Source organism: Grus americana, chromosome Z (assembly GCF_028858705.1).
Source record: "Grus americana isolate bGruAme1 chromosome Z, bGruAme1.mat, whole genome shotgun sequence".
NCBI lineage: Eukaryota > Metazoa > Chordata > Aves > Gruiformes > Gruidae > Grus > Grus americana.
The window spans coordinates 6,094,304-6,382,661 of NC_072891.1; the positions used below are offsets into that span (position 1 = coordinate 6,094,304).

General features: G+C 38.4%; 1 protein-coding gene across 1 annotated transcript; it reads left to right on the forward strand.

Moving 5' to 3' along the window:
• Positions 1-44,374: 44,374 nt before the first annotated feature.
• Positions 44,375-235,003, forward strand: RIT2 (Ras like without CAAX 2). The gene is made up of 5 exons (XM_054810535.1): positions 44,375-44,632; positions 101,009-101,065; positions 120,900-120,973; positions 141,365-141,556; positions 233,545-235,003. Exons 1-5 carry the CDS (start codon positions 44,530-44,532, stop codon positions 233,770-233,772), a joined length of 654 nt encoding a protein of 217 aa, XP_054666510.1. The 5' UTR covers positions 44,375-44,529; the 3' UTR covers positions 233,773-235,003.
• The last annotated feature ends 53,355 nt before the right edge of the window (positions 235,004-288,358 follow it).

The following is a 288,358-nucleotide window of genomic DNA, read 5'->3' on the forward strand; positions in this document are numbered from 1 at the left end:
TTTGAACTCACTGGTAGAGCTGTGCCTAGATGTGATCCAACAGATTTTTCTGGAACATATACTATATTCATATGACACATGTATGAATATATATTCAAATATTATTACACTGAAGAAGCAGTGCTTTACCTTTTTTTTCAGAAAGAAAGCAAATACTTTACAAAGGAACATTTATTACAGTATATGTTATTTAACAGTTTGTTCTTTGTCTCATTAACCTTGTCTTATGTCAGCAGAAAAACTGTGCTATGAAAAACTACATGGGAAGATTTTGTCATGATTCTGTCCTCAGACAAGAACAACTGTCGTGACGCTCAAACTCAGGGACTGCTTTTGAAGTAAGATGATGTTTACTAAATAGCCCTGTTGTGGCTATGAAATTAAATAAAAAGAGAGTGGAAAAGAGAGCTGGCTCCCTCACAAACTCTGTAAAGTCCCTTTCATAAAAGCTATCCAAATATTGCTTTATTTCAGATGAGAACACAATTACTGTTACTGTATCTGCAATGCTATTCAAACTATTTAATGGTTTTCTTTTTTCCTTTTTTTTTATTTAATGTAACTGCTTTTTTTTTTTTTTTTCTATAGCAGTTTTGTTCAAGTGGAGGGTATTTGGATGCCACTCTGGAAAGACATGTCCCAGAGCATTTGGTTACAAAACACATTAGTACATCATTCTGTTCCTTATTTCAGATGATGAGTTGCCTGAAGGAGGATAAATGGCTCATAAAGTTCTCAATGGCCTAAAAGCAGGACCATCTGTTGAAGTCATCAGTGACTTTGTGGCTGAGATCAGCTGGGAAACCTTCAACTCATCAGCTCTTCTTTAATCGGGTAGGCATCTCTGAAGTCAGTGGGAATTACTGTAATAGATTCTCAAAGAGCTGAGACAATGATTAGAGCTTTCCCCATTTTGAGATTATATCCATATTTCAACTCATTTCCATATGCAGATTTTCAGTTGTTCAGGTACCTGGCACTCTCATGCTAAAGCTGCTCCACATTCATTCATATTAATCAGAGAGATTTGTCAGAATGTTAGAAAGTGATAAAGACCCACTGCAACCTTAGTTCTGATACTGCTGATAAATTTGAGTGCTCAGATTCACATATGTGCTTCTAATGAACTATCGCTTGTGAATTTCCTCACCCTTGGGAAGAGAAAGCCTGAAATGCTGGGGCAAAGGAAGGCGCTAAGGTCTTGCTGGAAGAAATGAAGAATGTGGTTTTCTTGGCCCCAGAAAGACCAGGAAATTGCTGTTTTCCTATTCTACTTGAGCCATAGAAATGTTTTCATGTACAACCAGATTAATATTTTTTAAGTTGGATTATAGACCTGAAGTAATATTTAAACCCTTTAGGCACTACATGGAGAAAGTTCTGTGAATTGTAGTGGAGCACAGAATAAAGGATGCTGAATATAGGCTGTTTTATCTATTTACTAAGAAAACAATGGGGATAGGAGTGTACCTTAAATCTACCTTCTCTGAGAGGTGGATTGCTTTGAATTGTAATGCTGTGTGGAACTGTCCTCAAAATGTAGGAGACTGATCCATTACCTTTGAATCTTATTTCAGAAAACTGGGGGGAAAGAGGACAGCTGGTAATTCTTGCAAAAGATCTCAGCTGCTCTTTTCTCTAGCTTCAGAGAGTAAATTTTTCACTTTTAAAGTTATTTAAAAAATAATTAAAAATATAAAATCCCTTTATTTGCTTGACAGGATTTAAACATGGAAATCTTATTTTCTAAACCTCAATGTTGGATAAAAATATAAATGACAACAGTTGTTGAATAATACATTTTGTTTCTTCATGTATTTTCAGTATTTTTTATGACTTGCTAAAGTATATGGCAAATCAGTTAGAGTTTGCACTTCACCTCTACAATACCTGTATCTCTTTTGCCTGGCAGCTATACTACACAAATCCCCATCAAATTATTGTCACTGAATTTTCAAAAGTGTCCTTAAGATGCAAAATTATAACACCCTTATGCACTGATAACATAATTCTATTCACCTAAGTGAAAGATTTTGATATAAACATTGGAGCACAAAGTGCTACTGAAACTTAAAATAAGTGATTTTCATAACATGCAAATTCAAAACATATTAACAGCAAATGTCATATCTGATATGCTAAGGAAGATGAAATCCTGCAAAAATTTCCCTACCCTTTTGCAAAAATAAAAGGCGGGGGATGGGGGACAGGGGACTAGATTGCAAATTTACTTGCATGTCCAGAATAAGACCTAATATTATTTGATACATGTTAATTGTAGTGTTTATTAGATTACAGTTGTCTTCTGAGGCCCAACTTAAATTTTACCAAAATCAGAAAGGAGAAATCCATTAGCTGTGAAGGATTTAAAATTATGTTTAAATTTTATTTTATTTATTTATTTCTCTGCTTATTATGCACAAGTTCTGCCTAGAAAGGGTCAAAAAATGATGAGAAATAGGTATATTTGTCTTCTTTTTTAGCATGTGCATCAACATCTCTAATACATAAATCATAGGAAATGATTAAAAAAATATAATAATCTTGTGCTACTTGGTATTTTTTCCCTGAAGTTCCACTGCTTGAGATAAAAGTTTTCTCATGGATCACAATAGCATTCTTTTTTTTTTTGCATTATTATTTCAAGGAAATTTTTAGCCTCTCAGCTTGTAAAGAAGAACTTGAAATATATTGTAAATGCACTCTCTTGTGATTAACATCCAATGGGGGAAAATATTATATTTAAATATATTTTTAAATGATATAAAGATTTTAAGTAGTCTGGAATTACAGCTTCTACATACATGATTTGTCAATACTGGATAAATATCTTAAAGACCAGAATGGATTGGTTGATATCTTCTGGACTGTGAGGAATATTTGATTTTTGAGTGTCCTGTTGTGCTTTGTATATTAAATTGTATTATCACAGTGAGAAATTTGAGTAATTGTCTTTGAAGGAGTACAGATAACCTCCTTTAGCATCTCCATTAAACTAACTAAATAAATATAACTAACATCTGTTGGTGAGCAAAAGTACGTGATCTACTCAGCAACAGCAATTATATTAGAAATTACTGCGTGCTGCCAACCCATCTTGTGGGCTTTCTTGGTTTGAAATAAACATCCCTCACTGAGTGAGACTAAAAAGTCACAAGACAACTTACAGATGGTTAACAGATCTCACGGCCCAACTGGTAGGAATATCCTGGGAAATAAAATGAGTTATAGAGAACCTGAAAGGTCAGGTTTGGGTTTGGTTCTTTTTGGTTTGGTTTGGTGGTTGTTTTATTTTGTTTTGTTGTTTGTTTGTGTGGGTTTGTTTTTTTTTTTTTTTCTTTTCTGTTGAGAAGCATAGAAATTATTGGTCAGTTTCTTGTTGATTACTGGTTTTGTGATTGTTTGGCGGAAAAAACCCTGGGGTAAAAACCCTGGCAGAATCGGAAGCCCATTCCCTTGCAGTCAGCCATTATCACACAAACCTTATTGGGAGGGTTGACTGACTGCTGTATGCTGTATCTATCAGGGGTGAGTGTATCACATAAAGGGGAGAGTTACTGATGATTTCAGCTTTCTTTCTTCTCTCTCAGCAAGAGCCGGGAATACTGAAGCACTAATTCAGAATATTGCTCTGTATCTTCTTTCCATGTGGAATTATTTTCCTTCCATGCGGAGCAGCTTCTGTTAAAGACCAGTATTTCTTTTAGCCTTTTGAAACAAAGTGCAGGGCACCTGGGGGAAGATTCTGACTGCACAATCATCCAGGCAATCTCCTGTTAAGCACACAACATACTGTACTTTGTGAACAAGAACAACAACGGAGGCGGGGAAAAAAGGATTGCGATAGTCATAGTTCACAGGCATACAGAGGTGCATGCCTAGTCCTTGGAACAGGGAAGCACTCCACAGTGTACTGTTGAAAAGGCCACTACCTTATATAAAAATCACAGCCTATTGCACCTTTGCAGGGTACCATGTCCTGCCTGTCGCTGAGTTTTGAGATGCCATGAAGTAGAGATATCTCTGGAGATAAGTCAGCCTTCTGTAACTAACACAGCAACAGCAAAGCTGATCAGATGTGACTTGTTTATCTGACATGCTTCAATACCGCACCCTCCTCTTGTTGTAGGGTTCTTGTAGTATAACTTTAGTGGAAGAATGGTGAGAATTAGTCAAAAGAATCCTATTTAACACCCTCCTCTCCCTTAAAGTTTATTTGACATCAATATTCCTCTGCCGCCTTCCTATTTATTATTCTCTGTACTATCTGGCAAACCTCCAAATTACCCCTTAACTTTCATTTATACAAAATTCCTTCCTCCCCAAGACATATTTCCTCTTCTGATTGCAGTAAATAAGCTTTCTCCTTCACACCTTCAGCTCTTAAATAATTCCCAGGAATCACTGTATATGATTTGCCAGTCAAGTGGAGAGTCAAAAAGTCAGGCTCTCCTGTTAGTCAGTGTTTTCCGGTGCTGTTCCCTGCTGAAAGACTGTGCAACTCCTAGTCCTGATAACTATGATCCTTGGCTGCTAAATGTTTGGCCAAGATGGGGAAAAGAGGGTACAGTTGGGAACTTCCTAGTGTGGTCCTATTCCCTGTTGAATGATTGTGGAACTACTAGTCTTGATAGCTGTGACCCTTGGCTGCTATATGTTTCACCAGGATATAGGAGCAGGGCTATGGCTGAAAGCTGCCTAGTCTGGCAAGGCAGATAAATTTTTTTCGGTGGAAGACAGACTATAGTGTCAAACTAGCCTGTTAAAATCATCCTCCGTATAGATGACAGTTGTCATTGGAGTGATCTCAGTGGATTGCCTAGAAGACCAGCTAGCATGTCAGGGACCAAAAGAATAGGATGACCTTAGGAAAGAAATCTTTGATCCTGGCTTGTACTTCAAAAAAATCAAGAATTACTTTTGATGGTTTTGCAATTGAAAGATTGTTCTGCAGCTGGGAAAATGTTGCAAATCTGAGGCAATCAATGAGCCTGAGGCAAAGCCTTGCAGGGCCACTCTAGATATGCCAAATACTTTCCAGAAACTGACTTTTTTGTTGTTAGGTCCATGTATCAACACTACGTGAGTTCTTCTGGGGAGGGGGGAAAAAAAAAAGGTATCCTATGGAGATTTTTGAAGTCACATCTCTCTGTGTAGGAAACTTGTTTCACAGGAAGAAAAATGTGGGTGTAAGTATCAGGGCAGTTAGAAGTGTCTGGCTGTGAGCTGGGGCATGAAGCTTTTGAGTAGCTCTCCTAAAGACAGAAGTAAAGAGGAAGAAAAATGTAACCTGCCAGTGGTACAGTTCAGAGGATAGCCTAGAAGCTATACAGATTGTATAACACAGATAATTGTTCAATGATTTATTTGGTGTGACTATGTATCTTTTTTCTTCCTCAAGATGTTCCAGAACTGCTTGTTGGTTTAGGTGAATAAACTGGATTTGTTTTATATGATTTGGGTCTATTCCAAATGATTAATCTCTGTAGCTGGTTGAGATGAGTGATATTCTACGTTGCTACATTTTTGAAGAGCCAGCTCCCCGTAAAAAAGGAAAAAAATCAATATTATTACATGAATTGGAAAAGGCATTGTTTTTTCTTTATTGCAGAAGAGGATGTCAATGTAATTTCGTAAAGTGAGATGATATCTTGAGTTACCAAGCTGGATGCATGATTGTTTATGATAGCTTTTTTCCTCTCTCTTCCTAGCACCCAAGGAACACAGTATGATCAGGCTAAGCGAGGCGGTCTCTAATCAATAAGAATTAATCACCATTTGCAATACAGAAACATGGTTTCTAAAATCTCTGTGTCTCTTAGGTCTGCTTATACCCACACAGTCACCTACGAGCCTTGGGCACAAAAAGGTGTGGATAAGGCTGTTTTAAGTATTCCACTTTAAAATCAAGCTCTTGGGTATGATTCTCATGCATATCACTGTAAAACTGGAGTAAGTCCAGAATAAAGTTGATGCAAAATGGAAACACGCTCTCATCCCTTTTTAGAATTTTATGCTTTTTTACTCAAGCTGCACACCTTTCTTTCTCCCTGATATTTTTCTCCCTTTCCTGCTTTCTTAAATTCAGCATTGTTTTCTCTTGAAGTTTAGACACTTAGAGAAATACTAGCTTTCTGTGTTGTATTCCAGGAGGCTGTGACAGCAAATGTTTCTGCATTTTCTTTCATAATACCCATTTAAAATACATCTGAAAATAATAATAATAAGTCATGTTATCAGATGCTGCACTAGGATGGAGCTTTCTTAGATATATTCTGAAAATAGGGATTTATCTTTCCTGGATAAATTGAATCTTACCTATTATAATGAAGATACAAATTTACAGATGGAAATTGTGTTCATTCTGTGTTAATATCAAAGGGTACGTTTGTTCTTCCATCTTCACATAAATGGTATCAGACCAGGAACCGTTTGTTGGTTTTGATAACATTTATACATGTTATTCTTAGTAAGAAATTATTAATCATTCTGTAGGGTACAGGACAGACTCCTGGCATCTCTTGGGCTGAGGTAAGTTGTCACATTGTACATTGTACTCCCATCAGTCTGAAAACCAAACATTCTTCAGGCAATTAATTATTGTCTAAATGCTTCCCATTCTGGATTTTTGATGAGTCTTAGAACTAAGATTTTTAGACAGGACTTTACCTTTCTATGCTCACTGGATAGTGGAGCTCCATTGCCCTACTTAAAAAAAAGACAAAACACAGACTTTCAGTAGAGGATCAGCCATTTTTCAGTACATATACTATTTTTTTTTTCCTTTCTCTCTCTATCATTGCAAGAATTATCATGACTTAATCACCAGGATAAGTTATAACTTCAACCACACAAGATCAGAGGGTTGAAAATATTATTTTTAGGCCTTTCTGTTCAGTGGAGAAAACAAATGAAGCTACCAAATGTTCCCAGCCTTCATCTGTATTTAAAGTTCCTTAAAGTCTGGAGATGGAAGAAGTGTTCATACTGTGATCATTCAAAAGCTAAAAAGTACAACTGCAACACAAAATAGGCAAGAAAACAAACACCACTTTCTGCCCCTCTCACAAAATTGTCTTCCCTACTGCCATTGATGCAGTGTATATTTTCATCCTACCTTGCTCAGTTATGAGTAATCTGGGAGACATATGGGGAACTGTGTTTCACTTAAGAAGGGAGTGTCAGAGAGGAAAACATCCAGAAAAATAGATATTTTCTGAATCAAAAGGAAGAAGCTGTGCTTCTGAGATCAGAAAGCACCTACAAGTCTTATTTTACAGATGATATATTACTTTGGACATGTCACATTGTGTTGAACATGCTTCTCCGTGTGAGAAGTGATGATGTGACTAATGCCAAAAGATGCGTAATATCATAACATGATATGTCAGAAGAAACATTTCCAAAATATATCCCCCAAAATCTTTAACTCATCCCTTGCCTTGCAAAAATTTAGAGTACAACCTGTCTTTTCAGAATTTTTTATGCTTTGTGTTAGTTATTATGAGTAAATTCTAAGGGAATTTTTGTATGTTGTCACAGGTTAATAAGCTCCTCCTGTCAAGAGCATGTGGCATAGTTCTCTGTGTTGACATCTGGCTTCTAGTGCAGCAGTGCCACTGACAAGATTCATATCTATATCTTCTGCCAATGAGTAACAACTTCTGCCTAGGAAAGACAAGAGTTAGCTGTATAAAGTAAAGAATTCAGAGGGTCAAGAGCAAAGAAATCGAGCTTTTGTTTATCTTACCAACCAGGTTAGAATTTAAAAAATGTTTCTTTGGACACAAGAGAACACAGAACATAAACATAACACGGAACAAACCAAGGATTTAAATTCATTGAGTTTCTGTGCTGATAGGTCACTGGTGCAGTTTAAACGATAGCAAAGGGCATGATAATGAAACAAGTAAAAGGTAATCGTTATGGAAACTTCTGTACCTGAACAGAACCACAGCACAGAGCAAAAACAATGACCGAAGAAGAAAAGCTTGAAGGAGCTTGTGAATTTTGAAGCCATTTCTTTGAGATTGCCAGCAGAAAAGAACCAGTTAAGCAGTGTTAGCTAAGAAGTTAATTGTAGCGCTATATGAATGGCAGTTGTTATCTTATAAGTGACTCCCTTCAGTTTTATAAACTTCTATAAAGCTGAGTATGCTCAAGGGGCTTCATAGACATTTTAAACTGCAAGCTAAAAACATCTGGATTGCATCTTGCATGGTTTTGTGTGAGAGAGTGGTGGGTTGACCCTGGCTGGATACCAGGTGCCCACCAAAGCTTCCCTATCACTGAACTCAATTGGAGAGGGGAGAGAAGATATAATGAGAGACTCCTGGGCTGAGATGAGGACAGGGAGACATCACTCACCAATTACCATCACAGATAAACAGATGCAACTTGGGGAAACTAATTTATTAGTGAGCAAAACAGAGTAGAGCAATGAGAAATAAACCCAAATCTTAAAACACCTCCCCCCACCCCTCCCTTCTTCCCAGACCCAACTTCACTCCCCATTTCTCTCCCTCCTCCCCCGCAGTGGCACAGGGGGATGGGGAATGGGGGTTGGGGTCAGTTCCTCACACGGTGTCTGTGCCGCTCCTTCCTCCTCAGGGGGAGGACTCCTCACACTCTGCCCCTGCTCCAGCCTAGGGTCCCTCCCACGGGTGACAGTCTTCCACCAACTTCTCCAACGTGAGTCTTTCCCACGGGCTGCAGTTCTTCATGAACTGCTCCAGCGTGGGTCCCTCCCACGGGGTCACAAGTCCTGCCAGCAAACCTGCTCTGGCATGGGCTTCTCACAGGTCACAGCCTCCTTCAGGTGTCTCCACCATCTCTGGCGTGGGGTCCTCCACGGGCTGCAGGTGGATATCTGCTTCACCATCCTCTATGGGCTGCAGGGGGACAGCCTGCTTCACCGTGGTCTTCTCCACAGGCTGCAGGGGAATCTCTGCTCCAGCACCTGGAGCACCTCCTCCTCCTTCTTCAGTGACCTTGGTGTCTGCAGAGTTGTTCCTCTCACATATTGTCACTCCTCTCTTTGGCTGCAAAATGCTGCTGTTTTGGGTTTGGCGTTTGTTTGTTGGCTGGTTGGTTGGTTTGTTTTTCCCCTTCTTAATTTTGTTATCACTAAGGCGCTACCACCATTGCTGATGGGCTCGGCCTTGGCCAGAGGCAGGTCTGTCTTGGAAACAGCTGGCATTGGCTCTATTGGACATGGGGGAAGCTTCTAGCAGCTTCTCACAGAAGCCACCCCTGTAGCCCCTCTGCTACCAAAACCTTGCCACGCAAACTCAATACAGAGATAGAAAAGAAATGTCAATAGACAGTGGGGAAAACAGTATAGGAATTATGTGATGACAGTGATAGCTTCAATCTATAGACGCAGAGGAAAGACTGAGGACTGATGAAGATATTGGATACAGGTACACAAACAATTTCAATCAGGATACAATCACGTTTGCCCATATTGACATGTTTTTCCAGAAGTATGAAAGTCCAAGAAAGTCAAGTTCGAGCCTGTATTCAGATATATATCAAGCATTAGGAAGAGTTTTGAGTAGACTAGTAGAAGTGTGCCTCAGGGGCTGAGGTTCCAGTGTAACCTGGAATTCAGCTTGCCTAAATTTAGCTGTCTAAATAGTGATTAACTTTTTCCCGCTAAGATCAGTGAGGAAAGGTGTATATCTCACCTCTCTGATTCATTTAACCTTGAGATAGGACAGGTGAGATGTCAGCACTTTTCCATTTACCTGACAAAATAGGACAAGGGAGGCGCTTAGAGACAGCCAGTATGACTTCACCAAAGGTAAGTCTTGCCTGACCAATCTGGTGGCCATCTATGATGGAGTAACTACATCAGTTCACAAGGGAAAAGCTATGGATGTCATCTACCTGGGCTTCGGTAAGACCTTTGACAAGGTCCCCCACAATACCCTTCTTTCTAACTTAGAGAGACATGGATTTGATGGGTGGACTGTTTGGGGGATGAGGAATTGGTTGGATGGTCACATCCAGAGGGTAGTGGTCGATGGCTCAATGTCCAGATGGAGATCAGTGACAAGTGGTGTCCCTCAGGGGTCTATACTGGGACCATTACCATTTAATATCTTCATCAATGACATAGACAGTGGGATCAAGTGCACCATCAGCAAGTTTGCAGATGACACCAAGCTGAGTAGTGCAGTTGACACACTTGGGGCATGGGATGCCATCCAGAGGGACCTGAACAAGCTCAAGAAGTGGACCCATGTGAACTTCATGAGGTTCAACAAGGCCAAGTGTGAGGTCCTGCACATGGGTGGAGGAAACCCACGATACCAATACAGGCTGGGCGATGAAGGGATTGAGAGCAGCCCTGGGAAGAATGACTTGGGGGTACTGGTGGATTGAAAGCTGGACATGAGCCAGCAGTGTGCGCTTGCAGCCCAGAAAGCCAACCGTGTCCTGGGCTGCATCAAAAGAAGAGTGGCCAGCAGGTGAAGGGAGGAGATTCTCCTCCTATACTCTGCTCTGGTGAGGCCCCACCCAGAGCACTGCATCCATCTTTGAGATCCACAGTTCAGGAAAGATCTGGAGCTGTTGGAGTGAGTCCAGAGGAGGCCAGGAAGCTGATCAGAGGGCTGGAGCAGCTCTCCTATGAGGACAGGCTGAGAGAGTTGGGATTTTTCAGCCTGGAGATGAGAAGGCTCCGGGGAGATTTAATTGCGGCCTTTCGGTAGTTAAGGGAGCTTTTAAGAAAGAAAAGGACAGAGTTTTTATTAGGGCCTGTTGCAATAGGACAAGGGGTAATCATTTTAAACTAAAAGATGTTAGATTTAAACTGGATATAGGGAAGAAATTTTTTACATTGAGGGTGGTAAAACACTGGAAGAGGTTTCCCAGAGAGGTGGCAGACACCCCATTTGTGGAAACATTCAAGGTCAGGATGGATGGGGCTCTGAGCAACTTGATCTAGTTGAAGATGTCCCTGCTCATTGCAGGGACAGAGACCTTTAAAGATCTCTTCCAACCCAAATTATTCTATGATTCTAAGACCATATTTTCTCACAGGTTTATTAACCTAGTGAGGAAGGTTTTAAAGCAGGTTCATTGGAGGATGGAGACCAAAGCACACAGAAAAGTAGGAGAATGAAGGATAAGGCAGAAATATGTACAGTCCAAGCAACAGGAGGCCTTTCAAATTCTCCTTGAGAAGCAGGGTGACACAGGCCTATCTCATGTTGTGTCATCCAGACATGTTGGGATGGAATTAAGGAAGATCAAAGCTGTGTTGGAGTTAACGTGGGAGAAGGGTATGGAGGACAAAAATAAAAGGGATTCTATATGTAAATGACATGGCTGAGGTACTCAGTGACTTCTTTGCCCAAGTCTTTATTAGACCAAGTCTGCTGCTGGGCCTCCCTGGTCTCCCTATATAGTTGCAAATTTGGGGGGAAAGACATACCACCCACAGTAGAAGAAAATCAGTTAAGGGATGACTTAGTTAACCTGGATATATGGAAGGCCTTCAAACTAGATAGAATAGGTTGAAGGAGCTGCGTTGTGAGGCTGTTCGGTGTCATATGAAAAGTTAAGGTAAGGTTGATGATAGAAAAAGGCAAATTTTTCAGCTATCTCCCAAATAGGCAAAGAATGATTCAGGGAACTAGAGGTTAGTCAGTCCCATCTCTGTCCCTAGGAACAAATTTCCAGGTACATGAAGGACAGGAAAGCAACTGAAAACAGGAAGCATGAATTTACCAAGGTTAAATCATGCTGAACCACCTGATTGACGTTTTATTTTGAAGTGACTAGTACTGTGGACAAGAGGAAGGCAGGGAAAGTGGCTTACCTTGACACCAGCAAGGCTTCTGACAGTCTGAGACAGTATCTTTCCAGTTGGAGTGATGAGATCTGAACTACATTGGTGAATTAGGAGGTTGGTGAAAAACTGGCAGGACCGTTGGGCTTAAAGGGCAGGTGTCACTGATTGAAAGTCTAACTGGTTGTCAGGTGTGAGTAGCATTCCTCAAGGCTGCTGGTCAGGGGGAGTTCAACAGGCTGGAGGAGGGGTCTGAGAGCAAGCTTAGGAATTTCAACAGTCCAATGTGAAGTCCTATGCTGGGGGAAGAAATAGCCCCATGCCTTAAGACATGCTAGGGAGTGACTGACTAGACGGTAGCCTCATATCTCCTTATGTGTTGATGCAGGTTTTGACAAGATGTTCTCATTAAGAGAGGTGAGGCGGAGAAAAGAAGTGTCAGTTCATCTTTCTGCAATATATTAAAAAAAAAAAAAAAAGCAAAGCAGCGGGTCAATATTTGAGACCTTTTTTTTTTTTTTTGAGAGAAAATACAGGCTGGTTTCTTTTATGTTCACTGACATTTCTAAGCCTGCAGAGTATTGGATGGCAGGGACTTCTGAAATCCTTGACTCTCAGCTACTACTATTTTAAGCAAAAATACAGTGCATTTCCAAATTATTATTTGTCCTCCACAAGAGTACAGGCGACAAAGTGGTTTCTGAAGAAGTTTTCAGATCTAGAGGTTTCAGCAAATTTGAGATTATTTGCTGCTCTGGTGGTTGATGTCAGGAGTGCTTTAGTACTACAGTCAGATTTTTGTGATTCTTAGCAGGATTGTTACCCATGTGAGCAAAGAATAGTCCATTCACAGGCTTTGGAAATAAAGCCTAGAAAAGGATTGTTTCTAGGGTTTAAGTTACTGGCAAGAATATTTAGCTGTTAGAACTCTAATTGTGCTATCAGTGTGAAGTATATTTTACTTCAGATTATAAATAAAACAGAAAGTCATTCTAACCCATTGTAAGAAAGCATTACAAGGCTCCTTGGAAGTGAAACCCTGGTCTGTTAAATCTGCTGTTGTATTAACAGTTACAGCAAGAATCTTGCCTCTATCACTAAGGCAATAAAGTTATATAAATATTTTAACAGGTATTTCTGTTGTGGTGCTTGGAGAAACTACTCATTGAAATGCTTAAAATGAACACGCGGGAAGTCCATCAAACTGAATGTGATATATCGTGGTTTGAATCACGAGAATACGAAACAATAAAAGTTTGGTATGGCTTTTCTGAGAGGTGGTAATACAACTTTAAAGAATTTTTCACACTGGCTTGCTGTAGAGCTGCTCAGCAAAGAAATGCTTATCACAATTTTATGCATAAGACTATAATGTGAACGGCATTATAAGGCTCTAAGGGTCTGATGGAAACAGTATGGAAAACTCACAGTGTCACATAATTAAATGCACCCTATTACAATTGGACATGGCAGATTATTTTCTTGCAGAATATTTTTGACAAATTTTCCTTTTTAATTAGATAAGTTTTTAATCTTATTTTTATTTAACCATTGATAATTAACAGATTCCCCCCCCCCCCCTCCTTGTGTCATTTTATTATGTTTTAGTATTTGCCAGGAAAAAAAAACCAGCAAACCAACTGACCTCTTTTGGCTTGGTAAACATAAAGCAAAGCAGAAAACATTAATGCTTATAATTCTTTAACCTCTGTAGTTTTGTACCATGTGCTTTCAAATCGTACGCATTGTTCATTATACAACTAATAGAATAGATAACCATTATTATTAGATAGAACAGGTAATCATCACTTGGTTTTCTATTATTCCACCTTTTTCCCTGCTTCTCCCAAATAGTTTTCAAAAAAACTTCTTCTATACTTCTGGCTCTTTTGTCTAAATTAACTGTACTGTAGGAACAGAATTCCACAAATGCTTTTAAGATCTACATTTTTACAATTCAACAACATTAAGTGACTTCAATGAGCATAGTTACACTATCATGTCGATATATAAGCATGATACTGAGACTTAACAATTCACGTAGTCATATAATAAACATCAAATGATTCTGGGGTTGATTAAAGTCAAATAAACATTTTAAAAAGGCCATAATTTTTGTTTTGTGAATGTGACATCTAATAGTGTTACATTTACTGTTGGAGAGAAGAAGCAGAGGTATTAAGATGCTATGCAGGAAGTCTGTGACAAAACCACAGATTCTGAGTGTCAAATCAGTACTTTAAACATTCATAAGTAAGTACCATAAATATTGTTCAAATGTGTTAATATTGAAGGTTCACAGTATTTCTCAACTTTAGTTGGACATTTACAAAACATTCTATTTCTTTTTAATGTAATTTGATTGTGTTTTATACTTAAATTATACAATAGTATTGTTATCATAGTTGTCTTTAAGGGATGATATAAAATGGAAGAGTTAAAATTATGAAAAAGACATGAGTATCAAGCAGGGTGGAACTTTATATGGAGAAGATGATCTTTTTCAGAAAGTCCTATAGCAGACCAAGTCAGAAAAAAAGTAGTAGTGGAAGAGCAATGACACAAGACGATTACTCAATATCCATATTGTCACAGAAACTCTACTTTACCTTTGAAAGCAAAGGGAAAAAGAGTAAAAGTAGGAAATCTTTCAGTATGTTGACTAACAAACTGGGAAACCAGTATAGAAAATTGATTTCTGTAATATTTTAATAATTCCCCTCCACCTTCCTTTTCTTCTTTTTTGGATGAATTCGTAATCTCAAACTTAGGACTGTTCAGTTTTCAAACTACTTTCTTTAAATATTAAAGTCTATTTGGGAGGGAGATATCTTTCCACTTAAATAAATAAATAAATAAAAATAATAATAATAAAAATTTTAAAAACCGACTTGTTTTAAAGCCAATTTTTATTTGAAGAAAAAGAGAGAGAGAGAAAGAGAGAGAGAGAGAGAGAAAGAAAGAAAGAAAGAAAGATCAAAACAAAAACTCTACAAGTTCTGAAGGAAAGTTAATCCTCAGTTTGGACCATGTGTTTTCATATCCAGGCTGCAAGTTGTAATAAATGTAGTTGTTTGCTAAGGTGTTACACTTTTTTTAGGTATGAAAATATACATCTTCCCCAATGATTGTATTGTTTAGGCACAAATCATTTTTAAGGTACTGACAGATCAGTGTTGCACTAACTAGATACATGAAACTTGTTTAATATTTAGGGAACATTCTCAACATTAAGTTTGCAGTAGGGTAGGAACTCTGGGGGAAAAAAAAAGGAAAAAAAAAAAAAAGCTGAGTGTCAGTAGACAACAAAACCTGCTGCAATAAAACATTAGTTTAATTTTATCTTGCACGTTGGCAAGGGCAGTTCATTAGTGTTTACACCATTTTATGTAAAACCTATTTAAAATAGTTGTGTGCGTGCATATGATTTAGAATGACCAGTAAAAGTGGAGGGCTAAGAGGGTAGAAATAAGCGTAAGAATAAAATAAGTCAAATAAAATTTGGCTAAATGAAATTTAATCTTTAGAAAAGTTATATGACAATGAAATAATGTGGAAGTATCTAAGGGCTCCAGGCTTAACTGCCAGTGCAAAATCAATGAATCCTCCGGAGAAATTCAAATTCAGATTCAACTCCAAATTGGTAGTACTGCACAGACCTCAAGACAAAACTGATAAAGAGCACTTTAAAAGCTTCAGCTGTATCCCAGGACTTAAGTGTAAGGTGTAAGCTTTTTTGTGGTTGCTTTTAAAACTTGTGTTCAGGATCTGATTAACATGATACATTGAAGACGTAAGTTGAATTGTTAAATAAACAGAAGATTTTGTTTTAAAAAAGGCTGTATAAGAATTATTTCCAAAATACAATTGTCATTGCTTCTTATCAAAATACAGTAAACCCCTTGCTCTTAACTTAATCTATTTCAAGTAAATGGCAGAACAATCCACCAATATCCTATTTGGTAAAAATTTTTATCACAAAATACAGTAGAATAAAATTAGGAGGTAGTTATTAGAGTTCAGTAAAGATAGACTGAGTTTAGCACCACAGGAAGGAAGAGATTAATCTGTGTTTAAGAGAAAAACCTGACAACTAAAGGGGGTAGCATTTTCAGTGTAAAGAAAGGTAGACATTCCATGATTTGCGATGAACCACTGAACAGCAGATTAATCTATGTCCGTCTATCAGGAAGACTGATGATGCTGTGCTGCTCGTTAATACCAGATCCTTTTTCATCTAGAGAGTTGTCTTTGTGATGTGCATTTTATGGCTCTACAACTTTCCAAGGTTACTGTATTTATGATAGATAATAATTTGCCGATTCTGCTTCTGTTACTTGAAGTAACGGTCATTCTACCCTGAAATTACAAATTGATAGCTATCAGTATCTACTGGGGATACTTCTAATGCATAGAAATAGACTGGAAGCAGGGGGTTCTTCCAAAGATAACCTTAATTTGCTAATTTGGTAGCAGTGGACTCATCCAACTGATAAATATAGATGTGAAAAAATTGCTTATCAGAGAAACAATTTCTAAATTGTTGCAAAAGTTAAACAGAAACATGAAAACAAAAAACACCAAACAAAAAGCAAGCCTTGTTTCTTCTTATTATTGTATTTAACCTGTTGTAACAATATGTTCTGTATTTTTGTCATTGGCCAGCTACATTATATGTTGTAGCTAAAATCTGGTTTTGACAGCTGCGTGATCATGAGCGACTGAGGTCAGTAAAAAAAATGTTCATTAGTATCATCTATTTTCCCAGGGAGAAAGATTATAAGATCATCTGAACAAAATGTCTTGATAGCAATGTTGGTCAAAGTTTATGGTTGTCTTTGTTTCTGGGGGGTCAACTTTACATAATGCATGTAAGATCAAGGGCTTTGAATACTGGAAGGCAGCTGTTTTCACAAATTGTCAAACTCCAGCTTTCAGCTTTATAGCTACCCAGTTAGAATTTTTTTCTCCAGAATTCTTTTATCTTTTGATTTATTTCCAGCATTGCTATGCTAGAACCCATCACACAGTTTTCCAACTGCAGTGTAAAATACTGTAAATTAATTCAGCATCCAAGTTATTTATTTTTATTTTTAGCCAAATTATGATAATTGTATTTTGGGTTCAAGTAGTGCCAGTGGCTTTTGTGCATCTCAGTATAAGTGGATTTTGAGTCTAGGACAAAATTATTTTATGGATAGGGCTCTTATTTACAACATTTTTATCCAGTGATTGTTTACTTTCTCCAATTTTAAGCAGTGTAGTTATTAAAAAAAATAAAGTACTAATTTCATATAAGATATTAAGAAATTATGTTCTGTAAATGTTTCACTTGCCAAAATAATGTCTTTTTTATATAAATCTTAAGAACAGATTGCAAATACTAGTTTTAGGAATTTAATTAACTGTGTTCAATCAACATAATGTATTTTCGAATTGTGAAATATTGCACAAAAATTCTAGATGTTTGCAATGTTATAAAAGTTAATACAGTTAAGCTTTTCATCAGTTATCCCCTAAAGTAAATTAAGACCCTTTTTCCCCAATTTGTACCAGTAGTATCTTTCAGGTTTTTATACCCAGTTCACTTCGAATTTATGCTTTAAGTCCTTTTTTGTTTTGTTTTGGTTTTTTTGCAAATCTCAGTGAAACTTGGAAAAACCCACAAAAATTTGCAATAAACATATAGTTGTTAGAGTTTACATTATTTATAGTCACTTGATAAAAAATTAATCATAGAAGGGTTTGCGTTGGAAGGGACCTTAAAGCCCATCTAGTTCCAACCCCCTGCCATGGGCAGGGACACCCTCCACTAGACCATGTTGCCCAAAGCCCCATCCAACCTGGCCTTGAACACTTCCAGGGATCCAGGGGCAGCCACAGCTTCTCTGGGCAACCTGTGCCAGGGCCTCACCACCCTCACAGTATTATTCCTTATATCTAATCTAAATCTACTTTCTTTTAGTTTAAACCCATTACCCCTTGTCCTGTCACTACAGTCCCTGATAAACAGTCCCTCTCCAGCTTTCCTGTAGGCCCCCAGTGAATGAATGCAAAGAAAATAATAGAAGGCTAAAATCACTGCTAGTGGCACTTATTCTTTAATAATCTTCCTTTTTTATTATTTTTGTATACTTTTTTAAGAATCTGAAAATACTTCATGACTTGTCATTTATCCACCATTATGCTTAGAACATCTTTATGCATAGATGTGATTGTCAACGTTATCAGTTATGCACTTCAGCATTTTGTAAGGATTTTGCTCCCGTCTCCATCAGATACCAAAACCAATCCATACTTCAGTTTTGCCAAATGTGTATTTTAAAGTAAAGCTAAATGATGGCCTCATAACAAAAAGTTTAAAAAATAAATAAACAAAAACAATCCATAATACCAGATGCACTGATTATGGGATGAGGTCATTTAAGATTATCATAAAGGTGTTAACTAAGGCTGAATACGTCACTTTGGGACATATTTTGTTTCTGGTTGCCTAATAATGTTCATGGCTGTGTCATTTATCATGGAAAGAAAAAAAAAAAATAGTTTCAGCCAGTCTGAAGATATTTACAGTTTTAAACAAAATTCGACTATTCTTACTTGAGTACGTTTTTTTTAAGTGGTACCTTTGATGTGATTTGTAGATTTGGCCACCAGACTAAAAAATCAATTATTCATGCAAACCTATTTTTTGGCATTGCTGAGAAGTAGATGTGTTAATCTAAGGAAGCACCAAAATCCTGTGTAGTCATTTCCAAATTTGTTTCTCAGTTACCGATAGCTTTGTATTGAGCATAAATTTGTCTGTGATTGAACACAAGTTGCCCTTGGTGTCACAGTTTCTAGCGTTGTAACGTTTGGGATGGATGGACTGTTTCCTTTGCAGCATTCACTGCTGCTAGACCTACTTGTTTTTGTAAAACTTCTTTGTTAGTCATGTATGGGATTACTCTTCTGTCAGTTTACATCATTATTAGCATCTCTGTGAAGAACATACCTGTGCAAAAAGAAAACTTCCCCAGAATATCAGACTCAAATGTGACAATCATTCTTAATTCAAAAATTCCCAAATTTCATAGTTTTAATGAACTGAACATAGGTGAAGTTGGGGCTTTTTTGTCGTACCATAGATAATATAGAGAAACTGATAAAAAAAAAAGAAATAAAACTATTGTTCATTTCAAACTATAATAATTGTTACACAGTTGAGAGGAATTAGAATGTTTTCTGTCTGCTGTCCAGAACAAACCAAAAACACTTGGGGTCTCATAAGTGCAGTTTACAGATGGCTCTGGACGGAGGTTCAGCAAATACAGGTGCTGTGTCTCTGCAAAGGTTATCTTGCCTAAGCTCATCTTTTCGGAGCAAAGGAGCTTGTAGACATTTTAAAGAAAATCTATAGCAAGCTAAAGTCCATGAGGGAATCATAGCTTTAATTTGAAGCAGCTGGGCAGCCTGAAAATCTATTTGATTTAACAAAGGACAGAAAAATATGCTAATACTAAGGCATAAGGCTTGACATGGGGTGCTGAAACCCTACAGCAGTTTATAAACCAAGCCTGCAAAAAAAATCAATGACTTAGCCCTAAGTGTTCAAATCTGTGTATATGGGTCTTAGTCATATGATTCCTAACAGTCAATAGGATTTCCATATATCCCCAAACCATGCTTTGAAAACGCACTTCTTATCCAGAGCTGTCTGAAGCTGATGGGGGAAAAAAAATCCCTCTTGATTTCATTGTGCAATGAATAGGCCACTTATGAAGAACATATCTTTTCCAGACAACATCCCTAAAAAATCCATTATACGACAGACACACAGATCTTTTACCAGGGAAAGAAAGATTAAAGAGTTTAAAAGCAAAAGTGACAGGTGCTTTTCCTTGACATAGGAGGAAGGGTTTTGTTAATTAAAAGAGTGTTTCCTAGGCCAATGCCAAAGTTGTAATAAGTATTTAAGAGGAACAAGTATGGTACATAAAGCAACTAAATAATTCAGATTAATTACTAGGTTATAAGAAACTTTTCTGTTCTCCATTAGACAACAAGAAAGGGAACTAATGATATCCATTTGTGAGGATACAGAATTCTTTTATGAAAGAAATCTCTGTTCCCTGTTCTGACAATTTTCTGCCAGTCTTTTTTTACAATTCCTGTTATTCTAGGGGAAAGAAAAAACAAAACAAAAACCCAAACAAAACACAAACAAACAAACAAAACAACTGACCAAAAACAAACCCAAACTTTTTCTTTTTTTTTTTTAATTCAAATTTTCTATAAAAAAACCCCAACAACTTACATGGAAATACTCATTTCTTTTTTGATGTTTAATGGGTTTTGATTCTTATTACAGTATGTCAGTTCTTTCACCATTTATGGGAAGATTAACTGGGAAAGTTTACAGGATGGTAGTGGGAAGGATGTCTCTGTAAACATTGTTCAGAGAAGCCCACATGGCAAAAGATTTGCTATGCTTCTGTATTTATCCTATGTATATCCTGATTACATCCAACTCCAGTTCTGTAGCTTCATAATTTGTAAGTCAGTGTTGAAAAAAAAAACCAGCTGCCCCATCACTAAACACCTGAACATGTAGTTTAGCACATTTGACTGATATATTTTTCATTCATTGGTTATTACCCTGCTAAACGACACCAGGTTTGTTTGACAAATTGAATGTAACGTCATCACTATACAGTTTATACTTTTCTCCCCCAGCATTTATAACCCTCACAGACTTATTCCTTCTGACTAAAACAACTACAGGCTCAACTAAAATAGCAAAAAGCAGTTTGAAAGTTAGGTATATTCCCAGTGAATGCCTGTGGTTAATATTGAATGAATTCTCAGATAAGATTAAGAATTAACCACTACAGATGTAATGGGCTCCATCTGGAAAAGTTGCATTCACAGTCACTGGGAAATCAAAAATTACTGAGAATCTTAAAACAAGGCATAGGGACATGTTTCATTTTTTAACTGTAAATATCTACACATGAGTTCATCTCATGATCTCCTTTTATAATCCAAAATTAGGTAAGAGGAATCCTACTTTATGTGCCTGTTTCTAAAGGTGTATTTCAGAGCACTACTATCCATGTGGCAACCAACCATGTCACAACTGAAAACACGAGACACCACCTTAAAACCAGCGTGGGGACTGATTCCTAACCACAGGCAAACAACTGCTTTCTCTCTGCACCCACCCTGTATATTGCAGAATTGCACTTGTATATGGCAGAGGGTGATACTTCTTCGCAAATCTTCTGTGCTACTCTATAGTAGATTAAATTGTTCTAGATTCTGTGTAGAGTCTAGTACAAAAATGTAAGTAGCTGCAGTGTCCTCTGTTACTTCTCGCCCTTGCTTCATCTGCTTCATCTCTTCTGGAAGGAAAGGCCATGAAACTGTCTCACCTCCAAATGAAATTAGGTCTCTAAATCTGTGCAGTTATTGTTTATAATGGAAGCTGTTGTAAAGAAAATAAGCTTGTTTGTCAAGGAGTGAAAGATGTTGCCACTATGGTTTACAAGTGCAAACTCAAGATTCTTCTAGGCTGTTAGTTTGTATTAATTAGGGATACAGATTTACAGGAGAAAATGAAGATCCATTTCCACTAACATTTAGTACCAGTCACCTCTCTTGGGCAATAGCAGTCACTATCTGCTTTATGTACATATTGTTCTCCTTTTTTATGTATCATTTTTCTTCATTTGTACATTTTGAATCTAATTGTCTCTACAATTCACATAGTAAACTCTCAGCTTTCCACCTATACAAGGATCAGTATTTTATTCTTATCTTTCAAGCAGTTGTATTCTTTATGTATTCCACATTTCCTGTAGATGTATTTTTCCAAGGAAATAAGTGTGTATTCGCAGTAACAGTAATAGTGAGTACCTTCTTGTAGAACCTGCAAAGCATTTTGTTTTCCATTTCTGTTGTTTAGATTTTTGGGTGACTAATCTCAAGATATTAAAATACTTTGTGTGGCACTGAGTATTTTGTAGTGACCATTTGCCTATATGCATTCTTCATTACTTTCAATTCTTTAAATGTAATGATATAGTTAAAATGAGATTTGCACTCTGAAGGACAGGGGAGAATATACATACCTGCAACTTTAATAGAGCTGTATAAGCTATGTGCATCTTAATTTAAGACACAATGGAATAAACATGCATGGAACAGGCATAAAAGGGCATGGTAAGAGCGTGCAAGTGGAACTGGGAAGACAGAGATGGGAGTTAGCCCTCCTGTAAGCCTTTCTGCTTGTTCCTGTTTGGATTGTGATGATTGTGTTGTGTGGACATGGAGGCAAGAATCTGATATACGGAAATACTAGTTCACGAGCAGGGTGCATTTGGATCTGAGTAGGAGATGGGAGAAGAGTGCATGATGTTACTGATTCTGTTATTTTCTCAGAGCTGTAGTAAGAATTTACTGCCTAAGTATCTGCTGAACTGCATGTCGTCTTGTTGTCTTGTTGTTGTTTCACACTACTAAAAATGATACATAGGGAGAACTGGAAGTCACAAAGGTGAATGCTGACCCAGACTTCAGTGGCTACTAATAATTTGGGATGTCATGATTTTTGATTTTTATTAGCCTGAACTGAGACCTGAATTTCTGAAAACCTTTCTGTACCCAAACCACAAACTCTTAGATGAGGACTATTTAGCCACTGAATATTCACTTTACATTTCTCATTATGCTTAATGAAAGGAAGGAAGGAATGCATTTTCTTATATGACTACATAGATTCAAGAGTCATTTGATGCCTGTTTCCTTCGTGATGGGGGTGGAATGCTTGCTTTCAGCTTGTTAAGTGCAATCCATTTATTCTGCTTGAATACCAATCACTGAAGGATTTTTGCTACAAGTGAACATCACATTTTGCACATTCTATCATCATGTTATTTAATGCATTTTCTCTACACAAGGAAATGATGCTGAACGTGATGTCCAGCTTATCACATCAGTATCATTCATATCCATGTCACCAGCGATAATAAAAATCTAGACCTCCTGACAACTTTATGCTATCTCAGGTAAATGTGGAATAAGGAGCAAAAGCCTGGTACTTAGAGCATTTAAGAAGTGCAATATCATTATGATTATCTGAAATGGTTATAGTGAGTGTAAATGTGCAATTTGATGCAATGGAGGTGGAAAGGCAGGTGTCTGTAACTAGAGCTGTGTAAACCTAGTAGAATATTGTGTCAGGACTGGTAATATCCTGTGTAAATGAAGTACAATTTCTGGGCGAAGTTTTGGAGGTTTGCTGAAATAAGGATGAATTTATGTTGCCTAGGTTAGGCGACAGCTGGCTGAAGTATTATCCCATTCTGAAAGCAGACACATTCTCTTCCTGATTCTGCCAGTTCACGGTAAGACACTACTACTTCTAATATTGCTAGCAATACATGACTTCTTCAGAAACCATCAGCTGGAATCTAGGGCTCATCCTTAGCTGACCAACTCAGTAAGTATGTTGGAGCTGTGTTCTTACAATACTGTCCTATCAATCTTATTTGTCTGTAGAGTAGCAAAGTTGCAGTAGGGTAAATGGAATCTATCCTAGCAGCTAATACGCAGTGGTTTAATATGTTCCCCTGCAAGATGTGAGTTATGTGATTAAGCTCCCAAATTCTTTAAAGAGGGCTGTGGAGCTGGAATGACACTTCTGGTTCTTTTTCTCTTGCATTTTTGATGGGCTAGAGTGCTGGCACCATAAGATGAAGTGTCCTGTGTCTCTTTTTATCCTGAATTGCTTATGGACTGAAAGTAAAGAGCTACTTCCATGGTATAGGCAATGTGATTTCAAAAAGGTTCAGAACTGTAATGGAAAAAAGGCTCTTTGAACAAAATGAGTTGTAGCTATAATGACATTTTTAAAAGAAATCACTGCTTCTGGTGTGTTATAGGTCTGCTTTAGACATGTTGATTGGATGGAGAAACAAAAATGCAGAGTTTTCAGATTGCCTTGTTGTCCAGACCATGGTGTTTCTGAGCATGATAAGCACCATGGGAAACTTCTGACAGGCCATGGAAGCAATTACTTTTCATTTGCTCTGGGAATAGTTAGTGTTGGGTACTGATTTTCCAGCATATATGCAACTATGGCATTTAGACAGTCTGGATTTTTAGCTATGACGGATCTAAATCAACCCTCTCTCCTACATTCTCCTTGTCTTTTTCAGTTTTTCTGTCTTCCTGTCCTTTGTGTTTGTGGGGTTTGTTTTGTTTTGTTTTATTTTTTCTTCCTTTCTCCTTTGGTCCCTTTCTCTCTCACTCTCTCTCTTTCCTACTTCTGTCTCCATCTATGTCTTTTCCTTAATAAGCCAAAATGCCTATTCTTTCAGATAAAGTTGGAATTGTGGTATTTCTGAAATATTATTTGGAGAGATTGTTGCCATTAACACTGCAGAAAGCTAAGAAACACAGCACTAACTCTCATATCACTTTACCACAGTGTTTCTTCTGCAGCTCCCAAATTCCTTTGCAAATTCTAGTTATTATTGCTTCTACTGTTGGGTTGATTAATAGACATAAACATTGACTTGTATGCCCAACCAGAATGGCAGTGAAACATTATAGGAGTATTGCTATAGGGTACTCTTTTCAGCCCTTAAGGGATGTTATTTAAAATCAGGGGTTATCATATATTATGTTAGGCCATATGCTCTGACTGCTCTGTGGATACTGTTCAGCACTGGTGCACAGCCTCCAGTGTCAGATGTAAAATGAAACTCCAGTTTGAAATCTATATCTGTCATGTTCTCATGTTTTTGGGTCCCTAAGCACTTCAGGTAATTCCAGAGACACCTGTTTGTTAGAAATCCTTAAAAACAGTTTCAGATTTTGAAAGTACTATGTAGGCTTATGATTTATGGACATGTCTGAGTCTTGTCTTTATTAGGAGTTTCTAAGTACTTGAAGTAAATTTGCTGTAAATTTGGAACTAACTGTCTGTAAACACTGAGATGTATTTTCTTAAGGACATGATTGTGAAGTGTTAATACTTTCCTCTTGCAAAACTCAGTGGCTTGTATTGGTTTGGTTGGTCTTACCCCAGAACAAGATTAAAGGAAAATGAAGGTAAAAATGGTTTCCCACTAGCTTAAAAGTCATCCAGATTTCTCAGGGTTTTCCTGACTGGCTTCCTGAAGTAGATATCTTCAGTCTGAGGGTTTTACTAAAATGGTTGCAAACACCCATCTTGACATGGACAGGGATGGGCTGATGATGACCAGGGAGTGTTGAACAAGAACGGAGCCTGCGGAGGCAGGATAACGCCTTGTGAGACCACTCCTCAGTTCCTGAAACACGTAAACAATGACCATCTGTGCCCTGTGCACCATGTGCCTGTGACAGATCACCACTCGCTTGGTCAGCCCTGAAGGGGGGGGACAGTGAGACCCCCCAGGACCCCCATAACCCACCGACTCATTTCTAGAATGTTTCTGAACATTCCTGAGCACATACTGTGCCTGCTCAGTGATGACAGACCCCCGCATATGGGGCGGGCACATCGGGTTATAAAAAGGGGAAACACAACTTTTTTGTGTGCGCCTGCCACCTGAAGACTACAACTACAACCTGAGAACATCCCTGGATCCAAGGGTGGTGATATCTTTTCTCTCTCTCTCTTTCTTTCTCTCTTTCTTTTCCTCTCTATCACTCTCTTTGTCTCTAACTTAATTTTTGGCACATTAGGGTAATATCATCACAAATTTTGCTAAACCATTACCTTTTGTATTTCTGTTAAGTTTTAAGTATTGTTATAACTTTTGCCAAACCTCTATCTTTTGTAGTTCCACTGACTTTTAAGTAAATTTGTGATTTGTTTGTATTTCTAGAGTAATTGTCATTATTCCTGATTACCGCGCAGAGAAGTAAAAAGTTAACCGGGACACCTGGTGCTAAAGCTTTAACTGGATGCAAGTTATAAACAAAACTGTTTTTTATTTTGCTTTTGATAACATTAGACACCTTACTACTCTCTGCTACTCTTCTTTCAGGAATATTATTTCTTAAAACTCCATGTTTTAAGTCAATATTACATAAAGAATTTTTGTAATTTCTGTATTTTTCCTTTTTCTGAAGAATATTAAAAACTTTTTCTGGAGATGGAATTATACCCCTGTCAACACTTCATGAAGCACTGCTGAGGGTGTTGTACCAAAACTGCCATCCCTACACATGGATTCAGTTTTATCTTACCACTTTTTCTGGCTTTGTTGAATATTTCTATCTGCTAGTTCTTTGCAATTTATGAAATTGGATAATCCAAAGGTCGTGGTGAGAGGAAAAAAACACCAACCAATTATTAATTACCTCCAGAAAACTCATTACACTTCTGTGTTCTTCACTGCTCTGTTTCTTAGCTTTTTGAAGTGAAACTAGACAGCAACATTACTGGTGAACATGTAGCCCAAAAGAGTGCATCTGTAGAGTGAATCACCTGGTGCCATGAACCAACCATCTTCACTAAACACATGACTGAGGGCAGTGAACTAATTTTCTTCAAAAGCACTCTCCTAGTCCAAACTAACATGCTAGTCTGGATTCACCTTTAAAGACTTGCATTGTTTGACCCCATTAAGTCTATGTTAAAAAACAAAGCAGAACACTAATTCAGTTCAGATGGGATCAGAATTAATGCAGTACCATTTTTATCATGACCTTCATGGTAAGCAAAGACCAGACTATAGAAACCCTAAACATTTCCTCCTACTCTGTCTGCTGCATTCTAGTATGGTGAATAAGATAGAAACAACTAAATTGGGTGACAAGGACAACAAGAGCAAAAGACAAAATTATTATAAAATACAGAGGAACTGATTGCAAGGGAAGCATAAAAGCACCAGACAAACACTTCACAATGCTAAGAGAAGTAACTCAAAGTAGAAAATTCATGTAAGTGATCTGTGGTAAATTCAGATGAGCATCATGTCCATTTTTTAACTATTTGCCCATGGAAAAAACTATCAACTTCATGGCATTTTGTTATCAAAACTGGACATCATAATGTTTAAGAAAGCATACTATCTGTATTTGGGGTAGGGATTGGCTCTCATCAAAGTCTGTCTCTTGTGCAAGTCTCAGCTGTTATTGGTTCTGTACAATAGATTGCACAGATCTGTGACCTTACTAGCCTACAGAGGATCAGCCTGCCTCTCTGTCTTTTGTCTTCTACCACTTAGGGTGACTTATGAAATGAATACTTTTTTAATAAGGAATTTTGTAAGGCCCTTATCCTAGAAACACCTACACCAACAATTAGCATTATATCTCACCGTTAATAAATGAATCCCACTAATGAAGGTATGCAGAATCACACCAACTGGAGGCCTGGCACTTCACTTCCCCAAACATTTCAAGGAGGTGATTAGTGACAGCCAACACAGCTTCACTAAGGGCAAATTGTGCCTGACAAATTTGGTGTTCTTCTGTGATGGGGTTACAGCGTTGGTGGATAAGGGAAGGGCAACTGACATCATCTACCTGGACTTGTGCAAGGCATTTGACACTGTCCCACATGACATCTTTGTCTCTAAATTGGAGAGACATGGATTTGATGGATGGACCACACGGTGGGTAAGGAATTGGCTGGATGGTGGCACTCAAAGAGTTGTGGTCAACGGCCCAATGTCCAAGTGGAGAATGGTGACGAGTGGCATTCCTCAGGGGTGGGTACTGGGACTGGCACTGTTTAACATCTTTGTTGGCGACACGGACAGTGGGATTGAGTGCACCCTCAGCAAGTTTGCCGATGACACCAAGCTGTGTGGTGTGGTCGACACGCTGGAGGGAAGGGATGCCATCCAGAGGAACCTGGACAGGCTGGAGAGGTGGGCCTGTGTGAACCGCATGAAGTTCAACAAGGCCAAGTGCAAGGTCCTACACGTGGGTTGGTGCAATCCCAAGCACAACTACAGGCTGGGCAAGGAATGGATTGAAAGCAGCCCTGAGGAGAAGGACTTGGGGGTGTTGATTGATGAGAAGCTCAATGTGACCCGGCAGTGTGCGCTTGCAGCCCAGGAAGCCAACCATGTCCTGGGCTGCATCAAAAGAGGTGTGACCAGCAGGTCGAGGGAGGGGATCCTGCCCCTCTACTCTGCTCTGGTGAGACCCCACCTGGAGTACTGCGTCCAGCTCTGGGGGCCCCAGTACAGGAGAGACATGGAGCTGTTGGAGTGAGTCCAGAGGAGGCCACGAAGCTGATCAGAGGGCTGGAGCACCTCTCCTATGAGGACAGGCTGAGAGAGTTGGGGTTGTTCAGCCTGGAGAAGAGAAGGCTCCAGGGAGATCTAATTGTGGCCTTCCAGTACCTGAAGGGGCCTACAGGAAAGCTGGAGAGGGACTGTTTATCAGGGAGTGTAGTGACAGGACAAGGGGTAATGGGTTTAAGCTGAAGGAGGGTCGATTTAGATTAGATGTTAGAAAGAAATTCTTCCCTGTGAGGGTGGTGAGGCCCTGGAACAGGTTGCCCAGAGAGGTTGTGGCTGCCCCTGGATCCCTGGCAGTGTTCAAGGCCAGGTTGGATGGGGCTTTGGGCACCATGGTCTAGTGGAGGGTGTCCCTGCCCATGGCAGGGGGGGTGGAACTAGATGATCTTTGAGATCCCTTGCAAGCCAAATCATTCTATGATAAAAATTTAGCAAGTAAAATAGTTCTTCCTTGCTTTCCTGTAAAGTCCTCTCCAAGCATTTTTTTTTTAATATGAGTTCAGGAAATGCTTTTGCTTTGGGTTAATGAAGCACTGAATCTGAAGCACTTCATCTTTCAGACTGCTGCACAATTTGGGATTCTTAAAGTGTAGTGATAGACTGCACCTTCAAGGATTCAGGATAATGTAAAACTTCAAAGTGAACAAAATCAGTGCCTCATGTGATAGCAAAATGGGAAAGAAGAGTAGGAGCTCAAGTAGAAGGATTCCTGGACTTATAAAATAGTTTTGTACCTTGAAAGGAGGTTTTTTTGGGTTGAGCCTTTGAACCTCTTTACACTTTTCTTCATTCCAATAAGAGTGCCAAAAGGAAAAATAACAGAAATCCAGAGAAATGTGATTCTTATAATAAGGTCTCATTCAAACCTGATCATTATAGGTACAGACTTACTTTAATTTGAATCAAAATCAAAATCAAAATTCTGAGAAATTATCGTTGTCACAGGTATCATGCCTTCTCAGAAAAACTCTTTCTAGCTTCAGTAAACACCCTGAGGACCCACAAACATCTTTTTCCACACTAGAAATATGTACATGAGCACACACACGCAAGAGTACATTGAGACGACATCAGTGCAAAATTCTCCTGTGATTATGAATCATTTTGAGGGAGCAATGTGATGCCAGTGATTGTTCTGGAGGATATTCATTCGCCAGACAGATCACCATTATTATTCGTCAATCTGAAGACAAGTAGGTAGATGGGAGAAACCCAGACAGTTTGAGGAACTGCACAACTCAGATTCCATTTCCAGTTTTCCCAGTTTACAATTATTCTTACTTCACATAAATAATTCCAAAGTTCATGAAAAAGAAAGAAAACCTTGATTTTTATTACTGGAATCTAGGTGACTGACTAATCCTGCCCAAAGACTGGGGGAAGTAATAAGCAACAGGCAAATTAGATATCTTTCTACTACATGCTTCAGTGATTTCTGTGCAAACAAATAACAGATGAAATGAAGGTACTAGATGAAATGAAGATGTAATTTCAGTCACGAACTGGATAAGATTCTGTGGATAGAACATTAGAAAGATTTGTGAAAGAAATTTAATAATGATTATATATGACATCCACATAAAATAATAGAATATTAAAAAAAAAAATATTAATAGCTGAAGATTTGCACATGAATGAAAAAGAACTGCAGGTTATAAGGAACTACTCATATTTCCAGTGGTTTAGGAAAGAAAATGAAAGCTCATCTGAAAAATAAAATGCAGTAAGAAAACATCTGTTTGATATTATTGTCTTAGGTACAACAGGATGCAAGGCAATCGCTATCTTGTAAAGTGCATTGGTGAAAAAATTGTGATTAATTGGACACTCTTTGACAGTATCAGTCTTAATTGCCTGTCTTTAATTTGAGGTTTCCAAAGATTCAGAACTCTAGAAAATCAAATCTCCTTAAGTTCCAGTGGGCTGTCAATTAAATTTGACTGATTACACTCACCGTTATCCTATAAAGATAATCCACAATTAATTGCTATACTGTGCAAATTGCAGCCGGACCAGAATAGTTTACAGGCTTAGGGAAATGTATGGTAATGTGCACCCATGCTCTCCAGACACCTGAATCTCAATTTTAATATTCCCAATGTCCTTCCAATGTCAGACTTAGTGATTTTTATGGGACTCATTATAGTGCATTTCTGCTGCAATTGGAAGATTCTTTAGCACGGTTCATGGCCCATACCTGCCAGATGAATCACTATTACATATACATGAGAAGAAAAAGAAATGCAGGCTGGCAAATTTGGTATTCCCGATTTGCTTTGGGAATGTTTTCTTCAGGATTCTGAAGGCTCAGGGAAAGAACTTTCTCTGGAGGTCTTTCTCAACGCTGTCTGGGTGCAAGCTTGGCCATTAAAATTTCCTTTATTTAGAACAAAATTGTGTAGCACTTGATTGTCTGAATAGGATTTATAGGAAGATTTAAATGAGATAATCCTGTCATTTTTTCATATAAATCAATGCTGACATTGAGCAGAAACAGAGAAAAAATAGCTGGAAAGGTAAATATTCAGCATTCAGCAGGTGTAAGTGACATGCTGCAGTAGCAGTATTAGGCAGAGATCCACTGGAGGTAGCTACAGATTCTAGAGAAATAAAGAAATAGATCAGAAAATTCTCCTTTTCTTTTTTTTTTTTTTGTTTTGTTTTGTTTTTAGAAATCATTGAGAAACATGAAAATGCTGGGAGAGGGAAGATTGTTAAAAAATAAGACTAAAATTATGGTGATTCTGTTTTACAAAATAAGATGACAAAGTTTTTGTTCAGAAAATTTTAGTGATGCTTCTGCATTACGGTGAATGGAGATGAATACAGTATAAAAAATGGAATCAAACTTATTTTGACTCATAAGTGTGTTTATGTAATACAGTGTGTTGGGTTGGCATGGCAAGGTTTTGGTAGCGGGGGGGGCTACAGGGGTGGCTTCTGTGAGAAGCTGCTGAAGCTTCCCCTGTGTCTGACAGAGCCAATGCCAGCCGGCTCTAGGACGGGCCCGCCGCTGGCCAAGGCCAAGCCAATCAGCGCCTCTGGGATAACATATTTAAGAAGAAAAACACTTAGAGGGAGAGCTTTTGCAGCCGGAGAGAGGAGTGAGAAGATGTAAGAAACTCTGCAGACACCAAGGTCAGTGCAGATGGAGGGGGAGGAGGAGCTCCAGGCGCCGGAGCAGAGATCCCCCTGCAGCCCGTGGTGAAGGCCATGGTGAAGCAGGCTGTCCCCCTGCAGCCCATGGAGGAAGGATGAGGGGGTGTAGAGATTCCACCTGCAGCCCGTGGAGGACCCCACGCTGGAGCAGGTGGAGGCACCTGAAGGAGGCTGCGGCCCGTGGGAAGCCCACGCTGGAGCAAGTTCCTGGCAGGACCGGTGGACCCGTGAAGAGGGGAGCCCACGCCAGGGCAGGTTTGCTGGCAGGACTTGTGACCCTGTGGGGGACCCACGCTGGAGCAGTTTGCTCCTGAAGGTCTGCACCCCGTGAGAGGGACTCCATGCTGGAGCAGGGGAACGATGAGAGGAGTCCTCCCCCTGAGGATGAAGAAGCGGCAGAAACACCATGTGATGAACTGACCATAACCCCCACTCCCCGTCCCCCTGTGCCGCTGAGGGGGGGAAGGTTGAAGCCGGGAGTGAAGTTGAGCCCGGGAGGATGGGAGAGGTGGAGGGAGGTGTTTTAAGAGTTGATTTTATTTTCTCATTCCTCTACTCTGTTTTGCCTAGTAATAAATCAGATGAATTCCCTCTCTAAGTTTGGTCTGTTTTGCCCGTGACAACAACTAGCGCGTGATCTCTCCCTGTCCTTATCTCGACCCACAAGCATTTCGTTATGCCTTTTCTCCCCTGTCCAGTGAAGGAGGGGAGTGAGAGAGCGGCTCTGGTGGGCACCTGGCCCCCAGCCAAGGTCAACCCACCACATACAGCTATTGTCAGTGACACTTTCTACATGATCAGGTAAATTTATGTTACTAATAGCAAATGAAAAAGATGTCAAAAATAATTAAGGAATTACTAAGCTATATCACTAGTTATGAAGCAATTACCATAACTGCAAAGGAATAATATCTTTCTTACTTACCTATAAGTGTATTTACAATATCTCAAATCCATCTGTACAGTCAATGAATTCTTATTATGTTATTTTGCTTTCCCTTTCTATTTCTTTTTTGCTAACTCGTAACATTTTTCTGAGTCAGTATTTCACAAAGAAATATCACTTAATTCATAAAGAATTTAACTGTATTTAATGAGGTGCATGATAAATCTAGACACCATGTACTTCAGGCAAATTTGGAACTAGACTGCCTTCTAAAAGAACAGGACATCTATTCCTTTATGCAAAAAAATTAAAACAGCTATAGTCTTTATCTTAAAACAGAAATTGATTTAATAAAGAATGTGAAAATGTTTTCTTCAGGGTAGAGGATAATCTGTTTTCAGGGGATGTGTCATGAAAGAGGTTGCCTTTTCCACTGCTTTGTAAAAGAAAAAAAAGAAAAAAAGGAAAGAGAAGTAAACCTTCCATTTTAAATTTAGATATTTTAACAGCTTCCCCTATTAGAACCAATGAATCTCATAATGTTTCTGGAGCATGAGGGGCTTAAATGCTATAGAGAACATTGATGGTCTATAGGCAACAGTTATATCAAAGCCATAGTGTCATGGTTTAACCCCAGCTGGTAATTGAGTATTCCACAGCTGCTCGCTCACCCTTCCCACCAAGGGGATGGGGAGGAGAATGGGAAAAAACCTCATGAGTTGAGATAAAGACAGTTTAATAGGATTACAAAGGAAGAGAACAACATCAACAATAATAATAATGATGCACAAATGCAATTGCTCACCACTTGTGAAAGGAAAAAAAAAACCAACCCAACCCAATACCCAGTTTGTTTCCAAGCAGTGATCCCATCTCCCAGCTAGTTTCCCCAGTTTTTATATACAGAGCATGATGTTCTATGGCAGGGAACGTCCCTTTGGGCAGCCTGGGTCAGCTGTCCTGGCTGTGCTCTCCCAGCTTCTTGTGCACCTGGCAGGGCACAGTGAGAAATGGGAAAGTCCTTGGCTTAGTGCAGGCACTACAGCTCCCTAGCCACAGCTAACAACATCAGTGTGTTATCCACATTGTTCTCATACTAAATCCAAAACACAGATCTATACTTACTACCAGAAAGAAAATTAAAACTCTATTTCAGCAGAAATCAGGACGCATAGTCTGCTTCTCGTCTGATGGTTAAGATGCTGACATTTTTTGGCAATACTGATCTAAGAGTGGGCCTTCAGATGACAACATGAGTTACTGTACTGTTGTTGAGATGTATATGCTTTACTAAAACCTTAACCAATGTGATTATAAAAACAGTTGTTCTCAGTATGCTTTTGAGGAACTTACAGAAAAGTGGAAGGCATGTTATAACACAGAAAGAGAACGACCTTTCCAGGTATGGTAGCAGAGAGGAGGCAGTTCATTCTAGTACTATTAAAATGTGCAAGTCTTTAAAATCATTTAAGTGTGAATGAAAATACAAACTTGAGGAGCTGAAAGATACTTCCATGGGAAAAAAATGTTTGCATTAATTTGAAATAGACCTTAAATTCTAATTAAAACCACATAGAAGTAAAGGATGCCTTGAAAAATATCCTAAACAGGAATTATGGTTTGGGTTTCAAATTAAATTTTGTAAAATTCTTGTCTCAAAGATTGAAGGATACGCATACAAAATAGAAATGTAACACATACTAGCCAACTCAATATTTGTAAAATGACAATATTATAAGGACTGTCCTAAGATGGTACTTAGCTAATAAAGGATTCCTGAAATCCAGTCAAGGTCCTGGAAGAGCTGTGTTTTTCATCTGATGTGTATCAGAGACTTGGCTGGTTGCCAGCATTCAAGAGTCCTTTATGGTCTATGGTTAATAGGAAGAACATAAATTCCTCTGATCTCTTTGTTGGCCTCTGTCTAACATGGTATTTGTGTACTTTTTCCTATTAAAGATCCATTATTGTCTCGACCTCTTCCCTTTGTTATATTGTCAAGGTCCCTCTACAGCAAACAGCTACAGCAAAACTAAGGAGGATACATTTTTCAGTTTAACCTTCTTCATGAAGAAGGTACATTAGAATTCACGACAGCAAAAATTACTAAAAACTGTCTCATGGGCCCTTACAAAATTCTCTGTTTGTTTCCAGGACACAGGTGTTCTGATCCTCAGGGCTTTTGTGTCAGAACGCTGGACCTGATCTTTTTGAAGGACAAAGTCTCTGGGACTTGAAACCTGACCAGGTGTGGCTCCCATTGAAGTTTGTGTATGCACACATTTGATTCAAATTCATAAAACATCAGAAGGAAAATGTCTTAGCAGAGATTTGTGGACATAATAGGGTGAAATTTGGGAGGTGGATGTATTAGCATTTGAATTTCACTCGTCATCAAAATTACTACATAAGATACATTTATTTTAAATGGAGACATATAGTTCTTCATCTCAAAACTCTGAATTCAGTTGCTTAAAGGAATTTAGGTATGGGACTAGCCATGAGACACTCCCCCACCACTGAGTAAAGATGAATCAGGGAAAGCACTATCAGCAAGATTTTTTTTCTTTCATAAAGTGACTGTATTTCTAGATAGTTATAGCTGAAAGTATTAACAGCTTCTGTGAAGGTCCATACTGTTTAGAGTCAGACTAGGTAATTCTGGAAAAGAAATGTAAAACAACTTTGGTAAACACAAATAGTGGGACTTAATTTGAATGTAAAATTAGCTTGTGTCAGCAGCATACCTACATGAAGACTTGTTGATTATGTGATTTCAGTAATCAGTTTAACTACTTAAGCTTCACGGGATTGGGCCCATTTAAGAGCTTTCTAAGTTGAAGTTAGACAAACATAAGGCGATTCAGCTTTCCTTAAACCCTCTAAGTCCCATCTACAGGCTTTTTTAACTGTGGCCTTTTGAGGTGATCCCCAATACAGAATTTGAAAAATATGTTTTCCTTGTCAAGAGAAATCTGCCCTCCTAAGAGAAGAAAATATTTGATTATGAAGTCTTTGTTGAAAGCACTTCATGGAAATATGAAAGATTTTATCGAGCTAGACACTCTTTACTGTTCTATCTCTTTTTTAAAAATAATGTAGTCACAAATAATAGATTTAGGCTTTTCTTTGTCATTTCCCAGAGCTTTGGTAATGATGACATGTCACTGAGGCAGGGTTAATTTGGGCTTTTTTTTTTTTTTTCGCTTCCCTTCAGGCTGTATTTTTACTAACTTTATAGGACTAGCATCAAATACTTAATTGAAATATTGTATTTAGTGAGCAGACAGAAAAATTTATGTTTGTGGGTATCTGAAAAGTTTACTTTCAGTGATCTCAGTATGCTGCTGAGAGCTACAAGAAAGTCATCACTTGGTAAATTTAACCCCTCAATCAGTTCAGTATTTTAATTTTCAGAGACATCTCATGCCTTTATCCTTCCTTCTCCAGGTTGCAAAGGGTTTTCTTTTCTTTATAGAGGAATGGATATCACACCTGATATGAAAATTGACATTAAATCTTGGAAATAGAAGATTAATATGTCACCTATTATTCAATATTGTTGTCCTGGTTTCAGCTGAGACGGTTAATTTTCTCCACAGCAGCTAGTACAGGGCTGTGTTTTGGATTTGTGCTGAAAACAGCGCTGATAACCCAGAGATGTTCTCGTTCCTGCTGAGCAGTGCTTACACAGAGCCAAGGCCTTTTCTGCTCCTCACCCCACCCCACCAGCGAGGAGGCTGGGGGTGCACAAGGAGTTGGGAGGGGACACAGCCGGGACAGCTGACCCCAACTGATCAAAGGCATATTCCATACCATATGACATCATGCTCAGTTTATACGGAGCATGGGGAAGAGTGGGGGGAGTGGAGGAGCAGCAGCATTGGTGGTGATGCTGTTTGTCTTCCCAAGTCACCGTCACATGTGATGGAGCCCTGCTGTCCTGGAGATGGCTGAACACCTTCCTGCCCATGGGAAGTGGGGAATGAATTCCTTGTCTTGCTTTTCTTGTGCGCACGGCTTTTGCTTTCCCTATTAAACTGTCTTTATCTCAACCCATGAGTTTTCTCACTTTAACTTTTCCAATTCTCTCCCCCATCCCAATGGGGCACAGTGAGCGAGTGGCTGTGTGGTGCTCAGCTGCTGGCTGGGGTAAAACCACAACAATTGCCTTGGACAATTCCTTAACAAATTTGATTGCAGTAAGGGATATTAAGTATTTCCAATGCAAAGAACTAAAGTTCTGATTTTGCACCAGTTTTCTGAATTTTCTTTTTGTTTGTTGTTTTTTGGTTGTTTCTTTGTGGGGGGTTTTTTATTAATAAACTGAGCGTTTTAAAATTAAACAGTTAATGATGCAATGAAGCCCACAGTGATGGATTTTTTCACTTATGGTTATTTAACAACATTATAAAATTATTGCATTGCTTTGCTTTTCATGCCATACAGAGGTTAGATTAGCTCTTTTCCTAACACGTAAGCCTATTGATCTTACAATATTTTGTAAGAATAGCATCTTTAAACTGATTAAAAGACTATCTAGTGACAGACTGCAGTGTCTGGTGTCTTTGGTAGAAGCAGATCTTGAAGTGCAGTGGAAGTCACACGTGGAATATTTGTAATCTTTTACAACACAACTGTGTACGAACTTTCCAAAGAAATAAATTTTCGTATTTATCTAGCCCATAATCCACTTGGTAGAGCTTAAATTCAAGAGTTTATCTCAGATTTGTAAAGAGTGGTGATGTTTCGTGCAGGATTGCTAGTGTTTTCAGTACTATTTTTACATATGAAACCGGTACCTTTAAACAGATTGGAAGCTATCAAAATAGGTAGGTTCCTCAGAATACAAGCACAGGTATGAACAGAATGACAACAGAAACTTTTAGTCAGTAAGAGATTGCACTGCTACTTCTGAAAAAAACAGTATAAATTCATTTTTGTGTCATATGTTCATTTTTGTGTGAATTGCATGAAGTTCAACAAGGCCAAGTGTGAGGTCCTGCACATGGGTCAGGGAAGTCCCAAGCACAGCTACAGGCTGGACAGAGAATGGATTGGGAGCAGCCCCGAGGAGAAGGACTTGGGGGTATTGATTGATGAGAAGCTCAACATGACCCGGCAGTGTGCGCTTGCAGCCCAGAAAGCCAACCATGTCCTGGGCTGCATCAAAAGAGGTGTGACCAGCAGGTCGAGGGAGGGGATCCTGCCCCTCTACTCCGCTCTGGTGAGACACCACCTGGAGTACTGCGTCCAGCTCTGGGGGCCCCAGTACAGGAGAGACATGGAGCTGTTGGAGCGAGTCCAGAGGAGCCCACGAAGCTGATCAGAGGGCTGGAGCACCTCTCCTGTGAGAACAGGCTGAGAGAGTTGGGGTTGTTCAGCCTGGAGAAGAGAAGGCTCTGGGGAGATCTAATTGCGGCCTTCCAGTCCCTGAAGGGGCCTAAAGGAAAGCTGGAGAGGGACTGTTTATCAGGGAGTGTAGTGACAGGACAAGGGGGAATGGGTTTAAGCTGAAGGAGGGTCGATTTAGATGAGAGGTTAGGAAGAAATTCTTTACTGTGAGGGTGGTGAGGCCCTGGAACAGGTTGCCCAGAGAGGTTGTGGATGCCCCATCCCTGGCAGTGTTCAAGGCCAGGTTGGATGGGGCTTTGGGCAATGTGGTCTAGTGGAGGGTGTCCCTGCCCATGGCAGGGGGGTTGGAACTAGATGATCTTTGAGGTCCCTTCCAATCCAAACCATTCTATGATTCTATGATTTCTTGTAATCCATTATTCAGCCCATCTAACCTAAGTCTAAGCCTCTGTTACTCTCAATTCACTAATTGTTCCTCTATTCAGTATAGTAAACGTTATGTTCAGTAGGAGATTTAGCTAACCAGAAGTCTTGATTTTCTTGAAGAAACTTTTCACTTATGTTTTTAAAGGAACTGACTGTTTTTCTTATTGTTGATACAGTTGTTTAGCTTAATTATACACTTTAGAAGATTATTGTTAATTGCAACAGATTTAAGAACTGCAAAAGTACTCACTTCTGTTCAACCAACAGAATACCAATAAACAATGTGATTTCTAGAATAAAACTATCTCAACATGGAAAATAATCCATGATACTAGGAATTTCTAGGTCGGAACAAACCAGATTTGTGCTGTTTCATATTTCCCTGATGAAGGTGAAGCTAGTATCTTATGGACAGTGAAGTGGAAAGCATCTGAATTACTGATAGCAGATCAATTCAAGGGTCTGTCTACTGCTTTTCTTTTTTTTTTTTTTTTTTTTTTTTACCCACTGATATACAATTTGACATGGTTCAGTGTTAAAATTCACATGCTTGAAGTGAAGTTCAGGAAACTGTTTTCAAGTGCAAGGACTTTTGGGATGCAGGCACTATCATCATCTATAGACACCTTCAAGGTAACAGTCAAAATGAGAGAATCTTTCTTTCTGTAGTAATCAAAATTGAAAGAATCTTCTTTTTCCAGAAATCAATATGACAAGGATGACTTGAAAAAGAAGAATAGCAAAAATCTAAAAGTCAGAAACTGGCATTATGATTTGTCACTGAGAACATTTAAATACAGATTAGAAAATAATAATAAAAAAAATTACATCTTTTATTGTTGATTGCCTGTGTTTATTGCAATTATTCTAAGCTTGAAATGCACTGGTAGTAGGTATAAATCCATATTATATGAATTTTTGAAACAATAATGGGGCTAGATTTGAGAAACATACTTCAAAACAGGCAAGGGAGAGTGTTTGGGAACACAAGAAGCGTAGAAGGTTAATAAATGACCTGTGAAGGACGATTGATAGAGTTACTTTTCTGGTGAAAAGGAGGAGGCATGAAAGAACAAGAAGAGACAGGAAGGCTGTGGAGAACAACAGTCTCTGTATTTATCATGTTCATTTGATTCACTAGCTCACTATTGTTTGTATGTGTTTGGTATGTTCGCTATGCCTTTTCATAATAGCTATAGCAGGTAAGATAAGAAGTGATAGTCTTAGTATGTAATAAAGGACATTTGTGTTTCAAAGACATTTCTAATAGGATAGTGAGGCAATATATTTCAATGTTTGAAAAACTGGATAATTTCTCTCTCTAGCAGACTTTAAAGTAAGATTAAGCAAATATTGCTTAAATTACTTAAATGGACATGTGGAGTCGGACAGGGATGAAAAAGATGACCTCTTCAGAGCTCTAACCCTATTTTTATAGTATTTCATTTTTTATTTGTGCTTGTAATTTTCCTTTCTGAAGCATGGAAAGGTGAATGAATTTAGAATAAACATATATTCATGCTCACAGAGAACATGTTTATGTGGAGTTAAAACTTTGAGATCTTTAAGATTTGCACATTCTGAATATCAGTGTTGCATTTGAAAGTATAAAAGTCTTATCTAGAAATGTAATTAAAATTCAACAGAAATCCATAACTGACCTGCAATCATTAGTACTTCTTGACAGTAAGATCATAAATTATTTTTGAAACCTTATTGGAAGCCCAGAGATAATAGCTTTTCCTTTTGACATACTCTAGGACGTGACCTTCAATTTTTCTGTTCTATAAGAAGTTGGAGTAGTCACTTGTAAGAATTTTAAAGTTAATACTATCTGAGTGTTCTCAAGAATGTGATAAACTGCCCCTTTATCTCAACCTTTGTACAGCAGGTACATTACTAGTTGCATTGTTTGACCTGGGATAAGCAAAGGGAAGATGTTGCTCACGGCAAACCTCCCTTCTTTGACAGGACCAAACCAACAATGCTTCTTTACTCTATGGACTCTGCAGTTGTTTCACATTTTCTGTTAATAGTCTCACATCTTTTCTTCTTTCATTTGCTTTTGCCATTCAACATATTAATTAGGCTTGGATTAAAATGTATTGCAGCAGAGGCAGGGGACAGTATGTTGTCTAACACTAGGGACAGAAATAAGAAATTCTGAACAAAAGGCATATGTTTTAACAGCTTGACCTGAAGACCCAACTTCAAGATGGGAGGTAGTCAAGTGTCCCATCAAGTATACTATGTGACACACTGAGTCTTTCTACAGATGAGTAATTTGGAGAACAGAAAAAGGATGGGGTGCCCGTGGCAGGTAGGTGATTGAACCACTTGGTATTTGTAGTAGGAATCTGAATTCCAAAAAATGCAAAGTTGCTTCTGTAGTGTGTCGGCCATCCCCTAGCAGTATGATTCAGAGGTGCTCAGCATGTTTAAGAATAAATAAGTTAAATCTGTTAATGTAAAAGTTTAAAAATGTTTAAGTCCCCTAACAGTTACTTTTTTATACTAGCTTTACTCAGAAATTATCAAGTTAAGCTAGTGTACCAAATGTATTTTTTTCTTGGGAGAAGATCGGATCAATTCTCCAGTGCTGTGCAATGATTTCTGCATTAGCATTCTTTCTTGTCATAGCAGCACTTCAGCAATTCAGCAGGTGGGCTTTTGTGCCTTTTTTATGAAGGATGATTTTACATTTCCTCTCTCTGCTGTGCCTAATATGTAAACATGAGTTACAAAAGAGTGGTCAGTGTTTCCATAATGGCATAGCCCCATGCATATTCACTTACTATTAAAAGATTCACGTGCCTTTAAACCCATCACTTTACTGGAGCACAAATCAGTCAAGATTTGCATTTTGCTTGCTATTCAAGTTTTTAAACTCATGAGCTCCCTGCTTAATGACAAGAATATTTATCCAGGTTAATTGATAAAATCTCCTCAACATAAAGTGCTCTAGGAAACAATTTCAGAAAATTTACATGTTGTATTAACATCTCATTATTTTATTCAACACCCCCAGAGCAAGCAGGGATGTAGGATGAATGGAATGTGTTTTCTAATGACATTTTCTCTAGAAAAAGCTCATATACTTCTTTTCTAACATACCTATCTATGTTGTCTTTTGCTTAAGACCTAAGCATCCTTAAAGATGTAAGCATGCAGCTATCTCAATATTAACCGTCGAAATATGAATTCAAACAAAGTAGTTGCTAGATTTTGAAAACTGAATGCTTTCTGTTGATTGCTGCATTTTAGAGTCAGTTTGAATAGCAAATTAAAAAACAAAACAAAACAAAAACAGAAACAGAAAAAAAAAGCAGATTTGCTGTATAGTCACGAGCAATATGTAAACAGCAATAGAATGTGAATTTGTTAAATAAATGACCCATTATAGGCTAGTACCCCAAGCTTTTTTCCCACCTTTGCTGTTGCTCTTGTTTGCCTGAGGACAATTTTCTATGAATTTACATCATGGTAAATGTGTCCTTAAAGCAGGGAAACAAAGAGATAAAATAGAGGGTTGGAATTTGTTGTAGAATAAGTCACTCATTGTAAAAACTTTAGTATCTCAGGTTCAATGGTTGTATTTTGTACTGTTTCTTCCTGTTGTCCATAAAGCGTTTACACTGGTGATTTTTTTCCTATATTGTTGTTTCAAGCTGACTCATTTCAAATCATCTCAGTAGTAATTCTGTTGACAGCAGACTGAAAGCAAAAACTTGTACTTTTCTGCTCAAGTGGGAGAAGGAAGACTAATTGATGTTATCCTAAATGGGATGGAAGCTAGATGCTTGTCCTCCACTACTGAATTTAATGAAATTTGTCAATAGGAATTTATGAAGAAAAACAATTAGAACAAGTCCTGCCTCATAACTTTTTCAGGCTCTGAACAAGTCTCTGTGAAAGTTATGTTTGTCCAAGTGTTTATATAAAGTGATAATACTTACTAACCTGTTGAAGTTTAATAAACATGAATCTGTCTTTAAAGCAACTATTTTTAATGGTTAATCCTCAATCAACAAATGAAAATATTTAATTCCACTCTTTCAGACATAAAAATGCTATCTTCATTTTTCTAGATTTTCTTAAATGACGAGGAAGTAGCTTTCCATTTAGTGCTGTCTTATTTTGCTTCCTGGTCCAACATAACTCCCTTTTGTAGGGAGCCTCTTCCATTTCTTACATTCCTTCCACATTTTCCAGCTCTAAATAAAAAAAAAAAAAAAAAATTACTTGCCACTTTTCCGTGGCAAAGGCTGGGAAAAATCTGACTAATTCTTATCTATTACATATACATAATTTCACTAATAATTTTTGGAATATTTTACTTAGCTTGTCTTTTGAGTCATGCCCAGAGCCACTCACTTTTCTGATGTTTTAATGACAACCAAATGTTACTGCCAGCTATGGGGCTAAAAGCTCCAGAGGAGGAGATTGCTGTGTTGATAGGAGATCATTAGGAAAACCCAGATGTTCTAAGAAGTGGTTTTGGTATCATTATTAGTTTTATCTAATACGTCAATACTGAGCACTTGAGAATTATTTTAATGAAAATGGAATTCTAGTCACAACAGGGATTTACTGACCTACCTGTCTCTTTCTGCAGAAGTTCAATATTTAGACATCACATTATTACATTCAGAATTTCCTGTTTAAGTCCTATTTTATGCTCTGATGACCAAATCCTTCTGAATTCTGAGGTTTGCATTCAGGCATCAATACAGCTACTCAGCCCTGACAGTACAAAGCTGCTTGCAGCATGGTTATTGCAGAAATCTTGTAGGACAACAGTAGCAGATCCTGATTCTGGAGGAGTTCTCAGAACACAGTGGTTCTCTCTCTGCTCTCGTTTTCCATGTAGCTGAAAACAGACCATCATACTTTGATTCTTCAGTGTTTTCCCAGGATCTCTTTGTGTGAGTCTTGAGTACTTCTTAAGCTAGAGGTAGTGACTGTAATAGTCCACAATGGATTTTGTATTACTCTGTATTTAAATTCTTTTTCATTAAAAGTTCATTTCTACTAGCCAAAACATCAAGGGGCAAGAAGTTCCTTAAGGCAGGCATGAGTCTTGTAATTACTTTGATTTTGAACCTGGTTATTATCTATTTAATTTGATGTTTCCTAACTTTTGGATTAGGAGGTAAAGTGAGTATTCATGTTGTCTTCACCTTCTCCATTCTAATTATAATTCTGCTATCATACCTATGTATCTCTTCTCTTTAATCATTAATTTTGTTAGTCCATTAAACTATCTTTCATACATGTGCTCTTCTGTAGCTTTTCCTCTCCTTTCTAATTTTCTTTAAATCATGTCCTTAATCAGACTATGATTTTTTGTCTGCTCTTTCTCTTTCAACTTTTAATTCTGCGTGTTCCTGTGTAATGCCATACATTTATTTTTTGTGAAATAATTGGAGGAGTGGACAGATGAAGGTGCCTGGCTTCCAAGATACTTTACTAGTTGCCTCTCCTGTTTCCATTTTCCCGTCTCCTTAATAGTTTCACCGGTCATGAAAGTTCAGCACTTTTCAAACGAGAGCAAATATTTGCTTTCCACCCCTTTTGCAGTGGATGCATTTTGGTCCTCAAAAACATTGCATAAAAGTTAAAGGTGGGCAGGTATCTGATTACTTATCACACTCTTTCAATATACTAGATCTGTTAAGGACATCATCAAAAATCAATGAAAAGCTGCAGTCTTTTGCTGTAAGATTTCACTGAAGAATTCTAATGGGAGATTTTCACACTGGATGTCATTCATGAACTTTTTGTTTTATTCTTTTATTATTTATTTGGGCTGGCCAGGTTGGTTAGATAAATCACTTGATATTAGTATGAAGTACTTGTAACAATTTGGTTTTCTTCTCTCCTTACGTGGATATTTTCTGGATGAATATATCTTCCCCCTTCCCTTCTGTCTCAATTTCCTGAAATTCTGTCTGGGAAAAAGGAAAAACAACATATAAAACTTTTTTTCAAAATACCTAGTTTATTTCTGCAAATAATTGATTCAAACTGAACTGAGAGAATTGATCCAGGGGCAAATCTAACCATAGAAAACTTCTCTACTTTGCAGTAAGCTTCATAAAGAAAAAAAGACTCTTAAATGTTGTTGCTTATTTCACTTCTCATAGTATTAAATATAAATCTAGGAAACTTGATGAACATAGTATAAATATTTAACTCCAAGGTGACAAGGAGGTTGTCTGGTCTGTTTTATTATTGTTTAAGATTCAAGCAAGTGCTACATGGAATAATGAGCATCATAATTAAGAAATGTGATCCATTTTCTTTTTCTGGAGGCTCTGCTCAATTTGATTCCAACGACACAGCAACACTCAGAGGTACCAGGGCTCTTGAGCCTCACAAAACTGCTTCTGTCCAGGAAGAGAAACACAGAGAATGATACAGAGCTGGGAGGGGGCAGAGAGAGATTTTTATTGGAAGCTGTTAAAGTGGTTGCTATGAGACCTTCTCCAGCTAACACAGGCACAGCAGCGAGTGCGAGGCTGATAAATCGTACCTCTTGTGTTACACCTTTCCTTTCTGCCTTTTTTTTTTTTTTTAACACAGCTTTTATAGTTGTTTAAGATCAGAGAAAGCACCTGCCAGTTGCTTTTTCTTCTCTTTTGCTCCCTTCTTCTGCCTCGTGCAAGATGGAGCTAGAAAATGAAATTATCAGCTCTTCCAGCAATTCTTCAGCAGGCTCCAGAGAGTACAAGGTGGTGATGCTAGGAGCAGGGGGAGTTGGCAAAAGCGGTAAGTTTGAGCAACAGCATTTTTGGGGAGAAGGGGTGAATTGGGAATGTAAAGTTTACAGAACAAGAACATTGTTTAATAAGGGTTTTGATTCCTCTCTCTCTCGCACATGGCTTGAATAAAAGACTATAATTTGTGACTGGGGCAATGAGTCAGCTTAATTCGTTACAGGCTGAAATGTTATAAGCCTTTTTAACTGGGTATTTTTACAAGACTCACGTTGGCTCCATTGTATATGAGGAGAGAACGGTCAGTTTGCTGCTGTTAGCTTAAGAGCAAGCGGTCATGTCACTCTAACTCTTGGCGAGGGGTGATGGTTTGCTGGATAGTGTGGGTGTAACTTGTTGGCCGGCCAGTCCAGGTGCTCAGGCAGAGATGAAACTAATTGAAAAATCAGCTGTACAGTGCAAAGTGTGGAAGATGCCTACGGTTGCTCTGTTTTCATCCCCACATCATCTTTTTACTTTTTTTTGCTGAATGTCCTTATGGCTCAGCTGGTGTTAGTCTCCTCTCCTGTCCGGACAGTTACAGAATGCATGTCTGAGTCTCGCTCCAGACGATAAGGTAGATTTGCAGCATATTTTAATATCACTGTCCACTGCTGGCAAGATACGCTAGTGTCTGACAATAGTATCTCTTCAGAGGAGTCATTATTTTCTCTGGGCAATGTTTTCTTTTCCCCAGATATTATCACCTTTGATTTATTCTCACTGACACTAGCATTCTCTGTTCTTAAAAAGACTTTGCTGAACGTACAGTGTTTGTCTCAGAAGCTAGTATATTGAGCTGGCCACACAACAAGCATTTGATTACATCTTCTGTAAATTCAAAAGAAAAAGAGAAGAAGAAAAAAACCCAACAATAATAATTAGAAAAAAAAAGATAATGTAATATATCCTGGCTAGATTCCAAAGAAATTTTTGGATAAATAAGCTGTGACACTAAACTGTAGTAATTGTGTTGATCAACCAAGTTTTATTTTCTATTCAAACCACAAGACAAGGTATAGATGAAAAAAAAAAAAAAATTGGGAGTGGATATAATTTCCTTTCTGCATCCATAATCTCTTTTCTTGTTATGTTTGGCTTCAACTTCAGTGGCACATCTTTCAGTGAAAGCTATTTCCCATCAGTATTGCTTAACCAAGCAAAGAATTCTTGCACAGATGTTATGCTATGATCACTATATAAAGTGGGAAAGAAGAAAATATTTGTTATCTCAGAGTAACTTTCTGCAATTTCAAATTATCTTTTCCATGGTAAAGCAGGTATTCAGGATGTGTCAGCTGGAACTTTCAGTAAAATGTCCCTTCTTTTTTTTCTTCTTTTTTTTTTTTTTCTGAGTGCATCCAAAAGATGGCAGCAATTTTTCCCAAAAATATTATTAATTTTGAAGACTCATTAACCAAAAGATATTACAAACTATATATATTCATGGTATAACTGAATTGTAACAGCTAAATTTTATATACACATTGAGGAATTTTTAGAGTTCCCATTTACTATTAGATAAGAGATTTAAAGCACAAATAAAGTTTACTAGCTGTTGATTTTAGGAGAATAAAACCTTCAAATCTCTGGATTACACAAGATACATCTCCAAAGCTGAGGACCATGTAATTATTCAAGAATAATTGAGTGTCTGTGTAGTCTAGAGAAATGAAAATAGGATGAAGTGGATAGTTATGACATTCAATGGGATTAATGAAAATTTTCTGTTGTTTAAACAAAAGTGAAACTTTTTGGGAAAAAAATAGCAACTGAGAATTAAGAGTCTCTAGACTAATTGCACTTCATTATTTACTGGCTATGAACTTCCAGTGTGGAACAGGCATGAAATATTTCAGTAGAATCCTGAGAGATAGTCCAATTCTGATAGAGATAAGGAAAAATTGATGTCATTCCATAAATCCTTAATTCATTCTGACTGTTGTATAGGTAGGATTAATTTACACTAGATTAAAAGCACAAAAAGGCCTGAATGACCACTTTCATTCTCCAAGATGAGCTCTGCTTTCCCCTAATGACCTAGATTCACTCTGTCCAGGAAATCATGAATTTAAACATAAAAAAGTGTCAGAGTAGAATAAGGATGAAATTTAAAAAAAAAAAAAATTCAATTTCCAATTTAGAGTTTGACAGGTAAGTAATATATGGGATGATATATTGGTAATATCCTGGCTTCTTTCCCCTTCTTCTCCCTTGTCCTTCACTTTTTAAGTCATGATAAAAGCAGTAACAGCTGGGGTTAAGTTGCTGAGTGGGAAACCTCTTTAGGATTAAAGCTTTTCCATTCCTCATTTTGTTCAATATTAAATAATTCAGGTATGGAAAAAAATTTTCCTTAAGAACCAAGCTGCAGAAATATTAAATTTCTTTTTGCCCTGGATATAATTCACTTCTAGAGATCCCCTGGACATTTTGGCCTTCTGTTTCCCACGCCTTTTTGCTTTCCTACTGTGCCACTGCATTCTGTATGTATGGAGGTCTTTGCATTGAAAATGGCATGCTCATTGCAAGGGGCTGATAGTGGTGATTGTCTGTGTGGACACGGGGGAATGAGGAAGAGGACACCAACAATGGATGTTCTTTTGACGTTGATGTTTATAGAATATTTGCTTCGGCTTGTCAAGCTTGTCTCTTCAGTTCTGTGCTCCAAGATGGCAGACAGTCCAGGGGAACAGCCAACCTCCTGTCATCGGGACTATTCAGCGTAGTAGAAATTTCACAAGGATTGGTAATAGAAGATACAGTCAACACGTCCAGGTCTGATATTCACCACGTTCAGAGTAATGATGTGTAAACTGCAAATGGTTTAAGAATTGTTACTTAAGGGTCTTCACACTGCAAAAACAGTGCCAGAAAATAAATAAATAAATAAACAAATAAGCAAACAAATAAATAAATAATCTCTGCCACTATTTTATAGGAGGAAAAAACACCACCCCAAAACCCAGAGTTCAGAACAAACAGGCCATAGTTGTGTTTAATTAAAATGTATAAAGTTATATGTAAATTTTCCTAGTAATTGACTTCTGTACTGTAATTATAGATTATAGGTTCCCTAGAACGTGTTATCCCTTCTAAGGCTTCTGAAAATAGATCTATTTTTGTTTTCAGAGCCATATGCTAATTTATTACTTTGTGTAGGTAGTGTCTGACATCAAGAACAGCTATACACCCTGCTGCAACTTCAAACTAAAATTAGGCTAGAATGATGAATTAAACTGAAATGAAATAAAATAAAATAAAAGTAAATCTTCTACTGACCTTCATTTGATTATAGTCCATACCAAAATTGCACCTTTCTAATGCTGGTTAAATTTCAATTAAAAAAATTTTGACACTTGGTCTTCTCTGGTTCAATGACAAGTCTGGTCAGCTCCATACCGTTCAAACTTACCTCCAGTTACCTGATGTAGGATTTAAACCCTAAGAATCCTAGTGGTTTTGAAACAAGTTTTGCCTACAAATACCCTCAGAGATCTACATCTGGACAGTGAACCTACTACTCTCATGGTCCCTAGTCTAATGCAGCTCAGATCTCTGTGTTTAAGTCTGTTTTTCAGTGTCACAAAATATATACACAAATAAGCCTCTAAATCCTAAGACCATACATTGCTGGCTTATATTTAGCAAACTAATTACACTAATAACAATAATTAACTGCAGCACATTCTGCAAAACATTAGTAATAATTAACTTAGGAGTTGCACAGTGACTACCAAAAAGAAAAAAAAAAACAATTTGTTGTACTTGTGCAACTGAATAAAATAGAAAACCCCTGTCTAATGAAAAATTGTTATTACATAGGCATCCTTCAAATATCGCTCAGATTGTGCCATAATCTAACTTTACAAGCATCTTCTTGCCTGAATGAAATATTATTCTAGGGTTTTTTTTTTTATTATTATTATTTTTTTTATTTTGGGGGTTTGGGTGGTTGGTTGGGTTTTTTGTTGTTGGTTTTGTTTTGTTTTGTTTTTCCCTAATGCTAGTTAAAATTGATTTATTTAAGGGGGAAGACAATCCACTGTTATTCCTGGTAAATGGAATTACATGTCTATCTATAGAATGGGTGTATCATAGATGCAAAGTTTAGTTTTAATATACAAGTTTGGAAAACATTTAGATTATATTTCCAAGTTTCAATCTAAAAGAAAAAAAAAAAAAAGAGAGAGAGAGAAGAGAAGGAATTAAGAAAAGATTCTCTTAGCGTTGTTAGAGGAAGAGTATGAAGAAATGTATTTCTCAGTCTGATCTGGTTAGGGGAGGTATGTTTACTCTATTGATTTCCTTCATTTTTATTGCCACTGAGCATAAAGGCCATATTTCTACAGATACAGGTGACTCATCAAATTAATTTCAGAATTGTGTGTACAAAAAAAAGTTCCAAAATGCGTGAAAACATCAATGGTTTGTGATGTGGGAACTTCTGTACTAGGAATTAGATTAAATCCCCAATTTTCTTTTATTTATGTGATAAACTGTCTTTTTGTTTGGACTAGTTTTACTTTTTATTCTGTCTAGATAAAGCAAATTTTGTGCTTATTGATTTCAAGCATGTCTCTATAACAAAAGTCCCCAGTAAATAGAGACAGCACCATGGAGTGTGTACTGGAGAACTGCCCCACTCCTGCTGTTTGTTAATCCCTTGGAGATAAGTTATCATATGATCCAGGCTACACTGGAAAAGGATGAAGAACAAGGGTAGGGATTCTGCTGGCATCAAAACAACAGAGATTGAAAAGTACCATTTGGGTCTGCTGATGCTGTTCTTACACCATCACAAGGATCAATATTGTAGAACACACTTCATACATTGATCTAACACTTTCGCAGTAGGGTTTTTTTGAGGGGGTTGGTTTTGTTGTTTTCAGGGTTTTTTTTCTTTTTCTTTTTTCTTTTTCTTTTTTCTTTTTCTTTTTCTTTTCTTTTTCTTTTTCTTTTTCTTTTTCTTTTTCTTTTTCTTTTTCTTTTTCTTTTTCTTTTTCTTTTTCTTTTTCTTTTTCTTTTTCTTTTTCTTTTTCTTTTTCTTTTTCTTTTTCTTTTTCTTTTTCTTTTTCTTTTTCTTTTTCTTTCCCCTCAACATGGTCTCAGGTACAACTGTGCTTCCCTTAAATGCCTGGTAACTAGATCAAGCGAAAGAGTCTGGCCTTCTATTGTCTTCTGAGCGAAACCTGAAAGTCAGAATGAAGGTGGAGGATTAAGTTACTGCTCAGTATGAGTCAAGTTGAAAAGAGTAGCTTTTCAAGTGTCTGGGCATACTGTGAATTACAGCTAAGGCAAACTAAATTGCTTTCCCATCCCCCACCCCCCACCCCCCACAAGCCAATGTAAGTGTATTTTTTGGTGTTTAATTTGGTGCTGCTTCTCCTGTGACTGCACAAATACCCATCTTTTTTAACTACAGTAGAAATTGAGATACGCATCTCCATTCATCTGAAAAGAAATGATTGTTCACTCATCATCCTCTGTCTGAAAAAATGGTAATTTGGATTTTTAAGGCGAAATATAAGATCATGGGAATTTCAGGGAAATAATTAATTATACTAATTCAAATGAAGAAAAAGAATTTAAAAAATAGGAAGGAAAAAAAGATATCCATTTGTTGATCAGAGAAAAACTCCCTTGCTTTGTAATAGTTCTGAAAACATAGGGGTATGAAAATGACATATAAATTCCCTTGGTCACTTCATAGTACTGAATGCAACCTGTGATCAGCTGTGACCCGATGTGGTTGTGTCAGTGCAAGGACAAGAAAGGAAGAGAGGGGACAGTATAATACCAACAGCAGTACAGCCCAAAAGACACAGTAATACTTCTTGACAATTATGTATCCATGGAGAAAAAATTCTAACACTGTAAGCCACCAGCTAAGTTTGTCATGTCTGGGATGCTGTAAACTGAATTACAGTCATAGTTCTAATGAAGAATTACAAATGTTATATGCAGATTGATCGTGGTGTAGGTTGTATTTTCTCCATGAAAAAAACATTGTAGAGAAGGCCCACCATGCCAGGCAACCACTTCCCTGGGTATGGGCAACTTCCAGTTTTTCCCATAAACCAGAATAAGCACTGGAGACTTTATAAATGCAGAGTTCTAATATATATGTGATTCTTACATTTCGATTACCTTCGCATGTTACTGAATTAATTTCAAGCTCGATTTTGTGTAATTCCAACTTCTAGCCATTTTATCTTATTACTTCTTTGCTAATAACTTTGAAAAAACTCCTTATTCTCTTACTTTCCTATCTGTTAATAACTATAGACAATGATCAGTTCACACCTTGGTATTCTTTCTCTTCAATGCATGAGCATCTGAAACCTCACTTGTGGAAGCTTATTTTCCTGCTTAGAGCATTTTGTATCCTTAATTCGAGTACCCTAGTATTTCCATATAATTTTCTGAATATGAATTCCAAAAATTCACATGCTATTCTATTAATGGTCTTACTAGAAGCAAGACTACTTACTGGTTTCCTCTTGACAGTCCTTTTTTGTTCCTCTGAGAATCATGTATTCTTTTGTTCAGGTATCATTCACAGAGATCACATACAGAGAAATATCCACAGTAAGTCTTAAGTTACTTGTTCTTTCCCTCAACACAGTCACCTGCGCTATCACATCCTAGTGATGACCCAAATTCTGCATTTCCATATGTGTTATCCTATTTTGGAAGTATTTTACTGGATTGTGACCGTAGAAGCTGATGATTCAAATATTTCTGGACCCATTTCGATATTCTTCATATATCTTCAGCATGTTTGTTTTCCACTTGAAAGGATTAAACACATTGCTTATTTATTAGTTTTCTTGACTATGAGCAGACCTTGTGGCCAGAATTATTTGCCTTGGGTAAATGAGTTAAAGATGTTTTCATTATTTTGCCAGTTCACATAATTCAATGGCTGGAGGGGTGGAGGATTCAATTATGGCTCCTGCACCTCATAGGATGGTTTCTGCATGTGAGATACTAATTGGCTATTGAGAAATCTGTCTGCAATTCTGGTTTCTTCAATACCAGAAGTCATCTGATAAATAGGAGAAAGTTCAGAGAAGACCAACAGAGATGATGAAGGGGCTGATGCAATATGATTTATGATGACAAATGGCTATGACTATATTCAAATAGCTCTGTTAACCAGTAGTCTATGATTCTTTATTGTGCAACTTGCATATGTATACAGTGATTTAATGTAAATGGGACTGGAGGCAGCTGTAATGTGAATGGGTTGATCTATCCAGCTTCTGCCACCATAACATCCCATCCAGATGATGAATACCCACTTGGGTAAGGCTAGGAAGTGGGCTGGCCACTGTCTTTGGCACAGGGGACAGACAATTTACAATATTTGAAGGTAATAAATACCAAGAAAAGAAGACATGTTTTCCAAAATTTGAGGAAGAAAGGGAACCAAATTTCTTAATGGAGACCAATCAGTTAAGTGGCAAAATTAGAATTAAAATATGTACAATTAAACATGTATGAGATTTTTCAGGCCTGACTTTCTTTGATCAATAAAAGCAGTATATATCCTTAACCATTTGCTTAAAAGCAAGATAGAACAGATTGTGGAATTGTTTAAGATAGAAGAATACATTCTAGAGATTGAGTATTAATGAGAAAATATAACTGAACAGAAAAAGCATTTACAGTCTTCAAATGCTCTTATATAGGAGAAGGAATACTGTCATCCTCAAAAATATGAAATGTGTTAAAAGTCTTCAGGACTTGTGGCTGATGTGGCATTACTAATGTGTAAAACCAGAATCTTTCTTTATGTTCTTTATGACTGCTTAAGAGAGATCCTAAGGCTGGTCTCAAGACTGGACTTGTTTGTCATGTACAGAAAAAGTAATTTACGTTGCTTCACACAGAGCTAAAGTGCATCCTTTACAGTATAAGGGCTCCTGTATAACTGGAAACACACCGAGGTGGTACCCTAACAGTAATGGCCACCTAATATATACGTTGGGTAGTGGTGCAGATGGAAGGTAAGTAGATCTGTTAGCTCACCACTTGCAAAAAACCTGTTTTGTTCTGCTGACAGAAATGGAATTTAAAGATTCAGGACCTTCATCTAAACCTCTTCTACATGAACAATGATGTGAAGTGATTAGAACTCCTGGAAGGTTATATTAATTAATCTGCTTTTCATGGTGTGATTTCTTGAAAGAGGGCTTCACTTACACAGTGAAGATTTCAGTGAGAAATCACTGCTCAGCTTTTCCCATTCAAACTGCTTGCTATTAAGAGATAGGAAACCTTCTGGGCTGTTCAACAACAGGAACTGAACTATCAAGGACCCTCCTGGTTTCAACCAGACACAAATCTGCCATTTGAAATGCCCAGATTGAAGTCTCAAATAAGGGAACAAGCACTGTTTCATGACAATGACTGGGCACTGTCGATATCTTTGCTGTAAACAATCTGTTGAGGCAGCCACAGGAACTGTTTCCCTTCCAAGCCATCCCTGCTGCTGAGCTGAGCCATCTGCAGCATTTTTGGCACGTGCTATCTGCTAGAATTTGGATGAGATTAAATCCATTAGGGACACTCTTGAAAGCACAATTAGGAAAGATTATTTTTTTTTCTTCCTTCTGTTGCTGCTTTCATCTCTTTTCCTTCTATACTTTCCATTTTATTTCCTTCCATTCCTCTGGTAATCCTCTTCCACTTTTAATTTGCTCATTGACTTTAATTAGTCTCTCTTTATGTCTGCAAGCCTTTCTAATTTTTTTCCCTAAAAGCTAGAAGACTCATCATGCTCCCACAGCTCCACTGACAGGTATCGAATGTTACCAAAGCATTGTGTAGGGTCCCAGTTTCAGAGATCTTGGTGTCTTGGGAAGACACTTTGCTGCAAATTGTAGTGATTTGCTAATGGCATTACCCACCCACTAGCCAGATCCCATTGAAGACACTGTCTAAAACCTCTTCGTTTCAAGTTGTGTGGAGATTGTGCAAAAGAAGAGTGTGTGTGCACGTGTGTGCGCGTGTGCATGCATGCGTGTGTGTGTGAACAACTATCTCAGGAGTTGCCAAGTTGGGCTATTGTGATTCTGGCCTCTGAAGGAGATATGTTTTGAGCTCAGTTACCTGTTGTAAAGCAGTTTTTTGTCTTTTCATTCTGACAAAAACCAGGAACTAAACTACTTATTTCTTGTACATTTTCACATAGACAAAATAAAGGAACCCTAGCTGAAATTCATATTCTCTCTCAGATTCTGTGATTCCTTTAGTAAGTTTAACAGCCTACTGCCTACACAACAGCTTGTGTTATACTGAACTGTTGCTGAACAGGATCTACAATGTCTTTACAGAAACATCTCTTTAGGAGTTTGCAAAATATGTACCATTGTTTCAGAGTTTTACGCAGAATGTTCAAAACCAAACCCAAGTATTGTCAAATTCTTGATTGTTTCAAATCAGTAGAACTCTAGCTTCTTAAATCATGCGGAATGCCAGGCAGTCTGTAAAGCTTCTCCTTCTCTAAAGTTTTGTCTGGATCTTTCATAAATAAAAATTATGTTCCTTTCTGAATTTGAATAAAAAGTGATTCTTAGATTTTTTTCTACACAGTGAATATTCTTGGGTTGCCTGGTGACAGGGTCATCTGTTCACTCATCACATATAGTATACCAGAGGTCCGCTTTGTACAGTAACTGCCACTGCATACAGCCAAAGAATGTGTTCCTGGGCCTCATGAGGTCTCCTTATGTTTGTAGATATGCTCTAGAGAGACTTTATTTCTCTACTGGGAATAGAGAAGAAGAAAGAGCAATCATCACAGTAATCAAGTAGCCCCCATGAGCTCCAGAAATCTGGTTTCCTATGCCTTCCTTTCACTTACAACAGTGTCAGTGGATTTTTCAGTGTCTAATAGTAGCTGTAAATTTGCATCATAGTCTCTCTTTCAGTGAGTACTCTGTTTACTGATCTGTTTTCATAAAAGTGGAATCAAAAGACTCATTTTTTAAATCTTTCCTCCATGAAAATTGACCAAAATACTTAAAAGTTATAAAATGTCTGACATAATAAGTAGTAAAGCACATAAACTTCCATTTTTTTTTTCCAGATAACATGTTCAAAATGAGAATTTGCTGTGATATTTGAGGGTGCAGAAGTGGTTAGGAAAAAGTAAAAGAGAAGATACAAAAGAAACAGACCAAGCAGTGGGACAGGGAAATGTAACAGAGGTGAACAGCTAAAAATAGAGAACAAGAAATTAGAAAAAAACAGAGGCATAGGAAAAAGATTGAGAAAACAGAAAACTGGACAAAAATAAGTAATAGCAATGGTAAGGAAATAAAGAGATAGAAGGAAAGAGCAGTAGCTCATAATTCAGAGAGATGCTTTCTTTTCATTGTGCTTATCCTAGTAGGTGCTACTGGCCCATGGTTATACCCCAACACCTTCTACAGGTACTGGTGGCCAAAAAGTATACAGAGGTCATGTTAGTGCATCTTTCTCCTGCCTCTGTGACTTCTTATCCGATGTTTCTCACCCACTGGCCTTCTAGAATAGGAAGCTGGAGAGGCAACAGCACACATCTTCTTGGCACAGCCCTTTTTTCCCAACTCTTCAGGTGCTGTAGAAGCTTGCTTCAGCCATGTACAAGGCTGTGTAAATCTAACATTCATATAAATTTATGGGGTGCTAGGCAAAGTGGTATTTCTCCTGTGTGGTGTTCTTACAATCATCCAGAACTGAAAGGAGTTTGTGGTCCCCAGCCTTAGCAATACCTAGCACCTAGTGAAATCAGTGGGAGGCCCAAAATTTGACAGTCTCTTCTCTGTTCTTTGATGAATTAGATCCATCCACGCACCAAAATCTCAAATAAAAAAAAATGAATCACAGTGGTACTAGAGATATATTTCACTCAGTAACAGAAAATAAAATTAAGTTCTGTTTTCCCCCCATCTGGGAAAAATGTCAAGATGCAAAGCAAAAATAAATATATTTCTATATGCTTTCACTTATTCTTTGTGACGCAGCTCTTACATTCGCTCTCATTTCCTAGCTTTTACAGCTCATCACACTTGCGTCTAAACAAACAGCTACCTCCTTAGAATCAAATGTGGACAAATGGCAGTAGGAGGAAAAATCAAAACAAAATGCCAGTGATTATAAACAGATTTAAATACACATATCATTGAAACATAGTAATCTAAGATTTGTTTAAGTGTAAAGTAACACACATTTTCACTCTTTAAGGAAAATAGTTGATAGTGCCAACATGTTATTCAAAGAATTATAAAATTATTTGGTGGTGAGATAACCACTTCTACTGATTGACAGTGACAGTATGTTTAAAGAATCGAAATATTTGGTGATTGAAAGCCTTTGTTCCTCAGTGTCATTTATGTAAGAGGAACTATGGATCAAACTATTTTGTGAAGCTGCATCATGTGTTTCTAAAACATCATGTACCTGCTGGATGAGTGTTAGTATATTAAGTTTCAAGTATTAGTTAAAACACTTTTGTATGTTGGGATACTTTAGGGTGGTGTAAGTCAAAGTCATTAATAAACTTGTGAATTAAGTGTATTTCTCCTGGTCCTAAGCAGAAAAACTGTTCAGAGAAATTTTTAACTGTTCCCTTCCTGACTCTGGGTATTTCAAATGAAGTTGATAAAAATTGTAGGCAGTGAATACTTTACTGGGTCAGAACTCATGGGAATCTCTTTGGCACCACTGATGTTAATTTAGTCACAACATAAAGCAGGATGTGAATTGGGAACAGATTAGATAGGCTGTAGTAGACATGATTGCTCAGGAAATGACCTAGGTAGACAGAATACCAGCTTGCACTGTGATGGAAGTTCCTGAGGGAATGAAAGGTTTCCCTGGCTCACAGTTCAAGTTCAATGCAATAGACAAATACCATGAATAATTCTTTTCAGGTTTAGTGCATAATGGGTTGCTAAAAAACCATTAAGTGATTGGTGATAGAATTACTTGCTTCTGAGTTCTCATTCCTTCCTTTTCCTTATTTTTTTCTTGCAGGCTCTCCCTTCAGACATATAGTAGAATTTATGAGTGATGTGGGAAATGTAAAATACTACCTGTTTATGTTAGTACAGTGTGTGGAACCCATGATATCTTTCAAAATTATTTTTATCTTTCTCATAAACTTACTTTAAGTGTATTTCCTGCTAATAAAATATTTTACCAGGAGTATGGCAGTGTTGAAGGGCTTAGATTGATAATCTAATGTGAAACATTTTTTCTGTTCCCATTTTTAATTTTTTATATTTCTAATTTATTTCTATATTTATATTAATTTCAGGATGTTTAAGATATGATGAGTTTCCCTCAATGGCACAGTGTTGAAAACTTACCCATCTTCAGAACCATCTCTAGCTAAACTGATAACCAAATACATTTTTGTTTACTTTATCACTGGAAAACCAAGATGGGATGGGCCTTATTTCTTCCGTCAGTGTCATATCTGTTCAGATCAGTGATTACTGTCAGCACTGTGGCGTTGAAAAGAAGACCTGAAGAGAGAGTGGAAATGCAATTTGTGTTCTGTGCTGCCTCACGTATCACAAAGAAAACTGGCAGCTTAATGTAGACTCTTTGCTTGACCTTAGCAATAGAGCAGAAAGAATACGGCTCTTTTTTCTTATACTGAAAGTTCCATCCAAATGAATGCATCTTAATAGGGAAGCCACTCACACCGGAGTAGGTGGGGGAGGGAGGGAAATAGGGAAAAATTATGCAGTTAAAGAAAGAATTCTGTGTTTGTTCCTGACTGTCTCTTTGAAATTACAATAGAATGCTTTGACCCCTGTTTTCTGCCCTACCCACTCACATATCTGTATTAAAATGGTTTAAGCAGTACGTCGTTAAATGGGATGGAGCATAGAGAGGGGAAGATGTAGGAATTACTCCAGTAATGTCTGTAGTTTTGAAGAGAAGTATCAAGTAGTCTTGTGTCCAGCAAATATAGTAACAGGATTTATAACAGAATTTGAAGGACAAAGACCCTCAAGCGTGTTTCAGGTTTGATCCTTTGTGGAAGAGAATAACTAACAGGGTAAATATTCCTGGGCTACGAAAGTTTCTAAAGTTTAAGACATAAGCCTTTGGGTAAGCAATTATGATGGATTGACCCTAGCCAACAGCCAAACACCCACCCAGCCACTTGCTCGAGATAACAGTTTAACATGCAAAAGTTGCATGCAAAAGCAAATAAAAATAAATAATTCATTCACTACTTCACACTAGCAGGCAGATTTTTAGCCACTTCCTGAAAAGCAAGGCCTTAGCACACGTAATGGTTACTCAGGAATACAAGTGCCATAACCATGAATGTCCGCACTTCCTCCTGCTTTCCTTGAGCTTTTATTTCTGAGCATGATGTCATACAATATGCAATATCTCTTTGGTCAGTTTGCATCTGCTGTCTCAGCTGTGTCTCCTCACAGTTTCTCGCCTACCCCTTGCCAACCTGCTGTGGGCAGAGCGGCAAAAAGTAAAAGCCTTGATGCAAGCACTGTTCAGCAATACCTAAAACATTGGTGCGTTATCAACACTGGTTTAGTCACAGATCCAAAACGTAGCACCATGCGGGCTGCTGTGAAGAAAATTAGCTCCATCTCAGACAGACCCAGTATAGTAATTTATAGTCTGAAAAGGAGTGAAGGAGATTTATTTTTTCTTCGTAGTTTGCGTCTGTGACATTATGTTTATATCATTTTAACCATATGTTGGTACTGTCGTGCTCTTGTGTTTTGCTGACTTGATATTGGGGCCACAAAGCCAGTGGGAGCCATAATTTTCCTTCTCTTTTCTCCTTGTTTATAATTTGGCTTCTGAAAAACTACCTGTTGTTCCTTTGTTTCCTCACTTTTTTTTAGAAACATTGTATTTGGAATCTATATACAGATGGTCATCTTGTTGACATGGAGGTATTTCTGCTGCACACCTTACACATTTTATTTGCAGGCCATCTCTGCATACACTGCAGTTCAGAAGCATTTACAGTCCAGCTGTCTCACACGTGCCTGGGGAACACCAGCATTGAATCCAGCTAGGTCTTACGGTGAGGTGTTAAGGTACTTACAGAGTCCTTGTAGCTTTTTCACACACTGGAAGTTTACGGCATGCTACTTTTTTTGCTGTTGAAATGAGGAATGCCATATTTATAGCATCATTAAGTCATCATTGATAAAAGGTGGGTCAGTATCTCTAACATTTGGTGCCATTGCTAAAGTACCTACAGTTCCAAGGAGACTTAAATCACTTTAAACTGTCTTTCCAGGAAGGAATCTGTTGAATCCCACACCGCAGGTCATCACCAGCCATTATTGCAGTCATCTTCCACGCCAGGTCTTCAATTCTCAGTCTCAGCTTTCTCCATACAGCACGGTATTTGGAAGTCAGTCTGGGAAGCCAAACTGCCTTTAAAAGTCTAAGACTATTCAATTCATCTGTTCTATTACAGCTCAGTAGCTCTGAACCAGTACCAACCACGTGCAGAAATCAGAGACAGTGCAGAGCAGCTGAGACAGAGGAATGGGTCAGCAGCAGTCCCCCAGGCAATTTTGGTGCCATGCAGGGTAGAGACTGGAGCGGGACAGCAGTCCTGCCTTCACACTGAAGCTCTCATCATCTCTGTGATACTGGCTGCAGTTCCCCATGCCCATGGTATTTTTAAAGTGTGGTAGTTTCTTGGTCTCATCAGGATACTTTGCAAATCTTTAGATCCGCTCTGTGAGAGGGAATGGCTAGTTCTGAACGGTGAGTCCCAAAGATTGTTAGCATGTTCCTACCAATCCCTGCAGTCAGTATTGAAGTGTGCAGTATACAAGACTGACTGAAGTGCCAGTTACTAAAGGCAGATGAGGTTTTGTCCCTCTTTCTTTCGGTTAAGTTAATTTGATAGACATAAATGCAATAAAAAAATATAAATATAAAAAAATAAAATTATTTCCTTCACTATTTCATCTGATCTAATGTAGTGCTTATGACTGTAGCTTGAGGCTGTGTATTTCTGTCACCCCTGTCACCATCTTGGTTCATACCTATTTTAAAAAACTGCATATCTATTTGTTAGATTTTGGGCATTGAAAAGACACAAGAAGTTTGAGTGATCTAATAGTCCTCAGACAGCCATAAATCTGCAGCTGAATTTTAATTTTCATTTTTTAAATACATAAATCTGTATGATCAATGATCTCATCATTTACTGACAAATAAAAACAAATTTAAGCTGCATGATGCATAACAATCAAATCACTGATCTTGTTATCGTGGTAGCTGCTGCATATGATGGTGGAAGCAGAAAGATACTGTGAGCATACCTAAGTAAATGTAAACATCGTTCTGGTCTGAGATTCCTAATCCTCTGACACTGGAACATGGGGCCACATTGCTACTCATTATCTAATTGCAAAAGCTTGCATTGGAACACAGAGTCTTAGTCTTTTATCTGATTTCCATATTTTATACTGTGTGTGCACCCTGTCTCTCTGCTTCTGTTTCTCATCTGTAAAATGAGACCAGACATATTTGCCTTCCTTTGTATGTGATAAGCTTTCTGACCTTTAAATGCAGAATACTGTTTTAAAGCTATTAAATCGTAGAATCATAGAATCATAGAATGGTTTGGGTTGGAAGGGACCTCAAAGCCCATCTAGTTCCCAACCCCCTGCCATGAGCAGGGACACCCTCCACTAGACCAGGTTGCCCAAAGCCCCATCCAACCTGGCCTTCAACACTTCCAGGGAGCCAGGGGCAGCCACAGCTTCTCTGGGAAACCTGTTCCAGTGCCTCACCACCCTCAGAGTGGAGAATTTCTTCCTAACACCTAATCTAAACTGACCCTCCTTCAGCTTAAACCCATTCCCCCTTGTCCTGTCACTACACTCCCTGATAAACAGTCCCTCTCCAGCTTTCCTGTAGGCCCCTTCAGGTACTGGAAGGCCACAATTAGGTCTCCCTGGAGCCTTCTCTTCTCCAGGCTGAACAACCCCAACTCTCTCAGCCTGTCCTCACAGGAGAGGTGCTCCAGCCCTCTGATCAGCTTCATGGCCTCCTCTGGACTCTCTCCAACAGCTCCATGTCCTTCTTGTACTGGGGCCCCCAGAGCTGGACGCAGTACTCCAGGTGGGGTCTCACAAGAGCAGAGTAGAGGGGCAGGATCACCTCCCTCAACCTGCTGTCACACCTCTTTTGATGCAGCCCAGGACACGGTTGGCTTTCTGGGCTGCCAGCGCACATTGCCGGGTCACATTGAGCTTCTCATCAATCAATACCCCCAAGTCCTTCTCCTCAGGGATATGAAACACTGATGATACATAAACGATACATCTTAGTAGATACTTAAGCCATAAGGGGTCATTGTGAGCAGTACAGTTCTGTGACCTGCACCAGGTGACAAGTTCTTTGAACTTTATCCAGCAATTTATTCAGAGCCCATGTCATCTCAATGAACAAATTAGGATGTGATAAACACTAAGATAAATTCTGTAAAGATGTTACAACTAGACATAATGACTCAAGGAAAAAGAGCCTCTAATAGATTTTGGTAAACTAAGCAGTCAGGGCAATCAGTGTATATCTCCTCAAACAAAAAAACTGTGAATGACTACTTGCTACAACTACTGAATTATTGAGCAGATGAGGAGGCACAGCCAACCTCTTCTTGGCCTTGTTTTGGGTGGGGCCCAGTATTATTCCTCTTCTTTGAACATTCTTTCCAAATTGAAATGCCAAAAGACAAATAACAGTTTATTTTAAAACTTGATAGACCTAAATATGAATGACCTAATTAGGTGTTCAAGATTTCTGCAGCTCTGGGATTTCCCAGAAAGAAGCATGCAGGAAAATCTGTGGGGAGAAATTTAGGTAACAGTGCCAAAATGCATTTTGCCTAATTCCAGCTTCTGAAAATATCTTAGTCTGGATATGTAGGCTTTCTCTATGTTTGATGGAGTAGAGGTGCACAATCCCTGAGATATTTAATGCCTTCCATTGCTTGAGAGAAGACTGGATGACTAGACAGCTAGAATGACTAGTTGTCAAAGGATAGGTGTGAATAGCCAGAATTCAAATTTTGGTAGGGGTGGCTGTAATTCATGTGGAGATTTCTTGAGCATAATAGATTTTTGTATTCAGTACCAGTTTCTATTATTGCAGAATTTATCAATGTTTCCTCTTTTTTTATATGGTATATATGATAACTTCACTTAAATTTGTTTAGAAGATATTTTTATTCTGTTAAAACCATGTATAATTTTAGTGATAATAATGCTCCCCTTTAAATTGAAAATTTATAGTCTGATGGTCAGTGTTGAGCATATCTTCCTTAGACCTTAACCCACTGGGCATGTGAGACTTTTTCAGTCCCCAGTCTAAAAAACTTGTTTCTTTTAGCGCATGCAGACTGATGAATTTAGTTTTGGAGTTCCCTGTTCTAATACCAGTGCTTGCCAATACAGTAGCCTTCAACATGCCCAGAGGTGAAACTTCTAGGTATGTTTCACTTTTATTAAAGCAAGTTAGATGCATAACTTTTTTAATTTTAGTGAGGCAAACAGCAAGCAATTGCTGTCCTCCTGCAATCATCTTTTCATCCATTTTCCCACTGAAAATTTAGCTTTGACACATGACAAAACTGTGAACCAGTAATTATTTAGAGTATTAATTTTGTCTGCACTAGGTACCTTAGATTTTTGTAGAATATTTTACAAAATGCATGTTATTGCAAATACCTTTAAGGATCTCATAAGAGAGAAGTATCATCACAGACTACATGAATGTAAGAAATATTTTTGATCACATGGTAGCTAAGTTTTACAGAAATGTAGGATTGAAGGTAGCTGACAGGATGCAAGGCTTAGCTTTGCTTGCATTCAGGCAGAGAATTGTTACTGGATAGATACTTGATATTCATAGTTTCACTGAAGCAAGTTAAGTCAACAATTTCAAAATGGTATCACCATATTTAGAGAGTTTGGTGAAAGATGAGTCAGTGTTTCACACAGCAGACATATCTTCTGACATTGACATCACTTTGTCTGCCGTGCTTCTCACTTCCGCTGGCACTTGTTCTTGATTGATCTCTTGTTCTGTGCCACTTGATTCATCACGGTCAGTGATCCAAGGGCATGAAAAATTCATCTCAAGCCCACAAATACTTTGTAGTTTATGATATTTCCTTCCCTTTGGATTCAAGCCAATTAATTCCTCCAGAGAGCAGAAAACATATGAAGTATAGCAATTCTGGCATTTCTGTGGAGAGAGCAAGTACAATTGTGTGTCTCTATTCTCTCATGTAAAAATAAAGATAATGTATTACACAGCTGAATTATCTAAATAATGGCAAAAAGTATTTCATCTAAGGGAGTGGGTTGTGCAAAGGAACGTATTTCTGCCCTGACGGTAAATAGCACTTAATACTATGTACTAAATTTCCAGAAAGATGTATAGACCTATATCAACAACAATTTTCTTTTTAAGAAAAGTTCCCATTTTAAACTACTTATCTTACTTAGATAAATAAATTCCAGCCTGTCTTGGTGTCACTGTACTGTATTTATTATGATACCTATTCATCTACATTCAAATCTGATCTTCCACAAGTAGAATGGATCTGTAATGTGTATTTCTCTCTAAACTTGCAGTTGAGATGATTTTTTTTTCACCAGAGTTTTCAACTAAAAGAACTGGGTTAGTGTTATCACTGTAGGTACTTCAGAGAATCTGAAATGAAAACTATATAATCAGCCATTATTAGGTCCAAGAAGTTAATACAGAGCTCCCAAGTCACAGGACAGAGTCTTATCCTCAAGGCTGCCTTTCTTTTCCTAGAATGGGAGTCCAATTTGCACATCATCAGAACTAGAAATTGTGATATTTGATAAATGTCTGATGCCTTTTATGTTATGTCCTGTAAGACAAAGTGGCATCTGAAACAATCAAAGAGACAAGTGAAGTGAGAACTTTGCATAAGAGACAGATGATACTTAATTTAAAGTATCTAGTGGTTGACTGCAGTAATTGAGTTGAACAAATTACTTTCCTGAAAACAAGTGGTAGAGTCATCTGGTGCAATATGAGTAAATAGCTAGCGCACATGTGTCAGAGCTGAATATGTGTCACTACCTGAGGTAAGGGAGCCCAAATCTTGCATCTCCTTGTTCCTAGACTCTCATTACTTCACCTCATTGTCCATGCTTCTCTCTGTCTTACTATATTCAGGTTAAACAGATAAATCTTGTCAGTTCTTTCCTATTGTGCAAAGAAGAGGCATTTTCTCTTTACATTTCAAAACCTGTGTCATATTATGGTGCTTGTGTCACTGCAATATAGGACATCTCTTGTCATGCTCTTTTGCTGTGTACTTTTTGCCTCATACTACATCTCTAATGCTTTCTAAGAATTGACATTGTCTACTTATTTTCTTCATGTATATGTTTGTGCAGAACTGCTCATAGTTTTTATTCACAAACACCAAAGTTTCTCCAAGTCTTATGAGAGTCATTTATTGGAAAATAACTGATCTTTACAGATCAAATACAGAGAAAATACATGGGCTTCCAGAAGGCTTCAGAGAAGAGAAATGCAAACCACCTAGCCTTTGCAAGGGTCTAGACTCAAAGCAGATGAAGCTTGCTCCAAATTACATTCAACAGCACATTGATACAGCCACAAAATATGTTGAGAACATCAGGGTCAGGAAGGTCCCTTTATGAGGTAGAGATTACTACTGTCAAGCCTCTTGAAATGTATAAAACTAAACTAAAGCCCAATCTCTGATAAATATTTCACATTTCAAAACTGATGCACAGTTGCTCCAAAAACAGCTCTTTACAAAAATCAATTCAGTAATTGCAAAACGCATAAAAATACACTGTGCACCTGTCGTATCATTATCCACTTGAGAATATCAGACTTTCAAAGGAAGGCAAAAAGAAACAAACTCTGAGAGTAATTCTTTTAAAGCAATAATCTAAAGAGTCAATAATATGACACTCCATCTTAAAAAATAAATTGAGAAGGTGACTGTGGTCTTCTAAATATTTTGTGAGTGGCCAAATCAGTCTAACTGAATATCTAAGAAGATATTTGGCTGATTTTCCTTTGTTACATAAACTTGTGCTTAACATGTTTGTCTTCTAAAGCCAGCTTAAGATAGTGACAAGTTTTATGTCAGCTTCCCTGGACTGTGAACAAAGATCATAGAATCATAGAATCATAGAATGGTTAGAGTTGGAAGGAATCTTAAAGATCCTCTAGCTCCAATCACCCTGACATGGGCGTTGCATAAAGGGTGTGAGTCTGATGTGTGGTTTTCAATTTCTTCTCTTCCCACTGAGGGTAACTTCCTCAATGTCCTTTATACCCCAGCCTTAGCTGTCCCCTCCCTGGGGTGGCATCTAACATGATTTGGGTGGAGGGTCGAGTACTATAGTTGTATATATTTAGCATATACTTCTTTTTGCTCATTGTCATAACTAGAGGTGTCAATTTTAATATTCATTTCACAGATAATTAAGCAAGGGTCTCACTCTGGGCACCATGGCCTTCAAGATTCTGTGTAGAAACCGTCTATCTGTTTATTCCGCATTCTCTGGCCAAAACAGGGCCATATTGCCACTAAAACTCCCTCTTATGGCTGCTTCTCATGCCAAACTTGTGGATCTCTATCCACAATATTGCATAACTGATAAGCAAACACCAGCGTTTTTGACCTCTTATGTGCAATTCTCACAATGGGCAGGGACACCTTTTACTAGACCAGGTTGCCCAAAACCCCATCCAACCTGAGCTTGAACACTTCCGAGGACAGTGCATCCACAACGTCTCTGGACAACCTGTTCCTGTGCCTCACCACCCTCACAGTAAAGAATTTCTTCCTGCTATCTAATCTAAATCCACCCTCTTCCAGTTTAAACCCATTACCCCTTGTGCTGTCACTACACTCCCTGATAAACAGTCCCTCTCCATCTTTCACAGGAAAAAAAAAGGTGTCCCCTTTAGGTACTGGAAGGCTGCTATAAGGTCCCCCCAGAGCCTTCTCTTCTCCACGCTGAACAAGCCCAACTCTCTCAGCCAGTGTCCATAGGAGAGGTGCTCCAGCCCTCTGATCATCATTGTGGCCTCCTCTGGACTTACTTCAACAGCTCCATGTCCTCCTTATGTTGGGGACCCCAGAGCTGGACGCAGTACTCCATGTGGGGTCTCATGAGAGTGGAGTAGAGGGGTAGAATCACCTCTCTCGACCTGCAGGTTGATGTAGTGATGTAATGATGTAAAGATTTAGTGCATACCTTCTCTGTATTTAACTGTCCCAGAAGTTTTACTAGTCTCTTTGTATGTATAATTACTCTGAATCTTTCCTCAGTTCTCAATTCCCATGCAATGACAAACATACAGCAGAAATACTACAGGATTTTGTTACTGTCCCTTGTACACTCACACCAGATAGGAAACAAGTTTCAGGTTTATATGAAATTCAGTGATCTTGAAAAGACTATTTTCCCTTTTTCTTTTTTTATGAATTGTACAAAAATGGTGAAGAATCTCAGCTTAGCAAAAGCACTTGGGAGCAAAAGAAGTAAAATGGATGCACATGCATCCAAATGAAGAATCTCAAGAGACATTTTCTGCTGGCAGAAAAAGTACCTACTGTTGACTCTTCCACTTAAAAGATCTGATTCAAGTAATTTGAAATCAGCTGAAAGATTCCTTTGATTTCAAGGGACTTTATAACTAAGATTTTTAAGATCATCAAGTCCAACTGTTAAACTAGCACTGCCAAGTCCACCACTAACCATGTCCCTAAGCACCACAGCTATGCGTCTTTTAAGTACCTCCAGGAATGGTGACTCAAACACTTCCCTGCACAGCCTGTTCCAATGATTGATAACCCTTTCACAGAATGACAGAATCACAGAATGGTAGGGATTGGAAGGGACCTCTACAGATCACCTACTCCAACCCCCCTGCTAAAGCAGGATCACCTAGAACAGGTTGCACAAGATGATGTCCAGGCAGGTTTTGAATCTCTCCAGAGAAGGAGACTCCACAACCTTTATGGGCAGCCTGTCCCTGTGCTTGGTCACCCTCAGAATGAAGAAGTTTCTCCTCATATTGAGATGGAACTTCCTGTGTTCCAGTTTGTGCCCATTGACCCTTGTCCTGTCACTGGGCACCATTGAGAAGAGTCTGGCACCTTCCTATAGACACCACCTTTTAGATATTTATTAGCATTGATTAGATCCCCTCTCAGTCTTCTCTTCTCCAGGCTAAACAGCCCCAGCTCTCTCCGCCTTTCCTCATAAGAAAGAGGCTTCAGTCCCCTCATCATCCTCATAGCCCTCCACTGGACTCTCCCCAGTAGTTCCCTGTCTTTCCTGAACTGGGGAGCCCAGAACTGGACACAGCACTCCAGATATGGCCTCACCAGGGCAGAGTAGAGGGGGAGGAGAACCTCCCTCGACCTGCTGGCCACGATCTTCTTAATGCACCCCAGGAGACCATTGGCCTTCTTGACCACAGGGGCACTTTGCTGCCTCATGGAGAGCTTGTTGTCCACCAGGACTCCCAGGTCCTTCTCCGCAGAGCTGCTTCCCAACAGGTCAACCTTTAACCTGTCCTGATGCTTGGGGTTATTTATTCCTAGGTGCAGGACTCTACACTTGCTCTTATTGAATTTCATTAGGTTCTTCTTTGCCCAGTTCTATAGTGTGTCCAGGTCTCCCCGAATGGCAGCACAGCCTCCTGGTGGGTCGGCCACTCCTTCCAGTTTACTATTGTTAACAAATTTGCTGAGGGTACACTCTTTCCCCTTGTCTAGGTCATTGATGAGTAAGACTGGACCAAGTACTGACTCTTGGGGCACACCACCAGATACAGGCCTCCAACCAGACTCTGCATCACTTATCAAAACCCTCTGGGCCCTGCCATTCTGCCAGTTTTCTACCTGCCTCACTGTCCACTCATTCAACCCACACTTCCTAAGCTTGCAGTGAAGAAATTTTTCCCAACTTCCAATCTAAACCTCCGCTGGCACAACTTGATGCCACTTCCTCTTGTCCTATGGCTTGTTACTTGGGAGAAGAGATCAACACTTACCTGGCTATACCCTCCTTTCAGGTAGTTGTAGAGAGCGATAAGGTCTCCCCTCAGCCACCTTTTCTCCAGGCTAAACAACCCCAGTTCCCTCAGCTGCTCCCCATAAAACTTGTGCTCTAGACCGTTGACTAGCTTTGCTGCCCTTCTCTGGACACTCTCCAGCACCTCAATGTCTTTCTGCAGTGATAGGCCCAAAACTGAACCCAGCACTCGAGGTGTGGCCTCAGCAGTGCTGAGCACAGGGAGACGATCACTGCCCTGGTCCTGCTGGCCACACCATTCCTGATACCAGCCAGGATGCTGTTGGCCTTCTCGGCTACCTGGGCATGCTGCCGGCTTATGTTCAGTCAGCTGTTGACCAACACCTCCGGGGCCTTTTCCACCAGGTAGCTTTCCAGCCACTCTGCCCCAAGCCTGTAACGTTGCCTGAGGTTGTTGTGACCCAAGTGCAGGACCTGGCACTTGGCCTTGTTGAACCTCACACAGTTGGCCTTGGGCCATCGATCCAGCCTATCCGCATCCCTCTGCAGAGTCTTCCTACCCTCTAGCAGATCAACACTCCTGCCTAACTTGGTGTCACCTGCAAACTTACTGAGTATGCACTCGATCTCCTCATTCAGATCATTGATAAAGATATTATAGAGAAGTGGCACCAGTATTAAGCCCTGGGGAACACCTCTTGTGACCAGCCACCAACTGGATTTAACTCCATTCACCACCACTTTTTGGGCCCGGCCAGTGTTTTACCCAGCAAATTTTTTTACATCCAGCTAGTGTTCTACCCAGAGTACACCTGTCCTGGCCATGACCAACCAGTTTCTCCAGGAGAACCTGTGGGACACAGTGTCAAAGGCTTTACTGAAGTCCAGGCAGAAAACACCCACAGCCTTTCCCTCATCCAATAAGCAGGTCACCTTGTCATAGAAGATCAGCTCAGTCAAGCAGACCCTGCCTTTCATAAACCCATGCTGACTGGGCCTGATTGCCTGGTTGTCCTGTACATGCCAAATGATGGCACTCAGGGTGATCTGCTCCATAACCTTCCCCGGCACTGAAGTCTGGCTGACAGGCCTGAAGTTCCTTGGATCCTCCTTCTGGCCCTTCTTGTAGATTGGAGTCACATTTGCTAACCTCCAGTGAACTGGGACCTCCCCAGTTAGCCAGGACTGCTGATAAATAATGGAAAGTGCCTTGGTGAGCACTTCCATCAGCTGCCTCAAGTAGTCTTGAGTGGATCCATCCAGCCCCATAGACTTGTGTGTGTCTAAGTGGTGTAGCAGGTCTCTAACCATTTCCCCTTTTTTTATGGGGGAATCTGCTCCCGGTCCCTGTCTTACAGCCCAGGGGGCTGGGTACCCAGAGAACAACTGGTGTTACTGCTAAAGACTGAGGCAAAGAAGGCATTAAGTACCTCACCCTTTTCCTCAGCCTTTGTCACTACTTTTGCCTCTACATCCAATAAAGGATGGAGATTTTCCTTAGTCCTCCTTTTGTTGCTAATGTATTTATAGAAACACTATTTATTGCCTTTTATGGCAGTAGCTTGATTAAGTTCTAGTTGGACTTTAGACCTTCTAATCTTCTCCCTGCATAATGACATTTTTGTAGTCCTCCTGAGTTGCCTGTCCCTTCTTCCAAAGGCTCTCTTTTCTCTTTCCTCCTGAGTTCCAGCCAAAGCTCTCTGTTCAAACAGGCCAGTCTTCTTCCCCACCAGCCTGTCTTTCAGCACATGGGGAGGGTCTGCTCCTGTGCCTTTAAGTTTTCCTTCTTGAACAATGTCCAGCCTTCCTGGACTCCTTTGCTCTTCAGAACTACCTCCCAAAGGACTGTGGCAACCAGACTCCTAAACACGCCAAAGTCTGCCCTCCAGAAGTCCAAGGTGGCAGTTTTGCTAACCCCCCTCCTTACTTCTTTAAAACTCAAAACCTGTATCATTTTGTGATTGCTGTGCCCAAGACAACCTCCAACCACAAGATCACCCACAAGTCCTCTCTTCATGAACAACAGCTCCATCGGGATACCACCTGTAGTTGGCTCACTCACCAGCTTTGTCAGAAAGTTATCTTCCACACATTCCAGTAACCTTCTGGAGTTTTCCTCTCTGCTGTATTGTACTTCCAGCAGACAACAGGTAAGTTGAAGTCTCTCACAAGAACAAGGGCTAGCGATCATGAGACTTCTCCCAGCTGCTTACAAAATATTTCTTCTGCCTCTTCATCCTGGTTGGGTGGTCTATAACAACATCCCACCATGATATCTACCTTGTTGGCCTTTCCCTTGATTCTTACTCATAAACATTCAACCCTGTTGTCACCATTGTTAAGCTCTAAAAAATCAAACCACACTTTAACACACAGGGCCACACCACCACCTTTCCTTCCTTGCCTGTATCTTCTGAAGAGGATTGTGGTGGGTTTTTTTGGTTTTGTTTGTTCATTTGTTTGTTGTTTGTTGGGTTTTTTTTTTTAAATGGAAATAAAATCAAGCAAGATAAACTTTTGTTTTGCTAGCTGGTTATCTCTGTTTTTTCAGAGTATTGTATGGAGTATTTGCCAGCTGATTTTGACATGAATGCTTTGTCTTTATGTTGCAAGGTAAGGGACACATAAGCTAATAATTTATATATTTAATAAGTAATAATTAAAAAAAAATGGAGTCATGTTTCATGTAAATAAAATGGTCAGTGATAGATATTACTGTGTTCTGAGAACCAGCTCATCCTTGTTAAAAATAAATCAGCTCTGTGTAAGCCAGGAGCAATCGTTACTTTTCAAGTCTGATTTCAAGTCTCTGTTGGAAAGCAATCCTCTTTAACACTCCATAGAGAGTTAGCAGAAGACAAGGCTTTGATTAACAAGCAAACCTACAGCTAAACTGAAACTACATTAATTGACAGTGACCAACCCTGGAAACCAAGGAAAAACAATAATTTCCTTTCTTATGACTTACTCATGCTTTTCTTCCTAGTCAGATATGTCAGGGTTGCATTCTCTTCCTTCGATTCAAATTTATCAGAGATGAAAATGACACCTGTAAACATCAAGGATTTGCTAATTTCTTTTCCACAAAGCATTTGTCTTTCTGACAAACATTTTAGTAGTATGGCAGAAGGTGTAGACCATCTCTTGATCAGATCCAGATTTTTTATTATGGAAATGAAAACATTTTTTCTTAGGTTTTTTTTTTTTTTAGGAGGCAAGAAAGTGATATTGCACATTCCACTTGTTATTCTGTCTTCTCATTGATAATTTAGCTTGCTGACAGGAATCTATTAGCTTCTGGCATGGATAACTGGCACAGAGCTCGTTAACCTTGTGACTAGTATCTGGGACCTTTTGGCCCAGAGCATAACCATGGACAGTTGTAAGCTCCTAGTATTTGAAAGCAGCTTTACAAACTGTGTTGTTCAGTGCTGAAGACTTCAGTGATGTGCCTTCGATATACAGATCTATTGAAACAGTGCCTATGCAGCTTCTATTGTCCTCAGACACCTAAGTTATTCACATGTATTTTTAATTACACTTTTCTTCTGAAATGCTCTAACTTTGTGTATTGGGGCAAAGACATACAGCAGTTACTATCTTTAACTGGCAATATTAAAGTGTTGTTTTTACTTTTCAAAAGTCATTATTTCTCTAAATCTATTTTCAAGTAAACTCTGTGTAATGACAAATTAATTATAATAGGAATTATCACAATATTTGTTAAATGGACACATCTGTAAGACTCAATAACAATGCTAGGGGACTAGACTGCATGATTTGTAATCAATTATCTATTAAATGATTATATAAATCTGCTATTTTGAGCAGGATCTAGAACTGGACTTCCTTGAGACACATCTTCCAAACAGAATGATTATATGTTTTTATAATTCTAAATATACCCTGGCTGGGGAAAGCAGAGCCATATATCTAATGTACCATGTTCAAAGACTGATAATGAAACTTCAGGAAAAAAATTCTCCACTGTGAGGGTGGTGAGGCCCTGGAACAGGTTGTCCAGAGAAGCTGTGGAGGCCCCATCCCTGGAAGTGTTCAAGGCCAGGTTGGATGGGGCTTTGGGCAACGTGGTCTAGTGGAGGGTGTCCCTGCCCATGGCAGGGGGTTGGAACTAGATGATCTTTGAGGTTGCTTCCAACCCAAACCATTCTATGATTCTATGATTCTATAGTGAGGAATTTCTTTCTAACATCTAATCTAAACCGACCCTCCTTCAGCTTAAACCCATTACCCCTTGTCCTGTCACTACACTCCCTGATAAACAGTCCCTCTCCAGCTTTCCTGTAGGCCCCTTCAGGTACTGGAAGGCTGCAATTAGGTCTCCCTGGAGCCTTCTCTTCTCCAGGCTGAAGAACCCCAGCTCTCTCATACGAGAGCCTGTCTTCATAGGAGAGGTGTTCCAGCCCTCTGATCATCTTTGTCTTCTCATAGATAATCATCTATGTCTTCTCTTTGACATACCTCTTAGAGTGAACATTTTTCAGATATATTAAAAAAAAAAAAAAAAAAAAAAAAGCTACTCAGTTTCCTTGAGGGAGAGAAAGTAAAATGAATGTATGAAAACTTGTCTATGGATTTTACAGCTCTCAAGAGCAATATGCTGCATATCTTCATAGCAGACTTTTAGGAAGGAACTGGGAAATCTCTTACAATGATCTTTAAATGATCTTTTAAAACTCATAATAAACCATTAAATATACATTTTTTAAAAAAATGAAATGTAGCTTATCTAAATTGTCTTAGCTGACTCATTTTTGGAAAAAAAACCTACATGGTTAAAATTTCCTGATATTGCAGATGAGTCAAAATATATCCAATTTTAGTCATTTAGCCTTTCACTCTTAAAATCAGTGATTTCTTTATTTTCCAGAAACTGTCCTTTCTTCGGAATCTTATGATGTTTTTAGATATCTTACGATGTGTATCCTAATATGGAGGTATCTATCTCTTAACATTTTGAAGTCTTGGCCGTCTATGACTTTGCAATTATCCTCAGCTTGTGTAACTCAGCTGCCCTGAAGATTTTATGTCTTTGATGTTGCATAGCTTGTCTTGTAAGGAAAATGGTCATGTAGTTTTTAATAAGATCAAAACCTAGAAGGATCAAACAGGAACAATTTTGTAAAACTGTTGTTGTTCCATAAGCTCATGAATCTTTCACACCATTTTCTTCTTTCTGAGATATTCTGAAGGAGCATCACTAACCCAGACTAATAATGTGCTAAGACAGAGACAAACTATAATTACACAGTGAGACATACCTGAGCAGAAAATGTAAAATAGATCAAATTACAGACAGTAAAGTTCCACTCCGAGCACAGAAGGAATATGTTTGTTTTGTTCACTCAGAAAGGGGAAACTCATCCATTCTTGGGGGAGAGGGAGGGAAGAAACCCCAGCTATTTGCAGCACACAGACAAGCTCAGCTATTCCTAAGCACAGTGCAGATGTTGCCTGCCCAAGCTAACAGCCAACAACTTTCTCTCTTGTAACCTTTCCAGAACAGATAACTGATCATTAAGAACAGTATCTATTGTAAATGCTGGTGTGCATTTGTACTGCATTAACTCTTATTTCTTAATTCACTTCTTGCACTTCATTGTTTATATATACCGTGAGAAATCCAGAGTGACATATTTTCAGCTTGGGCACTTGTCCAAGATACATGCCATCTATCTTTGCATATGTTGATCTGCTAATACACAGGGAAAATCTTTTCTTATTTTGTCTTTTCATTACTTTGTCTTTTGTCTTTTCCTCAAAGTACACCACACTATGTTCAGTATAATTCAGATAGCCCCAGATTCAATCACATCAATAGCATACACAATAAAACTGACAGTCAGACAAATGCTCACCCATCAGACACAACATGGTCAATGATTCTACATATGCCAATCAATCGGATCAATCTGATCACCTGTAAAACGGTCCTATATATCTTTTTTTCCATTGACTGATGTGCTACATCATGACAGAGTAATGATGGAGGGAAAAATGAATCAGCATTGGCATATGTCATCTTGTATTGCTATTTTAAATATTGGGGATATTCATCAAAAGACTTGCCATGTTGTCATATATTTTGTCATTTATTTATCGCTGACATTCTTAAAGACAAAGCTGAGACTGGAATATAATTTCCACAATGAGGTTTATGGCCCACAAGATGTTGCATGAAGCCTGATAAATAAAACCGAAACATACCCAGTTCCTGATGTATCCTGTTCCATGTTATCCCATTCTTGCGTTGTAGGCTTCTTGAAGAAAGCAGGATTTTTGTTCTTTGTTTTTGAAACTCTAGTCTAAAGGAGCCATCTTTCAGATTAGAAGTCATTTTATTTCCTTCCTGGAAATACAATATTATTAATAAAGGAAGATTATGTGACGAACACACACGTATTCACATATACACACGAAAGTAACAGAGAAAAATACTTATCTCACTATAGTGTTCATGGAGCCCACTGGAAAGCTATCACCGGCATCTGTATGAGCACAATCTTACATATGTCTATTCTGCATGTGACCTGATTCATCTACCTCATAACTTTAAAAGATCCCCATAGGTTTCTTCAATTGTCAGTAAATGCCAGTCCAGCCATTCCATTGAAATGCTAAGCTGCTGGATGGTGTTGAATGGCTAAATCATCAGATTTGCAGAGAGCTGTGTACTCAGGAAGGTATTTCCTAATAATATTAGCCTAATCCTCCAAGTGTACTGTCTGACCAAGTGGCCAAAAACCAAAAACATGTCTAGTTTGTTGTTTGGGTGTCGTGGGGTTTTTTGCTTGTTTGTTTTTGTTTGTTTTGTTTTTGTTTGTTTGTTTTTTTTTAACCCATGAGTTTGTACATCAAGGTCTCTAATATTTCTGAAGATCTTTTAGTATGAAAATTGCTATAAATGTGTGAAAAACATCTATAAACACCCATAAAATAATTATGTTAGAAATAAAAACAAAATAGCATGCAGAAATATAATTTTATTAATTCACTGATTTCTTTATTTTGAAATGTGTCTCATCTTGGAAGTGAGCATAAATAAACTGAAGTAGGAAAAGCAATCACTCTGCTGATCATGTACCTATCTTCTATAAATGCTTTAAGAGGCACAGTGCTATCTGATCTTATGATGCCAAGTATTTTTTCTGAAATTATAGCTTGTTATTTAATTCATATGTTATGCTAAGTAAACCAAAATAATTTAGTAGTGGGAGCTTAGAAGATATTTGTTATCTACAAAATAAGTGCACATTATCTGCAGCAACAGAAAAAATAATAATGTTTACAAGAAAGACCTTTCTGAATACTTGATTCACCCTGAAAAGGCTGGTTTCTAATTTTCAGTATACACATCTTCAGATTTTGTCCAGTCCAGTATATAATGCTTGAAAATAATGACCTTAAAATTAAGTCTGTTATGATCAAAACTGTCTTACAAACTTTCTTATGAGATGAATTCTCCATGTTTCAGAACAGGCTCTCTAAACCACTTAAACACACAATCATGTCTAAGTATATGTCTAAATCCTACTGAAAATAATTTCTTAAATACATTTTTTAATACTTGCATAATTATATTCTTTACCAGTTTTGCTTAATAATCTCTGTAGCAAGGAGTCTTTGCAGGATTAGGCCTTGCCAAGATCTAGAATTGGTCCATAATTCAGTCAATTTTAAATTTGTACCACAGGTTTAAGCTAATGCTGTTTAGAGCTGATGTCTGGAGGACAAATCATTTAATTGTTTCAGTGCGAATGTGGCAGAAAATCACCTAAAATGTATATTTTTTAAAAGTTTTGGTTTTATGTTGGCAGCTTTTAACTCATTTACTCCATCAATGCTCTTTTCAGTTTTAAATCTTTTTGTCCTTTCCAGCTTAAACAACTCCATCAGTACTGACTATAGTTGGATCTCTATTTTGCAGCAAATAATGTAATAGAAATGAAAGGAATCATTTGCTGCTACATTAAATTCCTGTTAACTCTATAGCCTCCATCACAGGCTCTTCTTCTTTAGATAGTTCTTCTACATCTATATCAGTGGTTGCATATATATAGATCTTGTTTCTCCTCTTCCAGTTTCCTCTGACAAGAAAAAGCCTCTCTAAAGCTAATTATTATCTACATTATGTTTATAAGAAATTGCCGCCAGGATAAGCCTTCTGTAATCAGACTATAGTGGAAATCAGCCACTATAGCACCTGCAGATTTGTATGAACCTTTAGTCCCGGGGAATTTATCTGTTGTTTCCTCCCCTTAATATCACTGTTTTTACCATAGCTGTTGCTGATTATTTTACTTTGGAGTAATTCTTAGGAAGGATTAGGGCTGTGTTGTGTATGAAATTCTAACTGCAAAATAAATAGATAAATAAATAAATAAATCAAATAAGGATATCTTAAATTATATACAAGGTATAACAAGCAGATGAAGGAGGAAAAACGTCAACAAGAAGACTCTAAGGCTAAGTATAATAAGTAGTGGTGATACTCCAGCAGTCATTTAGCTGTTGCTCTCAGGTAATTTCTTAGGCTGATGCTATGAAAATATTTAAAATGTTAAGAATTGAAAGGAACGGGATATGTCACTCTTTGCACAGGATTTTCCCCATGTGGAATTCATTTAACTTTAAACATGTGAAATGTAGCTGTTTACAACTAGTCAAATCTAATAGCCTTTACACCAATCGAGAGAGTAGGAATTCCAGGAATTCCATCAGACCTATTTTATCACCTGTTCAGTAAAACTGAGTGGTATCATATATAAGAAATGTTTGTTGCACTTGACTATATGTGGAGACCATGTGGCAAACCTTGGGTGCTGTCTAGGATTAGTCAAATAAATCCCCTTTCCCTTCTCTCACAGCTGGGAGAAGCCTAGAAAGCAGTGGTCATAAATGCAGCATCTCTGTATGCAGCAAGGTTTTTTTATTCTTGGATACATTGCCTCAATAAGCACACATGACTGAAGTGTGCTCAAGACTCAGTCTGAGGAGTTGGTACTGAATTCAAAGAAAAGTGACTCAAAAAAAGTCACACTTGGGAAACTGAAACATGGAAGGTAAGGGAAATGTGCTAAATCTTTTCTGGCTTTGCTACAGAAAAATGTCCAACAGATAGTGAAAACATGATGGGTGATACATTTTTCAAAATTAATTAGAGGGACAAATACAGCTCCGGTGTAGTAAATTCCCACACAAGCACTCTTTAGTACTAAGTTTCCTTTACATTTTTCCTTAAGAGAAGAAAACTCGTCAATGCCTATAACCTACTTCTCCTTTAAAAGGAAAAGCAGAACTTTTAGTTTGTGCTATGTTGTTGCAGATCGGCAGCATACTACTGTTGAAGTATGACTTCAACCTTGCTTTTACACAGGAATCTAACTATGGCATCTTCTGTTTTGTGACATATACAGAGTATCATTGGTTATTTTTTCCATATATGTCACTGCAGCAGTATTTCACAGGCATTCACACTCATTCTGGATTCATTAAAAGCATAAAATAAGTATATTTAGTAACAAACATTTGTAGCTATCATCTCTGGCATTAATGTTGATTTGCCAAGTGAGCAGTGTGAGAAAATGAACAAGAACTAAACTGGATATTATATTCTGAAAAGTATTTAACAAAATTTTACAGCTAGTATATCCTCTTCCAGGTAATGTTTTGATAAGCTGCTGTATATGGCAAATCAGAATGTTTTCTTTGTCTCTTCTAAGTTTGAGAAAATCTCTTCTGCCCATCAGTCCTGTATTATAGACTCACCGGAGATCGCCAGAATGTTTCCTAAAAAAAATTAATAAATTGTTGATGAATAAACCAGGAAAATGATCAGAGGGGTGAAACAGCTCTCCTGTGAAGACAGGCTGCGAAAGTTGGGGTTGTTCAGCCTGGAGATGAGAAGGCTCCAGGGAGACCTTATTGTGGCCTTCCACTATTTAAAGGGGGCTTATAAGACAGATGACAAACTTTTTAGTAGAGCCTGTTGCAATAGCACAAAGGGTAATGGAAGGAGGGTAGATTTAAATTAGATATTAGGAAAAAAAATCTTCACTGTGAGGGTGGTGAGGCACTGGCACAGGTTGCCCAGAGAAGCTGTGGATGCCCCATCCCTGGAAGTGTTGAAGGCCAGGCTGGATGGGGCTTTAAGCAACCTCATCTAGTTGAAGATGTTCCTGCTCACAGCAGGGGGATTGGACTAGAAGTCCCTTCCAACCCAAACCATTCTACGATGCTATGAATCTGTGCAACTGAATGGTACACAAACTATGAAATGACCACACATCATTGTTTATAGCAGTTACTACTTTGACACAGGACTCCAAGAGAATAGACCATGTCGACTTAGAAGGCCTGTACTAGTAAATAGTAAGAAGCTACTCCAGCATGTTCTGTAATTTCAGACAGCAAAGACGTACCTTATTCTTTAGTTGCCGAGGTATATAGCTATGTTGATATGACTGAAATGACCATTAAAACAAGACAGAAATTGAGACAACCCACCTGCACTGTGGCTGGGTCTGAAACATAAGTGGTACACCACTGTTTCAAGGCTAGTAAAGTGCTAAAAATACATCTAATTTAAACATAAAATGTAGTTGTCTTGAGGGTTCTTTTGTTTCCAGAAGGACTCATGATGTATGACTTCAAAGTATCTCTTTAATGAACAAATAACAGCCTGTGGACTATTCAGAGGATATTTTGTGTCAGTAGATGATATTTTAACTCCAGAATTGCTTTCTCATCTTTTGCATGAAATTTTGGGTATAATCCATATATTCTACTCACAATTACACAATTGTCTGAGAAGTGTCTAAATATTCCAAGTACAAGAAGCTTGATGTTAATCTAGTTCACTGAATTTTCATTATCCTGCAAGTTATATATTCTACTTTACAGTGTCCCGGTTTCAGCAGGAGTAGAGTTAATTTTCTTCCTAACAGCTGGTATAGTGCTGTGTTTGGGACTTAGGATGAGAATAATGTTGGTAACACATTGATGTTTCAGTTGTTGCCAAGCAGTCAAAGACTTTTCAGCTTCTCACGCTGCCCTGCTAAGAAGAAGGTGAGGGGCACCCAAGAAGCTGGGAAGGGACACAGCCTGGGCAGCTGACCCAAACTGGCCAAAGGGATATTCCATACCATATGATGTCACGTTCCATATATAACTGGGGGTGGGCTGGGAGGTGGGGCAGCTCAGGGTCTTGCTGAGAATTGACTTTGGGTGGTGAGAAATTGTGCTGATCATCACTTGTTTTGTTTATAATTATTACAATTAATATTATCATTATTATTATTATTATTGTTATTTTTTTACTTTTCTGTCCTATTAAACTGTCTTTATCTCAACCCATGGGTTTTACTTTTTTTTTTTTTTCCATTTTTGACTCTCTCTCCCATCCTGCTGCAGAGGGGATATTGAGTGAATGGCTGTGTGGTTGTTTTAGCTGCCAGTCAGGTTAAATCATGACAGCAATAATCCACATATTTCCTATATAAATATTGCCTGAAGTTAAAATCTAGATTTTATACTTATCAGTTGATCAGATAAAGTAACATGTTTCAATTTCATTTAACATAAAATACAGATTCATAATTTTTTATTTTTCCTAATATTTTTTCCTAAAATCATGTCTATCTTTATCAGAAAATGTATTAAGTAGATAAAACTGATTGCATGTGAAATGCATGCTACCATTTTAAGAAAAAAGATTGTCTTATGCAAACTACAATGGACTTACTGTGGCTGCTTTTAGTGTACAATTTGTGTATATGTTCTACAGAATCCTACAGGCAGATGTTTTTCTTTACCTATGGTGTGTCGTAAAGCATATTTTAATATCTGCAACCATCTGTATTTCCTTTAGGCACACAATATGGATTTTTGTAGTAGTACTGGAGGTGAAGAAAGACAAATTTTGCTTTTTTTTAGTCATACACTAATGGACTCTCACTCTGTCCCCTTGAGATAACCTAAATAGCACAGGTTACACTAGCGTTTCAACAGGCTAGTGGTTCAGATGGGGCCTTATGGGACTGTAGAAATAAACTGTGGCTTTGGAATATAAATGTATACATGTGTGTTTGTGTGTATGTGTGTACAAGTGTGTCCATGAATTTGTACACAATGCAAACATATGAACATATGAGGGCTGGAGCACCTCTCCTATGAGGACAGGCTGAGAGAGTTGGGGTTGTTCAGCCTGGAGAAGAGAAGGCTCCGGGGAGACCTAATTGTGGCTTCCCAGTACCTGAAGGGCCTACAGGAAAGCTGGAGAGGGACTGTTTATCAGGGAGTGTAGTGACAGGACAAGGGGGAATGGGTTTAAGCTGAAGGAGGGTCGATTTAGATTAGATGTTAGGAAGAAATTCTTTACTGTGAGGGTGGTGAGGCACTGGCACAGGTTTCCCAGAGAAGCTGTGGATGCCCCATCCCTGGAAGTGTTCAAGGCCAGGCTGGATGGGGCTTTGGGCAACGTGGTCTAGTGGAGGGTGTCCCTGCCCATGGCAGGGTGGTTGGAACTAGGTGATCTTTGAGGTCCTTTCCAACCCAAACCATTCTATGATTCTATCATTCTATGAAAGGCTGAAAATCTAAAGGATTAAAAGATAACACAAGACCATGTTAAATATGTTAAATTGACCATGTAGTTCACATGCCAAGGTTGACACACCATAGAGTATTGTCAACTCCAGAGAAAAAGAAATATGTACGTACATGTACCTGTATGTGTAAGTAGAAATATATATATATATATAGTGTATTTGTGTATATATGTATGTATTTGTGTGTCCAATTACCTTTTGGACCATATGCCCTTTTCAGAGCTACTTTTGCAAAGTGACCAGAGCATAGAATTAAACTGTCATTTATGATAAGCACTGTTTTTCAGTCTGTGACTAACATTTCTATATGCAATGCACAACTGGGCAGGTAGAAAAAGTATGATTTATTGTTGGGTGATGCCACTAGCTACTTATTCAGTATTCATCATTTTAGCTTTTTGCAGCATCCAGTGCAAATTCGACCATATGATTAATGCTAAAGAAGTACCTCAGATAAAAAATGGAATGCTTAGTTTTGTCTACATTTCTCAAATATATAAAAAGGGTTGACCTAAGATAAACAATAATTCTTCTCTATGAGTTAATAATATATAATGTTCCATTCCCGTAGTTATTTTAACAGTACTTAAAATAAGTGACATTCCTTCATTTGATACCAGGCGAAATTCAGACTCTTGTCACCATGAAGTTCCATGGCAACTTCTAGGAAGTGTGGAATTATGGTAAGAGGTAAGAATCCAGAGCTGTCTCCTGCTAAGAGTCTTCCTCATGTGTCTAGACCTTTATTTCATGCTGTTTGACCATTACATTAGTAAAAATGGAATTAAAATAACTCTTCTGAAGAATTGTAAGATGGTGTTTATTCCTAGGAAAGGGGTTGAAATTCAGGTCCTTGTAGGTGTCCAGGACAGTTCATCTGTGACTTTTTTGAGGCATGAAAGTACACATAAGTAATACAAGGGAATGTTGTTGAAGTGAAAGGGAATTGTGTTGAGATAATTTAATAAAATAAGTTATGAAATTTTGAATTAATTTGATCGATATAAGAAGCTGTAATTTAAAAAACAGGTAGGGTGGCAGCAGAGATACACACATCTAGATAAATACCCAGCTGTAGATTCAAATACAATTGCTTCAGTGTCCCAATGACCTAAGAGTATTTAGTAAAGATTTCAGTCAGATCCTCCCCAGATTAACTGAGGAGTTTTATCATTAGCACCAAGGAGTGTAGACTCAGACTCTTTCTTTGGCAGAAATAACTCCAAAATTCCCGACAGCTCTTGTCTACCCTGCTGTTTATTAAGGACACATGCCTTTGCTTACTGCTCCTGAATGATTTTGTATCTGACTAATAGCAGCTTGAGCGTTTTAGGAAAAAAAATTACAGTGTATGATAACAAGAAAGTGTGTAGGGCTATTAAGAAGGAAAATCCTGGAGGTAAAGGTGACAGCTTTATGACACTAGCCTTTACCTTATTTGCAGTAACTCATTTTGTACATAGTGTTTCGTATTGGTGAAGCCAAGGGCTAGAGCTGTTTGTTATCTACATCAACCCATAAGGGGGATGGTAGTATCCAAGAGGGCAGAAAATAGGTCTATTGATTAGAACAGTAAATTAGGGGAAGACGGAAAGACAGAGAAGAATAACTGGGTTCCATAGACATGCATAAACATTTCATGTTGTTGCTAGTTGTTACTTGGCTTCCCTATAAACTCTGCTCCAGAAGTCTTTAAACTAATAAAAGAGCTTTCCTTCTCATCCCACTCACTGGGTTATTTATCTCCCTTTGGTTAGTCAGAGCTTCTGTTTATGTGACCTCTGTTATGGTAACAAAAGAAAAGCTGTTTTGTTCAGAGTGCTGAAATTGCCAAGAAGGCAAAACTATCCTCCATGCAGCTGTGCAAGTGCTTGTTTTTGACATAGGTGAAAAGGAACCCTATATGCTGGGAGATACACTTGTCTTTTCTTAATACCATACTTGATTTAGCTCTTCAGCTAATACCCTGAAGGACCACTGGCCTTCATGAACCAATTCAGAGACCGTCATATAGCAGTCTTCCTGAAATGTAACTTCATGTCTTAATTGGGGATTTTATGAAATTCTATTTTGTTTCATAACATATTTTATCCAGTTTGTTCCAACTACAATGATATACGTAAAAAACCTGACAGTTTTATTTGTCCCACCATATTAACCATTTATCAAGATGATATGCAAGGCTGGTAGTATATTTCAATATTCAGTTTCTTATAAAGTTTATTTTCTCTAAATAGAAATACATTGAATATAATATTTTAAAATACAGAAGTATATTAAATTGATGTTACTCTTTAGTTTCTAAATATACAGTTTTTACAACAGTTTCTCTAAATATCTTGCTCTACCAAGAATAGTTTCTGATTTGGTTTGGTTTGGTTTGATTCGATTTTCAACAGTGTACAAACTCACTGAGGATTGCTGAATTTTGAAAATTAGCAGATTATATCCAATTTTGACAGTTCACATGAGCATAATTTTATCTTTAAACATACAAATAGCCCCACTGCCTTTAAAGTAAAACAAATGCTCCAGTTTTGACTTCAAAAGCTTATATGATTGGAGATAGCAATGAACATGCACTATAAAATATATACATTTTGGTATACATATGCAGCTGATAACTAGAATTTTTCTTTGTTCACTTCTACTTTGTCATAATTTTCCATTGGTTTTGCTTTCTTTATTTTTACTGTCTGTTTTCCAGCCATCTTGTCAACATTAAAAATATTAAGATTTTAAATTAATTTATTGTTCAAATGTTGTATCAGAATAAGGAGAAATCTGTTACCAAATGCTTCTGAAAAGTGAAGACTATCACATAGAAAATAAGATAAATTCACTTGCACACCTGCTGGCCTTAATGCACTCAGGATTTCACCTATCCCAATTTATATAAACACAAATGCAGACCAGCTGTATGAAATAATAATAAAAAATACAATTTTTTTTTTTTTTTGTAAAATTTAGTTTTCATATAGGTCTTTCTATAATACAACACAAAACTGAGGTTGCAAAGAAGAACAGTACACTGTGCCCATTCTACACTTGAAAAAACCACAACCTACAGAGTGGAAGTGATAAACGTGGAGTCACTCATAAGATCAGTAGCCTCCTCAGCTCTTACCTGATGAAGCATCTAGTGGATTAGACCACTGATAAGAAACTGGAAGGTGAAGTTGTTTTGTAGGTATCTTTTACTCCCTGCCCCCCCACTCCCCCCCCCAGCAAATATTGGCCTCTATTTATATCAACATTTTATTGCCTTATGAGTAAAAAAACCTACCTGAGAACCAAGGCCTCCTGAATGTCATTAACAGCTGATTTGATCATTAAGTGAAATCAGTCTATTTGCAGTTGCCAGCAAATAATTTTAACATCACATACATACTCCATATTTGCTTGGATTTCACCTGTGCACAGATTTGAAGATCCTATATAATTGTCAATCCTTTTTGTTTTAGATGAATATATCTATCATAGCCTAATTTAGAACTACCCTCATAAGGAATAGACTGTTGGGCCAATGAAACTTCCAGATGCAATTCTATAGCTCAGATGTGAAATCTGAGTGCAACACCTTGGTCCAGATGTGATCGCTAGTTGAGACAGAGCCTAATACTTTGAATACTAGCAGTAGAAAAGTACGTACCGGGAAAGATCACTTTATACCTGCTGAGTGTCTTACAGTCTCCTGCCTACCTACTGCTGGATGTAAGGTGCTGCGCTAGTCAGACCTTTGGACTGAACACACAATGAAGCATTTATGCATGTATTTGAGATGTAGGTGGATGGCAATGTTCAAAAAGGGTTTTAAAATCTATAATAGAACATATCATTATAATTAGACTTTGCCCTTTCTTTCTAAACTTCATTCAAATTTTGGATCCTTTCAATAACACAGCTTCCTAGAGATAGCTGTGTTCTAGTGCTGAGTGTTTATAAAATTTTCTCTTTGCAAGAAAAGGCATTTCTCTGTGAAAAATAATAAGATCACTAGTTGATTCTTTTTTAACTAAAACTGCAAAAATTATGTTATGTTTGTAGGTATTCTATTTTTTTTTAATTTAGAAAATCATCAAACTTTTGAGGTGTGAAAACATATTTACACCAAAGCAAAATTATAGGTAGTGAATGTATTCACTTATGCAACGTAAAGACAAATAACTGCAAAGTCATTCACTGGTATCAGAAATTCCAACCCAAATAACATAAAAAAAAAAAAAGTTTGCCATTTATTTTTGTGGAATCACAATTTCACCCATTATAATTTATTTTGAAAGGTATTTAATTACTCCTACTCAGAACATTGGGGAAAGAGCATTGTGGTAGTAAAAATTTAATGAAACACATACTAATATAAATGGAATAGCTCCTATTGATTTCTGTGGATCTTGGGTTCATGTCCTTCCAAAGCTTTATGGAAGGATCTCTCAAAGGAAAATGTCCCAAGCCCTATCAGACATGCCACCTAAAACTGAAATAAAACCTGTACTGAAGGAAATGCTACAAATGAAAAAAAAAATATTTTCCTGAGGAAATAGACAGGGATTTATCACTCTGCACTTAGGTGAGTGCTGCAGCAAACTTATATCGTCTGCATCTGGAACAGACAGAAATGCATAAAGCACTTTGTACAGTGAGTTGGACCGGGACGATACTGGTATTAAAATGGTGTTTGGGGTTACAGAATGTCCTCATACTTGGATGTTATAGAACAGGTCTAACATCCAAATCTTGTTTGCTTACTTGATTTTGATTGCCTCCTTTTATTTTCCAATTATAAATACTTGCCATTGAGCCAAAGACTTTGCTGACTAAAACACTGATGACAAATGAGTCATTCTGTCACATCTATATCACTGCAAGTACCTTCAAAAAAGACCTGTTTCTCCTCTTTTCTTGTAACTGAGCTGACTCATTTCTGAATCAGCATAGCACAGTGTCATCAAACAGTTGGGATATGGAGTACTTGAATACCATCTTCTTCACTGAGCCCTTAAAAGTCCTCCAAAATACTTCTTAGCACGCATGAGGAAACAGTTCCAGCTGTAATAACCCAAAGCTGTGGATTGCTTTGTGTTTTAGGTAGTCATAAGCTCATCAGGATCTTGAAAAAGTTCCTCTGTTGTTTCCCAGTCATCTCCAAAATCCTTATCTTCAGAGAACTAAGTTATGTCACCATTGCTGAACCATGACAAAATTGCAGTGTTATAATTACTGCAGGGATTGGGAAAACATTAAACCCAGACCTATGATGGAGCAGATCCTCCATAGTACAGGTCCTAATTGTGGGGCAAAATTGTTTTTGTTAAGGAAATCTGATTACAGAACAACTTTCTAGAGTAATTAGGAAAATCCAGAAATGGCTAAATATATCCATGTTTTCTATGGCCTGAATAAGATCTTTTTGGTTTTAAGGATTTTTTTCACAGTGCAAACAACTATTTTTACTCATCAGTCCCATCCCAATATATTATTTTCCCAATTAAGCTCCAGAAATCCTTAGATGAATTTTGCATCTAATATGAGGGAAGTTTTTGAGATTCCTATAAGTCCACTCTGTGGTGTTTTCTGGCTTGCTTTTGGGGGCGGGGAGGAGTTTTAGGGGTTTGTTTTGTTTTATTTGTTGCTGATTTTGCATGGAAAAGTCTAGGGTCACCAAATACGGCTTCTGTCACCCATCAAGCTAGGGTGATACATAGCACCATAAACCCCTGAGACAGCTAGGTTCACACTAGAATAAATGACAAGAGCATCAAGGACAGAAAGTTCATTATGAAATACATGAAAGTAAGCTTACCCCAGAAGGACGAAAGACTGAGACTCAGCCTATTCCAGGAGCCTGAGTATTCTGAAGCTCATTCCTGGGTCATGAGCCATCCCCTCCTAGCTGTAGGAAAAAAACATTGTGAAGTCTTTCCGTGTTGCTAGTATTGCTAGCTTTAACATTTCTTATTCAAGTTGAGGGTACAAACCTGAATAGGCTAATGTAGATTTTCTCTGTGAAAATACAATCAGCCCTCTAGAACTTTTGTGTCTGTTTTGTAGCTTTCTGACCTTTTCAGCATCAGGCTAATGCTATAATAAATCACCTCTTTCAGTGCCTGAAGTGCTACCTTTCACCCCCAAACATGTCTTGCAACTGTGCCCGCTGTCAATATATCATCATAATGTAGCGCGTACATGTGTCAAGCAATACGAATGCGCTTGTGGCAGATGTGAACTTCCAATCGGGTTTGCACTGTGAGAAGGTGAAGAGGATGAGAAGCTATGTAGCTGTTTTAATTTTTCATCCTTATACTTGGTAGTCTTTTCATCTTCACTGTACTAGTAACTCATATTTGTTGTGTAAAGTGTTTGTTCTTATGCTTCCTGCTTTCTTTCATCCAGCTAACTTCATGTTGAAGGGATTGGTTAAATCTGTTCTTAAAAATTTCACGGTTTTGCTAACTTGATTTTAGAGGAACAGTTAAGGAATGCATTCGTAGCCAGATATTATGCAGCAATCTTGTAAATCTCAGAGGTCTCTGTCCATATTGTTGATACCATGGGTTTTCTGGCAGGTGTGGAAGCTGAGGCAAAAAAAGATGTTGATGATAGTCAAAGGATAAAGAGCCAACAGCAGAGTCAAAAACTAGAAACACCTCTCCCCAGATTCACATGGTCACCTAAGCCTTAAGTAATTTTACAGTGGTTATTAAGTCTTTGTAAAGTAAAAATAACAGAGACCCTAGACCCAGTACTGTCCTCTGAGATAGCTCATTATTTCCCATTGTTTTGTCTCCAAAGTCCATTTTGTTTTCTACATTTTGGAGCTCTCTTCTTCACAATCAGCTCTGGTCTTTTTCCAGCTCTGGTCATATTCCAGTCTTATTCAACATATTCGTCAATGACCCGGACAAGGGGAAAGAGTGTACCCTCAGCAAATTTGCTGATGATACTAGGCTGGGAGGAGTGGCCCGCAAACCAGGAGGCTGCGCTGCCATTCAGGGAGACCTGGACAGACTGGAAAATTGGGCAGAGAGGAACCATATGAAATTCAAAAAGGGCAAGTGTAGGGTCCTGCACCTAGGGAAGAACAACCCCAAATACCAATACAGGTTAGGGGTTGACCTGTTGGGAAGCAGCTCTGGTGGAGAAGGACCTGGGAGTCCTGGTGGACAACAAGCTCTCCATGAGGCAGCAAAGTGCCCCTGTGGTCAAGAAGGCCACTGGTTTCCTGGGGTGCATTAAGAAGATCGTGGCCAGCAGGTCGAGGGAGGTTCTCCTCCCCCTCTACTCTGCCCTGGTGAGGCCATATCTGGAGTGCTGTGTCCAGTTCTGGGCTCCCCAGTTCAGGAAAGACAGGGAACTACTGGGGAGAGTCCAGTGGAGGGCTATGAGGATGATGAGGGGACTGAAGCCTCTTTCTTATGAGGAAAGGCAGAGAGAGCTGGGGCTGTCTGTGGAAAAGAAGACTGAGAGGGGATCTGATCAATGCTAATAAGTATCTAAAGGGTGGGTGTCTATAGGAAGGTGCCAGACTCTTCTCAATGGTGCCCAGTGACAGGACAAGGGTCAATGGGCACAAACTGGAACACAGGAAGTTCCATCTGAACATGAGAAAAAACTTCTTCACTCTGAGGGTGACCGAGCACTGGGACAGGCTGCCCAGAGAGGTTGTGGAGTCTCCTTCTCTGGAGAGATTCAAACCCAACCTGGACATGATCCTGTGCAACCTGCTGTAGGTGATCCTGCTTTAGCAGGGGGGTTGGACTAGGTGATCTCCAGAGGTCCCTTCCAACCCCTACCGATCTGTGAATCTGTGAATCTGTGAACTTGAGCATCTGAACACCTCTAGGTATTTAGTTACTATATTCCTTTCCATGTTCTTAAAATGTTAAAGTCAATGTTTAGAACTGTAGGATGTCTTGTTGGGAAATAGTTTTCAAGCTTAGCATAAGTGTTGGCATAACTAGCTTAGCATAAATGGCTAAATTCGCTGAATGGCTAAATCAGCTGTTAGCAGGAAGAGTCCAGTGTCTCACAGAGGAATTAGAGAGGCAGCACTCATGGCTGGGAGCCACCTAAAGTCAGCACACAAAACCTGCAGCCCTTTAGAGTATGCCAGTGCAAATCGATAGCTTCTCTCCTGTGTGCATTTATGATATTGCAGCTGAAGTGCGTATTTTAATACTGTAGGAGTCTTGACTAACAGTGATAAATCTAGGAGTTGATTTACATTGGAAAAGGATTGCCCTAGAACTTGAGTCTTATTTTAACAATTTCTTTTCAATATTCTTACCTTTGGGTTTTAATTTTCCCTGCATAACCATGTTCTACATGGTGCTGGTAGCAAAACAGAACTACTTCTTCCCCATCCAGAAGATCTTGTTATCCTCAATTCCAGGCTTTCTCAAATGTTTGATTTGCTTTTTGGTTAACAGTTCATAATTATCAGGCTTTTTGATTTGCGTGTGCACATGTGTCTGTGCAGAGGGGAATAAACAACTGAAGAGCCTCACCAGCTGAAGAACCTCACCTTTCCTTAATCTTATGGAAACTTTTCTACTACAGTGGAAAAGACATTAAGAACTCATGTTGGTATAACTGATAGTGTGTCATATTTGACTTCATTGTGAAGTGTTGCCTAATTAGCTGAGAAAGAAACATCTCTGAGATCTGACAAGGAAAATATGTTCAGTTCAAAGTCATGTTGATAGTGAAGAACACTTTTCAACTTATAATGCAAATTATATGTTTTTTACCTCCACTGAGATAAGTAACTCCACTAAGATAAATACAAGTTTAAATATTTCAGTAGGAAATAAATTGTTGAGACAGCATTCTGGGAATAATCAAAGGTGTTTGATGAATTTGAATTTTGATTGGGATTTTAGCAATGTGCTGGTGTTAGGTTTCTGATCTATCAGATCTATCTTCAGAAATGCTTCCACCTTTCTTAGCATATTTCCTTTAAATATGATCTGAACACCATTGTTATCACTGGAAAAAATGTGAGGATGTTAAAGAATAGATCAGACAATTTCTGAGCAAAATAATTTTTTTTGTTGTTGTTTATCTTTTACATTGAAAGAGAAAGCTAACATATTAAACTACCCTGTGTGGTGGGTTGACCCTGGCTGGGGGCCAGGTGCCCCCCAGAGCCGCTCTGTCACTCCCCTCCTTCACTGGACAGGGGAGAAAAGGCATAACGAAACGCTTGTGGGTCGAGATAAGGACAGGGAGAGATCACTCACTAATTGTCGTCACGAGCAAAACAGACTGAGCTTAGAGAGAAAATTAATCTGATTTATTACCAAGCAAAACAGAGTAGAGCAATGAGAAATAAACCCAAATCTTAAAACATCTCCCCCCACCCCTCCCATCTTCCCAGACCCAACTTCACTCCCCATTTCTCTCCCTCCTCCCCCCAGTGGCACAGGGGGACAGGGAATGGGGGTTACGGTCAGTTCATCACATGGTGTCTCTGCCGCTCCTTCCTCCTCAGAGGGAGGACTCCTCTCATCATTCCCCTGCTCCAACCTGAGTCTCTCCCACAGGCTACAGTCCTTCATGAACTGCTCCAGCATTGTCTCTTCCACAGGGTGCAGACCTTCAGGAGCAAACTGCTCCAGTGTGGATCCCCCACGGGGTCACAAGTCCTGCCAGCAAACCTGCTCTGGCGTGGGCTCCTCTCTCCACGGGGCCACAGGTCCTGCCAGGAGCCTGCTCCAGCGTGGGCTTCCCACGGGCCGCAGCCTCCTTCAGGTGCCTCCACCTGCTCCGGCGTGGGGTCCTCCATGGGCTGCAGGTGGAATCTCTACACCCCCTCATCCTTCCTCCATGGGCTGCAGGGGGACAGCCTGCTTCACCATGGCCTTCACCACGGGCTGCAGAGGGATCTCTGCTCCGGCGCCTGGAGCTCCTCCTCCCCCTCCATCTGCACTGACCTTGGTGTCTGCAGAGTTTCTTACATCTTCTCACTCCTCTCTCTGGCTGCAAAAGCTCTCTCTCTAAGTTTTTTTCTTCTTCTTAAATATGTTATGACAGAGGTGCTGATTGGCTTGGCCCTGGCCAGCGGCGGGTCCATCTTGGAGCCGGCTGGCATTGGCTCTATCAGACACAGGGGGAGCTTCTAGCAGCTTCTCACAGAAGCCACCCCTGTAAACTGTCCCCGCCCCCCACTACGAAAACCTTGCCATGCAAACCCAACACACCTAGTAAATAGAAAATTTGGAAAACAAGATGAAAATTATTAAAAATTATCTATAAATCATATAATTTATAGTAGAAATGTAACTATAGGTAATATGCTATAAAATATTTAACAATAAAGTTAATAAATCTTTTCTGTACTTTGAATAATTTTAATATCATCAATCCAAAACAGTAAATTTACCATTATTTGGTTTCATTTCCTCTCCTGAATTTCATCAAAGTCAATTTTCTCTCCATGAATTTTTTCATTTAAATGCAATTTCATTCAGTAGCAGAAAACGAGTTCTTCATTCTAATCATCAATACCTTTAAATAACAGATCTGGGGTTTTTTTAGAGAAACACAGGTCATTGTTCAGATCAGCAAGGACAGGTAAAGACCTAAACCCTGTTAAGTTAAAGGGAATTGGGTGCCAACAATATCTGTGAGTCTGGATGTTATCCTCTGTAAAGTCTTGTAAGACTTTAATTGATATATTAAAAAATCCTAGCATTGGTAAGAAGGAAAAAAAAAGCAAAAAAAAAAAAAAAAAAGCTGGTCTGTGTTTTAACCCCGAATAAGACTTCTGTGAGGGGTTAAATTGAAGAATTGTATCTTCCTGTTTGATGTGTCATCAATTTTCCAGACCATAGGTTTGAAGTACTGAAAAGTTGGTACCACATTACAGAAGAGCAACTCTTCTCCCACTCGCAAGAAAATATAGCTGCTGTCACTGTCAATTCATCACTGCTTGACATATAAGGTATAATTTCACATGGAAGGTATCACAGGAGCTAACCACTAGTTTATGTTAGGAAACCTGCAAACAATGTCAATTTACTGCTACCTGGAACAGCAGTAAAGCAAGTCAGAGCATCTCAAGTTATCATTACATGAAAACATGTCAGCAGTTTAAAAAAAAAAAAAAAGGAGAGAAATAAATGTGGTTACTGAGAAATTTCTTTCCATGGAATGAAAGGACTTTATCCTTCCTTGAAACTCTTTTTCACAGTGAGGTAGTCATGCTTGAGACCGGTAGCTGCAAGCCAGGGCCCACTTGTACAAAGAACTGCCCTGTATTTTTCTCTTCTTTGCTGTACTTCCTTTGTAAAATTAGGAGATTTACCAATTGACTTTAATTGAAACTTGTCTATTTGTAATGGTGGAAGATCATGTCTATTGTTCTCTGAAATAATATGCAAAAAATGAGTCTTTCTAGCATTATTCAATGTATTCTGTTTTAAAAGTCCCATTATACTGGAGTCTGGTTTAAAACCTTTTTATGTCATTATGTTTTGGATTGCTCACTAATGGAAGGCTTAAGTTACCATTGGATTTTCTAGCTGAAGCACAGTAGAAGACACATTATGTTTTCTCACAAATTTTAACTTGATGGAAGAAACACAGTGGGAAAATGGCTAATAGCAGCATTTGACAGAAGTAATTTCTGTTTATTAATGCACCTTGTCAAGTCATATAAGCTAAGCAGGGTAGGAAATGTTCAGTATTTTTGTAGGAGACCTTTCTGGTAGGAGTCAGGGATATACTGTGGAGGAAATGGTGCATAAGTGGTAGTGATTTACCTTGTCATTACCATTAATTTGTATCATGTTATGATGATGTCTCTTATACAGGGAATAAATACAAGCCACATCTGCTTCACTGTTTCCTTAAACATTGAACAGTATTTTTAATGTGAATTTTACAATGCAGTGCATTCTGCCTTCCTACATTGCACCAGGAACCGAGTCTGGATATAGATATTAATGTTAGTCAGAACATTTTAGTACAACCATTTTTCACTAGAATGTGCTGAATCAGAAGACATGGAACTTTACTGCAGTGAGAGCACTTTTGCTGAATGTTTCCTGAAAGTTTATCAAGTCCAAGATGAATTTTTGTGCAATTTCTCTTTTTGTGCTTCAGTCCCTGCTGGAAAGCTGTAACGAGCACCCAGTATGTGTCTTTGTTCCACTGATCACACTTTGAAGAGAAATAGTAAGAACTTATGTCTTTACATCTGTGAGAAAGAGTAGCTTGAGACATACTCTGAGATTAGTAATTTCTGTTTATTCATTCAAGGTGGGTCCCAAAACAAAACAATTTTTTTTTTTTCTATCATTTCTTTCTGAGGACTGATTCTGCTCATCTGCTTCCTAATTCTTTGCTTTTACACTGGGGCCACATATTGTCACAATGTATAAATTTCTGAATTGAGTCCTTCTTTTCCTTCTGATGCAAGAGGAGAAATTATAAACCCATGAATATTCTCCAAAGAAAGCTGTTTTCTGCCTTGCTCTGTCACCAACAACTCTAACATATTTTGACTATAGTCTGTTCTTACTCTACAATGATACAGGGTACAAAACTATATGAACAAGCCTTTTTCTTGTTCTGCAGTTTGAACAACAAAAGTCGCTCTCCTATTTCAATCACTACAAATATATGGTTTTTTATTTTATTTTGTTTACCTCTTGAGATTTATTTTAAGATGTTTCCCTAGTAGTTTTGTTCATTACACTTTTTTATCAAGGAAATGAGGGATCTAGTTGGGATCCTCTGGAGAGACAGAAAGAACATGACTTTCCTGGCAAGAAAGCGTGGATTCCCAGAGAGGAAATGGGATGCAAGACAGTGAGAGTCGGAACTGACAGGAGCAAGTAGAAGATGGATAGGCCTTGGATGCGATGGAAATAATTTTTCAGAGGACCACAGAAGCCTGTGCAGTGTTTTCTGCAACTCAGTCTTTAACCAAGACCAAGTCAACACAAATTAACAGAAGGATCTGTCTGTAACAATTCAACGGACGAGGAGGAATTCCCTGTTTCTGTTTTGACTATCCTCGTAACTTGAATTTTCTCTCTTTAAAATTTCCGTGTTCTGGGGTTTTGTGTGTTTCATTTTTGTTCTGATAAGACAGATTTAATTTAAAAGACTTAGGACTTTTAAAACTCTGCCCTTCTGCTGCTTACCACTCTTTGCTGTGGACTTCAGCTTTGGTAGGTGAACAAAACACCTACTACTTTAGCAAAGAAATGTAAAAAGCAATGCTGTATCAGCAGCCTAGCATACAGAACACGTTGTACAGCAAGCTTCTGTATTTTTCTAATACACCAGAATGAATTTAACACAGAGAAATAAAATTTATCTTGCCTTCATTTCACAGCCAACATTCATAAATAATACATCGTAATACCTAAAAGATTAATAATTGCAGCTCACAGGCCTTGTAGCATTCCTTCCTGAAATGGTGTGGCAACACTCTTATCCTATTTCTTAGCAGGTATAACAATGTAAAAATGGCTGTATGAAGTCAGAACAAAGGTGCCTTTAGGCTGTTATCCTATCAGTGAATCTAGTCCGTAGTGGTTGTTTTGGGAAGCATATATGAACAAAATAAAATATAACTTCTGCTTGAAAATCTTCACATCCTCCAGCAGTATGAAGATGAGTGTCTTATTGTGGAGTGAGATCTTTGAGTTTATTAGAACCAGTTTAAAAAAAAAAAAAAATCCAGATTTTTAATCCAGCAATACACTTTGCCATTTACCATGTTATGGGACAATGATACAGTTAACTATACTCAATGTGCAAAAATATTTTATTGCTAGATAGTATTGCCTAGTATGTCTACTTACCTTTCCTCTACTCTTAAAATTTCATAAAACTCTCTAATACCCTGCATTAAACATCACTCTTCTCATTCATCTTTTTCACCAAAATAGATACTTCTCAGATAGACATCATACACCTTCTGATAGACATAACCTTCAGCCACTATGGATGTTCAATGCTCAGATCTAACACAACACATAACTACGGGAAATGGCTAATCCCATTGATTTCAGTGTGAGGCAGGTCACTCACATACTCTTCCAGATAAGGGTTTTGGTCTCCATCTCATCAAGATATGTCATCATGGAAGGCTGCTGGTTTGGATGATCTTCTCTCCACTGACAACACACAACCTCTCTTACCTTTGACGTTGTAGCTGTTGTTTAGTGATTTTGGTTCATGCTGATGCGAAGCACTTGAATGTAACAACATTATTTCATCATTCTGGGTCCTTTTGTTTTGGTTCAGGTGACTACTGCTGTCAGTTATTTATTCTAAAATGTAATGCGATCTAAATGCAGCATGTGTAGATAAAATAAATACGAATAAAACAGAGGAAATATACTGTATACTCAAATCACATAGTCCTTTGTGACCTGGAAAGCTGTCGACTGATAGAGAGGTCTGCTATCTCATAAGATTTCTTAGTAAGGGGTACGAAAAAAGATAACAGTGCACTACCTCAGAAGTGCAACACGTTTTGTACAAAACAGCAAAGACTGCAGATGGGCTGTCTTTGACTGCATGAATTGTATATGACGCTCTGTCGGATTCTTGTGGGGTTTATTCCCTACACAAGTATATCATAAACATAGGGTCATTGGTTATTACAAGGCAGTGTCTTCCATATGGAAACTTCTCCCTGGAAAATAAGAGGGTTTTTGTAAAACATTTGAGATCAAAAGCACATAGTATTTTAGGAAAGCAAACATTCATTTTCATCACTGATAGCTGAAAACTTGATTATAGATGCTATCTATATTAAAATATCATACATTAAATTAACATTTTCCCCACCTGAAATTGAGAATGCAGGGGAATATTCTCCCAAAGAACCTTCTGTGTCACTGATTCAAGGCAATCCTTTCATTTAGGAAGCACCTTAAAATGAAAGACATTTCTTGCCTCTTACATCTATGTTTGAATTCTGTTTCAGAAAATCCCTCATGTGGTGCCTAGAAATATTTTCTAATTCATAGCCTAAATCTGTTCATAGCTAGTGTCTCCCATTTGTTTTACAGCAAAATTTCTCTTTAGCTTTAATAGCTTTTATTTTTCTTGGTTGTCTCTTACACTGATTTATTAAACTTGCAGAAACTGAATGTACATGAAATCTTCCTGAGACTGTATTGAGAGATTTTTCTAACTTTTTTCTTCCCGCCCACCCCCCCAATATAGTCTAGCATTATTGGTGTCTCCAGCCATTCAAACCTGCTGTGGGTGTTAACGCAACTCAGAGAGCAGATTTTGGAAAAACTACAAAACTACTGTGTTCACCTCTAGTTCTTCATCATGTATATGTTTGCACATTGTTAATAAAAAGTCTATTTGATAAGATTCAATGGGCAGAAGAATGAGTGCAAATAACTTTTTACTTGACAAGTCAATCTAAAAATTCAGGAATGAGCTCCAAAAGAGTTAGTTATAAGGATGTTCATCATTTTTCCAAGCCCATGAAACAGAAGTCAGCATTCTGATTTTCAGGCATGAACATTTGAAAAGATCATATGTTTGGGGTCTTGTGGGTTTGAAACCATCAGACAGACCAGAACTGTTCAAACTATCCAGTATTTCAGAGATAAAATAGTAATAATAAAATGCTTGTCTCATTTCTGAAATAGTCTAACTTTGATACTGTAACATTTTTACATATTTAGTTATATACAACACCTTATCAAAAGAAGAAAGTCAGGTATGTTCAACATGCCCTGTCCATGTTTTTAGAAAGCTATTTCATTTTACAGATTGATAGAGGCAAGGATGACTCTTAAACTTTTAACATACTTATAACTTTTTCTTTTCTGTGACACTCTTTTCCTATGGTACATACTTTGTTAATATGAGCTGTTGTTCTGGGTTTAGACTCTATAGCTTCCTTCTCCATGCTAATAATAAGTGATTTCTTCTTTTCTCATGAACTTCATGAACCAATCTATAAGTCCACTAACTTTACCATATTATATTATGTTTAAGCCCATCTTCTATGCTGGTATCTTTGAAACCTCAATATTTTAAAAAACAAAAGTTAAAGATCCACTGGAATAGTAGATGTAAACTAAAGTGAATCAACCGTATGGAATCATAGATCTCTGAGTTGCAACTACTGTGATCATTTTGTTAGACTTTTTAAAGTGTAGGATTTTGTGATAAAGATTCTTTTGGAAACAGATTAATACATTATCATACACAGCATCCAGAAGAGTATGAATATGTGGAAGTTCTTGGGTGAATAAAGATGGTTAGGAAGCTCAGGATGAGATGTTCACATCAGGGATACTATTACCATAAAGAATATTGTGTAAGCTCGTAATGCACTCTCCGGCCTTGAAAGATAGGTATAGGACTGCTTTCAAAGTTGTAGGTACAAGTAAAATTTAGAACAAATAAGAAGGATGGTGAGATTCTATTCTATCTGTTTTCACTACTGCACGGGTATTGAAGCATGTTTTCTGTTGGCATGTTCGCCCACGCAGGCACACATATTTTAAAAAGTTGATACATTCCTTACATGAAATTTAATATTTCTGCACTGATCAAAAGGATACTTTAGAATAAATTATATAATCTCAGCTTTTTTCTAAGCATGGCATTTCCTACTGGGAGGTAAATAAAATATTATTAGGAAGAGAGTGGGAATTACATTGAAAGTAGTGGACAGGACTAAGTTTATTATTCATAGAAAATATATACATACCTGCATAGGTATCATGTATACCTTTCCAGATAGTTAATGAACATGGGATAAGCATAACTGGAAACAACTGAAAAATAAATGCAGGATCTGAACTGCTTTTTTATTCTTGAAAACATAAGAGAACTTTAAAGTTACAAACTCATGTATATCAGGCTTACATTTATTCAACTGAGGCAATCTACATTTGCTTAGCCACAGATGGATATAAAGAAGATACTATTCATCTAAAACAATGATCCTTTTACTTATCATAGTTGCCATGTGATGTACATGTCCCATTTAAATGGAATGATCTTCACAGTGTTATAAAATATTCATTAAAAATTTTCAGGCAACTTGCAATTCAAATGTTTCACAATATCTGCTATGGATTAAAATGTGTGTGGATTTCTTCTTTTTCCTTTTTTTTTTTTTACCATTTTTTAACTGACTCTGCTTTTACATGTATATGTATTTATTCAAATATCAGTCTTATCCATTTATTCAGTTTTAATATCCTGCTTTAAAGCCACATTTTGATATAGGGCTTTGTGTGTGGCATAAATTAGACTTTAAGTTCCCTAATTTATTGATCTGTAAAAATTTGGAACAATATTATTTGGATTTCCAAAGGAAAATAGTCATAATAATATCTGATGTTAGCTTGGATTTGTTAGGTGTAAGTGTTAATTTATATGGAAAAAAAAAAGATAATAGATGAGGAAAAAAGGAGTGACCAAGAAGAATATTTACATAAAGCAGTATGGAATACTCATATCATTTTTTTATTAGTTTTCAAAATTAATTCACTCTGGAAACTGACTTTGGAGCTGATGTTGGTATCAGTGAAGAAGACACTGTATTCAAGCTGTCCTGCTGGGGACCCCAGACAGATTTGATTGTAAGCAGGTCTTGTTCAACAAGGCCAAGTGCAAGGTCCTGCACATGGGTGGGGGCAATCTGAAACAAAGCTACAGGCTGGGCAGAGAATGGATTGAGAGCAGCCCTGAGGAGAAGGACTTGGGGGTATTGATTGATGAGAAGCTCAACATGACCCGGCAGTGTGCGCTTGCAGCCCAGAAAGCCAACCATGTCCTGGGCTGCATCAAAAGAGGTGTGACCAGCAGGTCGAGGGAGGGGATCCTGCCCCTCTACTCCACTCTCGTGAGACCCCACCTGGAGTACTGCGTCCAGCTCTGGGGGACCCAGTACAGGAGAGACATGGAGCTGTTGGAGAGAGTCCAGAGGAGGCCACAAAGCTGATCAGAGGGCTGGAGCACCTCTCCTGTGAGAACAGGCTGAGAGAGTTGGGGTTGGTCAGCCTGGAGAAGAGAAGGCTCTGGGGAGATCTAATTGTGGCTTTCCAGTACCTGAAGGGGCCTACAGGAAAGCTGGAGAGGGACTGTTTATCAGGGAGTGTAGTGACAGGACAAGGGGGAATGGGTTTAAGCTGAAGGAGGGTCGATTTAGATTAGATGTTAGAAAGAAATTCTTTACTGTGAGGGTGGTGAAGCACTGGCACAGGTTTCCCAGAGAAGCTGTGGAGGCCCCATCCCTGGAAGTGTTGAAGGCCAGGTTGGATGGGGCTTTGGGCAACGTGGTCTAGTGGAGGGTGACCCTGCCCATGGCAGGGGGGTTGGAACTAGATGGGCTTTGAAGTCGCTTCCAACCTAAACTATCATATGATTCTATCATTCTATGATTCTAATTCCCAAATTAAAATCCCACACAACAGCTGAGTTGTGTGGTTTCATGTCAGTAGTGATTGACCCTTCTTTTGCTCTGGGAAGCATTCCATCAACTTCTGACCATCATTCAGAACTTCTGACTATCATTCAGAACTAATTTCTGCATATGCACCATCCAAGACTCTGGAATATCTGGCAAATCTGGACATGGCTGTTGTTGTACTTCAGACCTGATGTTTTGCAACTTCCTTGTCCTCCATCCTCATGGAGTAAGCGGTTTGCTGTTTGAAGTCAAAACCTAGTTGTTTCTTTCCCTTAGGGGAAGTGGACTGTTATACCTGCTCTGACAATACTTGCTGCACTAATATTCAGTTATGTTTAACAAAAATGTTAATTCTTATTTTAAAAACCACTCAGAGTAAGAGGAATTGCAATTCCCAACTCTTATACCCCAGTTTCCTTATTTTACATTGTAATTCAGTGATAAAAAAGATTAGACAGTGTACCTTAATTCCTTCTGTCTGAGAAAACAAAACCATGTAGCAGAGGGTGCTAATCACCGTGCAAGAGGTGACAAGAACTGAAGAAGCCAAAGAGGTGAATTGCCTGGTGATTAGGAGGAGCCTTTGACAAAAGGCTGTCATGGAAGCAGTTGTGGGACAAAATGTAAAATGTAAAAGGAAACTTCTATTCACCATTTCCCCACCCCGCTGATTATAAGATGTTTTCACTTCACTATGTAGAGTGCTTCTGTGAAAACCTTTTTCAAATTCTGTACCTCTCCAGATTCTTCTTATCCATAGCCAAATCAGTTTATGTAGAGCTCTGGACTGAGACTAGGATCAGATGTATATACCCGTCAGTATTGTTACACTTGACATTGCAAGACATGGCCTTCTCCTCAGATCTCCATCTAAAGCACTGTGTGCAGCCTAGGTTCTTAGGAAAGTTTTGATGATGCATATTCACAGATAGTGGTCTGGGAGGTAAAAATTGTACACATCCCAGTGGCTAACATATTGCATGTTACAGCTGAAAGTCAGTATGATGCTTCTAAATTATTTCAGTCCTCTTAGATCCCGTAGATTTAATGAGGATATAAACGATGTATTGTTTTGCCGCTGTCTCAGGAGAGAGGAAGAATGTTTACCATAAGTTCTGGGTGTCCTCTGAGAGTTTCCATTTCAATTGTAACAACAGATTTTGTGACGCAGGCATAGCCCCAAAAGGAAACAGAATGAGATCAGATATAGAGTAGTTTGCGCTTTTTTAAAAACAGACAAACAAAAAAAAACCCAAACAAAAACAACAACAAAAAAACTTGGCAAGAAAAAGCAGCAGGTAGTGAAATAAATTAATTTGTGGTACAGTTCCTCAGAAAGCTCAAAATGTGTAGGCATAAACCATATGAACAACATCTCTGCTAGGTGCCTCTGCTTCTCAGAGCAAACTAGGCACATCACATAGGGCACCAATTTATTCTTTATAAACCACTAACAGTTATCAGATGGAGGTGCCTAAAAATCTGTCGTGATTAAAAAACCAGGTGTCCTGGAAATGAAAGTGTCCAAATATACACAGTACTTAAAAGTAAAGCATCTGACAACAGATAATATAGAAGACATGAGTGTCACCGCATGTAGATTTATTCCCCAAGAATATGTATAGACTGAATGAGCTTTTTTTATACAGTTACCCTCTCTGAGTTACTATGAATTTATAATGTTGCTTCTTAACATTTATATTTGTCTACACTAAAGATGCAATAATTTATTAACATGCTAATAAATGTTTAATACTCCTTGTCTGTATCATTTTGTAAAACTATCTCCTTAACCCTCTGATTCTTGAAAATATAAGGAAGGCAAATATTAAACTAAAGCAATGCTACTTAAAAAATGGGTGTATTTTACACAGAATTTTTAAAATGTTGCACTTCTTGTTCATGACCTCTGCTGTTGAAGGTAACCAAGATTTTCAAGACATAAAGTAGAATCTCATGTTTGATTTGACGTGTTGTGACTGATAGTTATCATTCAAGTGCAGTACTTAAAAAAAAAAAAAAAAAAAAATTGCCAAATAGCAGCTATAGTGGAATTCTAATGCAGCCTTAAAAAAAAACCCACAGAACAAACCCACCCCCCCCCCCCAAAAAAAAAGAAAACTTGGCTAAAAAATCAAGCAATATTAAAAATAAATCTTTCAGGTGTAATTTAAAGACAGTAGTTGTAATTTAAAGACAGTAGTATCATTCTTTTTTCTTCCCTCTGTCTTTCTCTGTTCCAGCAATGACAATGCAGTTCATAAGCCATCGGTTCCCTGACTATCATGATCCAACTATAGGTAAGTAAAGTTTTTATTCTCTCTTTATCCCTTTCAATCTCTGCCTATTCAAGATTGTCATAGAGTGAGGAGCTGCTCCTAAATAGCACTTAGAAATAAGATTTGTAAATTTTAGATTAAATCTTAATTTTGTAATGACAATTAAATTGTGTCATGGTCATAGCATAGTTACTTCTTACTGAAATGCTCTGTACAACAGATTTGTGGCTTTATGGTCTGTAACTATTAATGGCTGTGCAAATATAATCACAGAAACAAAAAATCTTACAAGATATAAAACAATCTTTCAACATACTCAAATAATTTAAAAAATTCCAGTTTGGAGTGTGTTTTTAAAAGTTTTGTTATTTTAGTACTATTTTCCACTTCTAAACTCATAGTTGACCTTCTCTAGAAAAATCAAGTACATAATGAATTTAATATACTGGAGTCGTGGTCTGGGATCACATACTTTGTTAATACTTGCATTATAAACTTAACTAATCATAAATATTCACATATAGCTGCAATACACTGAAAGTCATCTTCTTTAGATGCTGATCATTGCATGATTATATGGCTGGAGTACAATGGGACAGTGAGCTGGAAGAGAGATTTGCGATTAATTCTAGTTGACTGAACTGAATTTTTATTTTGAAAGCAATTAATTCAAAAAGGCTGTGGCAAAAATTGTGTCTCATTAAAATATTTCAAATGTTTTTTTCACCCTTCTAAATTGGGTACAAATTTGGAAGATATTTACAGGGTATAAACCCAAGTAATTTAATGCCTTGAACAGCTCCGGATTCCTGTTGTTTTATTTGGCATATCACCTATTCACATCCTGCTGAACACTCAGTGGACATCAAGTTGAGCATGAATCAGCAATGTGCCCTTGCAGCAAAGAAGGCTCATGGTATCCCTACCTACACTAGGAGGAGTGTTGAAAGGAGATTGAGGGAGGTGATCCTTCTCCTCTGCTCAACACTGTTGAGGCCCCACCTGCAGCACTGCGTCTGGTTCTGGGCTCCCCAGTACAGGAGAGCATCCTTGGAGATACTCAAAACTGTACAGACATTGTCCTGGGCAGCCTGTTCTAGGTGGACCTGCTAGAGCAAGGGTTTGGACCAGGTGACCTCCAGAGGTCCGTGACAACCTCAAATATGCTATGACTCTATGATGTCAAGAATGGTTGCCAAAAGACTAGTTTTTTTCTTGCTGTTGAGCACCTTTTGAGCACTACTATAATTATTAATATGAATGAATGTAGTAAAAAAATGTATGTCACGTTCAGGTAGAAATCAGAACTGAATGTTTATTCATTTAAGGGTGGCTTTATTAGTTAATTTTACTTATACTAAAAAGCCATTGCCTTTATAGAGACAATCCATGTATAATATTTAATTATACCTTGGAGAAGACGGCAGAATCTAGGCCTGATAAGTGGGAGCCATTAAAAACATTAACACTTTGGGGAAAAAAAAAAGGGGGTGGGGAGGGGGCTTCCAACCACCTCAGCCAAAACAACACGAAACAATATTTTTGTTATCTTTGAAATTTTCAAATATTTCAAACCTAGATTTAACCTCTATAAAATTACTTCATTGCTAAGTAGAGCAGCTAAGAGTAGTATTTATTTTAATCTGTTATTTCTATAGTATTCCACATTTCTTGGATATGAACTCCTGGTAAATTGTGGTATTTTAATGATGAAAAAATAATATATACATAAACTCTCAATGCCACTAGTAACTTTATAAGCATTAAAAATATTACAAAATAAAAATGAGATGTGTCAACTCTAAAGGCAAAGCTACTATGGAATTGTTACAAATTCATTTGTTGCACTCAGGAAAATATAATCATTAGATCTAATTGGAAAAGAGGAGCATTAGTAGTTACTGACACCATTAAGTTATGTACATACACCCATCTTTATTATTAACTATCCACCTGCCATCTGTATTTATCCATATATTGTATCTTGTCATCATCTTAAATTATTGGTCTCTAGACACTACCACAGTATGAATAATAGATAATTATAAAGAGAAGGAAAGCTTATGATGCATTATAAGTACATACTGCAGGAATACCTAAAGGACTTAATAAGGATGAAGGTCTCCTTGAGTAAGAGACAGCTTCTACTCGGTAACAGCAACACTCTACATAGGAGAAAAGAGAAGGAGACAGAGAACAGAGAAATGAGATATTGAATTCAAACTCACACAGCTGGCTAGAGGCAGAACTGAAATTGCAACCCTGAGTTTTATCTGTTCAGCACTTCAGTCTCTCAGTTCATGCTGAGGACATCCTGAGAATGAATGTCTGAGAGAATCCTGTCTATTTACAAGCTAAAACAGCAAAGTATAATGTTGGGCTAAGTATGTATGCTTCCTCTTGGGGAAATTTGTGGTATGACCACTCAGAATTGGACATAAACCCCCCCAAAAAATAGAAGGAATCATTTGTTATCTGACTTGTAACAACAAAGAAATACATTTAAATATCTCAATACACTGAAAAAAATTATACTGCTGAGATTGTTTTTACTACTTTTGAGCCCCTTGTCTCAAATCACAGAATACATTTGATGGGTTTTTTTGCATACCTACTGGTAGTTAAATTTTAATTATTTTACATCAGTCTAAAAAAATATTAGGTGATCCAGAATGAGCATATTCAGGGCCAAGACTATGCTGATGCCAGGAGCTGCCAGAGGAGACATTATTCCTCAAAGGCCGCAAGGAGCTAGCCACAAACAGATGCTTTGTGTCATGGGGAAGTTACCATGTTGGAGCAGAGCAGTGATCTGTCTAGTCGGAGTTTTGTTTCTCACAGAAACTCAGCAGCAGATGATGAGGAAAGAAAAAAACAAGCTGCGTATGAAACGTACCTTCACTCTGGCAGAGTGGCAAAGCAGAAAATTGAACATAGCTTTTCAGTTGTCTCTGATATTACTGATCTCTCTGAAAATCAATATATTGCCTTTCTTTTGTGTCATACATTTTAGTCTGCTTTCATTCCTCAGTAATATGTATCCTAGTTATGGAACTCATGAGCTGTTCTGAACTTCTCTGGGCATAGTGACTAGTGATTAGTGTACTTCTTTAAAAATAACATATTCTGCCTACCTATGGGTTTGTTTGGTTTTTTTTTGTTTGTTTGGGGGGTTTTTTTGTTTGTTTTTTTGTTTTTGTTGCGGGGGGGAGGCATTTAAAGGAACAATTTCCATAGGTGTCACTGAGAGGGTGATATTCTCTGGAAGTAACAATAAAAGTTCTATGATGTGTTTGAATGATAAGCCACGGATTTTCAGTATTAACCAACCTGCTGAGTCTCCTATTCTCCGGCTGAGCTTTAAGATAAAGTCTATTGTTTCTTTTGTTTTACATGGACTTAAGAATCTAATAAATAATTACATATTTTTCCTACTTATCTTGTGCTAGCAACTCCACTCACTATGTTTTCTATGGCGTGAAATTATGGCAGCAGTGACCACGACACTTCACTGTGCGAAGTTAGCCGTGATTTAAGTAGGTAGTGCTGTCAGAATGGATGCCGTACTTTCTTGCATTTGATAGGGCTTTTTCTAAAAGCTGTCCTAATAGAAACGGGGGTTGGGGGAGTGTAAAATGGAGGTGATTTTGTAAATAACATAATTGTCTGTTTAATTTAAAAGTCTATCAGTTTCAGTTTCATGGGAAAGACTTCACTGACACTCCTATTTTTACAATAACTTTGTCCATTTTAACTTTTCTCTGTCCACTTTAAGCATTGACATGAGAGCGGAATAATAATGTCAGCTGTTTTTCATTTCTGTAGATTCTTTTGAAATATATTTGCACCTAGGTAAAGAAGGCAAGGGAGAATAAACCATTCCCAAAGCACATGAGCATAGGACTGATATAATCTGGTTGATATTCTAGTGGAAAAGCAGAACCAAATCACATTCTGTCCCTACAAAGGACCCATGAAACCATCTTGTGTGATCAGTTAGGAACACATAAAAAACCTGAAACAAGGAATCTACAAAGTTTTTGCTTTGACTTAAAAATAAATAGCTGCCAAGAGGTTTTCATATTGTATTTCATAAAAGCCTAACTCTTTTCAGTTCTAAGAAATGTTCTGAAGTTTGATTCTTTTGGTATAAAGAACACATTTCTTGTCCTGACCTATTCCTTTCTTGACAGAAGCATACTCATGGGCAATTGACTTTTGAAGATTTTTAGAAGAATTTTTTTTCTCCTTATTTTATTTTATACTTCATCTGTAAACCGAAAAGACAGTGAGCTTTAAGGGGAGTCTAAAGATGAGAAAACACTTCTCTTTTGTCTAGTCCAACATGAGGCTATGGTGAAAATTGCTTACTATTACTAATCAGCGAACACAGAGGAATCCTTTCACTTTAATATGCTGCCGAACATTCTTCCCCTTCTCACTCCTGCTTCCCTCCAAAAACAGAGTTAGGAATTTATCCTAAACATTGTGCAGTAATAATCATGTAGCTTTAAAAATTCAGAGGCGTTATTTTTCCATTTTTTGAGGCAGTCCTTAGGAACATGTTTTTTTCCCTATCATTCCTTTTCATTGTCATTTGATGTTATGTTACTAATGCATTGGTTTTCTTTTTTCTACAGTAACTCATATCTCTAGCAATATAGTAGAAATATGCAATTCTAATATAATGGTGCTTTATACTTACAACTTTATTCTGTTATATGTTGACATTTTCAAAATATTACAGGGGATCTTGATCACAGAAAGCTGCCATTACTGTGAGATGATGCAGATTTTTTTGTTAAAAGGATATTTCAATTGCTACATTATGTGATACATGTGCTTATAGATTTGTATGTCATAATAGATATATTTAAAATGTGCTAATTTTGATCCTAAAAGACTATGCAAATAGATGTAGCATTATTCACATGTTTTTCTTTCTGTGTTTATAATTTATAGGAGTAGCTACACTTTTGAAGAATTTACTGGATGTTGTGATGGTTAGTCCAACACTTTTTTAAGTCCAAGACTTTTTCAAAGACTAGTATGAGTTTATTTGAGGGAGGAGGCTGCTTTTGTGTTGTTTGGGGTTTTTTTGTTTATTTGTTTATTGATTTGTTTGTTTTGTTTTGTTTTAAAGTGGTACTTTTTTTTCCCCAATAGGAATTTACTCAGAGAAGTCCTCTGTACATCGTGGATCAGACATACGATGTCAAAATAAATGATTTCAATAAATGGTCCCTTCTAATGTATGAAACTGCCTTTTATTTTAGCTGATTGTCTTAGTTTAGAAAAGCTGATAAAATCTTGAGAAACTCAGACTGCAGACATTATATAAAGATATAACTAAATGTGCATACACGTAAATACACAAATAGATGTGTCAGTATTTGTTCAAAATACAGAGCAAACATTGATTAAAAGGTTAAATGCTACTTAAACTGCTAATTTTAATGGTGTCACTTTGAGTTTAATGCCACTTCAAGATAAAGCGGGAATAATGACTGTATTTTAAGCTTGCTATAAACATTGCAGTTCAGAATTTTGAGACAGAAACATATCATTTTTGTAAGTAAATGGGGAGGGGAAGGAGGAAATTCTTTTAGTATTAGACCGTATGTGGGCAAAATTTCAGGGGTTAGCACTTCATGTAAATGAAATTATTTCAGTGTGCATTTAATATTTAATTGCAGTCAACAATGGGAACAATTTCCAAGTGGCAGTGGATGTGATCATTTTCTGGAACAAAAGGATAAGAGCAATTTACACTCCGTACAGTCTTTGGCAATATCACAGAGAGTTAATGGCAGCAGAGTGGCAGGAAAGGAAGCATGACATAGTGTAGCAAACTGGACAGCCTCCAAGATGCTCATTAGCCATGTGACTAATCTTAAAATGAATACATAATGCAAACGAGATGCGAAAGCAGCTTCCTGTTTTGGTGAGATATCACTGCATGAGTTTGTGTCAAATGAGCAGTTGATGGCATTAAGGCTGTGTCAATGTCACACTTTAATTGAAATGGGTGTGGGATGGGAGGCACTTTCACATTAAGCACATGAATTTCCATGAGGTTTCGTAATGAAGAAATGCATTCACCAATGCATCAAATAAAACACATTTAAACTCATCTTTAATAAAGTGGTGGAAATGTGTGGGTGAATTTGAGAAAAAAGATAAAATGTGACTGAAAAAGATTTTAAGGTTATATAATATCTACCAAAAATATCTGTGTGGTAAAGAATATTATATTGGTTTTCAAGGTACAAAAATGAAATTAGTAATGACAGCGTGAAAGAAGACAAAGATGGGACACATCTACTAGATCAGGAGAGGGACATCTTGCTACAAAAGTACTATTCAAATTCATTTTTAGAGTATAAAAGGTTCCTAGATAATTTCTACTATTACCTAAGACATGTTATCTCCATCCCTAATTTCTTTCTAGTTCTCATTTTTCCATACAAGGTAATATATTTGGATTGAACTGAACAAGCCACATCTGGTTTTGAGCTCCAAAATCATCATTTTTCAAAAAATTAATATGATTGATAGCTAAATAGTCACCACTGCCTTTCATTCATCATTCTCTATACATTTATTAGCCTTATCTGAGACTGGATAAACAACTCATATAAAATGATCTGGAACCAGTACAATTTGTCTCAAAAGACTGTCTCCAAGGGTATTCAGACTTACTGTGTAGACATAGCTAAATTGCCTATGTTTGTGTTCCATATTCATCATCATTTAAAATGAGAAATAGATAATATAGAAGAATACTGGTGTATGCATTTGAACCATAATCTTAAACCTGTGTTTTATTATTAGTTTTCCTTTTTCTATCTGTTGGTATTATCTGCATCATGCATCACATTAAGAGGTTAGTACTTTTGGTATTAAGCATTTTGACTTACGTACACAAAGAAGAGCAAACAGAGATAATGCCTGCTATGTTAGGACTAAGCCTCACGTTCAGACACCTAAATTAAAATGTCTACACAGGTACTGTGTATCTAGGTTCTGTTTTTGTGGGATTCAGGGAGATTTAGTAGTAGAGATTTAGGTCTTTGCTCATTCCCCTTATCACAGACTTCAAGAGCCATTTGAGATGTCCTACAGTATCTCGCTTGGGTTCAAGTTCCTGATCCAGAAGGCTATGGATCTCCCACAGGTCTTGTGTCATCATCACCTCTGAGGATGTGATACAAGACCTGTGGAGCACCGGAGCCCTCCTAGTCCGGTAAAGGAAAATCAGACTCTCAGATTCCTGAGAGCACATCAAATCGCAAGAGTCATGTGTGGACATCTGAATAGAATCTATACTTCCATTAAGTGCAAGGGGGTTTAGATACCTACCTGGTATTATTTGTACAGTTGGTAGTTTCCCTCTAAAGAGCAGATTATTGATAGTTGGATCTTCTCTCAACATTTCAGTCTGAGATATATCCTCTAACTTAGATGCATTCTCAGCTCAAGACGAGCTTTGATTCTTTACCCCTTCCGCTGCTGAGAATTTCAGTATTTTCCTCATTAATGAAACAGTCTGGCCCCATTTGAAATATGCTGTGTTATTCAGATACATGATGTCTAGCTCTGCTGTTAAATTTTCTTTCTTGGGACTTTGATTTGATAAGCCAGTTATTCAGTCCTAAATGGTTTGCAGACTTCACGTAAGAAATAACCAAAGCAACCAATTACACTTCCCTGTCCATACTCAAGATGATTCACATCTAAAATCCTGGGCACAAACTTAGTGTCTGCTACTGCTTTGTCACTTTCATATTTTCTTACAAATGCAACTCATGCAATTATTTGAGGGCTATTCACACCAGGTGACAGCTCATTATCAGCATTGTCAGAGACTTGGGAAATAATGCTTAATCCAGTTTTCCTTTGCTAATATCTCTGTTATAAACAATAGCAGACAGGCAAATGCAGTCCATGTCTTTCTAGGGAGTAGGTGGCCTAGAGAGCTGTTCCTACAGTTGTCATTTAGCACCTTCCCAAAGGTTGGAGGTTAATCAGAACACCTTGATGAGCGTTTAGGCTTGCAGTTTAGTCTTGGAAATGCAGCTGTCTGTCTGTGTCCACCATTCATGCTCTTAGAGAACGTAACACAGCAGCTATGCTAGCAGATTCACTTCAGCCACAGTGGTACCAGACAGTCTCTGCAGCACACGGTGAGGTCTCAGGGAAGGAAATAGTGTATAGAGGAGGCACAGTGTACAGCTATATGTAATTTCTTTACCTTAAATCATGAACAAGGAATGATGCATGAGCTATCGCCTGCTAGGAACAGACTTTGCAGGCTCTGCAACAGATTGTAATTTTGTGAGATGAGATGAGACAAATCTAGCAACTCATTTGTGGAAAAGGAGGAAGTGCCACTCTTCATCTCTGCCCTTCTCCCAGCTTTATTTGCTTGCTGGCATTCATTGGACAATTTTGCAGGCTGATTCAAGAGTAGTGCAGAAGAAAACTAAGTCACACAGAATAGCTGTGTACCAGATTAATGAGTTTAACCACTTTAGCAAGAGCAATCCAGCAAGCTCAAAACCTATGGTGAAATGAAAGTATAAGAAGAGAAGAAAGAGGAGAAAAGAGTTCCTTTTATTTCTGGCACAGGCAAGATGTGAAAACTGAGTCAAACATCTTGTGCAGAGTCACCCTCAGACATCAGCCCATGAACCAAAATTCCTTCCTAAGCTGATCTCTATTCTCAAAGACAATAGAGGTAATTACCTATGCCAAAAATGTAGATGGATTAAAAAACCATTTAGGTAAAATATTGGAGGAAAAAAAATCCGCCAAGGGCTGTTAAAAACAAAGATTCTGCCTTCAGATCAGAAGAGCTCTTGAGGTGCAAATAACAGGAAGATGAGAAGCTAGGCAAAAATCATTGTGGGATTCCCTGGGCTATTGGTTACTCTCCAGAAGAGGAAAATGGATTAGATGGACTGTTGATCTTCCATGGCTCAACTTTTTATATTCTCATTTGGAGCATTTACCTAATATGAATGACCCTAATTGATATTCTGGCCAGTGATCTGACTTCCCTTTCTCCTTTGTTTCAGAAAGCAAGCAAACAGACGAACAATTCTATTTCTCAAACATCTGCCTACCATGGTTGGAACAGGAGAGAAATGTGTTTCTCTTGTGTGTTGCCATGAGAGACCTATGCTGCATGTTTACATACAAAAAAGTGCCAAAATCATCAATAACCCTTAAGTGTTCATGGTTCATACTTATGATTTTCTATCTTCCATTATCTCTCTTTGTGTTAGAACTAAGATATATTCCTGCCTTGGCCGTCTTCTCTTCTCCACTGAATAAAGTGTCAATGAAAGATCAAAGCATGGTATATAACCTTTCTATTCCTCCCAGAAACCTCTGAGTTTAATTGTATATCTGCTAAACATAGAAGAAAAATAACCAAAAATGGTATAGAAGTGTGAACTTGCGGTTGCTATTCTTAAGCACTGATCAGCCAGATTAAAATTCAGGAAAGCAAAAAAAAGCATTTTCTCATAACTGTCACAATATCAAAACATTTCTGAGGTATATTTTTTTACTAACAGTAATATTAGTAATAATTATAATAAACAATTTTTTTAGAATTCTTTCATAATGCTATCTACCATATCAGAATGTAGAAAGAGTCAGCCAAGAATGGAAACAATTATTAAAATATTTTTGTCTATTCTACATAAATTAGGCTTTTTTTTTTTTTTCTTATCAGCTTCATACAGGCAGAAGGTCTCTATCTCAGCAACTGATGTATTTGATTTGACTCAATCCAACAATCCTCACCTCCCCAGGCTGTGATACACCAAGTCTCTTACTGATCCATCTGATAAACTGAAGTGGCAAAAAGGAGTTGAAGAGTGCTGCTCCTTATCACAGAAGAGCTTATTCTCAGAGCTGAGCTCTTCAGGGCTCCCTTCAGGCCTGTAGTGATACTCCAAACACTGACCTATCACAGAAAATTGGGACAACAGCTGCTTCTTAGGTTCTTAGCTACTGTAGGGTTTTTGGTAGCATCTCATATACACACTTGCATTGGATCTAGCCACTCTAACTGAGGCATTCAGCTCCTAGTCTATAGATCCTGACTGGGTTTAAGTGTGAGCCAAGTATCCATCTGGCTGGTGACATTAAGGCAGGAAAGTTTATATGTTTATCCAGAACTATAAACCACAGTGAAGTCACATGCAGGTTGCGGTTTCTAATTCATAACATAAATGCACTGAAGTTCTAGAGCATGGTTCATCTCACCCTAACATCTGCATCTTGAGTTAGTCAGATGAATAATGATCCCAAATGTGAAATACTATAAAGAAAGCCAAGGTTCTTAGGGCTGAAGTAGGGTGGAATGTCATGTTGTGTAGCAACAAAGGAGATTCAAAAGAACTGGGAATTAGGTGACTAAAGTTGGCGTGAACACCTAAGTCATTCTGTTCTGTTACAGGTATCACAACCCACATACAGTGATGTTAAATTATGATTAGGATCATGAACTCAGAAGGAGCGGAAGTCAGACTTGCAATCAGTAAATAGGGTTATCACTGGAAAACTTGCTTACCTATACCCTATATATTGTGATTTATAAAAATATTCCTTAAATGATTTTCTAAATTGGAAGAGATACTCATGCTATGGTTTCCTGGAGGTGGATGAATTATCACACCCAATTCAAAATTCTTCATCACAGGACAAATGTCTCCATTAACCTTTCTTTCATGGAAGCCGGCAGCCATCTACACCTAATCCAAGGCACCATCCATGCTAATAGCCACGCAGATGTAGTCAACTTGTTAATTACTCCCCCTGAAATGACAAGAAGTGAATTCATAGCTGTCAGATCCTCCCACTCAGTAGCACAATCACGGACTTGAAAGAGTAGTGAAATTGCTACCTGCTATTCTTGTTCCCCAAGATAAGGGTACTTGGACTCCTGTTAATTATCATGTTTTGATTAAACAGGAGTACTTTGTTCACTTTGTTCATGTATGTCTTTGAAGTAAATGACATTTTTCTGGAAGCAGAGAAAGTAATGATATGCCTTTATTAAATATTAGTAGCATTATCTATATTGCAAGTGGTTTCTAACAGAAAAGCAAGTGCTACAGCAAAGGTTTGCCTGAGTTATCATTAGTCTTGATTTGCAAAAATGGTAACATTTGTATGAAATCATATTTTCTCTTTAAGAGCTGGTTCTGAAAAAAATATTTGTCATTCAAATAGTCTTATTCACATGGGTGGGAAACTTCATAAGCAAAATTTATCTTGTTTGAAGGACTGGAGTACTCTGAGGAAGAGCTGAGCGAGTTTTCTGGGCAGCAAGTCATATCCTTTATAATTGTAAATTTAGTCACATCTGTGCATGCTTGCAGGTTAAAATCATAAATGGTGGCTTTGTTGATAACAGCATTTGCATCATGAATGAGAGTCACTGCACTGGGCAGTATTCAGATAGACTTTGTCAGTCTTTTATCCAAATGTCTGCTGTATCCTAGCCACTCTGCAGGAGCTCATCATTAATAAGACATCACTATTGTACATCAAGGGGAATTCTACATTTCAAAATATGTTATAATGTAAGAATGTAACCAGCTTCCCCATCCATATGCCTATGGGAAAGAAGGGAGAGGGGTACACTGTTTTCTAGACTTCATCTTGGTGATATGAATTGTAGTTAGAACTTGATCAGAACTCTTAATGATTCTGTTTTTCATGGGCTCTTGTGAATATGCATTTTGCTATTAATAATTATATTTTAAGGGGGGAAATGCATATCTGCAACCAGAAAATAAAATGTTGCAAATAAATAGTAAAAAATTAATATATGGTGTAGTAATAGAAATGTAATCTACGTTTCTATAGCAGAAGACATTTCCATTGGATCTTTTTGTGTTTAATTTTCAGTCTGCTCCTGGCCCTGAATTTTTTCAGGACTAGGGAAGGAGGTTTACACACTGCAGGTATTTCACATAGGGATTAATTTATGATACTCTCTTCTTGCACATTCAGATACTCTCAGTCTTACATGTCTCTCTGTGTTTGTACATGTAGGTACATACATACCAATGCATAAACGTGTAAAACCACATAAATATGTGTATATGTCTCATCTCCCTATAATGAAGCACCTCTTGGGAGTGGATAAATATCAATACTTGGTGTAGGAGCATCTGTTGACTTCTTATATCAGAATATTGAGTCAGAACTGAAGTGAAAGTACTATGATGCATCCAAGTCGACAGTGTGAAAGCGTTCACTGTATGGAGGGGAAGTAGTAGTGGAGAAGGTGCTTCTTGTAGTCAGAATTGTTATAAATAATGGATGGCTTTGACTGATTTCTGAGGAGCATTTGCTACCACGAATGCAGACTGAAGTTGTTATGTTTACATATACTGTTCTAATTTATTTGTACCATATACAAACCTTGAGCCCTGATGACAGACATCTGACCGTGAGCAAGGTGCTGTGTGACCAGACAATATAGCAATGAGTTTGCTTTGCTGGCCACATTTTTGACCGTCTCCGCCTGAAAGTGAATATCTTACCTTAAATTTTCTGTTGTACATCGTGCTTTGTCTCCTCCTTGATGAGTATATGTAGATGAAAACCTCTCCCATGCTACGCCTTGTGCAACAAAATCACTCTTAATTTTGGTTCTTCTTGAAAGCCACCCAGGCCACTGTCTCCTTTTCCAGCTGTTTTTTTAGTAAACATCATGATAATGAGGACCCAAAGGGAGAAGACAAACCAGATTTAACTGACGCAAAGTTCAATTCACTCACATTTCTGTTCACACAAAACCTTTTAGAGCACAGATAATGCTTCTTTTTGTGCTTACCACAGACTAAGTGAGATTAAATTGCTTTTCCCCCCCCTGCTTTTCAGTAGAGAATGTAAGCGTACCACAGGAATGAAACTGCAAGCTGACACTGAAGAAGAGATACTTGTACATATCTATAGGTACAACTGGGGGAAAAAAAAAAAAAAAGAAAAGAAAAGAAAAGAAAAAAAAAGATAGAAAGTGTATAACCCATTTCCCATTTGGAAGGCACTGAGTACATTTCAGGTCACCAAGAAAGCTGCTGTGTAAGTACTCGATGCTGAAGATCAATCAGGCTCCTTCAGCAGCTGTGCGCTTGCCCTGCAGAGCATGGACCAGAAACTTAGGCAGCCCAAAAAGAGGGAGAAACTTAATTTGAGAGCATCTGTTTTAAGACAGGTACATAATGACGTTAAAAGAGGAGCACCGTAGCAAGGTGAGAACCAAACAGAATGCCTATTAGGCTGAGGAAGCTTCTAGTTTTATTATTGTAACTGGATGCAGACAGAGTATGGTCAATGGCAGTCAGAGCCCGAGTTAGGAAAGGAGTGAGATGAGAGTATGACAGTGAAGATAGCTCAGTTAAAAACTGCTACTAATAAATAGTCAGACTGCGTGGGACTTACTGGGACTAAACACAAATCTTTATTATGCTGCAATGATTCTGGATGTTCAACAGGTAATTTAAGCCCTGTCCCTCTCCAGATATTTAGGCACTAATTTTCATTGATGGTAGCAGGATTAAGTGCAGAGGTTTATTTGAGGATATGGGCACAGTCTAGTTATGGTTCCTCTTTCCACTGAAGATATTAGAACTGTTTATTTCAGGAGGACAAAATCAACTAAAAGTTATGAGGTGTTCTGCTCTTGTTTTCAGGCTTACAGAATATATCTTCTTGTATTTCTCTTTGCATCTTTACTCTTTGAAATGATGAATTGTCTTATGAACACTCAAAGATTTGTTTTTATGTGCCACTGGAAATGCAGGAACCTCTAAACCAGAACATGGCAGTTAGTTAAGAACATGTCATTATGCTGAACAAAGGCTAAATAAAGGAAACGAAGAATTGCATCTTCAATTGAAATTAATAAGGAGAGTTGGAATGTACAACAGTAATATGCATTTGAATTTAGCAAGGCCATTTGAAAACTACATTACAGAATCTTTTCTGAAGACATATGTAGCCAAGACCTTGTTTTAATATCTTATCTGAAAATATGTTTATGGTAATTTGAATACTAAAATGAAAACTGAAAGATAGAAAGTGCTGTGTTTCTCATCATGCAACTGAATGTATAATGAATAAATGTATGAATTCCTTTTACAATAAGCACTTAACATGACTAATGCTTTGTTTTTTCTCGGATTATTTTAATTTTCTCAAGGCCTACTCTACAGTCTTTTTATAAGAATAAAGCTAGCAGAGAGTTACTACCTGCAGTAAATGCTGCATTACTTACCTGCGTCTCTTTCATAGAAACAGCAGAGGTGTTCGAAGTGTGTGGTTACTGAAGAAAGAGCTACTCTCTGTGGGTTTGGAAAGGCAGCTGTCTTTTTTTTTTTCCTCTGTTCTGCAACCCATCATCAAGATTCTTCTGCCTGGAATGATGCTGTCTGTTACCATCGCTTATATAGGCGGGAGACGGCAGCTGGTGCTGTTAAAATAAAGTGAGCAAAACCTGAAAGATCTGACAAAGACCTGACAAAGCTAAACAAGTGACAGCGTAATGGCAAATGCAGTTCAATGCTAAGAAATAAAAAGCAGTAGCACTGGAAAGAATAATCTGAAGTATTCTTAATTGCTGGTATAACATAGAATTATGTAACACTAGGCAGAATTGGAAATGGGATATTTAAGTATCCTAGCTGCTAGTCTAGTGCTAATTTTCCTACTTGCCTTATTTTAAAGGATACTGTTATCTACGTGAGTATTTACAGAATACAAGGCAATCAAATCTGTCAGTTCTACTGTGCTAAGCCACTCGTTGCTTATCACGTGTGCATAGCTCATAGGAAGGCAACCGCTGTGACTCGGTGTCCTTGTCTGTAAAATGCTGATAGCAATGCCCACCCAAATTATAAAACACTCATACTCCAGGAAAATAATTATATGCTAAGGGAAATTCTAAGACCAATGTATTTTGATAGGCAATTCCTATGACATATATATTTTTATCTCAACTAGAAGGAGTTCACATGTAGTAGTTGGTACAGTGGTGTAAGTCCCTGTTCATCCACCCTCTTTTTGTTTAAAAATTCCTTGTTGTAAATAGAAACAGCACTCATGCAGCCAAAGACTCATGATCATCCCACATTCAGGAGCATCTCTGGATTAAATCAATCTAAGCACAAAAACCCTGTTTCTCCTGCTGTCTTTTTGATGCACAGGGAGAACACGACGAGGAAGAATTCCAGGTGTGGGTGACTGAGCTTGGACTTCCTTCTGGTTTGGCACCTCCTTAGCCAAATAAAATGTCTTTTAGCTTATCTATAGATGTGAGAATCTGACTGGCTTTAACTGCAGTTGGTAGTGTATAAGACAGAGAAGAAGAGAGACTATTTATTTAGAAGGAATATAAGAAGAATTAGCAAATGGAGGGAAGAAGCAGCTGACCTATATTTCAGCGACTGGAACATGTTTGTAATGCAGATGAAAAGCCCATTCCAACTCCCCTTTAAATCATACACCATCCAAATCTATTTGTCATGAAGCAGTTACCTGCTCATAGCTGAAAAAAGAGCTTTGATATATTTTTTATGAATCTAGCTTCTCCAGTGCTGAGGTAACTGATCACAACACAACCTTGCATTAATTATTGTACTTCTGTCTCCCAAATGATGTCCTATAAAAAAGGAAAGCTGAAAAAAGAGTATGTATTCATTTTACAATAAAAAGCAGGTACCAAAAGGCTTAAGGAAGAATTTTTTTCTTTTCTTTCATAGCACTGCAAAGGACAATCAAACAACTAAGAAAAAAATATTTAAAAATACCCTTCAAAAAACCATTTCTTCTTCATTTAAATGACATATTAAGTAAAAGAGGAATGAAATAATAATAAAGAAGAAGGTGCCATTCAGAAAATAGTTGTTCTACTTGTTTTTTTCCCACTCTGCAAAATAGTAGACTGTCTGTAATAATTCAAACCAAGTAGTATAATTTTTAAGCTGAAATTTGTATCAATTTTTCATTTTTAGTTTTAATGTTTGTAGAAAATAAAATTCTTAAAGAAGCCCATATTCTATATGAAAAATAAAATCTTTATCAGCTATTTTAACTATATATTCATATATTCACATATTATACAGATTGTAATCATGCAAGAATTTTTATATATTTTTTCTCTTTTGCACCTACAAAATGCTAATTCTTGCAGTCTGTGTTTGAATCATCATTATATCTCACATCAAAATCCATAAACTCCATTCACAATTGTTTCTTATAATACCCTAACTTTCTGCTGTATTTTACCTAGACAAAAAACTGGAACCTTACAGTTAGCCTCACAGAAAGAGACTAAAACTAAACTTAGTATAAGAAATATAGCTATTGTCTAATGTCTCATTATTATTCTTGTCTTTTTTTGGTACCTTATCTTAATGCTTTACCGAAATGGCAGCTAGAGTTTGGCCTTTTAATAAATATCAGTCCTTAGAGCTGTAGCATGTAATATCCAGATACACGTAACTTAGGAGCTCCTAATTAACTTTAAAGGGAACATGATATCAGTATTATAAATTAATTAGGTGAAAGAAACTGTAACGCACTGAAATATTGTAAATAGTGTAAATATACCCGACAGCATCTGTAATATTTTGAATAATTTTTAAAGAGAGGAGATTAGACAGTGAGTTTGCTAGTGCTCCTGATGAAGACTTTTCTGCTTTGTTTTATATACATTCAGATGTTATTTCAGTTGAATATCTTCTCTTCTTTTCTTCTCTTTCCACAAGTAAACAGAATGTTGCCCCCAAGGGTTTCTGTTTCCTTAATGTGACCATAATGTTGCCTGAACTAAAAAGACTAGACATGTAGTATTCCATTCTGAAATCCTTTAGGAAGCATGTGAAAACTCCAGGGTTTCTGCTTAGCATTATAGCTACTGATAAAACAAAAATATGTTGACTGAGTCCAACATACAGACATATCCAACTCTTGATCTCTAGGAGATTGTTTCTTTCCAGGTTAATGCCTCTGACCTGTAGTCCATCTGAACAAAATAAAGATGTTTGTCTATGTAATCCTTCACTTGGCTCCATTTCCATTAATTTCTGAGATGAAATCCCAGTTTAAAAGTATTAATTGTAGACCAGAACTAAATGGTACAGATTTTCCACTCTTAGCTTGTCTTCTTGGTCCGTATAACATGAGATGGGAAACATAGTTTTCAATTTATGAATCTTTTTTCCTCCTCCTACACCAGAAAATTCATGGTCCTAGTAGCCCAGGAGATCAGTAAATACACAAAGTAAATGTAAAGATAATGCCTCTCAAAAGACTGGTTGTGCTTGATCATAAAGAATCTGATAGGTCATAAATTGTTGCTATGTCCCATCTATTTTCCATTCAAATACAGATTGAGAATACCCTGGCTTATCACACCTCAATTGAGGATATTTTTAAGCTTTTCTAAATTATCTGTACTATCTTTATTTTCGCACATAGTTCCATATTACAAAGGAAAGTCATGTCTCCTTCCCATTTAATCTCTACATTTCTTGGGGCAAAGGCAAACCCACAAGTAAAAAGCATCCTCCAAATACAATTGCCTAGAAAACCATTTAGATTCCTGTGCTTGGTGAATTCTCAACAGAATATGTTTCACTACCACCAACAGAAGACGTTAGCATATATTAATAATGAAAACAGGACAGTGATTCTGGCACATCTTTATGAAGTGTATTATGGTCAGTAGATTGAGAAAACAAAATAAATAAAATAATACAATGGGTTTGTATATTCAGTGTTATCTTTGCAGAGTAAAAAGGTTATAAACATAGCTTTGGTCCAGCTTTTAATAGTTGAAACATTATTGAATGCAGTGGCATGATATCAGGGTACACTTGGAGTAGATCAGCAGGGTATTAAGCATAGATATCTTAAATTTACTTCCTGAAAGCTATGACTTATATTCAGCGGCCAGTGGGTCTTTTAGTTATAACTAACTATGAACTCCTAATTCATTTTCTTAGCAAATAAGACAAGATTTATCTAGGTTCCAGCTTCGTTTTTATCCAAATTGAATTTCAGTATTCAAATGTCTCTCTGCATCAACTGTTTTAAAACTACTGCATTAAAACTCACATTGGTCTAAGTGAAGATAGAAATAGGATAAGCATATTGGCTTTAGAGTATCCAGCTGTGGAGCCAAGAGTGCAAGCTAAATTTATGTAAGTCATATGTTAATTATGTATGCATGACTGTAATGACAATGGATACCCACTTGAATGGAAATATATTAATAATACTTTATAGTATTAATAGAATTCATATGAAGAAGATACCATATTGGATTTTACTTTTTCTCATATTTGGTTTTCAATTTTAGTTAAGAAAAAAGATAAAAAATAATAGAAAAAAATCTACTATACATATTATTGTCATGCCATAATAGACTACTTAAATTGTAAGTAGCCTAATTCACACTATATGGTCCCTCTTTGGCATGGAGTTTCTTATTCAGCAATCCCTAGAAAGAGAGCTATTGACTGAAACATATGCTGGTTGGAGTGCTCTAACTTTCTCAGTAAGGCAGTGTATCATAGAATTAATTAAGCCTCTGGTTCATTCTAACATCAATGGGCTCAGGTATTTGTTTAAAGCAACGCATATGCCTAAGTACTTTGCTGAACTGACGTCTAAAAGTAGGAGAGTCATCGAAATTACTCTACGTGATTATGCCGTTAAAGATAGTTTGCCACTGACTGCACATGAGTGGACTGAGTTAAAGCCATCCAGAATCCTTCATATCTGAGTGCTTTAGTTCTTCTTTTGTGTAGGTAGAAAGCAGGTTTTTACATGCTTTTATAAAGTGTTATATAATGCAAAATATATAATAGTGCCCAATTTGGAATGTCCTGAGAATTCCAGCTACCTGCAATATAATCCCATACTATAATCCCAATATTATCTCAATAGTTATTGAAAGCTGAGTCCTGAGGGTCTCTGGCAGCCAGGGTTTGCAGGATTGAGTCTTTGGACAGGGCCAGCCATATGCTTATGATGATTAATGACACTTCTCAGATGCATTAAATGCACTTGTCTTGTCTTCACGCCTCAATGCACAGCCAAAGCATAACATCAGTCACCAAAATGACTTAGACTGGTATGCATTATTGTTTAATTAAACAACATGGATAATTTCCAAGACTATTTCAAGTATAAGCATGGCCTGGTATCTGAGCTCTGTTTAACCTTGGAAAGAAAGTACAAATGTTGAGAGGGGAATTAAACTGAAATATGAGGAAAGCAACTTATGCAAATAGTAGTTCACCTTTTTTTTGTTTTTCTCCTTCCAAATTTAGGTTGACAAAATCATGAGCTAAGAGAACTAATTAATTAGTCTGACATATCTGAGCCAGAAGCCCCCTTCAGCCACAGAGAGACTTTCCCAGTAGTTTAGACAATCTTTAGCTTGAAACTATTTCCTGGAAAAGCTCAGTGAAAGAGTGACTGTGGTAAGTAAAAACCACTCTGCTGCATAGCACCAGCACAACTCTGAAACTTTGCGACTTAAACACCATCTGTAGTCTGTGCTATCCCTTTAAAGAGAGGCAAATGCCCTTTAATATTTTACAGTAGTGTAATAGAAAAGACTAGATGACTCCCTGTTACTAATACTTTGCAGTGATGGTAGGATTGAAAAAAAAGCGTCTTTGAACTTGAAAGAAAGCAAAGTTAGGTCAGACTGGAGAGCTTTTGAAAAGCCTAATCCAAACTCACAAAGCTATTTCATTTTCCATTCTCTGAGCCACTCCTATGCTTAGTCATACTGCACTGTGTTTTTCAGAGGATGCCTATAAAACTCAAGTCCGAATTGATGATGAACCAGCCTATTTGGACATTCTAGACACTGCTGGACAGGTGAGTAGTTTCCCAATGTAAACCATTCAATCAGAGATGAAACTAGAGATTTTAACCTCAGATATATGGGTCACAGAGCTACAAACAAGGTTCCCTATTCAAACATAAAGGGAGCAGTGACAGAATAGCATTGAGGAATTAACAAAGGAGAAGATTAAAAGAGTGCTTCACTGGTATACTACAACTTCAAAATCTGAACAGAAAAGACAAACAAATTTAGTAAAGTAGAAGATAAAAAGCTGTTTGCTTCTTTTTCTCTTGTATGCAGAAACATCTATTACAGTCATGGAATGAATAAATGCTGTTTGTCTTTTTTGTTTATCATTCCTTATTTTCTATATATTACAGGAATCTTCCATTCTACCTGTAGATCAAGGGTTTTCTTACCATTCTTTTCCTCCTCACATGACATTTAAACATCAAATGCTCACCGATAAGGAAAATATTTTAATGCCAAAAGTAACACACAGTGTATTTATAATGTGTATATGCACATGTGAGCGTCAGTCAGGGAATTAACTTTTATATACGGTAAGGCAAAAAAAGGGCTTAAATTAAAGAATTTCTTCTACCTGACTCAGTTCATCCCCTTTGCATCTCAAAATGTTTTTATTGTTTAATCAAAATGTTGCAGGTGGTTGATTTTTTCCTGAGGTATGTGTCAGGTTCTATTTGAAGGCTTTTATAGCTTCATGATTTTCCATAGTGTGTGTGCACCTTGTACAGGAATGAGTCAGTCAACGAGGATGGTAGATCCTTAAAACAAACAAATAAAAGAAGATTTAGGAAGTATAAACCTGGAAACCTTGATCTCAGCTTCCCAAATGTCTGAATGCACGTTAACTGGGCACTGCAGGAATGGGAATGCAGTCTGCTGCCAAGGATTAGAATAGCATCAAGTCATATAAGTTGAATGTAGTTCAGGGGGACTGTGGCATGAGTTTTACATGTGAATGAAATATAGGCCAATTTCAAAGTGAACACAACCCAGTTTCAGGAATCAAAAGATGCCCTGAATTATTCTTCTTCCTTGACCCAAAATTATACAGTCTCAGCAGTTAACCAGTGACTTGCTGCTGAGTCTCCTGTGAAAGTGTTTGATTCTCCAGAAAATTTAAGCTAAATTTCAAGGCATGTCTCCAAAGCTGTGAATTTAATTGACCTAGAATTTGTTATTATAACAAGCCCAAGAAGTTCCTTATGCATAATAGTCCTAGCATGGCTTCAGCAATGATTTGGCTGGGGGAAAGAAGGAACATCATAGTTGCTACTCAATATTTCTGAAAATATCTGTACTTCTGTTTGGGAAGAGGAAGCAGCATCTTCCTTGCTCACTAAGGAAGTCTGAGCCTAGCAACTTCAGCCTTATGTTGTCATTAGTACGCAGTCGCTAGGGGAATTATATCTCCAGCTGTTTAGTCTTGTAAGGTATTAGTATTAGGGACCACTTGCCTTATCCTTTATTGTCGTTGCTCATTGTCTACATCTACTTCATTCTCTCCTAAATTCACTTTAGTCCTATTTTGTAAAGTTAAAATGCTAAAAAGTAAAATACTTTCTTACCCAGAGCTGAAGAGAAATGATAAATCACAGTTTATGTGTCCAGCTTTTTGCTGACGGAAAGAGGAGCAAAATGGATTTCTTCATCTTCATAGGTGTGTTCCTAATTTGCTGTGGAGACTCTGAGAGAGTGCAGGAGTTAAACTCTGCAAACCATAGAAGAAGGTAGAGCAGCTACAGAGCTCCTTGCAGTGTGCTCCACTTAGAGACGGGGGCAGAGAAGATGACCTATCTGATCCTAAATTTGCATCAGTAATGCAAATATTATGTATACAAAGGAAATAAAACAACATCAAATCAAAGCAAAGAATGGATGATGAATGAACCAAGAATGGATAGTATGCTTTTATTTTGAGCTGGGGAGTAATATATTATAAAACCCAAGAGGATTAATTTCTTCTACTTTGATTTTTTCCATTTGTTTTTGTTACTAGAAACATAAAAGTCTGTGGTTTTGATAAAAAAAAAAAAAAAGATAGAATCAGATATTGAGAGTTTCCTTCTCTTCCTAAGGCCCCTCAAAATCAAAGCTTTTTTTTTTTTTTTGGTAATTAGAGCAAATTTTTTTAATGGTATTTAATTTTCTGTCAATGTCTTTTAAAATGAAAAAAAAAACCCCAAAAACAACCCAAAACAACCAAAAACCACAACTGCAGTGTAATCTTCAGTGACTTTGAAATTATTTTTTTTTAGATTTAGGAAAAAGGAAAAAATATCCCTATGCACTGGCCTTTTAAGTAGCTGAAAATATTGTGTTTTCCCATTTAAACAAAGCTCATCTTTTGCTAGTCATGTTCACTTTTTAGGAAAAATTCCCTGCAAAACTGTACAATTTTTACATGAATTTTAATCACATAAAAAGGCTAGAGCAAAACCTCATTTTTAATTGTGGAGAGGGATTTATCGCCAATATTATGAGCTTTAGCAGAACTGACACATGTAAGGTAAGAAAAGAAATCAGAATAATGCAAACAGTGAAAGCTGGTGAAAGCAATAGTGAAGAAAGGTTGAAGAGTTTTAAGTTTTGTTTCAAGGAGGGACCAAAATATTCATAAATATTAGAGGTCCATGGCATGTAATGACCGTGTAATGAAATGCGGTGCAGAGATTTTGGAGCAAGCAAAGACCTGTGGCAGTAGCACTACACTCTGCAAATACATCAGCCCCACAGATTGTAGAGCCTGGGCATAGATATTATACCTCAAGATCCAAGTGGAACTGATAGAAGAAAATCTCTGCTTTAAATTTCCCTGTTCTTCAGATGCAGACTGTCATCACTGAAACATGTCTCACTGTTTCTGTGCTAGGAAGCTCTTCCCACTTTCCTACACCCCTATTTTTCAGAAACTGTCCATTCTAAGTATCCTGGATTTAGCTGCTTGTCTTTGCAGATGTCTTTGAATTTGTTGCCTCTCTATCTGCACTGCACATCTCCAGAATAAATCAAGACCTAATTCAACTCCCATTGAAGTCAACAGCTAAAATAGCCTCTTTCCTCACAGAGGGATTAATGTTACTCTCACTGAAGTTCAAACTGAAATCCTACTGTGTCTTTGGTGACTCAAGGTGAAAATCCAAAGCGCTCAGTTATGCTGATGATGGTGTGCTCTGATGGTACCTAGCTGGGTTTCATGTTAAAGCAGAGATGGTGTTACAGCTTCTAAATCATGTGGTGGAAATCTCATTTCTCTCTGAGTGTCCTCACAGTCATAAATACTTCATCATCAACTTTGAATAATTACTTTAATCACTTCAGAAGTTCAAGGAGCTAAAATTATAATTCTTCCCTATTTGGGAAACAGAGGAAGTCAATAGAGAGACTGCCTGAAGTTAATGTATTTTGTTGTTGTTCTAGAGAACATTTTTCACCAAATATGCTTCTCTTTTCCTTGTCGTACATATGCATTAATTGAGCATTTCAACACTGACCAAATATTGTGATTTACTAAAAATTAATATAGTTCATTATTGTCAAGTCCAGAGTTAAAAATGAACATCTGATTTCATACCTGAAACTGGATAAAAATCTTTTATACTTTAACTGACAAACAGCATTTGGAGCACCAAAAACATAGGTGGTGCTTCAGAAATACATTTCTGGTTCTCAGCTTTATGAAGTTAAAAAACATTCAAAGTCAAAACCAGAAACATAAATAAATTATTAGTATTGGTCATCTAGTTATTGATCTCCCTCTTCTCATGCGTATGCATAGACGCTATTGAATACAACAGATTGCTCCTCTCAGAAAGGAGACTGATGTTCCATGAACTCTGGATGTATTTTTTCTACATCATCAATTGTCCTCCAGCGCTCTTTCAATATTGTTTCTTCACTGAAGACAGAACAAGAGGCACATTCTTAATGTACGTAGGGCCAGTGAAAGTAGTTACACTTCACTGAACTCACCACCCCTGCTTTTCACCACTCGCTACACCTGCCAGCAGGGTAGCCTGTCTTTGTTCACCGCAATCAACTTCAGACAGAATAGGGTTACGTTTACCCCAGAGAGTTTCAAGAGCAGGTATTGCTGATGTTGTTGCTGAATTGTCATAAACAGCACTTACTTGAGCAGTTCCTACCATAAGGCTTGAAAACGTGGCATGCAGCGAGAAGGAAAGGAACAAAAAATTGATGTTGGTTTTCTTTTTCAATGGCACAACTAAATCTGGAATACACGTATCCTTAACCTCTCATTTGCTGCTAGAAGAAGCTGTCGATGCCTTTGGCTCTTCTTTAACTAGCAGTTCACTTAAACCAAAAGTTTTCTTTTTGCATCTATATTTCAATTAAAACAAACCAAAAAAGCAAATAAAAGTAGAGAGTAAATGTGAGAGTAAGCTTCAGGAGGAATTATATTTAGTGAGCTTTTAACCCTGTAGGCTAGCTACAAGTTGTCATGTGGAGTAAATAATAAAATCTCGATGGAAATCTGCAAATGTAGACTATTATCCCAAAAGATAGCTTGAGCTTCCTTGTTCAACCATGTTCATGGGACATTTTTTGAGTAACTCCCACTTGAAATTCACCCATGCGCCCCTCTCTATCTCTTAAAGTTGGGAGAGGTGTTCGGGGGGAAGTAGTGCTGGGATTTCCCTTCTCTTATCCAATGTGTCATAAACTGCATCTGCTTTAACTTATATTTGATTTAAACTGGTGAAAACTCTTTGACTTCCAGGAAAGTTGTAGCTGCAAATGAAAGGACATTCAGACCTCAAGTCCTTTATTCTGTGTTCAACTCCCTTCACAATTATTATCAGAGACTGACAACCCCCAACTGCTCCAACCATGAACAAAAAGCCTCCACACAGAGTTACAGAAGCCTTCTGTTCACTCATTTGCGCTTTCTCACTGTCTCTTATAACTTAAAAATATGTTGCTACTTCTGGAGCCCGGTTTGAATTCCTCCTTGTGGAGCACACACAGCAGTTATCACTGCTGCTGTATTTATAAACTCTTGACTGACACAGGAGCTTTTGTTCTTGCCACAGCTTTCCTCCTGATGACACATTACCCAACCTCCCTGTTTAGACCTCATGCCGAACATTAAAAGAGCATCAGACAGAATTCCCTTCACCAAAAAACAATCTGAGGTGACCTTATGTGGAATAGGCAAGCTTGTTTTCAGACACAAAGCAGGCAAATATGCAGAAAAATGGATTTCTGTAGCTGTCAATGAGACAGTGCATTTCAAGATTATTGCACCAATTTTTGCTTGTTAGAACGTGAGCTTTTTATGATAAACTTAGTGCACCAGTATATTTCCCAGGTGTGAGTCAGAGACTTGAAAAATTGTCCTTAAAATGTGATGGCATGCCATTTCAGGGAGCTTTTCCTTTGTCTGGAGATGTGTGCACATGAATTCATTTCCAGGCAGACACTTTTCAACCTGACAACAACGGTGCACTCTGTAGTGAAATCCATCTCTCAAATTGCTAGCAAATCACGGGACATGTTTATCCTGCCAACCTCCAGGACTATGATTTTTGTCCCCTGCTTCAAGATTTGAAGAGGAACCATATTAGTCCCAAGAGCCCTTCAGATAAACACTTTCTCAGACTAAAAACTATAGTCCGATGACTCACTCAAGCTGTTAACTGAGATCCTTCTGCTTATTATCTAAACATGCTGCTCTACTCCTGAATCAATGGAAGTCAAATTTCAAACTACACTACTGCAGCTTATCTCAAGGAAATATAAAATGCCTTTTTGGCAGTAATTATATTTTAATGGGCTTTTACAGCGTGTTCTTTTAAAGGGAAAATAATTTTAGTGCACTTTCTGTTAGGTACTCTAGTGAGTAAATGAAATCCTTTTTATTTTTAAAGCACAGTGGTACTGAACTAAGTAGCAGCCATTAACACAGTGTATTAGGTAAAGAACATTAATTTTATTTTCTTTATGTGTTGTTATTTCACAGGATGATGACATACTTAGAAAGTCAAACTGTAGCACTGAAAATTTGGTGGATTCTCAAGACAAGCTGTTCTGTACTTTCTAAGGAGAAGTAAAATCGCTCCCATGACCAAGTAATTTTATTTGGGAATGGACAGATTTTGAAGAAACATTTATTTGGCACAGATATTGAGTGAAAAAACAGTTCCAGTAAATCATAGATGACACTGCAGACCCGACTCAATTTTGCTTCAAATTATGGGCAAAATATTCTTTGGCTTCAGTGGGAAAAGATCTAGGCATTTACTGTCACATAAGAAAAAAAAAAAAAAGGTATACTAGTTTAGCAAGAACAGGTAACCAGCAACTAAGATTCCCAACTTCCTTTCCCATCTCTGTCAATGAATGAATCAGGGTGCAATAAAGGATGAATCAGTTTGTATTTCTAGGTCTGCATTAATCTTTCTGACAAACAGGTGCACTAAGATGTTGCAGGGAGCAGGCATTTAGGGTGAACATCAGGGTTTATTGCGTCTAGCGATACGGATTTCCTGCCCCTCGCTACCATTCCATTTCAGTAAAGTCAATGTGAGTGGTTCCATATTGAAGGTGGAGGAATACTTTCCAGTCTTATCTGTTCTTTTTTTAATAAATTCTTTTTTTTTCTCTTGAAATGCTTTCTCTCTTGCTATTCTTTGTCTTTCTTTAACTAAGAAATTCCAAAAAATAAATAAATATACAGTGATACTACTGAATGATTTATGAATTTTTTGAATAAAATAAGAAAATTTAAAAGAAGAAAATCCTTTATTACTAATTCTGATAAAAGTAGCAAAATTCTTTTTTCTTCTTTCCAGATCTTTTCTTGTAGGTGTTGTGTTTTGTTTTTTTTTTTCCTGTTTGTGTGTGTGTGTGTGTGTTCTGGTGTACATCATGTGGAAAACACCTATATAAATACATCACATACGACGAAACTTCATCCAGGTCCTCCACAAGACTGTGATTGTGTTAATTTGCCTTTTCTTCTAACATTACACACTGTACTGTATACTTCTTCTTCCCACTGTTGAATGGCATTTTGACCTTTGAGGTTACTTCCAGAAGACATTTGGCATGCTCTAAGTGTGTCCTGATTTCTTTATATATCTGCGGCTGCCCTAGATAATGTCACCAGCAATTCCATTTTACAGAGGTTTGCCTAACAAAAGCTACTTGTTACCAAGCAGCTCAACACAGACCAGTGATTCCAATGGGCTGAAAACTGTTTTCAACCTATATGAATTTTTACAAATTCACATCAAAAAGGTATTTCCAGGACTAAAAACTTGGCTTTCATGCTGAGAAAACAAATGTGTAACAGTACTGCCTGGTGCCATTTGATCTTACAATAGCTAATGACCAAGAGAAGGGTCTTTTGCAGAGCACGGTGTTAAAGCTTCTCAGGAAAAGTGGGTTGTCCCAAAGAACCATAATTTTCAAAACTTATTTGTCTTTTATGCTACTCCGTAGCTGCTGGATACCCTATCATACATTGAACGTTGGTGTCTCTAGACAAAAACAAAAGACGACAGCAAAAAGTTACATAGTCTTATCTGAATCATCCAAATCTGAATTGCAAAACTGCATGAGAGATCTGGCGGGCTTTCTAAAGATGTTGTTTTCTTTTCACACTAGCAGAAGGGGGCTGAAAAAGCCTAAAATCAAAAGACATCTTTCACAGCTGAAGTTCCAATAGTTTTGCCCCAGAACCTGGAAGTGGCATCTGCCCCCCACCAATTAAAAAAAAAAAAAAAGTAAACCTCAGTAAATTTTGAACTCCATTGCTTGTAACCTTTCATCTATCAAAATATTTAAAAGAAGAAGTGAAGAGCAAAGTAGAAATTCAAGACAATAATTAGTGGAAATATACAACATTTTCTATTTTCTTTTTAAACTGGATATATTTCAGTATTTTTCTCTTTAAACTGGATATATTTCAGTATTTTTCTTGCTTCCATAGAAGCAAACTTGCATAGCTGCATAGATTTTGTTGCCTGCTTTTATTTTGTGCTTAATGGCTGAGGAGAATAAATTGTTGCCACAGGAGTTCCATGTCATTATCAGAGCAGCCGGATGATGTGAAACAAACCATGCCAGGAAGCAAAAATTTTGCAAATACAACCCCCAAAAGGTTAGCAGTAGCTGCATTGGCTGTACCTTCTCTTACTCACAGTGTACCTTCTCTTACTCACAGTGGGGCACCTGACTAACACCTTGAAGCAAGCTGAAGAATCATAGAATCATAGAACCATAGAAGGGTTTGGGTTGGAAGGGACCTCAAAGCCCATCTAGTTCCAACCCCCTGCCATGGGCAGGGACACCCTCCACTAGACCACGTTGCCCAAAGCCCCATCCAACCTGGCCTTGAACACTTCCAGGGATGGGGCATCCACAGCTTCTCTGGGCAACCTGTGCCAGTACCTCACCACCCTCACAGTAAAGGATTTCTTTCTAACGTCTAATCTAAATTGACCCTCCTTCAGCTTAAACCCATTACCCCTTGTCCTGTCACTACACTCCCTGACAAACAGTCCCTCTCCAGCTTTCCTGTAGGCCCACTTCAGAAGAAGTAGTCAGACTCCACTAACTTTCAGAATCACAGATGAGTTGTGTCCTTGTGTTGGACAGTTTTGGCAAATCTCAGAAGCTACTCAGCATCTTTCAGAATCTATTGATCTAACTTAGACACCTCAAGACTACAGTTTTGGAGCTCTCTCTTTGTCCTCACAGCTTTTTTCTAAAGAAATGAAAACTACACCCCCACTTTATAGGCAGACACAGAGGCTATGGATCTCAAAATGAGATGGTGTCATTTACCACACCAGAAGTGAATTAGCTTCATTTAAACTATTTCTGATTTACTTTAAAACCTAGATATTGTAGTGATATATCTGGGTGAAATCCTCAGTGTATGTTGAATTTATGAAGTGATGATCAGCTCCATAAAAAGTTAGATATTTGAATTGTTAGAGACGAACTGGTCCCACTGAACATGACTTAGTGCAGGATAGCTACATTTCACATGAAGGTACCTTAGAGGGATTTTGTGAACTGCTCACAGTTGAGGTGACATATATTCCTGGTCTTTCAGCTAAGGCTCTGTTCCCACAAGTCCCCAAAAGGTCACTGAGAGTGGTGTTGCAGGACTGTGTAGATGCCAATCCAGTGACTATCTTTGTGCACATAATGCTACCTAGTTCTTTTGTGTTGCAGAGTCATACCAGATTTCAATATTGTAAGCAATACAAAATCAGTGCAGCTATAACATAGGTACTTTGCATTCACATTCTTGATGATTTATGTAGTCCCCAGGGAGCACGTCCCTCAGAGAAACACTGAGCTAAATTTCAGGGGCAGAAATGAGCTCACAATTGATTAAATGCTACAAAAGTCTAAAAAAGCCAACCTGCAGGTTGTTTAATTCTTCCCCCACCCTGTTTTCAGATTCTTAGCTCAAATTATATCTCCAGTGATGAGTAGGGCACAGGGGAGACAAATACATACGTTATGGAATTTTTAAGGTAAGCACACTTGTTCTGGAAGTCATCATGAGAGAATATATATGCAAGCCAGAATATCATTTGCAGTCATTTATCAGAGCAACGCGGTGTCTGACTCCATAGCCTCCTGCTTCACTTCTGCAAGGCTGCACAAGCCTCACTGGGGAAGATGGCAAGTATGAAATCCCCATGTAAGCTGACAAGAGCTTGTTTGAATCCCTGGCGAGCCCTTGCTTGCAGCTGCAGTCATTACCTCTTCACTAGTGAGTTGTTGTCTTTTTTTCTTCCCCTCTGCTGTTTACTAAAATGTAATTATCAAGCTATTAATTCTTTCCCTTTACCATTTATGATGCATTTGTGATAAAAGGTGAAAATTGGTTTTATTCTTTCTTGCATACCAATGAGGAGGGGGAAAAGTATTATATGGTGCATGATAAACCAAATGCAGTTAGGGGTTTAAGAGGTAGTTAACAATGAAGATTGCTTCAGTGTCTGCATTTAGGAGAAAATTACTAAGGTGTTTATCCCTAAGAGAGAAACCATTAGCATTAATATGAAAGAAAAAGACAGCTCTCTGAGTTAGGGAGTGTAGCACCGAGGCATTTTTACAGGCATTGTGGAGAACTGATACGGTGATTTCATCCATATTTTGGGGTAAATGAAAAGTAGATATGATATCGCAGGTGATGGACTGCATATTTTCATTACTGCAGATGACAAACCATCTTTGGAGGAGCAGGATTAATAAAGTTAACAAAAGCACAGTTGCAGCAAATTGGCAAATATATTATCACCTGAAGGCAGGAGGGCAATTAGAGTGGGAACATTGGGAACATCAGTGCAAAGAAGCTACTTCTGAAGGGAGGGTCTGAGTGCCAGTGCAGGTTATTTAGCAGCTCCTTAGTGAGAAAGAAGGGTCACTGTGAGATGCTGGGGGGTTTTTAAGTCCTGAGTTATTTTATTGCAAGTTGTTCTCATTTATCTTTTTTTTTTCCTTATTTATTTTTCTTTACTTTTTATTTTATTTTTTTTTCTCCTACCAGGCTGATGTGGTTCAATCTTACTTTGTAAGGCAGCCATGAAGCAGAACAGTATGTGAATACAGAACAGCAAGTGCATACAAAATGTTCTGCTGTTAGCAAGTGGGGCAGTGCAATAGTGATCCATCAGCGTCCAGGGTGTGAAGGGACATCTACACCTGCCTTTCATAAGACTTAATCCTGCATGGTCTGTGACTGTGAGCAATACCAAATATGATAGGAAGAAGTATCATAGCTGAAAAGAGAAGGGGAACAAGAATCTTTAAGCTCATTTGTGGGAAAAGACATGAGTTCACAAACGATGAAACCAGATTGTGTCCTACAGTAATTTAAAGAAGTCAGTAATCAAACTAACCTCACAAACTGACGATTTTCAGAAAGGGTGAAAATTTAGACATACCAATTCAAAGTCTCAAACTCATCTGAATGAAGATATGAATTAACCTGATATAGTAACTCAGATTAAGAAATTAATGTCTTTATTTTTAACTAATTAATTCTTTCTATTCAGGACTTCGGAGGTTCATAAAATCTGTCCAGTAGTCAGAGATTAAAGATGTATTAACCGATGTGAAAGAATCCATCTCTCTTTATGCAAATACATCCTGAACTGAGGTCTGATGTAATACCAGTTCCTGTCTGGGACTGAAGACTTGTTTCTAGAGGGAATAGGTTGATGCTGAAGAACATAAGTGTAGGGTAAGGGTAGAACAGGGAAACTATTTTAGAAAGTTTTCAGACAAAATTTTGCAAATGTTAAGGAAGTAAGACTATGCTTGCATTTCACATTCAGTGCAAATCTAATCGTGTTTCTTAAATTATCAACTATCCATCACTCAGCTTGGATCATCTTCTTAGTCACCAGCTACCTGGGTGAGCTAATCATCTCCTCCATTTCCAGAGTGTGCATTGACCCCTAGAAAACCCTGGAAATAGCAGCTAAGAAGTAATACCGCTGTTTGTCACAAAACTGAAAATTATACCCGTGTCTTCCAGCAAAGATCACCTGTCATGAATATTCTCCTTCTTCCTGCCTGTTTCCCTTTTCAAGTAAACAAATTAGCTTAAACAGGGAAAGGAGTGGCCAGATAAGTAGGCACTGATTTCAATAGTATTGATATTGTTGTTGCTGGTCTCTTCTAAATTATGGATTAATTTTGGTGTTGGTCTCACCTATTTACTTGTACATTCCTAGAGTTAAGAAAAGACTACTGATTTTATACAATGTGGAGTTCATAATATTGCCTTGGAAGCCTGTCAGATTAAGTTCAGAAAGACATTAGTCTGCTAGGAACATGGACTGAATCTCTTATGTTATCTTTATACTGTTCCCATCATCGGTGATGCACATTTTGTCCCCAATACAAATTCATAGAAGGAAAGGGATATTGCTGTTTTATAACAGAAGCAAGGATTCCTTCCTGTAATTATAAGCTGTGAGACACTGACTGATCATTAATCAAGGGACTGATTATAATAATAATCCACTTCCACTGCAGGCTTATGGGCTAATTCTCATTTATACTAATCCCATTTTGAACTGCTCCTGGATCACTACTACAGCAGGCAAAATGGGTTGTGAGAGAGGGGTTTGATACACAACCAGAATGGTATAGAGACAATGCAGAGCAGAATCAATCCCTATCCTCCAGTATTTAAGTCAGAGCACCTACATTTTCTTTGGTCTGTGTCTGAGCTGTTATTCAGCTCCCTTCCTTCCACCCAGTGATGCGGCAGATGGTTTAGGCTGGCACAGGTGGCTGAGTACCACCTGCTGCAAACTTTTCTGTTATCTTTTGCTATGTAACTCCTTTTGTTGTTGCTGTTTGCAAAAGAAGACTGGAAATAGGAGGGAAGCAAGAGGAGAGTTTGAAGTGATGCTGATATTGTTCAGTGCTTTCTTGTTTTCTGTTTTGTCACTGCTGGGATACGCTGAAATCCTGTGAGCGAAGGCAGCAGGTTTGGAACTTTGACTTCTGTGATGGAAAAATATTATCTGTTTATTATCTCCAGATGGAACTTAACCCATGCTGGGGGACAGCATTTCCCACTCCTGAGTGTTGTGAAGGCAAAATCCTCTATTGGCTTTAGGCACTAGATGTTACTTCCTCTTGATCATTCGAACTCCACTGGAAATAAAAGAGCCTTGTAGAAACTACATGAAAAATTGAAAATGAAGAGGAGGACAAACTTTATCATCCAAATGTATGAAGGATATGACTGGACAGGGACTGTGGCTGATGTTGTAGAACTCAGAGGCTGTGATTGGTATTTAGTCTCTGTTGAGGTAGTGAGAGAGGTAAAAAAGAAAATCATTCCTGATATCTTAAACACTTCAGGATGGGTTTAATTACTCTCTGGAGTTGATCATCTCTCTCTCCTGACTGTAGAGAGAAACTTGAAGACTAATATAGAATAGGCGACAGAAACCAGATGAAACAAGTCCCATCCTTTGCATCTAGATTAGTAGTGGTATTATGGTGGTTATGAGATATAATATCCCCTCAACTTGTTATTTGGATGCTTTCTCATTTGAAATGCAACTGCTGCAGGTTTCTTGCTGGTTTCTTTTACAAATAAACTTTTAAAAGCTACTTGCTTTTATCCGTCCCCTGAAAACAAACAAAAACCCCCAACAAACAAGCAAAAAGAAGACTGGAAAACTAGTGAAAGCCAAGTAATTATCACAGCAATTCTCATCAGTGTACTTTCATTAGGTAAATCTCTTTCAGCAGGTAAAAAAAAAAAAAAACCAAAAAGCACACTTTATGACAAGCAGTGCCAGGTGAATAATATATAATCCCAGTGACGTCAACTGTGATGTTTATGTGTGTAAGAAAATCTATTAACAGAGAGATATGGGAGGGTTTAGCTTTGGCTATTAAAAAAAAAAATGCTGCTAAAAATAATTTTTTGATCATGTTGGCAAAAACTTTCTTAAGATAGAAGAAATTGTCAACTTCCTTGTAGCCAAAAATTCTGGTTCTTTTTTTTTTTTAAGTGATCAATGTATTTTCACATATTTCTTTTATGTTGCATGGTCTTTACTTTTGATTCTCTCACTCACTATTTGAAAGATTTTTTTTCCCCGCACTGAGTTTCCTGTGTCGTTTTTGTTCATTTCATCCTTGTTTGTTCATTGTCATAGATGAACAACATCCTGCCTGTTTCCAAGACTATACCCCCTCCTCCTCCCATGTTCACTAGAAATGTAAAAAAAAAAACCTTCATAATAAGAATGACCTCTGTGGTAATCAGGGAGACAGCTTTGATTAAGAACATCTGTTAGCAGATTCCTGGTTCTAAAGTCAAGCAGAACACAAGATGAGAAGATATAGAAAGTGGCATTTCTCAAACTGTGAGGCTGGCCTCCCTGGGGAGATTCTGACCTCTTCCAGAGATACAAGCCAAGATCATAAAAAAAGAACAGACATCAAAATGCGTGGAGTGTGCGTGTAGTTTGAAAAACATGACACCTTTGTTTCTGAGGTGCTGCATCTTTAAATTTCTAAGCACTACACTTCTGAGGAGTGTGGAGAAGGACTGTACTTCTAAGCATTACACTGTGTTTTGTCCTCAAACACATCACCACACAATGAAAAAGAAGGGACACACACAGTGATCAACTGTTCATTGCCTGTCTCCTTTTTTTTTTTGTGGGGTTTTTTTTTGTTTGTTTGTTTTGTTGTTGTTGTTGTTGTTGTTGTTCTTTTTCTTCTCTTTCCCCCCTTTTTCTCTTATCCTTTCTGGCTATCTATTGGCAATGGTAACACAGGCATCCAGGAGAACTGGCTTCAGTTTTGAGTTCTGCTGGTGTAAAATGGTGATGTGAGGAGGTTGCTTGTTAACAATTTCTATTCCGAGTTGGATAAAAGCTTTTGTAGCCCAGCACTCTTTCTCCAGCATCGTTCAGGAGGAAATACTTAGGAAACAGTAAATAACCAGGTTTAGCTTCAGTCAACTTTATGATACATCTTCCTTGATTATTTCAGTCAGCAAGGTAGTGCTGTCCTGAGGTGAACATTAGATCCAGACTGTTATGGTTTTTAGCAATCCATAAATTAATCCTTCATAAGGATCTATGTACCTAAAGGTAGTTTATCTGACTTTGCTGCTCAATGCCTCTGTTTACTTTTGTGGAGACATTAAGTTACTGATGCTATTTGGAAAAGATTTTAATCTCTAATGACAAAAAGAAAACATACAAGTCCTATTTATATTTATATGAAAACAATATGAATTTTAAAACTAATTAAAAATATTGCTCTTCATGAAAAGCTTTCTCTTGCTTGTTATGAAAAACATGATAAAAGAGTATAAATCAAGATGACAGAGAGAAACCAGAGGATAAGTATTTTCTTCTTTGCTAAATTGTTCTCTAAAAGATAAAAGAAGATGCAAGCATTTGCAGAAGGAGGAAATGTGGACACAGGGACAGTATCCCAAGGATCAGTATGGATGTATTTCTTAGGCATGAATGGATTGGATTATGAAAGCCAAAGTGTTGCTGGAGTAGAAACTTTTGAGATATGTATAAGGCAACGAGATAGGTTTCTACAGGTACATTGACAATCAAACAGCAAGAAAAATGAGAGGCTGCTACTGAAATGAACGAGTGGCCTAATGATGAGGAACACCGAAAGGACTAACATACCTAGGACTTTCTCTATCCCAGCCTTTATAGGCAAGGTGTGCTCTTATGCTTCCAAGGCCTTTATGCCTCGCAGGAAAGTTTGAGGAATTTCTGCTGCCCTTAGTAGAGGGGGATTGACAATGCACAATTAGTTAAGCTGGGTGTACAACAGGATGGGATGCACCTGAGCATGTTGAGGGAGCTGCTATACGTCATTCTGAGGCCGTTCTGCCATTTTTGAAAAATCATGTGAGATGCCTGATAAAAGGCAAATGTGACATCTATTTAGGAGCAACATAATCACTGAGAGATTTTCTTGCTAACTTTCTTCAACAACACGTAGGTATATATCACCATATGAGGACTAGTATCAGGTTTCTTTCTGCATTCAATTATAATAGAAAAAGAAAAAGAAAAAGAAAAAGAAAAAGAAAAAGAAAAAGAAAAAGAAAAAGAAAAAGAAAAAGAAAAAGAAAAAGAAAAAGAAAAAGAAAAAGAAAAAGAAAAAGAAAAAGAAAAAGAAAAAGAAAAAGAAAAAGTTATGCTGCCTTCCTTCAACTTTTAGAAAAGTTTTATTTTGTTTCTATCCAGACTTGATGCTTGCTCTCAAGTATAAGATCTCTCCCAAGAAGATTTTGTTTCAAAAGATATCTTACCACACTTTTCTGTAAAGTCTTAGTCATAATACACAAGAGAGTATTAGAGACTGTTGTCAAGCTGCAAAGTGCTATAAGCATGACAAATCTTCACTTTAATTCTCAGAATTGATTTCCTTTTGAGGAGGTGTGATTTCCTTCTGTCTCTTCCCTTTGGCATTTGCTGACTTTGGAATGTTCCATATTTTCCCCTTATTGAGTAGCAAATGGCATTTAGTACTATTCCTGAATAATTTTTTAAAAAGCCACTTTTACAGCAGGAAACAATTAAAGATATTATTGTGCCAGCTGCACAGAAACACTGTTGCTTATTTTATAATGGAACCAGGCAAAATATAAAAATAAAACCACTGAAAAATCTGCAAAACATTTTGGTCTATTCTCATGTACCCCTGAATATCCACAAAACCCGGGTGAACTTGGATTTTGGTTCTTCTTACTGTAGAGATACATGTAAATTGTGAAATCTGGAATAAGACTTGAACTAAAAAATGAACAAAGAGAATTATTACATCTTAGTCCTTTGCCTTGTGTATATAATATGCATAAATTATTGCTATAGTATGTTTATTGGAAATTGCATTTATTCTTTTTCTTAGTATATATTAATACGTTGGGGTTCTTGGTGAACAGAGGAAAAAAAAACCACACTTTTTTGAAATTCAAGAAAAGGCTTATTTATGTTTGACCTTGGAGTCCTTGACTCTGTAATGAACAATCATGCCAAGGGGAAAAAGCTGAGAAGTGAAAATCTGAGTGAAAAAAATAAGAATGGAAATGACTAACTGAGTTAATAACAGAAAACCAAGTGGATGTCCCCAATCCAGTTTGCACAGAATAACTAATGCCTCTGAAAATGGATCACCGCAAACATGACACTGAAGTATTTTGGCTGTTTAGTCTAATACATCAGCAGCAATAACATCATAATAATAAACTGCAGAAGTAAATTCATTCATATCCTTAAAATCATAATTATGCCCAGGCATGAACCAGAATGCTGCCCAGACTCTGACTCAGGAACAGTAGTACCCAAAAGCTGAGCACTTTGTTCCTTTGGAATGATTCAGTGTATAATATTAGAAACCCAGGGTCTCCTGGCATCAAGGAAAGGCATTAAGCATTCCTGGGGAGCGATCCTAGGAGTCCTCACGCTGCAGAAAGTCACTTACTGTGAGTAACTTAAACAGGAATATATGCCCTAATTCCTTCTTATTTTTCCATAAATGGCTATAAATGAGCATACAAAGTCCTGAGCACTTCCTAGAGGTGGATCAACTCATTAAGCAGAGGTCATTCTTTGTAAAAGGCTGTGCAGAATAATCATACAGTGTTACAGTACTTGATTTTTGAAATCTCAACTCAGGAAGACAGGTCATCTGGTCTGGGATTTAGGTTCCATACCAAAACATCTACTTTTAGATGTCTACATGGGAGCTAGCAGTTCCACTCAGTTGTATAAATGTTCAGCTCACTCTAAAACCAACAATAGAAAAACTGAAAATAAATAAATGGATAACTGAAGAGATAACTATTTTTCATCAGCAGAAGCAATCTGTAGTCCATTAATTGCATTGACTAGCTTACCATTATCTGTGATAGGAGGTTAGATAGCCTGCAGATACACATTGACAGCTAAATTCAGGAGCTTTAATCCACAAATTTAACTCCACATAAGTTTTCCATTACCTGCTCAGCTCAAAGGGTTCCTGGCCTTGTTCAGCTCCTCATACAAAAGTGACTACCCTAATAATCATGGTGCAGAACAGTTCTAGGTGATTGATCCAAAGAGAAGAAAATCGGGGTCACAGGGCAGTGCAGAGACACCCTTGTTCTGGCAGGAAAGCCTGGGAGCTGAAGGTCAGTGAGGACTGGGAGTATGTCTCTGCATTTAGTCAGTAACACTCCCTGCACAGATTTGGAGATCTTGGGTATGGTCTTGCATTGGTTATTAATCCAGTGGCTATCTAATGTAGATGGCAGGCAAAGACCTGGGAACGGAGACATATCTCCAGTCATTGTCTCACCTGAACCAGCAGAGTGTAGAATCCTTTTTGTCTGACGTCTTCTTTGTTTCTCCCCACTGCTGCCCTACTTCTTACACATCCAGTGTCAAGAGGATAGGATAGAATATGGCCTGATCCACTCTATGCTGTAGCTCAGTAGTTAATAAACTCTCCTGGGATGCCAGTGGTGATAGTTTAGAGATTTTGAAATTCTGAGTAAGTCCCAAAGCAGAATCCTACCCTTAAATTGCCTATTAGTCTGCTATTTCATAGCTTAGTTTATGAACTTTTTCCTGTAGCAGGTGAAATATTTTGAATGATATATAAGAAAGCCCTTGGGTAAAAGATACATCATGAATAAATGATAATGGTCAACACGAAAGTCTATTCACAGGAAGTATTATCAATCAACATGAGTGACTATTGAGAGAGATTTAAGGCTAGGACTTTTAAAAGAGCTTAAGCAATCCACTTCCCTTCAATTTCCAGCAACAACTGAGGATATATATGTAACCTAAACTGTTTTAAAAATGCTAGCCTAAATTATTAACAGAGTGAAAAATACAGGACATGATATTGCATCCTGCTGCTCATAGAAATGGTCCAATATTGATACGTGTATTCCTTGCTTTATCAGACCTTCCTGCATCTTAATATCTCTGGAGAACTGATTCTGTCAGAAGGATTCTGATCCTGACTGACTGTTGCCATGGTATTGGGTTATTCTGGGCTATGATCAAGAAAAACAAACAAACTTGAAAAAGAAACTGGCTTTAAAACATATTCTCAAGCCACAGTGCCTGAGACTAGTTTTTGAAAACTAAATCTTGATTTTTGTACGATGTGGCACATGTTAAATACTTTTAAAAATGATACCCATAACCAGAAGTGTTGCTGTGACAATAAATACATACATAAATACAGAAAAAATCAGGAGGAGAAAATTGGGCCAATTGTCACACTATTTTGAATGTTCATTTTCATGCAATGGTAGTATCCCCCCTGAACTGAAACCCCCAGCTTCTCTGAGAGCATTTGAAACAGCAAAACTTTTTGCAGATTATATTCCTGTTTTACTAGGCACTATTCTAAATCTAGTGGGAGTCAATGAATGTCCTTTTGATATTACTGACTGTGTTGGGTTTGTGTGGCAAGGTTTTGGTAGTGGGGGAGGGGGGTCTACAGGGGTGGCTTCTGTGAGAAGCTGCTAGAAGCTTCCCCGTGTCTGACAGAGCCAATGCCAGCCGGCTCCAAGACGGACCCGCCGCTGGCCAAGGCCAAGCCAATCAGCACCTCTGTGATAACATATTTAAGGAAAAAAACAGTTAGAGAGAGCTTTTGCGACCGGAGCGAGGAGTGAGAATATGTAAGAAACTCTGCAGACACCAAGGTCAGTGCAGATGGAGGGGGAGGAAGAGCTCCAGGCGCCGGAGCAGAGATCCCCCTGCAGCCCGTGGTGAAGGCCATGGTGAAGCAGGCTGTCCCCCTGCAGCCCATGGAGGAAGGGTGAGGGGGTGTAGAGATTCCACCTGTGACCCCGTGGGGGACCCACGCTGGAGCAGTTTGCTCCTGAAGGTCTGCACCCCATGGAAGAGACCACGCTGGAGCAGTTCGTGAAGGACTGCAGCCCGTGGGAGAGACTCACGCTGGAGCAGTTCGTGAAGGACTGTCTCCCGTGAGAGGGACCCCAGGCTGGAGCAGGGGCAGAGTGTGAGGAGTCCTCCCCCTGAGGAGGAAGGAGCAGCAGAGACACCGTGTGATGAACTGACCACAACCCCCACTCCCCGTCCCCCTGTGCCACTGAGGGGGAGGAGGGAGAGAAATGGGGAGTGAAGTTGGGCCTGGGAAGAAGGGAGGGGTGGGGGGAGGTGTTTTAAGATTTGGGTTTATTTCTCATTTCTCTACTCTGTTTTGCTTGGTAATAAATCAGATGAATTCCCTCTCTAAGCTCAGTCTGTTTTGCTCGTGACGACAATTAGTGAGTGATCTCTCCCTGTCCTTATCTCGACCCACAAGCGTTTCGTTATCCCTTTTCTCCCCTGTCCAGTGAAGGAGGGCAGTGACAGAGCGGCTGTGGTGGGCACCTGGCCCCCAGCCAGGGTCAACCCACCACACTGACCTTTTGATTTGATTGCATAGTAAGGAGTTTGTACCTGTCTCCCATCCCTAGATAGTAATATAGCTTTTCTTTTACACCTGTTATTATTCATTCAATTGTAAGTCATTGAAAGTGCTGCAGAAGGTTCTAGAAATACATGAGACAGTACTGTCTGTATACAGACACTGGCATAATAAGTTCATATTCTTAGAGGACAGAATTCCCTTGATGGGAAAATGAAAAAAAAAGAAAACCCACAAAACTGTCCTAAGAGAAATCCTGGTGGTGTATTATCCAGGATGATGACCCCAGAAGGATGCACAAGTTTCAGCATGCTGTATTTAAAACAGTAAAACAAGCAATGAGAAATTATGTAGGGAATGGGGGAAGTTTTTAGCAAGTTCATTATTTACAGATGGATAAATTTGTTTTCCAAATTACTGAGCATGTTCTTCCTATTCCACAGGCAGAATTCACAGCCATGAGGGACCAATATATGCGAGGCGGAGAAGGCTTCATTATCTGCTATTCCATCACAGACCGCCAATCATTTCAAGAAGCTGCTGAGTTTAAGGAACTCATTTATCGTGTTCGGCACACCTATGACATCCCCTTGGTGTTGGTGGGAAACAAAATAGATCTTGAAGAATTCAGACAGGTAAGCAACTTTACTGCTGTTTTTGGCTTATTCCTTGGCTACCTCAGGGATTTCTGTAACATATGTTGTAGAGTACTACTGAGAATTATTAGCACAAGATGAGGTTTAATCAAAGAACAACACACTAGGATTGGTAATAAATTAAAGAGTTAGTAGTACTTTTCATTCGTATGTTATAGATCTTAAAGGAGACTTGGCCAATTACATCCAAATGTTCTTCATTTTTACTTGAAAAGGAATGGAACTATTTTCATTGGAAGTTATATATATGTTCCATATGGATATAGATTCAGTGAAGATCTTCATGGCAAAAAACCTGTTTTCTTTGGAAGTTACCAACAATTAAATACAGGGTTTTTTTGGTTTTTGTTGTTTTGGGTTTTTTTCATAAACGTACTAGATTTAATTAAAGATTTCTCAAAGTGAGACTGAAAAATATTCTAGTTAAAATAGATAAATGAATATAAGATTATCTTTGCTTGAAAAGCCAATGACTGTGTTATTAGGTCCCTTCCAACCCAAACAATTCTATGATTCTATGATTCTATGATTAGAGTGTTCAGGTAAGATGAGGACAAACAAGACTCAGATTCACTTTGATTTGCATACAAGATTTGAGCCACCACCCTGTTCCACCCCACTCAGGGGGTGAGGGTGAGGTTAAGTTTTAATTCTCTGCGCAGTAATCAGAAGTAACAACAATTACTTTAGAGGTTCAAACCAATCATAAATTTACTTAAAACTCAGTGGAACTACAAAAGATAGAGGCTTGGCAAAAGTCATAACAATGCTCAAAATTTAGCAAAACTATGAAAGGTAAGGGTTTAGCAAAACGTGTGATGATATTACCCTAATGTGCTGAAAATTAAGTTAGAGACAAAGAGAGTGATAGAGAGGAAAAGAAAGAAAGAAAAGAGAGAGAGAGAGAAGATACCACCACCCTTGGATCCAGTGATGTTCTCAGCTCGTAGTTGTAGTCTTCAGGTGGTGGGTGCGTGCCGAAAACTTATGTTTTCCCTTTTTATAACCCGATGTGCCCACCCCATAGGCGGGGGTCTGTCATCACTGAGCAGGCGCAGTACGTGCTCAGGAATGTTCAGAAATGTTCTAGAAATGAGTCAGTGGGTTGTGGGGGTCCGGGGGTCTCACTGCCCCCCTTCAGGGCTGACCAAGCGAGTGGTGATCCGTCACAGGCACATGGTGCACAGGGCACAGATGGTCATTGTTTACGTGTTTCAGGAACTGAGGAGTGGTCTCACAAGGCGTTATCCTGCCTCCACAGGCTCCGTTCTTGTTCAACACTCCCTGGTCATCATCAGCCCATCCCTGTCCATGTCAAGATGGGTGTTTGCAACATTCACTTGTTATCAGGGCCTTACACACCCCCTCATAAAGTAGTAGATTTCTTTGCTTATGAGGGCATTGACTGTGGCTCTCACAGTCTTTAGTAATCTTTGCCCACTCTTTTCACTTCCTCTCTGCTTCTTGCTGTTTGTGTTGATGTGTGTGTGTGCAAGGGAGTGAGTTAGAGAGAGACCATCTTAGAAACGGCTTGATTGTAACCTGGTACTGAAAGGGAAATAACCTCAATCTTAAGCAGAAACTTCAAAAAGAGGAAAAAAAACAACCAAAAAAAAAAAAATTCCTATATGGAAATCTTAAGAGGCTCCACATACACACTACAATTGCTTTTAAATGACTGACTTCTTTGCAGACATATGTAACAGTTAAATAAAATGGTGTTTTTCAGTTCATTAGCATCTGTGCTCACATGATCCTGTCTACTCTTTTCCACTTATCCTGTCACTCTTCTCCCCATTTCTTTGTCTTCTTTATTCTACCTGAAGTAAATTCAAGGCAGTGTTAAGCCTGAAATTAGTCCTGAAGATCTAATGATGCACAGTTAAAACTTCACATCTGTTTCCAGATCATTGACTTTCTCCCTAAATCAGACCGTCACCTTAATGGTGACAATCCAGGTGCAGTTTAACACGCAGCTTGAGGCTTCAAACAACAGTGCCATGTGCAACGTGCAGTACAATCTGTGCAGCTTCTGGGGTACTTATATATAGATGGGGGAGGGATGTGAATTCAGTTGTTCTGCTGAGAGAACAGCACATGGGATCTCATCCCAACAGAAATGGGATATGATTGATTACCTACAGTTACCTATAGATGAGGTTTTCAGAAATACTCTGTGTATTGGGTTTGCGTGGCAAGGTTTTGGTAGCGGGGGGGCTAGAGGGGTGGCTTCTGTGAGAAGCTGCTAGAAGCTCCCCCTGTGTCTGACAGAGCCAATGCCAGCCGGCTCTAAGACGGGCCCGCCGCTGGCCAAGGCCAAGCCAATCAGCGCCTCTGGGATAACATATTTAAGAAGAAGAAAAACACTTAGAGGGAGAGCTTTTGCAGCCGGAGAGAGGAGTGAGAAGATGTAAGAAACTCTGCAGACACCAAGGTCAGTGCAGATGGAGGGGGAGGAGGAGCTCCAGGCGCCGGAGCAGAGATCCCCCTGCAGCCCGTGGTGAAGACCATGGTGAAGCAGGCTGTCCCCCTGCAGCCCATGGAGGAAGGATGAGGGGGTGTAGAGATTCCACCTGCAGCCCATGGAGGACCCCACGCCGGAGCAGGTGGAGGCACCTGAAGGAGGCTGTGGCCCGTGGGAAGCCCACGCTGGAGCAAGTTCCAGGCCGGACCGGTGGACCCGTGAAGAGGGGAGCCCACGCCAGGGCAGGTTTGCTGGCAGGACTTGTGACCCCGTGGGGGACCCCACGCTGGAGCAGTTTGCTCCTGAAGGTCTGCACCCCGTGAGAGGGACTCCATGCTGGAGCAGTTTGTGAAGAACTGCAGCCCATGGGAAGGCCTCAGGTTGGAGAAGTTCATGAAGGACTGCACCCCGTGAGAGGGACTCCATGCTGGAGCAGGGGAACGATGAGAGGAGTCCTCCCCCTGAGGATGAAGAAGCGGCAGAAACACCGTGTGATGAACTGACCGTAACCCCCATTCCCCATCCCCCTGTGCCGCTGAGGGGGGGAAGGTTGAAGCCGGGAGTGAAGTCGAGCCCGGGAAGATGGGAGGGGTGGGGGGAGGTGTTTTAAGAGTTGATTTTATTTTCTCATTCTTCTACTCTGTTTTGCCTAGTAATAAATCAGATGAATTCCCTCTCTAAGTTTGGTCTGTTTTGCTCGTGACAACAACTAGCGAGTGATCTCTCCCTGTCCTTATCTCAACCTACAAGCATTTCGTTATGCCTTTTCTCCCCTGTTTAGTGAATGAGGGGAGTGAGAGAGCGGCTCTGGTGGGCACCTGGCCTCCAGCCAGGGTCAACCGACCACACTCTGTTCACTAAGTGATATGAAGACCCCCTCCCAGAGATATTTGGTACTATCTCTTTTCTTATGTTTTGTTGGGCTTTTATAGTTTAATCACTGTCAATGCATATAAAAATATATGCCTGATGAAAATGTTTTACATGCTCCTTGATGATCTTGTCTGGTCTCCCAAACATGAAAAGTAATGTGCATGAATGTCTGAATTGGATATCACAAACAGCACTCAAGAATAAAGGGCATGGAGAAGCACTTGGAAATGAGATTAGAAATTATGTCTTTGAGACGAGACAGACACACAAAAAACTATTATACAAGATTGTTACTGAAGATCCTACCTGAATGTGTATCAAGGCAATTCCAAATCATGGTCCTATTTTTTTTTAAAAAAAAAAAGCTTTCAATGAGCCAGGATTTAGCTCTTCAGAATCCTTTCCTCCATAAGCCCTCTACAACTGTCAACAAGTATGGCAGTCTCAGAAAGGTTTTCTCAAATATTCTGCAAACCAGACTCTGAGCTGTGGGACATCCTTACCTCAAAGACTACTCAGATAACACGATGCAGATCTGCTCATTTGAATAAAGCACTTGTATATGACTATGTCTACATAAGGAAGTAGTATGAACGAACAGGAGTAAAGCTGCATAATAAAAGAGTTTATTATGATGTCCACATTTCAGGAATTTATTTTTAACTTTGGACTAGCTCTGTTCCAGGGCCATTTTCTCCATGACTAGTCGGTACTGAAGTGTGGAAGTGCTCCTGGAGTATATCTTCGCTTAAATTTCATCCATAGTTCAGGTCATGTTCTCAGACAGCACTCCACAATTCAAAGCAAAGCATGGTTAAGTGCAGGTGATTAGGAGATACTGCTCAGAGTGCCTCTCTGAGCTAAACTGAAGCACTAGCGTGTGGGAGGTCATCTCTGTGTCCGGCTTTAAGTGCATGTTAATGGACTTCCGCAGCTCATTATTTCAGAACCAGGACGTGAGGTTGTGTTGTATGTTTAACAAACACTGAAATAAGTTATATCTATGCTTACTTGTTAGGTTAAGCAATATCTAAGTAACTTGATGAACTGTGGAAAGGTGGATTGAAAGGAATCTTTTCAAGGTCATGTACTGTAGTTACAGCTTCATTAAAAGCACTTGGATGGTCAAGAGTGGTAGCCAGCTAACTCTGGGGTGACAGACAGCAATGAGCTGACAAAGCACAGCATTAACATATCAATGAACAAACAGTGAGGTACGCAAACATGCTAAATTCAAACAACTGAGAAATAGTAGGTGTCAGAATGCAACTAGCCAGACTGAAATTTGGCCAGGGCACCAGGGCTAATATGGTTACTTTGTTTAATGAGATTTTTCTGTTATGGAATTCATTAAAGCTACTGTAATGTTATTCATAGTATTTGGAAACATAACATTAAGTTCAACATTCCCGGGCATCATTTCCATTTAATGACAACTCCACAACAATCAGACAGGCTGTAGTAGCTCGATCAGGCAAAGCTCTTGTTTGAAATGCAATCCTCTACACAATGCAATTAATGATGTATGTCGCTTGCCTCAAATCTATCAACAGGACTACAAGAATAAAACTAATCTGCAATTAAAATTTCATGTTAGGAGAAACACTACTGAAAAACAAAAGCATCCAGCTTATTATTTTTTACATAATGTTTTTATTTTCTGATGGCTTCAGTGAAATTATTGTTCTTTTAAGTATGCCTGCCATTTTTAATGTCTTAAATGGGTTTGTCTGTACTCCTTCTTTAAACAAGTTTTAATTACATGCATCAGCCTAAAGAATAAACACTTTCCATTTTCTCTAGAACAGTGTGGGGGAACAACTGTGTAAAAACTGTGGGAAAAAATATAATTACTCATTATCTTGATGTACACATCCAATCTGGTACCAAGGCCACCTCCATCCTCCATTCCTTTCCATCCATTTGTACTGCAGCTGCAAACAGTCCTTTCTGGCCGTGTTCTGTTTTGTATTCAGAGATTCACTGGGAAAGTGAATGGGCATGAATGGCTAAGGCTTTCATCTGTGTCCATTCCTTGATTTTTAGCCATTGCTCTAAGAAATATTTAAGTATTATATGTATTTTATCTTGTAGCTGTTTGATGTAAAAACATAGAACATTAAGTATTGATTAGATACAATTTTAATTCCAGTGTTTTCTAACATTAAAGTCATTAGGTTAATAAATGTATGTCTTTTAATGTCTTCAGAGTTTCAGAAATATTTAGGACCAGCTAATATGAACTACAATACATACTTTTACTTCAGGTAAGCTTTGTCACTTTACCCCAGATGAGCATCTGATTATTACTGAAGTTTAAAATCTGTATAATAGATAAATATTTGATTAAAACATATTCATCTTTAAAAAATACAATAAACAACTGATCCAATTTGAGTTTATGTGATGCTAATGCTAAATTTCCATTTTTAATGAAAAATAATAATTTTTATTGAGATATTACAATATTTATTGAGAACAGCCATGAGGAGAAGGACTTGGGGATGTTTGTTGATGAGACGCTCACCATGACCCGGCAGTGTGCGCTTGCAGCCCAGAAAGCCAACCGTGTCCTGGGCTGCATCAAAAGAGGTGTGACCAGCAGGTCGAGGGAGGTGATCCTGCCCCTCTGCTCTGCTCTCGTGAGACCCCACCTGGAGTACTGCCTCCAGCTCTGGGGGCCCCAGTACAGGAGAGACATGGAGCTGTTGGAGCGAGTCCAGAGGAGGCCACGAAGCTGATCAGATGGCTGGAGCACCTCTCCTATGAGGACAGGCTGAGAGAGTTGGGGTTGTTCAGCCTGGAGAAGAGAAGGCTCCAGGGAGACCTAATTGCAGCCTTCCAGTCCCTGAAGGGATCTATAAGAAAACTGGAGAGGGACTGTTTACAAGGGCATGTAGTGATAGGACAAGGGGCAATAGGTTTAAACTAAAAAAGGGTCAATTTAGATTAAATGTTAGGAAGAAATTCTCCACTGTGTGGGTAATGAGGCACTGGAACAGGTTGCCCAGAGGAGCTGTGGTTGCCCCCTTCCTGGAAGTGTTCAAGGCCAGGTTGGATGAGGCTTTGGTGTAACATGGGCTAGTGGAGGGTGTCCCTGCCCATGGCAGGGTGGTTGGAACTAGAAGATCTTTGAGGTCCCTTCCAACTCACACCGTTCTACCATTCTATGATTCTATTTTATAATAAAGACGTGGCACTGCTGAAAGTTTGTTTGAAAAAAATATCTATAAGACTTTACCTACTGATGATTGCGTTATATTACATTCTGCAATTCAGAGGGTAACTAACTACATAAGATCCTTTGAACAGTGTGCTGGAGCTCTGAGCTGGAAAAAATAGATACTTTCTAGAAGCTTTTTCAAATTTTTAATGTGGATGTGAGAACTCTTCTGGAAATTATACCTATGTAGAAGTTGCACAGCCTTCATGGAGCAGTTTTTCCTATATGCTTTTCTTCAAGTCCTGAGGAATGAGCTGTGGGCTCAGTTGAGTCCACGGATGACATGCTGATGTCCACTGAGTCCAAGGTTACAGGGAATGTCACGCTTCATTCAGCTCTTGGCCTCTCTGGGAAGCCTCTCATCAAAGTAGTTAGTTTTGGCAGTATAGTCTTGGTCCTGAAAAGAAGTACACAGTTGTTTACCCTTCTACACATGAGTTGTCTTATGCACTTCAAGCACAAATCTGAGCAGGAACAGTGCTTTTGAAAGCACTTCCTTTCTTCTCTCTCTACCCTCCCTCCTTCAGTAGGAAACATGAAATCAATATGAAACCTATCTTTAACACGGAGCAATATCTTAATTGGATTGCAACTTAATTACAGGGGCTACATTATATTTTCTTTCTAAGGTTTTATTATACCATAAGATAATTCTCAAACCAGGATTACGGTGGCTCAATACATTCTCATGATCAGAAACAGCTGCCTGCAGAACATTCTCACTTCAATGAGGTTTTGCTCTGGAAGTTGTTCAAGATAAGCTGACTGATTATCAGATACTGTGAGCATCAACTTTTAGATTTCTCGTTTTGACATTTGTTCTATTTTCATGCTAGCTTCTAAAACATTGAAATATCTGTTGAGTATGAGACAGCTAATTTTTATTTTTTTTTAAAACTTGTTTTGTTTTGGTTTATTTTATATGAACAGCTGTTCAGTATAATTCAAACATTGTCAGTCTATACCTTCTGGTGCTTGGCTGAGACACTGAAAATACTTACAGAGTAAGACATTATATTGTATTTTAATTTTCCAGTGCATGACTATAAAGCACTATTACTAGATGCTCTCTTATTCATATTAGTCATGAAAGTTCAGTAGTCTGAACTTCTTACTTTAGTATCAAGCTAAATTCTTTTGCTTTTTGGAATTAAAACTGATCTCAAATTTGTAAATGTCCTTTACCATCAGCAGTTCCATTCTCTCTTAAAGACAGCTGGGTGGAGGAGTCTGTCTGCTGGACTCTTGTTTCCCATTTATCAGTCCAATGCCCTACACAAAGAGTGAAAGATTTCATCGTTTCTTCTGAACTTTCTAACTGCCAGTCAAGAGAAATGTATTTTGCTGCTATTCACTGACAAAGAATAGTATCTATTTAACATTAGACTAAATGAGTTGGTCAGATGATCTATGAAATCCGTGCAGAAAAACAGCAATTATCACATATCATAGAATCATGTAATCGTTTTGGTTGGAAAAGACCTTTAAGGTCATCGCGTCCAACCGTTAACCCAGCACTACCAAGTCCAACACTAAACCACTGCATCCATGCATCTTTTAAGTATCTCCAGGGATGAAGTGTATCATAAAATGGGATGAATCTGCCCATGAAGATATCTGTCTTTCTGTTGGCTGTAGAGGGAGGCATGGTCAATTAGCTTCCTAGGCTTTATACAGCAATACTTGGGTGAGATGAAGACTAAATAAATTGTTTGTGACATTCTTTCATTTGAGAATGTAAACTTACTTATTCATTCTGTTGTTACTGTTGCTGCTAACTACAGACTAGACTTTTGAAGCGTGCTCAGCTTTCCTTTGGTGTTTGAATGAATAATAATAAATGGTGTGATCTGATCTTACAATATCTTAGATGCATTTAGCCTAAATAATGACCACAAAAAACATAGTGGTATCCTTAATGGAAACAAGCCAGAGGACAATATGGCACAGAAGGGAAAATGCTTCAAAACTATGTGAATATTGCAATGAATTTTTTGATTAATTTGTTCATGCATCTTGATGTCATCTTGGCTATTGTCCATGGACATCCATGTAGTTCCATTTTGCTACCATGAATGCTTGCTGAAAATGAATTAAATTTGGGTGGAGCTGCCTTTGTCACTTACATTCGCTTGCCTACATATTGCCTTTCCCACATGACGTCACATCATATTCTTCCTTTGCTCTTCAAGTTCTGAATAATGTAACCCATTTTTGATGTTTTGATGGAGCTATGACAGTTGTCTGAATATTTGGAACTAAAACCGCTGAAGTTGTCATGATGTTTTATTATCTTAGAAAGCTATCAAAGCTTTGATAATCACTTTCTTACATTACCGAAATACGTATCTGGATTCTGTCATGTTCCTCTACACCTCTAATTTCTATTTATTTTTAATTGATTTTGATTTTTCAGAATTTCTTTCACACTGTTCACTGTCCTAAGAAGTCTTCTTTATATGGTTTAAATAAAATCTTTCATTGTTAGCACACCCCCTTCTCCCCCCTCCCCCCCCAAAAAAAAAAAAAAAAGTATGTGCTTTTCTATGCCAATGCAATTCAAGTCAATTTGGCAGTTGTAGTCTCTTGGAAGGAAATTCTATTATTATTAACTTAACTGTCTCTATAAAATCTTCATTTATACATAGTTTACCTCTTTGTAATTACAATGCTTTTATATTTCCACAAAAAAACTCAAACCACAGCTTCTTATTACCCAGGCTGCAGTAAGTGCAATCAGACATACAGACAATTTTAATGAAACTGTTGGCTCATTTCTCGATTCAGAATTGTGTTAACCTCCAGTGAACCATTCAGTAAGCCCTGTAATCCCTTCAACACAGAGCAGAAGACATTTGAAGGGGACTAAGATGCAGATAATAAGCTGCTCTATAAGAGAAGAAACAGCAGTGAAACAATAACTAAATTGCAGATAAAAAACTTTTATAGCAGAAAACCTGGATATCTAAAGATAAAAATAGAAGCAACTAATTGCTTGTAGCCAGAGCAGGACAGCACAGGACATGTAGCAATGGGTATACACTAGGGATGGTGCTGCAATGTCACATCATAGCTAGGGATATTAAACAGCAACACACTTTATATTGTTTTAAAAGGCTCCCAGTACTTATTACTTCTACCTGCCTTACCTTCACCTTCCATCTCAGAGATTTTGTCCTCCCCACATACGAAATCCTGACTTGGTGTGGCCATGTTTGACTCCAATGGGAGAACACCTCAGAGGAGAGGTGTGAAGCTACAGAAATACCCTCTCACCTCTTGTCTCGATCAAGATTGCTCCTCAAGGTGAACTTGGACTGTGAGATTTGTCTGTTTGGTCTGTAAACTGGGAGATTAGCTGTTGTAAAGACTTTAATGCACTTTTCATTTGGCAACAATGCCAGCAGGATCTTTTTTCTTAACTAAAGCAAAGAAGTGCTGTTAGAAAACTACCCACACAAGCGTATTGCAAAATGGGCTTGAGTAGACTTGTTTGTGACTAAGTTCAGGATGCTGTTGCATTCCTCAGAGCATCTCAGAGGGAAACTCCTTGGTTACATCGTGACCGCACAAAGAGGTACTGCTAGCAAAGAAAACCACAGTGGTATCTTTTGTTGGGTGACTAGGGCTTAGTGAGTAGCCCATACAGATTCCTGTGCTGGGAAGCAATATCTGTGAGGAAGCTAATTATCCCTGAAGGACTTCCGTAGTTCATTTTTTGCCAGCAGAGAAAGGCATGAGGAAGGAACTGTGTGTGACTCTCACTTCAGTCCCTGTGCTGCTCCAGGGGCAGTGCTCCAAAACTCTGGTTGCAAAATTCCGATTTATTCATTTTCAGTTTAATTGGTGGAATCCTCATTGTCCTGTCTGTGAATCTTCCTTTTGTACACTGTGCACAAGCCAGGCATCAACCTGTTCTGAATGCAGAATGGGGACAAGCATGAACGTACCTCATCAGGCAGTGCTAATTGGGGCACAGTTTTGCCTCTCCACCATCTATGCCTGAAGCAATATGACCTGCCATCTCTCAAGATTTATCTTCTCATTTGCTCCACATGGGCACATATATGTGAAAGCTCACGACATGCAATGGGAAGGTATCTTTTTATATATATGCTGCTATTTTTACATCGGCAAAATCAAAATTTCAGACTAACTCATATATTATTTACTACAGTTCCAGTTCAGGAAACTATTTAGGCATATGCTTAATTAGAGTGGAACTAATGCATGTTCTTCATGTTAATCTGCACTTGAGCGAAGGTGCTCTCCTGAAAGTGAAACAGTAATAAGCAACTTCGTAAAAATGAAAGACCCTTGGCAAAGTAGCAGATTAATATAGGAGACAACATTTACTGAGTGCATTTTTTTTTATAAAAATTTGAATTGCTGGTAGCAAGGATAGTTTCCTGTGTGTTTTTGCAGCAGTAGCTCAAATTACTTGAAAGAAGAAATTTTGCCAGAATTTAATTACAGCTCATCATGGTGTCACAAATAATAAGAACATGACCTAGCATTTAAAGAAAAGAACATTAATCAGTTTAATCATCTTTGGTGTTTGAAGATTTCCTTAATGACTCACTTTTTTTTCTTTTTTTTTTTCCTCCCCCCCCCCCGATGAATTAGGAAGTTAGGAGGTTTGTTTTTATCCAGATCTAACAACTTGTCTAAGAATAGCAGCATGTTACCTTCACACACTGTGTCGTTTAAGCTGTGCAGTCATGACAAGCCAAAAAAAAAAAAAAAAAAAAAAAGCCCCAAAACCCCTTACCCAAACAAACCACCAATCAAAAAATAAAATGAAAGGGATAATATGTCTGTGTTATATCCAGTCTGGAAACTTCCAATCCATAGTGTCCAAATTTTACGCTATAAACTCTATTTATAATGGCAGCTTCTAAATCTCTGAGTAAATTGTTTGATATAGCATAGTTAAATCAAGAAGGTCCAGGAAATTACCTATGATAAAATGACATTAAAGCATATTACTACCGTTCACACTCAAGATGTTAAACATCTACAAAATGTCAGAATTCAAGGTTTTGTGTTACAGCCATTAGCATTATTAATCACACAGTTTTACTGATCAGAACCCCAGACCCAGTCTGGAAGTCAGAGTATGGTATGTTGTTTATTTGAAATTGATATTGGAGTTGATACAGTTTAATATCTTCATCCACCTTGTCCTGATGGGTGTTATTTGAAAAAGAAAAAAGGATGGGCATCCCTGCTGTAATTGCTGCGTTTATTTCCTCTGTTGCTCAGGGAATGTTATTTCCCTCTGTTTCCATCTATGTCATTTTTACCACCTACTGCGATCCAAAAAGATTAATAAGTAGAAAAATAATGTCTTGTCAATTTTTTAAAATTATCTGGTAAAAGAACTGACACAAATTTGCAGGGTTTTCTGTGTGCTTCTGCATGTCTGCATGTTTTAACATTGTAATCTAACACCAACAATGTACTCGGTATAGGATATTCATCAGCACCACAGGTCACCCTTTGGGTATTCCTGTCATATATAGTTAGTCACTGAAATTTTGAAATTGCTTTACATCTCCTCTGAGATGGTGGGGAAGACAGTGTCTTTACATTTAATGATGTTTGTCATTACCAAAACTATGAGACAATTCTTCCATTCTTTTCCTAGCCATGACTCATATAATCTCTTCTTTCCTTAATATTAAAAAAGTAAAATTTGTTACAGAGTCTCCATTCATTTCCACAGGTCATGACTTTCTGGATTTTTAAACCTGAGGAATGCAGGAGATAGATAGATATATTTTGGGGTTTTTTGCCCCACTCTGAAATTTCAGTGATATTACCCCAGATGAGCTTAGTCCTAGCCCACTGAAACTACAGACCAAACCTACTCATTTTCTTATCATCGTGTCAAACCTTCGTAGCAATTGCTTCAAACCACACATGAGTTATCGCCACAGAGTTCTGGTCTATTTTGCATTAAAGTCAAACACAAGGCTTACGCGGACTGCAGGCGATCAGGCATTATCTGGGCATTTTCGCTTAATGAATTCTGAACTGAGGCAGGAATGTGGGCTTCAGGCGGCGTTCTCAATCTCTTTTGCTCTCTTTCTTAGCATATCATATGAAGAAAATTGTGCTGATTTTCTCTATTTCATTAAAAATAGGTATATTGTTAATAGGTTTGTTATAGGATATTTGGTGTAGGTTGGGAAGGGATGCCAGATGGTCGTGTGTTTGGTGGAATCAGAAGAGAAAGTGGAAGAGCAGGAGGTTGGAAGAGGGAGTAGAGAAAATGATCTATGCATTGTTCATTGAGCATTCATCAGACCTAACAGCATCTGACTTGATTTGGGCTACAGATCTGTGTAGCTACTTTCCAGGTGCACTCCACTGAAAAAATGTTGTTTATGGAGAAGTTGTGTTTCCTTTTAATCCCATTTTCTTTCCCATCTGAAGTGAATGAGTTGATTTCACTGATGATTGCCTGTGACAAAATGATTCTATGACTCGTTATACCAGCTAACCTTTTCAGGACTATAATGCTCCCAAAACCTGGAGGGACTTAGAACTTGAGAATAGTTTAATTTCAGTGTGAGGATCTGCGATTGTAATAATCCCTGAGATCTGTCGGGGGGGGGGGGGATTGAAAAAAAAAAAAAAATAGGAGAGTTATAGAGATAATAGATGGGTCAGCAATGCTTTGTGATCAGTGAGACTGAAGCCTGAAAGTCCTTTGGGAAGTATCAGGCAGGACTTCAGACATGGTGGTGGCCTCTGAATAATTGCTGTATAAGAGTTTAAAAGTATTTAATATTACCATGCTTCTGAATATAAACAGTATTTCACTTCCACATCTGATGTCTTTGCTCTTGCTAGGGTTTTGTATATCATTTGATAAACACTTGAGCCTGTGAGGAGGAGGAAGTGGAAGGTGAGGAGGGCTCAAAGGTCTCAGTTCATTAATTACTGGTTTTCCTTGCTGAAAAAATATGCTTCAGTCCTTTGTGTTTATTGGGGGGAACTAGTACCAGAGAATTGTGTGTAAGGATAACTCCTAGATGAAAAGTGTCCATATAACATCAAAAATCCAGGGAAGTCAGTATATTTTTTCCTTCAGGCTCTGTGGAATCTGGAATATGAAGACATGGCTAGATGGGACAATGGTAAAAGTGCCCTTGTACTTGCTTCTGCAAATCTTTCCTGGCATTCTGAGTAACAGGGGTGAAAAATGTAAAGGTAATGAGAACTGAATTTTCATCTGTGCCTCTGCCCTGTCTGTCTGAAGTGCAATTAGTTTTTCAGAATGTGGTGGAGAAACTCCCACTGTTTGTACCAGTGTTCTGTGGGCAGAAAGAGTGGTTCATTCCCCAGGGCTGTCAGCCTAGCACCATCTATGTCATTTAAATTTAACACAAAAAATAAAAAATACTGCTTTTACTAATTTTTAAACCATAGCACATAAAAATAATTTTATATTTGTCCTGATTGCGTGGCATTTTCAATATGGAACATCCGTAAAAGAGAAATTGGTTTTTATGGAGCACAGGTAAAAAGACCCTAAGGGAAAGAGAAGATAATTAATAAAAAAATCATTAAAAATCTATGGAATATTTCTGATAGGATTTTTTTTATTCTCCTTGTTCACTTAAGTTAAAGGCTTACTGTTATGCCAAACTTACACAGTAGTATAGAAGTTTTCTTTATTTTTCTAATTAGCAAATTAACCTCGTGACTAGAAAGTCTGCTGTTTCTTGGAAATGTGTTTCATTAAAGCAAATAGGGTTGGAATGGCTATTTTGCTTTAAAAAGTAAAACCAGAAAGAAGCAGCAGAAAGCTTCGTAGTATTGAAATCTCTGGCAGAAAATAGTTGTGTAAAAAATCCAGTGATATTTAGAAAATTAATGCAATGTAGTAATAAGAAAGAAATCCCATGCTACCTGAAATTACGTAGTAAGATGTTATTCAAAAACTCCATAATACCATTATCCATTAAAATGTATTAAGTCTTCTGTTTCTTCAATTTATGGTTTTATTTGTCTAGATAGTCATCAAAAATAGATGGATAATTTAGGTTACCTCAATTTTTCTATATTGATGAGAGCATCAACAGTGTCTATATCATATCTTTTTTCCCCATTTGTGATTCTCATTGAAATTCTGTCTAAGGTCTGAACAAAGTCAGCAATGTTCTGCCTTTACCTGCCTCCATATCTGTGGTTTTTATGTTGATAAATATTGTATTTAAATGAAAGGATTTTGTGAAATTTGTATTCTGAACAATCACAGGAAAGGGTGAGAATGCTAAGGTGACTAAACTGAAAAATGGAATTAAGACATTAAGTTTAGTTCATTATTTATATCAGAATAAGGGTGATCATTATAGAAGATCTTCAGTTTGAACATAAGCTTCCCAAAATTGAGAACTGTGACTTCAGGTTTAAGGGTTTCTCTAGTAGGCTGTCTACATTCAGTGCTTGGGTAGCTTATAAAAATGCTGGAAATGAGAGGCTTTAGAACTAACTGATAATAGGAATGGTAACAAATCATCAGGAACAGATGGTATTCACCCAAGAGTTCTAAAAGAATTCAAGTATAAAGTTGCTGAACTATTAACTGTGCTTAAAATGGAATCAGCACCTGGAAAATGGGAGCTGGCAAGTTCAGAACAGTCCAGGGAGCTACAGACCAGTAAATCGGAGTTTTGCTGAGCAAATTGATAACTAATATAAGAAAGAACAGAAATAACAAGCACATGAATAAATATATATTTTACAGGCAAAATTCATCATGGTTTTCACAGAGGTTACTCATGCCTAACAAGTCTTTAAGAATTCTTTGATTAAGTCAACAGACTTGCACGGAACAGGGTTTCAGTTCCTTAAATTTCCAAAAAAGTTTATGTGAATAACAAAAACAAAATTCAAGGAAGATATATCACATTAATAAGTGTCAAAAGCAGAAGAAGCAAAGGCAAGAATAGTCAATAATGAACAGAGATTATCATTGTAACTCCATGTAGATATAGATATTCCTGTTTTAAATATATCCATTAGTAACTGAATAATAAGATAAAAATTTTAAAAAATATTTAACTATTTTGGGTAGTAAATATGGCAGTTGACCATGATGAGGTTTGAGTAATTCTTAATATATAAAAACCTGGATGATAAGATGAAATTCAGTGCTGAAATTGGAAAGTAGTAAAGGGACAGCCATGACAATAAATACATGGCAAAGGTCCGTAAACAAGCTATCATGACAACAAAAAGTCACCTTAGAATTACTGTTGACTGATTTCTGTCAGCTCAATGCTCTGTAGGAGCAAAAACCCAAGCTGGAATATTAGCAAGGGAATAAAGAACAGAGCAGAACAAAGCAAATGCTACATGTCATTAAGCATTGCTTAAATACTGTGAGAAGCGGTAGTGTCCTTTTCTCCATTTTTCTCAAAAGTGATATAGTAGAATTTAAAAACATAAAAGTAGGTAGGCAAAGATAATCAGGGGTACTAAACAGCCTCCATATGTGGCTACATCAAATAAATTATGATGTTTCAGTCAGGAGACTGGGAGAATTTTGACGTGGGGGGAAAATGTAATGGAAAAGATGAATAAATAAAGAATATTCATTGTTTTTACAAGAATTTTGAAGAATTAAATTATCATCTGATTAATCAGATTTATGGTAAACAAATGAAAATGCTTTCCTACACAGTGCATAACTAAACTATGGAACTCATTGCTGCAGGAATTGTAAATGTAAAAAGTTTTTTGATGGATTTAGAAAGCAATTCAACCAGCCATCCAAGGACTGTTAAGAAAAAACATGACATTTGTAGTTCAGGAAGTGCCTGAGCCTTAGATTCACAGAAGCTGCAAGGATATAGTGGAAGAAGTATTCTCTGTGTTAGGTCTATTTTCATGTCCTGTCCCTGAGCAAGTTGCTGCTACTGATGATAGCGTGGGGGCTGTCATCAATTGTGGGCTGATTTATTTAGTATTACTGCTTTTCTGCTGTAATATGTGTATAACAAACGAACTATAACAACCAATTGTGATAAGAGAAACACACAGAGGTCTCATGAAAACATTAATTTACATAAATATTTACATTTACATACACTCATATATTATACATTAATGTGTACGGCAGTATTAACATAGTGTTAATATAGAGTAATCACTGTACTCATACTATGATTATATGATTATTATATAATCATTGATGTTATATGGTAATTACTGGTGGTTGGTACTTCGTTTCCACTGGGACTCTTTATATTTTCTTCTTTGTTTCTTTTTCTAAGGTACTCTATTTTCCAAGCAAATGTTAGCTTGAAGCAGAATCACTGGATAAAGATGTTCAGTCTGCACTATAAAGCAGTCTAGAACAATGGTCCCAAGGGTCCTTTCTTTCCAAAGGTCTATGTATCTTTTAATATTGTTTTATTTTCTCCTTAAGTGCAGGGACATACTTAACAGTAGTCACACTTACTAGAATAGCATCTGGAAAGGAAAATCAAAGAATCATCACATGCTGACAGCTAATTCAATTCAAACTAAACATTTCCAGAAACTTTTCTCACGTCTGGTTGTGTTTTCTAATTTATTGTACATATTAATTATGCACATAAGACAGGATTCACAAGAGAAATCAGGAAAGGTGTCAGAGATAGAGTCCAGGATTCCTGACTTCCACTCATCAGATCAAAATACCAGATAATGTTATCTCCCTTGTGCATGATTATATGCTTTGTGTCATTAACAGCAGAAAATAACAAGTAGTAAGGGGTGGAGAGATTGACTGATGCATCTGAGGAGGCAAGCTCCAAAGCCTAAGGCTGACATTGTCTTTCAAAACAATTTTGGCTGTGAGTGTTTGCAAACAGATGTCAAGCTGGGGAGAAAACTGATCAGCAGTGCCACTAATTTGATGTCCTCAATGCTTCACTAGCTGGATGATTTCCCATTCTGGACTACTGGCCCATTAAACCTGTCTTTTATTGCATAGTCATAAACCTGAATGACAGAAAATAAATAATTAAGACTAGTCAAATAGCAGGCAAAGGATCTACGTGACCCCATTTATCTCAGATAGTGAGGGACAAATTGGAATCTAAGGGCTAATATAGGGAAACATAAAAAAGTGTTTGTTTTCTGTAGCACAGAGCTGAGATGCTTACAGCAATGTGGGGAAAACACTTGGTGCATAGACAAAGTAGTCATCCAAATTATCTGATGTGCCAGGAAGGAAAAAATCAAGCATACTTCCTGTGCTCTCAGATTTGCATTCACCTTTCTCCCAAGAAGAGGAGCCTGGATAAGATTGCCGTTGAAAGTGGATGTTTAGTGATGGGCATTCCTAAAAGATTAAGCTTGTGTTTACTTTGAGTAAAAATCCTTGATTTCAATCACATATCAAGAGGTGATTTTAACTTTTGGAGCCAACATTATTGAATTGAAACCCTTGCAAGTTCAAGCTTACATTCCCCACAATTTGCAGTATTTGGCCATCGTGCTAGAAATAAGTGAAGAAAAATGTCTTTCTATGTTTTGTCTTTCCTTTTAATAAACTGTATAGTCTCTATTTTTAATATTGCTACTTTCTAGACATCCTTCCTACTCCAAAGAAAGGAGAATGGCCATGTAGGGCTTTCATCTAGCTTCGGTATTCTTAAAGATGGAGCCTCAGCAAGTCAGAAGATGAGTTGTTTGCTACACTACTGCTCCTGCACTCAGGAGGAATGATGGATAAAGTCACTAGAACTGAGTCTTCAGCATCATAATGCATAGTGGGACTAGTCACACAATTAAAAGACACAAATTTTTTATTGCGAGCTGCAACTTTGACTACAGAGACATGTTAGAGAAGATTGGCAGTTGCCACTTCGTTCTCATGTTCCAAAGCTGCAAATGCATTCAGTTGTTCAGGAAGAGCGTGTATGATTTGAGACATTATCCTGGTATGAAATGTTGTGTTTTTAAAAGCAGGCTACTTTTGCTGCATAAATGTTAATATTTCAAGTAATTAGATGCTCATTCTACCCTGACTACTGATTTCTTTATGCAGTTTTTTTCTCCTAATGTTTACCATTCTGTAAACTTTTTATCAGATAGACTCCAGTTATATATTGCAGCATCTATTTGCTTATTCAAATCCAGTATGAGTTTCTGAAGTTGCTGGTCATGCTAAATAGTTGCAGGTGTTCACAAGATGTACTGTCATGTAGTATATTGTACTGTAACGTACTATATCACACTGTTTTTTACCTTAGCCTCTCAAAATAAAGGCTGGAAGTCTGGATCAAGATTGATAACTTGGGCCTAAAAAATAAGTCTAACCTAGTTGTCTTGATTTTTAATGAGCTGTGAATTTAATACTTTTTCTGAGACTGTGTAGTCTTAGATCAGAGTCTGTCTTTCATTAAATCTGTTTGTTGAATCCATAGCAGAATGATCTTCTGGTCAATGTAAATGAAGTACCTATGAACTGGCAGGAGTAATATAACTGTTTATAATGTTGCTTCCTTCTCCAAATATCTCAAGGAGTGAATTGGATTCCTTTGAATGCACTAATATTTTGGATCCTGAGTGAGAATTGCACCTAGTAATCCCATTTTCTGAGTCCCATACGTTCTAGAAGAACTCAGGAATCTATACAACTTGGTTCAACAAAAATCACTAGACATGCCATTCATACAACTCCAGAAAGTCGTCTTTCCTAAGAAAGTGTTTCCCCCAAGTATTAGGTGTCATGCCAGATTAGGTAAGGCTTTCCTGGAGGGTTCTCTTTATTTCAGTTTCTTAATTCTTGCCTAAAAGGTGAAATAGAGGCTATCAGAAGATGTCAGTAATAACTAAAACATTCCTTTTTAGACTGGTTGTGTTGGAGTCTGTTACCCAGGTGTTACTTGAGTCGTCTTTTACTCAGCTATGTAGGTAGTGTGGCTTTTTCCATGACTGATCCATAGATTTTGGTTTTGTGGCCTTCATTCTAATTAATTTTATTAAGAATCAGTAAATAACTGTGGGTGTTTCACTGAAAAAGATACACTTAAAAAGGTCTTCAGCAAAAATAGACCATTAAGTGGGAAACTGATAAACCTTGTCTGCAATTTTTAACAAGTTTTTAGTTCTTCCTTTCATTTTTTCTTTTAATTCTTTTTCTTTGAGCTTTCTCTTGTGTATGCTTCACAGAAGCATCATTAACAGTCAAAGCCTGGAAAAAAAAAATCAGATTATTTCTTTTTAATAGAAAAGAAGATTAATTTGTTGTGCTGTACACAAAATAATAACATTTTAATGATAATTAGGGGTATATAAATAGTTTTCAATAAGAAAGATTAATGCACTTTTGATAACCATTATAGCAAAATATTGAGGGCAAACTGCTAATACACTGGCATCACTGATTTTATGAACTCATTTTATTTCAATTCCTGCTGTCATAGAATATAATATCTCTGAGTATTGCAGAAGCATATATAAATATAATTTTCTACACAAAATAGAATGGTTAGGGATATGCAGTGAAAAATGTCTGAACAATTATGTAAATTGTTGTGATTCTTGGAAAGCAGAGTCTAACTAAGCATTTAGGTTTTACTGTGATATTTTTATTATTATTATTTCACCTTTAATGGAGGCTATTTTGTGTGTGGGTGAACCAGAAGATTATGTTGCAGCTAGCAAGAATGTTAACATAATTTTTGGTACACTGCGGTAATAAAACAAGTGTAATGAGCCATAGTGGTGTGCAATATCAGGTCAATGTGAGAATTAAGCTGCAAGTAATTATAATACTAAGATTGGTTGTATTCTAATTATCCTATGGCTAATAGTAGAGAGACAATTGGCTGAAACCAAAATTATTTGGGCTGGAGTAGTTTTAGTATAGATGAATATTAGCTGTTACATTGTCATTGTGTTTCCATGAAACAATATGGTAATTTGTTTTCAGTTAAAAAACCCATACCCCTAAAAGAAGCAGTTAGGTTTTGCTTCTAAATTGAAATGAAAAATGTTGCTAGATTGTGAGAAGCAATGACACAAAGTCCCTGCACTTATTCTGGGTTTTATGGTGTAAGTAATGTTAAACAAATTTGTATTCTGTGTATCTCATAATGCAAGAACATGACTGAAAAAATGATCCCCGTGAAACTAGTAATTACCAGGGAGAAACATGGATAGATATAGTTAAATTCTGAGCACAAATTGGACACCACTCTTGAGTGCAAGCTTACTTCATGCACAAGCTGTTTATACAAGCTTATTCTCAGCTGGGAACTTCAGGAAAATTTCCAGGCATACTGAAAAACGGTGGGGGAAGAGTTGGGTTTGTTACCTTAACACATCAACACCAACGTACAAGGCACCGTCAGAAGTATATTCTCATTGGGTAGGATGCCCCTCATCTGACTAACCTAAGAAAGCTACAATTAAGTTGTCTAAATTTGATCTGGTCACCCATTCCCTTGTTGTTCAAGAGGAGGAACAGATGTTCTGTGCACTCAGACAATCATTTGTCCCATTTAAGAAACTTTTCTTGGGATGTGGTAAATACCTATCTGGCACTGGCTGTTTCTTCCTGATGATTGTAAAACATGCATCAATAGTTCAGTCTTAGAGGCTTTTAGAAACTTTATGTAACACATCTGCCTGTAATGAATAAGAGGAGGCAGACAGGTCAGCTACCTGGTTCATCATTAGCATATGAAAAATCAGGGAAGATATGAAAGAATTAGTAGGAAGCCTCCTTCATACAGCTCTTTAGATGAGAACATCTGGATTACACCAAGCTGCAGGTGCCCTACACTTGGCATCCACATATAGATAACCAGGTCTGCAAACAAAGTATACTGGACTTTGATTCTCTTTCTGGGTTATAATTTTGGGAATAGAAAAAACATAGTCGATGTAGGGGAAATTAAATAAGATAAAACTAAAAGTATATATGGATCACGAGTATATCCTGGGGGATGTTAGCTGTGGAGAGCATCTGATATTTGAAAGCATTATATATTCTGCAAATCATATATGTTCAGTAAACAAAGCAGTTTGGGTAGGAGGAAATTTTTCCCAAAGGAAATGGTTCCTAAAGGGACCCGCAGAGGTCCCTGCACCATCCCAAGGAACAACTACCAGAGCCTGTCTTTTTAGTTTAATTGTTGCTTTGACTGAGTATGTAAATTTATTTCATATATAACTTTCACAACAAATAATATTCTCAGTTTTTTTCAACAGTGGAATTTTTGGTAAATTTATCCCTCTTTCTCATTGTAACTTATCAGTGAACAAGCTTTTACTTGCATGAATCTCTTTATTATTCAAAATCTCCATAAAGATAAGAATGCTGTTTATTTTAGAGATTGTTCATCAATTTTGCTCCAAGACTATTACAAAGAATACTGGCTCATCATAATTTGCAATTTATGCTGCTTAATGGATTGCATCACTCACAAGTTTCTGGTTCTGCTTCTTGTTTATTTCCCCATTAAGAGACTTATAATCAACAACCAAAGCAGAAGCAGACGTGCATGTCCCCACTGCTGGGACCTAGGGAGATACTGTCCTACTAGGCTCCTGTCTCATTTTGAGAAGTCTGACATCGGAGATTACTAGCCAATTCCCCTAATTTTCTAAGCTGATGAGGATCCAGGTAATAAGTTTTCTACAAGGAAGGGAGTTATTCACCCATGATCAAATTCTTGTTATTGAAATAAAAGAAAGATCATTCATTACATACATCAGTGACTTCACTGTAAAAACCAGTACTGGGCTAGTCACTGGTGTAACTTCTAGAGAGCAGGATGGGCTGGCCGCTCTGTAAGGCAGGGGAGCCAACAGCCGCACACCGTAGCGAGGCAGTGGCTTTGCTAACACACGGTAGTCCCACAGCACCCGAGTGACGTGAGCAGAGCATATCCATCTATGGGAACCAGGGCTGGCTGAGTCCAGATTCCCAGATGAGTCTGTGGTCAAGAGGCAAATGTGAGAAGTCGGGAGTAGGAGCCACAAAGTCAGGGTCAGAATCAGATCTGGGGACAGCAACCAGCATCAGCCGCAGACTGGGGATCATGAGGGAAGTCCATAGAGGTGAGGCCATTTCAGATGTGAAATTATCTAACAGGAAACCTTGTATCAAGAAGTTATGGGTAAGTTACAGGTAAAACCACATTCCAAACAGGAATATACCAACTCCAACATTATGAACAGTCTTTTAAATTCCCCAGCTCTTTGAAGAGTCTAAAAATAGGAGTAGATATTCTTAGCACCTTAGCATATCTGCATTCAATTCACGAAGATTTGTAATGTGCAGGTGATGTGGGTGAGGAAACTTCTCAGAGCACTTTACAACCAGCAGGATAGCAGTTGGGTTTCATAAAGGGTAGTGAAGCTGGGAAAAGGATCTTAGACCTCTGAAATCAAACCATCTTTTTCTCCTCTGTTTTCAGACTTATTTAACACTCTAGAATGTGAATGATCCAAGTTATTACATTAAAACTATAATAAGTAGTCATCTAGATTGTGTGTGTTGGGGCAATGGTTTGAATACTAAGCAGCTCTGCGGAAGGCAGACATTTCTTCTATTGTTATACTTTGCACATTTGTAGTGTTTTTGATTGTTTCTATTTTTAATGTCAATTAATACCTATGTCTGAATGAAAATCTTTGCAAAGAAGCTGTAACTTCTGTTGTATATAGTGATGACTTTATTTTCATTCTGTATCATATACTGTGACAGTGATAGTGTAACTTCACTGGAACTATGAAAAAAACATTCAGAAGGGATTTCTTCCTCTTTTTTTTTTTTCCAAGTTTCCTTCACAGTTCTGCCTTGTTGATTAACATAATACAGATAGCATGATTACTTATATTTTAAAGACAGTTATTGAGATCTATGTGTCTCTGGTTCAATAATATGTAGATACTGGGTTTTGTTAGGGCAGTAGAAATGGAATTTAGAAACAGATCTGGATGAATAGCTAATAACACTGACTACGCAATTCCATTGCTTTGCAATTACCTTAGAAGAGAGAGTCCATCAGACTTGCAGGTACATCCTGTTTAACATAGGGTCAGAGGAACATAGGCTTTTCTCCCGAAGGAAAGTCACTTTTCATGTCATTTAAGAAAGAAGACAAAGGAAGAAAAGTACAAAGAATATTCTGCAGTCTACACTGCAGATTAAGGGCTTTTCACCCCAGTAAAACTAGTGGTTTGTCACATAAAATTCAATTTGGGTTAGTGAAATTAGTATACGTAGCTTCCATCAGGAAATTTGTAACAAAGAGCCATTTGGTTTTATCACAGACACAGACCTTCAGTTTTTCAACAAGAGAGATCTGGGTCTGGGTCTACTATACAGTTTTTCTCTTGTCTCCCCCCCAACCTCTGTTTTATATACATTCTGTAGAAATGATAATCTGTAAGGCTGTAATCAGCTAGAGTAATGTAGTTATGTATGTGTGCATTAAGCAGTGGGGTTTCTACAATTTACCAAATTATTATTACCAAGGATTTCCCCTCTCTTCTTTTGAATGCTAGCAAATTAACAGACCGTGTCTGACTGTGTGTTTTCAAAGAAACATAGCTCACTGTCTAGTTGCAAGATAGCCAGACAAAAGCCCTTTTCTGGGAACTATATAGTTTCACCTATATGACACCATGTCCTGCTCTATTAGCATCTGTGTTCAGATTCCAAGTGAATCTTTTTTCTTCCCTGACTATATGCATCTGGCAACATACAGAAGGAAGCTGAGGTCTGCCCAAGTAGACATATCCCCTGTATTGTGCTCACGGGGTCAGATCTTAAATTCACATCTATTAACATCATTAGGGTTGGGACTAATCTCTCCTCGCTCTGGAAATCTAAAACATAGAGCTCTACAGCAGGATGAGCAGCATCCTAAAGAGGCTCTTTGAATGAACCATATGGGAGAATGTTGATTTCTTTTCACTGATAAAGAGGAAATGGAGCCAAGATGACTAACTCAGATGTAAGATTATTTATGGTTTATAACACTGAAAATCTCATCTATCTTAACTATTCTTAAAAGACAGGATATGTCCATATAAAATCCCAGTGAAAATGAAATTCATAGCAGTCCATCTGTCAGAGTCTACAGGTAGAAAGTGCCGTATTATTCCTCATGGGGTTTTGTGTTTGTATTTTTGGATGGTGTGTGTGGCATATTTAAACAAAGCAATTGTAAGAACACAGCACAATAAGTGTATAATCAAGAGCATCCATAATAGACAGAGATAAATTAGGGAGACTCTGAATGGTATACAGAAACAATCTGTTAAACAGGATCAGAAATAATAACACCATAAAGTGGAAATCCTTTGTGGTTAATTTCCTACCAGGTGCACGTATGGTTTAAGAAGGACAGTGATGAAACTGCTATTCACTAATTGTTTCCTACAGAACTTTCTTGCAGAGTCAATCACCACCTGGAGACATAACTGTTTTTTAAGAAAAGTTCCACAGATGTGGACACTAGTAATAACAACAGTGCATACTTACATCAAGTCTAATATTTGGGAATCACAAGCACTTCATAAATACAGTGAAAACTTTCAAAACCACATTAAGGGAGCTGTATAATAGAACTAGGAAGTCTTGTGGGTCGAGCAGAAAAAAAAAGTTAGCTTTTTCTGTTAATATTTAAAGTGACCCTTGAACTGTCTGAGGTTTGAATGGACTTCTAATTAGAAGATTTTAGCCAGTGAAAACCTCCCTTCCAAGGAACAGACTTTGCTCTTCTCTGAACTGTTTGTGATGTTGTGCAAGTAACAATTTTTTTTAATCAATGTCCAAATTGAAGGTGAATATATTATTTAGAATTAACTCAAAATAATGCATTTTTTAAAGATTATATCCAACCAAAAGTGTATATCAAATGACACATTCTGACCAAAGTGAAAACTGTTTTACAGAACCTCCAAAAAAATTAAAGCTATGGAGATGTCAGTGTTGTATCAACTTCACATTCACCCCCCTTGTTGCTGGTAGTCCTCACAGAGTTGCCATATGAAATATGGATGATTTGTATGCAGGTTCTTCTTTTTTTTTTTTCTTTTTTTTTCTTAATTCAGAAGATGACCTCAAAATCTCTCAGTTTTCACAGGGATAAAATGGTCATAAGGTTTGATCTCTTAGCAGGACATATTTTGAGCCTTGGACGAGCCTCAGAATAAATATTTTAGGAAACTGAAGCTATACAAACTCTTTGGTAATCATAGGAAATTGGTTACTCCATAATAATTTATTTATTAAGTTATGTAATTTCACTCCTTTCCAAGTATATATTTGTATGACTCTTACTGATGTATTGTCTGAATGTTTTCCTGTAATACAATAAGCAAAATGTTTACTGTCTGTCACATGTGGCTCATTCTCAACATAGGAGGAGTGATATATGATCAGCTAAGTGGGGGTTCTTTTGGCAATGTTTTGTTCTATCTGATTTTTTTAAAATACATTCTGCTGTATAATTATCTTAGAAAGAGTAGTTTAAAGAAAAATAATCTTGGTCTTGGAATGAAACACAAGATTTCAGTTTTAGATCCTTAGAAAAAGTTATTCGTAGATTTGTTTTTTAAAAAGCTGTGGAAAAAGCTTTGTTGTTGCTGGAGAGAAACTTAATGGTGGTTTAAAAATCCTTATGGTATTTGAGAAGTAAAGTTATCAACCGTAGTTTTTATTCAGGCACTTCAGATGTTTCACATATTGTAATTCTGGGTCATTGAACACCTTGAGTATAATATCAGATATTGTGAATATCTCTGACAAGGTGATGTCATGTGCTAGGAACCAGGTCTAATGTAATCTTTGTGCAAGAAAGTCACATACGTACCAGACCATGATGTTTGATGACTTCATGCCAAAGTTTACTGCATCATAAGCATGAAGTGGGAACATGAGTTTCAGCTATAAAAACCTGTCCCTGATTTCCCCAATGAACATTGTGCATAGCCCATCAGAAATCACACAGGTTTGTTTAACAGGTAGTTTAATCTTTTAAATTTAGTATATGAGATGGACCATGAAGCCTTTGAAAGGCAGCTGTTACAGATGATTGTATACTCAGTGGGTCATCACTTAAGTCTTGAATAGACAAAACCCTTAGGATTTAGCTATAGCTAGAGTTACTCGTGAAAATCTAGTTAGGTGAGCGGTAAGAAATAAGGTGCATGCCTTCATCAGTGAGAAGCTAAATAAGCATAATGCTGCATCTATACTGCCTCTGTGAGGCTTTCCTATCTGACATATGGATTTACCAGGTTTCTCAGAATGACCTCAGTACTGACAAGGCTAAACAACAAACCTAGCGGGCTAAAAGACATGGTGAAAGGTTGTATTTCTGCAGGATAAAAAAATGAGTGACAGAGGTGTGGAGCTAGGAAGGAAGGGGAGACATTCCTGTTTCAAAAATTATTCAGAAATGAGAATCTACTCTGGAATCAGTGAGAAGAGGCCAAGAAGCAAATAGGTAGAGGGAGAACTGCCAAAAGCCATATTTTGTTAGATCTTAAAATCAGAAGTCAAAGTAAATATTAAAAAAATACTAATCCAAATATAAATTACAAGAGAATGTGAAAGGATAAAGTGGAATCAGTCATTCAGAGAGGCTGTGGCTGAAGCAATACATTGTTGAATTGCATTCCAAAGTTAAACTAATACCTTTTTTGTGTTTTAAAAGGAGATTACATTGAAAGTGAGCAATGGCAAGATGTGTGCAGGAGGTGATAGAGTGGAAGTGAAAGTTGCCACAGTCAACGTTAGAATTAAATCTTAAAGTAAAATAACCTTAAATCAGAAGAACTGGACAATGTACATCCCGGAATTCAGAATGAAATGGAATATGGAATTGCAGGTCTAGTTCAAAGGGGATTTTCATAAATATCTAACATCTAGTTAGTAAATATCTATCTATCACAACTACAGGCTGGGCAGGGAATGGATTGAGAGCAGCCCCAACGAGAAGGACTTGGGGGTATTGATAGATGAGAAGCTCAACATGAGCCAGCAGTGTGCGCTTGCAGCCCAGAAAGCCAACCATGTCCTGGGCTGCATCAAAAGAGGTGTGACCAGCAGGTCGAGGGAGGTGATCCTGCCCCTCTGCTCTGCTCTGGTGAGACCCCACCTGGAGTACTGCGTCCAGCTCTGGGTTCCCCAACTTAAGAAGGACATGGAGCTATTGGGCTGGAGCATGTCTCCTGTGAGGACAGGCTGAGAGAGTTGGGGTTGTTCAGCCTGGAGAAGAGAAGGCTCCGAGGAGACCTAATTGCGGCCTTCCAGTACCTGAAGGGGCCTACAGGAAAGCTGGAGAGGGACTGTTCATCAGGGAGTGTAGTGACAGGACAAGGGGTAATGGGTTTAAGCTGAAGGAGGGGAGATTTAGATTAGATGTTAGGAAGAAATTCTTTACTGTGAGGGCGGTGAGGTACTGGGAGAGGTTGCACAGAGAAGCTGTGGAGGCCCCATCCCTGGAAATGTTCAAGGCCAGGTTGGATGGGGCTTTGGGCAACCTGCTCTAGTGGTGGGTGTCCCATGGCAGGGGGGTTGGAACTAGATGGGCTTTGAGGTCCCTTCCAACCCAAACCCTTCTATGGTTCTATCATTCTATCTTAAAATGAATGTTTATTTGATGACAAAGGATAACACACATGTTGCCCATGCTTAAGGAAAGAGTCAAGGGAGAAAGTTCTCCCACTTGAAGAATAATAGTCTGACTTCTATTAGTATATATAAGAAAGCAAAATATTTTGAGAGAGAAATTCTCAGAATGGATTGACTAAAGCTACGCTATTTGAGGATCTAGAAAACATAGTTGGCTTTTTTTTTTTTTAAGTTTTGTAGAACTAAATATAGTAGCTATTTTACATATTAAAGAAGGAAGGTGTCTTTGCTGTTTTCTTTTTTTCTTTTTTGCATAAACCTCAATTAAATTACAATTTTAAACTGGTTGCACCAGGAGGCCATTAAAGATTTAGCTACCTTCTGTGGTGAACATTAAGAAGTTATTACTCAAATTCTATTTGAACAGTTAAAAGAAATTAAAATGTATAGGAAAGTCATTACATATCATGAGCTAATTTTCTAATGAAAGCTTAGCACGTGATAAATTGTTTAAGCCTCTCAAAAGTTTTACTTTTGTGCTCAATAATTCAGAGATGCGAGTGAGCTTATGTTGATTTATAATTTGTTGCCATTAGTTTTTCTCAGACAGAAAATGCTGTAATATAGTATCTGGTCTCATTTTAGGTTCGTTCTTTCATGTTGTGTTCTCCAGACTTGAACCTGAAAGGAAAGTAATAACTCTTCTCCAAAACTGACCCTGCTCCAAGCACGACTCAGTTTTCTGCTTGAATCACCTGAAAAAATTAAAAGACTTTTTTTTTTCCTCCTTCCAATTGTTTCACGATCTTAATTTTGGAAACTTCTGTGACTGCTTTTATTCCACAATGAGTAATTATATTTTTTGTTGGTATGGTTTGGTTCTTTTAAACTGAATTTTTATAGCTGAATAGGTTAGTGTTACACAGAATCACAGAATGGCAGAGGTTGGAAGGGACCTCTGGAGTTCATCTAGCCCAACACCCCTGCTAAAGCATCAAGACCATGTCATATAATTCTGGAAAAGTGATTTCCTTATTCTTTCATTAAGATTTTAATTTTCACAAATGAATAGAATCTCATGATGTTTTAAGTGCTTTTAATATATTCAGCCCTCAGTTGGATACTCTCTATTTTTAAATGTCAAGTATAATTTAATTTCTTATCAATCAAAGATATAGATAGAGTTTTATTTTAAAGATGTTCTTTCCTCCTCCTCAATCAGCTCATAAAGTTAATATTTCTTTCAAAAGAACTTTTTTTTTGTAAATACTCATGTTTAGTTACACAGTCTTAAGATTATCTGCTTCTCATGGCCACTGTGAATATTGTTAGTTCTAATTACAGAATGATGCGTCCCGAACACTGTACGCTGAAATGCCAGGCAAAGGCCTCTAAGGGTGTATGACTACTAGCCAGCACAACTTGCTGCAACATTGAGATGAGTTAGTCACCTGGGTTTTGGAAGGCATGTCAATCAGGTAGCAATGAATTAGGTGACTAAATCAGGCAGAGACCACGGGGACACAACCCCACTGTTTCTTGGTTTTGTGCTAAAAAGGTAAATACATTCCGGGGTCCATTACTGTCGTGGTTTAGGCCCAGCCGGTAGCTGGGTGCCACGCGGCCGCTCACTCACCCCTCCCCCAGCGGGATGGGAGAGGAGAAGTATAACAAAAGGCTTGGGTCGAGATAAGGGCAGGGAGAGATCACTCACTAATTACCGTCACGAGCAAAACAGACTGAATGTAGAGAGGAGATTCATCTAATTTATTACTAGGCAAAACAGAGTAGAGCAGTGAGAAAATACAATCAAGCCTTAAAACACCTCCCCCCACCCCTCCCATCTTCCCGGGCTCAACTTCACTCCCGGCTTCAACCTTCCCCCCCTCAGCGGCACAAGGGGGCAGGGAATGGGGGATGCGGTCAGTTCAGCACACATTGTCTCTGCCGCTTCTTTGTCCTCAAGGGGGAGGACTCCTCTCAACACTCCCCTGCTCCAACATGGAGTCTCTCCCACGGGCTACAGTCCTTCACGAACTGCTCCAGCGTAGTCTCTCCCACAGGGTGCAGACCTTCAGGAGCAAAATGCTCCAGTGTGGGGTCCCTCCCACAGGGTCACAAGTCCTGCCAGCAAACCTGCCCTGGCGTGGGCTCCTCTCTTCACGGGTCTACCGGTCCGGCCCGGACTTGCTCCAGCGTGGGCTTCCCACGGGCCGCAGCCTCCTTCAGGTGCCTCCACCTGCTCCAACGTGGGGTCCTCCACGGGCTGCAGGTGGAATCTCTACACCCCCTCATCCTTCCTCCATGGGCTGCAGGGGGACAGCCTGCTTCACCATGGCCTTCACCACGGGCTGCAGGGGGATCTTTGCTCTGGTGTCTGGAGCTCCTCCTCCCCCTCCATCTGCACTGACCTTGGTGTCTGCAGAGCTTCTTACATCTTCTCACTCCTCGCTCCGGTTACAAAAGTTTCCTTTAACTCCTTTGTTTTCCTTCTTAAATATGTTATCACAGAGGCGCTGATTGGCTTGGCCTTGGCCAGCGGCGGGTCCATCTTGGAGCCGGCTGGCATTGGCTCTGTCAGACACAGGGGGAGCTTCTAGCAGCTTCTCACAGAAGCCACCCCTGCAGCCCCTCCCGCTACCAAAACCTTGCCACACAAAACCCAACACAATTACATAAGGTAGATATTTCCATGCCATGCCATTAATAGTGTTGCTAATATTACTGTGTAACAGTAATGAAATTAGCACATTATAATCTCTCTCTGGTCTGTACCGTTTTCCATGTCTTGCTCATTTTACAATCAACTTTTGCTTCATTGATCACTGTGTTACAGGACTCCAGTATTAATAGAAGATGACTATGTGTACATACAACTAGCTAATTAAGATGACAATTCGGGGAGCTCGGTAGTGTAGTGTGCATCCAGTGTTTTACAGAATACCCATTGCAGGTTGTAAATGTGCTTTTTGAGTACCTTTTTGTCTGCAGTTGTTCACGTGTTCCAGATCTCTTGTGGAGTGCAGTGTAAGGGGAAATGTATCTTTGGAAAGATGTGAAAGCACAGCCTTCTAAGTACCTACATTTACCGACAGTCTATTTACCGACAGTCTTCTGTCTTACCCAGAGCATACTATCCTGCTTGTTCTCACTCTTTAGCATATGTGGACAACCTTTGGCAACTGAAGAAAACATATTAGTGCAAAAAACCCCACCCTGTGACACTGCATTCCCTGATCCTCAGGAAGCAGGCAGTAACGGCATTTCTACTGCTACATTTCTGAATAACTCTTCTTTGGATGAATAGGCTGGAGATTTAGCCTTCTGGATAATGGTATGGGTTAGGTGTTCTGAAAACTTTAGGAAGATTCCAACTATTCTTCCATTTGAAAAAAGAATAATGGAAAAGAACAGAAAAAAATGAAATAAAGAGATTTTCCTTCTCTTACGAGTATAATCAGCATGCGCTGCAAAAGAAATTCCAATTACTACCTCAGTGATAACAGTAGAAAGACTTGAATAATTAAATGCTTATTGTGTACAGGGATTTCGATGGGATTTGTATTTCACAATACTTTTTCAATTATTTAGATTCCTAAAGTGGAAAAAGCAAAAATTGAAAAGAAAATTGAAAATCCCATTAACCACTCCTGCTAGCCATGCACCTATATAGACACATGGCTGGATCCCTTTGCAACTGCAGATGTTTTAAGACAAAGGACATCTATAGAGAATGACTGCCAGAAGAACGCAGTTGGGTTGTGAAGAAGCATTGTCTATTCAAGTGGTATAGGCCAGGGAATTAATGAAAAGCTCAGGGATCATTTTAAAAGCTATCTAACCCTACAACAAATGTTTCCTTGGCTGTTAATAGTTCATCTGGGACCATGCCCTGCTAACATGTTTATTTGATATTTTGCTGCCTATTACAATGAGCAGGTATGGTTGGAATATTTCTGCTTGAGCTGGAGGGTTTTTTTACATTCACCGACATTTCAACTAGCTTTTTTAAACTGTTCATTTCCTTTCACAATATTGATAGTTAGAAAATTGTACATCAAAACCTGAAAATAATTCTGTTTATAGTACTTTGATAAATTGGCTTTTCCATGAAGAGCTTATACTAAAACCCATTGCTTTTGAAATTTATTTGGAAACAAATTCATATATTCTGACCAGCTATAGTTATGACTCAATCATGTCATTTCAAGCACTGTAAATATTATGAACTTGACAGAAAGCTCATCAAAGTAAAAGAAAGGAATTCCATAGACTTTCATCATACCCTGTGTCTGGATGTAAACAGCTTCACAGCCAAGCTCAAATATGTTACAACAATCAGTTAATTATACCATGATCATGTTTGTTGTTTCCATGTCTGGCTGATCTATGAAACCTATTTTGATTAGTTGCATTTTCCACCATCCCAGGTTTAGATTGAAATCTATAATGTCCTTTCAAAGGGCTTTAATATATGTAGTTTTTTCTAATCAACACATTTTTGCTCATCATCTACTACAGTAATTGGGAACAGTTCCTCTGTGTACAGTGGACATTAGATCAGATCTAATACATTTTGGTATGCTGATAGCTGTGTCTTGTGTGGAACTATAGCAAAAGAGAAAGAGGGGTTAAAAAATGAAATTATATGCCAGTGCATAAAAATAATTAAAAAAAATAGGACACTTAGAGATCACTGAAATCTATAACCCCACAGGAAAACATTTGACAACTTCATTAACCAATATGACACAATGTTGGTATCACTAAAATTTTAAGGGAGAGTCCTTTGCCACAGAGAAATCATCATTGCAAGTGCACTTCTCAGAGAAACTAAAAGGTTGAAGACTTGTAAACAAAGAGATGAGTAAACAGCAAAATTATACCAGCCATTCACTACTTTATAGCACTGAAACACAGTGTCCTAAGGAAGCAGGAGGAAATTTCACTGGTTATGCCATACTGGCACAAAAAATGAAGGGCCTCACTCTTCCCACAGAAAGTCTTGGGAGCATTTCCACTAACTTCGGCAGGATGGCTACAGAGAGAGGACAATTACGGAAAGAGGAAAATCATATTCCAGGCTTGTCAACCTCACAGATTTCATCATCACTTAATTTTTAAAAAGAACAAAAAAAACGCCATAATGGCTGTTTTAAAAAGAATAAGATGAGCTGCTGAAAGTGCCTAAAGTCTCTTACAAAGTTTCATCTGAAACCTTCATGTAAAAGAAGAATAACCATCTATTTTGTAGCTTTACATAAATGAGAGTTTGGATGATTAAGTTTTACGATGACTTGAGTTTACTTCTTTCTGTTATAACACTAATTACAATTTGGAGAGGGACATTGATTATACAATGCCACCCAAGCACCAGTTCTTAATGATGCAAAACTGGAGTCTTGGAACTAAATTGTGTTTTCAAAAATCACTGTGCTCACATGGTCTGTCAGTCCTGAATTTTGCAGCTGGAGGCCAGCAATAGTGTTGTTTCGTTATTGTAATACGGAGGAAAGAAGGGAGAGAAAAACAGAGGGAACTATTCCTGCTGTATTTAGAGGAAGACTTTGGTGAAGAAAGAGCAGTAAAGTATTAATGCAAAAAACCCCTGTTCAGAGAACTTGTGATAAATGATTAGGGATGTGATACTCTTATTTCTACCACCTCACCTTCTCAGCAGCCACAGGTAATTTATTCTTTCCCCATCCTTCTCTCACAATTTCAAAATAATGCATACTAATTCTTTTTTTTTTTCTCTGTATGTAAACAACTTAAGAAGGATTAAAATAACATACACAGCTTAGCATATCACATGTGCGATAAGGCTGTAGGGTACTAAAAACTTTGGGCTTGAGTTGGGGCCAGCAGGTGGTATTGCAGCGTTGTTTCATTATTAAAAGTTGATTAGATTGGCTGTTCTCCAGTTCATTCATTCAGCATTGGTTTATTTCCTTCTGGATGCTTTTAACTCAGTGTATTTTGTAAAAATGTAATTCTCAGTCATCAGAGTGGTTTTGTGCATGTGAAGAAAGAGCTACTAATTCTTTAGTTCGAAAATCACAGCTGCAAGAGAAATTCAACTTCTGAGGGAAAGTAGGAGTGGAGATCTACCACAGAGCTCAGGATACCTTTTGAAAAATGATGGCGATAGAGGAGTAGAACTCACGCAGAATAAATATGTTCCTTTCTCCTCTTCTCCTGTTCGGAACTATTTCTTTTTTCTTCAAAGTGAGAAGTTATAATAGACCACATCATCTTGCTTTGAAATGCAAAATAAAGGAGCCCTGCTCTAAGGAAAAGTCACAGCAAAAGTGTGCTCTACTTCTCAACAGTACATGTTTTTTCAATGACTGGTATTTATACTTTTGTCACCATCACTTGTTCATCTAGAGAAGATTGCTTCACAAAAAAAAAAAAAAAAAACCCACCAAGAAAACTACAGTTATAGCTTGTCAAAAGACGTTTCTGATTTTATTATAGTTTAACAGCATGTCTTTGTTTCCTTTATGAAGAATTAAAAAATCCACAAAGCAAAGATGAATGTATTTCCAAATCATAACTAATTCCTTAATTGGAGGAGGCATGATTTTTAGCTCGTGCCTGCCTAGGTCATATTAATGACTAAATAAAAACTATTTAATTAATAAAAAGAAATATTTCAGAAAGGAGAAGAAAAAATATCACATGAATAAATCTATCACCCAAAACTGAACCTTAGTAGAAAACAATTTACAAAAAATCAATTTCCTAAAACTTATTACTTTGGTTGCTCAGCCAGTCTGTTAACAAGAAATGGATGCCAATTTGGTGACATGAAAGGGATTCATTCTTGGTTTGATAAATAGTTTGACTGATGCTGCAAATATGAAAGAACATCTGAAATATGTTTTATATGTACGATGACAGTTTTAGTTAATGCAGCTTGGAAAGTTGCCTGAAGAGGAATATATACAAGATAATGTTATGTGTACAGATAGTGTAAAACATATAGATATGCAATTTTAAATTAATTCCTTCTTCATTTATTTTAAGCACTGGTAGAAGAATAAGAAAAACAAATGTCATAACAAGGATACTGTGTATATCTCTACATGGCATAATATAGAGATCCCAGACCAAACACAAAATAAACAAAATTGTGCAGATGAGAAATACAGAGATAATTTGTAGGCCAGAAACAGTTTAGTCTCTTTTGTAAGACACTGTTCAAAGCACTAATTAGTCTTGCTTAATTAGACTGTGCTTAGAAGCGTGTTGATACAGCCATACTGTTTCCAAATCTGGAGCTAACTCCAAGGACCTATGACGGGTGTTTCTGCGTTGCGAGGTACGTGTCAGCAGTGTCAGCTGCTCCTCCCCATGACAGAGCGCAGACGATGTGACCTGGTGAGGCAGACGTCGCTCCTCCAGCCTTTGGTCTCTGACCGTGCCCACCAGCAGAGCCCAGGGAGGTCAGGAAAACAGATAACGACCTTTTTTTTCAGGACACACTCTAATCCTCAAGCAGCTTCTGGACTAAAAGCTTCTTGAGGCAGAGGTGAAATGTTTAATAGTCCTCAGTGAATTTTTCTCCTAGGAATTTATTCAATCTCTTTTTAGGTTAAGTTGAACTTTTTAACATTTGAGGTTCAGTTCTGCCACATAATAAGTAACTTGGTTTACTTTGTTGTTTTCTGTTTGCCTTTTGAAAGTGAAAAAATGTTCTACATTCTCCTTGTTCCTACCACTCATATTTTAATAAATATCTGTCACTAACAGTTTCAAAGCAGTAACAGCACTAGCATGATATAAGCGTAATTGTGCAAACAACAAATATAAAGATAGTTTTGATCGTAGAAGCTTTATCATTGCCTTAGCAAAGGATCACGCTCTTCAGATATGCCTTTTTAGGGCCATTTAAGGCAATGTAAGGTTAGAAAGAAAAGGTAGTGAGCCATATCTGGAAGAGGTGCAGTATTAAAAAAAAAAAAAAAAAAGCAGTTTCTCATGGACTGTGTCAGGAAAGCCCAGGAAAAAATCTGCTAATAAGCATAGTATTTAATGACAAAATACTTTGTCCCAGTTTTCTGTTTCATAGTCAAGTAATACAGAAATTAAATACTGTATTACTTGTTAAAGAGATTTGATGAAGTATAAGCAATGGTTGAAATATTAACAGAGGGCCTCCCTCTGGGCTACATGTCCTTTTTCTCTTCTGAATATTCCAGTTTGTTCCTGGAACTGATTCCTCTTCTTTTTCCAGCTTTGTTTTTCACATCAGTGCTTTTCTTTCAACTGTCTGCTTCCAAGCACATTTTTCAATGGTTTCCCATCTCCATTAAATGTTCTTTTGTTATTTTTTACCGTTTGTATTAGTAAATCTTCATCTCTTCTCTTTCTCCTTATTGCTGTTTTGCCATCAGTCTTCTCCCGGCATTTCTTCTTTATTGCTCCCTCTACCATCTTTTTTTTTTTTTTTTTTTTTAATGTCCATACTCCTTCCTAGCTAAGGACACTGCTGTGTTTAACAAGAGTTTTGATGGTGGAAGGTAGAGGGGGTTGCTCTGCTCCTTTGAGAACTCCAACTCCCTGAAGAGTGGAAGAATTTTCACTCTGGTTTTCCTTCAGAAGTTTCCTATACATGTCACAGAGGATACCAAATCACTTCCATTCTCTCCTGAAAAGGGTCTAGCCGGGGAATAGATCTTGCTACTAACACCATACAGCAGAACAGACATATATTGTGAGAGAAAATGACCCTCAATGTAAGATGATCTCACTTGCATTCAAAATAACAGGATACTAGTCCATTTACTTGCAAACTCATTTTAACTTGAATCTGTAAACACATGTTCCCATATAAGAATGGGAGGCATTCATTCTAATCCTCCGAGGAGATGGAAATGTTATTGGTTGCTTGTGTTATTGGTGTTTTAATGCAATATGTGTCACAAAAGGTTACCTTTTCATTTCATATTGTCCTTCATATTATGTCATGATTCATCACATAATGTGCTGTCAACAGACATAGTAACAAATGACAAGCTGATGCGGTGTGAGAAGATGGGCAGAGGTCACTTTGATACTACATGATGTAGTTTTCCAGAATCTGTCAGCAATGCCATAGTCTTAATATTTTAAGCTTTCTGCTTTCATATAATTTTATGTAGTTGAGCCACCTCTCTACTCCCATATTTTTTGTGATATCATATGCTCTATTCTCCTGAGACATCTAAGGTATTTAGACTTCTCATTTATAAAGATCAAGATGCAAAAGCTGCTCTAGTCATTTGAGACCCCTCATGAGAGTCTTCAAATACTGGATACAGCAGAGGTTTCAGAATCAGCCTTATTTCAATGGTATCCTGCATGGCTTCTTGCAAATATATGGAAAATGTGAGCTACTCATATCTGTTGATTTCCAGCTTTTTTAGTCCCATCATCTACCCAAGAAGTAAAACTCCATTAATCTTAGGATCTGACTATAGGCGCTTGGATTGTGGCACCATCTTTTTGAAGATGGGACTAATTAATTCCTTTTGTTTTCTTATTACCTTGCAGTTCATCATTAAATGTATCATGTGGTCTGTGCCGATAGTGTTTCCATAAAATGGGGAGAATTTATCTGTTTCTGACAGCTGAGCATATATGAATTTTGTGAGTTAAAAATTCTACAAGAAGTCGTCAGGTTTCTTTAAAGGGGGAATAGCTGTTAGACAGTGGTTCAATTATGCATCTACATTCAATGGAAGTCTGGATTGAGCTTCTGTTCCATGGAAATAGGCATGAGATAGCTAGACACTTCCAAATATTTTTTTTCATTCATTTGTAGTTACTGCTCTCTAGTCAAGCTGCTACTTGAGAGAAAAGAAGGTAAATGAAATCAAGAACCACCACTCAAGTCTGCAGCTAAGGAGAAACATCTGGTTTCAGCTATGTGATTGTTACAAGAATGGGTTAATTCTGGCTAGTTTTTCTCCTTCTAGTTACAATCTATGTCAAGTGAATAGATGAATTTGTCCCATTTTCACTTCTCATTACAAGGTTTGTCATGAAAGGTGAGTTATCATGGGATTTTATTGCCTGATATGTTTGGTGAATTATGATAGTGTGCAGAGGACATTTAACCTCTTTCAGTATTGTGTGGCTTGATTGACTGACTGTTCCTGGTTATGGGAGGGGGTACACGGGAACTCAGTGCATTATTTCTTCGCATACAAAGTCAAAGATGACTCTTTTCAACAGATAAAGGAACAAAGTTGAATCTCTTTAAGTGCACATCAAGATCAAGCAATGTTATGTCTGTGCAACAATCTAGCAAAATTAAAGGAAAGAAAAACTAATGTTGCAAGCTGTGGTTGCAGAACATTTGGCCTGTAAAAGCAATTGCTTTTACCTTGCTTGAGTTCTGACCTGCAGGATGTTGTTTCTCGGTGATGCATTTGGTCCTTTGTGTTGAAAATGTTAACAAGTACAAGGGGTATTATTCCTGGGGAGAAACATTGTCATTTGATACTTTTCTGATAAGGTCATATGTCAAGAGGACCACCACCTTCAACTTTTCTGCTATTACCAGGATACCTTCCAGAACATTATCCAATTACAGTAACTAGGAAGGAGGGACGGTAGAAAGCTGCTAAAGCAGAAAGCTTCGCCTACCATTTATCTGCAGCTAGGCTTTTTATATTGAGTGGGGAGTGGGGAAGGAAGGATTGATTTTACTTTATAGATGTTCAAGGAGTACACATTTTCTTACGTCACACATTACAGATATTGCCATATTACAGATAATCCCTTCTCTATGATACCACTAGTAATAATAATAATGGCCATTAAATTAAATCTCTCGACTTAATATGCAAATAAGTCATAAATATCTATTACATGTGTTAATAGCCAAATTACTGGACAGCAGGGAAAACTGCAGTCCCAATTTAAATGAAGACACTACAAAGTTGCAATCACAGAAGTGTAATGGCAGCACACTACACCAGCCAGTGTTAACAGAGGAGATCAAACCCATGTTGGCTCCTTAGTAAACCCACATCTGGAACTTTACTATTTATGTAGACTCTGCCAATGCTTGGAGGATCTTAACCTGGCTTTACACATCCACATGAAAGACATGCATAATCTCCTTGTCTGTCTTAGGAACTGCAAAGGGCTTCATCTGCCACTCGAACATAACACACATGTGAAGTACAGGCTGAAGTAAATATATAGTGGAATACATATAGAATATATATATGTACATACATATATACACATATAATGTAATTTTAATTAATAAATATGCTCTAATCTAATACCAGGGAATGAAGAAAGGGCTTCAGTGCTGGAAGCTTGAAATTCCACACGGAGGGATGAAGAACACAGCTATATCAGGAAAGAATAGGCCCCATGGTCTGTTCTCTGACTCAGAGGTCAACTGCCATAGTTCGTGCAAATCTGTTCCTCTTAATCAAGAAGGGCTTTATCTGAAGAATGGAAAGGTCCTTTCCATCAGCAGAACTGAGCTAATGCACTGGAGAAATCTTGCAGGCACTGGAAGGGCTGTTTACCTTTGGGATGAGTAGAAAACAAAGAGGAATATTTCCTTAAAGAGTTGTGGGTCCTTTGGTAAGCTACTTAAAGGACATCAAATGCGTATGTTGCTCTCACTTTTTCAGTTTTTAACTGGAGAGAGTAAGTTGAATGGATAAGCTATCTGAAGCTGCTCATGGCAGCAGTCCCATTGTTTTTTTAGGACTAAGTTCTGTTTTACTGAGTAAAATTCGCAGAACTGAGATCCATAAAGTGTGGTCCATCGCTTTCACGAATATGGTTGTTCTAAGGAGAACCACCAGTAATTAGTCATGCAGCCCTACTCAAGAAAGCACATCATTATCTCTTTAATCAATCCCAAACAATGTAATAGCACAGGCAGAAAGTTTAATGTGTTTTAATCAAAGGCCGCAATCATCTAAATCTAATGTTATAAAGATACTATCAGTCACCAACAATACTGCCTGTCAATTGTGCATGGTGTGGAGGTACAAACAAATCATGCATAAAGGCTATTAACATACTTGTCATGGAATGAGGTCTAAAACCAGATTTACGTCTAGCCAAAACATTATTCCTTACAATACAATCCATTAGCTGTGCATAAACATGTTCAAGCAATTTAGATAATGCGGGTAATGATAGAACAGACGATATCACTACCCCAGGGTAAAATGATTCAGAGACTGGTGTCATTCTGAGCTTCATGTCCAGATGTAAACTGACTATTCATAATAGCAAATTAATCACGGGAAAGCAAAAGGATGGGGGAACAGCTAGAAAAGGTGTTGTCGTGTTCTGAAATCCTCATCCATCCATTCTGACCAAACAATATTAAACAACCCTACTGCTTAGTGAAAAATATGTAGAAAAAGATGGGAGGAGGAAGATAACTTTATTTTGCTTTGTTTGATGTTGGAACATTGTAACTCTTATTCCATAGCACTTATTCAGGCAGCTAATCTTGATGAAGTTCTTGGAACCACACTGGTGAGTCAGGACCAACTTGAACAAGGAATATGTTATTGACATCACTAAAGAATCAGGGTAACATGCTCTGGGCATCCAGAGGGACGAGATCTAAAAGCAGTATTAACAATGGAATTGTAATTTGATTTATACTACTATTTGTGGTTAATATTAGAACAGGTAAAATTCTTCTAAAAAGGAATTTTTGAGGGAATCAAGAAGTTGCACATTCTCTTGATTTAAAGCAGTGTATCTACTTTGAAATCATCTAAGCACTTTTCACGATAATATACATGAACTAGTTCTAGGAAGATCTATCAGACAGATTGCCATATTTCTACAACAGTAAGTCTGTTGTCTTTCTCTTTGTGGGGAATGGCTTCCTAATCCAATTTTCAATTACCGAAATCATACTTTTTATATGAATACTTTTGGATTCTATTTTTCATTCTGACCAACGACACAATTAGGGAGTGGATCCTGGCCAGGATCACAAGGAATAGTTAAACATTGCCTGTATAAAAATTCATGTGCTCTCTGTAGAAACCATGTCCCAGGGATAATTTTCATCAACGCTCTTTGACTGCAGGAGGAGAAGTGTATATGTGTGAAGCTGCAGTAAACGTGTTTTATATTATATAGCTGACTGACTGCTGTCTCTCAGTGAATGTAAATTAGATTGCAAAGATTACAAATCAGGAACATTTTCTGAAATATAAAGTACAACTCCGAAGGACTGCTTATAACTGGTTTGCTAGCAGTGAACAGGGAATAATACTAAGTTATTTTTTACAGTTGGGTCTTCATCAAGGGCCAGATTCAAGATTGCTTGGATTCAATAAAAGAGTTTCTTCCTCTCCTTGATCAGATATTTCATTGCACTTTGGTTTAGACCCCTGAAACTGTATATCTGACATCAACAGGAGGTTCAGTATCTCAACAAAAGCTTTTAAGCTTAGGGCCTTGCTTCTGTCTTTTCTGTTGTCCTGGCAAAGAAACAATATTTTGATTTGATTCTGATCTCAAACAGCTAAGTGGAGCATGTTTATTTTCACAAGCACCATGCAAGATTTGTAGGGGTTCTACAGGAATGTTGGCAATCCATATACTAACAAAATGGAATTGCCCTAAAGCTGATGATTAAGCATCCATGTTGTAACCAAGACATTTAACTCAGTTGTACAGGAAGGATTTAAAAAACAATAGTGATGTAGCATATTGTGGAAACTGCTCAGATCCCAATCTTTGATGAATCCCTGTTCATACATTGGCTTTGCAGAGTAATATATTTCCCCTCCTCTTCTTGGACAATTGTATGCCAGACTGTAATGTTTATTGATCACCTTTCTTTTATCACTTTCCATTGACCATATGTGTCCATAGTTATGCATAAGGACTATTGATTGGGTAGTAATTACCCTCTAATGTAGGTCAGCTAAGGTCACCGTTACAAACTTGCCCTTCTTGATTTTTGTTAATTTAGTTTATCGGGATTTTGTTTTTCTCATTTTCAGTTTTGGAATTGATTTCCTTTTTTGTGCCTTTTTATATGCCATGCAATATTTAGGTTGTTTACAAGCTGCGAAGAACCTTCAACTTTATCAGTTGTCTGAGGAATATTTATTTCCACTGTTACTATATGCTAGTCTTCAAGAATATGATAAACATTTTTCTGCGTAAAATCTAAAGTGGAAATAATTAGTGTAAAAAATGCAACATGCTCAGAAAGATTGTTTTTATTTGTTTTCCTTTGGGACACTGGTAGACTGTAACTCAGTTTGCATCTCCTCTTCAGAATGCATAATGAATTTACCTTCTCGTAGAAGCTACTGGAGTGTGAGTAGGTTGGAAGTATGTATGAAAACATGGGTCAGAACTTTAATTCTGGTCTTATAGTCAGAACAGCTGAGCCACCACAGGGAATGGGAATATTAATTTACTACTGAACTGTGGGTCCATAATGAATTATTGCACTCTGCAAGCAAAATAATTACAGATGAAACTGTGAGATGCAGCTATTGTTTGTTACACTTGTCTGCTATGTCTGAAATTGAATCTCGAGCTATTCCAGGGAGAGGTCATATCTTTCTATTCACTTTCACAGAACTTAGCACACCAGAGGTCTGATACTCACTGAGTTTGTCTTTGAGATGACACAGTCACAGAAACTATGATAAGCAGTAATATATTTTTTTCAGTCATCAATTTGCAACAAATGCGGGTGATATTCAAACAGATAATTTTGGAAGCAGTAAAGCTAATAAGCTAGTATTTCGCTTTTCTGTAGACTTCTGTGTTTAAGTTAATTTTCCATGCCAGCACATACAAAAGACACCTTTCACGGCACATGCATATCACAGAATCCCAGAATGGTAGGGGTTGGAAGGGACCTCTGGAGATCACCTAGTCCAACCCCCCTGCTAAAGCAGGATCACCCAGAGCTGGTTGCACAGGATCATGTCCAGGTGGGGTTTTGAATCTCTCCAGAGAAGGAGACTCCACAACCTCTCTGGGCAGCCTGTCCCAGGGCTCGGTCACCCTCAGAGTGAAGAAGTTTTTCCTCATGTTCAGGTGGAACGTCCTGTGTTCCAGTTTGTGCCCGTTGCCCTTTGTCCTGTCGCTGGGCACCACTGAAAGGAGTCTGGCCCCACCCTCTTGACATCTGTCCTTTAGATATTTATGTGTTGATAAGATCCCCTCTCAGTCTTCTCTTCTATATGAAGCTTTACCCAAAACTGCTTGAATCCGCCCAAATTGCTTTTTATTTTTTGCATAAATTAGATACTTTTTTCTTCTCTGGATTGCCTTTTTTCTAACTCTATGCTATGAATGTATTCACATAACTTCTGAAGTAAATGGAATTCTAAGTGTGTCCTTCTCTGGGCAGCTCATAGCAATAATATTGGTGGCTTAATGAGTGAACTAAGCAGTTAGACATATTTGTGGGAACATTGAGTCCATCTCTGCAAGTTAGGAAGCACACTTCTGAAATTATCTATTGTAAAAGATATCTGCTTGCCACATAATGGAAAATGAAGCAAATAATTTTGTTAGTAAGTATACTTTGAAATAAAATGCCATTAGTGAGGCAAAGTCAAAAAGTTTGCAGAAAATGTATTAGATACTTGAGTAATTTCTAAGTGTAAAATTTGTTTCAGAAAGTGTTTAATTTATTTCAGGCTTCACAGACTTCATAACTACTGGCCATACTGTTTCATCTTTGGAAGTCTGAAGTGTTGTTCACACTGACCTTTACATTGGCTCATTGTCCATACTTGACATGGGTCAGGCAGACAGAAGCTGCTTTCCTCTTGTCAGTCAAACTGAGCTCTTTCTAATTTGTGCTATAAGGCTGTGTCATGCCTTTCGTGAATCTTTTGGACATGACAAATCATATGAGAATGCATTTCTTGAGAAAGGCCAAAATGTTGTATTGTCTTATAGAACTGTGAAAATCACTTCAGGTATTTTACTGCTGCTACTATGTTCAAAACAAAGCAAAACAAATCATGGTGCAATAAAGGTTCATATAGCTCAGTCATTCTAGCCCTAAGATTAAACCATGCCATTTGATTTGCCTTATGATTTACCTATTTTGAGATAGTTTTGCCATAAAACAGCTATGCATGAAGAGACACTTTCCTGATCCCCTGGGAGAGTAGCTATAGAGCCAGATACAGACAGACGATTTTAGCTGGTAAAGAGCAACCAAACTCCTCTTCAAAGAGTACATTAACTTGAAAGTTTGCCCACAGCTACATGTTATCCATACCAGAACTGATGTTAACCTTGCCGTTTCAAAGAAAGAACAGAATTAGTGTATGACTCTTTGTATTGGCTATCTGAATATGCCTTGTCTGCTGTTACCTAACAGTCTCCTGTGAAAACAAACCAAACATGCCTATGGGATATTTTGCAGAAGATAAAATGATTTCTGGTGTTAAATACATGGGCCAGAGGTAACACATTGTTCAGTCTGGCATTGTAGAATCAGACTTTTCCATTTTGCTCAATAGTCAGATGCTGCTACTTTAGTTTCAGGACTTGATGAGATCTAATGAAAGTGATAATATTAGTCCTCAAAAGAAAAAAGAAAAGCAGAAACTTTAGAAACTTAGGTGAAAAAAGGTAGAAAGAGCGTATAGATGAATAAGTGCATGCTAACAGAGCTACTCAAGAGAAGAAAATGTCTTCTATAAAATAAACCAGATTTTATTACACTGAAAATGTCTTCCAGTTATCATGCTTATATATGATGTCAGCTGCCATCCTGGCTGTAACAGTTTTTGAAAGGAGCTGAGAATCAGCCAATATGTCTGAGGTCAGCAGTTAGTAACTTCTCTTAGGATTAGAACTGAGCTACAAAGTGGAATGTGTCTCAGGTCTCTAACTGGTTTTGAAAAAATCAGCCTATGATGGTGTCCAACCATTTTTACATTTTCAAAATGCAGTTTCACTGCATTGTCTTTCATTAGTTAAATTATCTTACACTTCTGCCATATCAAGAAAGCAATTTTAAAAAAACATGCAGTGGGATTCATCCTGCTGCACTTAAGAAAGTTTAAATAAGTGTCTAAACAAATTTGTTGTTTGCAGACCCTGTAGGCAATAGATATAAACACATTCAGAGAGCAATCCAACCATTCCAAAAACAGAAATTCAAGGCAAGTAGTGCACATGGCCCAGGGGTATCTGTCTCTTCTCTTGAGTATAAAAAGAAGCTGGAGAATGAGTCAAGCATTGGTTCCTAACTTCCAGGTGTCTACACTTGAAAGACTTTATTCAATTTGTGATGTATTTTTAAAATATTCACCCCCTTTCACGTGTTTTTTTTTTTTTTTTTTTTTTTCCCAGCTGAACTGATTAGCCACCCTTTCACATTGTTCACAGATGTGAAATGGAGCCTTGTTCCTTTAGGACTTTCTATCAGACTATCATGATCACACTTCCAAAAATCTAGATTTTGCTTAGTAAATATAACTTTTCAGCCTTAACTGTGAGTTTCATATACTTAAGTGCTAAAGAGTCTCATAACTCCTATTTAGTCAAAACTGCCATTGATTTCAAGCCCTTTCAAAAATGAAGAATGAGACCCTATATTGGGTCCACTAAGTTCTGCTCAGATGAAAGGTATATTTTGCCTAGTGTCTCCCTATAATTTTTCTTCTAGTTGCATTTACTGATGGAATAAGGACAACTAGAGGACTCTTACCTGACCAGCTCATTCAGCAATATCAAGTGAACTTTGTTTATGTTCAGACAGTTTAGCAATGATGCCTTTTATATGACTAATTTATGTCAAACATGTCAAGAATGTTTTTTTTTCAGTTGTACTGCATCCAGTGTGGCATCAGCTAGCTGCCGTTCAATACACAGCTGCATACCTAAGTGAGCAAAGTATTAAACGTATCTATCACACCTGAGTCATTCCTCCTAAGAAAATCCACTAGAAGCAAAAACATGGCAGCATCCCTATATACAAAATAGATTTTCTTCAGAACTTGCTGTTAAGTTCCTGTCTTTCAGCATACTTTATTGCAATTTTATTTTATGGTACAATAACATGATGTTACAAGTTTTGTCTTATTCAAGTAGGGAGAAGACAAAACCTAATGAGAATTTTTAAAGTATTACAAAAAGAACATGTGCCACTTTATAAGGTAACTGTCATACAGCATTTATAATGTTGTGATCATGTTATGAAGTCCAGTGTTGTATTCCAATAATGTGTTATGACTCAGCTGTGAATTATTTTACTTGAACCATGGCTGTTTTTTTAGCCATGGTTCATATTTGCAAGAACACTGAAGTGACCTAAATGCTTAAGGACCATTTGTAAAAAATCATCATACAGTAAGATTCAGACTCCCAGATGATACTTTTTTTCAAATGATAGTAGATATTTAAAAGTATCTAGAAAAGTGCATATGCAAGCTTAAAGATATTTTTTAAAAAGTATGATCATGTTAGGTGCTTAATTTACACTGAGATGTCTATCTCCCCCTCATCCACAATGGAAGGATCATTTCCATAACACCCAGGGAGCAGACACAGGGGATGAAGAGGACAAAGTATGTTCCTTTTTAGCTCTTCCGATGCCTTCATAAAACACTGGAAGACTTTATTGTCAGTGTAGTCCTAGGTAAACAAAATATGCAATAAAACCATGCCATTGAAAACAGCCTGAGGAATACTAGGTCAGTTTGTAGTGCAATGCCTCTGAGACTTCCCTGATGTTTGAAGTACCACATCATTCTCCAAAATCTTCTGCTCTTCTAACTACTTCTCTGAATACAGACTGGGTAACTTCAACACGGTCTTCAAATTATGTCTTTGCTACTTTTCCCTTTAGGTCATTGTACTAAATAAATATAACATTAAAATAAGCTACCTCTCTTCAAAATATAATGAAATATTTCTCTTCAGTGTGACTTTGGCTGTTACAATATTGAACTGAACACATGAATGTAGATTATGTATTATGTGCTGTCATGTCTCCTTGAGGTTGGAAACATTTCAGATGCAAAAGAATTAAAATGAGCCAGACATTATCATCTGTTTGTGAGCCAAGATAGGTATTATTGATCCTATTTACCTACCTTATATTCAGACACTAAATTAGAAACCTGATATTCTGAAACTGGTAATTTTTCATCAGTCTATCAGGGAAAAAGAAATCCTTTGGGGGAGAATTCCAACTCCCTTTGAAGCAGTTTCCATATCATATTAAGCGTTTTCATTAATTTGCTGTACAAGCAAGTGTCACTACCAGGTCCACAAAAATAAAAGTAGTTCAAAAATGTTCATGTACTTTTCTTTCACTCTTGGTCAATTTTTCTAAATCCAATGAAAATTTTGTGTTGTTTGCTTTCTTATAGGAAATGACATCAAGGTAGTTAAACTGGTAAGAAAATGTTCTTTTCTTACATTTTGGAAATTGACAGTAGGATAAAGAAAGAATACTCCTTGAATATTTTGGCCCAGTTCTTCATTTAGCTTTGAAAACTTTTCATACATTCTGTATATTTTTTACAAAGTTCCACAAGACTATTACCTAGGCATTTAACCTACCTGTTACTAGGTATTTAAAACCAGTATCTATTGACTGAATATTTGACAAAAAAACATGCAAGGGAGAAAATACTGGAAAGCTTGAAAACCAGTCAGAGTGTTTTAGTGGTCCTGTAGTTTCAGTTCTAGAGATGTCGATCTGGCTGCTTTCAGCAATAACATTTAAAGAAAATACGAACTAAGAAATTTAGCATGATCCCTTAAGCCAAACATTTGATTACAAATACTATTATCTCCCATCCCTTTCCTATACCTGTAAAACATATCCGGAGAAAAGAAAAAGGTGGGGGTGGGTGGGTGAGTGGGGGGGAGGAGCCTGGGTGAAACACTGAGAAGTTTTGGCAAAAAAAGAAAAGACAAAATATTTTCACTTTTAAGTCATACATAATACATGTTTGACGGTAAAGGATACTTCACACTTCTAGCCTTGTTGGAGGAGACTGATCAGGCTACATCTGCCATCATGACATTCACTGAGAAATAGTAGGAATTTCTTTTATGCCTCTATAGCATAAAGCAAGTAGAGCAAAATATTCCTTTCCCAGATGGCAAAAAGACTCACATAAGGAATAGACTGGAAATAAGTTTCAAACTAGTCTATGATTCTGCTATTCAATGTAGAGAACTTGAGTTGCTCAGTGCACATGTAGGAAGGATGAAGCAATTTAATATTGTTGTAGATAAGCAGCAAATTACAACCCTTGAAAGCAAAGAAAAAATAGGAAAGATGTTATAATTTAGATGTGTTATGGTACTTCCTAGGGCTAATAGTGGCTGAATGCTACTCATACATCAGCTCTTGCTTTTGGCTGTATATGAAGTCAAAAAAACAAGGTATTGAAAGCTGAATTCATGGGGAGAAATCCTAGCCCCACTGAAGTCAGTGAAAAGAGTCCCAGTGGCCTAAATTGAACCTATATTTCATACCTGGCATTTGCACAGTGTGATGGGAAGTATCTGTTCTGTTTAAAATAGCACAGACAGACTAGTGAAACAAGGATGTACCTTATTCTTAAAAATGGCAACTTTGTAGTTATGTGATGTTCTTAAGAATTGAAAAAAAAAAATCCTGTGTAGCTTTCTCACTTATTTATAAAAAAAAAAAAAAAAAAAAAAAAGATTTAGAGTAGAGTTAGCAAGAGGTTAGCCTCAGAAAGTAATTTAATATGAATATGATTATTAAAATCCCAGTGCTTCAAATGATTTTTTTCAGATTAATAAATCTACTGAGATATAAAATTATCAGATTTATAACTGTGTATTAGTAGATCTGAAATGTCAGTTATTATCTCCCTGCTTAATGCTGACATTGTTATATAATTTTATGCAGCTTCTAGAATAGATTCAAAAGGAAAAGAAATAAGATTTTCTGGCCACCATTTCAAGTAGATTTCCAGAGCAGAGAATAACACTCAAGGTTACATTTTCTCTGATTAACAAAATCTGAAATAAGATATCATAGTGTTAGTAATTGGCATGGTAAATAGTTTCATTTACAAGAGTCATTTCTTGTTTAATGGAAATCCAGGAACTGGGTATATCGGAACTAATTTACAATGCAAAGACTGTTTCAGCAGGAGTCTTGGTCATTGTGGTGCATATTCTGTTAATAAATAAACCAAAACCAATGTATTGTCCATAAAAGAACACAAAGATACTAATCCTAAAGGTTGTACATTAAGTAAAAATTCTTCGTGGGTAACAACAAAATCTTGTCCTGATGCTGGGCAGAGAGAACAGAATCACTGGCAGTGCATTTTTTTTGTTAGTGATGGATCATGGGGTTAGTAATTACTGGAGGTGTAGTGCTTTTCATACAGCATGAAAATGAGGGGACTGCCTCTTATTGCTAGAGATCCTTTGATATTAAGAATGAGCAGAAAAAACCTCTGCTGTACTGGTTAATTCATAATTTACGAAATTTGGCAACTGACTTCATTGGAGCCCTGAATTTATCTTGACATAACCCTTTCTTTTAGACCTCATTTCCTTTAGTGAAAGTATTCTCATTCAGTACCTGTCCTGCTTTGCTCTAAAATTTAGTGCACTGGGAATATAGCCCTTGTATAGAAAATGCATTAATTCCTGATGGCATCTCTATGTGTAAAAAGGCAGAAAGTGATTCTACAAACCAGAATTGTGTTCTTTGCTGAAAACTATTTTCTCCCATACCAGCGCCACTGGGGTTTCTACATCCAGTTCAAGATGAATAACATAGAGGATTTGTGGGTTCTTTATTCTATAATCCATAAAAACTCAGGACATTCTGTGATGGAAAATGCCTGAAATGTGATTTCGAAAACTCTTCCCACCTCGCATACACACAAAGAAGTAAACTTACCTGTAAGTAAGCATTTTAATTTTGAAGAAAAAGCAAAAGAAAAATAAGGAATGACAAAATGAACCTCAGGACCTATCTCTGGAAGAAAAGTGCATCCATACTGCTATTGCAGTTAACAATCAGCTGTGGAGCTAGCAGGAACTCTCATTTAGCTGAGAAGACAGCATGTGGCAATGACGGATATAAAAAGCCTAGCTCTCACTTCACCTTGTGTCAGTTGCTTTTTTCAGCAACTGCATGATATTAACGCAGTTAGAAAAACATAAATCTCACCGTTGAACGTTATAAAACTCCCGCAGTCCCTGCGCATCTCTAGAGTCAAACTACATAGAAGCTTTTCTGTAGCTGTTAAGGCCAAAGACAATAGCTAACTTTGCTTATAATTCAAGCACCATTTTAGATCACTGAGCCCTCAGACAGCGAATCCACCAGTTTGGGGTTCAGTCTCAAAATCAATTTTTTAGTTGGAAACATTCTGCCCATACACTGTTCATTTTACACCTTCAGTAAACACACTAGTGAAAAACTCTCCTCCAATCACTTCTCCCAGTCGTTTCACAGGTATGGCTAGAGCTATTTTTGTTTTGTTTATATCACGTTGTTTTTATATTCGTGTTCTAATGGGCTCCAAGATCACTGGAAGATGTTTTCTATTCCCTCCCAGACTATCGTTACTCTATCTGCAGCAGGGACAAGGTGCCATATTTGAACCCTTAAGGCTCAGTTGTGCCATAAAAACCTCGCTGAATGGCTTGGCCCAAAGAGTGGTGGTGATTGGAGTTAAATCCAGCTGGTGGCCGGTCACAGGTGGTGTTCCCCAGGACTCAGTGCTGGGGCCAGTTCTCTTTAATATCTTTATCAATGATCTGGATGAGGGGATCGGGTGCACCCTCAGTAAGTTTGCAGATGACACCAAGTTGGGTGGGAGTGTTGATCTGCTGGAGGGTAGGAAGGCTCTGCAGAGGGATCTGGACAGGCTGGGTCAATGGGCCAAGACCAACTGTATGAGGTTCAACAAGGCCAAGTGCCGGGTCCTGCACTTGGGTCACAACAACCCCAGGCAACGCTACAGGCTTGGGGCAGAGTGGCTGGAAAGCTGCCTGACGGAAAAGGACCTGGGGGTGTTGGTCAACAGCCAGATGAATATGAGCCGGCAGTGTCCCCAGGTGGCCAAGAAGGCCAACAGCATCCTGGCTTCTATCAGGAACAGCGTGGCCAGCAGGACCAGGACAGTGATCGTCCCCCTGTACTGCAGCACTGTTGAAGCCGCACCTCAGGTACTGTGTTCAGTTTTGGGCCCCTTGCTACAAGAAGGACATTGAGGTGCTGGACCATGTCCAAAGAAGAGCAACGAAGCTGGTCAAGGGTCTGGAGCACGAGTCTGATGAGGAGTGGCTGAGGGAACTGGGGTTGTTTAGCCTGGAGAAGAGGTGGCTGAGGGGAGACCTGATCGCTCTCTACAACTACCTGAAAGGAGGGTGTAGCCAAGCGGGTGTTGGTCTTTTCTCCCAAGGAACAAGTGATAAGACAAGAGGAAATATCCTCAAGTTGCACCAGGGACGGTTTAGATTGGATAGTAGAAAAAAATTTCTTCACTGGAAAAGTCATCAAGCATTGGAACAGGCTGCCCAAGGAAGTTGTTAAGTCACTGTCCCTGGAGGTATTTAAGACGCATAGATGTGGTGCATGGGAATATTGTTTAGTGATGGACTTGTCTGTGTTAGGTTTACACTCGGACTCAATTATCTTATAAGTCTTTTCCAATCTAAATTATTCTATGATTCTATGATTTTCCTATGTACTGGAAGTCTTGGGTTTTAGCTTACTTCACTGCAGTCTATCAAAAATATTTAAATTCATCTTTTGACTGTTTTAATATAATAATGAATCTCATATCTAAAAAAATAATTTGAACTAGGACAAAAAAACCCACGACCAACCTCAAAGCTTTCACTACTTCATTCTCACATATAACAGTCTTCAAAATAGTCAAGACTTCTCCCTACATAAGGTTGCTGTTTACTAGAGAAAGAGCAGCCTTTAGAACTGCAAAAGAAAAACTAAAAAATGTTGTTCTTTGTATCCTAGGACTGGATCATTAGTAGCACATCTGGAAAATACACAAGAAAGCCACTTATGACTATGATTTCACTTAGGTTTTCAATGCAGCAAAAGTTGTGTCATTTGGATAAAGCTTTTACACTTCTCAACAGAGATTTAAAATCACTCCTAGCAAAAACAGAAGCAATATTAAATGGGTACTAATATTTCAATTGGACAACAGGCTCCTGTTAATCTTCCCTAAAAAGCAGATGAAATATAATTCCTCACATAAAGCTAATTCTGTGGTTTCCTGGTTCCTGTGGGCCGTACTAGCAGATGGTATCAGCAGCATCCCTTCAACTTTGGCTAAGAGTCAGCTTTTCATTTCAATTTGTCTGTTTTTAATTTCAGCCATGGGCACTATATACAGTAGCTGCTCAACTTAGTCAAATAATTACTGCAAAATACCATTTGTGGTGAAATTTAATGTCTACCTACTGAACAACAACTTGCAGATGATTTTTTTTTTTCTCTGTAGCCAGATACAGAGACAATTCAAATGAACTTACTTCATAAGCTACCCAAGGCAGATCCATGCAGTGTCACAAAGCGTTCATACTCCCTAACATTTTGGCTCTTTTTTGCTGTGATACCTTTCAAGTGCCTTTCCATATTAGTCATGGGCCCAACTGGCAATGCCGAGGTCCTTAGATCCTTGTCTGAACTTGGGACTGAGGAAGAAAAGTTTGGAGCTGGCATTGTATCTCCTCATCAATAGAGATGATTGTCCAGGAAATATATGTCTCCCTCCAACAATATAACTTAACGCAGCCTGGGCCCTATTTTTCTCAGCTCTGGAGACCAATCTGCTTCTCCTCAAAAGCAGAAACCATACCTCTGTCAATGGTGTTAGTGCATCTGCAGGGCACATTCCCTTTCCTAGCTTGCTCACTGTTGAAGGAGGGCAAGCAGAAGAGTCAAAATGCATGGCATGACATTTTCCTGGGCAGGTTTGCTTTCTTCATACAAAGTAAGGATCACTGTCAGTAGCCACTCTTTCTGCTTCTTATGGATGGTGGGAGAGGATCAGACAAGTAAGGATGACAGAGGAGATTTTCTTTCTTGACTGTTAGGGGGAGAACACCATTGTGTGCAACCCCAAAGGGGTAGGGAAGTAATGCTAAAAGACGACTAATTGTAGACTAGTACAGGCATTATTAAAATGAAGTCAAGTATGCCTAGTAAAAGTTTAGAAGGTCTAACTAAGAAAGTATTACTGATTTCTATAACAAGATTGCACAGATAGGTGGGCAGAATTAAGACCGCATGGAAAATGTGATATATAATTATATACGAAAGTGAATGTATGAGAATAAGCATTTTAATAGTGGTAATTTTTTACATAAGAATGTTCTTTATAAAATTATTTGTATTATATACATAAAATCAAACATAACCTATCATCAGGGACTGTGGGAAAGGGGACCATACACCTAATGGGATACCTGAATATGTGTTATAACTTAAGGATAACAATTTGTATCTTTTAATTTGTTTTATTGATCTCATGTTGAGATCCTTAACCTTATTCTGCACTAATTGCATCCACTGTTTGTTTGTTTGGTTTTTTAATTTTTACTGATGGGATTAAAATCTGTTACAGTTATTTTAAAACTTATTTTTGTCTAAAAATAATGACTGTTTTTAGCAAATGAAAAGGTCCGTGATTCAAATATCAGAGCCATACTTTGTTTATTGTAGAGGAAAAAGGTTCATTTAAAATGACAAAGAGAATTCTAAATTTTTGTCTTTTACTGTTTTTCACCAGGACAGTAACAGTGTATTAGTAAAATTCTCCTTCTAGGCTTATGATAAACATAATGCTATGCAAACCTTTTATCCTGAAATTATGAAGAATATATATTATCTCAAACATTTTAAATTGCATTAAAGTGTCCAGTGAGATTAAAATAACAGCATTTTCCTTCCTAACGTATCAGCATGAATTTAGTTCTATGTGACTGTCTTTTTGAACATTCCCTAGGGTACCCCTTAGGATCTTTTAGGAAATAGAAGATTGGTGTTCAGGACAAAAAAAAAAAAAAAAAAAAAAACAAAAAACAACAAAAACAAAAACCCAAACAAAAACCAACACCCCCCCTACAACTTTCCTTTATTAATTTTAAATTCTTAGAAATGTAACTCTGCCCTTGTCTTGATGACATTCATCAAATATTTACCAAATGTGTCCTTCCACATCATCTTAGTATGTAACTGATGAAACATTAAAAAGCTGTCAACAGTGGTATATGTGTAAGTTTGACTGCAAAATCATTATGTTGCCTATAAATGTCACCACAATGCACTAAGCCATTCCTTTGTATGAGAAAAAGGAGAGAAGGTCCCTCTGGTATTTTCTGGTCAGGTATTCTGGGTTGTTGAGTTAAAATTTTGATTTCATGAGTGCCAGATCTCCTCTTCACCCACTAAAGTACTGGGGTGGTGCTGGTAATGCTAAATAGGAGGGTTGTTTGCATTTCATGATTACTGACACTTCCTTTGGCACTTTAATGATGAGGGACAGACAAAAGTATCTCCTTAATATTAAGTCAAGTATCACAATACTTAACCATCTCTTTTAATATTAAGGAATATAAGGAGTATCTCCTTAGTATTAAGTTTTTATCTGCTTTGCTGAATCAGAAATATAGTTGTTACCTATGCACCTATTAGGAGGATAAGGAAGGAAAATTGGTTAGGTCAGCAGAAGGACAAGTGATGGGCAGTGATCAGCTGTGGCAATGGATGATCAGTTTAAAGCAGGAAGACAGATAAGAATAAAAAGAGTTAATAAGTGAGAGGGTGAAACCAAGAAAAAGACAACAGCAAGAATAAAGAACCTAGTACTAAAGTCTTTTAGTATATGAAATTATCTGCTGTAGGAAATTATCTGCTGTAGGAAATTATGGATATTCTATTTTTTGACTCACTGCACACTAGATGGGATAAGGTATTCATAAACAGACAATAGTAGGGGAAAAAAAAAAATATCCTGTTCTCACAAGCGGAAAGACAACGAAATAACCTTAACAAGGATTTCCAATTTTGTAATTTCCTTGGTACTGTTTACATGACTTAGTGGCAGATACTGCAGAGCAGTCTGTCTGTCTGAGATTTTTAATAGGTTGTTTTAATAAGCCTTTCTTGTGATTTGTGTTTCTGATACGAACAGCAATTACCCAGCCAAGTAATAGACTCTAATGAACATGTCTTTCCTAGATTACTTTAGAAGTTCATCAGAGAAGCCTGATAGCATTGTAAAACTAAAATCTGTTTTGTTGTTGGTTTTTTTTTTTTTTTCCTGTCAAGACACATCCAATTGTTCTACTAAGTACTTTCTACATGAGTAATTAAGAGCTGAAAAATAAAAATAAATATAGGTGTGTGTGCATGTATGTGTGTGAACATGAAATATATGTTATTTTTATTTACCACTTTTTAAATTATGGTATGATATAGAAGAAAAAAAAAAAAATTTGTTTCTGTATACAGTCTGATCCGAATCTGTGCCTCAGTATATATCTTTTCACGACAGGTTTCATGTCAAAGTCTATCTCCCCTGTGTACAGAAGGGAGTTTTCTTTAGCAAAAGTAAAGCTGAAAGTGAAAAGGGGGATATTCCTTCCAAGATGAATGAAGTCCTCTTTCTTATGAAATTCAGCAGACACAAGCCATAGGTGTATTTTCCTGGGATAATCTATACCTCTTTTTTTGTGTGATCTAATGTAGTCTTCAGGGCAGGGTGAAAACCCAGCAGCTTCCCTTTGAATCCTGAATGTGCTTTTTACCTGCCTGTGCCTGGTGTGGTTTGACTGCCGAGGAATGTTCAGATGGAAGACCAGTACACTTGTCTTCTGGGACTGCTCTGTGGTATAGTGATCATGGATTATAGGAGATGTCAGTTTGAACCCTTGAAGTTGAGGAGACATTTAAACTCCCATCCTTGACCAAAACATTTGAACCTAAATTTGAAAATTACAAAGTTAGGTGAAATAGTAACTGAGAGCAAGGCATGATTTTTTTTAGTCTAGACATTTTGGGAAACAACCTTATTCAAGTATCATGAATTTGGCACGAAAGTGAAAAGCTGTGGAAGATCTACCTGCAAAGAGGATCTGAGGGGAAAATATTCTGAAAAGTCTTTCTGAAAAAAAAGACCCTAATAAAAATTAAAAATTAGAAGATCTAAGCAAGGCCATGAACTTCATCTTGATGCAGTGCCATAAGGGACTGGCACTATACAATGAAGAAAGGAAAAGTGGAGTGATGATTTACCTCTGCTTGCTTCTGCCATATAACTTAGAAGGATAACAGGCTAGGGTGAATTTTTAAAATAGTGTACTGGCAAAAAAAAAGGACAGTGCTACACATTCTTTTCCTGAACTGTTTTGGACATTTATCTTATGATGGGGTGAAACACATCTTAGAAGGGTTTATTTCTCTATCTTAATATACAGGGAGTCTTGTGAAACTAACTCTGATGTTGAGGTCCCCATTAAAGAGATTAATATTTGATCAGAAGAATCCCACCACAAATGACAGTTCATTAATAACGTGACTCAAAAATTTTCATGGTAACAAGCCTTAATTTAAGCTATAAGACAAGAGTTTCTTTTATAGGGCAATAAATGTGTGCTTTGGGTATGCAGCAACCTGATGACTTCATCTGCTCAAGGTTGACTTTTAGTCACGTAACAAAATAATATTGTGCATTGTTTTACTGGGATAAAATTTAAAAGCAATTTCAAACATTTTGATAAGGTTTTATTTTTACCAGATGATTTATTAATTTACTGATTTGTTTATTTTTTTCTCTCATAATGTGTCCTATAAAAAAGACGAGAAAGTAGAATAGAGAGAGTTAATGTTATTAATTGGAAATAGTTTTTTTCTTTATCATATCTACATGTTTCCCAAACAGATTGTCTTTACAGCAAATTACTTGATAGGAATGTGGTCAGAATTTAGCATGAGCTGCTTACATTAAATGATAGTCTAAACTCCAGGTGGATGTATTCCTGGTTTAGGAATATGAATTCCAATTTTAGGTTTTAAAAGCTTTTAAGTTGTTGATTGTTAGTGCTGGCTATGCTTTTAATGTCAAAAAGAAGAGGGGAAAAAAAAAACGCAGGAATTTTTAGTTTTGTTTTCCTACAGGTAGTCAACTGAAATGTAGAAAAACTGGTACTGATAATTATCCTGACACTGCTCAAATAAAAATACCTTGTCTCAAATGAGATTCAGTGTAAAAATTATTAATTTAGTCAAGCTTCTTTGACTAAGGAGAAATATGAATCGCAACAGTAAAAACTCCCTTTATACCAGACTGAGACCTGGGAACCAGATTCCTAGCCACAGGGCCCCAAAACCTTTCCTCCTAGAAATCAGTTTCTTTCCTGTGAGTTAGAAATTACACTCCTTGAATTCAAAGTGTGTAATTGCTGAGATAAACAATTCAGGAATAAACCTTACCTTGCAAATTGATGGCTGCAGATTGCTGGTGTACAATGACAAATGATGACTCTGCTCAGAATGTGTTTGCAAGCAGAGAAATAGAGGAAGGACTACATGAATCAAACACTTAAATTGCGTTGAATGATGCGACTGGTTGTAGTCAATAGTAAATAGAAAACATTAGAAAAAGAACCATTGGTTTCACAGAGTGAAAAGAATGGGCCAATATATGTGGAAGATAGTCTGTAAAGCTTGGGAGTGTATGTGCAGGGAGAAAAATCTTAAGTGTTTGCAGAAGAACAAAAAGAACAGCAAAAAAGATACAATATAGGTGATGGAAGGATGGTAACAGCTATTAATTTTAATAAGTCACTTGGGTTTATCTTCACTGTATTAAAGAGGTGATCACTGAAATGTAGGCCCAAGCATCCGAGTCCAGTAAATGGAGCTTATTAGCAGACATGTGTTGCCAACAAATTAAATCTTGCAACAAAATGAAGTGCACATGCACATTTGGACTTGAAATTCACTTTTGGAACCAGATCATTTATGTTAGTACCCGCCATCACCAAGCATCTCCACCCATGAGTATACAACCTCAAATGCCACCACAGTGCCAGACTGACCAGTGCTATCAACAATTTAAAACTCTCAGGTGAACAGAAAATATACAGAGAGGGAATTCAAAAGAAGAAATATAGTTTTAGCAGCTAAATATTTAGATCTTTGGATGACTGCTTTATTGATCAAAATATACTTTGACCTTTATATATATATATATCTCTCTCTCTATATAAGGGGAACGTGTTCTTCTCTTTTGAGGTATTCTATCTGACAACTAAATATATTTTTCAGAGAGTTCTAAAAATAGTTGACAGACTTCTAGTTATCTTTTTTCTCTGAATCTAGCTCATATAGTATGAGATACTTTATAAGTATTTAAAAACATTAAACAATGGTAATTTTACAAAATGAGACTTGAAACAGTTCTTGTGATATCCTGACAGTTTTGCTTTGCTTCATGGAAAATAAATGACAAGAAAAGTGGTGTTGCTAGCGAACAGTGCTGCAGAGTGCTGAGCTAATGTAAATCCCTCATTTATGTAAAATAAAGGGTGAAGAGAGATTTAGTGAGTGAACTCAAAAGTCATACATAAGAGAAAACGGGTTTCAGAATTGACCTGAGCAGGATAAATTGTGGCATTACTCACACAATGCACACACTGAAATCGATTATCTAAGAGAGAAGCAATAACAAAGATATTCTTATTGAATAAACTTTCTGTGTTCATCTCAGTATTTTTCCACTCATTGATGACAACAAAAAGAACAGGAAAGCTTATACAGTAGACCTTTGAAAATGTCAGTGTCCTGTGTAAACTTAGTACAGCATTTTCTTAATCTCATTCCTTCACTTTCTGTTTCATTCCTTGGGGAACCACTTTGTGTGAATTCTCAAAGGAAGCAGCCATTAATTTACTTTGTGTGTACAGTGGCCCATACAGGGTAGAAAAATCAGGGAAATTGCGCAGCTGGACATCGCTGTTAAATGTTGTGTTTTACATCGTCAATAATCCTAGCCATGTGAAAGCTTTGAAACAGAAACCTTTTAATTTCAGAGACATTTTTTGAGATATTCTTGTCCTGTTATTTCAATTGAGGTCACTAGGCTTTTCTCTGAGATGTTGCACAGATGTTGCTGAAAATAAGGATGTAGCTCTTCAGCTCTTGTTACCTTCTGTAATTCAGGTATTTGTGTGACTGACGTGTTTAACACTGTTTACAACTGAACCACTGTTTTGTTTTATACAGGCAAATTAAACTGGATATGTCAAAGCCATACATCTCTGTAATCTCTGTAGAAATGAACTGAGATGCATGACACTTACTACTGCAGTAAATTAATAAGATTAATGGGAGATTTCTTCTTACCTTGTGAATCCACAAAATCCATCTCTTTGTTCACACTAGATTAATTTTCCTCTTTGCAAGTGGCCCTTTCCTAATTTTACATTCTTCGAAGATTATGAATAATACCAGACTGTAAATTTCTGATGCAGTACTTCGGTGGGATGCCCACTGGGATTTTGTTTTCAAGTGTACCTTGAGACTTAAAGAGCTATCTTCATCCAAATGTGTACTGGTCTCTGGTTCTGCATATACTTATCCTTTCTCTTCAGATTCAAAGCAGATTTACATGGTGCAAAAAACCTCCACATAAATAAAGCTCAGAACATGGGAACTGCTGTAGTGCAGAAGGCTTGAATCTTGTTGCCACTGCGGAAAAAAAACATTTGACTTATTTGTGTCCAAATACAACTGAAGCAAGTTGCTCCCAGATGGAGTAACAAACAATATTATGCAGAAGTTTGTCCTTTGGCAAATTATCCTTCCAGTGACTTACTACTTTAAGTTTGTGGAATTTGTTGTTCTAAACTGAGCAGTAGAATGAGCTACTATAAAATGTGTTCCTTTCTGAACAGGTGGCTACTTTAATAACAAATAAGTTTTATTTTATTCATAGAATCATAGAATTACAGACACAACCTACTTACTTGAGGCTTGGAGGGACCTCTGCAGAACATCCAGAGCTCAAAGCAGAGTCAACTAGAACAGGTTGCTCAGGGTTGTGTCCAGTTTTGAAAATCTCCAAGAAATGGAGACACCACAACTTCTCTGGGCAACTTATTTCAGTGTGTGACTACTGTCACAGTAAAGACATTTCATTCTATCCTTAAACAGAATTGATTCAAATTCAGAGAAATAAATAATAAGTTCAAATGAAGGTAAAGGTGGAACAAAGGTAGTTTTTCAATGGCCAGTGCATTTTTTGAGGGAATAACCTTGATAACTTCCCTCCATCAATCCAGATGATGCTGTAATTCTAATCTATTTAAAATGATATTGTAAAGGTGATGGGATTAAAAAAATAGTATTATTTCTAGATATAAACCCCATGCTAAATCCTTCTAGTAACAGCTAAATGGAAACTCAATCAAGTTTAGTTTCTATACTTGTTTTTGCTATAAGATGACCCACATCATAAAGTACCTGAAGTTAATAACCATTCTGATATGAAAGTGTGTGATACAAGCATAAATATGAGCAGATCAATAGGAATCTAACTCCAAAGGGGCAAGAAAGAAGTGTTTGTCCTATTTTATAGATGTAGAACAGCATCGCCATAAAAGTTCATCCCACAAATCAGTAGAACAGTTCTAGAAGTTGGAATCAAATTTAAAAAAGGTTTCATTTAGAAAAAGAATCTCCAGCAAAACTGTGAAGTAATTTTGCAATAAACTTCTAGTCTAGTCTATTCTAATCCAAGTCAAGATTCTTGCATATAATATTTTAACTTCTTCCATTATATAAATAGCCCCAGAAGTGTAATAGATTTTTTATGCAAGTATGGCAAGATCTGTTCCATTTTTGTTAGAAGCTAGATGTTAGATGAAGCATACTAAGTGACAGTAATAAATGAAAAAGAAGAATTGGAACTGTAAAGGCAAAGTCATATAGTTATTTAAGTTACAATATGAATTTCTAGATTAAGTAGACATAAAGAAATTAAAAATATTTGCAGACTACAGAATCCCTAAAATCAAACTTTAAAAAAGCTTTCCTATTTTCTTCCCTTCCCATTAATCTAATTAGATATGTTCCAGACATTAGACTGGAATTCCCTTTTTCACATAACGATCTGAGAAATTTATAGCTATTTATTGATGATCTAGAAGAAGACATTTGATTTTGGCTACACAATTTTTGCTCATGACTCAAGCTTTTTATTTCTCACTGCTGAATACGTCACTTGCAACAAAAACGTAAATACCTACTCAAAAAGTTTTCAGCAATTTCATAAAAAAAATTAGATGCAGATTATTTAGAGAGTGGGTTTTTTCACATAAATGAAGGTAAAGAAATTCAACTGAAACTTCTTTTAATCCACCATCATTCTGCATAGTCCATAGAAAACCATCAGTATATATCATCTGATATTTGGGATTTATGATAGCAGTTTGAAAGATGAATAAGATGTAGGTCCAAATTAAATAATATAATCTCATGACATTAACTATTTTCATGAGTGTTCATAAAGGTATAAATAAAGATGAGCTTCAGTCTAGGTTAGATCATTTTTTTAGATAATTGAAATACTATATGTAGTTACAGATGAAATCATTGTGGCTTCCTCACCACTAGAGGGGAAGCCTATGTGCTCCAAAGAGCAGCTCAGATGTTACTTGAACTGACCGTTACCTGTTAACTGTACAGGAAACAAGAGGTGACTATGATATTAAGTTAGTTATGTGTTTAAAGTTCATGGGTTGAAAACAGACTTTCGTATTCAGTAAGTATTGGAAATCGAGGATATTCTCAATTTTAGGTCCCTAGCTGAGATTTAATCTAAATATTCCATATCTCAAAAGATCTCTGAGGTTCAATTTGTGGCCAACTCTAAAGCATACAAAAGCCCTCTCATATGTAAGACAAATATGGAAATTCAAATGTAAAATGAAAATGAGATCTTCAGAAAGATGAGGAAAACAAATTAATGTCACTAATTAAAATTAAAAAACTTGGATTGCTCATTCTGGGGGTCATCTCTAAGCATGTGGAGGAAAAGAAGTGTATCAGGAGTGGTTAAAATGGATTCACCAAGGGGAAATCCTGCCTGACCTGACAAACCTTCTGTGATGGCATGACTGGCTGGGTGGATGAGGGGAGAGCAGTGGATGTTGGCTACTTTGGCTTCAGTGAGGCTCAATGTCTCCTATAACATCCTTATAGGTAAGCTTGGGAAGTGTGGGTTAGATGAGTGGACAGAGAGCTGTGTTGAGAATTGTCTGAATGGCAGAGCTCAGAAGGCTGTGATAAGTGGCAAACAGTCTAGTTGGAGGCTTGTAGCTAGTGGTGTGCCTCAGGGGTCACTACTGAGTTTGGCCTTATTCAATATATTCATCAATGACTTGGACAAGGGGCCAGAGTGTACCCTCAGCAAGTTTGCTGGCGATACAAAACTGGTAGGACTGACTGATACACTCAGGGAGATCTGGGAGGAGAGGAACCTAATGAAATTCAATAAGGGCAAGTGAAGTGTCCTGCATCTAGGGAAGAAAAACTCCAGGCACCAGCACAGGTTAGGGGTTGACCTGCTGGGAAGCAGCTCTGCAGAGAAGGACCTGGGAGTCCTAGTGGGCAACAAGTTAACCATGAGCAAGCAGTGTGCCCTCATGGCCAAGGCCAATGGTCTCCTGGGTTGCATTAAGAAGATCGTGGCCAGCAGGTCGAGGGAGGTTCTCCTCCCCCTCTACTCTGCCCTGGTGAGGCCACATCTGGAGTTCTGTGTCCAGTTCTGGGCTCCCCAGTTCAAGACAGGCAGGGAACTACTGGGGAGAGTCCAGTGGAGGGCTATGAGTATGATGAGGGGACTGCAGCATCTCTCTTATGAGGAAAGGCTGAGAGAGCTGGGGCTGTTTAGCCTGGAGAAGAGAAGACTGAGAGCAGATCTTATCGATGTTTATCAATATCTACAGGGCTGATGTCAAGAGGATGGGGCCAGATTCTTTCCAGTGGTGCCCAGGGACAGGACAAGGGGCAATGGGCACAAACTGGAACACAGGAAGTTCCATCTCAACATGAGAAACAACTTCTTCACTTCTTCACTCTGAGGGTTACCGAGCACAGGGACAGGCTGCCCAGAGAGGTTGTGGAGTCTCCTTCTCTGGAGAGATTCAAAACCCACCTGGTCACGATCCTGTGCAACCAGCTCGAGGTGAAGCTGCTCTAGCAGAGGGGTTGGCCTAGATGATCTCCAGAAGTCCCTTCCAACCACATTCTGTGATTCTGTGAAATACTAGGTTGAGGTTTCAGAAATTTGCATTGTTTTTTTTCTTCACCATCTAAGTATTTTTTACTTGATATATTAAAATTACAGGTAAGGAAAGCTATGTGAACTCTTACCTTCTAACAAAGTTATAGCCATTTAACTGCTGATTTTTTTTCTCCTTTCTGCTGTACTGCTGTACTGCTGCATTGCAGTCTTGAAGACAATAGATAATATTTTCTAAGTTCACTGTTATCCTGCAGAGAAGAGAATTGGTGTAATAGTATTACACCCCAAACTGGTCCCAAGTCTATAATAAGATTCTAATTTTGTTGTTGCGCCTTTAGGTCACAAAGCTCTCTTGTAAGGGTAAATTGTCAAGATCATCTTGTGCTTTGGGCAACTCAAGTTATCTTCAGTGTGGTTTGAAAATTACCACTAAACAAGACAGAAGAAAAGCTATTTTTTATATTCTACTTGGATACTATGGAACCAATCAACAGATACTAACTACAACCTCCAACATTTCAGAAAGGTCCAAATTGCTTTCTGTTTGGTTACTTTTTTACAAATATACTTTTTCATTGCCTTGCTTTACAGTTCTTTTCTCTCCCTCTCCTCTCTTCTCTTTTCCTCTAAAAAAAAAAAAAAAAAGGGAAATGGTTATGAAAATGTTTGTGTACGTATGCATGTTTGAAAAATGCCATCATGATGCATTTTTGTACTACAGACAAGTTTGCAGAATTCTTAGAGAATGTCTAACATTATATTCAAATGACCTGTTTAAGACTTCCAATGCCTGCATCATTGTTCAGATAATTCAAAACAGAGCCTAAATTTACATATTTCTTGACATGTTTCATATGTTTCATTTATTTTAATTATGTTCTTCACTATTTCTCATTATTTAGCTAATAAAAAATCTTGAATAATTTGATTAAGTGTCCAGAATAAGGTTCTTATTCTGTCTCAATATATCTCTTATAGATAAAAGTAGGGATGGACATGTTAAAATTCATTTAGTCTGGGGAGAAGAAAATCTGATGTTGAGGAAAATTTTTAATATTGCTTCCCAAACACCATGCAAACCCTGAGGACTGGGTAAGCATCACTTACCCACTGATGATGCACTGACATGGAAAGCAGTTTTGTGGCACACAAAGCAATCTGGGGTGGCTGCTGCATATATTGAAGCATTCAGAAATCTTTAGGGTACAAACGTGCCTGCTTTGTTCAGCCCAATGCCACCACCACCCATCTCCTGACTCATCTCTGCATAACTTTTCTTGGCTACCTAGCACAAGATTTTAATACCATGATTGAAATTAGATTAATTCAACTTCAACTTGAGCTTTAACCTGACATTTGTCCATCCAAATTCATTTTATCCGTTATAAGTAAAGTACCTTCTGAATCATGGTATTTCTGAGGCATGTGTCTTCCTAGGAGAAGCCATCAAGGTACCATATTTTCACAACATATCATTTGTGAATTGCTTGACAGTTATTTCCCCCATTATTATTTATCATGTTTTACTCCTCATAAAGTGGGAAAAAAGGTTTCTTTTCTGGTTAACAAGGTCTATTAAGAAGACGTCTCTTGATAAATGGTAAGATATGAATCAGGGTGTATCACACATTGTGGAACATTTTCCATAGTAAAAGTGCAACAAATAATAATTCTATCAGCTTTATTGGATATTGGTTGTTACTAGAGTTGCTCAGACTCATATGTTAAATGAATCTCTTAGAGCAGTCATTAAATCCAGTATAGCTATAAAATACACATCCCTAAACCTTCAGCACCTGTTTTTATATGAGAAGGTAAGGATAACACAGAAATACATTGTAAGAAAGCTATATAAAACAAGGGAAACAGCTGACAGAGTATACCAGAGGAGTGAGAAAAAGTGCTGTAGACTTAAAACAAGGATATGCTTTATAATTGTGAACACCAGGAACAAAAACTTCCTTGGTAGAGGCAAAGTCCATGGCAGTGTCTACAGTAAAGTCCACAAAAGTGACTGCCTCCCTGCTTTTAACTAGAACAAATGAGTGATAGTAATAATAGCAACAATCATACTAGTACTATGTCTCCTGAGCGGGAGACACTCTTGGAACTGCTCAGATACCCGTGCCTGGACTAATGAATAAGTTTGTACATCACCATGTACCATCCCAGTGTCCACAGCTCTCCTTTTTCCTCTCTTCCCTAACAGCAGTCCTGAGCAGCAAGCGTAGTAACAAACCAAAGAAAATTGACACAAATATCCACCATAATAATCTAAGGCATCCCACAGCACACACCACTCTTGGGCAGCAATTCATACGATTTGTAATGAAATAATTGAGGATAGGAGGCAGCCTGTCTGTCATCCTCTTCACAATTGGGGAAGGCATCTACAGAGAGTGGTTTAGCACTACGTCTACTAATTATAGCAGGATCCTAGAATGAGCAGTTCCATACTCTAGGTATCTGTGTTTGGAACCGAATTGGTGTGATCCCACTTTGTTAGGCACAGCTTATATCAGATAAGCATAATGACACAAAGGTTGGTCCAAGATCTATTCTGACATTTCTGGTTAGGGCCAAGGAGAGGGCTCAAGCACTGATACATAGTTATTTGTGCTGTTTAATAGTTAGCATGCTCACTTGGAAATATTGATGCATGAGAAGTAGCAGCTTTCAGTATGATGTCCACAGGTGATTTTGAAGGAGGTAAGGCCACAGGCTATTTTTGCTATGCAATATAAACAAGGGGACATTTCTTTGAGGTACAAAGAAAGTTTAGCTATACAAATTTAGGACTAGTGCATGGGTTGTAGTCCATTTTTTTTAATTTTATTTATTGGAAAAAAAAAAAACCAAACCCAAAAAACCCCAAACACCAAAAAAACCCACCAAACAACAACAACAACAACAATACCCACCAGCTTACCTAAAAAAGGGTCTACATAAGTCAATAAATGGTCAATACAGTTTGTTGCCCGGTTCAGGGGCTGCCTGACATTGTTAGTCTCTGGACGTAGCTTTCAAGCATCCTGGCTTGCATCAGGAATAGTGTGGCCAGCAGGAGTAAGGAAGTGATCATCCCCATGTACCCTGCACTGGTGAAGCCAAACCTCGAGTGCTGGGTTCAGTTTTGGGCCCCTCACTACAAGAAGGACATTGAGGTGCTGGAGTGTGTCCAGAGAAGGGCAATGGAGTGGTGAAGGGTCTGGAGCACAAGTGTGATGAGGAGCAGCTGAGGGAACTGGGGGTGTTGAGCCTGGAGAAGAGGAGGCTGAGGGGAGACCTGATCGCTCTCTACAACTACCTGAAAGGAGGGTGTAGCCAAGCGGGTGTTGGTCTTTTCTCCCAAGCAACAAGTGATAAGACAAGAAGAAATGGCTTCAAATTGCTCCAGGGGAGGTTTAAGGTGGATATTAGGAAAAATTTCTTCAGTGAAATTTTCACAGGTCAGACATTGGAACAGGCTGCCCAGAGAGGTGGTGGAGTCACCATCCCTGGAGGTGTTCAAAAAGCGTGTAGACATGGCACTTTGGGACATGATCTAGTAGACATGGTGGTGTTGGGTTGACGGTCAGACTTCATGATACTAGAGGTCTTTTCCAACCTTAAAGATTCTATGATTCTATGATTTTCTGATTCTATGATTCTATGATTTGTGGTCACACATTAGCAATAAAAAAGTTTTCCATTCCTGTCATTTGAAAGTTTTTGATAATGAGGATACTCTCCAGTACAAGCCATTTCATGAAGGCCTGTCCACCGGCTCACTAATCAGCCTTAGAGAGACAGTGTTGACAGGTAGTTTACAAAGCAGGAATTACTCCAAGTATGGTTGCTGGGAAGAAGTGAATTACTCTTTTACCTTCCAGTTGTTTTTTCACACCCATATAGTAGGACAAAATTTGGGGAGGAGACTAAAGGCAGTAAAGCCCCAGTGTAGGCATCAGGAGCAATCTGTATATTACATATTAGATAGAAAAAAGAACAAAAACCCCCACCCAAAAATGTGTGATTTAATGCATCCTGTTTAATGTGAGGTTTCCAGGTGTTCTTCTGATAGCAGTTGGCTGCTCCTGAAGAGAAGATGCTGGCCCTGGCAAGGAAGGAGAGTCAATCACCACTGCTCTTTCCGTGCTGTCCTCATTTGTGCTTCACAGTCATACAGGCAATATGTCCCAGACCAGTTAAATGCTGCAGGTCTCACAGCAAAATCAGACATACCCTCAAGAAAAATCCAAAGGGCTATATGCCAGCACAGTGACTGAGGACAAAGACCTTGATCTCAGGCATCAGTGTTTATAGAACACATTCATAAACTAATTTAAAGCAAAAGGAAAGCAGGAGGGGCAATCCACAAGGAATCAGGGGAGCTGCTTTTTATTCTCAGCCCTCTTTTAGACCTTTTCTGTAAGTTAAGCAAGACTTTTTATCTCTCTGTGTCTTTTTCTAGCTCACCTCTCTTTTCGCTGGCCTCTGTAGACTGAGTTCATCAATCTCTAGGCTGTGTCTGATCATGAAGTATGAAATCTATCCCAACACTGGCTACAGTCTCTAGATATTGCTGTAATACAAACTCTACCCTTTTTCACATTGTGCTTTGCTTTAGAATCAAGTTGTCTTCAATCCATTTGTCCAGTAATACAACGTCCCTGTTTTTTCTGACTGCCAGGACAGCTTCTGTATCACACTGCTATTGAACCAGAATGGGTCAAAAAAAAGATAATTCTTTTTTTCATTTCTTAAAATATATATCGTTCCAGGGATGAGGCCTGCAGGAAGCACATTACTATGAGAGACTTAAAGAGCTCTGTCTGTTTGCCTTATTGAAAAGAAGGTTGAGACATGACTTAATTGCAGAGTGTAAATACCCCATGGAGGGATAGAGGTGGGGGCAAAATCCCCACTAATGTTTACTGTAGCCAGCATTGAAACAAGCAGCAGAGGCTGGGAGCTAAATTCAATTACAGTTAAAGCCCATTCATATTTGAAAAGAGGCTTTGCATTTTCAGCAGTGCTTGACCACGGCAGCATGACACCACAGAAGCTTCTCCTTCTCTTGTCTCCATCCTGCCAAGGTTGGATACTTTCCTTTGTAGATGATTTTTAGCACAAGGCACTGAGACAAATGAAACTCTATAGCTTGTGTTACTATGGAGGATGTCTAATTAGTTAATTGTACCTAAAAGTCTATAAATATTATATATTATTATTGTCTGCATGTTATGTGCATTTGAGACTGTGGTAATGAGAAAAATACTGAAGCAGATTATATGTCTGTTGGCACCTCTATTTCTTCATCTTTGAATAGAGGACCCCATAATAAATAAACAGGTACAATTTGAGGCTTAATGAGTCCAAAACTGTGCAATGTGTGGCAGTGGAAAGAGGTAGTTATTGGTATCATTATTGTTATTGCTGCAAGCACAGTCCTAGGGGTCAAAATTCACAACATTTGCCTTGGTGAGGCAGAGGTTTTTGCTTTGAGGGAGATGTCTGCAAGTGTTAGAAAGCAGATCTACAGACTGTAAAGGAACTTGTTCTGACCACTTATATAAAATGGATAATTGTGAATTTCTCTCATTGACAAAAGAGCAGCTTGCTTTATATAAGCATAATGGTTCATATAAAGCCTTTTGATGACTGCTTTATCTGATAACTACGATTACTTACAATGGGAAATGGAGGGCAACATGTTTCTGTGTTAAGAGAACTAACCAGCTCCAGAGATATCTGCTTTACCTCTAAAATGCTCTACTTTTCTTTATTTTCTTTATTTTCTTCAGCTTCATGCTTCTAAATATCTGAAAAGATAGGGGGGAGGAAGGGATGGAGAATAGGCAAGTGAAAACACTCAGCAGAATGCATCACAATGACTGCACAAAATAAAAATAAAATACAGTAAAGATTAAATCTTTTTCTGATAAAAGACTTAATATAGCTACCTAATTGCCTCTACAATATACATGACATCACATGGGACTGGCCAGATACAGGCGAATGTCTTTTTGACCTTTGGTTGGTTGATTAGATTTTCTTTGGGTGACTGATGACTGTCATTGATTTTAAAGTGACTCTGATGATGATGTATGTTTGATATATGGCTTGATTTTCAAAAGCAGTTCTTATTGGCCTCGTTCTAAGTATTACAGGTAACTAATATATTTGCAGTGGGAGTAAAGTTAAGTCACTGATGAGTAAATTAAAAACATCCAAGTATGGTAGATGTTGGGAGATTTTTTTAGGGAGTATTCAGAAAGTGTCTGTTATTCAGAAGACTGTAGAACCTGACCTTTGAAAATAAGGGTCAGTCAGAAGTTCTCCAATCATAAGCAAAAAATGGAGATACTATCTATTTTGAGTAAATTTTGAAAATTTTGGCAGACATGGAAAGGAAAGAAAAAGGAAGGTAACATGCTCAAAATGTATGTTAAATTTTACTTCAATAATGAACAGGAATTGCAGTGATTTGCTCACAGAGATGAATTCATCTTGCATAAATTTGAGTGAAACTACATTATTCAGAGGCCATGGTATTCTGAAGGATGGCTAGACTTAATAATTATTTTAACAACCTGCTACTTTCTAGCACAAAATGAAAGAAATTATATTACTGAGACTATATTAGGCAGCCAGGTCAGTCAGTACATTTATGAATCTCTGAGCACCGTGGAAAAGCATCCTATAGTGAGGACTGCCAAAGAGATTATATTGCCTGGGTAATTACTTAATAATTTTCAAACTTATTTTTCAAAAGATGTGAGTACATATAGGTCTCATAGAAGTACTGAAACTCAACAAAACATCTGTACTCAAGAGTAGTTTTGAGAAATGCTGTGAAAACATCCTAACATAGAGCCTTGCCAGTACAATTCAATCCTGACCTCATTATAATGACTTGCTTCTTTCCAGCAAAAACTGCCCAAGTCTGCCAAATTCTGCCAGTACATGGTGGTTTCATTGTAGAGACTCAAATAAGATGCCAAGTTTATTCCTGTGTGTGACCCATGTGAAATGAGGTCTGAATGAAAATAAAATACTCCAACAGCCCCCTTAGTACATGGTAGAGTAAATAGGATATCCAATTCATAGGTTAAATAAAGAAATGAGGAATCTGTTCTTAACTCCACAGGTAAACAGGTATGAAATTATACTGTGCTCTTGTGTGGGGATTACAATTGAAGGTGGAATATTCAATTTAATGTAGCTTATTGATTATTTTAAGGATGACAGTATAGGTGGAAAAATATTTTATTTCCTTCTATCTATTCCTCATTATCCAAGTATGCTTTGGATACTTATCACTGGATTTGACAGGTATTATAAGATTATACCACATAACAAGTTCATATACAACTTAATTGGATATCTGCAGGGTGCTTTGAACTTGAAAGGAGATATGCTTCCATGTTCTATGTGGTATAAGGAAGTATTATAGAATAAAAAAATATGATGATTGGAGGACTGGAGCATGTCTCCTGTGAAGACAGGCTGAGAGAGTTGGGGTTGTTCAGCCTGGAGAAGAGAAGGCTCCAGGGAGATCTAATTGCGGCCTTCCAGTGCCTGAAGGGGCCTACAGGAAAGCTGGAGAGGGACTGTTTATCAGGGAGTGCAGTGACAGGACAAGGGGGAATGGGTTTAAGCTGAAGGAGGGTCGATTTAGATTAGATATTAGAAAGAAATTCTTTACTGTGAGGGTGGTGAGGCCCTGGAACAGGTTGCCCAGAGAAGCTGTGGATGCCCCATCCCTGGAAATGTTTAAGGCCAGGTTGGATGGGGCTTTGGGCAACCTGGTCTGGTGGAGGGTGTCCCTGCCTGTGGCAGGGGTTTGGGAACTAGATGGGCTTTGTGGTCCCTTCCAAACCCATCCATTCTGTGATTCTATGAAAAAGCTAGAAGTTTACTCATATATTCTTTTGTCTTCAAAGGCAGCCTATGCATACTTAAATATACCTTAAAAAAAGAAAAAAAAAAAAAAAACCACACCCACAAACAAATGAACAAAAAACCTTCAACACTTAGTTTTGGGGTTTTTTTTTTAAAAAAAAAAACAACCCACACACCATTTTTCTGTCTAATCCCTTAGAAAAAATAAGGTATAGCCAAATAGTGGCCCAAATAGGGCTGACATGGTGGCAAAAGACAGAAAAATAATATCTTTAAATGACTTAAATATTAGTTGTTGGATTTATCTGCTGGTTTGTTCAGCCATTTTTTATTTCATTTGTTGTATAATGGAATTCAGCGTACTCTCTTGAGAATGACATTACAACTGTGTTGCCAGAGGCAAACAAACAATGCACAGATGCTTAAGGGAGATAAAAAAAAAACACTAATATTTTAGTGATGTTAAAAAAAAAAGTCAGTACAGGAGTTGTGTTCAGTGCTTTTTTTCTGTGTTAAAAGAGTAGTTCTCCCATATATGGGGCAGTTTTTAAACACATAGATTTTATTTCCACGGGTTTTAGTGTTGGGGAATGTGACAAAGTAGTTTCTGACAGATTGCCCTGAGCGTATATCTGATCTTTCCAACTGCTGCCTCTACGGTTCACTGAGAGGAGATCAGAAGGCCTGAGGTTGGCAGGTGGCAATGCAAAGCACACTAGCGAAAGAGTTGTCTTTCACCGCTTTTCTGTTGGGTTTTTTTTTTTCTTGGTTTTTTTTTTTTTTTCCTTCCTTATCACTGGTTTCCAACAGTTTGGCCTGTGCAAATCCCCATCTGCTCTATCCACGTCTCAGAAAAATGGCACTTATAATCAAGCCTGTGCAGCTAATTCATATAGAAGCCTTGAGGCATTGGATTATTGGAATTATAACTGTGCTGCCGACCAGAGTGGGTCGCGAACCAGAGCCCCCCGTTGTGCTGGGGGCTGCACGAAGGGCTGTTCACAGAGTGGGGTGTCTGGAGCAGCACAGCTTCATGGCTCCTTGCCACGAAGCGTTTAGTGTCTGTCAGCTCGATATTTTCACATGGGAAGCGATGCTATTAGACTATTTTCTCCCAATGTAGCTGGGAAATCATAATCACACATTAATAAAAATAGGGACAGTTATCCAGCATTTCATAAAACAGCCTTTTCTCAACTGTGTTCTGTATAACCGTAACAGATGGGTTAGCTGAGACAGACCAACAGAGATGAGTGATTTACTGGAAAAAAAAGATTATGACAGCTAGGTTGCACACATATACAACCACACACACTCTTAGATTCAAGCAACATTTCAGAAAGGGAGGGTTTGGTTCTGACCCCACCAGTTGGAACTGAATCTACCCCGTAAGAATATTATGTATTACCCTTCAATTTGCTGATCTTTAACATTTTCATTAATGATTTAAGCATAAAAAAGCAGGAGTCTACTGACACAATTTGCTGATTACACAAAGTGAGAGCATTTTCTATCTAGAAGAGACAGGATTATTGTATAGGAAAAGCTGTGTGACCCAGAGGAGTGATAGAAGTGGAATTAAATGTAATTGTAAAAAGTGCAAGGCCATGCCCTTAAGGACTAATAGCAAAACTGTTTGCTATATCACATCAGCTGGAAGGCAGGAGAGAAAGTCTTGGATATATCAGCCACTTACAGGGTGATTATAAACCACAAACCTCATGCAACTGCACATAAAATAAATGTCACTTCAAGAGGTATTCAGAGTGATATGTTTATCAGTGGCATGGAAGCATTGAAGGTATTATAGAAGATACAAGTGAAATCTCAGTTAAGATTAGCTGTAGTTGCTTATGGATTATGATTGCAAATTCAAATTGGAACAGGTGCAGACAATGCATATCAGGCTGGTCCTATCAGAGGAAATTAAAGACAGCTTAATTTCTTTAGCCTAGGTAAATGAAAATAGAGAGGTGATAAAAGTACTGTGCATATGTTGATAAGAAGCAAAGGGGCATGAAGAATTGTGAGGAAGAACCATTTAAAACAAAGAACAATGATGGGAAAACATCTAATGGGTATTAAGTGGCAAGGAACACATTCTACCTAGAAGTTAGGTGATCGTTACTGATCATCTCATGACAGTACAGAGGCTCCAGCACAGCCATTCAGTGGGAATGAAATAGGGCACAAGCTTCTCTTCTCTTCTGTTTTTGAATAGCATATATAGTGTCATTGCCAGAAACATTGAAGGACTGACATAATGACAGGGAGCTCTTAAAGGACTGTGTCATTCTTCTGAGCATACTCCATAGGTGATGGTACCTATTTCTCTACAGTGTGTGAACAATTGATTTCAATAAGTTAAAATCAGAGCAATTGTCCCTAATCAACTCTAATTTGAACTTTGCAGCTTCTGATTTAGACCCCCAAAACATATTGTATAGCTTAAAGTTTGTCTGTGTTTTCTTTTTTTCAGTTATATCAATTGATTTGATGGATAAAGCTGGAGAGGGACTGTTTACAAAAGCATGTAATGATAGGACAAGGGGTAAGGGCCTTAGGCTGAAGAACAGTAGATTTAGATTAGATATTAAGAAGAAATTCTCCACTGTGAGGGTGGTGAGGCACTGGCACAGGTTGCCCAGAGAAGCTGTGGCTGCCCCTGGCTCCCTGGAAGTGTTCAAGGCCAGGTTGGATGGGGCTTTGGGCAACGTGGTCTAGTGGAGGGTGTCCCTGCCCATGGCAGGGGGGCTGGAACTAGATGGGCTTTGAGGTCCCTTCCAACCCAAACCACTCTGATTCTGTGATTCTGTGATTCTGTGATACTGCATCTCCATTGCTTTCTAGACTGTATCAATGAGTATTAAAATAGTGTTCTAAATACAGCTTTTCATATACCCATGACCACCAGTCATAGTAAGTAAAAAAAAAAAAAAAAAAATTAATTTCTATAAAAATAGGATTACCTTTGAAAATCTTCCCTTCAATAATTATTCTTTATTCTTCTTGTTCTTTGTGCTGTCTTCTGATTTTTGGAGGGCTTTCAGAAAACTTTTATACATCAAAAAATTTTGCTCTAGAGCTATCATGCTACGAACTTAATGAACAAAGAGGAAGAGAATGCCATACTTGGCATATTTCACTTGAATCCTTGAACTGGGCGTTAACAATAGCTTTAAATTCTGGAGTGCTAATGTTTTGTTGGTGGCTATGTGCTACTCCAGCTGTAACCTTTCCAGCTCATCCAAGAGTCAGGTCCATTTGCACAGGTGGAATGCTACTGAGATACATTTCGTGGTTGCCTGTTAGCAGTGCACTCAACCTGACACCCACCTCAGCAAACTTCTGTTTTGGTTGTACCCAGGAAAGCTGCAAGGAGAGAGATCTTTACCCAGGGCAAGAGCACTATTACAACTGATGGGCGGAGTTAAACATTTGTATTTTCTGTGAGTAACCCTATTGATTTCACAGGACTACATGACTTACAAATGCACAGAACACTAGTAAGAGAAAAGAAAGTGAGTCAACATCAGACCCTTAATCCCTAGAAGACCAAAGAAATTGAAAACTGTTAAATCCTATTGCAGATGAGCTGTAGTGCAATTTTCATTTAAGCTATTTACTCTTCCAATGGGTACAGCTTTTCTGCAGTCTGCACTGTGGCCCACCATCAGATTATGGAGTGCAAAGTTCAGCATGTGTTCCAGAATGAAAGTAGTATTGAACAGTGGATATAGATCAAAATAGTTCGTCTTTCACAAAAGACATCAGAGAAAAGCAACCATTGCCATAAATGCCAAATCTACATAGGAAAGCAATAACAAACCACCATTTTCATAGGTAGGTCTCAGTGTCCAGAGCTGTGTATGAAAAGGTCCAGTCATTCTGGATCTCTTGGATTGTTTTAAGCCATCTGTGGCCTAAGCTGTTCCCTTCCTTCATGCCCTTCTCCTCCTTTTTATTTTGTATACTGCCTGTTCAGAGATGGATGACTGCTTGTCACCAGACTGTTTCTTTAGAATCATAGAATAATAGAATCATAGAATCATTAAGGTTGGAAAAGACCTTTAAGATCATCAAGTCCAACTGTAAACCTAACACTGCCAAGCCCACCACTAAACCATTTCCCTAAGCACCACATGTATGCATCTTTTAAACACCTCCGGGGATGGGCAGCCTGTTTTGGTGCTTGACAGCACTTTTGGTTAAGAAATTTTTCCTAATTACCAATCTAAACTTCCCCTGGCACAACTTGAGGCCATCCCCTCATCCAGATCATTGATAAAGATATTAAAGAGAACTGGCCCCAGCACTGAGTCCTGGGGAACACCACTTGTGACTGGCCACCAGCTGGATTTAACTCCATCCACCACCACTCTTTGGGCCAAGCCATTCAGCGAGGTTTTTACCCAGCGAAGAGTATGCCCATCCAGGCCATGAGCAGCCAGTTTCTCCAGGAGAATGCTGTGGGAAACGGTGTCAAAGCCTTTCCTGAAGTCCAGGTAGACAACATTCACAGCCTGAACCAAGGTGTAATAGTAATTTTTCCCTTTACTTCAGTGATTTTGTTGTATTTGCTCAACCCTCTTGCCCAAATGGCATGAGAATTGAATACTTCTACTCTCTTTCTTGTTGTCTCAGGCTTTGAGGCTGTATTCTGCCCTCCTTGATAATATGTGGTCCCCTTTAGTTTTGCACTTTTTTCAATAAAATACTAGTAAGCAAAAGAGAACGTGTTGGAAGCATCTAATCAAGCTTTTAATATATGAAAAGTCATTAGAAAAACAAAACCAAACAGAGGCAAAGTAGAAATCCAGCACACAGAAAAATTTCAGTTGTGACCCAAAATCTTTAATTATCAAAACCTTCCACCTGTCTTTACTTACATGGGACAGGGTTATCTCTTGTTATGTTTATCTGAACTCAGCAGTTACGTCTGCATGTACATACTTTAAGCAGCCTTGGTAGAATCTTCAGTGAGGCTGAAGTGGCAGGGGGCTCAGCTGGTGAATGTACACAGAGGTTCCTGGACAGGACTGTGCAGCCTGTGCTGATGTCTTATTTTTAAATATCAATACTTGAGCTAAGTATTTTAAATCTAAATCAGTTAAGACCATATTTTTTTTTCAATCATCTCAGTTGCCTTAAAAGAAATGGTTGATTCACATATGAAACAAATCCTCCCAAAAAGGCACATTCAGGCACATGAAAGATAGGAAAGTGCCTGGGAACAGCTAGCATGGATTTACCAAGGGCAAATCATGCCTGACAAGCTGAGTGAGTTCTGTGATGGCCTTCAGATGAGTGACTTTGTGGATGAGAGGAGAGGATTATGTTTACCTCAACTATAATGAGACTTTCAACTAAGTCTCTCAGAGTGTACTTATAGCCAAAGAACTGGGATATGGTTTGGATAGATAGATTACAAGGTGGATGGGAAATAGCTGGAGCACCAAGCTCAAAAGGTTGTGATGAGTAGTACAACGTCCAACTAACAGTGAATTACTAGTAGCATTCTTCAGAGATCAATTGTGAGACAGTTTTTTGAATATCTTTACTAAAAATTGAGTCCTGGGATGGAAGGTACCTTCATTAGTGGTATCTAATTGAGTGGCACAGTTGATACACTGACAGGTAGGGCATTGTGGTGGGTTGACCCTGGCTGGGGGCCAGGTGCCCACCAGAGCCGCTCTCTCACTCCCCTCATTCACTAGACAGGGGAGAAAAGGTATAACGAAATGCTTGTGGGTCGAGATAAGGACAGGGAGAGATCACTCACTAATTGTCGTCATGGGCAAAACAGACCAAACTTAGAGAGGGAACTCATCTAATTTATTACTAGGCAAAACAGAGTAGAGGAATGAGAAATAAAATCTACTCTTAAAACACCTCCCCTCACCCCTCCCATCTTCCTGGGCTCGACTTCACTCCCGGCTTCAACCTCCTCCCCCCTCAGCGGCACAGGGGGACGGGGAATGGGGGTTACGGTCAGTTCATCACACGGTGTCTCTGCCGCTTCTTCCTCCTCAGGGGGAGGACTCCTCTCATCGTTCCCCTGCTCCAGCATTGGGTCCCTCTCACGGGGTGCAGACCTTCAGGAGCAAACTGCTCCAGCGTGGGGTCCCCCACGGGGTCACAAGTCCTGCCAGCAAACCTGCCCTGGCGTGGGCTCCCCTCTTCACGGGTCCACCGGTCCGGCCAGGAACTTGCTCCAACATGGGCTTCCCACAGGCCGCAGCCTCCTTCAGGTGCCTCCACCTGCTCCAGTGTGGGGTCCTCCACGGGCTGCAGGTGGAATCTCTACACCCCCTCATCCTTCCTCCATGGGCTGCAGGGGGACAGCCTGCTTCACCATGGCCTTCACCAGGGGCTGCAGGGGGATCTCTGCTCCGGCGCCTGGAGCACCTCCTGCCCCTCCATCTGCACTGACCTTGGTGTCTGCAGAGTTTCTTACATCTTCTCACTCCTCTCTCTGGCTGCAAAAGCTCTCTCTCTAAGTGTTTTTCTTCTTCTTAAATATGTTATCCCAGAGGTGCTGATTGGCTTGGCCTTGGCCAGGGGCGGGCCCGTCTTAGAGCCGGCTGGCATTGGCTCTGTCAGACACAGGGGAAGCTTCTAGCAGCTTCTCACAGAAGCCACCCCTGTAGCCCCCCCGCTACCAATACCTTGCCACGCAAACCCAACACAGGCATATACATAGAGAGGACATTGCCAGACTGGAGAAATGGTCTGACAGTAACTGCATGAAGTTCAGCAAAAGGAAATGTTAAGCCTGCACTTGGAATGGACAACATCATGCAGCAGTACCACTTGGGCACTACTGGAAAAAAAACAGCTTTGCGGAAGAGGACACAGAAGTCCCAGTGGATGAATTGACCATGAAATAACAATGTGCCCTTACAGGGAAGGTGGACAAGTGCAACCTGAGTTGTATCAGTAATAAGTGTAGCCAGCAGGTCCAAGGATCACTTTCTTGAACCTTTATTCAGCACCTGTGGGAATGTATCTGGAGTATTGTGTCTGGTCTGGCCTTCACAGTACCAGAAATAACTTACTAGAGTGAGTTCAGCAGAAATCCCCAAGATGATCTTGGCCACAGAGAACAAAAAGTGACAGGAAAGTTGAGGAATCTGAGCTTGTGGATTTGTTCAGTCTGATGAATTGGAGAGAATTATCTTGCTGTTTTCAGTCACCTAATAATTTATAGAATGAAGACAAAACCAGATTTTTCGATGAGGTACACAGTGAAAGGATGAGAAGAAATGAAAAAAAAATTGCAGCACAAGAAAATCCGATTAATTATGAGGCTTTTTTTCCAACGTGAGAGTGATTAAACAGTGGAACAAGTGCCCACAAAGGCTGTGAGATTTTCTGCCTTGGAGGTGTTTAAAACGTGACTGAACATGATGTGAATAATCTGCTCTGAGTGGACCCATTATGAGCAGGAGTTGGACTAGATGACCTACAGAAATCTCTTCTGTCCTAAACCATGCTATGATTTTCTGATTTCTATACATCTTTTAGCAGAATATACTTAATTCCAGCTTGAAAAATTTGTGTCAGCCATAGCAATTGCCTCTTCTCTCTGCAAAGGGATCTACATTTCTTTTTCCACATCTTTTTCTCAAAGATATCATACCTATCTTCTTATTAATATTCCTTCCATTGAGTACAACAAAACTTTACCACAGGCAGTTGTCGCTTTCTGAACCATTTAATAACACTCATTTTATTTCTGAGGGTAAAAAAATAATGGGGTGATAACATGTCCTGAATTGCTAGTGACAGTAACTGTTAAGGCTCCAAGCACTTACTGTTTTTCACCAGCTGTTGCTTTTAGTACCAGCAATTTTATTCCCCCAAACCTAAGCTTATTTATGTATTTAAGAAAAAAAACCCAGCCATTAGGAAATTGTGAGCAAGCTTCCTGAGAGAAATCAAATGAGTTATTGTCTGTCTTTGTCATCGTTATACCTGTGTAGCTGGGTGAAGATGTTACGTTTCCACTGTGTAGTCCGAACCGTGCTGTTACTCATCCAGGCATGCATGGCAATCTGCATCAGTTCCAGATTTACCCACCAACCACCTTGATTATCAGTGATAAAAGACTGTTAATATTTCATCGGCCCAATTAGGTTACTCCTGAGAAACTGTATCTTTCTTCCCCCCGCCCCAGCCTTTAATACTCTTTATGTTTTAAGATATTTATTTCCCACATAATATTATTTATGTATTTATCGTAATTTATCTGTTTCCTGTCCCTCATTTTCAGTCCTTTCTGTCTGGAAGGATGCAGAAGCAGCACTTCACCTGGAAGCTTGTACTCCAGGTTATGACCTACCATTATTCCTCTAAGAATTTCTGGAAAACCTTCAAAAGAGGCAGGAGGACAGCCTGGCTGGTGGCATCCACACTACACATGCTATCTTTTCACCTTTCAGTGCCTTTTTCAGAGTCTGGGCAGACTGTGGGTTTGAACTAGCTAGCTGATAGAAACACAGAAAATAAATAAATGTCAGAAAACAGCTCTAATCTGCAGAGGAGCTGATGCTCAATGCCTCCCATTACCGAAGGGACTTTTTACAGCATTTTTTGTCAGTATCCACATCCAGGTTTTGCTGTAAGGCCAATGTTTTCTGCCAGGTATATTGGAGAGGCTTGATCTGATCCCAGCAGCATTTGTTGTGTGTGTGTGTTTATACGTGTAGATGCATGTTCACACATACCACCAGGTAAATTGATCTACAGCTTGATCAGTGGAAGACTGAAAAGTCAATTACACTGTATAAGAATGTGAGTTTATCACCTGTAATCATGATTTGGGCTCCCAGGGTGTATTGATACAGCATCTTTTACACATCAAAAGAATATCTGCGTAATTGGATGGATACAACACGGATAGAAGAGGTTAAATAGATGCTTCTAGCAAGCAGTTTCTGCCATTTTGTTTGTTAAGAGTCTGTTTTCTCATTCTGCCCCTGAGCTAGCACAATAAAGATAATATCTGTCTTCCTCCCCTCTGCCATCCTTCCACCTTCACTATTCTGCTTCTGTCTTCTTGCCTCTTCACTGTTCCTTTTCCTTTGTGGCAATAAACATGAACTAGCATCCCAGCCAAACCATCTGGCTTCAGTCAAAAAAAGAAAATAACCCTACTGATTAACCTTCAAGCACCATCATCCCTTAAGTTTCTTTTAGTAAAGTATCCAAGACGTCTTGGGATGTATGCAAGAAAGTTTGGACCTATATTGAACAAAGTTAAGATATTGCCAGCTGTTAGCTGTTACGTTGCTTACTTTAAGGTGCTCAGTCTTCTGATTAAAAATCAAAGCCCACAGGCAGTAAATACAGAAGAGATATCCAAAGAAACTGCTCACCAAATGGGAGCTTGCCAACAGGACAAGCTAACTACAGATGTATGAACAAGTTACCACGGAAACTGTTTGAGTGTATTTTCTTAGCCTACAGCAAAAGTGAGGTAATTTGAGCGAGGTTAGCAGGCAGTAAGAGAGCTTATTATGTCTAATTAGCTAAATGCATTCTTACGGCTCTTCCTACCCACTGGCCACTTAAGATTTTTATTTTTTTCTTCCTCAGCACATTAATTTCTCATTGTTATTCCCTTCATATGCAGTTCTTCAGACTCGATATTTTATTACACATTGTCCATGCTGGTGGATCTTACCACATGATAGAGCTAAGTGGGTGCTCTTTATGCAGGTGTCATTCCTGTTTTAAGGTTCCTATGTCATAGGCTTCTCTCTTTCAACGTTTCTGTGACCAAGAAAAGATCTTTTGGTCACCCATGAGCTCTCCTTTCAGCACGTTAGAAAGGACCTGAAAAGGAAGACTCCAGTGAAGCTCCCATTAATTTTTTCAGTCAATTCATATTCTGCAAAAGTGTAATATTTTGCCTGAACTAATATTGACATGAAGACAATCAATGTCATTAGTTTAATAAAGGTACTGCGCAAGTATTTCACCTAATGAGATTGTTTGACAAACCTTCCCAATAAACTTCAAAATTACTAAACTCTCAAAATTAATTACATGTTCCAGGAAAAACAAAACAAAACAAAACAACAACAACAAAACCAGACAAACAAACAAACAAAAAACCAGCTCACCATCTCTATTGCCTGATATAACATCCCTCTCTCGTTGCAAGTAATATTTTGTTTCAAAAGCAACCCAAATGATAGGTAGAAAGGTGAAACATTGTTCTATAATTTCTGCATAAGGCACCTTGATATCTCATACATTTGCAACAGTTGCTTACTTCAGCGAACAACTTCTGAAAAAAAAATATTAAATTATTCCATTGCAGTCCAAATCTCTATAAATCCATTATAAATTCTTCCTCTGCCTTCCTTGTGCCAAATACCCACTTCAGCAGCCTGGACAGTATCCCTGAATCCCAGCAGATGACAATTGCATAGAGATGGAGGGAGAAGGGAGAGATTTGTTGCAATTTTCTTTTCACGGCCAGGAACTTCACATGGTGTTCTCTGTCTGCCTGTGAGCTGTGTCTGTGAGCATGTTTAGATGTGAAAACCATACACCAGAATACATGTGTGTTGCACTCTGTATAGTGTAAAGTAATATGTGGTGCCATGACATACAAGATTAATTACTGCATTTGTAACAGATATTTTTGTGACCTTTGTGTTGGAAACTCATATTCAGCTTAAGCATAAAGGGAACTTTCAGAATTTAATTCCAGTAAACTGGTCGCATATCTAAAAATGACACATTTAACTGAACACAAGCTTTAGATACTTTGCCTCAAAAGATGATTTCAGTTGTGTGAATCACCAATATTTTTGTTTGGTTGTGTTTGGGTTTTTTACTTCATTTACAGTTCCTCTTTGTGAATATATGTACAAACACACACAAATAAACATACAGTGGTTTCTGCCTCTTCCTTGTTTTCTATTTAGCTCTCTAGATTTCTTTCTGATCTCCTTCAAATTTCGTGTATCACATTTCCCAATCTTCATAGGATCATAGGATCACAGGATATCCTGAGTTGGAAGGGACCCATAAGGATCATCGAGTCCAACTCCTAGCCCACACAGGGGCCGAATCAGAGCATATGACCGAGAGCGTTATCCAGACGCTTCTTGAACTCAGTCAAGCTCAGTGCTGTGACCACTTCCCTGGGGAGCCTGTTCCAGCGCCCGACCACCCTTTCAGTGAAGAACCGTTTCCTGATATCCAACCCAAACCTCCCCCATTGCAGCTTCATGCCGTTCCCTTGGGTTCTATCACTGGTCACCAGAGGGAGGAGATCAGCGCCTGCCCCTTCGCTCCCCCTCGTGAGGAAGCTGTAGGCCGCGATGAGGTCTCCCCTCAGTCTCCTCTTCTCTAGGCTGAACAAACCGAGGGATTTCAGCCTTTCCTCATACGTCTTCCCCTCTAGACCCTTCACCATCTTTGCTGCTCTTCAGCAGGCAACTGTGGAAAATAGCCACTGAAAGCAGTGTCCTGCTCTGCCCTAATCACTGACACCTGCTTTGTTTTCCTCTCCTGTCAGTGGACTGTTTTCAGGACAAAATATTGCTGTTAGAGGCTGTGTTACTCCCATCTTCAAAGTAATATAATGATAGAGAGATTTGCATAAGTTACCAGGTGTTAAGTGGATTTACTCAGTACCCAGTCTGCTTAGTGCCTGAGTCCTAATGAAGAACTGAATTCAAGTGACTAGTGGAATTTTAATGTCTAACAGATAAATGAAAATAGCCTACTCCCATCTATAGATAGATAAAAAATATGGGGGTTGGCTGTACTGGACCGACAGTTAACTTGTGCTCACAAAGCAATAGGAATCACTTTAAGTGTTAAAATAAAAGTTCAGCACTACTAACTTCCTAGTTGCTAAAAAAAAAAAGTCTAAAAGGTACATTTGCAGCTTCTTTTACATGTAAGTTTTTTAATAACCATCTGTTGTTAGCAGATGATAATTGATTTTTTTTGTGGTTGCTGACAAAAAAATGAAAAGGTTTTCCTTTCTTGTGAACATAAAACTGCAATTCCTAGATTTTTTCCCTACAGGAAACTGGTCTTCTCTTATGAACTTTCCAAGCTGAGCTGATGTAGAAATGTCTGCTTTTTGCAACCATCTCATGACCATCTATGTCTTCAGCTGAGTGTTGCAATCAAAGTACCTTTAAAGATGATGGACAATTTAGAAAATTGTCAGATCTCTGAAAAATGCCTTGAGCAATTGACCTGTACTTGTTCATCCTGAAGACTGATGCTAAGGATTTAACACTTCCACATTCTCTTCAAATTAGACCCAGAGCTATTGCTGACTGATGCAAGATCATGTGGCTTTGAGTATCCAATTCAGTCAGAACCTGAGGCCATCTCTCTAGAAACATTTCCTGGTATAAAGATTCTTTAACCCAGTCATCAGTCTTGCTTTTGACAAGATAAGGCCAAAAGAGTACAGTCTGTACTAGAAAAGAACAACTTCAGATTCTAACCTGCAGACAGCACCTTGATTCTGCAGTGATTTTTACATGAAATAAGACCTTGATTTAATTATTTAGCATTACATTTGTGAAATAATAAACTAACATTATCACAAGTTGGAAACAAGAGACCTAGGAGCCACATGTGTTATGCTTGCTTATAACTAGCCAACTGCAGGGAGAATGTTTCTCTTTACTCAAAACATTTGCCCAAAGCAGGAATGAAATTAACTGGAGGTGTGGCTCCTGTGTTACAAGGATATTGGGTGGAAAAAAAAAATCCAAAAGGGAGAGAAAGACTAGACTGAAATCAGTGCTGGGTGGCAATCTGCATCACAAAAGATGCTAAAAACCTCAAGAAATTATGCAAGTATGAATTAACATGGGTTCTAGAAATTTTTCATATGAAAAAGATTGAGAGAGGTGCATTTAATGAAATGGCTAGTAATAGCTTGGCCTTTTCATATAAGAATGTAGCAACGACCATAGCAGGTCAGAGAAAATGTCAGTCTAATCTAACAGTGGTCGATAGTGAAAAACATAAGGACAAGTGTTTGGTGGTCCTTGATCAGGTTACTTTCCCAGCCCTCAACAATTTGCAGTTCCATTGGAACAGATGAGAATATGATTCTTCCTGGCTCAGGACAGAGAGTTTAAGCTGTGGGCTTTGTCCCTCCTTAGTGATTAACCAGGTGAGAAGTGCATAATTTGGGACAGATGAGTCTCTCTGGTTTTGTCTAGAAATTTAATTTTTTGCAAGACTATTACACAGTCTTCCTTTAAAAAATGAGCAAATTAGTTTTACAATCCCACACCGTCGATCTTCCATCCCCTAAAAATAAGCCACAGAGCTCATCACAGAAGACTCAGACAGTCCTATTATTTTCTGCTGCATTTTCCTTCCAGTCCAAATGCAAAGGCTAGGTCACGGGGCGAAGGGAAAGAATACCAAAGCCTCTGTAATGCAAGTGCCTTCAGACGTTGGAACAGCTGCGGATGTGAGATGCGTAGTATTGTGCCGTGTGCTGTTTCCATACCATCCGGTCTGTCAGGGCATAAGTTCACACAGCAAGACCACATCTTCTCCTTGGCCCAGTCTGCTAATCCTGTCTACCCCCATGACCATTCATGCTAGACCCCATTCTGGTCACCAATAATTCTTAAGTGTGAAACCAGTAAAAAGTATCACAGAGTGGCAAGGCAGGAAGGAAAACATGGAAAACTCTTATAAGACCGGCTTTCACATAACTCAGGGAGGGAGAAAGAGGAATAGAACTAATTGCAATACCCTCACAATAATGATTAATTGTATGGCAGCTTTTATCTCTTCTAGCTTTGTAATCTAGAAAGCCAGCAAAGCTGAGCCTGCAGAATTGCCTGCCATGAAGTCAGAGTGAGGTTTGTTCAACTAATTACTTCTGAAGACTTCCAAATGGATTTAAGAGTAATGGTGTTGACATGAAATTCTCTGCTCAAGTTTCTGCAGCATGTTACTCATTTACTGCCTTGGCTGCTGAGAAAAGGTGTCTGCTTCCCCAGGGACTGAGTTAAAAAATAAGGTGCACGTGTTTGGTTGAATGAAAAATACTGGTTTGTGTCAGCAGAAACTAGTTGTGAATTCTAGTGAAATCTTGGCCAAATCAAATTGGTAGCTGCAGTGTATACACTTGTGAATATGATCATACATGAAGGTTAAAATGTTTATGTTTGCAGAAGGAAAAGTTTCAACTTTATATTTTTAAGCAATAATTCACTTTAAATCTAATTTAAAATTCTGAAACAGAGCAGAATGTTTGTGTTGAGGGAGATGGAAACTGGAGATTTTAACACCAAGGATTTTTGTTTTACTTCTGCGTTTACTGTGCATTTGTTTACACCTAAAACATAGTCATATTGAATGTCTGGCCACAAAGAAGAAACACTGGTTACTCACAAAGCCTAGTCTTCAACATTTCTTTCAGCATGAATTGATTTCCACTTGATCTTGTTTTTTCCTGTCCTTTCAGGGATGTCATTGCTCAGTAGCCAGAATATGATAGGCAATTTATAAATGTAAATATCTGAAGAAAGAGAAGAAAGGTAAAAGGTCTTGAAGCTGTTGGTTGTGTTGTTTGGTGGGTTTTTTTGCTCTTGTTGTTTTTTTCTTTTTAAAGAAAATATTCCATGACAAATATTATGTGAACAAATAACAATAGTGCTGCTTGTCTTAAAAAGACAGAAAGATTGATTTTTCTGTTTCATCTGGTTCTGCTGAGGTTTTCAACCTCAGCCACTGCTGGAATATCCAAGTATTTGAGCTTTGACCTGAACAATAGCATTTCACACTTGGAAAGATCCTTATACCAGCCTGTAAAAAGTCTCTGCCACCATGCCTGTTGATACAACACTTGTCCAAGGAAAAAATTAATAACTGTCAAAAATGACATAGGTATAATAGATCTGCTTTGGGTTAGTGTTTTGGGTTGCATGGTTCTCAAAACAGGAATCAAATGCTTACAGTGAAAGCCTTTGGCTCTAGGAAAGACAGGTGGTAATGTAGGAACGCTCAGCTCACCCTTCACTGGACCCAATTCCACCTACCAAAATACAGAGCTTGTCCCTGTCCAGATAACCGGGTAGGTCCCTGAAGCTTGTAAGTGCTGGGTGGCCAGGGAACATCTAATTTCTTCCTGGTACTTTAGACATAGAGTGATGAACTGAGACTGGTGAAAATTGGTCAGGCCTGGCTGTTGTTCATCATTAATGAGAAATCTTGCAGGTGCTGCGTGGGTGTGTGTTTGGCGTAAACTCAGTGGTTGGTGCTGGGATTAATAAAATTATCATTCATGTCAGATAGGCAATACACATCTTTTTGCTTTTTGTTGTCCGGAATGGCATTCACTTTCTAGACCCATGAGATTATTTTTCTCTTTTTCCCTTGGCAAATTTGCTTATTGGAGGCCTACGAAACTGCCAATATCTTTGATCTCTCCACTTTTTTCCTGTGGCATATTATAGGTTTGCGCCTGTACCAAAAGGTTATCATGTTTGTTCTGATACGTCAAGGGAATAGACTGTGATGGGAAGGGATGTGAATGTTTGTGTGGATTCTTCTGGATTGCCTGTCTGTCTCTAAACTGATATCCAGGTGTTAATACAGAACCAGGCATCTGGTTGCTTGTTTTCTGCAATGGGACCTGTTGGGAAACAGAAGAAAATTCCCCGGAGATGAAGGAAAGGGACATGGATCTTTCCTAGACCTTATTCGGAGTACTCATGGCTTTTCCTACTCCTCTTGTTATTGCTGTCATACAAACAAGACTGCTCATGCTGCTGCCTTCCTCCCTATGTTCTTAAATAGTTATCTTTTGTTTACAGCTCACATAAATTACTGCCTGTCAAAAATACAGACCTTCATCAAAACCCACTGGAATTGCTCCTATTAGCTCAGTGGGATTTAGATGAGCACTGTGTTGAGCAACGTGTCCACTTCTGTCTCTGATTAGCAATCAAGACCTCATGTCTCCAGCAAAAAAAATTCACAGAACAAAACTTTTTGATCTATAATTATCACTCCCATTGCAAATTTAATGAGGACTGCCAGGGTGGAAGTTTGTAGCAAAAATTTAGGGGAATCCTTGCAACCCATAGTACTCCACCTGCAACCTCCAGACCTCTCCAAGGCAACCTTGAGGTTCCAGTCACAGGGAAAACTGCAAAAGCCACCTCAAGTAGATCATGCTGTTGCAGGGATGAGATGCACAAGTGGAAATGCATTGCTTTCCTGCATGAAGGCCACCACTGGCTCACTCAGGTTGATGCTGCTGACTGCTAATATGATCTCTATCAATGAAATCTATGTTAGGATGCTTCTGTTGCTGCCATGACCAAAGGAGAGGCAAAGCTGAATACAAAATAGTGTCATCCTGATGGAGATTTGCCAGCTAATGACAGTCCAAAGGCAAAGGCAGATTATCGATCTGTTTAGTTTCTGTGCACTTTCCTTTTCAGATCCAGATATTTTTATGTTCTGCCTATGGGGGCCAGTGATTGCCAGTGCCTCCCCACCCACCATCCAGCCCAGGTGGCTTTGTGCTCTCCTTTTGGTTGTGCAGGAGCTGACCTTAGCGGGGAACTGCCTGTCTTAAAGATGGCAGCTCATCCATCACGGCTTTCACAGTCTGTCAGCGTTGCGTTTAATCTCACTTGTAATTTTCCAAGGGAGGTTTGCAAAAGCCACAAACAGAATCTTAATGCTATAAAATGCGGATTGTAGCCAGTGAATACTTCCTGTCTGTATGAAGCTGTGCTGCATTCCAGCTGCCCTGAACTATCCAGAGATGAAAAACTCCAAAATTCAACCTACAGTCCCATTTGCTATCCACAGTCGTCATGCTGTTGTAATTGTTATGTTTTCCCTCTCGTGTCCCAAATGGACACCCAGAACCACACATTTTCCGAAGAAGAGGTGAAAAGACTGTGTTCCTGGGGCTCACACATCATGTTCATGAGGCTTCATTGCTCATTTTATGAACTTGTCCTTCTGGGGTATCGTGCTCTTTGGTTACACTGCGAATATCAATGCCCTGCTTCTGTAAGTCCTGATCCACCCCCACCCAGACAATCACAGTTTTTGAAGTTTGGATCAGACTCAGGAAGCTCCTGCCAGCTCTTAAATTTTCATTTTTCATTATCTTCACTACACCAGTCTTCCACTTTCATTCCCTTCTTAAGGTTTACCAGCAAAGAAACGAGCTAAATTGGAATCAATATAACCAGAATTATACTCTGGGAAACAAGGCTGGATTCAATCACGGAGGGTTACTCTAAAGATGAGATATAAAGCCATGCTTCCCAGATATATATTCAATAGAACGACCTCGGTCCCTGACCTGTCTGTCCGTGTTACGCTGACAGATCATATCTTCCGCTGATACAGACCTGTGGAAGCTGCAATTTGTCAACAAGTCCCTGAGCTGTGCAGATCTGGGATGGATTTCTATGATATAGTTTCTCTTCTGGCAATAAGATGGGAACAAGGTAAATCCCTGGAATTATGTAGGCGTCAGTGACCTCATCAAGGGCTTTATCCCTTGTTTCGCATTCTGTAGGTGTCTAGCCTCTTGACCAAATTATGAACTGAAAGAAAAATGTGTATTTTTCCTCTAGACATTTCTCTATACTTACAGTTTCTTCAGTAAACAGATTAATTAAATTACTATAGCTATATTTTCATTGGTGCTGGAAGCAGTTGTGGCAATTATGACAGAATTAAATTTCAGAGAAGCCTCTTGTCAGCCTTGAAGCTGAAAAACTTCAACTAAACATCCTGAAATTGTTGGTGCCAGGTGTCCTCCTCATGCTGAATTAGTTCATAAAATGTCACCAAAGCAGTTAATCAGTTCCTGAGGGCAACATTTAAGAAAAATACCATGCTTTGAAATAAACTATTGCCATTAATAACTTTAACTCTGTAATTTGACAAGAAACTGGAGTCCAAAACAAAACTTTCGCTGCTTTTTATAGAAACCTAGCCAAATTTGGCCAAGTTACAAGCCTCCAGCCACATAGAGGCTGAGAAGTTTTTCTGTACAATTTATTTCTCCTGAGTATTCTCCAGTTCTTACAGCTCTTAGCAGTCTTGTTTCATTACAGAGCATAACATGTCTTCCCTGCAGTTGTTCTTCCTCGCAGGTGGGAGAAAACATAGTTTTAATCCTAGAAAAGACAAAAAAAAAAAAAAAAAAAAAAGGAATGAAGGAGGAATTAGATGGGAAAAGATTAGAAAATCAGAGAAAAGTGAAGGGCACTTTTTATATTTGAGTATTGCTGTTCTTGCACCCTAATTATATTTACGAGCTTACCATTCTTTAACATAAGGATGTTTCAATTTATGTGTATTTTTTTCCTTTTAGGTAATGAACGTATAAAATCTTCACTGAAATTGCAGCTCTGAGTAATCATTTGCTCAGAACTGCAGTGTCTTTAACAAAATAAAATAAAAAAATCCTCCTACAGCTCAAACAAGGCATAACAAGGAAAAAAAATTGTTATAAAATCCAAAATAGACCAAAACATTCTTCTATCCAGACAATCAATTTCTCAATGGTGCCCAATAGACATATTGAATCATGCATTTTGCTTACACAGCTGCTCAGAGAAAAACAAGGACCATATTGCTACTCATCTCCTTTTCCTAAAGGTTGGCAATTATAGCAGCTGGAAAGTGGTAACAATCTTTCATTGTGTCAGTGAGTATTATTCAGGTTGGCATACCAGCTCCGTGCTTACCCTTACAATATACTTAATTAAATTAAGATTATACCTGTAAGATAGAGGAATGATCCTACTAATGTTACAAAGTATGTGACTGAATGTAAAGATGATGGGGAGGAATTCTGTAGTCTGTGTTACGCAGGTACATGGTCGGTGCAGATTTACCTCCAGGCTGGAATAAACTGATTTTCTGTTTCATCCAAAATTCTGTTTCACACTGTGTCTAGCTTTACAGATAGGTACAAAAAATGCATGGTGATGTCATAACTTCATCATAAAGGACATTTTCCTAATAGGAGGTATGAAAGAGTTTGTTTCTGTCTTGAAATATCAGGGTTTATTTCCCTAATAAATATAAATTACTCTTTGGGTGCATGAAGGTAGAAATAAGAAAAAAAAAAAAAAAAGAAAAACCCCAACAAACCAAAACAAAAAACCCCACAAGACTAGTCTTGTGGTAGACAGTAGCAATTGAGACTTTTCATAGCCTATTGTGTAGCCTTTCACAAGGCTGTCTCAAAGTAGATTTTGCCTTTTTATCCAGGTGGCTGCAAAGTTACTTGAATAAATCATGATATCTAAATACAAATTAAAACAAAGGCTGGAATTTCTGACCTAGATTAGCGATATACACCATAAATTTCATAGAATCATAGAATGGTTTGGGTTTGAAGGATTGAAAGGACCTTAAAGGTTGAAGGGATCCTAAAGATCATCCAGTTCCAACCCCCCCTGCCATGGGCAGGGACACCCTCCACTAGACCACATTGCCCAAAGCCCCATCCAACCTGGCCTTCAACACTTCCAGGGAGGGAAGTGAATTTCACTTATACAGTTCATTCATTCAGTTTTATGTTCAAATACTGAAAAGAAATTATAGTCTACTGGCTGGAAAGCTAGCTTAACATTTAGGAGCTCATCGGGTTTGCTCCTTGTTTTGCTGCAGACTTGTTACATGTTACTGGATGAGCTCCCAAAGTGCAATAAAGTACCTTAAGTGCTAGGCAGTGGTACTCCTTATGATAAGCATTTAAACTGTATTTAAACCACACGTTAATCAGCATATTAAGAACCTTTCCATTTAGCAGGCTGGCAAGTCAAATGCCAAGAGGTAGCCAATATGGAAATTATAGGAATAAGATCCCTGTTTCAAAATTCAGGCAAATTAAAAGAGGTCCCTAGGTTTCTTCTAGATTCATAGTGATACCTCCCCCTACATTTCCTCAAAACACAAGGAGACATTTCCTCCACGTTTTCTGAGAACAGTAAATACACGAAGCTACTTAGGGAAGATGAGCTGAAAAACAAATAGATTTTGGTTCTTCATACAGCTCAGGCATGAGCTAAGCGATGGGATTACAGGTCTGCCAAGACCAAAACACTTAAAGGCGTGCTCAGAAATTAATGTGACTGAAAAATCTTAAGGTATGAAAGCTGGTGTGCTTAAAGAGTCAAGTTGCCTCCAGGATTAGGTTAATGCTGAACAGGGATTTTCTAGGACCTTAATTCTCTGTATGTCTTTTTGGCCATCTGTTCCAGTCTGTGGAATAAAGGTATCAGCACTATCAAACTGTACAGGATTACTGCACTAAACAGAGGCAATACATGGAAAAATTGATGCATCAGAATTAGGGAAATAATATACCTGAGGACATGAATATTGTCAGTATACTCTGATCAAACATCTCATGAATTCAGTCTTATCCTTTCACTCTTGAATCTTCTCTGTTGGGTACTGCTAGAATATTTTCCTGTAAAATTAAAGTTTGGTGATGTGCAGTATCCAAAAAGTCAGCCTACATATACTGTAATGTTTTCATGCTGATTCATGCTCTGTGCATTATGCAATATTTATGGACTTTTCTTTTCCTTGTAGGTCTCGACTGAAGAAGGAATGAGCTTAGCCAGAGAATACTCCTGCTCCTTTTTTGAGACTTCAGCTGCCCTCCGCTTCTATATTGATGATGTCTTTCATGGACTAGTGAGAGAAATCAGAAGGAAAGAGTCCTCACTGCCCATGGTAGAGAAGAAGATGAAGAGGAAGGATAGTCTGTGGCGGAAACTGAAAGGATCACTGAAGAAAAAAAAAGAAAGTACAACCTGATAGTAGTTCCCCACAAGCCACCCATCAGGAGCTGACCACAGTAACCTGTAATAGTTCAAAAAGGCAGCATTGACACAGCATCTTCCAGACCAGGTTCTGGAGTTCTTTCCCTTCAGCCCTCATGCAGAAGTAGCTCCTTGAAGGCCCAATTCATGGTTGCCCTGTAATATAGATAAAGTCACTTAGCATACTCTCTCATCCCTTCTCTGCAAATATGAGTGGAGAAAATACTGTGTTTTTTTCCCTGTGGTCCCTGGCTGGTCTTCAAATGCTAGGAGTTAAGCCAGCAACCGAGGCAGAACCAGCTTCCACCACCTCTAGGACAAGGGATGCACTTATTGCCTCCTCTCTGCATGCATGGATCATTTTACCATCCCAGAAATGAATAACATTGATTTCAATGGACATCTTGACTGTTTAAGGACTTTAGTATTTGACCTTCAGCTTTGCATTCACATGTAGGTTTAGAGTTAGGCTGTGCTCAGCCAATGCATGTGTGTCTATGTGCAAATGTGAGAACCAGGCCCAAAGGGAATGCTGGGGGCTCCCGATTTTAACCCTGTAGAGCCTCATGCTCATTGTGTCCTGTCCATTTAGCACATATGCACCAGCTGTCTGGAGGCTGCAGGGCTACAGCTCTGTCTCCTCTACTCATTATTCAACAGTACTGGCTAGTAGAAGTGTGGTATCTTACAGACATGTAGTGCGTTAGAATCATAGAATAGTTTGTGTTGGAAGGGACCTTTCAAGGTCATCTAGTCCAAACTCCCTGCAATGAGCAGGGACATCTTCAACCAGATCGGGTTGCCCAAAGCCCCATCCAATCTGACCATGAATGTTTCTACCACCTCTCTGGGCAACCTGTTCCAGTGTTTCACCATTGGCCACAATGCTGCATCCCATCAAGGACAGCGCAAAGGCACTGTCTGTCTGATGTTTCACAGAACTGCCCCTAGAACAGCACAGCTCTGTCCCAGCATGTAATAGCATCTGCAATGTAACATTCAGTCCTCGACCTACTAGAGAATTGCATCAGGTCAGTCACCATCTTTCACAGTCCTTGACCATCCAGGTGAATCATTTGATTGATCAGTTGGAGAGGTCTTTTAGATATTCCTCTTTAAAGCTGGCATGAAGTAGAGTATAGTCTCATTGACTCCCCCCCACCCCCCTCTCCCCCACCCCCCCGACTTCTTTTACTATTGGTTTATTTATAAATTTTACAGTTAAAACATGCATACATTCTGTCAAAAAATAAAGATTGTGATTTCCATGAAACCATAATAGTAGTCAGTGTCATTTGTGTCTGTCCTGGAGTGACAATTAATATAATTAGAAAAATATATAAGTTTGTTAGTAAAGGGTCAATTTTTCACTTTTTGTCTTTGATTATTTTGCAGGGTTTAAACTAATTATATTTTGGATGATCTGGAGGGCAGTTGATTTGTTTTTATCTCTTAAATTTGAAAAAAAGTTATGGTTCCATGAAGAATTCCATTAAAATCTGATGTTTTGTTCTCCACTTTCCCTTCCTTTCAGTGATATTTTCTCACTTGTCAAAAATTGTCCATCGAAAGTACTACTTTACTGTATGTATTTAGACAATATGTGGCTATATTTCTATTTTGGAAAGATTATTTCACAGGAATACAAACACATACATGCATTTAAGGTGAATTTTCTGTTACCTGCCTTCAACAGCTGAAGTCTGCATTTATACTATTGCAATTACTATTATTATTTTCCCTGTATCACCACAGAGATTTTAGGTCAAGCATCTTAGAGACAAAGAGATGTGCTTGTCCGAAGAGTTTGTGAGCTAAGTATTGGTGGAGAAACATCAGGAGGCTGCACTGAACAGATGGCAGCTATGAGACAACAAATAACAAGGGGAAACATCTGTGACTGTTCCAATGCTGCACACTGCATAGAGGGGTATGAAGCAGTCATTCCATGTGTAAGAGACCATAGAAATTAGTATCCTGAGAAACCTTGAGGGATGCTCATTGATCTTTTTCAAGCAGATGCCTAAGCTTTGAGTCAATTGGAAACCATTTGGTAATGGTTATTATGTCATTTCACCCACCCTTCTGAGGGACATATATCAATACTGGCTTGACTCTGTAGTTTTAGGGGTACCTTGCTTCAGGTCATTTTACAATGCAGAGAAGGTTGAAGAAGAGGACATAGATACAGTCTAAGATTAAGCATTAATTGGATTCATGGATTAAACAAGCCCATTCTCTGACATTAAGGTCATATGGCATGGGGCAACATTTTTCCATACTATTAAACACCCTTAGCCTTCACAGTAAGGTTACCACAGACAAACTGATGTTGGAAGTGGTCCCTGGACTATGCTAGGTTCTGCACCATGCTCAGCAACTGTTTACGGAACTGCTAGCCTGCCACGGTCTGAAGCCAAGCTAGGGATCATTTTAACAGTTTAACGGTATAGATGTGCTCAGGTGCCTCCCTGGGTAAGTTCAAGTTACTAGCACAGACACAGCTTACACAGTCATATTTTTAGGTGTACCAAGCCCATGAAATCTCCAAGTTCTGACTGTCTCCACAACCAGCCCATACATGCAACATTTTGAAAGATATTTGCTACTAGGTTAGTCTCTTCAAGAAGAATGAGGCATCATGTCCTCTGAGGATCATCTGCTACATCTTCCATGACCAATTTCAGGCATCTGAATATGTATTTATCTCATGCCACTTTAATTGTATAAAACAAGCATGACATCAAGTCATTAAGAGCCCCTCTTTGGTTAATAAGGAGAGAGAGGTTCCTCTGGTTGGTGGCTGGCCTCATCTAGCTTGGATGTTTAGCACAGGATGACTCACCCCCTGAAATGGCTGCCTCTTTCCAGTGATTATATGTCACTCCATAAAGAACAGTTTGGTCTCCAAACCTAACTTTTTGATGACAAAATTCAGGTATGATAAACCCCATCTTAAATGATTTATCCACCCAAAATCTATGGTAGACAATGGTGCTGCAAATGCTTGCCTTGAATCTTGTCTCTGAAATACCTGACCACCCTTGATTTTTAAAATGGGAAAGTCATTCTGATTTACCATCACCCAATTACTCAGTAATCTATATTACTTAACCTCAGTTAATTGAGCAGAGCTGATGGAGGTTATAGTCAGTGAGGATAACATAAGTCATAACTGAACAAGAGGCTGGGTGCAGCTGCTTTACCTAGTTAATCATTATGATTCCATCACAGAAGACTGTATTCAGCTGTCAAACCTAGCTGACGGAATTAAAAAAACAGCAGCTCTGTGTTTAAAGACTTTTCCATCTCTGACTAGTCTCTCATCTAATCATGTCTGGAAGATTTGAAGAAGGAAACTGATAATTTTATTTTGCTGTGTTGCCTACAGTGCCATGAAGGTGGCAGCTATAACTTACTCCACTGCCAGCCTGCGTTACAATTGGACCATAATTCAGCTTCCTCCAGGATTATAATTAAAGCCGGCTAGTAAATAAAATAAAATAATAACACTTTGCAAATATATCCATGGTGTCTCTTGTAAATACATAATATATGGCAGTTAATTACCCTTTTTCCCAGTTATGGCAGATCACATGTTGTATCTAGTTCAGAAGTAATCTGGGGAAGGTTGTAAGTCAAGGTGGAATATGGCAACACGTAAGATTGCCTTTTTCATGGGTTTTGCATACGGGCCTTAGGACTTAAACACAGAAACCATCTGTGTTCCCTCAGATTGTCAGTTCATGTACTACATTAATGATCTGATATCTTTACAAATGACTGAAAATCATTTCTTTACACAGAAAAAAAAAATATATTTTGAGACTGAGTTGTAAGAATCATAGCTACAATGAAAAGAAGGAATTATCCTAATATATATATATATATGCACAATATATACACACACACATATATATGTAACATATATAAACAGCAATAATAACCCCATTTTTAAAAAGGGAAAAAAGGAAGACCTGGGGAACTACAGGCTGGTCAATCTCACCTCTGTGGCCAGCAAGATCATAGAGCAGATCCTCCTGGAAACTGTTCTCATGCACATGGAAAATAAAGACATGATTGGTGACGGCCAACATGGCTTCACTAAGGGCAAATTGTGCCTGACAAATTTGGTGGTCTTCTACGACAGGGTTACAGCCTTGCTATATAAGGGAAGAGCAACTGATGTCATCTACCTGGACCTATACAAAGCATTTGACACACCATTCCGCATGACATCCTTGTCTTTAAATTGGAGAGGCATGGATTTGATGGATGGACCACTAGTGGATAAGGAATTGGCTGGTTGCACTCAAGAGTTCCAGTCAATGGCTCTATTGGCGACAGTGGACAGTGTGATTGAGTGTACCTTCAGCAAGTTTGCTGACAACACCAAGCTCTGTAGTGCAGACCTTGACAGACTTGAGAGGTGGGCCCATGCAAACCTCATGCAGTTCAACAAGGCCAAGTGCAAGGTACTGCACATGGGCTGGGGAAATACCAAGCACTACTACAGGCTGGGCAGAAAATGGATTGAGAGCAGCCCTGAGGAGAAGGACTTGGGGGTATTGATTGATGAGAAGATCAACATGAGCCGGCAGTGTGCGCTTGCAGCCCAGAAAGCCAACCGTGTCCTGGGCTGCATCAAAAGAGGTGTGACCAGCAGGTCGAGGGAGGGGATCCTGCCCCTCTGCTCTGCTCTGGTGAGACCCCACCTGGAGTACTGCGTCCAGCTCTGGGGGCTCCAGTACAGGAGAGACATGGAGCTGTTGGAGTGAGTTCAGCAAAAGATGAGCCAAGCAGAGTTTAGTGTGTCACAGTGATGATTTACACTCTCCCACTGTGTCAACATCTCGCAAGTTAAATCGTACTCTCTGTGGGCCAGATTGTGGTAATTGTGATAAGCAAAAAAGCTTCCAGTGGGCCTTCTAGTAGAGACAGTAAACAAAGGTACATGCTGCAGCCATCTCAGAAGGTAATAATGAGATAATGATGTCAGCTGTTAAAAATTAAACTGAAGACCATCAATTCATTTTGTACAAATCACACACAGTTTATAGTTAGCTATAGGAATGCACCAGTGTTTGCCTGAATTTGTACTAGGAATTGAAAGATGGATGTCTAACATATATAATTATGCTGATATAATTCAATTAAGTATATTTACAGTAGTTAGCCATATTTAGACATTCCCCTCAGAGACTCTTATTTATACAAGTGTGCATCATGCACACTGCTCATTGTTTATGACTCTAAAAAGTCCCTGAAAATTAGCAGAGGAAAGGCAAAATTACATAATGTTACTTTAGTACAGTATTAAAATCTCTGTTCTCATAAAATTGAATGGCAGTTAAATGGAATATTTTTTTAGACCAGTTCTCATCAGCCTTTTTTTTAGCACTGTTTCTAGTTTGAGCTGTCCCTTCAAGTATGTGGAGCTCCTTAGGACGTCTGCCCAGCAAAATGATTTGTGATGGGGATGGCATTGTCTCACAGATGCTGTGAAAGTCACCCCAAGTGGCATTGCCCTGCACCTCTAGCCTGATTTATCACTCCCTGATGCTCCTGGTTCTAAGCCTCCTCAATTTGAGCTCTCCAATTTTGTTACATCGTGCTGAATTATGAGGTTGTTTTGTGATGAGGACAAATGTCCACTCAAGAGCACCAAACTCATTTCATGATATGAACTTTTCCCCCAAGAGGTAATAAAGACAGGAACATCCAAAGCCATTGCATCACCTACTGTATATCTTCTGTCAATAGATAATTAATGTGACAATGAGATTTTCCCATTCTCGCACTTTGTCATGCATCATTTTTTTACAGTGCTTTTAGACTTACAACTGTTTAAACAACTACATGACCAAGCTCAAAAGCCATTATTTTTCATGGCTGGAGTTAAAACAGAATTCCAGTCAAAGAACAATGCTAAGATGGTAAAGTAAAACAAGTCTTTTATATTAATATTACATTACTTTTATTTATATGAAAGAAAACAATATCATGCTACCCTTATAGTTTAAGAATAATTAATAGAAAAGGAAGGCAGTCTATTTCACATCTATGCAATTCAGTGGACAAAGTTTTTATATTTTTCTGCTCTTGTTGCATTCTGCAAACAAGACAGTTTGAAATTCCTGGTCCTGGAAAGACTAAATTAGGATAGAGGTTGCAGATTTAAGATTTATTTCATAAATCATGGTTGTGACTTCATTCAGCCCCTTCCAACATTGTGACCTGACAAAGAATCCTAGGCAGTTCTTTCCATTAGTTTCTTTGCAACCCCAGAAACATCAAAGCTAACCTCTCCATCTTGAGGTCTATCCAGACAAACTCACTCTTTCTCACTTTTATTTCACTTGTTCCATTGCATAACTCTCAGCAATGTAAAAGACTGCCTTTTTCATAAACTTCCCATTAATTTAATGTTCATACTGAGGAGAATGAGTAATGTTTTTAATGATAAAGCTTTGTGAAGTCACTCAGTTTTCTGAATAAGAATCTGACAGTTCCTGCAAACTGACTTTGCCTCCACTGCTAGACACTGCTGACTAATCACAGATGCCTCTTTATCTAGGACATTGAATGAATAAGCTTGAACACTTAAGGTATTCAGTCAGTGTAAGTGGGCAGGTCTTTTGAAGGCAATGGAAAATCTTAGTTGATTCACATCCGTCTCCAGAAAAGAATTACACGTTATCACATGATGATAAATATACTTCAGTCACACAGAAGAAGATGAGGTTTCTGTCTCTGGAAACTTACAAAAGCCATAACCCAAAGCAAATGACAATTTAAGGAAGACAGAATAAACAGACTTAGTGATGGGAAGGATAGGCAGAGGCAGTAGAGGAAAATCCAGTATGAGTAAATGTATGAAAATCAAGTGCACTTGGAATGCCTTACATCATTCTCCACCCTGGATGTGTTTTAATGCCTTCTAGAAAGGGAATAAGAGCAGCTATAATGACAAAAACATACGAGCAGATATAATGACAAAAAGATACAAGACAAGCTCCAGAGATTTGATTCAAGTGCACACACCATAGGAGTTTGATGGAGGATATTAAGATAACATGGGTGATACTAAGAGCAAAAGAAATTGATGATGATTTTCTTCGTCTTGTGGATGATGCAATTTGTTTGGCCTAGAAAATGAAAGGAAGATGTCAGAGAATTAACTACCACTGTGAATATGCAAGACAGTTTTGGAACACATTTTAATTAAAAAAAAAAAAAAAAATAGACAACACATTACAGAATGGAAAATTAAGCAGGAGGTTCAAAAAGGCCAAGTGCGAGGTCCTGCACATGGGTCAGGGAAGTCCCAAGCACTACTACAGGCTGGGCGAGGAATGGATTGAGAGCAGCCCTGAGGAGAAGGACTTGGGGGTATTGATTCATGAGAAGCTCAACATGAGCCGGCAATGTGCACTTGCAGCCCAGAAAGCCAACCGTGTCCTGGGCTGCATCAAAAGAGGTGTGACCAGCAGGTCGAGGGAGGTGATTCTGCCCCTCTACTCTGCTCTTGTGAGACCCCACCTGGAGTACTGCGTCCAGCTCTGGGGGCCCCAGTACAGGAGAGACATGGAGCTGTTGGAGCGAGTCCAGAGGAGGCCACGAAGCTGATCAGAGGGCTGGAGCACCTCTCCTATGAAGACAGGCTGAGAGAGTTGGGGCTGCTCAGCCTGGAGAAGAGAAGGCTCCAGGGAGATTGTATAGCAGCCTTCCAGTGTCTCAAGAGGCATACAAGAAAGCTAGAGAGAGACTCTTTACAAGGGCATGTAGTGATAGGAAAAGGAGTAAGGGCTTTAAACTGAAGAAGGGTAGATTTAAATTAGATATTAGGAAGAAGTTCTCCACTGTGAGGGTGGCAAGGCACAGGAACAGGTTGCCCAGAGAAGCTGTGGATTCTCCATCCCTGGAAGTGTTCAAGGCCAGATTGGATGGGGCTTTGGGCAACCTGGTCTAGTGGAGGGTGTCCCTGCCCATGGCAGGTGGGATGGAACTAGATGATCTTTGATGTCCCTTCCAACCCAAACCATTCAATGAGTGTACCAAGCCTCAGTGAAGTCAATGGGAAGGTTGGATTTCCTTCCATTCAATATGCATCATGTTGCTATTGAGACTTAGACTACAGGTGACTATGGAATAAGTTGCCCTTTCACTGAAGCTTCTTTGAATACTTATGAGAACAAATCTCTCTGTGGTGTCTGCTGGCTCCCTGTACTGCATATGCTTCAGAAACTGAAAAAAGCTGGTTTCGACTGAACAGTTGGGGAAAAAGTAGGAGCTCAGCTTTGTATTTTGGAAGGGTAGTTGCAAAACTGTCATTTATATGCCTCATAACTAACATAAATGATGGTATGATAGCTCCCTGCTGAAGATTTTAAATGGTACTTCAACTATGTGGTTTCTTCTGGGATAGCAGCTACCAGTTTGCAACCAGTGCATGCAGATCATTCGCTGCTGGCTTTTTCCCTCCCACTGTTCTCAGACCAGATGTTAATGAAAAATGTAGGAACCTGTTTCTGCTCTCCTGTTTAGTTAATAAGGTGTTCACCAAATACTCATAAGTCTTTATCAAGCAAAACTGGATGAGATCCAAGTTATCAGAGAATACAGCAGGGATGTCTTTAAGGAGGCAGATGTTCAAAGGAGTACTTTGAAGTGTTCTTCGACCTATGCGGAGTTGATTACCATGATGTGGATGAAAGATGAGAAGAAAAATAGATGAAACCACAAAGCCTAGGAGAATATGCTATACCTGCCAACAATAAACTTCAGAAAGACTTAAGTATACAAGCTGTAAAATATTGCTGTGATAAAACTTCTGAGCCAGGATAGACCTCCAGGGCCTGCTGAGAAATTTGAGAACAGTCAGTACCATATCAGTTCTTTCACCTGACAGAGACTTTTCAATCCACTTGCCACTGAGTGATAAAAATCCTTATAGGGAATCATAATAATTAAAATAGACAGGAGAGGAAAAGACATACTGTGACACAAAAGGACCTTCACTTCTAATGGATAAGGAGGTCTGACTGATTTGCAGACTGCTTACCTTGTGTCAGATTTTGTAAATCAAGAACAGGTCTGAAAACCACTATTAAAATCCCTCTGTATACTATGGTAGTATATTAGTTTCAATAATTTCACTGACACACAAGTGTCTGTGATGATCTTCAGCCTGAAACTAAAGCACACTGTCCTCTTTGCACAACATCTACTGGATACCATTTAGAAACTGCAGCCCCAGATATTCATTGATTTCCATATGGTTCACCAGTAAAGTCGTGCTGATGCTGAGTGCTAAACCTCAGGCTTTGCCTTACAAACCTGCTGTTGAGCCCACAGTCATCTATGGGTCTCACTCAGGAGGCAAAGGCTAACAGAGCTGGAGCCTGAAGGAATTTCCCTCATTTCATCCATTGCAGCCCTTGGGACTGTGTCTGGTCCTTACCCCTGGGGGGGCCATGATCAGGAGCAGGAGCACCATCACTGCTGGGAAGGCATCTGAAGGCAGATGTGCTTCCCCAACCACCTCTCAGCTGTGCTGATCAAACAGCAAGGGAATGACAGCTCTTCTTAACATGTTTTTTTCCTGAAAAAATGTCAAAATGCTACAGTTAAATAGAATGCTTTTTACCATTTTGGAGCTATACGTATTCTTTTCATCTTGTAAAGCAGGGCAGGCACTGTCTGACTGCTTTCTCACTGGATAATCTCAGAGACACACATGTATAATATACAAACACACATTGTATTCAAACCCTGGAATTATAACTGTCCCCATTTGTCTTGCAGCCTGTATCTGAAGTAAAGCTAGGGTGAAAAAAAAAAAAGGTTTTTCTCCTCCACATTTTGAAAATAAGAGAGACCATGGTCTTGATAGTATTCCTGATAATACCCACAGCATCTATTTTCTACGTGCCTTTTTGGTATCTTTCAGTTATGTTTTCCTAAACATACAAATCAGAATACTCTTACTTTCACTATAAAGAAATACAGGAAAATTAGCTTAAATTAAATGAATAACTTCTTGGTGGCCATATTTACCTAAGAGAACTACTAAATCTGTGAAAGTGAATCAGATTGGGCTTGTAATAATTCACGATGAGGATGAGCAGGGTATTGGCACTTGGTGGAGTGCTTGCATATGACTTATCTTAGAGATTTCTAATCTATGTAATAAAAGTGGGCCAGAGAGAGAGAGGAGTCTGCTGGGACAACTTTGGGTATGTACATTAATCAGTAGTAATAGAAAGAAATAAATAGAAGTTCAATATTTGGCTAACTGCCAACTGGTGAGACACATTTGAAGCTAAGCAAGGCTTCCAAGGGAACTGGTAAAGGCCTTTACATTTAGGTCACCTATATTTAGACAAGATAAAGCACTATGTCTTGTCTTAGTAAGAACTATCCCAGCTTAATAGATCATTTCTTTCCCCAGCTTTCACATTTCTACAGGGGGTTTCTGTGCTGCCAACTACAAAACAATGCCTGGATTTGAAAGAAGTATGAGTATTATTTACCTAGAAATAAAATACATTTATCTTAAGAAAATTATAAGTTGAAAGGGACAGGGATCTACTTTATTCCAAGCAATTCATAGTGCTTTTTGTGGGATATTATTTGGTCAGGTTTCTGGGTTTAAGCACTTGCAATGACTTGGGTAACATGAGTAACATCTATCATGGGTTTCCCTCTTCTTATAGGAAGAAATGGTCTCAGTAGATTCTTGGTTTGGTACATTTTCTCCTGCTTTATCTTATTTAAAGATTTACAATACAGACAAATGTATGTTTTTCACTGCAGCCAATCAAATACCTGTTTCCTGCTGAGGCCAAAGCAGAATCCCAGGAAAGAGGTTTAAAACATATTCAGATATGTTATGTAAGCGCTCTCAGACATCATTCATCAGAAACTTTCTGGATCAGAAATTATTTCTGTGAATCCAGTTATCCTCAATTGAACCTCTTTCATGAGCGCACCCTCAGCAAATTTGCCGATGATACAAAGTGGGGAGGAGTGGCTGACACACCAGAGGGCTGCGCTGCCATTCAGCGAGATCTGGACAGGCTGGACAGCTGGGCAGAGAGGAACCATGTGAAATTCAATAAGGGCAAGTGTAAGCTCCTGCACCTAGGGAAGAACAACCCCAACCGCCAACATAGGTTAGTGGCTGACCTGCTGGGAAGCAGCTCTGTGGAGAAGGACGTGGGAGCATTACTAAGCATTAATAAAATCCCCTCTCGGTCTTCTCTTATCCAGGCTAAACAGACCCAGCTCTCTCAGCCTTTCCTCATAAGATCTTCCAGTCCCCTCATCAGCTTTGTAGCCCTCCACTGGACTCTCCCCAGTAGTTCCCTGTCTGTCTTGAACTGGGGAGCCCAGAACTGGACACAGAACTCCAGATGTGGCCTCACCAGGGCAGAGCAGAGGGGGAGGAGAACCTCCCTCGACCTGCTGGCCACGATCTTCTTAATGCACCCAGGAAACCATTGGCCTTCTTGCCCACAAGGGCACTTTGCTGGCTCATGGAGAGCTTGTTGTCCATCAGAACTCCCAGGTTCTCCTCCGCCAGAGCTGCTTCCCAGCAGGTCAACCCCTAACCTGTATTGGTATTTGGGGTTGTTCTTCCCTAGGTGCAGGACCCTACACTTGCCTTTGTTGAACTTCATTAGGTTCCTCTCCACCCAAGTCTCCAGTCTGTCCAGGTCTCCCTGAATGGCAGCGCAGCTGTGACACAGCAAAGTAGCACGGGAGCAGTGCAGTCAACAAAATTATTACTGGCATATTTTCAAGGCACTAGACTATGTCAGAGATGTTTATGTGTGTTTTGTTGCCTTGTAAATATAAAAACAAGTTTGAGAGAATTGTGGCAGCTGCTCTGAGATGTGATAGAAGTTCAGCTTCTGTAGGCCATCAGGAAGAAATATGAGTAACATTTGCATTTGCAGTGAAAACGAGTGCTATGGAATTTACAAGAAGCAATGCATTAAGCAAGTTCATTTTTTTAAAAAAAGCCATCCCCAATGGAGAAAAATGTTTAAAACAGTTACTCATTTACTTGAATGGATCTAGCACTTTTAAGAAGGGTGTTCTGTTCTACATTGGCTCTGGGTAACTCTACATGCTTTTTTCCAGGTATGTTTATTTTATCTTAGTCCTAGTTTTTTCATCTGATCATATAAATTAAAAATTAAGTATTACCTGTATGGATCAAATATTCTAAGCCTTAGGGATATTTCTGAAATCTTCCTTAAACTGTGTTTGCTAGAGCACTTCAAAGTCAGTTATAAAAATATAAGGAAATTAATTGAACTGATTACTTTTCTTAGAGGTCAACCCAATAGTCTAATAAGGTCAGCTCCCAAGTCATTTTGATAAGGATACTCTGTGCTATTACTGCCCTCATCCCTCAAAAAAACCCCAAACTTATACACAACACAATATCGTAATACAGCAACGAGATTTGTTTATTATTTTTAATCCTAGAATTCTTTGAAAAAAATAAGAATTAAGCTGGAATATTCAGGTTTATTCAACTCCTGATGATTTAAGAACCATTTGAATTAGGAAACACTTTGTGAAAAAATACAGGATTTTAAAATTATTTTTAAGAGTAGTAAATCAGATTTTTGAAGGCTTCCCATGGCTATACTATCTTCAGTGAGTCTTTTCCTCTGATAAAACAGCCCTAGAGCATGTTATTTCTGCTATCTAATGTATATGAACTTAAGAACATAAATAATTTTTGTAGATTATATATAAAAATTACATACATTTCAGGTTATTTATATATAAAATTAATACAATAACTGGAAATCTGTAACTTCTTGACAGAAAATATTAATTTTGATTATGAAAAGACATGTTTTGCATGTTTTCCTTGTTTCCACTTCAAGTTTTATGTAGTAAATACTGAAGAATTGTTTTATTGTTCCCTTGAAGTTACCTTTTATGGAAAATATTAAAAAAAAAAAAAATCAGAATTAAAGGGTTCTAAAAAAACCTCTTTTCCTTTCTTTCTTTTTTTTTTTTTTCTTTTTTAAAATGTGAGCTGATTGATGGTTGCCAGGGAATCAGCAGAATCTGTCTTCCTAGTTATAAGGGCTTTGTCCGTACAGTCTTTGTTTATGGCAGTGACATTCCCCACGTTCCTACACGGCCAGGTAGGGCTTAAAGCAATGGTATTGCTGCTGGCTTTGTGCAGATCTAATTGTCAGTGACCCTCTTTGTGAACTAGTCCACATCAGCTAAACCTGTGGAGCAGAAATGTCACTCTGCAAAACAACAGCAGAAAAATGATGAATTTTCTGCCAGTTTAGCACTCAAAATCTGGCAGCACAAGGAGAAGGGCAGGGCTGCAGCAGTTTTAACTTGATTGCCTCCAACCATCTTAGAAATGTAGCCTTGAGCCCCAAGTAATTCCATACTTGGAAAACACTAAAGAAAATGAAGAAATTATAAAGGGTTTGTTGGGATTTTTTGGGGGTTTTTTTCGTTTTTTTTTTTATTTGTTACAAATAATTATATTTTCTAATTAGTCTTGTTAGAAATTCAGCTTAAAATATGGTTAAATGACAATTTGAAATGCAAGACAATGGTGGAAACCTACTACAAAACTCTTTTTCCATCTTTGATGTTATATATCTTGGATTTTTATGTCATTGTCCAGGACGACAGCATCGCTATTTTTCACACTACCTTTCGACTATCAAAACTGGAGTATAATTGAGTTTTTGATGGATTTTCCAGTGCCATAGGTGCATTTTCAGCTTCATACATTGAAAGCAAAAAGAAATTATAAAGCTAAAGTTGTCCAAAACGTGTTTATCTTTACATACCTTTTGTTCAAATCTTGTATGGGGGGCATTCAAATGATTCAAGCTGTAAGAAAATCTTTCTCTTAGACATTTGGAGAAACCTTCAACAGGATGGGTGGAGTCCGCTACAATAAGAAGGATAGCATAAAATTCACAGGAACTCTTGCTATTTCCAGAAAGATGGGTGCATTTCTGCATCAAATCAGACAAGGCTCCCGCTATCCCATGATGTTGTCTCTGAGAGCACAAGGTATTTTGTTAAGGACTGAGAAAAACAGGATATCTACAGAAACTTTGTTTGCTCCTGCTTGAAAATGTCTGTAGGACCCTCCTACTCACACCAGATAACAGTTTGTGGTTCGGGTTTTTTTGGCTGTGGTTTGGTTTTTTTGTTTGTTTGTTTGTTTTTCAAAATGGCATTAATATATTTCTGCATTAGTTGATGGCATCTAGTATTGTTAAAGAATATGAGAACCTAAATTACAATGTAAGGTTTGGATTTAAATTTTAGAACCAGATTTTATATTATTTTATGAACTATTTTCATTTTATCACAAAAAAAAGAAATTTGTTATTAAAAAATTTCTTAAATTATTTTTTTCTGCTTATTTTCCACAATATCTCATACATCCTACTTATAAAGAATAAATACAATTTAAAAAAGAAAAAAAAAAAAAGAAAAAAAGAGCTATGCATGTGTGGGTACACAATTTCTACAAATTCTGCCAGATGATGGAAGTGAATAACTTAGAAAAAACTGCACATGCACACCCACATCCATGAATACCTCACATCAGATCTGTCCTCAGCACATGTAACCAAGAGCTAAAGAATAAACCACACCTCATGTGAGAAAGTTTTACTCCCAGTCGGCTAAAACAGGTGCCCAATGTGAGTTTCTAAACTATTTAATCAAAGTGTAAGCAGTGCTGGGAGATGAACAATGGGTTTTAAAGACTAGAACTGATAAATAATATTCAAAGGAATGTATGAGATCCTGCTTATTTTGTGATTTAGTGGCCTGCTTAAAACTCTGAGTTAAACACCTGTCGTCTTCCCTACCTACAAGTGTTTATTCTTTCTTGAAATGTTCTGAAAAAAGCAGGATAGTAAGTGAAGATCACTCTGAATTCAGAATTCAGGGGCTGTAGGGCAGAGAGCTCATCCATCCATAGCCCCAAATTTATGTACCTGAGATGGCTCCATATGTTTGTTGTCTCAGAAGTCTGGGCATACACCGCATTAAGACAGCTATGGAAGTTATTAAAATGTAGCACATGACAAAGGAGTCAGGCAAGGATTTTGGTGCAGGAATTTAGATTTCTAAATTTCATGTTAGAAGGGGGATATTGTTACACTCTATTTCATGTGTCTTGATTTGGAGCGTTTTATTTCTGCTGCAGTTTCTGACAAAGTTTCAAAACACATTATCTGGACGAGCATCCTCCTAAAGAGAACACCATAAACAATCAGATCTGCAGATGAAGATTAAGAGTTGTTCTTTGTAAGGACGCTGTTGCCTGCTCTAAAACTGCTTCCTTTTTATCAGGTCTCTGCTGCAATTAAGAGACTGACCAGTACTAACAGTTACATAAAGCCATTATCTCACTGGAACAGTAGAAACAATGTTGCCAAGGTGATTCTGTTTTCTGTGATATTCTAAACATATGGTGAGGAAAAAACACTGTAATACAAAGGCTTAAATCTTGCTGGGCGCAAAGGCTACACTTCAACTCTCAACTGAGAAAAGGGGACTTTCATTAGTATGGTAATTGCAGGTAAAAGGGCCAAAACCAGTTTCTTTTTCTACAGACTTTAAAATTAAAATTCTTGCACAGACTGGAATATCTTAGCACAGCAGCAGGTTTTTATGAAGATAGCGTTAGTTAACATATTTGCATTACTGTATGTTTTAGTTTTTAAAGAAAAATAAATTTCCAAGTTATGTTGGATTCAGATCAAATCATCCAGGCAAGCTTCCAGAGAGTGGGCCGTTTCCCAAATGACAATAATTTCATTAGTATACTTCCTGTGGCTCAGCCAACATGCTAAACCAAGCACTGGGTAGTAGATGATGTTGGCTAAATATTTCGTGCTCCTATAATAAGGGTTTGATAAGTGGTTTAACTGTTTTCGCTGAAGTAAAGAGGTGATTTGCTCTTGACATCAGTATGAAAGGAAGCAAGACAAGCGCTTTACGTGACTGCGCTTTACAAAGCTCTCCTTCGAAGGGGTGTATTTTGAAGTTATTGTCTACCTGTCACCTGTCTTTGAAGTGGCAGAGATTGGCCACAAGTGAACACTGGTCAGGGGTGACATAGCTTTAAAGGAGTGAAAAAAAAATGCCTGTAAGATTCACCTACCAGATTGCCTGTAAGATTTCTGGGAGCACAGAAACAGCGAATGTGTTAAGGAAGTTAAGCACAGGAAATACATTACATGAGGAAGGCTCGCCAGGATCTTGGCATGTTTTCACGCCCTGCTGCGAGGTGGTGCAGGGCTGTCTGGGTGTGTCTCATCTGAGCCTCGTGCCCGTAAAGGTCAGAAAGCTGTGTGAGGGCTCCTGCACAGAAAATCCAACAATTTATTCTGTATTTCAACAGAAAATCTTATCTCAAGTTCAGTCTTTCTTTCTAAATTTACCAGTTCTGTCCTCTAGTTTTCTTGTTATTTTTTCTCTTCTGGCTAAAACATGAGTGAATCAATGATATCAATGGCATTATTATCATCATTTCCTTAACTTAACTTCTGCATGTAGTTGTAATTATTTCTTTATCTGTCTTGTTTGGGGAGGTTGATGGTGGTAATAAAACATTATTTAGAAATCCTGCTTCCAGCCGCGTCAGATGGCTAAGGAACTGTTTCAGTATGGGCTTCTGCATGATGGAGTTCTGTTGTGCACCCATATGCGTCTGTCTGTCTGTCTGTCTGTCACACTTCTGTTATGGTAAGCACTTAAATGTGAGAACATGCAAGAGAGTTTCATGAAGAAAAGAGCTGAATTTCAGCATCGGGTTGTGGGTTTGGTTTGGGTTTTTTGTTTGTTTTTGTTTTGTTTTGTTTTTTTTCCCACGGAAAACAGCCTTTCACAAATGATCTATGTGGTTTATAATCCTTAGTTGTTAAATATCTGCTGCTAAATCTGCCCTCACATATTGTCAGATCTGGGAGCAGGAAGGTAAAATACTAATGATCTTAAGTCATAGATGCTACACCACCAGCAGTGCAATAAATCTTTTCTAAATAGTTTTATCATTTTGCTACATGCAGCAGTTCTGCACATTTTCTGATAAATTATTATAGAAAATTGGCATCCATTTGAAAATTCTGAGTGTGAATACAATTTATTAGAGCAAAACATAATCGTAATTAACAATAAATCGAAAAATGCAGAGAAAATTCAGCTCTCTCATCACCTTATCCAAGCAGACTGTGATGTTATAATCCAAAAACACCCATATACATATTTTATTCTCTTCAATGCTGATACAAATAATTTTATGGAATCAGATCTGTTAAGACTTCCAAATTTCAGCTTCAATTTTTGGGGTCCAAAATGTTCAATAACTTTGTTTAAATGCCAGCAAGGGATCTGAGTCTGAGACATCACATAATAAAGCTGAGTCAAATATTAGTTCTGCACAATCCTTGCTCACTTTACACCACCTTTGGGAGTGCTTTAAACTATTACTACCCAGTGATTTCAACAGCATTGCTAAGACCAGCTTGCTACCATATTCCCAACACTGGACTGCTAGGACTGTGGAGAATGTGAAAAAGTCTCTGATTTGCATTTTATTTTCAGGCGGGCAGTCCAGCTCCCTTCACACTGAGTTTATATTCTGAGTGTGTCTGGTCATAATCCATGATAGTTATTTTTTTCCTATCGGCAAACACAGGCTTCAAAGGAGGGGAAGGAAATGCAATCATACTTCCCATGAAGGATTGCCATGGTAGTGGCAGGAATGTCAAAATCTTTCTTGATTTCCTAACACCTATTTTTCTTTTTTTTTTTTTTTTTCATCCTCCCATTTTGCTCTTTTTCGTTAAAGCTAACAGAAACAGTCAAAAGGAAGCAAATTGCAATCAAGACAAATAAATGTTAGATTAAGTTTAAAATATTTTAATATGTTGTGTCTTTGTAGGAGGAATTGTGATGAGCTGGGAAATATTCATAGGCACTGTAATATGATCTTTTATGCTGCTAATCTGACAGAAGATTTACCACCTTGTTCCAACCAGCACTTCCCCGAAATAATTCTTGGACATCTTTAGATGTCAACAACTAGAATAGTTGAAGGACTTTTCCCTGTGAACAATCAACATGAGCCTCCCTGCTCATGAAGTTTGAACCATTTCCTGGCATAGACATGGGATATTTGGTTCCTGTTGACATCTACGTCCTGGAATGTTCCCACGCACCCTCAGTTTATTGGTATTGAATTCACCTCAGATTCCTTTATTCTGGATCCTTCTTGACTTCAGTTCTTTTTCTGCAAGTATCTACACTTTGTCACATGGAAAACTAATGTCTTGATCTTCTAAGGAAACAAAGCCACATCAATTTACAAAGCAAAGTAAAACAACTATTTATGAGGAAGGGTCAGAACTAAGGAGTCTTGCTTTCTTGTAGTTTTACTTTCTGTCATTATTTGATATTGGTAATTACTTTCTTAATTTCTTCCATTCCAAAATTGAATGCATGAATTAAAAATTTTCTCTCATACAGATAATTTTTTAGGGTTGTTCTTTGTGTGCAGTTTCTGGTGTCAATGAAAATCAGAGCTCACATTGTAGCCTGAACCTCAGCTGGAATACTGGCAGGTTTTCTCCCTGCCCACCTATTCTGATGAATCTTTTTAGAAGTTTGTGTATCTAAGATTCCCAGTCTTTTGTCAAATATGGTTAAAATGTGGTAAATTGATTTCTGTTATTAGAGCAGCAGGTAAACCAACAAACATATAGACGTGTGAGCACACATGCAGAGCTGTATTGTTTTTCTCAGGAAATCCAGCTAATGACAAGTCATCTTATTACTTTTATGATCTGGTTTATTCAGAGACTTTTCTTCTAAAATGATAACACCATGGATCTCATTAACTTTTTTTTTTTTTAAAAAAAAAAAAAAAGAAAGAACATGTTGCTGATGATTTATGAGCTCCTCTTTTAGCCTATGGTACCTAAACTAAAATTAAAAAAAAAAAAAAATTAAAAAAACAAATCAATGAAAATACCTCACCCTGTCATATATTTTCCTTTGGAGGTCCACAACTGAAGCTCACAAACATCTTTGACTTCTGGTCCTGGATAGCATCAGTTATGAAGTTTAATGATGTAGAATATAGTGTAGTAAACAAATAACTTCATTATGCTGTCAAACTTTTAACATCTTATCACAGCACTGTATAGAGATTTGTTACGCTTTGGGACTGCAGTGTTAACATGAGTCACTTCAGCTTTTTGGAATTACATCTATTTTTCTGATGCCCTCCTAACTGTGATGAAATCATATGTAAAAATGCCAAAATCAGATGCACAAACATTTCAGCTTGAGATTAAAATTTCAGGAGTTTCTTGAGATCGTACACAAAGAGCAGTGGTAGTAAATTAATAAGAGTAATCTCCATCACTGCTTGGATTTATATATAGTACATCTCTGGAAACCCAAGGATTGTAAAGTATTTTATAAACATTAATTAATCACATCTCACTGCAACAACTATGTGAAGCAAGTATGAATTATTAACCTTAGGTTTATATATGGGTGAACAGGCACTTTACGTTAATTTCTCCCCTCCATAGAAATCTATACTTGTGTTCCAGAATATTCTGAATATCTGAAAGGCTTCAAACTGTGTGTTCTCTCATTTTGTTTTGTTTTGTTTTGTTTACGCTCCCAGTAGTTCTTTATGCAAAGAATGAGTATCCACATTTGCAATAAGATGTCTGTGTTGATTATTCCTGGAGAGCTGCTGCACCACATGAGAGAGAAAATCCCTTTCCATCATTTCTGCTGTTCAGTAATTGGTTTACTGTGTCTCGCAGTTGTACATACAAGTCCTATTTCTTCTGTCATTCACAGTTATACATCTCTGAAGGAGTTTAACTGGGATGGTGTTTTTCTATCCCTGTTTGTAGGCTAATTATGTAAGACAGAAATTGGTCTGTGAAATAATTGTAGAAGTCATTTTTTGAAGGTATGCAGGAAGTAAACTGTATAGGGGAAAATGAAAACAAATAATAAAATTACAAGTCAAGGTTTAACATAACTCTTATTCTGCTGCAAATGGAAAATAAAGTTTGGCAGTGTTACTGGGATGATTAGTGGGCTTTTTAATTTTGGGGAGAGTTAGAAGGCTCTTAGCTTTAAAAGGCTGATAAATACTGCTCCAGACACAGTGATTTTAGCTTCTGACCTACTTCTGTCTAGGTGAATAACCCAGAAAAAGTAATATTACTTCTTACTGCTTCCATTTTCCTATATTTTTTAAGGGGAAAGTTAGCTATTTTCTTCATTAAGAAAAATAAATCTATCCACTGAAAGGAATCTACTTTTTGTTAATTGCTTTTCTGGTTTATACTAATAGTAGTTTCTCCAGTTGCAGTCCCACGCTTGTGTAATATTGCTGTCAGAGGGAACTTCAGCCAAATCCTTCACAGTCACTTTGCTACTATAATAGATAAATGGTCTTCAAAATAGCAACTTTTTGAGGATTCTGAATGCCAATGGAAATTTTGAGTTCATGTTTCTGACATCACACAAGAAGAAAGAGGCTGAATGAGAGAGAAAGCTGGGAAGGGCTGGATGAAGTCATATTTGTGGCTGAGTCAGGATCTTGGTCAGGTATGTCCCAGCTGGGGACTGCGCGTGTTGTCTCCAAATGTCTCTTGGCACACAAGTGCCATTTTTAATCCCAGGAAGAAATGTGTGCTCATTCTTGGGATGCTCAGCTACTCCAGTGGTTTGCAGCTGCGGAACACTTACTACCTACGTCTTCTCTTTGTGTTCAGTCAACCTGAGGCATCCGCGATACATAGATCATTTGTTCTGCAAGTCTGACATTTCCCAGATGTGTCAGGCTAACTGTGAATGTGCGGAGCTGTTTTTCACACATACTGTGCATATGTCCCAGACTTATGCATATCTGGCAGCCTTCTCAAAGAAATTTTTCCTCCCAGGGAAAATTTAGCCAAATAGCAGAATCTCCATTCATGTCTAGTCAGGATTTTCAGGTAGAGAAAAAAATAGCCCAGGCATAAGATTGTTCTGCTGGAAAATTCCCATCCCTGCTCCTTACCTGCTCCTCCTCTTTCAGGGATCCTAAAAGCATCTGGAGCTCATTGGTCAACAATGCTGTTTAGGAAATCATGCTCCTGTGCTCCTTTCTCCTCTATCTTAGGCTTTGCACAGGCTGGATTAAAAAAATGCCTCATTTTTCAATTTTTACTTGAATATATTACAAAAAGAACAATCTTAGAAAGGAGAGGAGTATAATGAATGTCACGCTGTCCTTTATCCCAGATGTGGATGAGCTGAGATGTTTTGGGACTAACCGTTAAATATGACCAGGACAAACAAACCAGAGATGCCAAACTGTGTGCAAAACACAAGTAGATCCGCTCATACCATGCAGTAATACCAGCTGCCAGTGGGTATTAATCATTGAAATGGTCCACAAAATACTGACCAAGGCACCTCAGGGTACTTGTGACAATAATTGACTTTTATGGCTGACTTCCATCTGTTCTTTTAAACTGACTTAGAGTTTGAAATTTGACTTTCCTTCAGATTTACCTACTAGAAGTTGATTTCATCAACATACAATGGTGATTTTTTGTACTGATGGGTCAAAATCCTGTTGACGTAATGGTATGCTTACTTGCTTTGTGCTACCCAAAGTCCTAAAATTTCTCCACTTAATCATTTTCTGTACTGGGTCAAATTTGAGCAATTTTCAAACCCCAGTGGAATGGTCACAATGAAGAGTGCTGCCTGTTTGATTATGCGTTCTTTGGCACACACACTGTTCCAGCGTTAAACAATTCTAGAAAATATGCACTATAGAATTGACATTTATTGTATCTCAGCATGCGGCTGTCTGTGGTTTTGATGGTTTTCAAACAATGGTATGTGAGCCAGATTGCATGAATAGCCTTGTGTTGTTGAACAGCAGTAATGAGGATGTCAGTTGAGAGTTTTAAATGAGCTTTTCTTAGTCATTTAAAGGATTTATGTATGTATCTGGTCATTTGTCAACTTCATACTGCATGAGAAGAGTGACCCATATTTTTGTATCAATGGGATATACTTGCATGTTCAGACAGAAAGGGAAGGGAAAGTAGTGCAGAGTCCCAGGTATGCTCTCATTAAAGTTAGCGTTACAAACAAAATAAGAAATTAACATAGATTCACTTATGGATAAGGGAATAGCTGTAACTGAAATTACTTGGTTCCTATCCACAATTATCTAAATTTCATGTACTCTGTGCTCCACTGCCGCTGCTGCAGTAACTATAAGACAGTAAAACTCCCCGTGTAGCATCTATTCATACATAGCACAAGTCATGCTGATGCGTATTTACAAGTGCAGTAAGTGCTGAGTCCAAAATACAAGTAGCGTTTTGCCTTTGGAAAGGATGTTGGATGTTTGTTTTGAGGTTTTTATTTTTTCAGCCAAATAAGATGTTGCTGAGTGCAAAACACCCCATATAGTCACAAGCCAAAGATATGTTCGTTAAAGGTTTCATACCGTCTCACACCTGCAGCTGGTAAAACCGAGCCAGAGCCCAGCAACCAGAAAAATTCAGGATCAGAAAGGGGGGGAACAGTGGTAAGGAGAGGGTTAGAGGAAATTAATTACTTGTCTTTAACCACTCTATGCTCTGTACACACTATAGCACTAAACAGGTTTCAGTCAACCACTTCTTGATTAGCCACAGGGGAAGAAAAATTTCCAAAATTTATCATTTCCTTTTTTGCTTGTAATGGTGGCTTTAACGCAGGTTACTTGTTTATCCTCTGTACAGTTTCCACAGTCATATATCATGTCCTTCTCTCACACAGACCAGACAGAATGTGAGGAAGTGGTCTATATTCCCCATTAGGAGGGTTTGTGAGGCTCAAATTTCAGGATGCCATTTGAGAGTTTGCATACTCCAGAGGGAACAAGATCTGCTCCATGACTTTAGACTCTTGATGGATGGTGACTAATCTCTGAAACTTTTATTTCTTACTCTAATACCTGGGATTTAACCATGATCAAGTAAAATATATGTGGGCAGATTTATGGCAAAAACCCATGAGAGAAAGAAAAGTGAGAGAGCACCAAAAAACACCACTAGCACATAAATATTCTCTTTATTTTCTTTTCTCTCTCTTCAGGGGACGAAGCAGGGAAGCAGGGAAGGGATTTTTTCTGATAAAGAAAAGCTGTATTTCAAAATTTCTTTGAAGATCTTCCAGAACAAATAATCTCCAGAAAAGTTTATTATTTTCTTCTCATTCTAAGAAAAATGAATAAATACACATTTCCAACATGATCTAGTTATTATCTCCAACTTCTGATGCAAAACCAAAGCACAGAGAGATTATATTTCTAGCCCAATGTCACGGCGAGGATTTCTTTCTTAGCAGATGATCTCTCAGAAAAGATTGTAAAGACCTTCACTGTGGCCAGGAGAATACATCAGACAACCTTCTGATGGCTTTGTCCTTGTTTGTCTCTCTTTCTTGATATAAAAAATGGGGTCATTCTGGCATGTGGATCTTTAAAATGCCTCCAGTATATTTCCCCACCTGCAGGTATTATGGGGTCAGAAGACTGAGGTTATATTTATCACTATTTCTAGAAACCTGCATTATCCACTTTAAATATTTTAGGAATGATCTCACTGGAATCTGAATATCATAGTGAAGTGACTTTCTCCTTAAATATTAATAAAAAAGAAAGCCGAAGGAATCAACGTTGCATAAAAATCACAAGCTATGTAAAAGGGACTCTTTGCTAATGTGCACTTGTACTCCTGTGGCTGATATAACCCCCCATTTAGAAAACATTAAAATAGCACCCATGGATGCAAACTCTCATCAAGCAGCCTGGTAACAAAAAGACTGATTCTGTAGCCACACCACCAAATTTGACTTTGATTGGATTTTATCTTGCTTAAAACATGGATTTTGTTTTTTTTTTTTTATAGCTAAAATTGCATTTATTATAGTGAGGTTTTTTTAGTTTTATTTTCCCCCTCCACTCTGCTGTAAAACAAGTTAGAGCCAGTCCCTGTACATAAAGTTTTCTGTTGTGTTCTGGGTTCAGTAAGTGGAAATTAATGATCTGGATATAAATAAAACAAGCATTAAAAATGTATTTGAGAAAAAAATGTGTTAATTGACTTGAAATGCTTTCTGTTCTGTGATAGGAAGTAGTGAACACCATTTGGAAGAGTTGTGTGGAAATGCATTTACCATCCAATGATTTTTTTTTCCTCTCTGCTCTGTCTCAGGACTGTTTCAAGAGCTGTCAAATTTGCTATGAAAAATGAGGGTGAGAGACCTGAATCTACCCACAGCAGCTAATAGCCCAACCGTCATCTGCCATGTCAGAGAGGTATTTTACATTTCTTTTTTGCCTTTACAGATCAAAGCCTTGAACCTTCTGACGTGCGTTATCAACTCCTAAATATGCTCTGCAGAAGAAAGAGGTTTCTAACTCTCCCAGCTAAAATGTTCCCAGTTTGCAAAAACAGTTAAATAATAATTAGAGGTGGAAATTAAACCCAGATCTCCATATGAGTTAAAGTTTGAAAATTACTTATTCTGAGGCAATCTTTGGCATTTTTTTAGCTCAATTCCATTCTGGACCCAAACCTACAAACCGGAAAATATATTCCCCAAAGGTGTCTGGTGGTTTACAGCCCATAGTTCTGACCTTTTTATGTGTGTGTGTGTGTGTGTGAGCAAACCTCCCCAAAATGTGTTCTCATGACTTAGATATGCATGTTTTGTCCATTTTGACTTAGTTAAAATTACCCTTGTTCTGTTGATTCAAATACCCCAAGGTGAATTTACCCTCCTGGAGATTCAGCTGCAATGATGTTCAGCTGATGAGAGCCATCCACCTCAACTCTCTGAGGTTCAGCACAAAAAGGAAAATATAACGTAAGGTGTCAGGAGGCAGGAATTGGGAGGATAGACCTTTGAAAATGTGCTTTTTCACAAGCACGCTGAGTCATTTCTACATGACTGTTTAATTTTTGCACAAGCCTTTTTCATGGGCAGAGGTTAGAGAACATATTGTGTACTGAGCGGTTTTTTACGAGGTCACATTTCCATCTGGAGCCATAAAAAGGCGCTGCTAATCTAGCACAGGGGCTATGACATGGAACAAACAGTGCTTTAGTGCATTTTTCTTATTGGGAGTTGACCTGGCCCTTTTATTCTGTTTTTGTTTCCCTAAGCCTAAAAGCACCAGTTGTGAAAAAGGCAGCATCTCCCAGCACGCGGGGGCTGCTAATCTCAGCCTCCTTCTGTGCAAAAAACGGCTTAAATTGACTTAATTATTTAATATCCCCTCACTGACAGACTAGTAAAAAGATCAGCATGTTAATGCTCTTTTCTAGCACTTTCTTTCCAAAAGCCTTTAAGAAACTCATGAATATTTAATGCCCCTCAGTCAGTGCCGAGGAGATGGTACCATTAACGGTGAAACTAAATTCTAGTAGTTGTGCATGCATCCCAGGGCTGCCCAAAACCTCGCAGCTAAACCTCCCTGAACAGCTCTGCCCTCGCAGCTCAGCCTTTATGACCAAGGCACTAAAGAATCAGCTTTTCCTTGCCGTCTCTTTTCCTCTTTGCCCCCCCTCCTTTTTTTGCCACCAGAAAAGGAAATGGATCACTCAATGGAAGAATCGACCCATGGCCGTGTCTATTATTTTGAAATCTGACATCTGTTCAAAACCGTGTAAATGGGCCCATGTTAATGCATAAAAAGTATAAAAAGTATTCAGACTTAAACACAAGGAAATTATGTTCACTCCCCAGGGAACAGCAAATCTAGCTGATTTTATCTTCTATGTGTATTAGGAAAAAACTCTATCTTTTTGCTTGGCACTCTGTATGAATTTGCTAAAGTAGGAGTGCCAGATTTTTTATATGTCTGTGGTTAATGCATACTGTGATGTATGTGCTTTAATTTTTGCTTTTCTTGTCTGTTGCTTAAAATGAAATAAGCAGAAGAATCCACCATACACATAGGCTTAATGTTTGCTGAAAAGTAGAAGTGTTCACATTAAGTTCTGTAACAAAATGCATATCGCTATGTCTTTTTGATGGATATTTCTGTTGAAAATATCCACAATGAAAAAATATAATTCTTCAACCCTACTTGCCTTATTTCAAATAAACACCCAATAATCTGACTGAAGACTGAAGGTGGCAAATTTAATAAGATTTTGCATTGCATTCTGGAAATGGTGGGTGTTTTTGGTTCCTTTCTTACCATGTCTCTGGGGGAACAGTCTGTGGGGAAGTAAATGCTCATGCCTAACCTACTGTCACCTTCCTCACTTCTCTAAAAGGGTAAAATAATGAAAATTATTATTTGATAAGACAGGCTGACCCATAAATATGATATGAAAATAAGCAATTCAGAACACTTGAAAAAATTAAGATAGCAGCATTTTCCAATATCTGACCAACTCCATTATTTCTTTAAAATTTAATCCTAAACCTATTTGAAGATGAATCAACATCATTGTGATTGTTCTTATTTTTTCATTAAAATATTAAGGAGTTTGTAATCCATAAATCCAGATATTAATTAAAAACCTGTTGTAAAAATGACAGATTGTTTTTTTAATCTTTTCTTTCAATTCTAAATAATCCTCATAGAGGACAGGACCCAAGTGAGTTAATTTTTCTCAAGAAAATAGCAAAGACTGAAGTCTGAAAAAAAAGCTGCTGAAAAAATGGAAAAATACAAGCCACCATCTAATGAGGTCTACATGAAAACACTTTTCAGTCTCTGCTTTTGATTTCAACAGACAAATAATAATATAATATTACATTGATAGACGTCTGATGTTATTCAATATCAACAAATATATAAAAAATAATCTCCAAAGTTCAGTACTTGTGAAAGATTTCCCACGAGCTTTAAGATACAGTTTAATTATCCAACCTATGGGAACAGATAGGGAGGGAAGGCAATGCGGAACCTGCCCTCATCACCAGGCGCATGTGTAACGTGTGTTATTCTGTGTTGATTGTGTTAATCTGACGGTGTGTTATTCCTGTCCCGACTGTTTGGTTACACATCCTGTTTGTGTTAAACGAGCTTTTGCCACACACACTGGAGTTATTTCAATTCCTTTGCCACTTCAGACTACTGAGGCCACCCCGGTGGAGAACAGTATTATTTAGGATTAATTAAACAAATTGAAGACTGCGAGAAGTTTAGATACAGCATAGTATGTGATTTTAAAATAGCTCATCAACTTCCTGCTTTTCGAGAGACAAAAGTAAAATGTCATAAAAGAGATGTGCAACAAATCAAATCAGGGCACAATTAAGAAATGTGTGTTGTGGACCGAAGACCAGATGCAAAAGAATGTGATTCTAGAAGATTTTTCTTTATTTCCGATAGCCTTGTGTAGCTGACAGTGCTTTCGTGATGCATGTGAACAGGACTGCTGGCACTGCCTCCCAGGTCCTGGGGGATGCTTTTGATCTAACAAGGCATTGCCATTATTAGAAAGGCTACAGTGTAAATACAACATCATTGCATTCTGTCAATTTAGTTTTGCATGAACCACTTGGCTCGTGACACTCTAAATTTAATACTATGCTACAGATAAACTAGAAACAGAATAAATATTGTAAGAACAAAGCTGTCACAGAAACACACTCCGAGTGTTTCGACCCCATTCAAAGGCCCTTCACTGTAATTGTCTCTGACAGAAGGCTCCTGTACAGTAAGTACTTTAGTTGCCAATGACCTTAAACATGATTATCATTAGCCTTCTTGTAATGCTGCTTCTCCCTTGAACTCAAATTACTGTGCTTCTCATATGGTTTTGTAAAGAGTTCAGTGTTGTAGTTAGCATAATTCAAGCTGTTTTAATCAATGCTGTGTCCTTTGTAAATAAAGCTGTGTTCTGAAATACACGCTGTAATAATTACATTCATAATTTGTTATATTTATTGAAATCATTTTGACTATAGTAGTAATCTGAATTACTGTTTCAAACAAGCAGTAAGGAAATAAGCAGGTAATAATTTATGCTGATACATATATTAGTGCCAAGGCTAAAGTTGGAGTTTGTTTAAGACAAACATTTGAACAATTAAACCGTGTTTCAGAGGCAGTAAAGCTACCTTGACTTGAGAGCAAAACTCACCTACAATACCTAAGCCTTTCTAATCTCAAACAAAAATAAAAACATGTACCTTTTTCTTGCCTCCACTGAAAGTACCCAAAGTTGATGGCTTGCCAAAGGCTGACCAGCACACAGCAAAAGAGCAGAGTTCCCTTCAGCCATAGGATGGTTCTATGGAAATTATGGCAGGTTAATTACTATGGGGAACCTCTCATGGTGAAAATCAGTGAATAAAAGTCCTCTAGAAATAAGCCTCTTCAGTTACATTTTACAATTTAGTAATTGCAAGACACAGAGGCACTAAAAATAATGAGAGAGAAGCAAGGATTGCCAATGTGCTAATTTTGGCTGGGATAATTGTCTCCACAGTAGCTAGTTTGGGGCTGTGTTTTGGATTTGTGCTGAAAACAGTGCTGATAACCCAGAGATGTTCTCGTTCCTGCTGAGCAGTGCTTACACAGAGCCAAGGCCTTTTCTGCTCCTCACCCCACCCCACCAGCGAGGAGGCTGGGGGTGCACAAGGAGTTGGGAGGGGACACAGCCGGGACAGCTGACCCCAACTGACCAATGGGATATTCCGTACCATGTGACATCATGATCAGCTTATAAGGGATTTGGAGAAGAGGGAGGAAGGGGAGTGATGTTCAGAGTGATGGCGTTTGTCTTCCCAAGTCACCGTTACACGTGATGGAGCCCTGCTGTCCTGGAGATGGCTGAACACCTTCCTGCCCATGGGAAGTGGGGAATGAATTCCTTCTCTTGCTTTGTTTGTGCCCGTGGCTTTTGCTTTACCTATTAAACTGTCTTTATCTCAACCCACGAGTTTTCTCACTTTTACCCTTCTGATTGTCTCCCCCATCCCACCGGGGAGGGAGCAAGCAAGTGGCTGCGAGTTGTTTAGCTGCAGGCTGGGCCAAAACCACAACAGCCACAAGCCCGTTTTCCAGCACCCATCTCATATAATCCCTTTCATAATCCAACCTACTCTTAAATGGGATATATTTATTGTCTTTCTTATCCTAACTAGACAACTCTTTCCTGAGTCTCACTGATTTTATTGCTGGAAACATTCTAATTCTTAGCCTAAACTAATTTATTTATTATTATTTATTTTCTGTTTATCATTGTCCTTTTGCATAAACCTTTCTTCCTACTTCCTGGTATGCTGTAGGGTACATTTTTCATGATCCAGGACCTACAGGCAGTAAAGGCTATATTTAAGATCAGTAAGAATTTTATTAAATTATTTATTTAGAGAATTAATTGGTTTTAATGAATTAATTAGTGCTATTGAAAAACTAGTTTTACTCTTAAAAAAGATATAACATCCTGAACTTAGACTTATGTGTTACTAGAAAGTAATTGTACACTATATTTACCTCTGTTTTACTAAACTTAGTCATATATTGTTAATTTCATTGATTTTATACCAAAGTAATTTATAAAAATAAATTAAAAAAATTAACAGCAATCCATGTCCTGACTAGTCTTGGAGAAATACCATTAATGTCTCTTCTCCAGTAATACAATTCAGCTTTCAAAAAGCTAATGGGTGCCTAGGTAGCCAGCTCCTTATCTATCATGCAATTATAATATTCATCCCTTTCTTCTCGAATATCACTGGCATTTCCTGTGTGCACCATATCAAATGTTTTACTGAAGTCTAAACAAATGAGTTCTAACATACTCCCTGGAGGAAATCAATTATCTTCTCAGTGAAAGATACCCAGCTAGTTCAGCTTGGTTCAAATCTGATGTTAAATATTATAACAAGGCTTCTTTCTGTGCCCTTATTTGTTAAATCTCTGAGGGTAAGCTACCAGGCCTATGGCCTGTTGTAAAAAAATAGAACGTTTTCCTTTTTCTCAGATACGTCATACCATAACATCTCTATATTAGTAAGGTATTGCATTTTTCATTCTTATTTATCCTGAGGAATATATGCAAAAGTTTGACCTTTTCTACTGTTAGCCTCACTTGCATGCTGATTTAGTTCCTCAGATCCCATCACCAAGAATTTTAATGCAGATTGGATGTGGGTGTATTATTTCATTTTTCTCCCTAAACATTAAATTCTAACTCACACAGGAGTAAATTCAGGGGAAGTCTATAGTCCTTATTAACACAGGACAGGTTAAACCAGACGGTTATAATTTTCTGTATCTGTAACCCATTAAATTGACATTTCAGTTTTTTTCTGTAGCCATGAATTTTTTGCCTGTTTCAGAATGCAGGCAGGGACATCTAAAGTTAAAAACATCTGGTGATGGCATTCTAAGTTAGACACTCAAAAAAATGAGTATTCAAAGCTTATTGGTATTTTTGGGTTCTTTGGTGGTTGGGTTTTGGCTTTTGTTTTTGTTTTTAAAGATGTTGCTGATAAACTTCATGGCCTTTAGATTTAAAATATTCTGGTGGGACAATTGTCAGCCATTATTCTCAGTGCTAAGAAATCTCAAAGGTCAAAATCCATCCATGGAATGCATGCTCTGTAAGGAGCAGGCTCACCGAACTGTTGGATGCAAAGCAGTGTGACATCACTTATTGTCTTCTTTTTTCCTTCACCTCCTTCTCCTTTACTTCCTAAATTTAGAAGCAAACTTGGACAAAACATTTCCAGACAAATAGCCTCCAAACACTGTCATGGAGGATGAACTTCAGATCTCAGACCTTTGCCATTTAACCATATGCTTTTGTGTTGGGTTTGCGTGGCAGGGTTTTGGCGGCGGGGGGGCTACAGGGGTGGCTTCTGTGAGAAGCTGCTAGAAGCTCCCCCTGTGTCTGACAGAGCCAATGCCAGCCGGCTCTAGGACGGACCCGCCACTGGCCAGGGCCAAGCCAATCAGCGCCTCTGTGATAACATATTTAAGAAGTGAAAAACACTTAGAGAGAGAGCTTTTGCAGCGGGAGAGAGGAGTGAGAAGATGTAAGAAACTCTGCAGACACCAAGGTCAGTGCAGAAGGAGGGGCAGGAGGAGCTCCAGGCTCCGGAGCAGAGATCCCCCTGCAGCCCGTGGTGAAGGCCATGGTGAAGCAGGCTGTCCCCCTGCAGGCCATGGAGGAAGGATGAGGGGGTGTAGAGATTCCACCTGCAGCCCATGGAGGACCCCACGCCAGAGCAGGTGGAGGCACCTGAAGGAGGCTGTGGCCCGTGGGAAGCCCACGCTGGAGCAAGTTCCTGGCAGGACCGGTGGACCCGTGCAGAGGGGAGCCCACGCCAGGGCAGGTTTGCTGGCAGGACTTGTGACCCCGTGGGGGACCCACGCTGGAGCAGTTTGCTCCTGAAGGTCTGCACCCCGTGAGAGGGACTCCATGCTGGAGCAGGGGAACGATGAGAGGAGTCCTCCCCCTGAGGAGGAAGAAGCGGCAGAAACACCCTGAGATGAACTGACCGTAACCCCCACTCCCCGTCCCCCTGTGCCGCTGAGGGGGGGGAAGGTTGAAGCCGGGAGTGAAGTTGGGCCTGGGAAGATGGGAGGGGTGGGGGGAAGTGTTTTAAGAGTTGATTTTATTTTCTCATTCCTCTACTCTGTTTTGCCTAGTAATAAATTAGATGAATTCCCTCTCTAAGTTCGGTCTGTTTTGCTCGTGACGACAATTAGTGAGTGATCTCTCCCTGTCCTTATCTCGACCCACAAGCATTTCGTTATACCTTTTCTCCCCTGTCCAGTGAAGGAGGGGAGTGAGAGAGCGGCTTTGGGGGGCACCTGGCCTCCAGCCAGGGTCAACCCACCACAGCTTTAATGATAAAAATCCCCATCTGTCATTTACCTGAATATGGGTAATACAACACGGCCTACTGAAACATCCAATTTACATCAAGCCACCCAATAGCCTGAGTGATAAAATGTTTGGGCAGTAACTCTGTTGTATTAGCCAGCTGACTTCTCATCCCAGGTCTCACTGGAATGACTTAATGTCTTCTCAACATGAAGCTGATAGGTGGTAATTATCTCCTAAAAGGAGCAAGGAGAATTTGCTTATAATAAGGCTTGTGATGGAAACAAAAACCAATCACCAATAGCTATAAAACAGCAGACTAAAATTTATGATGTCTGGACTTGCAATTTCATTCACTTTCCCTCAGGGAAAGTTCCTTCCCTCCCTGCCACATTGTCAAGTGTTCAGTTTGCTGGTTTTGCTCTCTGAAGTGACACAGGACCACAACTTTTCTCAGAAATGCGAGAGTCTATGTCAAAGCTCTTCGTTTATTCGGGAAAAAAAACCCAAACAAACAAAAAAACCCAACCAACCAAATGAACAAACAAACAAAAACCCAAAACAAAAAAACCCCACGCTTACCAGAGCAGGAAATGCTGAAATCTTTTGTTACATCTTCTTCAAACTGAAGAATACCCCAGAGAAGCAGAGAAATCCTAAGTTGTGGTCACTGCTTGTGATCCTCCTACTCTATTTCTGTGCCTTTCCAGCAGTGATTTAAGACCACATGGCCTGACTAAAAGCAAGGAAGATAATTTTTTTTTTTTAAATGGATAATATACATATGCTTTCTAATATACAAAGGTACAAAACCTCTTCTACCTGCAGGTAGTGCACAAATGCCTTGCATGAAAACAGCAGGCTCTTCTGCCTTCCTAGCTTTGGAGGCATGGGGATTTGAGGATTTTTTACAAGACTTCCATGTCACTATTCCACCCTCAGGTCATGCAGTCAGTTACAGTCTCGCTGTGGCCTCATCTATGTACATCAAAATGTAGATGTTAGGGTTGTCGTGCTTTCAGACTTTAATCATCAGTCTCGCTAACCTGTGGAGTAACCAGTCATCACTACCAACCTTTCCACTGGTGTATCCATAAGGAGACCAAGTGTCAGTGTCTTTTTACAAGACCAAGGCAACTATTCCTTTCTAGCCTTAAAATGAAGGTTTCCCAAGAATCTCTAATTAAACAAAATAGATCAGGGGAATCAGGAGTTTTTACCCCTCATGCTACTTTCCAATAACACTTTTAACCTTGAGGACATTGCTTTAACCTAACATCGAAAAAAACCCTTCATAAATTGTGTCTTTGACAACTGCGGGAACCCCCAGGACCTAACAAGGGAGAAAAAAAAAATGCCAGCGAGAAAACGTGTAACAAATATGCCACCGCCCGGCATGGCAGGAAGATGAAAGAGACTGGTAACTCTAATGTGAAAAGAAAAGTAGGTCTGGGGAAGAACAGTGGAGCATGGAGAGCAATTAGAGGGCACCATTCATACCAATATTTGCATTTTTTTGACTGTAACATTCTTGGAAGTTAATAAGAGTGCCTTCAAATAGCATACTTAAAATTATACAATGTAGAGTTGCAGAAAATCTATTATTATGCTTATTATGATGACGATCATTATAATTACTGTTGCCTAACGTGTGGAAAAAGAGTAATCTGCCCCAAAAGCTTAAATGCCAGCCAATAAGCAAAAGGACACCACTGGTAGGTCTTACTTAAAACTGTTCGAGACAGTTATAGGAGTCGGCTCAGCATGCAGCTGTTGAAATCTTCTCAGTTTTCTACATCAGGGTGAGTTTTAAGATGGTTTCAAGATGGTTAATGAAGTGTCTCAGCAAATATTCATTACGTTGAGCTTTTCCTAAGTGTGCAAGACAGCATGAGAAAAAAAACCAAAATTGCTTATTTAAAACATTTGAGAGCACAAATGTACCATGGAAGGGGAAATTTTATTAAAAGCTGAAATGATTTCCTTATTATTTTTCTCTCTAGGAGCAGACTTCTTCAAAAATATGCTAGGTGTATCAGAAAAACTGTGAACTTAAAGTATATATTCAAGCTCTCTTGCACTAATCCTCTCAATGAGAAGGACAATTATTCCCAAGTTTTCTTTTCATATTTGGAGATATTGGGAACATAGGCTGCTCAATATTTTCCTTCTTTCTTGTTAGCTTCATAGAATCCACAACATTTTTTTTTTTTATGCTTCTCCTAATGTAGCCCAGAAGGCTGTTGAAGATTGTTTGCTAAAAGGGAACACTTGTTCAACACTTGTTGGCTCCTGTTCAGTCTCCTGCCCACCAGGACCCTCAAGTCCTTTTCTGCAAAGGAAAGTAATCTCCAGGTGCAGGTCTTGGCAATTCCATTTGTTAAACTTCACAAGATTCCCATGGGTCCATTTCTCCACCCTGTTGAAGCTTCTCTGAAAGGAAATACAACCATCTGGTGTATCAGCCACTCACGGTTTTGCATCAGCACTGCACCATCATGACAATGTGTTTCACCTCTGGAAGAATCCTTCAGCTGCCCAGAAGAGTCAGGCCATTTTTAAGGTGACAGCTTTTTAGCCTAGTTTCCTTAAGGAAAAGACTTCCTGCAGTCACGGTCTCATTCTGCCTGTCCAGCTGTCAGTAATTTTAACTTCCTATAATAACCTTTAATCTTCTTGTCAGACTCAGTGACATTTGAGAGAAAGGCTGAATTCTGGAAGATTTCAAGTTCCCATACATCTAGGTGAAGGAAGGAAAATTTTGAATGCTACTACTGAAGAACAGGTAGAAAAACCTCAGCTCTTACTCATTTAAATTTGGATGCTAATAGCAGATTGGCAATCAACAGATAAATATTTGCAGGTTGCCTGTAGTACATTCCCACTCTTTCCCAGGCATAGACCAAAAATAAAGAGAGGAAAGAGGAAGAGCTTAGGCATTGTGAAGAGAAATTAGAGAGAGTTACATATGAAGGGTGTTTCACAGAATCAAAGAGAGGGCTTGGGAAGAGATGTGCGTAATAGATGAGAAGATTTTGGGGACACAAGAGGAACCGGATGGTACTCACTTATGAAGAAATTTAGGAGTAATGAAGGAAATGGGAAACTGAGAATCACTGGAAACAGTGGAAGGACTCAGCGTTATTGCCAGAAAAGTGGCAAAGGAGGCAAAGGGCACAAACCCATTAGACTCATTAGGTCTAATGAAGGTCCTCACAGACCAACTTCTACCTATTGCAGACTGGTTTAATAGTAAATGTTTCTGCATCTTCTTCCCAAGTTTGTTCTTTCCTGCAAATCAGACAAATTATGACATAAGTGTGTAATTTAATTTGATGGCAGAAGGCAGGAAGGGAAAATGTAGAGACATTGAAAACAAAAGAGAAAAATTAACAAGTTAAAAATATGAGAGAAATTAACACTGTAGATGCAAACAAGTGGTATAAATGAGAGTATGCTAAAGAATAATGATTTTGTTTTAGTGGGAAAAGGCCACCGAACAAGAGAGTTTACCACTTTACCTTTGACTTCGAACCATCTGCATTAGCTCATGAGTCAAGAATTGGTCCTTGTGCTAAGTATAACTGTTGAGCTGAAGCATTTTATTTGGAAATACATGTTTTGTATTGGACTTTTGCAGTTACAATTGCAAATAAGACAATTAACCATGGTGACTTTTTGGTAGGGAGTTTGTGTTAGTGCAGTGCTAAATGCAGGGGATAGTTTTATCAAGATAGTCATGAAACTGTATATATTAGATAGGGAAAAATACTACCACTACCTACCAAGAGATATCATTTCCTTCCACATTTAAATGGAGAAGCTATCAGAAGTAGATTAATGCTGCTGAGTCCTCCGTTAGAGTCCAGATCAAAATGCTATATATAGAGAGCACATGAGGAGCATTTGGCTATGGCAACTTCTTTTATGTTTTTGGTTTTGGGGGTTTGTTTGTTTGGTTGGTTTTTTCCCCAAAGCACTTTTTTTCACCTGTTGAGAGGTAGCATAGAAACCAGTCACACCAGCTTTTTGCTTGTTAGGATCTCCCATGCAAGAGATAGTGACTGTCATGAAAAGACCATTTTCCTCTCCCTTTTGTGCTGGCTCTGGATCGTTATGGAAGTGCAGTGCTATATGGCCATGTTTTTTGCAAGGATGTGATCAACATCATTGTCATGTTCTGGTTTCCTGTACTCAGTTGTTCCTGCAATTTATTCTATCACACCCCTCCCAGATACTCTGCAATGTGCATTACTCACCTTTTCTACTATTCAGTGTTTTTTTCTGGCTAGGAAATGAGATGGTTTCTATCTCTGTCCAGTCTGAGATGTCTCCCTTGGGTCTTGAACCTGTCTTTGTTGACTAGCAAAATGCGGCTGCTGATTCTCTCTTTAAACATCCTCCTTTTTACAGCTCAGACATCTCCTCTCTAAATTTACCATCACCTCAAATGCAGTACCCTTTATATTGCTCTTGCTGATTGAACATCTATCATTTTTTTTCTTACTTCTTTTACCTGTTATACAAGTAGTGATGTGGGCTGCATCAAAGTGAACTCGCTTCCTGAGAGCTGATCAAACTCCTAATGACACACAGAACACAATGCTTTCCTAATGTTTCTTTTCTCTACACCTACGTTTTTTATTCCTTTCAATTTTCCGATGCCCTTCTCTTGTCTCTTTCTACCCACTTCACTGTTTACAACATCTGCAGCATCTTTTATCTCTTTGCCACCTCTTTCAGCTTCTCTCTTCCTGTAGAAATTCACTGGCATGGCTTCTTTGTCTTTTTGAGGCATCGATATGATATTTTTTTAAGAAAAAGTCAGCTGCATATCCATTTTTTAACACATTTTTCCTGACTATTTACAGCATTTCTTCCTCTGGGCTGTGTGTGGTGCCAGTACAATGGAATTCTATTCTCTGATATGCTCTTTTTTATATATATTTATATAATTTGTGTTTTCATATCACCATTTCTCACTTGTCTTTATTCCACTGGCAATTTTATTTAATAAATAAAAAAATGTGCGGACAAATCAGTCATATATTTCCACTCTGACATGAGTCTGGATTGCCAACCATCTGGCTTAGCTTATAGAGAAAGAATTTTTCTTTTTCTTTTTTTTTTTTTAATTCATCTTGTATGCCTGATGGAGCCAACTGCTGGTCCAATCCAATTTCATGTCTATTGCAAAACCTTATTTTGCAAAAGATGAAAAGCATATCCTGTAAATCTTCAGTAACTGCATAGCAGGTTTGAAGGATTTGAAGGATCTTTCTTATCTTTCGGAAGCATTCAGCAGCCAGCAGTTCTTGCAGGCCACTCTATTGCAACAAATGCTGTATGCTCAATGTCAGCCATGTAATTTATTGCATGTGAGCTAAATAGCAAGCTATTGACTTTAATGTGTAAAAAAGTTTTTCCATATCTTATATGTATCTTTGTCTAGGTCTGAGTAGCTGGAGTACTAAATCCATGCAAAATTACCGGACAGTTTCAATCAATAATCACACAGTGGAAAATCAAGCTCATTAATCACATCATGAAATCTCAGACAATCACCACTTTGTAATTAGTGCTGTTCTGTATTGGCGGGTCAGTGCTTTTGGTAAGGAGTTCCTGGTACTGTGAGTTGAGTGAGTAAATTGTGCATATTTATTTATATGGCATATACATGCATATGTTAATATTCAGCTTTGGTTTAGATCTTCCTCTGTGGCTAGGGTCAAAGTCAGGTTACTTTGCAGCAAAGGGCCTCCAACAATCAGGCTGCTCTTAGGTCTTGATCCTTGAATCTTTCACTCTTTTCAACAGTAACGGTTAGCAATCATTTGTTCCTGTTTACCAAAGTCAAAGGAATTTAGCTGCTTTGTATATCTGCATCCTGGTTTTTGGCTGGATAGAGTTTATTTTCACAAGAAGCTGGGAGGGCACACAGCCAGGACAGATGACCTAAACTAGCCAGAGTGGTATTCCATACCATATGATGTCATGCCCAGTATATAAAGGGGGCTGGCCAGGGAGGAGGGGTTGCAACCCAGCTGGGCATCGGGTTGGCAGTGAGCAAATTGCATTGTGTATCACCTGCTTTGTATATTCTTGTATTAGTATTGTTATTGTTATTTTCCTCTTTGGTAAACTGTCCTCATCCCAGCTCACAACTTTTACCTTTTTCTTCTGATTTTCCTCCCCATCCCACCGGAGGAGAAGATGAGTGAGTCAGCGGCTCCATGGTCCTTAGCTGCCAGCTGGGGCTAAACCATGACAATCTGGTTAAGAAAGAGTTTGAGCAAGGAAAAATTAATTTTTCCATTTGTATTTTCTATTTCACTCCCTTCTATGAAATTATAAAAAGTTAGGGGAATGATAACTGCTTTCTAACCTTAACCATAGTCTAGGACAAGATATAGAAGTTGTAAGTGACTCTATGATGTCATTTATGACCTTTAAATTATAATAGGTGATTCTTCTTATTTAAAAAAGGCTGGGAAGATTTTTATTCACTTACAATTATAACCATGAAATCTGGACTGGGGATATACATATTTCAAATTATTTCTTGGTGTAAAAGTTACTGTAAAAGTTTCATTCTATAATTTCCATAGACTCCTATTGGCTTTATTTTTTTATAAAAACTATTTGGACTGTTGACACTTTTCAGAATAGTTTGTGCTTAGCTGTCAAAACCTTAAAAAAAAAAAAGAGAGATAGAAAATGCTTCTCTCTGAAATTCCCATTTGCCGTATGCTCTACTCTCTGTAAGCCAAGATGACTCTATCAGTCTTCCCTCTTCCCGCAAGGATCTCTGTCTCCTGCTGACTTAGGTACAATAAGAAAGTTTTTATACAGTTTTACATAGTCTGCTCAGCAATCACATAATTACTGTGCTGTCCTTCGCAACGTGGAATATGTTGTTTTTGATAAGCTCTTGGTGCCAAACCGAATGCGGCGTGCTTTATTATCGATTCCAGCCAAGTACACATTTCATCTTTCCAGTTCACTCACCAGCACCTTTTCTTTCCTTTTTGGTTCAGCAGCACCGCAGTTCCCCAGTCTGCCTTGCCACTTTGCATTCAGCTGTGTTTTCTGGCTCATAACTGTCACACCACATCCCAAAGCCTGCGGTGAGAAATCAGTCTCCTCCTCCCTTTGCCCCCACCCCAGTCCTGCACGTCCCAGGTCACTGATTTCTCATCTAAAAGGAAACCTCTCTGCAAAGGCTCCGCGTTTGGTCTGCTGTCTGTCTGGCTGCTATTTTCATTCACTTGCTGTGTTTTATTGGGGATGATGAATGATTCCTACTTTCCATACCCAAAGATGACTCGTCTGAGGAAAACAAACAAACAGGAGCAGTAATAAATACAGCAGAGTAGTCGAGTCTTTATTCAAATGTAAGATCAGATTTCCCAGGAAGTCTTTGCAAGCACAGTAAATGGACAGGCCCTGTTTCTTACAATTTGCCTTCTAAACATAACACAGGAGACACAGAGAGAAAAAAAAAAAAGAGACAGGCTAGAGCATGAGAAAACAATAAACAATGAAAATATCTGTATTGGTACCACTACATTACCAGAGCTATCTTCACTTGGCAGGTCACTTCATGATGAGCTGCATAAGCACAGGAGTAGGGGCAGGGATGGGAGGAGAGGGAACTACTTGCTAGAAAGATAAGAAGACCTTGCACATCTCTTTGGGTAGGTTTAACTCTGCTAAACATGTATGTCTTAAACTGGTCTAAGTTCTTTATGTGAGCTTCTCTTTACAGCTAATGTACTCCGTAGGTTCATCTGCCTAATTATTATGCTTTTAGTTTGAAAAAGGTGCTTTGGGTCCTTCTGTATTCAGCCACACTGTCAGTTTTCTTAAGACATTTTTAAAAAAATCTCACCTGTTTTACAGACTCAGCCTGGTAAATTCTTCAGGAACCTTTAGTGGGAGAGCTGGAGTAATGGTTTCTAAATAGTAAAGCACACTGGCATTAATTTTGACTCTTTTTTTTTTTTTTTAAAGTTTTTCCCTTTCTATTTTTAAAAAGCCTTAAGGAATGAAAAAATGTTTAGAACTAAGATTAAAATATGGTCCCTGACTCCCAAAACATAACCAAAACCAATTGCCCCCCTCCTCCTTCCCCAGGTGGCACAGGAGCACTATGCAGAGTTTTCATGATCTAATCCAAAAACAATGGACACCAGCTTGTCACCACTAAAGCTGATGGAAATACTGTTTTGAAGCTAAATGTAAAGATCTGGGCCTCCAGCCACTGGCATTTATGGTAGGTTTATTGGCCAGTAAAGGGATCCTGAGGATTTTGTGCCTTTCTGCATTCATGAGCCCTTTGCATTTTTCAAAGTTATTGGGGCATTAGGTTTAATTGAACATACAACTTAATCACTGGAAGCATCTCAGCCGAGAACACGTGCTGTGCACTCACAGTTTGATGCATCTGCAACTGCGCAACTTTGCAGGGATGGTACTTACCAGGGATGAGTGCTCCTTGCTACCGAGAGAGGCAATTCTCACACCTCCTTCCATCCTCATCCCAGTAAATCTGCTCTTAGGACATTTGAGTGATGACTGTCTGCCTGGGATGTTCTTATTTTTTCTACAGATATTCACATTTCTCATGTGGAACATATGTTCAATGTATACCAGGTCACCTCAGCCAAGATATTTACCAAGTAGAAAATAAGAGTAGTTGCAGCTAAGCTTGGTTTTGGCAGAGATAAAGTACAAAGACCCTTTAAAAAAATCTTTTACCATATCGTAAGGGTATCTGCCTATGGAAGAGGAAAGTGCTATTGCACCTGGAATGCCCTTCCTGGACTTGCTGAATTGAAGCTAGGCAGGGAAAATTCTTCACCCAAAAAATATAATAAGAAAGATGTCCATATTATTCTCTTCTTCAAGAATAGAGGAAAAATGTGGAAAGAGCAAGGGAATACAAAATTTGACACGCATAAAATGCATTCGTAACTTGCACAGTTACACAGAGCATTTATAAAGTCACCTGATACAATTGCAAATGCATTTATTAAGGCATGTTTCCTATTGTGTCTTCAAACCATATTCAGTTCTTTGACTAGGCTGACAGACATCAATGGAGCAGCGGAGGCTCAATGCTAATGCAGGGAAACATAGCTCTCTTACAAATGCAGGAGACATTTAACAGATACTGCTAGCGCTGAGTTTAACATTTTCAAATATATTTTTCCTCTCGCATTTTCTGCTTCCCCTTCTCTCTTCCACGCATCCTGCGCTGCCACTGATCTTTCCAATCACGAGAAAATATGACATCTGAGCCAGGAAAACACAGTGTCTGCATTAATTTATTCTCCTCTCTGCATGGGAATTAAGCCAAGCTGAAGGGTTTCCAAAAGCCTCTCTCCCTCCTTCCTTTTCTTGTTTTTTCCTTGTTTCTTCCAGACGGTGAGTTTACAGAAACAGCTCAAAAAGCAATGGCTGAAAGGTTCCCAGAGCTGAACCTATTACTGCCAACTGATCGTATTCACCTGAACAGAAGCTATAACACTGATATATGGTGTCAGCAATAAATATGTTAAGAACAAAAAAGTGTTGAAGAAAAAGGTTTAACATGGCTTGAAAATTTTTTGCCATCTGTCCACTGTGATAAGGTCATGTCCCTTAGAGCCAGTTGGCTCCACGTTACAACGGCTGTGATTAACATTAAATGAACAATTTGAGACTGCACTTGCTGCATACTTGTGATTGTGGGGATTTAAAATTGTTCAAGGAAATCCTATGTTCAACCACAATATATTTATGTTGTGGGTCACTGCAGTTAAAGATATGCCTATACTTCATCCTAATTACACAATTAATCTTCAAGTCCTAAATATTAAAAAAGACATGCAATTAACAATATATTCTCCTCAGAATTGCATTTTTTTGATTCCATGATTGCTGAAAATATTCCTAGCATGGTGAATATTTTACCAAGATTTTACTTATCACAAGTATCAAGAAATATTCAAATATCATATTTTGCAATTAAAATCATAGAATTGCAGAATGGTTTGGGTTGGAAGGGACCTCAAAGCCCATCTAGTTCCAACCCCCTGCCATGGGCAGGGACACCCTCCACTAGACCACGTTGCCCAAAGCCCCATCCAACCTGGCCTTCAACATTTCCAGGAATGAGGCCACCACAACCTTGCTGGGCTACATGTTCCAGTGTCTCACCATACTCATCCTAAAATATTCCTTCCTAACATCTAATCTAAATCGACCCTCCTTTAGCTTAAACCCATTACCCCTTGTCCTGTCACTACACTCCCTGATAAACAGTCCCTCACCATCTTTCCTTTAGGCCCCTTCAGGTACTGGAAGGCCACAATTAGGTCTCCCCGGAGCCTTCTCTTCTCCAGGCTGAACAACCCCAACTCTCTCAGCCTGTCTCCATAGCAGAGGTGCTCCAGCCCTCCAATCAGCTTCGTGGCCTCCTCTGGACTCTCTCCAACAGCTCCATGTCTCTCCTGTACTGGGTCCCCCAGAGCTGGACGCAGTACTCCAGGTGGGGTCTCACGAGAGTGGAGTAGAGGGGCAGGATCCCCTCCCTCGACCTGCTGGTCACACCTCTTTTGATGCAGCCCAGGACATGGTTGGCTTTCTGGGCTGCAAGCGCACACTGCCGGCTCATGTTGAGCTTCTCATCAATCAATACCCCCAAGTCGTTCTCCTCAGGGCTGCTTTCAATCCATTCCCTGCCCAGCCTGTAGCTGTGTTTGGGATTGTCCCCACCCACGTGCAGGACCTTGCACTTGGCCTTGTTGAACTTCACGAAAACATTTTTGAACTTTCAAGAAGTTCTGACTTGAATTTGAAGCAAATAAAATAATCACTTCTACCATCATTTCAGTGTGATTTCCTATTCAAATTTTTTTTAAAAGGATATTTCTAAACTCCTTGGCAGGGCTTAAATATTTATTCATTAGAAAAGTTTAAGCTGAAATCCCTAAGTCACTGGAAGAAGAGCAGATGCATGGATTTATCTTTTCAAGAACATGATATTCAGGAACATTAAGCATCTGGCTTTTTATTTTCCAGCTCCTGTATGTACATTTATTCAGTCATGTGAGAATTATGTGTGGGGTTGGGTGCTTATGTTTACATCTGGATTTTGCCCTGTACAGTTCTCTTCAACCTACAAGTTACACTATATATATATTAAATGCAATTGCATACAGGCTTTCATCTTGTTTGTCAAGGTGTGTCCATTCTTAAGAAATTGTTTTCTTTTGGGTAATTATTGGCTTGTCCAATAAAGACCGGTAAAGTTACAAAAGTCTGTCTCTTTGTCCATGACAATAATAGAAATAATCTTGGGGGCCTTTTAGGAAAAACAGCTTTATTCTTCTCTGTGACCAAATGTGCCATAAGGGGAGATTTTTCTGGATGCTGATGATGTCTATTATACGTTTTAGGAAAGAGACCAGAGAAAGCAAGCTGCTCATTCAGTGGGACATTATCACTACCGGCATTCTGACACCTTCGATAAAAACAGCATCAACATCACTATAAAATCTTCTATAAAATTGCCAAGTTTATACCAGCAGTTAGCAGGAGAAAGCCAGAGATATTAATCTTGCAGGACCTTGCTGGCACTTCTGATTTCCTCTGAAAGGTTTTAATTGAGGTCATCAGGTGCCATGAAATTTAGCATAAATACAGTTTAGGAGAATTCAGCTCTGTTTTAAGAATTACACAGTTAGCAGAATTGACTGGGGCCCTTTTGGCCCTGCCAGACCTTTGGTTCATTCAGGGGCTTAGCAAAGTTAGACACAATAATGTTGCTCTTGTAATTGATGGCAAACTCTGCTTCATCCTAAATCAGCTCATCAATTAAATGTGACTCTTACAATCTTGAGGAAGGTCTGCCTGCCTAGTATGTAAGACTTGGGTCTGCGAGTCCAACATTCCTCTCTTCTCTGCCACTACCTCCGCAGCTTTAGATAAGCTCCTGAACTTCTTGCTGTCCCAATTTCCCCAGCTGTTAAACAGGAATAATTATGCTTCACTTGTCCATTTATATCATAAATATCTAAAGGGTGGATTGTCTAGAGGAAGGAGTTAGACTCTTTTCAGTGGTGCCCAGTGACAGGACAAGGGGCAATGGGCACAGACTGGAACACAGGAAATTCCACCTGAACATGAGCAAAAACTTCTTCACTCTGAGGGTGACCGAGCCCTGGGACAGGCTGCCCAGAGAGGTTGTGGAGTCTCCTTCTCTGGAGAGATTCAAAACCCCACCTGGACATGATCCTGTGCGACCTGCTGTAGGTGATCCTGCTGTAGCAGGGGGGTTGGACTATATGATCTGCAGAGGTCCCTTCCAGCTCCTACCAATGTGTGAATCTATGAATCATACATTGGTTTTGAGTGAATATCATTTACTGCATTAATTTTCAGTTTTAGAACAAGTCGTGATGGCATGTAGGAGACGTTATGGGGACAGGACAGGAAGGAACATTGTTCATAAGGACTGTCACTCCTGGACTATGAAAAATAGAGCAATGTTCCCTGCTTGAAGGACTTCAAAGTGAATAAAGCATGAACAGGAGACAACTGCACTCAAGAGTACAGCCTTGGATGATTTTTTCCCTAGGTGTTAGGTGAAGTGTTAGGTCTCTGACCACGACCTTGGAGCAACACACTGGAACAAATGGATCTTCAGCAATGAACTCTCATTTCAGCAGAGCTCAAAACCTGTTATAACTTTGTTATGTTTCAAGTCAACGTTTGGAGCCTGAAAGCTCGTAGAGTTGCAACGTAGATGTAGATGATAGCACAGGATAAAACACCTCTTCTTTGAGGGAGTTTTGTTTCTTTATCCTAAAATTGGATTCATCTTCACTGAAGTGAAAATGTTAATAAAATATTCCCAAAATCATAAACTCCTCCAGAGCATCTTCGTAAACTATATTATTCTAGCAGTCTAGCAGCAAATCCTCAATACACTCAGTCATAAAATTCATTATGCTTGCAAATGACTGTGGGAGGGATTCCTGTAATTCCATGGGCTAGGAAGGATAGGGGGGTGTGATTCTCTCTGAAGCTAAGAAATTCTCAACTACAATAAAATATCTTATGCATCAAAAACCCTAGCCTTTTTTTCCTATATGGGACGTCAATAAGGACTAGACTATAACCAAGAGTTCCAAGCATGTATTGAGAAACAAGTACTTGAACTCTATTTTTAGTATACTACTTGGGCATCATCCTGACTCTCCATCTGTTGGGGGAAACTGAAAATGTAACCCAGCCTTGTGAATTTCAAAAGTGTAGCGATTCAACTCAGTTCATAATAGAATTACAACAGACCATTAACTGCTCTAAACTGGGGATCTGAAAACAGCAAAGAAAGATTGAAGCTGCATTTTCTGCATCACAGCTAAGTAGAAACACCACAGAACTCACCATGATTTTCACACCATGGAAAGGGGTGTTGAAGTATTGCAGTCATGTAGTTTACTTTATTTAAAAAATGCAATTTTCTTAGAATTTCTTTCCAGGTTAGTAACAAGTTGTACATATTTTGCCACTTCCTTCCTCTCTCTCTCACTGTAAAAAAACCCTAACCAAACAACCAAACCATAATCATGTGTTTAACACATTTCAAAGCTCTTGTTTCATTGAGCAAAGACTGTCCATTCTCAGAAGACCGTGATAGTACATATGTCTCCCTATATCCTAACCTATGACTGAGACTACCCACCGTTTTTCCAATTCTGAACCCAACTTGTTTGCATAAAAAAAGACCATTGTTTACCCCATCAGAAAGAATTGTGGCAAAAAAAAAAGAAAGGTCTGGGGAAATTTGTTGCTTGCTATGCCAGCGTATCTGGAGTCAGATGGCTTTTGCTTGCCCCTGCTTGGCCCATCTGTAACTCTGCATGGTGGCTTGGAAATCAGGAGCTACCCAGCAAGGTACACAGGGCTCCAAAGCCTGCAGCTCTCCAGAAAACCTAATTCTTCATTAGTCCTGTAATTAGTATAGCCTTAGACAGGTTTTAACATCTTCATAGGGAATATTACCACAACTTTCATTTTCTAAACACAGTTGTGGAATTTCATGAGGAATCTGTCACCTGTTGTGTTCCAATAAGCCTACTGTAAGAAAATCTAACTTTTCACATGGTTTCTAAATTTCAGAGAAAAAGGGCTCTAGTATCTGACTGGGCCTGATTTTATTTTATGAAGACTCATAGTCTAATCTCTCAAACTCACCAAGTGACAGAATGAAAAAGTCTCACATCATGAAACAGTGTGAACTCCAGATAAATGATTTCTGACCAGCTGGTGCAGAAACCTCTGGGTTCAGCAAGAAGCAAAGGATCTGTTAAACTGTCTGAATCTACAGATCAAGCTTTGGAAAGCTGCAGAGTTTTGAAGGATCCCGTGTTAACCAAGCCAAAACGGAGGCTGTCACACTCCCTGTTCCCTGGCACAATGGTGTCTTGACCCAACAAGCTCTGTAGGTGATGATAGTGAGAGACCCTGGCGGAACTTGTCAGCAGGGTTAGGAGCAGTCTTAAAACAAGGTGCAAATACAAAGCTCTGCTTCAGAGTTTCCTCTCTAAGGCATCACTCTTCCTTTTTTCTCTGTGGTTTAGTGATTTACAGATAGCCTGGTCAGCACCCTGCACGTGGCAGCAAGCAGGGGAAATGGAGCCAAGACCTCACCTTTCTTCTTCATACCCTGTAGAGGAGTCTGAGAGAGCTGCGACATGTCCTCTCTCTCTTTCACGGACAGATAATCTATGCTGCAATCTAACCCCTAGAGAATGACTCACCCAGGTGGATACTGATGCACACAGAAGCTGGTTAGAGAAATTCCCTCGCCTGACATTACACTTTTCTGAGGATACTGCCCTGGCACAGTTCTCATTCGTGTGCACATCACCCAGTGCACAGGTGTTATATTTTCAATCTTAAATTCACTTTGTATTTTAGCTTTCCCCTACTGAACTTCTTTGGGTCATTGTAACAGTTGTTTTGAGAATTGCTTTATTTCCAGCTGTATTTATACAGTTTTCATTTGAGAACAACTACAAAAAAAAGTTTTGTTCAAAATCTGGCTCAATTTTTTTTTTTTTTTTCACAATAAGGCTTTGAAAATTTTTCTTTGCATTTTCTGTCTCCCTCCTGTGAAAGAAGGGAAAATATTCTTTATCCTGCAAAAAAAGACATACATAAAAGCCCTGACTTCTACCAGTAGCTTATGAGGACATCTGGAACAAGATTCTTGTGAGTTAGTAGCTTTATTTTAAAGGTCCAATCTCAAATCAATAATCAGAAAATGACAAATTTCTTTCATTACATGTTTTAAAAAAATTCAAAATACCTTTTCATATTAAATTGAAATAAAATTGAAAAAAGAAGTGTAATTTATCTCACAGCAGTTTATGTTTTAATATTTCCCAGTTGATTTACCCAGCCTCCCTGCTTATTGACAAAGGAGAATTTCGTCCCAGAAAATCTGTCTGAAAACATCTTCAAAATCTGCTTCAATACACAAAATTATCAAAGCTTTGGTAAAAGAAGAATACAACTGCACACGCACTCACAAACTGAATACATATGTATGTATGTAAGTATGTATGTAAGTCTGTATGTATATCCTAGATGCCTTTAAAAAAGATGTCTTGCAGGGCGTGGCTTACTTTCTTACCAGTGCTATCAGACATACTGAACTAATTCAAATCTTTTTTTTCACACAGCTCTAAACAAAGCTCTCTCAGTTTATAGAAAATGTTCCCCCTGCATTCAGCAGAGTTTTGAATTCGGACCTTGAAATATGTGGAAGTAGACGTGTTGCTGGTATGGGCATTCCTGCTGTACGCCAGGTCTGGAAGGAGCCCTGTAAAGGCTGTGCTTTGTGGAGAAAGCCCATCACAACAAGAGCTGTAGATGAAGTTTATTTGCCCATGTCCAAACACTCAGAGAAGACTGCAACCTTCCTCTAGAACAAATAACAAATTTATACAAAATTGCCATCTATCTGCAAGATGCCAATAAATGGAACAGGAGCATAGCATTGACCATCACAATAAAAATAAATACAATTCAATACGCAATATATCAGAAAAGATAATTACACATACCCTCAAGGCAAGCAGAATTTAGCAAAAAGACTATTTGATACTATTCATAGCATTGCTTGGTGGGCTCTGTGAAATAGCCATAAATCCCCTGTTTTCCTGGCAGATGGAAATAAAGCCAAAATGATGCATCTGTTAGCCCCAAAATACATCCACTGATATTCAGCAAAAATGTGAGATAATGACCCCAAATTCTGTATTCACCAGGGAAATTCAGTGCACTCTGTACTTAGTTTTCAGTGCTTAGTTATGTAGGTTTCCTTGTGCTATCTGCAGCCACTGTTAATCTGACATGATGAATTGCCTCCTCAGGTCTCAGCAAGGATAATTATTCTCTGAGCAATTCACACAACCGCCCTCACTGCACACAGAGAGAATGCAAAAGTCAGAAGAGCTTGGGGGGGAAAAAAAAAAAAAAAAAAAAAGAAAAAAACCAACAACAAGAACTTCAGACTGCTTAGGCTCAACAGGTGGCTGAAGTCAAACCGAGCAGATAAAGCCCTCCCTGGAGCGGTGCAAAGCCGCAGATGTAGATGTTGGTTGGTTGTCCTCTTCCTGAGGAGGTGAGGACATGTTCCTCCTGGTAGGATGCAGACCTCCTGTGCCAGTAGAAATACATTTCCTGTCCACCAAAACCGTCACGTGCCTCAGACTTTTACATCTCAGCGTGGTACATGGCGCTTGTGATAAAAAGGGTAAATGGCACTTGCTGGGCCTCTTGATTTCAAGTGAAATGGCTTCCCTTCCTCAGCTGAGCCAGCTAACAGGCAGTGCTGGTGTTCACAGCATGGAGGTGACAAACTTAGAGCCAGCCTAAGAGAAGGAGTGAAAAGGAGAAAAGCCAGCGCAGTCAGGGAGAGATAACACCACTGTTATTGATTTTTTTTTTTTTTTTTTTGTGAAAACAGTTCAGATAGTGTGATAGGATGGTGATGTAAAACCGACATGCAGATAGATAAGCAGATATGTTACAGCAGATTGAATTCTCACTTTTATTTTCCTTAAATGTATCAGGTTTTAATGGCTAAAAAATACCTAAAAACTCTCCAGTTAGGCAGCTTCTGAATTTCTGAAGCCCAGTATGTGCCAAATATCCCTGTTCACCTCACGCATTAATACCTGTACAACAGTTCACCACGGACCTCTGACACCGGAATTGGCCCCATTTACAAAATACCATTTTATCACTGATAAGAACCTCAGCCTAAGAACTTATATAAACATGATATGGACAAGAAAAAGTGTAGAAGTAATGATAGATTTTATCTCCATCATTGGGGCAAAGAGTCATAGAAAGGCTAAGTGATTTTCTCAGTCTGTAGAAGAGTTGAGGCCCAAACACATCAACATCCTCTCTGAACCACCGGGGTTCATGACACGCGTTAACTGGAAGGGATGGGGAAATGCACTGAGATGGATGGACACACCAGAGATCTGGAAAGCAAGGGCTTGGCTCGTGAAAGGATTAAGTTGATAACTTTTGTTACTTTGCCATAACTGAGGGAGAGTTAGCTCTCTCGAGCCTTTGAGAGTTTGCAGCTAAGAAGGTTATAAACTTGCTCTTTCCTGGAGGGCAAGTGAAAAAATGAGATTCAGTCGATAAGAAGTTATCAGCTGAAATCTCGCTTTGTAGAGTAAATGGTCTGTAGACACATTTCTTTAGCAACCTATGTGAATCTCTGATCTTCAAAATGTTTTAGGCAAAAGGCAAACAAACACCTTCAGCTTGTCCCTTCTCACTCCTCCACTCACCACCTCCTCACAATCATTTTTGCAGGAGTCCTTTGTATTTTCCTTCATTTGCTTTAATTTTTGACCACTCTGTATTCCCAGTACTCGTGCGGCAGCTGTATCATAATTGCTTGGAATAAATATAATGCAAGCTGCTGCTGTGCTTTTTTTCTGCATACAGTATGAAACTGAAACATATGCAACACGTCTAAAGTGGCTAATTCTTTGTAAGGAGCTGCAAAAGATAATGATGCAAAAGAAATACTGGGTTGTTGCTCTCCCCTACACATTTATGCTACCAAAAAATTCATAGCAACAATTTTAGGAGAGCCAGGTCTCCAATAACTGTCTTTTAAAGTGCATAAGTATGCTAGGATTAAATACTCACACTTTACACCCACAGATAGGTTAAAAAGTATATAGAACAGAGTAAGCACCATAGAAGATTCACAAAATATTCAAGGAGATATTAATCCTTTACATACTTCTGTTCTTCAGACCTTTTCTTTTTTTTTTTTTCCCCCCACTGTAAAATATTATCTGTTTTCTTTCAGTTCTCAGAGTCTTCCAGTCTTTACGTTGTCTAGAGGAGATCTGGCTGTTCAGGGGACTATTTGTCTAACGCTTGATTTCATCTCCTTTCCTTATTTTACTCCCATCACCTCTCTTACTCTCCTTTTGCATCCACTACAGAACATATTTTTGTCATAGGCCACAAGGAAAATGTGATGATAAGCATTCGATTACTGACATCTCTCTAGCAATAATGCATTTAGTGTGAAGTATTTATTAGAAGGAAATGAAAGATCCAGCCTTTTTGAGGAACGGTAGCCAGCTTTCAAGATTAACTGACAAGAAAATATATTGTACACTACTAATGGGAGATGTGTCCCATACTGCAGCTATTGAAGCTGCCACGCAAAATAATGAAATATTCTACAAAACATGTCTACAAGGTAATTTATACAGAACCAACACTTGTCATACTGTTGGTAGTGAGTGACCTATGCTGTTCTGTTGTGCTCCACAACCTCATTAGTTATAGTGGCTATGGGGAGCTCTATGGACAAGTGTCCTGGGACTCTGTGAAGGAGAGAAAAACAATCATAAAGCCAGACCCGTGCTGACTGCTGTCTAAGGCTATTACAGGGCACATTTTTAAAGTTCCAGTAAAAGTTTCTGTAGAGAATTGTCATAGTTAGCACACAACCCCGCTTTCAAACGCTGGCCCTAGCCAGGACGTGAAGGGAAACAACCCATGCCTCATCTCACAAGCCGATCAGCTCCGTCTGCAGTGTTAGGGAAGGACGAAGACAGAGCTATACACACTCGTGGGATTCGACGGTATATCTGTCCCTTTCCCCTTCCAGATGGGAACTCAATGGGTACAGCCATGCCCCTCTTTAGATTATATCTCTATCTCACTGTCAACACTAGAGTAAAAATGGCTCGCTCCAGCAGAATATCTGAGATAAAAGACCTTGCCGCTTTTACAGAAGTATTTTCTCACTCTCTTCTTTTCCCTCTCTCTTACATTGAATGGTAAAGGGAGGATATGATAAGCTGAAGACAGTGATGGGAACCCTATCTGCATGACAGGCATTATGTCACTTCACAAGGGATCATGTACAGCACCAGCTACTGCCAACAGGAAAGAGCTGGGGAAGTCAACATCTGTGCACTAAACAGGAGATTTCTAAATCTAATTCTAACTTTTCAAGTTACTCTTCATTTGTCTATCTGTCTAGACTTTGTGCTCACTGTCTGCCAAATTGTCCTAGATAAATACCTGTGTACAGTGTATTGAGATCAAGCATGTGGAAATACAGAAATTCTGTCAGGAAGAAAGATTTGATGATGTGGAAATAAAACTAAATCCAAATAACCTTTAAGTTATCATTACAGAAGTACAGGATTAAATTTAGAAATTATGGAAATATTCCTGAGAATGTGCTTGACTGAACAATTGCCATAAATGAAACCCTCCCTCTCATCTCCTAGCACTTTGGCAAACAACTTGAAAAAGAAAAATGCAACACTGATCAAAGTACATGTGTAACTAATTACCTGATTTTCTGTCCTTCCTCCCCTCTGTGCAGGCATTAATGATGAACATGAAATACAGGAGTGAGAGAAGATCAAAAGAACATTACCTGAGTGTGCACGAATCTCTTATACACACTCCCCCCCCCTTTCCTCCCATGACTCACTTCTCTTTTCTGCTTTTAGATGCTATTTCACATCTGTTATTCTTTTTTGTCTGCTTTTGGTTTGACAGGACTGCATTGCACGTATTGGGGACATGACCAATGATTATTTAAGTGTGTCATATTCACTTGATTTTAGTTATCCAACCTTGCAAAATTTGACCACTGAGTTTAAATTTGATTCAAAATGAAGATTAAGTTTTCTGTTAGATTTCAAGTCAAGACTTGTATCTCAGTTTGAATCTGGCAGCCTAGTGTGCTTAGGAGATATTGGAATGACTTTCTGATCCTGTGTGGGTTTTTTTCTTCCCTTCATGCAAGCAGAACTCTCATGAGAATATCTATCTTTATGACAATGCCTCTATCTCTTCCTGGAATGCTGTGAAAGAACAGCTTTTCTTGTGGGATTTCAGCTGCTTTCAAACTAATCAACAACAAACCATTTCCCCACCAAAAGCCCCTAAAAAACATACAATAGAAAATGCATTTAGTACATATTCCTTAACTTTATGATAGAAATTACATAAAAGCTAGCATGCTGACCAACATCAGAACATGCTCACCTAGTTTCTTTTTTCTTAGTATTTTTCCTCCCTCCATGCTCTCAAGACAGATCAAACGGTCTTTCAGGCAGCATACTATACGTAGGTCACAAGATAAGGACCATTCGCCTACACATTTAAAACACTTAGTCTCCAAGAGCTTGAAAGTCCTCCCTTCTGTATGCTCTGAACCCAAGGTAGCTACTCATTTTTTCAGTCCATATAACATGTTTTCTAGACTCTTCATAATGCTATTACTATTTTGTAGATTTACCTTTTACAAGCACAGATTTGTGCTTTGGTGTTTCTGCACAGTGCCTCTTTGTTTCTGTTAATCTTAGCTCTATTGCTCTAATACATTTGTTTTAACCACTGAGCTTCCTTGTAACAGAGGACCCTGGTTAGGTTGCCTCTATTAACTAAGAATAACTGTCAATGAAATTACATCCTAAAGGCCTCTTTCATTAGTTTCTTTTGAACTTCTGAATGCTTTCCCAGGGATTTGATTGCTTTTAGACTGGCACTTCCTAACAAGGCTTTTGATGTAAACTTTCATGCCACTGTTACTATGACAATAGTGTAATGCTGCAGTAGCATTAATTGGAATTTTGATTATTTCTTTGGCTCAGAAGACTCTATGTTTTAATAACTGGTTCAATTGGGCTTCAGATCAATGCTGCAAGGCAAAGCTGAAATCTTTATTTCCAGTAAATTTTGAATTAACAGAGCTGCTGAAGAGAAAGAAATGTAAGATGGAAGTGGCATCATAATATCAACATAACCAATATTCCTCACTATGTTTATATGATTCATGACAATTGGTCTGTGCATAGAAAAGATGCAAATTATCTTCCATGCTAGGAAATTATTGTGTAGTTTTCCATATTCTTCTACCTAAATTAACTTTGGTTCAGGTGGTAGACACCGTGAAAAAGCATGATTGTCAATTCCTTATAAGAAAGTATAATGTGTTCATGTTTGATCTGGAGTGGACTGAAGAAACTTTGCAAAAGCACCAATTACCATCTCTGCCAGCTATTAACACCCCTCATTCCTCAGAATTTGAAGGTGCAACACATAACAAAGCAAGTCATAAAAGTTTGGTAAGAAATACATAACTTTTCCTATGCCAGCTTTGTATCAAACCCCCAATTAGATATTGCCAAGAGACAGAAAGGAGCAATATCACAAAATTAATTAATCTAATTTTTTTTTTCACCAAAATGAATCTCTAGTGCTAATTCTCAATAATTCATCTTATTATGACTATGTTTTGTGTATATATATACAGATGTATACCCATAAATATACATCTCTCTCTACTGAAACTAACCTAGACATCTTTTAAGCCGTATGTCATTGCATAGTGCTTTTCAATTCCTTCTATTTTCTTCATTTATATTTATAGATTCCAGTCAACATCCTATTAGAAAGTTCAGCCTAATTCCTGGAGGTGGAATGTATCAGGACGACAAAGAAGTGATTTTCCCTCAGAGATTTCCAGCTAAATTGTGCAGGCTCATTTTTGTTTTTCTCCTTTTGTATTTATGTATTTTTTTAGATAAAGTTAAACCTTGGAGAATCTCCCAGCAAAATTCTTACATTTCGGAGATTTTTCTTTCCCGATGAAGAGAACATGTTGTCAAGAGAAACCCACGCCTATTTGTGTCATGGTCTAGCAATATAATGTACAAATTTTCATAGACATCGATGTTGATGAGCTATATAGCCTGCTTATCTAAATCATTGAGTCAACCTATTTGCACCATTACAGTAAAATGCTGGTCTTTGGAAGCTTCTTTTCAGAGACATAAAAACAATCATCTAAATTCTTCCCCTCCGAAAGCTATAATCCCTATTCTTTTCAGGCTTTTTTTTACCCACAAATAAAAAGCTTTTAGCAGTTTAGTTCCCAGAACTTACTGATGTCAACATAACCAATAAACGAAACCACAATGTACACATATAATGTTATAAAGTCTTCTACCTTCTAAGCAAAATCCAAAGACGGGATTTTTTTATTATTTGTACTGCAAAACCCATTCCACATTA

Bases quoted from the DNA above. Each gene is read 5' to 3' on its own strand.
- RIT2 (XM_054810535.1), top strand. From the start codon at position 44,530: ATGGAGCTAGAAAATGAAATTATCAGCTCTTCCAGCAATTCTTCAGCA. The intron at 44,633-101,008 runs GTAAGTTTGAGC...TCTCTGTTCCAG, and splicing joins AGGGGGAGTTGGCAAAAGCG to CAATGACAATGCAGTTCATA. The intron at 120,974-141,364 runs GTGAGTAGTTTC...CCTATTCCACAG, and splicing joins TTCTAGACACTGCTGGACAG to GCAGAATTCACAGCCATGAG.